Genomic DNA, 288,358 nt, shown 5'->3' on the forward strand with positions numbered 1-288,358 from the left:
TCCGTGCCCTGGTCTACTTGTCCTGAGTCGGCATTGTGAGCGAGGACTGGCCCCCACAGCTGTCAGAATCACATGTGGCAACGTCCTGTTTTCTGGTCCTCTAGGAGCACAGGTTCACTTCTAGGGATCAGGTAGGGAGCGCTGTTGAGAAGACTGTGATGAGCAGACACTCAAAATATTGACCTCTATAATAAGCAATTATAAGACATGAATGCATGTGGTCAGAGGTGTCCTTATTTTGTCTAAATCATAAGGACCATTCACATGTAACTAGTTAGTCTAAAGATTTTAAAAGTACTGCCTGTTAGTTCACACATTTCCCATTTTCTCTTCATCTCTTAACATCCCAGTAATTATTTACCAAATGTTGGTCCATTCGGTCACCTGTCTCTCCAGCTCCTTTCAAGATTGCCCAGACTCTGCCAGAGACTGAAGAACATTATTTACCCACACCCTATAGCTTGCAGAATCTTAGTTTTCTGACCAGGGATGGAATCCGGGCCCCAGCTGTGGAAGCACTGCTTCCTAACCACTAAGCACAGTGGTCCTAACCACTGGATCACCAAGGAATTGCCTGAATAGATTTGCAGTGTTCATCCTACCTTGCCTGGCCTTCATGGAAGTTTAGGATTTTAGAGCTGAGCAGGAAATAATCTTAATTTCTTTCTTTTATAGATGAGAAGATAGACCCTTCTCATCTATGAGTAATTTATACATAAGGGTTAGTAAATGTCTTGTGAACACAGAAATGAAGATTACTTTCCTGTGATTCTAGAATAGGGAAAGAAAAGAGGACTTTTGAGTATGTTGTACAGAACAAATGGACTTTAGGACCAAAAACTTTAGCTTTATTACTTTGCAAGCTAGATGCAGCCTTTACTAAATCTCAGTGAGGGTCATAAAGCCCTCAGTATTCCCAAATGTATAATGGGAATAATTTTAATAATATTAATAGTATTTACCACAGTCTTATAGTAAGGAATAGAACAATTAAATATTGAAGGTGATGTCATTTAATAAATGATAAAGCACAGGCAAGATTGTTGTTCAGTCTCTAAGTTGTATCTGACTCTTTGCAAGATAGTTATCAATAATAAGGCAAGATAGTTATCGATAATAAGTGGATTAGATAACAGATAACCAGGATGAAATATTTACTGCAAATTATGCCGGATGACTAATCTACACATAGTTAATTGTGAGCATATGCATGACCAAATGCTAAAGACTGTTCAGTTTTAAAGTACAGTTTATAACACAGAAAGCTGCTCTCTCATTTCCTGGAGTTATAAATAGTTTAGCATGAATTCTCCCTTGTCTTAGGAAAACCTGATACACGTGGCTTTCATAATTCTATCAATAGGTAATACTTAGTTGGAGTCAAAATATATATTTGCTTACTAAAATGTTGTTATAACTAAGTTTTAGGTCATGTCTAAAAACCATGGAAATATAATGCAGTAAAGGGTAATAGAACCATAGACAGAATGGGAGTATAATCTTAACAACAAATGAAGGTGGGAGAAGGCAAGTTCTCAAAGAGGTCAGGGACTTGCTCAAAGGCACATGAGGACTGAACTTGTAGTAACACAACTTCTCACTCAGATGTCTTCACTATAATACAGAACCTGCTATTAAAACACAATGTTAAAAATGAGAAAGAATTTCAAGTAGATCCCCATTGGAAAGCCATTGATCTGTCATAAATGGCCTCCTAATTTTCTTCTGGTGGAATAAAAAAGACAAAGTTTTATTCACAGGTTATGTAATTTGTAAAGATAACAAAGATTCATAGTAAGAATAAAGTAATACTTTTGAACAAAAGTAAAATGCAAAAACAACACAAAAGTAGTTTGCTGGGCTTGAAAATAGCTATATTTAGTTTTAAACTTTTTCGTCGTTGATTCATTAGTTATTTGATAGAGAAATTAGAAATGAAGAGGAAACAGACACAGCAATAGTGAGAGATCAAAGGGAAGAGGGATATGAGGCTGAGAGAAAAGAGGTTGAAAAAGAACACGGAATTCTGCCTGGTAAAAGAATATTTAATGTTTGACCACTAGATGGCGATGTAATGTAAGGTGCTACCTCGACTTTTTTTTTTTTTTTTTTTTAAACAAGCTATTTGCTGATTTGTATTAGGTACCATAGAGTGAGGCGAGGATGAAGCCGAGAGGATACTGCAGAGGTCTCTGGTGCATGTGTGTATGTGTGCGCGTGTGTGTGTTTGTGTGTGTGTGTCCTGCCCCAGCGAGACTGCAGTCCCCGTAAATACTTGGTCACCTTTGCAAGAAAGAATCAGAACAATTGCAACTGAAGGCACGTTATCATCTGGTCTTTGGGAGATGCTGTTCCTCATTGCAGATGGGTAATTTTCCTTTTTATCAGGTAAGCCATCTGCTTATTTCGTCGCGATCTTAGGCATGTTCATTCCAGTTATTCTTTTGGGGGGCGGAAAAAGAGCCCGTGGAAATACAGTTTGGGCAGAGCAGGAAGTCCATTTTTGTATGTGAATTCGGACCGGCGGGTCCCCCTCCTCCCTCTCTTCTCCTCCTCTTCTCCTCCCCTTCCCCTCCCCCCTCCCCTCTCCACCTTCCACGAACTGAAATCAGGTTTGTTTTGCAGTTCAGCATTTTAATACAAGATGGGATTCTTTGGCCTGAAATAGCTTGGCACCTGGCCAGCTCTTGCCTTTGCTACCCTCCATCCTATTCAAGGTCTCCCTTTGAAGCCCCCTCCTCCTTCACCGGTGCTTTAGAACTGGACAGGCGGAGCTGTAAATAGAGGTCATATTGTTCCTAAGGATGGAGCAAAAATTAGATCTCAAGTTAACCCCACAGGAAGAAAGCCAGCAGCGGGAACCGCGGCTGGAACCTAGCACTGCAGGGATTTGAGCCTCCTCGGCAGAGGCTGGGCTTTTGAGGAGAAATGCCGCCTGCCTTGGGCCAGAAGGGGACAAGGATTTATTGTTTGTAACTCCGATTGAGCATGGTAATAAAGGAGCTGGAGGGTAGTGGGAAAGAAGCCCTTCTTCCTGGAATGCCAAATGGGGAAGGTTGAGTTACTTTTAATTACACAGAGGTCACTAGCAGCAGTGATACTGCAGATCCTGTTCAGTCCTCAGTGTGAACCGTGTGGCTTTTACAGACAGCACAAGAAAAGGTCTCTGGGTGGACTGGAGGCTTTTTCAAAGGTCCTTGTTATCATGGATCCCCTCTCTGCTACCTGTTTGAGGTATTTGTTTAAAGACACCCCCCACCCCCACCACATTTGCTTCCCGTTTCTTTTTGTTCCCTTCAGTGACTCTGTGACAGCTGTCACTCCTCTTTAGCAAATGAGTCCAAAAGAGAGTTGCTTTTTCACATGTCCCAGGAAAGGATTAAAGCCAAAGCCGGGTAACATTCTCTCCATATGTGCATGCGACTCAATATTTCTAAGGCGCTGTAGCAAACTTGCAAATTGCCAAACGCTGTTGCTATCACACCTATAAAATGTGGCTTCTTTTTTCTATGGATTTTCAGGTTCACATGGTATTTCTGATGTGCTAGTGTAGTAACAGAACATATTTCCCCATTAAGCGCTTTCAATCATCCCAAGAGGCTGATGCCAAGCAGAAATAGGAAACTTCCATGCTGAGGTTGGCTATCCCTGCTTTCATTTCTGTCCTCCAGAGCAGTGGGCCGCTTCCCTTTCCTGCTTGCTACAATACCTGGCACGCTAGGGTGATGCAACTTGGAACTCCTACATGCACACCAGGGTCTCACAATTTACTTTCCCCTCATCTGTGCATTTGGGAAGCCCAATAACTTCGGTGGAACACTCCTTTAAGCCTCTCCTTTGTGGTCGCTGCTTTGGTAACTGCCGTCAAGCCATCGCATCCCTCTTGCAGGGGTAGTGTTGCAGTTTAGGCCTTCCTCCACAAAGCTTCTTGAAGAGATTTTTAGATGGTGTCTATTTTAGGAACAGAATGTGTAGACAGGAATGGATGGCCACTGAGATTTACGGGAAAACAATTTCGTGGAGAGGATGAGGTAACCTTGTAACAGAGCTGGTTATATCACATGAACCAAGCAAAGGAATTGTTTTCATGAAATTTACTGCAGCTCAGTTTGATGGCTTTTTTCCTTTGTTCCCTCTGGACATTGCTGGCCTGTTGTTTTCAAATACCTTTTTGAGCATAGCTAGAATGCTCATTCTGATAAAAAATAATATGTTGGATTTTGCTGCCAATACTGATAGTCTCTGTTTACATGGCCCCCCATGCTGAGTTATTTGGCATCTGGAAACTCAATTATTAGGACTATTTCCCTTTAAGGCATGGTTGAGAGGTTTGCTCCATCTGCGAAGGGAAGGGAAAGGCACAATTGGAGGCCTAATTAGTTATACCATATCCCAGAAGGCACTGGGTATCTCAGCCAGGATTCAGCTTTACCAACCAGAGGTACCAGGGGCAAAGAGACAGAGCAGAGACACAGAAGTAAACTATTGCCACCAACACAGGATATTAAAACTCTAGAATCCAGAGGAGTCCAGTAAGAACTGCGCTAGTTCTGAAATTGCATACCTCAAACTGGGACTTGAACCCAACCAAATCTCTGACTGGAACTTGAACCCATGGTCTTTTAACTGAGATCACAGCTTTCAGGATTTAATGAAGCTCAGGTTCTTGAAGTTTCATTGCAGAGAGAATTCAGTGAAAGACAAAGTGAGACAAAGGTGAGAAGTGGATTTATTTAGAGAGAAACACACTCCACAGGTGGAGTGTAGGCCATTTCAGAAGGCAAGAGCTGCCTTGAAACATTGATTAGTTAGTTTTTAGGGCTTGAGTAATTTCATAGGCTAATGAGTAGGAGGATTATTCCAACTATTTTGGGGAAGGGTGCAGATTTCCAGGAGTTGGGCTACCGCCCACTTTTTTGCCTTTCGTTGGCCGTGGAACTGTCACGGTGCCTGTGGACGTATCATTTGCTCGCTGATATGTTGCAGTGAGCATATACTGAGGCTCAAGGTCTGGTGGAAGTTGACTTGTCTGCCATCTTGGATTTTGGATTTATTTGGTTCTAATTAGTTTCTGTCATCTCCTTGGGCTATGTCATTCTTTTAAAGTGTGTGCCCGTCCCCCTTCCTTCCTATTTCAGTTCCTTGTGCAGAGGGCACTGTCTGGGAACCCAGAGATTCAGAGAGGAAAAATGGAAGAGCATCTTCTTTGGATGTTGCAGACAAGGAAGGGAAAAGTTGGGGGTTCCTTTAGAGTTACGTCTAGGACAATACAGACCAAGCAGTCCTCGTGAATTTATATTAGTATATAATGAAGCGAAAGTGAAGGACTTCCCTGGTGGCTGAGACTGTAAACGATCTGCCTGTAATGCAGGAGACTAGGGTTCAATCCCTGGATGGGGAAGATCCCCTGGAGAAGGGAATGGTTATCCACTCCAGTATTCTTGCCTGGAGAATTCCATGGACAGACAGAGGAGCCTGGTGGGCTATAGTCCATGGGGGAGAACACAAGAAATGTTGGTTTATTATATATAAGATATGTATATTTTGCATATTATTACATTATTTATGTGTTTCTTCTCTGTGTTCTTCTCACACAGAGGAGCATCCTTGTAAAATTTAGCCTAGGGTGTCACACAAGGCATTCGTTTCTTCCAGGTTAGTTGGAGAGGCTGACCTCATCATTGCCTCCCTGTAAATACCGAGAGCATGTGCCAGATGTCCCAGCTCCCTTGGAAGGGGGAGGAGAGGAGGAAGTTTATAGGGAGGCTGGAGACTAGGAATCAGTCAATGGGACTAGGATCTGTGAAGTAATCACTTCCCTTTGAAATTCTGAGTAGTCACTGAAGCATGTTTCACTGATCAGTTTAGATGATACTGTCTTAGGGTAGGGGTAGGGAAGAGATTCTCAGAGCAACTATAGTCAGAAAAAAAATTTTTGCTAAATCTCCCCAAACTGTCCCAAACTGTGCTTTTCCAACTTTCTCTTTTGTCCAGGTTCTCGTTTAGTAATTATTTTATTTAACAAAGATATGTGGCATGTACTTTTGTTGTTGTGTGTGTTCAGTTGTGTCTGCCTCTTTGTGGCCCCATGGACTGTAGCTTTCCAGGCTCCTCTATCATTGGAATTTTCCAGGCAAGAATACCAGAATGGGTTGCCATTTCCTACTCCAGGGGATCTTCTTAACCCAGGCATAGAACCCATATTGCTTGTGTCTCCTGTATTGACAGGCAGGTTCTTTACCACTGTATCACCTGGGAAGCCCCAGCATTTACCAGCCACTATTCTAAGCAGCGCCTCAAAATATTTTCTCATTTAATTCTGTGAAGTCGGTGCTATTATTAATCACCAGTTTATGGATGAGGAAACCAAGGAAGCACAGGGAGGTTAACTTGCCCTGAGCTTGTTTGTAGGTGGTAGAGCCCAAACTTGAAACCAGGCTATCTGGCTGCTGGATCTGTGCTCCTAGCTGCAGAATAAGGATAAGGATATCATCCATGTGATGGTAGAATGATGGCTTAGCCCACATAGTAGAGACTCTGGTTGCTGCCATCTGCACAAGGCAGCTATAATTTATCTCTTTTCTTACATATCAAAATTTCAAAATACTTTGGTTTACAGTAATTCTCTGTATCTACTTCATTTATTCATTTTTTTAAAATGTGCCTTTCTATATTATTGGAGAATCCCTATTCTAGGTGCTGAGTACGGTAAATAAAACAAAATTCTTGCCCACATGGGGATTGCAGTCTAAAGATGGAGTTAGTAGACAAATCAGTGTGTGATGAAATAATAGCAAATACATGTTTTTTGAAAAAAAGAAGTAAGGCGGTGTGAGCCATAGTGAGGGTAAAAGGAGCATGTAGAGACAAAAAAACAATGTTTGAGAGGTGCAGAAAATAATCTGAATGAGGTGAGAGAAGAGCATTCTGGGAAGAGAAGTCCCAAAGAGCAGAGTGCCTGACAGATATGAGGAATGGCACCTGCCTTGTGAGGGATTGGAGTGCAGAAGGAATGGGAGGAAATGGGGCCAGATCTGTGGAGTCTTAATGGGCATGCTTAGGGCTCTAATTGTCCCTGGCCTTTATAAAAAAAAAAAAACAACAAGTCAAGGAACAATGTCAAGTCAATATAAGTCCTATATCTAATGATAACAAGTTACTAGGTTAAAAAAAAAAATGAAATTGAATCATTTTTATACACACACAAAGTTGTAACAGTGTGTAAAGTTCTGTGAAGAATGCTATAGTTCCTGGTATGCAGTGAAATTGGCTCAAAAATGTTTGAAAGACTCTTTGATGGAAAAAAAAATTGCTTGAATGAGATTATCGGTTAGTTTGCTATAAACTATCAGTTAAAATAAAAAGCATCCCTTGTCACCTAGTCAGTTTTACTTGCACTTCAGGACTCCACCCCCCACCCCCGCCCCCAAAATGACCAAATTGAGAAGATGTGGCCTGGGAGCAGACATAAACCAAATCAGTACATCCCCTAGAGAGGTCACAATACAGTAGGTATTCAGAGAGTTCGAACAAATCTTTTTCTGCACATGAATTCATATTAATGTGATTTTAAAATAATACAGTCAAACATAAGTATCCGCTCTCATTTTTATCTATATTAAACCTTTTGTTGGTATATTTGTTTTAAAATTCACTTTCTAATGGTTTATCTTTTTATATTTGTTCCCACTCTCAGTTACCTGCTGACATTGTAGTTCCTTCCTAGCAAATATGTGTTTCTCTTCTTAGAATAAACCTTGCTTTTTAGTTTATCACTGTAAGTGGTATAAAATCCTTTGTCTCTTCCTTCTTTGAAGTTCTCTGTATAACTGTGGCTTTAATTTTTGATGATGTGTCTATAGTCTTTGGCTTTAATATTTTGTTTCGTCATTTGTGTTTATGTCATACAGAAGAAACCACTACCTAATCCAAGGTCATGAAAATTTACGTCTCTTTTTTCTCTGAGTTTTATTGTTTTATCTCTTGTATTTAGGGATCCATTTGGAGCCAGATCTTGTATATAACATGAGGTAGGGGCCAACTTCATTCTTTTGTGTTGCCATCCAATTGTCCCGGTATCATTTTTTGGAAGACTATTTTTTCCCCATTGAATTTTGTTGTTAATGCTGTTGGTCATTCCATATTTAAGTGCATCCATGTTTTTAGCATACTATTAGCAATGATTTGATCCCTTGGGTACTAGGGGCAACTTTTTTCTTCAAGTAAAATGCAGTAAGATTCTCCCTTCTGGAGAATTCATACAACTTTAAAGTATGAGAAAATTGGCCTCTATCTTCTTAACTGTTATACACTTTGTTGACCTAACTTTATGTCAAACTTTTATATTATAAAAATTTTTATAATAATTTATAAAATTGTAAATTTTATTATAATTGAACACATACTCATTTGTGACTCGATTGGAAATGTAAGGCAACGTTGTGCAGTTCAGCAACGAGCTAACATTTTTGGAGAACAGTTACTAGTTATTTCTAAAAAGTATCTCTACTATATTGCACGTGCTCTCCCAAATTCAGACAAACATTATCTGTATAATATATGTTGCTGGTCATCTTTTGCTCCCTAAACACCATTGAGGGGAAAGCTTTGAACTTGAGATAGAAGTGTGTCTTTAAAATAATGTTGACTGTTGTGTGAGTTGGCTGAGGCTTCTGTATAATGAAATACCACAGACTTGATGTCTAAAACAACATACATTTATTTCTCACAGTTCTAGAGGTGAGAAGTTCAAGGGCAAGGTCTCTGCAGGTTTGTTTTCTTCTGATGTCTCTCCTCAACTTGTGGATGGCAACCTTCTCCTGTGTATTTGTGTGCATCCTTAGGGTCTCTTTGTTTCCATGTTTCTCTTTATAAAACACAAGTCAGGTTGTAATAGAAGTCTCCTAATAGCCTCATTTTAATCTGATCCCTTCTTTAAAGACCCTATTTCCACCTGAATTTTGAAAGGGTCACAATTCAGTCCATAGTAGCTATACTTATGACTGCTAAAATAATGAATAAAGATGATTGAAACTGGCAGTCATTTTTTTATTGTCAAATTGTTGTTGTTAATGGTAGTCTTTCATTATTCATGCTTTCTTCCCACTGAATAATAAGGAGCTGTGTGTGTTTTTGTTAATAGTCAAATAAAGGCAATTAATTAGGTTTGCATTTAAAGAGGCATGATGAATAACAAAGTCTACAGAAGCAAAATGGTGGTGAGATTGATTCCACTCATATGCCTGTAACGTTCTTTTTATAATCTCTGATAAATATACTAAGCCAAGGCTCTTACTTGTTTCAATGAGAAAAGTGATAAAAAGGGACATAAAACATGAGATATTCATGAGACACTTATAAATAAAATAATTTCAAAGTGTTTTAGTTAAGCTCAGTCTCAGTTGGGACACAACTGAAATTGACATTAAGCATATAAGTAACGTCATGGGAAGTTATTAGAGCTCAGAGACAGGAGGGGTAGGTAAAATCTAGAAACTGGAAATGACAAGAGTAAGGAAAATTATGACAGCCCAGATTTTGGACTTTTGGTGGTTTTTGTAACAAGCTGTTACCTCCTGGAATGATTGACTTCAATTATTTTCAGGCTTTTTTTTTTCTAATACATTCAGTTTTATGATTAAAATTACAGGAAGTGAGAATCCGAATGGTCACTTTGGGACTATGAATCTTTCCCTTTTGTTAAGGGTGAACTGGGTCCTTGACTGATAGTCCCTCCAATCTATTTGCCTTTTAAGAAGAGTAATTGCACCAAACAAAACGGAAAGTCGTCTATATACACAATGTAAGAAAAAAGAGTAAATAAATCATGGTTCATGCAAATAATGAGATCTTGTAGAGCCATTATTAAACTTAATATTTCAAGGAGCATTTTTACTTCTATGCAAAATTGTTCAGGATATAATGCTACAAGAAAAAATACCATACATAGATATCATATATATCTAGCATGATCTCAATGGAAGACAGAAAATAAAAACAGCATATTTGCTTAGGGGAAAAAAAAAAAAACTGAAAATAATGTAATAGCTTCTCCAGTTTATGGGATTGCAACTTCAATTTTCTTTTTTATATATTTTCTTTTTAAAAATAAAACATTAAATCTTATTTTTCTAATAACAAAATTAGTACATGCTAATTATGTAAAGCAAAAAAGAAAGTATTAAATAATAAAGGATAAAATAACCCCTACAATTCTACAAATGCAAAATTATCAGTGTTAGTAATTTATTTTACTTATCAAAGTTTTTTTGGTACAAATTCTCTAAAATAAGCATGTGTTACTTTAAAAATCAGCATAAAAGTTAGCATACATTGTTTTTCAAATGGATCTGAATTAGTCTTTTGTATGAAGATATTTATTATATCGCTAGTAAAAATAGTAAACTCAAAGTTATTAAGGAAACAGTTGAATATTTGAATAATTTATCAGCCCAAAACTCCTCTATAATAATGTAACATTTTCGGAAAATTTGTAACAAGTAGATAACCATTGGGAAAGGATCCAACATAATGTTAATTTTGGAATTTCAAAAGGGTGTTGTTCTGAAAATTGTATAGTTTGGTAATTTAACTTCTCCCTGTAGAATTCAGCAAACTTTGGGGAAAGATGTCTTACATTCATGGAGCATCTACTGTTTGCACTGGATTGTTTTAGTAAGAACTGTCCTCAGATTGAGAATGACAGCAACAAAAATTTCTAAATACTGATAGGTATTAATATATAAATTCTTAGCCGCTTAGAATAAAACTCATCAAATTGGGAAGAATCAAGTTATAAGGTTAGCATCATTACCAAATCCAATGATGGCAAGATTAAACAAGCAGTTTATACTATTGAGCCAGAGGTGGCAGGATAGAGCACTGAAAGTAATTATTAGTATTTGTTGCATTTGGAGATGTGGAATTATTTATGTTGAAGGTGTTGTGGGAGGATTATGTGTGAAGAGGAATAGATGGTTAATGACAAGTCTTAGATAACAGTATCTAGACTGTTTTAAAGCAAATATTAATAATTAAAAATTAAAGATTAATATTGAATAAAAAGAAACTAGAGTTCTGTGTTTCTAAGTATATATTCAAAGAGGAGGAAAAACTAAGAATTCTGTCACATAAAATATCTCCAAGAAATTCAGTGGATTTGAAAATCCTGGAAAGAGTTACCTTGATACTTGACAAATGCTCTCAGGCAGCAGTTTTGATATTACCCTGGAATGTGATATGCCATTTACAAAGGCCAGATATTTTGGGCTATGTCTGTCAGTGTATTGGTACAAAACCAAAGAGGCAACAGGCTGGTTTCAGGTCTAGAGTATCATAATTTCTGTGCTGCTTGGGCCTTGGAGTTTCAGGTTTCAGGTGATTTGAGAAGTCTGGAAGATTGCACACCAATGTTTAAGGCATTTAAAGGATTATAGATCATCAACCTATATGAATGAAGGCAAGAGTTTCCTTTGAAGAAATTTGAAAAAGGAAGTTTGAACATAGTTAAGTTAAATAGAAATCAGTAAGAAAAGAACAGAAGAGGGTGATCTCCATATATCTCTTTCTATAAGATGACAAAAAATGGAATCTCAGCTCAGTTCTCTTTTCTCTGGAGCCAAAACTTACTCGCCTTACTCTCACTTTTTTTTTCTTATTGTTTAAACTAATTTTTATTGGAATATAGTTGCTTAACAATGTATGTTTTTCTACTGTACAGCAAAGTGAATCAGCTATACATATATTCCCACTTTTTTGGATTTCTTTTCCTTCTCATTTAGATCTTCCCTGGGAGCTCAGCAGTGAAGAATCTGCCTGTCATGCAGAAGATGCAGGTTCAATCCCTGGGTCGGGAAGATCCCCTGGAGAAGGAAATGGCAACCCACTCTAGTATTCTTGCCTGGGAAATCCCTTGGACAGAGAAGCCTGGCAGGTTACAATCCATGGGGTCACAAGAGTCAGACACAATTTAGCATCTAAACCACCACCACCACTCATTTAAGTCACCGCAGAGCATTGCGGGTTCCCTGAGCTGTAGTGTTTTCTGATTAGTTACCTTTATTACAGAGCAGTATGTCAATCCCAGTCTCTCAGTTCATCCCACTCCCATTTCCCTCCTTGATGGCCATGAATTTGTTCTCTATGTCTGTTTATCTATTTCTATTTTGCAAATAAGATCATCAATACCATCTTTCTAGATTTCACATATGTGTTATACAATATTTTTTTTCTGTCTTATTTCATTCTGTATGATAGTCTCTAGGTTTGTCTGTGTCTCTACAATTGACCCAATTTCGTTCCCTTCTATGGCTGAGTAATATTCCATTTTATGTATGTATTACAACTTCTTTATCCATTTTGCTGTTGATGGACATTTAGGTTGTTTGCATGCCCTAGTTATTGTAAATAGTGCTGCAGTGAACATTGGGGTTCATGTATCTTTTTGAATTATAGATTTTCTCTGGTTATATCCCTAGCAGTAGGATTTCTGGGTCATATGGTAGTTCCATTTTTAGTTTTTTAAAGAACCTCCACACTGTTCTCCAGAGTGGCTATACCAATTTACATTCCCATCAACAGTGCAAGAGTGTTCTCTTTTCTCAACACCCTCTCCAGCATTTATTGTTTGTAGATTTTTTTTGATGGCCATTTTGACTGGTGTAAGGTGATAACTCATTGTAGTTTTGATTTGCCTCTCTCTAATAATTAGTGCTGTTGAGCATCTTTTCTTGTAAAAATATGGAATCCTTCACAAATGTGTAAAAATATGGAATCCTTCACAAATGTGTGCGTCGTCCTTGCAAAGGGGTGATGCTAATCTTCTCTGTATCAGTCCAGTTTTAGTATACTTGCTGCTGAAGTGAGCAATCTTTTTTTTTTTCATTCCTAGGCATTTTGTTTTACCCTTTAATTTTGCATTTCATTTTTAACTCTCCTTCCACTCATGGATTGTGTGAAAATATTTCCACAGTTGTATTCTCAGTTTGTTCAGAACTTTTGATGTGTGCATGCATGCTAAGTCACTTTAGTCATGTCCAACTCTTTGTGACCCTATGGACAGTAGCCCGCTAGGCTCCTCTGTCCATGCAATTCTCCAGGCAAGAATACTGGAGTGGGTTGCCATGCCCTCCTCCAGGGGATTTTCCCAGTCCAGGGATTGAACCCATGTCTCTTACATCTCCTGCATCGGACGGCAGATTCTTATTACTGGCACCACCTGGGAAGCCCCTTTAATGCATATAGAATGTAATCCAAAAAATGGAAAAATTGTGTAGAGCAAGTGCAGAAGAGAGAGCGAGCTGGGCAGTCAGGCAAAGAAAAGGAAATTTATTAGAGGCAAACGAGGTGATTAGCCCTTAAGGAGAACCAGCATGCTCTTTCTGACAGGGTCTTTCTTATACCCCGCCAATGAAAAATTCTCTGAAGAGATGGTTAATTTTTAGCCTGTAGCTGAGTCCTGTGGTCACGTAGCCAGATATCTGGCATCCAGGGGTCTCGTAGCCTTGAGAAGGTAGGTGCCAGCAGGAAAACAGAATGTCATTTGGGCATTTGGTCTGTCTCAAGGGTCGCTGTGACTTTATCCTCTGTTTGCGAGGTCAACATAATGAGCCATTTTAACAATGAGCCCCCAAGTAAGTCTTATCAAATTGTTAACATGACTTCAGTTATTTTCAAAATGTAGCCCACAGACCTCCTTGAGTTCTCTTGAAAGCTTTTAGGGAGTCCGTCAGGGCAAAAATATTTTAGAATAATAAAAGAACATTTTTTTGCCTTTTTCACTGTATTGACTATTGCACTTAGGGTCAAAAGCAATTAAAACTCTTAGCCTTAACAATTATCAAAAGAGTGGCACCAAACTGTACTTGTGGTCACTGTAGTCTTCACCACCATTCACCCCCAGTAAAAATAAGTAAGTAAATATACAAGTAAAATTAAAAACCAGACTTACTGCAAAAATATCTTTGATGAAGCAGGAAAAAATATTAATTCTGTTTCACCTAGACACATAACTAAGTGCACCTGTTTTTTTTTTTTTTTTTTTAATGTTCTGTGTGCTGGAATGGGAAGTATGCATACAAAATAGTTTCCACAAATGAAAGCGTGATGATGGTTGACTCAAAAAATAAATAAATAAATAAATAAAACACTTGTGCAATTACTTTGAGTTGCAAGCTGAATTAGCTGCTTTTCTATGGAACACCATTTTTACTTGAAAGAATGACTGACAAATTGTGGTTATTTAGACTTGGATATCTGGCAGATGACTTTTTGAAATTGAGTGAAATGAGCCTGTCATTGCAAGAAAAAACAAACTATATTTGTTACCAAGGACAGCATTGGAACATCTGAGAAAAAGATTGGAATTTTGGAAAACTTGTATCTCCACCATAAGTTCAACAGATTCTCAAAACAAAGAATTTTCTGATGTGATGAATGATGGTATTCACATTTCAAAGATCTGCATAACTCAGTCAAGCAATATTTTACAAACGAGCAGTGGATAATGATACAAAATCACACACAGATAGTGATCCATTCAAAGTGCAAGATAAACCAACAGATTTTAATGTAGCACAGTACAAGTTCATTGATACATCTTCAGATTCTATTTGTCTAGTTTTGCTAGACTTTCAAAAAAGACTATTTCTAAGACTCTATTATTGAATATGTATTGAAATATATGTTGTCGATGTTAAGTTGCTCAGTCATGTCCAACTCTTTGCTACCCCATGGAGTGCAGCGTGCCAGGCTTCCCTTCCTTCGCCATCTCCCAGAGCTTGCTCAAACTCCTGTCCATTGAATCAGTGATCCATCCAACCATCTCATCCTCTGTCATCCCCTTCTCCTCCTGCCTTCTATCTTTCCCAGCATCAGGGTCTTTTCCAAGGAGTCAGTTCTTCGCATCAGGTGGCCAAAGTATTGGAGCTTGAGCTTTAGCATCAGTCCTTCCAATGAATATTCAGAGTTGATTTCCTTTAGGATTGACTAGTTTGATCTTGCTGTCCAAGGGATTCTCAAGCGTCTTCTTTAGCACCACAATTCAAAATTATAAATTCTTCAGTGCTCAGCCTTCTTTATGGTCCAGCTCTCACATGCACACATGACTACTGGAAAACCATAGCTTTGATTAGATGAACCTTTGTCAGCAAAGTAGTGTCTCTGCTTTTTAGTATATATTCAATATATTAAATGTATATTGAAAAGGCTGTTGAAAAATTTAAACTCCATATGCATGTGAGGCCAGATTTTCATCATCCAAAATGTAAGGTATAATAGATTGAATGCAGAAGCAGATTTAAGAATCTAGACATTAAGCCAAATATTAGAGAGATTTGAAAATTTATAAAATAAGACAAAATAATTAAAATAAATTTTCAAAGTAAATAAAATTTTAAAAACTCAGTTGATTTTTTTCTTTTAGAGCTATGATTATTTTTCACCTAAAATATTATTTTAACATATTACTGTTTCTTACTGATATTTATAAATTAATTTTTTCATGATTCCTCTTTTAATTTCTAATATAGTAAAATGTTAGTATAAAACCAATATAAACAAAAGCTTTTGAAGGTCCTCAATAATATTAACACAAAGAGGTCCTAAGATCAAAAGTTTATATGACAAGGATGAATTTGATAGTTCTTCTTCTATGGTAAATACATTTATGTCTTTTACATTATGGGCATGTCTTAGTTGAAACTATTATAATGCAGGTAACTGAGTCCTGGAAGTTATGCTGAATAAGGAAAATATTTATCACATTACACTAGTGTGTTTTCCATTACTGTGATATGAGCTACACATATCATCAGTTTAACTCTGCAAGTTCTAATAAATGTAAGAAGTGTTGCAAAGCAAACCAGAGATTATAAAAGATAAATATTCTGATACTCTTATTTGGATTTTCAACTTCTCTCAACTAAAACAATGTAAAATTTTTCTACTGGTCTTTTTTCACGTACACACCTTTCCTGCTTAGAACCTCCCTCCCCTCCACACTAGTAACCTTTCTAACAAGCACATCAAGTCTCCTCTCTTTAAAAGCATTAGTGACATCCGGGGATAAAAGCGCAGTTTATTCAGGATGACTGGCTCCTGTGAGCTGCTGAGGTTTTTCTCTTCTCTATGGTCTATCTACCCTACCATGTGCTCCCCAGATAGACGGCATTTCTGTGTGTATCTGAACTGTTTTTGTCTCCTGGCCTTTGCTCCCCAGATAGACGGCATTTCTGTGTGTATCTGAACTGCTTTTGTCTCCTGGCCTTTGCTGCTGCTGCGTTCTCTGCCTGAAAAGCCACGATCTCTTCTTCCCTCAAGAATGACTCATTTCCTTTCTGTGCTGTGGCTGTGCCTGGAAGAGACTTCCATCCTAGCACCAACTGCACTTCATTGTGCTTATTTCTTGGCTTCCTTATCATGTGCTGTACCTTCTCTACAACAGATTTCAGCCTGTTCTCTGATGTAACAGGATCATCACCACTCTCTAGTTCATTTGGGGGCATCTAAGTACTCAGTGGGCTACCCTGGTGGCTCAGAGGTTAAAGCGTCTGCCTGCAATGCTGGAGACCTGGGTTCGATCCCTGGGTCGGGAAGATCCCCTGGAGAAGGCAATGGCACCCCACTCCAGTGTTCTTGCCTGGAGAATCCCATGGTCGGAGGAGCCTGGCAGGCTACAGTCCATGGGATCGCAAAGAGCTGGACACGACTGAGCAACTTCACTTTCACTAAGTACTCAATAGGGGTTTCCCAGGTGGTGTTAGTGGTAAAAAAAAAAAAAAAAAAAAAAATCCCAATCTGCCTCCCGATGCAGGAGACACAAGAGACACAGGTTCAATTCCTGGGTGGGGAAGATCCCCTGGAGGAGGAAAATGGCAACCCGCTCCAGTATTCTTGCCTAAAGAATTCCATGGAGAAGAGAAGCCTGGTAGACTATAGTCCATGAGGTCGCAAAGAGTGGACACAGCGGAGAAACTGGGCATACACACACACACAGACACACACACACCCCCACCTCAGCAATAAAGAACCTGCCTGTAATGCAGGAGACCCAGCTTCGATCCCTGGGTTGGGAAGATCCCCTGGAAGAGGAAATGGCAACCCACTCTAGTATTCTTGCCTGGAGAATCCCATGGACAGAGGAGCCTGGCAGGCTGCAGCCTTTGGGGTTGCAAAAACTTGAACGTGACTTAGCGACTGAGCACACACATCCCTAGGAAAGAATTGGAGACATGTGACGTATTTCCTCACATGGCGTACTTGGTTTCATATTGAGTTATCCATATAATAGATTTTGTAGGAATTGATTATTCTGGCCAAAGAAATAGAAGAGGGAGATTTAAACTATTGTCAAATTTTGTCTTTAAATTAGCAAAGTTATACAAAAGTATAGTACAACTCTTAAGTCTTAAAGTGAGGTTATGTTTTCTTTTTTTTTCGAAAACACTAGTTAAATACAATAAGATTATTTTACCATTTGTTGTACTTCTTAAAACTCAAATATTTCTTATTTGTATCATTGTTCTAAATTTCAGTCAATATTTTCTTCACTTTGAACATATATGCCAAATTAAAGATTGGCCCACCAAATTGCTATTTAGGCATGTAGTCATTCTCATTTTGAATATTAATATAATACAGTTTTGTTACTATTTTATGTAATGTGCCAGTATAAATCTTTTGAAATGTCAGTATTCTAAAATATAGAAGTAGAAAAGATGTTTGTTGGCAAATAATTTTAATATTCAGCATATAAATTTAGCTATTGGTTCTTGTAATAAAGAAAAATAAGATTCTTCTTTCAAGTAACTTTAATTAATAAAAGATTTACAAATCTCACATTCATATTACTAACTTAAAAGATGCAATTCTCTGCTACTAATCTCAGTGCACACCCACACATATACATATATATATATATGTTTCTTAAAAATCCTTAAATATTCATTTGAGAAGAAAATAATCTAAGCAGCATCAGGTCAGTTCAATTACTCAGTCGTGTCCAACTCTTCATGACCCCATGAACTGCAGCACGCCAGGCCTCCCTGTCCATCACTAACTCCTGAGGTCCACCCAAACCCACATCCATCAAGTCGATGATGCCATCCAACCATCTCATTCTTTATTGTCCTCTTCTCCTCCTGCCCTCGATCTTTCACAGCATTAGGGTCTTTTCCAATGAGTCAGCTCTTCACATCAGGTGGCCAAAGTATTGGAGTTTTAGCTTCAACATCAGTCCTTCCAATGAACACCCAGGACTGATCTCCTTTAGGATGGACTGGTTGGATCTCCTTGAAGTCCAAGGGACTCTCAAGAGTCTTCTCCAACACCGCAGTTCAAAAGCATCAATTCTTTGGCGCTCAGCTTTCTTTATAGTCCAACTCTCACATCTGTACATGACCACTGGAAAAATCATAGCCTTGACTAGACGGACCTTTGTTGGCAAAGTAATGTCTCTGCTTTTGAATATGCTGTCTAGGTTGGTCATAACTTTCCTTCCAAGGAGTAAGTGTCTTTTAATTTCATTGCTGTAATCACCATCTGCAGTGATTTTGGAGCCCAGAGAAATAAAGTCAGCCACTGTTTCCACTGTTTCCACATTTATGTGCCATGAAGTAATGGGACCAGATGCCATAATCTTAGTTTTCTGAATGTTGAGCTTTAAGCCAACTTTTTCACTCTTCTCTTTCACTTTCATCAAGAGGCTCTTTAGTTCTTCTTCACTTTCTGCCATAAGGGTGGTGTCATCTGCATATCTGCGGTTATTGATATTTCTTCCGGCAACCTTGATTCTAGCTTGTGCTTTTTCCAGCCCAGCGTTTCTCATGATGTACTCTGCATGTAAGTTAAATAAGCAGGGTGACAATATACAGCCTTGACATACTCCTTTCCCAATTTGGAACCAGTCTGTTGTCCATGTCCAGTTCTACCTGTTGCTTCCTGACCTGCATACAGGTTTCTCAAGAGGCAGGTCAGGTGGTTTGGTATGCCCATCTCTTTCAGAATTTTCCACAGTTTATTGTGAACCACACAGTCAAAGGCTTTGGCATAGTCAATAAAGCAGAAATAGATGTTTTTCTGGAACTCTCTTGCTTTATCGATGATCTATCAGATGTTGGCAATTTGATCTCTGGTTCCTCTGCCTTTTCTAAAACCAGCTTGAACATATGCTAAGCAATATAACATGGAGTTATTTTTAGAAATATTTATGTGCAATCTGCATTATTTAGATTATTTTCTTCTCAAATACATATATAACGATTCTCAAGAAATATGGATACTCCATGTATCTGGATATAAGTTTTCCAATTCTCCAAACATCTAGAACTTAACCTGAATTCAAGTTGAATACATAGGCTTTTGAACATTCCAAATATCTTTTCATATCTTTTGCTTCAAATTGAAGTCTCAGTTCAGTTCAGTCACTCAGTCATGTCCGACTCTTTGCAACCCCATGAATTGCAGCACGCCAGGCCTAACCTCAAATATAAATTTAAAAAAATAGATTCCTATTTAAAGCAGATCTTTTAAACCCTGGCATTTGGAAAGATCAAATTAACAGGGACTAGAAGATGAACTAGAGATGGAGATATACGGAATAAGGCATTCTCATCAAGGTAAGAAGGACTTTCCTGGATGGCTCAGCAGATAAAGAATCTTCCTGCAATGCAGGAGACCAGAGACCCAGGAAATGTGGGTTTGATCCCTGGGTCGGGAAGATCCCTGGAGAAGGAAATAGCAACCCACTCCAGTATTCTTGTTTGAAAAATCCCATGGACAGAAAAGTCTGGCGGGCTACAGTCCAAAGGGTCTCAAACAGTCCAACATGACTGAGCAACTAAGTGGCCTGCTCCATGTGAGTGCACATACACACACACACACACACACACACACACATATATATCTAGGTAAAAAGGGGAAGAAAGAACTTAAAAATTAAAACAAGGTATAATTACCATATATTTATAAATTTGTAAATTTAAAAATGTACAATATTTTTAGATTTCCAGCAGAAATGGTGAATGCATACAGCATTTTGCAAATTCCGTGAAAAGGCACATTTGAGATGTTTCAGAAAAATGATTAAAGAATTTTAGGACCTTTATCTGAACTCAATATCTTGAGGTAGCCTAAAAAATGAGAAAATAAAACATGAAAATCATACATATATTGAAATTGATAGTCTCCTAGAATAACACAGATAAAAACAATTAAAGCCTGTGAAAAGAGATTGTGTCAGACCAATTTAATTTCCTTTGTGACAAAGTAAAAAGTCATGTTGACTAAGACAAAAATAATAAATATCACTTATCTGTGCTTTGGGGATGCTTTCATATATCTGTACTTGATCTTTTTTTTATGATCTTTTTTATTATTAATTCCCAACTTTCATGTAAGAATTATGAAGGATCACCAAATGAAAGAAGTTGAAATTTCAGTGTCTGTTGAGAGTAACAATACACTTTTTCAAAAAAGGCATCTATGAAAGAATTTATATTTTGTTAAGTACTATCATGTATATAATTAGATAATTAAAAGAGATTATGATATGAATGTGTACATGGCATGTATTCAGCATGAATCAAAAGCCAGAGTGGGCATTACAGATTTTAGAATCTCTAGAATAACTCTGAGCCTGATTTCTTGAAATTATTTGTTTATTAATTCAGTTTAATTTAAAATTAATTGTTAAGTGTTCAAGTGATTCAATATGGTTAACAATGATTTCATGATTTCACGGAGAAATATATTAATTACACTATTGAAATCAACCCAGAGATTATTACTGTTTAATAACTTTTCACTGACCTCAATGTTGAAATTGGGAATTAGAGTATAAATGGTGTATAATAAATCATATTAATAGCTCTGAGGGATTCAAGAATAGAACACAGGATAAATTTGAAACTTTTAGAAGCTGACAGACACTAAAGTTCAACCAAGGTTAGATTTTGAATCCAGAACAAACTATTAAGCATACAAATCATAAGATGTTGGGAAAACTAGTCACAAGTTGATGGAATCAAGACCCTTATGTTTAACAAGAAGTCAGTAAGTATTCGTTTCTGATTAATAGTAGGAAGAGGATCATAGGATGCTTTTATATGTAAAGATTGATGTTATTGTTTGAACCCTTTTTATAATGTCAAATTGATTTGTGCAGATACAGGCTAAGTGAATACAGATACCCTATTACTGAAACAATTTGTAAAGAAAATGTATGCAAAAGTTAGGAATCACCTTTTATTGTTGTTCAGTTGCAGTTGCTGTTCAGTTGCTGAGTCATGACCTACTTTTTGAGACCCCATGGACTGTAGCCCATCAGGCCCTTCTGTCCATGGGATTTCCCAGGAAAGAATACTGGAGTGGGTTGCCTTTGCTTCTCCAGGGGATCTTCCTAACCCAGGAATTATCTTTATGCTATTTTTAATTACTGTTATTCCTTTAGAGTCTCTGAGCAGCTCAGTGAATTTGGGAAGAAATCGGAAAGGACCAGGTGAATAATGCAAATAATTACATAGTATCCATTATAGGGCCTTAAAAGATTGAAAATTTTTCAGTTTGGAAAAGAGAGCACTGAAGGGGGAGGTGATACTGTTTTCAGATGTATGTAGGTTTGTCGCAAGGAGAGTATATGTAATTGGATCTTTTTTAATCTCTGTAAAAAGATAAATCACTGGCAGTGGGCATGAACTGTAGCAAGAGAACGTCATGATTTTTCTTTTTTCTTCCAAAAGTGATTTGATCTGACTTAAAAAATCAAATACAGTATAAATCAAAATAATAAAGACTAAACAAGCTAAAAGGATTGGTGAATTTGATGTTCCAAAAACCCAGAAAAGATATGACTTCTACTTGGTCCTGAACTTAACTATGTGCTTCTTACATTAACTAGCTAAAGGGGAAGCATGGAGGGTCATGGGTTACATAAATAGAGCCCATTGTCTACACAGGAAAGTTAATGAAGGGGACACTGGAAATCTCTGCTATCCCTGGATCACCTAGCATGTAACAGAGCATGGTTGTAGTTTAATAGTTTCTTTGGTTGATTAATTGATTGATTGATATTTAGTGATCTTTTGTTGCTGTTAAATTCCATTCTACCATATGTCTGCAACTGTATGTCTGTTGTTGTTCAGCCACTGAGTCGTGTCCAACTCTTTGCAACTCCATGGACTGCAGCACTCCAGGCTTCCCTGTCCCTCACCATCTCCCAGAGATTGCCCAAGTTCGTGTCCATTGAATTTGTGATGCCATCCAACCATTTTATTCTCTGTTGCCCTCTTCTCCTTCTGCCTTCAATCTTTCAGAGCATCAGGGTCTTTCCGAATGAGTTGGCTGTTCGCTCAGGTAACCAAAGCATTGGACCTTCAGCTTAAGCATCAGTTCTTCCGATGAGTATTCAGGGTTGATTTCTTTTAAGATTGATTGGTTTGATCTTGTTGCAGTCCAAGAGACTCTCAAGAGTCTTCTCCAGCACAGCAGTTCTAAAGCATTAATTCTTCAGCACTCTGCCTTCTTTATGGTCCTGCTCTCATATCCATACATGAACACTGAAAACACCTTAGCCTTGATCTGTGTCAGCAAAGTGATGTCTTTGGTTTTTAACACACTCTCTAGGTTAGTCATAGCTTTCCTGCCAAGAGGCAGTCTTCTTCCAATCTCAAGGCTGCAGTTATGGGTCAACTGTACGTCTATGCCAACTAATTAGAAATTTCTGGTATTTTTATCACATGCAACTTACTTTCTGCATTTGGACCTACTTTGTAACATCTAAAACACTAGATATTTTTATACTAGGATTTTTTAAATCTTGAAGTGCAAAACATCCTGAATGTTTCTTATTTCTGCCAAAAATTATATAATAATGTATAAAACTGTGACTATATGTGGAAAATAAATTTGGCTCAATTGAATATTCTGGGCACAACTTAGTATCACCTACACAAAAACTTATTCTGGCAGATATTCTGCAAGGTCTAAATTGGTCATTTAAAAGGACACTTTCAACACTTGATTCATTAAGCGGCACAGAGACTCCATTTATAGGTAACCCCTTCTAACAGATCCATCCAGATACAATCTCCTTAAAATCAGGCATTCTCCATGTGCCATGAGGGTATAGTAACAATGGCTGCTTTTTTTCCTGGTCATGAGTTTTCTCCATTCTTTATAACACAGAGTTCTGATATCCCAGGTAGCCGCTTGTTCAAGTGCTTGAAATTATGTTAGACCGTTTTTTGAGGAAGATTTGTCCTGGAAGGATTCCTTGAGTCTACTTTTAAGAAAAGTTAGGATGACTCAGTTTCTCAGTGAGAAAACATACTGTGACAATAAATGTTTCTAACCAAATATCAGCCCTGCTGCCTGAATTTCTGGTTTTATCACAAGAGCACTGAACTATAAAACAGTAGACCCAGATTTCAATCTCAAACCTTCACAGACTATCTGACTGGAGCTAGTCACTCCACTATCCGTGGCACCTAACTTTGTTGACCCTTCATTTTCTCCTTTACAAGGTAGACAGTTAAAATTTGAAGAATCTGTTACGTGCAAAGTGTCCTTACATTTTTAACGGGGGGGAAGAGAGGTGTCAGGGAATGCTTGTTTCCAAGGCATAAAAACACATTCAAGGTAGTAAAGGTCAAATGGGTTATTTATTGGAAATCCCACAGACCAAAACACAGCTAAGCCATGAAGAGACTAACCTGAACTGAGACGTCGGGAGCCACATCACCACAGCTCCCACTTACTCACTATTTGCTTGCTTGCTTCTTATCTCTGCTGCTCTGTCTTTTATGCTTTGGCTGCTGTCCTCTGCTTGCTCAGGGCCAGAGAGCGCTTCCCAGACTCAACCCCGGGTCACTGCATTCAGGTTCTTTTAATGTTCTGACTCACTCAAGTCTCATTCCAATCTAGTCATTCTCCAGAAAGAGAACCCTATTGGCTCAGATAAGCTTGTGGATTGGTTCCACTATGATCTGTGTCCTCATTTCACCTACCAGGCTGTGGCCACTGGAAGGGATGGGAAAGTCAGGTGGTGCAAACATGGTCATTTAGGTTCGTCTTTCAGCCCTGGTTACTCCCGGGGCTCAGTAAGCACCCCAAGTGTTATTATAAGAATTAATTTTTATAAATGATGAAACTGAACTGAGGGAAGTCAAGAGACTATTTATAATGTCACAGTTTATTAAGAATTAGAGCCAAAACTTGAACCAAGATATCCTCTTTGAGTTCAGTGATCTCACTACAAAACTTTCATGGTTGACAGAATAAACCTCCAGGTCAGAAGTGACCATTCACTACTTAAATTATTAAATCATGGATTTCTCTCTAATCAATAAACTGATACTTGCATGAATTAATTTAATTCCTTAGGTATCAAATACTTGATTTTGATATTTATAAAATATGCCTTACCTAGTTCATTCATCTATACCAGTGTTTGTCAACACATACCCATTGATTAAGTATAACCCCCCTATCTTAATCACCTGAACAGATTCCAGGCCCAACTTCAGATCTCTGAAACAAAAATACTTGGGTGGCCTTGGACTTGTGTTTTCCAAATCTCTCCCAGATGATTTTTATGAATAAAATCATTAATATCCTCAAAGTTCAGTATCTATTAAATAAATAATATGCCCTATTATTTTAGTTCCCCACAAATTAAAAAAATTCACTTAATTAAACTTTAATGTTCCATTTTTAAATTTTGTAGAAAGGAGAATTTTTATCAGAATGAAGCTCTGAAAATTTTTATTATCACTCTATGTTTGACTTCCCTTAGTTTGGCAATGATATATATGTTAGAATGAGATGTGGGAGGACAGTGGCTTTGCCCTTCTAATGACCTGGGACTGAGCAGATGGCATGGGTCAGCCTCTGATTCTGAATTCATTCATGTATTCATTCATTCAAGAAAACATTTACTGAACACAGTGTGGCTCATGTGTTGGTTCTCCCAAATGTTGAATAGGATGATATTGCTTATACTTCTAGGAGAGTTGGGAGAAAACAGAGGATAAAGGAGATTTAGTTCATTTAGTTCTTGTTGGATATTTGCACAGTTTGCCTTTTCCCTTAATGCTAAAGTTGTCTTTTCTGCCTTCCTCTTTGGTGGGGAGAAAAATAATTGAACAGTAGCAGAGGAGTCTTGACTTGTCTTTATAGCCAGCAAAATTTGGCAGGTTAAAAAGATGCCCAGAATGCTGAGTAATGCTTGTACATGTAACAGGCCTGTCAACCCCAGCTCTGTTCATGTCCTCTATCGGTGCTGTTAAGTCCCTGATGTTTTATAACCCTGTTTCTAGCCTCAAAATGAAACTCAAGCTAAATAAAGCATACAATACATTTATCCATTTTTTCCTTCATTCAAATCAGTAGCATCTAAGTCGTCTTGCAAAGACTCTTCACTTCAGTTACCAGAGAGACAAAAAAATATTTAAAACTGCTATGTCTCTAGTTTCTAAAAAGTGTCAAACAATATTCTTTCCATGTAGTCAGTGTTTAAGGGAATTAATGTTAGATTAGTTATGTGAATTTTAAAAAAAGAAAAGAAAATCTGTTTCATCTCAGCTGAGAGCCAGCAGTGCTGCTCCTGAAAGAAGTGATTTTATTTCCAGCCTCTCTGCAGTGTCTGTACTGCATTTGTGCATTGCTGCGAAGCTGTGCATTGCATAGCTTTCCCCATTAGTCAGACAGCTGTTTAGCTGTGTTTCCCATAAATGTTATTGTTCAAAAGGAGGCAAAAATATAAATCCATTGCAAAATAGATTATTATGTTCTGACATCTGTTTCATGCAGATTGTGGGTACAGTAACTTGCTAGTAATTGGAATGAATGTAACTGTAGTCTGATTTAATTTTGGTCAATTACATTTATTTTAATACACAAGTCTTAGGAAAATGAAATTTTAAACTTGGATTGTTTGGTTACAAGAAATGAATAGCAATACTAATATAAAATATTAGATTTTGAAATTTAGAATCTATTTGGAGGATTTCACTTTAAAATATGAATTTTAATGAACAGTTGTTCAATTCATCAAAAAGTTTGAAAAGCTGTTCAGTCCATCTTACTTTTCTGGGTGTCATAGAAAGTGAAAGGAGTTTGTAACGATGGTAAACATGTAACAGTATTAGCTACATTTTGTAAGAAAACATCTATCTTATGCCCAGTGAGTGGTAGACAATGTAGGGTGTGGACTTTGGTGACTTGGGAAACTGTATGGTTTAGACTCTGTTTAAGAAGAGCTAAATGCTGCCAAATTAATATCCTTTCATTTTTGCTAGGGCTAGGAATATATTGCATCACATCTAAGGCTGAAGGAAATCTATAATTGCTTTATCTCTCTCAAAAGTTTATAGGTTTATGACTCAGGCAAATGTGTAAGAGCATTTTTCTTCCTGTTATTATGGCTGTTCAGGTTTACTGGTTTCGTTCTTAGTGATCTGAATAAACAGGGTGTGAAGGAGCGGATATAATCCATGCCAAGAGCTGGGCTTTCAGACCCTTCTAGTTGAGATTTCTGTTTAAAATGGAAACCAATGTTATTAATATAACCATCATTGTTTACACACATTGAAACCACAGTGAAATTAGTTAACTTGACCTGTCTTGTGATTTTAATTGCCATCTTTTCACCATTTGTGAAAATCTACTTGCCACTGATTTTAATATTTACCATAATCCACTTAAAGAAAAAAAAGGGGGGGGCACTGCTGATTCCCTCATGAAGTAAGTACTGTTTTTTTTTTTTTTTTTTTGAAGTAAGTACTGTTTTTAAGAAAAAAAAAATCTAGAATAAGTGGGCTTTCTCTGGCGCTATTACCTTATACTCTTAGCCCCATTCCATCCTTTGTCTAGTCTCTCCCTGGCCTTTGATAACTGTCAGAAAATCCTCACTAAAACTGGTTCATCAAAAAAAAAAAAAAAAACAAAACTGGTTCATCTGCAGATATCCTCCCATTGAAATTAACAGTTTCTACTCAACCATAATCAACCTCTTCCCGCCAAAAAAAAAAAAAAAAAACAGTCCCAGGCCCTTCAGTCTGACTGACTGACCCACTTTGATTCAGAGAAATGAGCTAGACATTGGGAATTAAGTAGTCTCTTTAAATTAATTCACATTGACACGTGAACAACTCATATAATTCCCAGAAATATTTATCTTTTAAAAGAGAGTGCTTCTTAACTGATCAAAAAATGTTAATTAATTGAATGTTAGGCAATGTGAAAAGAATTTTTAGCAAAGAAGGCTTTCTTTGGATTTAGGAGGACTAGATTTAACAAATAAAAATAAGGGATACCCAATTACATTTGAATTTCAGATAAGCAATAAATAATTTTTTAGTGTAAAGTATGCCCCAAATATTGTACGGTATATGCTTATACTATAAAAGAGAGTCTGTGGCTTATCTGAGGTTTAGGTTTAATTGGATGTCATGTATTGTTTCTGGCAGCCCTATTCAGTTTCTTTAAATCACCATTGTGACTACTGGTATCCTCCAAGGTGTAAGCTGGCCCTGGCTTTCCCTATCTGTCTGCCTGCCCAGGCCCAGTGATGAGTTGGTCTTTGAACATCATTATGTTTCCTCCTTTCAACACTCTACCCAGAAAATAGCAGTTTTTTCAACAAGTCAACACTCTTCCAGATCAACTCTGTAACTTTTTGAAAACAATCAGACCCTGCCTAGTTCAGGGGCTTTGGGAGTTTACCGGGGCTGGAGGTGAAGCATTAGGTGAAAAATGTTTGGAAATAAGTGCAGAAGGAAAAATCATTTGAGTATAAGCTTTAGTTAAATGTAATAACAGTCTACATTATTTATAAGGTTTTATTCAACAAAGCATGTAATTGAACAACTTCAGCTGCCACCTGCTATGGAGGATAACAAAAAGGGAAATTTTTCTCAGCACTTAAATGTTAGAAAATATATTGAAATGGAAGAAGAGAAATGGATCCAAAAAGCATGCATTTTTTTCTTTAGGAATTTTTATTTTAACTAGCTCTTCACTGACACCTGGATGAAAGACACTGGTGCCACAAAACTGGTTAGGTAGAATGAAAACGGGACATGCAGTGGACTTTTTTTTGTCTTACAGGCTTATTAACATTCAGTATGATATACTAAGAATGTCTTAAATGAATTTATTTTTAAAATGGGCATCCAGATTACAGAAAAATCACTCTGGCCTGATAGTTTTGTGTGAGACTGTGAATACAGATGGTACAATGGTTCCCCAATTATTAAAGCATGGTTTAGCAGTAATAATTCAGAATAGCTTTGCAGCTCACACATTCACTGGCCACACACACAGACATTCTCTTGACTTGTGAGGTTGGGAGAAATGTTCAGTTTTCAATGCTTCAGTGTTCAGCATCCTTTTTTCTCCTCTCTGGGACTAAAATATTGAATCCATTAAGATAAAAAAGCTAATATCTAATTCTCAAGTTAAGGTCCACGTGCCCTAAGGTTTATTTCATAAGGTAGCTTATTAAAAGGAATTTGCTTACCTTCCAGTATTCCCAATATTGTTCTTTTCCACTTGCTAACTTAATATCCTTAACAGCCCTGCTCAGTGCCTTGTACATGGTATACATTCAATAAATATTTGAAGAATGAACAAAATTGATTGCACATATCATATGTTGCACAGAGAGACAGAAATAGTTCCAGCTAAGGCTTTGCTGTGACAGATGTTCTGGACATCTGGTCATGTCCACTCTATACAAATCTGTGCTAATCATCAGCTGGTGGGCATTCAATCTAGATAAAACTGTAGCAATAGCTAGAGGGTCACTTTAACACAGACCAGTACACTGCAGAAGAAATGCAGTGAGGATGATTGAATTCATATCACAGACTGACAGATAAAACAGTTAACATAAGTATAATTATATGTAATAAGTGAATCATAATTGTATGTCATTGATGAGAAATAAAATTTAATATAGTGAATTTTGAATCAGGAAATCATCTCCATTTTTCAAGATCTATTTTCTGTAACTTCTTTCAGTTTACCCTGTATTGATAGGGTTTTTCTATGAACAAATAATAATTGTACATAATACTATTACTTTGCCTTTAAGTGTTCAATTTTAAGATTTTGCATATACAGAATATTTTTCAACTGAGTTTCAGTAGCTCTGATACTTCTGATCTTAATTCCTCATGTCTCAGGGAGTTTCCCTTCATCTTCAGGTTGTTCTGGAAAGTGAGTCTCCGTCATTAGATCCTCCTCCCCCAGGGCTGTTCATCTGTATGCAACACTCTCCTCTCCCCTCCTCTGCCATCTTTTTCTTCCCCCTGTAGTTCTGTCCTGTCTCTACTCAACTGCCCCTCAGTCGTGGGCTATGTTTCTCCGTATATCAACTCTGCCTCCGGCAGTTTTGATTTGTGAAGAAATGGTGTCATACATACAAACTTCTTTGGGCCAGAAGAGTAACTTCAAATTGCGTTCTTGCTAAAGAGGAACCCCCTGGGCAGAATTCCACCCTCCAGGCTACTTCCTGTGTGACACCATTTCCACATCCTTCTAGCTTGCAGCTGCTCTGGGACTTCTCGAGAACTATTTCATACTCTGAACTGTCAGGCAGCACTCACTAGAGTGAAGGGTGAAAATCTTCCTAAAATAAAAATAAACAATTAAGAATTCTTAAGAATACCTAGACATTCAGTAAAGACGTGACCAAAAAGATGGACTCTGTTTCTGTCATTAACAGAGTCTAATCACATGTACCATGCATGAGTCCTGAAATTGTTTACATCCTAATTGAAAATATTGCATCCTTTCACTGAAGTGATGATCAAGGTAGATATTTGCAAGGAGGGAATGTAAGCATTTCCTCCCTCACATCTTGTGTTAGATGCTATTGCTGGCTTCTACTTTCCTTCAATGGGAATTGTACCAAGTAAGCCTGGTTGTTTTTCTCCGCTTTTTGTCCCATAACCATCAAAGGACAAATGCCAACTCTAGCACCATGTCCCCTGGCTGCTACTTATGGCTACAGAACGCCCACCCCTCCTTCAGGGACCTGGCCACAAATGACTTGCCTTGCCTGAGAGAGAACAGCAAGAATAGTGGCATTTATTTCATCTTTATTTATATCTTATATATCTTATATATTTATTTATATCTTTGTGGAGTTTTATATTAAATTATTTTTTGGCAGTAGTTTAAAAAAAAAATTGAATGGACTCCTGGAATTTCTGCAAAGGAAGGGGGTGTGTGGAGAGCGTGGGGAAGATGAGCAGTGGAAGCAAAATGGGGGCTGAGGGAAAGGATGGGAAAGGGATTCAAGGAGAGTTGGGATAGAAAAGATGAGCGACAAGAAAGGGAAGGGTGAGCAGAGGAACAGGACCGGTCTCTGCACTTCTGAGTTCTAACAAATGTCTGCATTCACAGCCTGCTGTGGTTAGCCTGGATAGAAGTGTGCTTCCCTGCTCCCCAGGGAAGCAGGCCTGGGACATCCACAGTAGGCTCTGAGTGCCCTGCACCTCTGTCTGTCAAAATCTGTAACCACAGACACAGCCAAGAACTATGAGTCTTCCCTTTATATCCTCCCTAATTTCCGTGACCTTGTCTCCCCTGCTCTGTGACCCAAAGCTCTTGTTTGCAATGCATTTAAGGTTTTACCAGGAGCATGGACTGCAAGCAGCTCCTATTTACTGCTCTACTAAAATTCCTGAGGTAATAAAACCTCACAATTCAATATGATTGAAATGACAGAGAAAGGAAAATGTATAAACAGAGAAAGGAGAATGTATAAAAGAGAAAGGAATATGTATATAACACACAAAGTTATATTTCACTAAATTATGCCATCACATAATGAGTTTTCTAAAGGCTAAGATTCTCAGCCCAAGTCTAGGACACAAGCATTTCAGCACTTCATACTGTTAAAGTATCTTGCTCAGGGATCCACTAAGTGCAAAGTATATCTTATATTAGGGAGCAGTTTCTGGAGTTCAGGAAACAAATTAATGGTATAAAGGCATAACCTGGAAATAGCAATTGTTCAGAAGACTGGACCCAATTAATTATTTTGCCAAATAAAATTTTCCACTGGGCAAAGAAAGATAGGATTAAAGGCAGGCAGGATGGTGTCTATTAGAGTTAAATTTAAGTAGATGAGTTCTCTGTGGCATGACAGTGATCAAGCCTGTGGTCTACAGGAGGACATGTGTGATCAAGCACTTTATGGGAGCTGATAATGAGTCTGTATATATTTTTTAATTTACCAAATACTGCCTCAAACCTATTGCCAAACTGGGATAACATTCAAAGTCAACTTCAACTAATGTGAGGGCTCATATTTTGTTTTTCTAAACATTTAATTAAATAATCATACAACAAGGCAAAAGCCCAACAATTGCACAACTTTATTAATAAAGAAGTGGTTATACATTTTTTTTATTCCAAACATGCCTGGAAAGTGGTGTTTTATTTTAGTTCCGCATAGTGCACTTGTTGATTCTACTCTGTGTTAATTTTGCATTAGCATCTGAAGTGAATACAGACCATTTATTCAACACAGTAATAATGATGTCAATTTGGACCAAGTAGTTTATTGATATTGGATCAGCAAAGGCACTAGGGGATTTACTGAATTTTGTAGCTTATAGTCTATTATTAGGATGCCCTGAAAAATACTCCTGAAATGAACAAATGTACATGGAGATGTATATTAGATATGTGACCTTGTTTGAAATGTAATTTCCATATAACATGAAAATTAGTTTTGAAAGATTCAAATTTTTTTGAAAGTTAATAAAGTTTTGAAAGAATGCAAATATTTTAAACACAGGGATGAAATATATTATTTAGTCATTCCCAGTTATAATAATAAAAAAGGGTCTTGTTAAAAACCACATGAAATACAGTTATTATAAAGCATATCAAAACCAGTTATTTCTAGAAAAGAAATTCATAAAACAATATTTCTTAGGCTTGTAAAATTCTTTGTAAAAGCAGCTTCTTTCTTGATTGTTTAAGAAATAATGATGTGAGATTACAACCGTGAGAATAACATTTGCCTAGTTATTTTTATTATTGTTGGCAGTAACATTCTGTTGTAAAGTAGGTGGCAGAAACACCACAAAATCAACTGAAACACTTCCTCATGAAGTACTGTGCCCAGATGGATTACGTCCCCAGAATAGTAGTGGGGTGCTGCAAGTCATTTTGGCAGGAGACTGCTTTCTCCTTAGGGCTTTATCCCAGGAATGCAAGGATTCTTCAATATCCGCAAATCAATCAATGTAATACACCACATTAACAAATTGAAAGATAAAAACCATATGATTATCTCAATAGATGCAGAGAAAGCCTTTGACAAAATTCAACACTCATTTATGATTAAAACTCTCCAAAAAGCAGGAATAGAAGGAACATACCTCAACATGATAAAAGCTATATATGACAAACCCACAGCAAGCATCACCCTCAATGGTGAAAAATTGAAAGCATTTCCCCTGAAATCAGGAACAAGACAAGGGTGCCCACTCTCACCACTACTGTTCAACATAGTGTTGGAAGTTTTGGCCACAGCAATCAGAGCAGAAAAAGAAGTAAAAGGAATCCAGATAGGAAAAGAAGAAGTGAAACTCTCACTGTTTGCAGATGACATGATCCTCTACATAGAAAACCCTAAAGACTCTTCCAGGAAATTACTAGAACTAATCAATGAATATAGTAAAGTTGCAGGATATAAAATTAACACACAGAAATCCCTTGCATTCCTATATACTAACAATGAAAAAACAGAAAGAGAAATTAAGGAAACAATACCATTCACCATTGCAACAAAAAGAATAAAATACTTAGGAGTATATCTACCTAAAGAAACAAAAGACCTATACATAGAAAACTACAAAACACTGATGAAAGAAATCAAAGAGGACACAAACAGATGGAGAAACATACCGTGTTCATGGATTGGAAGAATCAATATTGTCAAAATGGCTATTCTACCCAAAGCAATCTATAGATTCAATGCAATCCCTATCAAGCTACCAACGGTATTTTTCACAGAACTAGACCAAAGAATTTCACAATTTGTATGGAAATACAAAAAACCTCGAATAGCCAAAGTAATCTTGAAAAAGAAGAATGGAACTGGAGGAATCAACCTGCCTGACTTCAGACTCTACTACAAAGCCACAGTCATCAAGACAGTGTGGTACTGGCACAAAGACAGAAATATAGACCAATGGAACAGAATAGAAAGCCCAGAGATAAATCCACGAACCTATGGACACCTTATCTTTGACAAAGGAGGCAAGGATATACAATGGAAAAAAGACAACCTCTTTAACAAGTGGTGCTGGGAAAACTGGTCAACCACTTGCAAAAGAATGAAACTAGAACACTTTCTAACACCATACACAAAAATAAACTCAAAATGGATTAAAGATCTAAATGTAAGAACAGAAACTATAAAACTCCTAGAGGAGAACATAGGCAAAACACTCTCCGACATAGATCACAGCAAGATCCTCTATGACCCACCTCCCAGAATATTGGAAATAAAAGCAAAACTAAACAAATGGGATCTAATGAAACTTAAAAGCTTTGCACTACAAAGGAAACTATAAGTAAGGTGAAAAGACAGCCGTCAGATTGGGAGAAAATAATAGCAAATGAAGAAACAGACAAAGGATTAATCTCAAAAATATACAAGCAACTCCTGCAGCTCAATTCCAGAAAAATAAATGACCCAATCAAAATATGGGCCAGAGAACTAAACAGACATTTCTCCAAAGAAGACATACAGATGGCTAACAAACACATGAAAAGATGCTCCACATCACTCATTATCAGAGAAATGCAAATCAAAACCACAATGAGGTACCATTACACACCAGTCAGGATGGCTGCTATCCAAAAGTCTACAAGCAATAAGTGCTGGACAGGGTGTGGAGAAAAGGGAACCCTCTTACACTGTTGGTGGGAATGCAAACTAGTACAGCCACTATGGAAAACAGTGTGGAGATTCCTTAAAAAACTGTAAATAGAACTGCCATATGACCCAGCAATCCCACTTCTGGGCATACACACTGAGGAAACCAGATCTGAAAGAGACACGTGCACCCCAATGTTCATTGCAGCACTGTTTATAATAGCCAGGACATGGAAGCAACCTAGATGCCCATCAGCAGATGAATGGATAAGGAAGCTGTGGTACATATACACCATGGAATATTACTCAGCCGTCAAAAAGAATTCATTTGAACCAGTCCTAATGAGATGGATGAAACTGGAGCCCCTTATACAGAGTGAAGTAAGCCAGAAAGATAAAGAACATTACAGCATACTAACACATATATATGGAATTTAGAAAGATGGTAACGATAACCCTATATGCAAAACAGAAAAAGAGACACAGAAATACAGAACAGACTGTTGAACTCTGTGGGAGAAGGTGAGGGTGGGATGTTTCAAAACAACAGCATGTATACTATCTATGGTGAAACAGATCACCAGCCCAGGTGGGATGCATGAGACAAGTGCTCTGGCCTGGTACACTGGGAAGACCCAGAGGAATCGGGTGGAGAGGGAGGTGGGAGGGGGGATCGGGATGGGGAATAAGTGTAAATCTATGGCTGATTCATATCAATGTATGACAAAACCCACTGAAATGTTGTGAAGTAATTAGCCTCCAACTAATAAAAAAATTTAAAAAAAAAGAAAATCAAATCAATTTAAAGACAGAATTGCAGATATAAGGATTTTCCCTGTGTTAAATTATATAATATAAGGTGGTCAAGATACATCAGTGTTATATAATTATAGCTTTGATTAGAAAACCTTTGAGTGGAGCTAATGAATTAAACAGAGTGATCTGCTCAGTAGTAAATAGAAGTGGGTTTAGCAAAACATAAAAATGTTATAGAAATAAAATATAAATTGACCGTGGAAAGATGATTGAACAGGTTTCAAATCTGCATAACAGTTTTTAAATTTAAGTATTATGATCATTCCTTTTGGTGTCTAGTATTTTTCAGATTTTTTTTAAAGATAGTTTCAACTTCTGCCAAAATACTTCATTTACTAGGTTTGTTTCGGGGTTTTGCAAGAAATATAATTCATTGAATGAATGCTAGGTTACCATAGCTACTTGTGTTATATTTGCATATATTTTATTTAAGTTTAAAATCATATAAGTACTTGAAAATCATTTCATAACTATTAAATATGGGCAGGCACTGGTTTGGGAGTCAGGAAATACTCTGAATCCAGTTCATTAATAAACTTGTGACCTGGATAAATCAGGTATTTGTTTTGGAAGTAATAAGCACACAAATCCTAAACAAAGTATCAATTTCGTTTTGATTTTGTTTGTTTTCTATTAAATGAAAAGGATGGAATAGATGGTTTTTAACTTTTCTTTAAACATTTGCTATTTCTTGATTTTATGATTTATTTATCTTTATCTGATTCTCTTAAAGTAACTTACTTAACCTTTCAGAAGTTCAGAGACTGAAGCAAACTAATTCTTCTCTGACTGAAAAGCCTGTCTTATAAACTCTAAGGATCTCTTCCACATCATTAAAATATGATTATGTCAAGGATTATTTATGTATCTATATACTTGTCTGCAGAAAACTAAGATCATGGCATCTGGCGCCATCACTTCATGGCAAATAGATGGGGAAACAGTGACAGACTATTTTTTTGGGCTTCAAAGTCACGCAGATGGTAATTGCAGTCATAAAATTAAAAGATGCTTGCTCCTTGGAAGAAAAGTTATGACCAACCTAGACAGCATATTAAAAAGCAGAGACATTACTTTGCCAACAAATGTCCGTCTAGTCAAAGCTATGGTTTTTCCAGTAGTCATGTGTGGATGTGAGAGTTGGACTATAAAGAAAGCGGAGCACCGAAGAATTGATGCTTTTGAACTGTGTTGTTGGAGACTCTTGAGAGTCCCTTGGACTGCAAGGAGATCCAACCAGTCCATCCTAAAGAAAATCAGCCCTGAATATTCACTGGAAGGACTGATGTTGGAGCTGAAACTCCAATACTTTGGCCACCCGAAGCATAGAAGTGACTCATTTGTAAAGATCCTGATGCTGGGAAAGATTGAAGGCAGGAGGAGAAGGGGACAACAGAGGATGAGATAGTTGGATGGCATCATTGACTCAATGGACATGAGTGTGAGTAAACTCCGGAGTTGGTGATGGACAGGAAGGCCTGGCATGCTGCAGCCCATGGGGTTGCAAAGAATTGGACATGACTGACCAACTCAACTGAACTGAATTGAACACTTGTCTGTAAGGAAAAACTTCTAAGTGACAACCTGAGAAAACATCAGACTGTATGTTTAATTGACTTATCAGTTGGCCGGTTTTTCCCTGTAAATTCTCTTCCAGAGTCAGATAAGGCATAGAATAATAATTATTATTCTAATAGATCACAATGGCAGTAGTAGAAGTTTGGAGGAAACCGTGATAAAATGTTCTTATCACGTTGGGGTGAGGGAATGGACGGAGTGGAGAGGGAAATTACATTTAGGCTTTAAAAGTAACATGGAATTCAAGAACCAAAATAATTCCATGAGAAGTTACCTAAATTATTTTATTCCTCATCTAAATCAGCAATAGCATTAGGATGCAAAGTTGTGGATGTTGGGAGTCTTTTAAGGGCAGCATTAAATGGCACATTTTTTTTCTCACTCAGATTCTCAATGAAAGAGGCAATTTAGCAGAGGAATAACATATGAATGGGCTTTCCAGGTGGCTAAGATGGTAAAGAATCTGCCAGCAATGCTAGAGACCTGGGCTGGATCCCAGGGTTGGGAAAATCCCCTGGAGGTGGGCATGGCAATCCACACCAATATTCTTGCCTGGAGAATCCCCATGGACAAAGGAGTCTGGTGGGCTATAGTCCACAGGGTCACAAAGAGTCAGGCCTGACTGAACAACTAAGCACAACGCATATATAACAAAATATCATCTTGTAATTTCATAGAAGTTTATTTGGAGGGTATAGCTGTGTAGTCAAGGACAGAGGCAAAAGAAACGGCATAGTATTAACTTATAAAAGGCCCAATTTCCTCAAGCTGTTGTTGTTATTGTTCAGTTGCTCCATATAAACACAAGGATTAAAATGTATCTCTGGTTCTCAAATACATACACATACAAATGTGTATTTGAAAGCAATACCAATTTTCACATTGGAGCTTTTCTGCTCAGATTTTTCCTCCCAAATTTCATATTCAAAAGACAATGTCATGCATTTGCTCCCATCTAATATTTAAGCATTATGTCTCCAAAATAGATTCTGATCCCATCCATTTTTCTTTGTCTTCATTGTCAAAAATCTAGACCAAGCCTCTGTTTGTTGTACAGTCACTCAGTTGTGTCTGACTCTCTGCAACCCCATGAATTGCATCACACCAGGTTTCCCTGTCCTTCACTGTTTGCTGGAGTTTGCTCAAACTTATTTCCATTGAGTTAGTGATGTCATCCAACCATCTTGTCCTCTGTCATCCTTTTCTCCTCCTGCCCTCAAGCTTTCCCAGCATCAGAATCTTTTCCAATGAGTAGGCCCTTCACATCAGGTGGCCAGAGTATTGGAGCTTCAGCCTCAGCATCTGTCCTTCCAATGCATACTCAGGGTTGATTTACTTTCTGGTTTGATCTCCTTGCAGTCCAAGGGACTCTCAAGAGTCTTCTCCAACACCACATTTCAAAAGCAGCAGTTCTTCGGTGCTCAGCCTTCTGAGTTGGACTTTAAGTCCAACTCTCACATGTCAGCTTTGAGTATACAGACTTTTGGCATCAAAGTAATGTCTCTGCTTTTTAATACACTGTCTAGGTTTGTCATAGCTTCCCTTCCAAGGAGCAGGCGTCTTTTAATTTCATGGCTGCAATCACCATCTGCAGTGATTTTTGGAGTCCAAGAAAATAAAGTCTGTCACTGTTTCCATTGTTTTCCCAACTATTTGTCATGAAGCGATAGGACCATATGCTATGATCTTAGTTTTTTGAATGCTGAGTTTTAAGCCAGCTTTTTCACTCTCCTCTCTCACCTTCATCAAGAGGCTCTTTAGTTCTTCTTCGCTTTTTGCCATAAGAGTGGTGTCATCTGCATATCTGAGGTTATTGATATTTCTCCCAGCAATCTTGATTCCAGATTGTGCATCTTCCAGCCCAGCATTTCTCATGAAGTACTCTGCATATAAGTTAAATAAGCAGGGTGACAATACACAGCCTTGACGTACTCCTTTCCCAATTTGGAACCAGTCTGTTGTTCTATTTCCAGTTCTAACTGTTCCTTCTTGACCTGCATACAGATATCTCAAGAGGCAGGTCAGGTGGTCTGGTATTCACATCTCTTTTAAGAATTTTTCACAGTTTATTGTGATCCACACATCAAAGGCTTTGGTGTAGTCAATAAAGCAGAAATAGATGTTTTTCTGGAACTCTTGCTTTTTTGATGGTCCAACGGATGTTGGAAATTTGATCTGTTTACTCTGCCTTTTTTAAATCGAGCTTGAACATCTGAAAGTTCATGGTTCATGTACCATTGAAGCCTAGTTTGAAGAATTTTGAGCATTACTTTACTAGCATGTGAGATGAGTGCAATTGTGTGGTAGTTTGAGCATTCTTTGGCATTGCCTTTCTTTGGGATTGGAATGAAAACTGACCTCTTCCAGTCCTGTGACCACTGCTGAGTTTTCCAAATTTGCTGGCCTATTGAGTGCTGTACTATGAGGGTAATCAAAACCATACTGTTCACCAGTCCAAACTCCTCAGGAAAATGTTTTGACTGTGATAAATGCTTATTGAAGTCCTATATCTAATGCATGTGTTATATTCTAAGGGAAAAAGAGATATGAAATGTCAAGAAGCAAAACCTCATCGAATAATAAAACACTTATTATATGTAATGAATTAGGGACATATTAGGGGTGATACAGAATCACAAACTTTCTGATCTTACAAAGGCCTGCAGGAATGTGTAATATCTTACTAAAATGTAATTCTGATGTTGTAGATTTAGCTTGCCTTTTTTATATCCATTTGGTGTTATCAGAATGCATCATTTCTTTTATTTATACTTGTACATTCTAATATATTTCCCCCTTATTCTTCTTTTTCCCACATTAATATTGGTTATGCTATTGCTATTACTTTACTATTTCTTTCCACTCACAAATTCTACTTTGCTTTTTTACAACCTTTTTTGTTTCACAGCCTCTGGCTTCCAATTTATTTCCTTTTGGATTTTTTTCCTTTTTAGGATTTTTAAAAATCTAATTGGCTTATACTTTTCTTTTGCTTGTCTTCCTAAAGAATGTTAGCTTGCTAGCTAACATGGCTTGTTAGCTCATATCATTTCAGTAGTAAGTGATATTCCATTGTCTAGATGTACCACAGCTTGTTTATTCATTCTGCTAATGAAGGACATCTTGGTTGCATCCAAGTTTTGCAATTATGAATAAAGCTGCTATAAACAACCATGTGAAAGCTTTTGTGTGGACATAAGATTAAAACTCATTTGGGTAAATACAAAGGAAGATAATGGCTGAATCATATGCTAAGAGTAAGTTTTGTTTTGTAAGAAATTGCCAAAATTTCTTCCAAAGTGGCTGTAGTGTTCCAAATAGCAATGAATGAGAGTTCCTGTTGTTTCCCATCCTTGCCAGTATTTTGTGTTGTCAGTGTTCTGGATTTTGGCCATTCTAATGGTCATGTAGTAATATCTCATCACTGTTTTAATTTGTACTTCCCTGATGAATAGCAGGGAGAGATAAGAAAGCCTTCCTTAGCAATCAATGCAAAGAAATAGAGGAAAACAACAGAATGGGAAAGACTAGAGATCTCCTCAAGAAAATAAGAGATACCAAGGGAACTTTTCATGCAAAGATGGGTTCAATAAAGGACAGAAATGGTATGGACCTAACAGAAGCAGAAGCTATTAAGAAGAAGTGTCAAGAACACACAGAAGAACTGTACTAAAAAGATCTTCATGACCCAGATAATCACAATGGTGTGATCACTCACCTAGAGCCAGACATCCTGAAATGTGAAGTCAAGTGGGCCTTCAGAAGCATCACTACGAACAAAGCTAGTGGAGGTGATGGAATTCCAGTTGAGCTTTTTCAAATCCTGAAAGATGATGCTGTGAAAGTGCTGCACTCAATATGCCAGCAAATTTGGAAAACTCAGCAGTGGCCACAGGACTGAAAGAGGTCAGTTTTCATTCCAATCCCAAAGAAAGGCAATGCCAAAGAATGCTCAAACTACCACACAAATTCCACTCATCTCACACGCTAGTAAAGTAATGCTTAAAATTCTCCAAGACAGGCTTCAATGGTACATGAGTCATTAACTTCCAGATGTTCAAGCTGGTTTTATAAAAGGCAGAGGAACCAGAGATCAAACTGCCAACATCTGCTGGATCATTGAAAAAGCAAGAGAGTTCCAGAAAAACATCTATTTCTGCTTTATTGACTATGCCAAAGCCTTTGACTGTGTGGCTCACAATAAACTGTGGAAAACTCTGAAAGAAATGGGAATACCAGACCACCTGAAATGCCTCTTGAGAAACCTATATGCAGACAAGGAAGCAACAGTTAGAACTGGACATGGAACAGACTGGTTCCAAATAGGAAAAGGAGTAGATCAAGGCTGTATATTGTCACCCTGCTTATTTAACTTACATGCAGAGTACATCATGAGAAACACTCGGCTGGAGGAAGCACAAGCTGGAATCAAGATTGGCAGGAGAAATATCAATAACCTCAGATATGCAGATGACACCACCCTTATGGCAGAAAGTGAAGAAGAACTAAAGAGCATCTTGATGAAAGTGAAAGTGGAGAGTGAAAAAATTGGCTTAAAGCTCAACATTCAGAAAACTGAGATCATGGCATCTAGTCCCATCACTTCACGGCAAATAGATGGGGAAACAGTGGAAACAGTGGCTGACTTTATTTTTCTGGGCTCCAAAATCACTGCAGATGGTGATTACAGCAATGAAATTAAAAGACACTTACTCCTTGGAAGGAAAGTTAGGACCAACCTAGATAGCATATTCAAAAGCAGAGGCATTACTTTGCCAACAAAGGTCTGTCTAGTCAAGGCTATGGTTTTTCCAGTGGTCATGTATGGATATGAGAGTTGGACTATAAAGAAAGCTGAGTGCTGAAGAATTGATGCTTTTGAACTGTGGTGTTGGAGAAGACTCTTGAGAGTCCCTTGGACTGCAAGGAGATCCAACCAGTCCATCCTAAAGGAGATCAGTCCTGGGTGTTCATTGGAAGGACTGATGTTGAAGCTGAAACTCCAATACTTTGGCCACCTGATGTGAAGAACTGACTCATTTGTAAAGATCCTGATGCTGGGAAAGATTGAGGGTAGGAGGAGAAGTGGTTGACAGAGGATGAGATGGCTGGATGGCATCACCGACTCAATGCACATGGGTTTCAGTGGACTCTGGGAGTTGGTGATGGACAGGGAGGCCTGGTGTGCTGTGGTTCATGGGGTTGCAAAGGGTTGGACACGACTGAGGAACTGAACTGAACTGAGCATCTTGATAATATTGAAACTTCCTACCCACGAATAGGGACTATCTCCATTTATTTAGTTACTACTTTCCTGGTGACTCAGACAATAAAGAATCTGCCTATAGTGCAGGAGACCTGGGTTTGATCCCTGAGTCAGGAAGATCCCCTGGAAAAAGGAATGGCAACCCACTCTAGTATTCTTGCCTGGAGAATTCCGTGAACAGAGGAGCCTGGTGGGCTACAGTCCATGGGATTGCAAAGAGTAGGACACGACTGAGCAACTGACACTCACTCAAGTTCTTAGGTCAGTTTTATAATTTTCCTCATATAGACCTTGAACATAATCTGTTACATTTGTATTTAAGTATTTCTTTGGGGGGAGTGCTAATGTGAATGGTTTTTTTTGTTTTTAACTTCCAATTGCAACTGTTCTTTGCTGGAATGTAGGAAAGAAACTGACTTTTCTATATTAACCTTGTAATTTGCAACCTCACTGTAATTGCTTATTAGTTCCAGGAGTTCTTTGTTAATTCTTTTGGATTTTTTTAATTTAAGCAATTATGATGTCAACAGAGACACTCATTTCTTCCTTCTCAATCTGTAAACCTTTTATTTCCTTTCCTTGTCTTATTTCATGAGCTAGGACTTCCAGTATGATCTTAAAAAGTGGTGAGAGGAGATGTCCTTGCTTTGTTTATAATTTGGGTGGGAAAGGTTCTAGTTTCTTCTATTGCATTTTAAAACTTGTTACTATAAAGGAAATATATTGAGGTTTTCATATCACCTTTGAAATAGACACCTCAATTCTTTTACCACTTTTAGGAATCTTTCAGATGTTTCTATTTTTTTCTAGGCATACAATTATATAGTATGCAAATAACTATATTTTACTTCCTTCATCCTTATTAAATAGTGTACTTGTATCTCACATCTAATTGGATTGGTATGTATAGTGTTGACTTTTTCCTAAGCTTTATGAAAACATGTTTAGGATTTGTAAAGTTTTTTGTTGACCTTGGGGATGTGTGTGTGTGTGTGTGTGTGTATAAAATGTTAGAATAACTGGACAAATGGATGTCTACCTCACTCCATATAGTAAGCAAATTCTAGGGCTTCCCTGGTGATCCAGTGGTTAAGAATCCATCTTGCAATGTAAGGGTCACCAGTTCATCCCTGGCCCAGGAAGATCCCACCTGCTGCAGAGCAACTAAGGTCATGCAACACAACTACTGCGCCTGCACTCTGAAGCCTGTGAGCCACAACTATGGAGCCCACATGCAGCAGCTACTGAAGCCCGCACACCCTAGGGCCCATGCTCCATGACGGGAGAAGCCTCCGCAAGGGGAAGCCTGTGCACTGCAAGTAGAGACAGGCCCTGCTCCCCATAACTAGAGAAACCCTGTGTGCAGCTGTGAAAGCCCAACACAGCCAATACGTAAATAAACATTAGAAGACAAATTCCAAATAGATCAAAGATTTAAATTTATAAATCTAAACCATAAAATGATCAAAATGAAGGAAGAAAATATGATGTATCCTTCCACACTCTCAGGGACATGGATGCTTTCCAGAACGCGACACAAAATCTAGAAACCGAAGAAGAATTAGAGTTTAATTGTCACATCACATGTAAAATATTTTAATTAAATTTTGTAATCTGTAGCACAAAACACCATAAACTCAAAATACATACACTGTATACTTTTAAAAGCCCCCACATTCCCAAATTAAATTGTTCATATTGTATCTTAAAAGGTGCTATAGATTAAAAAGGAAAAGAAAATGAAAACATGTACTGTTATTTAAATAGTCACAGAAAGAAAAGAAAATATAGCTCTTGAACATATGCTCATGTAAGTTCACATAAGTTCAGCTTTTCTCATTTTAAGACAAATGCAAATTAAAACAGTAATCTGGCCACTTTTTACCCCAATCAGATTGAACATACTGGAAATATGATAACACATTATGTGGTGAGAATGTACATGAGCAGGCACCATGTCCCATTGTTGTCAGAAGAATCAATTGGTTCAACCTTCAGAAAGAGTTATTTTGTAATAATACCAAAATTAAAGATTCACGTTTTGTATAGCTAAGTACTACTGTAGAAATTGATACTATAAATATATTCACATATATGTGAAAGTAGGTGTATAACATATATTAATTGCATCTTTATTTGTAATAACAAAAGATTAAAAACAGGCTGAATACCCATAACTCGGGAATTGATTGAATAAATTATAGTATGTATAAAAAAAGGAAAACCATGCAGCTGATAAAGAGTTGAATCTGTAAAAACTGATAAGAAATGAACTCTAATAGGTATTTTCAGGGAAAAGTGCAGGGTGCAGAAAATGTGTGAGTATACATATACCTATGTGATTGGCGCATATCTATTACATAGATAACAGTGGTTACATCTTGGATCAGAAATTGATTTTTTGTGAACAAGAAGGAAGAGGAATTTTCCAGTTTCCTTTAATGTTTTGAATTTATGTCATTTATGCATGTATTCTATCAAAAAATTAGAAATAAAACCATCCATACATTGATGTTATATAATACTTCCCTTAGAAAATGGACCATACTTGTTCTCCCTAAACATTTATTTCAAAATAAGTAACTGCCAGTATTTTCCTGATTCCTTATGGGAACAGTGGAATTTTAAGGCAAAATATTCTTTTTCTATTGATTTAAGTTTATTTGATTTAAATTTTCTTTGCTTCCTGGCCCTAAGCTGAATTTCAGGTAGATTGGAAGGACCTCTGAAAATTTCACCAGTTCACTTCATGGAAAGAGAGTACAAATTTAGACTTGTATACCCAGTAAAGAATGCGCCTGCAGTATGGGGGACCTGGGTTCAATCCCTGGGTTGGGAAGATCCCCTGGAGAAGGCATGGCAACCCACTCCAATATTCTTGCCTGGAGATCCCCATGGACAGAGGAGCCTGGCAGGCTGCAGTCCATGGGGTCTCAAAGAGTGGACTCAACTGAGCGATTAAGCACAGCACACCCCCTTGTTTCCAGTCACCCACCAAAAATATGGTCAAAAACTTCACAGCAATGGGAATCTCCCTCAGTAAAATTTGAAGTTCCTGTAAGACCTCTCAAAAGATATATGGCAGCAATTTTAATATTGCAGTTCATATACACCAGAGCCGCAATTGACTATATCATAGTTTGCTGACCTTAATGAGTTAATGATCTTCCCTCCTAGCTCAGTTGGTAAAGAATCTCCCTGCAAGGCAGGAGATCTGGGTTCAATTCCTGGGTTGGGAAGATCCCCTGGAGAAGTAAATGGCAACCACTCCAATCTTGCCTGGAGAATCCTATGGACAGAGAAGCCTGGCGGACTAGAGTCCATGGGGTTGCAAGAGTCAGATACGATTTAGCAACTAAACCATGAACCAATGAGTTAATGCTGTGTCCAAATAAAACTTGTGGCCAAATGATAGCTCAGGCTCTGAGAAGTTTTGGCTCAGTATTATCTCTGAAATTTGAGCTGATGTTAAATATGCCTTAAAACAATACATTTGGGATTTGGCCTCCAGCATCTGATCAGGTCTGGCAGCTATATAGAGTCAAGAGTTTTGCCTCAGGTCCTTATGTTTTGCACTATAGGATTATAGCATCAGCAAGAATATCATTATTGCCTTTAGTGAAGGAAAACACGTCGGTGTTTGAGCTTGTGGACTGTCTTCTTTCTGATTACTTTTTCCTCTGAAATAAGAGAATTCTGCTGTCTCCTGTACCTACAGTTATCTTTTCCTGCCCACAGCCCAATCTAGTAATTTCTTTTCAGCCTAGCCTTTCTGCCATTCTTAGTCATCTAATTGTTGTCTGTCTAACCTTAGACTGTCTCTTTCTATATGAATTTAAGTAGGCCGACCGTAGCATGACTGATGCCATGACAGATCACAGTTCCATTGTCTTTGTCTCAGAATAGATGAAGCCTCAATCAGGACAGCCATGGCTATTTGACTGGTCATTAAATCTGGCTGCAGCAAACTGTTCTGACTGGCTTGATCGGGAGCCACTTGTGCGGATTAGACAGTTGCATTTTATATCCTCTCAGAGACAACTCCCTTTCCACTTCATCCTGTTGATGAGTTAACCATGGTCTCTGTGGGGCTACATCCTCATCTTCTGGGTGGCTCACAGCGTGAATAGCCCGTTTGGGACAGGGTGGTATTTAGCTAATGTACTTTAGTTAAGACTGTACTTGAATAACTTCCTTGAGTTATGGCACAGTTCCTGCCTCAGCAAAGCATAAGGATTGGATTAATGAACATGGGACATTTATAACAAAAAAGCTGAGATGGAAAGCATGTTTGTTAAGCCAAACTCATAGAAACAGAAAGTGGAATGGTGGTTGCAAGAAGCTGGGGGAGGGGAAAATGGACAGTTACTATTTATTGACATTAAGTTTCAGTTACGTAAGATGAATAAGTTCTAGAGAGCTATATGACTTTGTGCCTATAGTTGACAATACTGTCTTGCATATTTAAAAGTCTGCTTAAAGGGTCATGCTAAAGATCTCAAATTAAATGTTCTAGCTACCAAAAAAAAAGAATTTATATTTAATTATTCCATTTGGATTTAATTGGAAATGAACTTTTCAGTCCTCTAATTTGTATTGCATAACAGGAGGTTGCATATATTAAGATCTTTTAAGCTCCTTAAAATATCTGTATTCTTTCTCTTTAGGACTTCATATGCAGAGTAAATGGTGATTAAAATGTGCAGGATGACAAGATGGAGCAAACAGTGCTTGTACCACCAGGACCTGACAGCTTCAACTTCTTCACCAGAGAATCCCTTGCGGCTATTGAAAGACGCATTGCAGAAGAAAAGGCTAAGAATCCCAAACCAGACAAGAAAGACGATGAACATGGCCCAAAGCCAAATAGTGACTTGGAAGCTGGAAAGAACCTTCCTTTTATTTACGGAGACGTCCCTCCAGAGATGGTGTCAGAGCCACTGGAGGACCTGGATCCCTACTATATCAATAAGAAAGTGAGTGTGTTTTATCAGGCATATTTTGCTGCTTATTGCCTTATAGTATACCTTAAACTGTTATAGCACCAACATATGCTAAGTTAGCACAAACTCTAAGTAGCCTTCTCTTTGAGAAATAGAACACATTTGCATATGCTCTATGCATATATATGACAAATAAATTGATTAGATCATAACAGATGGAGCTGTCCCAAATGTACACAAAAGATACCTAAAAATAAATGTAAGTCATAGGCAGCTATTTTGACAAATTAAAAACTCTCCCCAGGGATTGTATTTACTCTTTATGAGTTTTCTGTACTTGAAAATCCTGAAATTGTCACAAGTTATAGAGATCTCAAAAATGTTGGTATTAATTTCTCATTGAACAAAATTTGATACCATGAGGATTTTCAATTTTTATATATAAATATTATGTTATATATAAGTTAAGTTCCTGAAGAAACTCTTTCATTTGGGAAAAAACATTCCTATACAAACTATAGTTTAAACAATTATTTAATATTTTGGTGGGAATATATTAATATTGGTAAGGATTAACCAAAATATAGTAATCTAAAAATATATAAATTTGGGTATTCATGCTTGAAATGAATGTATTAAGTACTTATCCTTTCATTATGACCATGATTTCACCAAGCCAAGAAGAAAAGTATAAAAAAAAGATAAAATAAAATTATTATATTGATTTTAGATTAAATTTATGACTTGTTAATTTGCGATATTTTATTATAGTTTTCACCTAAAACAACATATTTGTTAACTCTTGGTGAAAAGGTATAGCACAAAGATTGTAATTAAGCAAATGAAATGTTTTACTTAAATATGGTCCTTAAAAATGCCCCCAAAACTTTTAGGGATGTTTTTGGTCGCTGGCACAATTAACGTTAGTTTTTATGAAGTGCAGAAGTTTGGAATTATGGTATGTTAATTCAAGGCAGTTTTGTAAATTGCTCCTCATTGACTACTGCAGCTTTCAGAGGTAGAAACTTCTTATGTTCAGATTTTTTTTTTAACTTTTCAGGATATAGCTGGTTTAACTATAACAGTTTTCCTTTTTAAAACTGATTTGTCCATTTTACAGTAATGGAAGAGATTAATCATTTTCAATAGATTTATTATCTTTTATTTAAATTTTTTTAACATTGTAGTATTAAATCTTAGTAGGTAAGCCACTATCTGTTTCATAACTGCCATTTAAATTAAGAGAAAAATTACATTTTATCATTCAATCACTCCTTTGGAAATTAATATGATATCTGAAAAGCTAAAACCCATATTAAGCAATCTACAAGGGGGTTATTTGTATTTTTTTAAAGTAAAAATGTGATAAACCAGTTATTCAAACATTTTAACTTATTTAAAATTACTCTATTATTGAAGTTATGACTCTGATATGTTCTAGCCAGAAATTCATTGCAGTAAAGTATATGACTTTATGTATGACTTTATTTATAACCATTGGACATATCCAAGCTATTTAGAGCTGTTATTATCATGGGTGGGTTAGCAGTCTCCATCCTAAGCAGGCATTTTGCTACCGCTAGACATCCAGTTCCCAGCTTTCCAGTAGATCTGAAAGTTATTAAAGTCACCCAGAGTCTACCACTTCATCAAACAGGATCCACAGCTAGGATCCTGGATCCTCTGCCATGTCCTTATCTGTAAAACAATAAGCGCCTACATAGAGAAAGACCAAACTAATGCGTGTGGACAAGGGTGGCTCTTCTTCAAACAGAAACCAAATCATCCAATCAATCTTTTCCTTTAAATTGAAAAGTTTTTAGATTGATAAAGTTGTCATCTTGAGCAAATGTCCCCAGACAAAGCAGTCCACAATTGGTTTATAATGAATGAGATATAACAAAGGATAGAACGATAGATGGAAAGCAAAATGATGTAAACCCTTCCAAATAGTTTAAAGAAAGATCTTGAACCTGAGGATGAAAGACAGACTCTGAAGGAATGATTATTCAGCCAGATTCTTGTGCTGAAGTAACCCTTATAGACTTTGTTAGGTTCACATTCAAACTTGTCTTTACCATACCCTTATCTTCAAATGTACATTGTGTGAGGAAAAACATTTTGACATTTCGGAACAAATCAGTGTGCAAGCAGCACAACCTGATAAGAGAAATATTGTCATCAGAAAGGAAGTTTCCCCAAGTTGAGGCACATCCATTGCTTTCACTTTGAGCTGACATCAACCAAGGCTCCAAATGTAAGTCATTCAACAGAAATACAAATGAAACTTTTTGTAGGACTGAAATCCTTAAAAACTAACATGGCATGCTTGAGTTGTGTGTTTGAAATTTCCTTTTTTTTTTTTCATGTTCATGTTTTAAAACTTTCTATAGTTATGTGTACAATCTTTTCTAGTTTTAAATTTTCCTTCATAATTGGATTGTTTCAGTATGGAGGAATAGTCTTAAATTCTGAATTTGTTTCCTCTGATTGATGGTAGAATGCTTAGAAAAATAACAACCTTTAAAAAATAATGAATATTTCTTATGATATTTGACCAGTTTCATTTTAGTGGCTTGGGTGTCTGAGGATGGCAGGGTGATCTTCATTAAACAACACAATACACATACACAGTATTCCTGGCATAGATAAAGGGTCTAATGATGGAAGTGTCACTGGGGAAAAAGCTTCCTAGGATGAGATTTCCCATTCTCACCGATATTGGGGATGTGGGTTTTATTGCCTTTGTGGGTTGTAACATACAAGTATTAATCAGGCTAGTGATTCCCCTAAGGCTTAACTCAAGTACAGTACTTAATGTGCCAGTTGTGTCTATATATCACATCTCTATAGTTTCCTTCTTAAAAAATGTATAGAATAAAGCAAGCCTTTTATCAGAATGGTTCGAGAGTCTTTGTTGTTTTAGGTTAAAGTGCAGTGGTGCACGTATATGACAAATTTACCTGTAAGGAATAGAAGGACACAAACCACAGCGAAGCTGTCTGTGATCTTCTACAAAGACAATGTCAGTGAGCTTATGGAAATGTCACTGCTGATGGTATATTTTCGGATGGCATATGCCCACATATTTTTATCTCTTTTGCCCCAGTTTAAAATGTACTAATTACATAATGTTCAAAATTTCTGCTGAGGTTGTTAAATAGTTTAATCCATGGTCAATGGTATTGTGGCAGTAACTGGAAAATTAGTATCAACAGTCTCATGAACATTCATGGCACATGAAGCATTCCAGACCCTCAGATGTTTTAAGCCTTCAGAAGTCCAAGGTAAGAACTAAGGAATAAATGAACAGCGCTATCAGAAGAGACCCACAGAATTTTCCGCACTGTGTTAACTTTGGTTCCATGGTCTTCAGAACATGATTCCAGGTTGGGTTCTTTTTTTTCGTTTATTTACTGTCTGGCAAGGCACATTTTAGCTTGTGAACACACCTTTATTTCCTCATGGGATATTTTTTTTTTTTCCCCACAGTTTCCTTTCATAGCTTCGGTTGATATTGCACCATTTGGCTATACACTCAAATTCTTCACCCACTCTTTATTATAGAAAATTTCTTCCTTCTCATTTTCTTCTTAAAATTACAGATGACTCATTAGTATCCTTTTGACTGTGACAGTGTACTGGAAATAGAATGAGGTATTTTAGCTGTGCAGTGAAAATGGATGTTTGTTAATTATGGAATATACAAATGTATCCATTTAAAAATGTACTCTTTACTTGACTGTCTCACCAACCATTTAGAGACAATTTATTCTCCCCTTTTACCAGCTCTTCTAAAAGCCCCTCTTTATTGGGACTGCATGAAAAATCAGACAGGACCTTTTTGATTTTAAATTCATGCCTGGTTTGTCATCACCACAGGAATTTTTAATTGTTACGTGAGGTAGGTAGAGTTATTTGTTTTGGCTTTAAACAAATTGGGATTAGGTAGTTTTTCTTGCAAAAGTAATTTAAAAGAAAATCAGAATAATAGATGGTAAAAGCTCATGATTCCATGAATTCTCATCTTTATGATTTTTCTTTGTATATCATTAGCTCCTCTAAAATTACCAGTCACCCAGGCTCTCCCTCCCTTAGTTTCAGGGCACTATTGTTCATTTTTAGATCTTTCTCCTACCCACCCTTTGTTTCTGCCTTATGTCCCTTCCTTCTTTGTCACCTCCCTGTCTCTGGCTCAGAAATAATCCCAAGTTGATGAGGGTGGTAGTAAATTAATAGTTATCATTTATCAAGTACCTGCCATATTAGTAAAACTTCAAACGAAAGTGACCAAACCTCAATGGAAAATAGTTTTTGAAAACAAAGAATCAAACAAATAAATGTGCGTATGGGGTAAATCTGGTCTTACTACCAAAGGATCCAGTACCTAAAACAGTGTCATCAGGACACAGTCCTTTTGCATTTCTCACCCTGCTTCCACCTAGCCCAGCTGCATTCACAGGCTGGTTCTTCCCACAGGATGGTAGAAATAGCCATCCATAGCACAAAACTAATTTCTACAGCCTAGTAACTCCAAAGAAAAGAACTCATTTTTTCTTCAAAACTTCTCCTTGAATTCATTTTACTAGGTCACATAACCTATTCTGAACCAGCCACGGTAGCCAAGGGTTTGTGATGATCTCATTGGCCAGATCAGTGTCACATGTTGACCAGTGTTGCCAAGGGATGGATCAGCTCCACCCAAGCCATGTGGCCAGACAGTGAGGCAGCGGTTTTCTGTAAAAGGAAGAGAGAGACTGTGAAGAAGGTGTGCTAGACAAATAAAAGCCAAGCTCTGTCTATGCTTTAGGAAATGTACAGTTCTTATTTAACCAACATGCCCTTCCAAGATAATTCTTATCTTTATTTTAAAATGATGAAACTGAGGTAAAGTAATTTTCCTAAGATCATAGAGCTATTAAGTAACAGAGACTAGATTTCAAACCAGATCCTCCAGCTTCCATGGCTTATTGCCATGCTACTCTGGATTTGCAGTTGTCACACTAATGAAGAGAAGTCAGTGATGGAATCTAAATAAGCCTGTCTCTCCTCTTCCTGCCTCTCCACACAGGCCACTGTGAAGCTGTCCTCCTCATCTCCTCGGCTGGCAGTATTTCCCAAACCTGACTTGTTGCTTCATATATCTACTCAATCAGGGCCTGCCTTTATAAAAACTAAAATCTTTGAGACTCAGTGGCTCCAGATCAGTTCCTAATTAGAAAATTACACTGATGGAAAAAAAAAAAAAAGAAAATTACACTGATTCTAATAGATTGATAATTCTAATAGAGTTAGAATTCTAATAGAGTAATAAGCACATTTTTTTCCAAAGAGGACAGATTCAGGTAACATGAATTGTGTGCCTCTGTAAAGAAATGCCATTTAAATTAGGATCTCAAGCGTAGAAAGAAGAGAGAAGTCTTCCAGGGGAAGGGGAGAGCCTGTAAGAAGACATGTAATATAGCAGGACGTAAGTAAAAGGAAAGTAAGATGTGGTTGGGGAGGTGGGCTTGGGGCTAGATCAAAGCCCCAAGAGTTTGAAGTTTAAGGGAAAAATAATTCTCTGAAGACTTTGGGTAGAGAAGTGACAATGTTCACATTTTGCTTTTAAGATCAAGTTGGGGGGTCTTTGTAGAGATCTGGTCTAGATTTTTGACAGTGAAGACAAAGAATATTGGATGAGATCAGAATCCATTTTGGAGACATAAGGCTTAAGTATTAGATGGGAGCAAATGGATGGCATTGTTTTTTGAATATGAAATTTGGGAGGAAAGAAACAGCAACAAAGCTCCAATGTGAAAATTGGCACTGCTTTGTTAAAACACATACATTTTAACAAGTGTTTGTTTGTGTATATATTTGAGTTTGTATACACAAGTGTTTGTTTGTGTATATATTTGAGAACCAGAGATACTTACATTTTTAATCCTTTAATCCTTGTGTTTATATGCCACTTGGAATTCATTAAGGAGATTGACATGTTTTATTTAATTTCTATCCTTTAAACCACCCTGAGGTTAGTAGTAGTATAATCTTCTCCATTCAGATGAAGAAATTGACATGGAATAATTTGCCCAAAGTCTTCACACAGCAACATCTGCAATAAAACTGGACCAATTAATCCTTTTCTGTCAATGAAAAATTAACTGAGCATGGACTATGTACCATACCCATGTTATAGGCTAAAGATACACGGATGAGAAATATTTGAACCCTAGATTTTATCAATTTACCAGTGGTTATAATTTTTTCTCTCCGTCTGAGGCAGAGGCAGAAGCATCTGTAACCAGCTGTCGGGAATCCAGTTGGGCACCAATTATGGGGTCATCTCTAGCACTGGCCCCACTGCAACTATTCTACCCAGCTAAACCTTAGGGACAAGCAATTTTACAGGCACTTTTCTGGGTACATATTTTTCTCCTTTGCATGAACTTAAAGCAAAAATTAAAAAAAAAAACAAACCTATGAGGCCTGAGCCTGCAGATGTATTTTTGTTTGTCTTATGCAATACTGTTTAAAATTTTGAATTATTGTCTGAGATTTATAAATCAGAAGATTGCACACACATGTGTAACCCTGCATATTTAGGTTTCTCACACACTATCAGATCTGGCATCACTGATTAACATACCAGAAATTAGCGTGTCTCTTGCACTGTCTAGCCTCTGTGGGGTGTTGATTTGTGATCCCTGGCTTCAAGACAATTAAATGAGGGCTGGATATTAAAGCTTGGTGGGCCATGGGCAGGCATCAGTTCACAGATTGTTCCCTAGGCTGGTTATCCCTCATCTAAGCAGAAAAATAGAATGAGATTGGGAGAGAAAACGTTTTTTAAATTATTGCTCACTCACTTTGGAATCAGGTAGAGAAGCTGTGAGAAAGCTTTCCATCCCTCAGTGAGCCAGGAAAGGAGGGAAATCTTGGCCTGAATCCACAGGTTACTAAAAAAAAGAAAAAAGGCAAAGAAGTAGGTGAGATCATTTAGATAGCTCATAGGGAAAAAAATAGAATTAGATGCCAAGGAATTGGCCCACAGTGAAAGATGTCCCTAGAGATATGTACTAATGGGAATCTCTTGCCTTTCTATGCAATTATTTACACCCAAAGCTCTGAAGCATCTCTTCTCCTGCCATGTGGTTTCATTCTGCCCTTTCTTGCTGGAACCTCTTCTCAGGCCAACAGTTTATAGAGTTAGAAAAAGGTTGACCCCACTTCTCGAAGAAGATAGAGCCAGGGAATTTCCCTAATTTGAATGCCAGGGTAATACCAAAGTGGGAAGAGAGGTGCATCTTGCTGCCCAACTTAGAAATCTGTTACCACTTTTAGAGCGATGACTTCTTATAAAGAGTGATAGAGTTCCACGCTGTCATTACACAGAATTCTATTTCATTAGGAGTTACATAGGCTTTTGAATCTATGTGTAAATATATATCCTTTCTTTGGGAAAAGATGTTCAGAGTTCCAAACAATTGACCTCCAAGCACATTTTTGGATCATAGTATAAGTACAAGTTGAAAATCGCCTCTCTCAATTTTGAGGCTAAAGAATAAATGTAATCGACCGATAGCATATTCTGTGTTTTTCTATTATTCATGGTCATTGCTCACCTTCCTCTGTTATTTCTTTTGCTTTGCCAGTACATTTACTATAAGAGCAGGCAAATTGAATTGGCATCAGTCCTTTTATTTGGCAATTTTTAAATAATGTTTAGATAAACACAAAGCTGGGCCTTAGGTTTAAACTATTTAAGAAGCAAAACACCTAGATTGAAAGAAAAATTAAGATAATGGATGTAATTTTTAAGGGAACTGGGAAACTATTGTTTGTTAAATTCAGTGTTCATCCTGAGGGGAAAAGATAAATCATTTTCTAAAGTCTCAGAGACAAGAAGGATTACTAAATAGTTAACAAGTACAGATTCATAAACAGTAATCCTACCAAACTATTATAACTTAAGTGTTTTCTTATTGACTATGCAGTGTATAAAGGGGAAAGATTTTAATGCAGGTGCATCGCATAAGCATTGATAACAAAAACAGATTCATAGTCCTCCTATTGGAGATCACCCTAGTTATTCATTAAAAGTTCAGAATACTGGACATCACAATCTGACCTACTAAATTAGAATCACACCTCTGAGCTTAGTGCATGAGTGCATGCTAAGTCGCTTCAGTTGCTTCTGATTTGTGCCCCTACAGGCTATCACCTGCTAGGCTCCTCTGTTCATGGGATTTCCCAAGCAGAATACTGGAGTGAGTTGCTATGTCCTTCTCCAAGGCATCTTCCTGACCCAGGGATCGAACTGGTGTCCCTTACATCTCCTGCACTGGGAGCCTGGTTCTTTACCTCTAGTGCCACCTGAGAAGCCCCAAATTTAGTGTATATATTCCCATTTTTCAAAAGAGTCACAGAAAAATTAATAACTTGTCCAGGATCTCAATGCTGGAAGGCAGCACAACCAGATTTTGAGCCAGGCATCCAACTCCAGAGTCCACACTCTTAATAAATACATAAGCTAAAACAAATCCTAAATAATTTTTTTAAAGAAAAAAGAATAATAATGAAAAAAAAAAAACAAATCCTACTTATATTTTCCTAATGTTGCTTTCTAGACTGTTAAACTTTGAATATCAGGAGTGTTAACCTGCTTGGGTTTTTGTTGTTTCTTTAAAGCTGGAATGGATTTTTACCTAACAAGGCTTGCTGGAGAGAGTACGACCTGGCAGTAAAATGAATGGTTTACGCCTAGGTCGGCGCTGCCCAGTTCAGTGGACAGCATTCATGCGTGGCTGTTGTACTTGAAATGTATTTGACACGTGGCACGTTCAGTCTTTGAAGATTTAGAATGGTATAAAAAGAGGATGTAAATTATCACAATAATTTTTAATACTGATTTCATCCCCAAATGATAACATATAGGATATACCGGGTTAAAGTAAACATTATTCAGATTAATTTCATCTGCTTTTTTTCACTTATTTTTTGAAATATGGCTATTAGAATGTTTAAAATCACAGATCTGTAGTTCACATAGTATTTCTATTTGGTCAGTCAGTTCAGTTCAGTCGCTCAGTAGTGTCCGACTCTTTGCGACCCCATGAATCGCAGCACACCAGGCCTCTCTGTCCATCACCAACTCCCGGAGTTTACTCAAACTCATGCCCATCGAGTCGGTGATGCCATCCAGCCATCTCATCCTCTGTCATCCCCTTCTCCTCCTGCCCCCAGTCCCTCTATTTGGTAGCTCTGGTCTAAGTAAACTTTCACTAATACTTGTAGATTTTCTTTTGTCAGTATAGATAGTTGAACATTTACTAGGTTTCAGCCTTCTTGGGGTCATAGCTTACTACTTATTCCAAGTTTCTTGGGGGTCTTTGTTTTCCCTACAAACTTTAGCACAGAACTTTGTGAATATTGTGCTAAACGGTTAACACCTATCTTCTGCATTGAAGTGAATTGAATTAGCAATTGGACTGAGAATTAGGTCTAGGCTGCTTTCCAAGTGTCTGAAACACTCATACATATTAACAGCTTAACATACAGGGGCTTAGTAAATGCTACTTGAGTTTGGTAGCTATCCATAGAAGAGATAAGTGACAAGCCTGATCAATACCTAGTAGATGAAGAGTTACATTCCTACAAATGTGCCTCTGAAGTGGCATTTTATATATAACATCTCATTTCTAATTCAGTCAAAATGCTGTCTTGAAACTTGTTCTGAGGCACAGTATTATTCTCAGGCTAAAATGACTTCATGAATTTCCTACAGCCTTGGGCTGTTTAAAAAAAAGAAGAAGTCTGTTTCAAGTGGAATACTACTGTATCGCCTTTTCTCCTCCACAATCAATTCTGAAGTTTTTCTTTTCTATTGAAGTGACAATGCAATAAAAATTTTCCTGGGTAGTTATGTTGATGAAATTTTTATTAAACTAACTAGATTTAAAGAATGTTAAGACACTTTCCTCTAATAAGACATTCAGTACATTCATTAAAAAAGTCAACACCAAACTTGTATACTTAGAATGGTTAAAATGGTAAATTTTATATTTGGTGTATTTTACAATAAAAAATTAGGGGCAGGGAGTTAAAAATGTCACTCAGTGGAACAGGTCATAAATCTTGCTTTGCTTAAAGTTGCTTATTTGTTTATACAATTTAAAGTACAGAAACATCTTGCCTGAAAGTGAAAATGTTAGTTACTCAGTCATGTCAAACTCTTTGTGACCCCAGGGACTGTATGGACTGTAGCCTGCCAGGCTCCTCTGTCCATGGAATTCTCCTGGCAAGAATACTGGAGTGGGTTGCCATTTCCTTCTCCATACATATTTGTTTATACAATTTAAAGTACAGAAACTTCTTGCCTACCTTCCCTGCTGTTTTCTTTTTGACCCCTTACCTGTGAAACGAGAGAGGCAGATATCTCTATGTTGGAAAATTCTAGAGTTACTTGACTACTTGTAAGTAAACAGTATTCCCTTCTTACTCTCATCTCCCTTCAGGACCATCAATACCATTATTTGGGGCAATTTGAGAGTCTTCTGGGGCAAGTAAGCGACTGAGCATGCACACCCACGCACATCCTTTCATTAATCCTTAATACTTAGGAACTAAATGTTTGGCTTCTTGGATATGCAAGTAAATATAAAGAGGATGAATACAGATAGATGATGAAATAGATACGAGATTAATTACAAACAGTAAATTTGAAGTTCTAAATGGAACTTACTAACATAAAAATGGTTACAGATTCAAGATTCTCCCATTAGGTTTCTCTGTAAGTCAGCTGTTTAAAATGAATCCATAAATACTTAAAGGAAATATTTGTGTAGATTGTATGTAAATATATATGTTTCAACCTGGGAACAACAGTCCTCACAGAAGAAATCCTGAAATGGTCCCTTAACATTAATCTTATCATCAGCTTCCTAGGAATGCTATCAAGAATGTCTTATCTCTCTATACTGCTGGCAAAAAATTAAAGAACAAGCATTGTTATATAGTAAAACCTCACTAATTTCATTATGCATTCTAATTGTAAGCATTTACACACTGTGCACACATTTCTTATGTTAAAAATACATTCTTTGAATTTTATAAGTAAATAAGTGAAAATATCCTAAAATCAGTAAAAGTCTCCATCTGTCTTGAACAGCTGAGAATTATGTCCTTTCGCCTTTAACTTTTGAGTCAAAGTATTAATTTCTGTATGTGTAAGGACTTTTAAATTGAAAAATGTTTATCAGCATCAGGGGTGCTGTGGCATTTATCAGCTTCACCCTGCTGAGTTTTGGCTCTTTTCCATGCCTTTTTGGGCTCTTCTTGGTTCAATTTCAGAGACTTGCTTCTTTTTCTTCTTGGTCTTTAGGTCAGAGGTTCCTTCTCTCTTACACCCTTTCATTTGGTCTCTGCAGCTTTGCGTTTGGCTTCATCATCCCCTTCCTCCCTCTTTTCTACTTCTTCCTTTGTTAGATCTGCTCATGGTTCGGACTGGAGGCTGGCTACACAGCCAGAGTCACGGGTGATCTTTTCTGTGTGTGGTCCCATCTCCTCAGGATGAGCTGGATTGTTATTTCTTATCCACTGAGCTACAGTCAGGATCATCTTCATCCCCCTCTCCAAGTTCATGATTTAGCCCCATATGGACTGTAACTTCTCCACAATTTGTTGTTGTTGTCTGATCACTAAGTTGTGTTTGACTCTTTGCAACCCCATGGACTGTAGCTCACCAAGCTCCTCTGTCCATGAGATTTCCTAGGCAAGAATACTGGAGTAGGTTGCCATTTCCTGCTCCGGGGATTGAACCCGCATCTCTTGCATTGCAGGCAGATTCTTTACCACTGAGCCACCAGGGAAGCTCTTTCCAAAATTAGGCTTGTAATATTATTTGAAACAAGGGGATACTTATTTTTAAAAAATATATTCTATGTCATGTTTTTTACTGGCTCTCCCACTCCCAGCCAATTATATTTCTTCTAGGGTTTACTCAGCATAATTTTGGGGAGAGGAAGCATCGGCAATAGGTTTGCAAGGTGGACCATATCTGGTCCCAAATTAGCTCACTCAGGGCCTTGCTGTGTCCTTGCACGTGTGTTCTCCCTAGGGCAAAGGCATTTGCATTGCACAAGTCTGGGCCCTTTTATGATGATATCACAATGTCATTAAGGGACAGGGGCACTGAATGAATCAAGAACTGTAGACACAGGTGATTGCTCCTCCAGTAAGCACATGTGAAACTCTCACCTTCTACAAATGGATATGATGATACAGTTTTCTTTGTATTCTTGACCCATTGTCCATCAAAGATGAAAGTGGAAACGTGGAGCCAAAGTTACATGTACAGCAATGCTTCTCAAACTCTCTGTTGTGAAGATGAGGTGGCTAGTCTATAAAATACAGTAAAATTAATTTTCAGAAAATTGAAAAAACAGGCCCACAAAATACACTCTTCTGTTTTATTATTAGATGCGACAGATGTAAAATTAGTTTGTCAGATTGGCTTACACATTGCTAAATACTTACTGTCAGTGTCATGTTGCAGATCAAGAAAAGGTTGGAGACCAGCACTGGGTGGACCAGTTTCCAAGCTCTCATTTAGGACACTTCTACCCATACCAGCCAGGAAGCGCTAGTTTCAAACAATAACTCAGTAAATATTTTGGAATGATTGCTTGCATTTAGAAAACCCTGAAAATAGAGGGAAAAAGAGTTGAGAAATCTGTGAATACCTGAAGACTAAATGTAAAGAATAAACCCTTGTAAAAGATTCTTACTAGAAAGTAAACATAAGGTTAATGCTTGCTATGTAGTAATGCTGGCTTCCATCTATGCATCTTAGAAGGGGGGTAGAAATTTTGAAAGAATGGGTGAATTTAAAAGATTTGTAGTTCCCTTCCCAAGATGTGTTCTTCATAGAGAAATAGGCTTCCTTTAATCACCCCCAGGCTATTGGAATATATATAAAGGTCCTAAGAAACAATGAGTAAGAATCCTTGATCCAGGGTTGTATGTACGTTGCGGCTTTGTTTGTTGTTGTTTTGTCTACATACTGCTAATCGTGCTCAAATATGGCTACATTTTGGAATGCCAATTCCATTCACATCCATGCATCCTGGATTCTACAGGGTCTTTGAGCTTTTCCTCTATGCTAAGAAAGCACTACATGAAATAGGCAATCAATTGGGACTGGAATTCAATGTGTCAGCTAACTCAGAAATCCAAATACAGAATTTAGTACTCCTAGTCAACAGATACTCTCCAGGGAACTTGGCCTCCAGAAATCAATCATTGGTTTATATCCATCTAACCCAAGAGTGGGTTTATTGGTGGCTGTTTTTATTTCCTCTTATAAACAGAGTGGTTTTTTAATAAGCAGAAATGGTAAAAGAATATTTCAAAAAGTGTTAGTCTTATTGAATGATTTTGCATTCTACAGCATTAATTTTCAAGACAATCAAAATGAGAAAGCTGAAATCACTATAGAAGAACTGCAGTGCCTTAAGGATCTGTAGAATGAAATGTGCATCCTTTTGAGACTTTCCTTTAACTTAGATATTTAAAATATTAAGAAAATAAATAAATTATATTGGCTAACCATCTTACAGACAATAAAACTGCAGTATCAGGTCAAAGGTAAGTGATATCACTGGATATTGTCTCTAGTTAAGAGAGCCTGGAAGAGTTTGTCCTTATGGTGCACATCAAAAAGTTGCAACATTAGAATAACTCATGTTGACAAATAACAGAAGGTAGGTAACAGAGTTTAAATGGTTGATACTTTTATACTTCTATGTTGTGTTCCTATCTTACAGACTTTTATAGTATTGAATAAAGGGAAGGCCATCTTCCGGTTCAGTGCCACCTCTGCCCTGTACATTTTAACTCCCTTCAATCCTCTTAGGAAAATAGCTATTAAGATTTTGGTACATTCATATCCTTTTCAAGTGATCAATATTATCTATTTGTACATAATCTATAAGTGCTTTGTAGCTAAATGTAAGGTTAAGTTGGGAAATGTCCTATTCTGTGGTTTTCATCATTTTCATTTTGTATTTTCTTTTGTCATATAAGCCTTTTCTTAAAATTTATTACTCACACTAATGTTACTGAAATTTACAGTCTTTACTATTATATATACACTATATATATATTTCAGTCTGTCATATATGAAAGTCTGACATATCTCTTTCTAAATTACTTACATGCCTCATCCTACAAATCTAGTGTAAAACAGACTTATTTTTACAATATTGTATAAGGTTTGTGACTTTCTGGAATTTGCATGGAATCCTGATATAATAGAAAAAAACAAAACCTATATCCAGGGCCAAGTATAACCATATCTATAATATAAAGCATTTTAGTGTACTTTAGATTTAACCTTTAAGCATAGTTTCCATTGGAGAAGATCAGGGGGCTTTAGCCAGTATGTAGCTAGTTTTTGAACTTTCCTAATGAAATCTGTGAAGGAAGTACTGGATCGCTGGCTGAATTTCAAATAGAAGTCCTTGAATTATGACTCTGCCGTGCAAAACTGATTGCTTAGTAAAGACTCTGGAAGTTAATGAAAGATGCAGGGATTGTATTTCCAAAAGGTCTTCAGGGATTTAGCTTTGTGATTCTCACTGGTGTTAAAAAAAAAAAAAAAAAAAAAAAAGGACTCTGCAACTAAATTTATCTGTTCATATTCATTGGCAAAAATCATCACTTCTGATTATGTCTCATTTGACAGCTTTGGCAATAATAAATATAGAGTTACTGGTGTAATTATCATCTACTTATACTACTTTATTTTTAGGAAAAAAAGATTCAAAAACTTAAAAATTCATTCTATTTTCCAACTGATAACAAGAGATTCCTTATGGTATAAGTATGGTATTAGTGAATTTCAAAGATTTGAAACGTAACTTTTACAGGTTCTGAGCTTTTTTACATTTTGAGGGTTTTTTTATCCTACTTTGTGTTTCTAGTGCCATCGTGTGGTCATTTGATGAAAACTTTCTTTTTCACTTAACGGAAAATTTTTGCTTTGGCTGTAGACTGTTGTTGAACGTTAGATATGAATGCAAGAAATCTGTGTTTTACTCCTTGGCCAAGTTATATAATTTCTCTAAAGTTTTAGCTTTATTTCCCTGATTTCTAAATTATAGGAATTAAACAGTTATTTTTCAAGGCCCCTTTCAGCTCCATAATTCTATTAGGTCCTAGTCGTTTGTTCCAGCTAACATTTAGATCATATCTACTAACCAGACCTATTCCAATAATTCACACATATTGTCCCACTTAATCTGTACCTCAAACTGATGAGTTCCACATATGATTAGCTCCATTGCATAAAATTCAGTGGAGACACTAGAAAGTTCAGTGGAACAGAGAGGTTGAGTGACTTGTCCAGGTCATTTTTATGTTGCTAAGATCACCTTTATGTTGAGTTTCACTTACATTCATATCATGCTAAGTCATGACTTTGAAATATTCACTTTCAATCTTATCCAATGCTGCTATATGTTTACAAACATTTGAAATAGTGCGACCTGACATTTGACACTATAATATATTCACCTATTTGTATCACATGTGTTTAAGAAATTGCAATTCTACAAGGATGTGCCTTCCTCAGCGATTCACTATTTTAATCAACTAAATTAGTTCAAATCAGTGGTCTCTGCTCAAAAGCCATGCAACTCCAGAATGCCCACAATTTTCCCAATAAGGTCTTCTGGGAATAAATAGATTGATTTAATAATAGTAGCAAAAGCCACACTTTATACTTTTATAAAGCTTTCTTGTACATTATCTCATTCAATCTATACAACTACCCTGTGAGAGTAGTGTTATTATCTAAATTTAAGGATGAGAAAAATGAAATTTAAAGAGATTAGATGATTTGCCCACAGTATATTTGTCACTGATTCCTGGCCAAACTGCAGGTTGAGCTTTTCAATGTTAGTTTTATATAATATAATACATGGGTTTGGGTTTTCTTCTGTGTGTTCCTTAACAATAACCTACATTATTCAGCATGCTAATTATGTGCACTATTTTGACAAACTGTGTGTTTATGACAATGAGTAACCCTCCCGACTGGACAAAGAATGTAGAGTAAGTTCAACTTATAAGCCACCTATGTGAGTATGTATATGTGTGTGTGTGTGTATTGTTGGATAAACATAGTGATGTATATCTATGTCTATATATATGTATTTAGGATTTAATATCTCTCCACTTGTACTTGGTGGTGACCAGAAGCCCATCATTCTTGCACATTCATCACTCTCCCTTTAGAATATACAGTGGCCAGAGCAAATATGGTGTAAGTTATCACAGAAAGGAACCAATGTGGTAGACCTTGGTTCCAGTTAACATCCAGATTAATTCAGTGAGTCTTCCACATGCCCTAAAAAGATAATATCAAGCCTCACCAAGTTTACACTTCCATCAGGCACATCCACTCTGTGCCAGGCCTGTATTGGTTTCAAATATGGTCACCAAAATATCTGCTGGGAAAAAAATCCCCAAATTTGGGATTTGCAAACCTGAATATTTAATAAACTGAGGGCTCTGCTAACTGAGCTTCCCTTGTCGCTCAGACAGTAAAGAATCTGCCTGCAATGCAGGAGACCAGGTTTTAATCCCTGGGTCGGAAAGATCCCCTGGAGAAGGAAAAGGCAACATACTCCCGTATTCTCGCCTGGAGAATTCCATGGACGGAGGAACCTGGCGGGCTATAGTCCATGGGGTCACAAAGAGTCGGACACAACTGAGCAACTAACCCCCGCCCCCCCCCCCAACACACACTGAAACGAAAGGGGAGCATTTTCAGAAACCAAGTGCATTGCCAACTGTTCCAATGGACTCTGTTCTGGGATTCTTTGAGGACAGTGAGGCCAGATGTGTGGTAAGTGCTGCTGGGGCTGTTCTCGTGGCTGGCGTGCTAACCACTATTGCTTTGTGGCTTCTGACCCTTAAAGCAACAACCATGGGGGTATTCTCAAGGGCCTTTTCCCTTCCTGGACACTTCCAGGTTGGAGCCAATAAAAAGATAAAGTTTCTGAAGAAGTGAAAGTCACTCAATTGTGTCCGACTCTTCACGACCCAATGGGCTATACAGGCCATTGAATTCTCCAGGCCAGAATACTGGAGTGGGTAGCCTTTCCCTTCTCCAGGGGATCTTCCCAACCCAGGGGTCAAACACAGGTCTTCTGCATTGCAGGTGGATTGTTTCCCAGCTGAGCCACTAGGGAAGCCCAGAGATTCTGAAGGAAAATTTTTTAAAAATTACATACAAAGGATTGCTTAATATTAACACTAATGTGTGAGGCCCTCAGGTCTCAAGTTGCCCTTGTTTCTGTGATTTCATTCTCCAACTTCTGAGTTGAAGATTAAAACATCTAAGTTTCTAGTTGGAAATCTATAGATTTCTTCTCATTTAAAGTGAGTAAGTGATTTACATTTTGGAAACATCTAAGTTTCCAATCTGTCTCAGTATTTTATTCTAAATTAGATTTTCACCTCTGATGACCCTAGAATTATCCATTTGGCATGAACAAAATTCTTTTCCCAAGTAAGTTAACTTAGCTTATCTTGAAAAAAGAGAAAAACTTGAGACTTACTAATTTGTCAATGTTCCCTCATTCATAAAACATAATTGAAATTAAGCATTTTTACTTTCTAAAGGAAAATAATTTTATGCTTCCACAATATTATTGATCAGCTACTCCATCATGTGAATGTACTGGATAATTCTCAGGAGGCTCTATTCATTTGTGTTAATATTAAGACATTTCAGATACACTTTAAACAGTATGTATTTCTCACTCTGCTCTTAGAGCAACTTAAAAACAACTCTGTGTGTGTTAAGGAGTTGAATTTAAATTTCAGACTATGTTTTATTTCCACGAAAATAATTTTAACCTGCATGGATTCCTTTTTAAATGTTTGTTATTAACATAATGAGAGAGTGTTAAGAAATTGATATACCATGAAAGAAAGTGATTAGTTTATTCATTCTTTTTGGATACTTGTCTCCAGGTACACCTTCACAGGAATATATACTTTTGAATCACTTATAAAAATTATTGCAAGGGGTTTCTGTTTAGAGGATTTTACTTTCCTTCGAGACCCATGGAACTGGCTCGACTTCACTGTCATTACATTTGCGTAAGTGTATTTTTTTTTGGAAGCTTCAAAAAGGTATATATTTTGGCTTCTACAAGTGTTCATGCTTTTAAAGAATAAGCTGCTTGCTTTAACTGTAGAATATTTCTGTGTGATTTATACATTTAAGCTCTGGATTTTAATTTAGTGCAACAGAGGTCAAAGAGGCATTTCACTTTGGCAGAAAGGCTTTGCAGTAATAGAAATTATAATGTTCATACGTAACAAACATCTTTCAGCAAAGTTCATACATGCTACTGTTCCAACAGTACACACACACATTCACACACACACACACACACACACTAATATGGAAGCAAAAATGTATTTATAATACAATCTGTGAAAATGGTTTTTCAAAATTACAACCAAAAAGACCTCCGCTGGCCCTACAAATTTCCATTCACCTTATCCACATCATGTACTCTCCCCAGTTTCTTAGGTAGAACAATAGAAAATAAACATCAAAACATTTTGACATAACAAACTAATAGAAAAACACAAGGTTCTTAAAATATATTTGCTATTTAATGGTTATGTCATCAACAAATGCACAATTAAGGTTTACAAACAAGCATACTCTCTGCCTCTTCCTATTTCTCACTTGATCCTTTCCTTTCTTCTTCTCCTTCTTTCTGCTTCTAATTTTCCTCATCATTTTCTTTATATAAACCTTCTTATCCTTATTTCTCAACCAGATAAATTCAGTAATGCACACACCACAACTTCTATAGTCTGCTTTTTTTTTTGTCTAGTGATAAACTTCCCTGAGAAAGAAGAAACCCAGGAAAGTAACAGAAGGCCACTCTGCACTAGGTGAAATTAGAATGTGGAAGAAGATGGACCAATGTGGTTCACTCTCATTCTTCAGCAGCTGGTTTACTTGGCCTCTTACAGGCATAAGGATGTGGGAAGGTGGGCAGAGGAGAGATGGAGCTGATATTCTCAAGGCTGCAAATGCTGCCTGTCTCGTCTAAATTCCATATCTAGTCAAGATGAGCTGATTCTTCACCATCCCCTCTGGCCATGGCTCAAAATAAAGCATTTTTGAGGGGCTATTGTTTTTTGAGGCTAAAATAACAAGAATGGCAAGAGTGATCATTGGACCCCCATAAAATATTGTTCTTAATTTGCCTAGTTTTCACTTAAGAGTTACACCAAGAAATCCTGGTCACATACAGATAGGCAATGTCAGTCTGCCTGAATGTCTCTTGGATGATTTCAAGTATTTTTTTAAAAACTGAAGGCCTAAAACTATTAGTTCAGTTCAATTACTTAGTCATGTCTGACCCTTTGTGACCCCATGGACTGCAGCATGCCAGGCCTCCCTGTCCATCACCAGCTCCTAGAACTTGCTCAGACTCAATGCCCATTGAGTTGGTGATGCCATCCAGCCATTTCATCCTCTGTCATCCCCTTTTCCCTCCTGCCTTCAATCTTTTCCAGCATCAGGGTCTTTTCCAGTGAATCAGTTCCTTGCATCAAGTGGCCAAAGTATTGGAGTTTTCAGTTTCAGCATCAGTCCTTCCAATAAATATTCAGGACTGATTTCCTTTAGGATTGACTGGCTTGACCTTCTTGCAGTCCAAGGGACCCTCAAGAGTCTTTTCCAACACCACAGTTCAAAAGCATCAATTCTTTGGTGCTCAACTTTCTTTATAGTCCAACTCTCATGTCCATACATGACCACTGGAAAAACCATAGCCTTGACTAGATGGACCTTTGTTAGCAAAGTAATGTCTCTGCTTTTTAATATGCTGTCTAGGTTGGTCATAGTTTTTCTTCCAAGGCACAAGCATCTTTTAACTTTATGGCTGCAATCACCATTTGCAGTGATTTTGGAGCCCTCCAAAATAAAATCTCTCACTGTTTCCATAGTTTCCCCATCTATCTGCTATGAAGTGATGGGACCGGGTGCCATGATCTTTGTTTTTTGAATGTTGAGTTTTAAGCCAACTTTTTCACTCTCCTCTTTCACTTTCATCAAGAGGCTCTTTAGTTCTTCTTCTCTTTCTGCCTAAAAGTATAGCCAAGAATTATTGTCTTTTTACTTAATTCTCATAAATTACCCATGATATCGATTGTACTGCTTTTTGAAATGACAGAAGGATTGTGTACTTAAGAAATTTACATCTACTTCATGGCCTTAAATGATGTAAGTAAAGAAAACCATAGTGATGGACCCTAACTTCTAAATTGTTACTGACAAAATTATCATTCAAAATCACGAAGAAGGGCTTTATAAAAGACCCAAGCAAATAATATACATGCTGCTTAATTCTTGAATAACTCTAATTTAATTCTGCAGGTATGTAACAGAATTTGTAAGCCTAGGCAATTTTTCAGCTGTTCACACTTTCAGAGTCTTGAGAGCTTTGAAAACTATTTCTGTAATTCCAGGTAAGAAGTGATCAATATAAAGCATAAGGCTCCTTGTACCTACGGCTCTTTCTTTGTATCCTGTTATTGTGTTTGTGTGTGAACCCCCTATTACAGATATGTGACAGAGTTTGTGGACCTGGGCAATGTCTCCGCGTTGAGAACATTCAGAGTTCTCCGAGCGCTGAAAACAATTTCAGTCATTCCAGGTGAGGGCTAAACACTGAGGCTTAGCTGTCATGATTTTTCAACAACGGTCTCTTTTCTTAACACTCAGCATTACAGAAAATTGGGGATCATAATCATTTAAATCATAATAATAAATGAGTGTTACTCAGAGAATAATTATTATTTGAACATAAATGTTTATGGTTTCATATTTTTCATCAGTCTTGGAGTTCAACACTTTCTTGCATGAGACACTGTATTATATGGTCTATGTGATTTGCACTTAAGTAAGTCCTGGGTTTTTTCCTCCATGTCAGTTGTACTAAAGATTTGTTCCCTATCAAATGTACCGGTTTGTAATTCGTTGTTCATTTTAGGCATTGATGAAAATGTCTGTACAATGTGAATCTTGAGCTGAGCTGAGCTGAGCTGAAGTTGCTCAGTCATGTCCGACTCTTTGTGACCCCATGGACTGTAGCCCCCCAGGCTCCTCGGTCCATAGGATTTTCTGGGCATGAATACTGGAGTGGGTTGCCATTTCCTTCTGCAGGGGATCTTCCCGACCCAGGGATCGAACTCGGGTCTCCTGCATTGTAGGCAGACGCTTTACCATCTGAGCTACCAGGGAAGCCCAATGTGAATCTTAATATTGTTTAAAAAGGCAAGGAAATAAGGTAGTACAGAGTAGCATGGGTCTGCTGGAGGATTTATTATCTTTGTGAGCCATGCTGTGTGGCTTGGGGTATCTTAGTTCCCCGAAGAGGCTTTGAACTTGGACCATGGTAGGAAAAGTAGCAAATCCTAACCACTAAATTACCAGAAAACTCCCCAAGGCTTTATTATCTTAAAGTGCAATTATACTCCAAACCGCCTACAGTTTTATAGCAATATCTTTCTTACTTATGAATAGGAATTTGGAAAATATTTTTATTCTGGTAACTTGTCATAAAACTGACAACTGACCCTAATGAAAGTATGGGGCAAGTTTCATTAGCAAACCGGAGAAATACAAGATGTTTTTCTTCATATAGGCTTTGTGAAGACCATGAACTTCCAGCTATTTTATCCAAATGTAATGGGATATGGATTTTCATTTCATTGTTCAGATCATTACATTTCCAGAGTTTATTTTCATTAGCACTTCAACCTTCCATGACGTGTTGCTTTCTCTTTACCATTGATTGCAGTCATTTTCAAACTTATTCATGGAATCTATGTTTTCAAGAAAATTGTGTGAAGCTTTTCTTACTTCAGACATTCTAAGTCTTCATAGTAATAACCTTCCTTCTTTCAGGTCTGAAAACCATTGTGGGGGCACTGATCCAGTCTGTGAAAAAGCTTTCAGATGTCATGATCCTGACTGTGTTCTGTCTGAGCGTGTTTGCCCTGATTGGGCTGCAGCTCTTTATGGGCAACCTGCGGAATAAATGTGTACAATGGCCTCCCACCAATGCTTCCCTGGAGGAACACACCGTAGAGAAGAACATAACTAGGAATTACAATGGTACACTTATAAACGAAACTCAAAATGAGTTTGACTGGAAGTCGTATATTCAAGATTCAAGTAAGAATTACTATTATGTAGGTTTATTTTTTTCATTGTTGATCTTCTTTCCATATAGGCATGGAAAAATTTTTAAATGATTGTATAACAGGCTGTAATATCTTTATCACCTTATAATGGTTTGCACATAAATTTAATTATTATAGTGATAAATATTCTAATTATGACTCTTAAATGCCACTTTCTGTCACATCATCTGATGAGAGACGGAAGAATTCAGCAGGAAAGAAATTTTCATAGGATATTGGGTTTCTGTACATTCTTCTCATCAAGGTATGGAGCTATACATTGCCTCATTTGAGGCAATCAAATAAAATATTTGAAGGCCCTTTGTTAACTCCCAAGTATTATGCAAACATAACTTATTAAATGCCAATTTCAGATTGCATTTTATGTACCAGAAACTGCACAGGATTCCAGGAAAATAATGGTGATGGCACATGAATCCAGGGTACTTATAGTTCAATAGGTAACTTTTATGGTTATTTTATAGAAATCAAGTGAAGACCTAAAGATAAATACTGTTCTTACAATTGTAGAATAAGAATTATAAGTTGTATTCAATCAAAAAGAAGGAAATGAGAATCAGTAAAGCTTTAGGAGAGAGAAGTTTAAGATGTCAAAAATCTGTGAAGATATGGGAATCAGTTTATCTTTATTTCAAGAGTTTAGACAAAATAGTTGAATGTTTAAATATTCTAGTATAGAAGGATGAAACAATAAATGGCCTAGTATCCTTTCTCTTTTGAAAGTGACAATAAAAATAAGCAAAATTTTTCTATTGTATAATTTTGGTATCTGCCAGTAGCAACATTTCAAAAGCAGAAAAAAAGACCGTGATTCATGGGGAAAGAGAACATCCTTTTAAAGAAAAATATTAAATATATAAAACTTAGACTCTACGGGTGCTTAAATATAGCTGTATCTTTATTATTTTAAGGAGATGAGTAATCCTTAGGGGAAAAAAAATCAGAGAAGAGAGAAAGCCTTAGTAATGATTATGTGAAACAAGTAGAATTAGTCTTAAAGGTTAACTTACTGGTGATTTGATAATTCTTAAAGTAATGATATCTTAATTATATCTACTACTGTGGGCAAGAATCCCTTAGAAAAAATGAAGGAGCCATCATTGTCAACAAAAGAGTCCAAAATGCAGTTCTTGGATGCAATCTCAAAAATGACAGAATGATCTCTGTTTCTTTCCAAGGCAAACCATTCAGTATCACAGTAATCAAGTCTATGCCCTGAGTGTAATGCTGAAGAAGCTGAAGTTGAATGGTTCTATGAAGACCTACAAGACCTTTTAGAACTAACAACAAAAAGAAGATATGCTTTTCATTACAGGGGACTAGAATGCAAAAGTAGGAAGTCAAGAAACACCTGGAGTAACAGGAAAATTTAGCCTTGGAGTACAGAATGAAGCAGGGCAAAGGCTAATAGAGTTCTGCCAAGAGAACGCACTGGTCATAGCAAACACCCTCTTCCAACAACACAAGAGAAGACTCTACATTTGGTCATCACCAGATGGTCGATACCAAAATCAGATTGATTATATTCTTTGCAGCCAAAGATGGAGAAGCTCTATACAATCAGCAGAAATAAGACCAGGAGCTGACTGTGTCTCAGATCATGAACTCTTTATTGCCAAATTCAGACTTAAAATGAAAAAAGTAGGGGAAACCACTAGACCATTCAGGTATGACCTAAATCAAATCCCTTATGATTATACAGTGGAAGTGAAAAATAGATTCAAGGGATTAGATCTGATAGTGTCTGATAGGATGGTGGTTCATGACATTGTACAGGAGACAGTGATCAAGACCATCCCCAAGATAAAGAAATGCAAAAAGGCAAAATGGTTGTCTGAGGAGGCCTTACAAATAGCTATGAAAAGAAGAGAAGCAAAAGGCAAATGAGAAAAGGAAAGATATTCCCATTTGAATGCAGAGTTCCAAAGAACAGCAAGGAGAGATAAGAAAGCCTTCCTCAGTGATCACAGCAAAGAAATAGAGGAAAACAGTAGAATGGGAAAGACTAGAGATCTCCTCAAGAAAATTAGAGGTACCAAGGGAACATTTCATGCAAAGATGGGCTCAATAAAAGACAGAAATGGTATGCACCTAACAGAAGCAGAAGGAATTAAGAAGAGGTGGCAAGAATACACAGAAGAACTATACAAAAAAGATCTTAATGACCCAGATAATCACAATGGTATGATCACTCACCTAGAGCCAGACATCCTGGAGTCCTAAGTCAAGTGGGCCTTAGGAAGCATCACTAAGAACAAAGCTAGAGGAGGTGATGGAATTCCAGTAGAGCTATTTCAAATCCTCAAAGATAATGATGTTAAAATGCTGCACTCAATATGCTAGCAAATTTGGAAAACTCAGCAGTGGCCACAAGACTGGAATAGGTCAGTTTTCATTCCAATCCCAAAGAAAAGCAATGCCAAAGAATGTTCAAACTACCACACAATTGCACTCATCTCACATGCTAGCAAATTAATGCTGAAAATTCTCCAAGCCAGGCTTCAACAGTACGTGAACCATGAACTTCCAGATGTTCAAGCTGGATTTAGAAAAGGCAGAGGAACCTGAGGTCAAATTGCCAACATCTGCCGGATCATTGAAAAAGCACGAGAGTTTCAGAAAAACATCTATTTCTGCTTTATTGACTACACCAAAGCCTCTGACAGTATGGATCACAACAAACTGGAAAATTCCTAAAAAGATGTGAATACCCAAACACCTGACCTGCCACCTGAGAAATCTTTATGCAGGTCAGGAAGCAACAGTTAGAACCGGAAATGGAACAACAGACTGGTTCCAAATTGGGAAAGGAGTATGTCAAGGCTGTATATTATCACCCTGTTTATTTAACTCATATGCAGAGTATATTATGAGAAACTCTGGGCTGGATGAAGCACAAGCTGGAATCAACATTGGAATATCAATAACCTCAGATACACATATGACATCACCCTTATGGCAGAAAGCAAAGAACTAAAGAGCTTCTTGATGAAAGTGAAAGAGGATAGTGAAATGTTGGTTTAAAACTCAACATTCAGAAAACTAAAATCATGGCATCTGGTCCCATCACTTAAAGGCAAATGGGTGGGGAAACAGTGCAAACAGTGGCAGACTTTATTTTTGGGGGGGGGTTCCAAAATCACTGCAGATGTTGACTGCAGCCATGAAATTAAAAGACACTTGCTCCTTGGAAGAAAAGCTATGACAAACCTAGATAGCATATTAAAAAGCAGAGACACTCCTTTGCCAACAAAGGTCTGTCTAGTCAAAGTCAGATTTCTTTTCTAGTCAAAGCTACTGGTTTTTCCAGTGGTCATGTATGGATGTGAGAATTGAACTATAAAGAAAGTTGAGCATCTAAAAATTGATACTTTTGAACTGTGGTGTTGGAGAAAACTCTTGAGAGTCCCTTGGACTGCAAGGAGATCCAACCAATCCATCCTAAAGGAAATCAGTTCTGAATATTCATTGAAGGACTGATGCTGAAGCTGAAACTCCAATACTTGGGCCTCTTGATGCAAAGAACTGACTCATTGGAAAAGACCCTGATGCTGGGAAAGATTGAAGGCAGAAGGAGAAGGGGACGACAGAGGACGAGATCGTTGGATGGCATCACGGACTCAATGGACATGAGTTTGAGTAAATTCTGGGAGTTGGCAATGGACATTGAGGCCTGGCATGCTGCAGCATGGGGTCACAAAGAGTTGGAAACGGCTGAGTGACTGAACCGAACTGAAAGTAAAGATAGTATAATAAAAAAACTAATGGCATTCTTATAGTTGTAGATCTGGAATATACCTTGGTTGATACAGATGATCTCTTCCATGATATTATTGACATGACAACAAATAATTTGCAAATAATTATAAATTGCTACATTAAGACAAATGATGAGAAAAATACATGTAAGAGGAACACATGAAACATCTCTTATTCATTTCATATGATGCTTATCAGTTCACTGATGTCACCAACTCCCTGAAATCTGTTTTTCTTTTTAATCAAGAAACCAGTTATGAGGATGTCACTTATGATTTATTCACTTTAAGTAATTTATTGAACTCCATTCTTCTTACATTGAAAATAAAGGAAGTTAAGAATATCTGAGGCTATTTTGAGCCCTAAATATCTGTCTTATCATTTTCTCTAATATTCTATTTGTTGAAAAAAGAGTATTTTAAACTAAATGCACATATAGATAAAATGGTTTGTTTTTGAAAGTGATAGAAAATCTAATTTATTAAAATCAAAGATAAACATTATGATTGAGTTATATTTTCTTCAGATTAAACTTCTAGATCACTGAGTTTAATGGACAAAGCTTTCCTTATAAATACCTAGTATCAAAAATTTGTCCAGAAAATGTCATATTTCTTTCACATTGTTTAATTTTAACTACAAATTAAGAAATTACACCTTCATTTTTTTATGTTCAGAGATGACCTGGGGAATTAAAATATTTTTATTATGTATCTTTGTATCTCTTATAAAACTGCATAGAATAAATTTCTCAGAAAATTTGGCATCTAAAAAATATTTTTTCTTATAAAATCCTAAATTGTTTTTTTACAAAATGACTCTTTAATTTCATGTGTTTCTCTTTTTGTCACCCCTTTACTTATTCATTCAGTAAGCTTTATTGAAAGGCTGAAATGCAGTGAAAGTTGCTCAGTCGTGTTCAACTCTTTGCAACCCCAAGGACTATACAGTCCATGGAATCCTCCAGGCCAGATTACTGGAGTGGGTAGCCTTTCCCTTCTCCAGGGGATCTTCCCAATCCAGGGATTGAACCCAGGTCTCCCGCACTGCAGATGGATTCTTTACCAGCTGAGGCACAAGGGAAGCCCTATTGAAAGGCTGCTAGGTCCCAAATACTATGTATTCCCAAACAACATGGAAATAACCAATGACTCACTTTTCAAGGAGTAGTAGTATTTGTAAACAAATAATTACAACATAAGACAGTGAGTATAATAATAATGTGTATACATGTTCCTGGTAGCATAGTGAGAGTTCTTAATTTTGCCTATCTTCATTGGAAGAAAGTAGAAGATATCAAGGAATAGTTCACTGAGGAGTTGACATTTCAACAGGATATTGAAAGAATCCAAGGAATTTGCCCAGAGACAGAAAACTTAGAGTTAATAAAATATTCACCTATAGTAATTATGTTAGCTTTAATATTTAAGCTTATTTTAAAATTTCACTCATTTTAGTAAATGACATGGTTTATGCATCTTTTATTATAAGTTGCCTATGACATATTTTATAAATTGGTAGGATATAAATTATAATTTATTAGTCATTTATAAAGTGTTAAAAAATATGGACTACTGTTCAGAAAAGCTAAAATCCCTTTCTTTTGAAATATGTGGCAGTCTTGAGAAAGCAAAGAAATCCCTATCATTCTTATCTAATTTTAGAGAATGAAATTTTTATTTTTCATGAGTAGGGTAGAAAAACACCGACACTTTCAAAAATGTTATGTTAGTTTCTGTGATTATCACTTGTTTTACATTCACAAAGAGCAAATGTTTTCTACTCTTACCTAAGTATCCAATCCCCTTGATATGATAGCTAATATTTAGAGGGAGTAATAGTTCTGCCTTTGAATAAATTATATTGTATTTAATTGTATTGTATTGTATTTAATTATATTGTATTTAAAATTACAAACTTTAAAATTAGAATCGGATCTTAATCTTATTTTGCAGTGTCATGCAAATGTTCATCATGTGACTTATTTTTTTCCCTAAACAGGATATCATTATTTTCTGGAGGGTTTTTCAGATGCACTACTATGTGGAAATAGCTCAGATGCAGGGTAAGCCAATAATTTGTATGTGTGTATACATATTTTCTCTTTTTTGTACAAACTGACAGATAACAGCCAGCTAACTTTATTTATAGTAATTTGTAATAATTAAGATTTTTTTATTTATAAGGTGAGGGATTGTTTAAATGTTAGGCAAGCTTTCATGTTTTGTAAAACAAGAAGGAATACTTTAGCTTTAATGCTATTTCCTTTAGATGAGTATTCATGAGCTATGAGTCAACTCTGGAGCATCCATGCTAAGAAAATGAACTAGACACATGTTAACACACTAATTACCAACAGAAAATAGGTCTGTAAAATATTACTAGGCATGCTATACAGTATTTTAATGATGACATCAGGTGATTAGTAAAATTATATTAAGTCAAAAGTTGGGAAATGTGTTATTATTTATCATACTTTCATCCCTTGAAATAGCAAATCGTTCTAGCTCAAATATTAAAAGTATAGCATGCTACCAGAATAAAAAGACAGCAGAACTTCTTATAATACTTTCTTTTGCCCTATTTACAGCCAGTGTCCGGAAGGATACATGTGTGTGAAAGCTGGTAGAAATCCCAATTATGGCTACACAAGCTTTGATACCTTCAGTTGGGCTTTTTTGTCACTGTTTCGACTGATGACTCAGGACTTCTGGGAAAATCTTTACCAGCTGGTGAGAACCTGAGGCGACACATATTGTGATCAATTGAAAGTATATAAGAAAACCAACTTAGTTATGAAATCCAAACCATACCATAGTATAATGGAAAGAGCAGAACTTGAAATCAGAAGATTGACTTTCTTTATTTTATTGATTGTAACACATATTAAGCATAGCAGTGTGTTATGAACACAGTTCTGTCTTATTTCCCCTTGACCTCAAAACATATTCCCCACCCTTTCCATATAGAGATGCTCCTAAATAGAAAAGCACAGCTTCCCCTCAATTCCGTTTACCCCCTCAGGTATTATCCTTCAAGTGGAAGGTGATGAAAATGAATAAACAGATGTAGAAGGATAAGTTTGGTCTCTTCCTGACTTTACGCAAAGGCTCAGCTCTTTAATAGAGATCCCCATGGTATTTTATTTGACTCTGCTTTATTCCTGGTAAATCCAGGAATTCCCTCCTACAGATTAGAATGCTAAATGCATGAATTAGGGGAGAAGGAAGAGGATGAGGTTAAAGAAACAGATAGTCAACAAGGTAGGAGGGGATGTGACCATCATAATTATTTATATCGGAGTCCTACAAGACACAAACTAAGTTGACAATTGAAGCCACCAGTTAGCGAAATAATTTTGTAAAAAAAAATAACTCTGGTATTCTTGTTTTCAGACATTACGTGCTGCTGGAAAAACATACATGATATTTTTTGTGCTGGTCATTTTCTTGGGCTCCTTCTATCTAATAAATTTGATCCTGGCTGTGGTGGCCATGGCCTATGAAGAACAGAATCAGGCCACCTTAGAAGAGGCGGAACAGAAAGAGGCTGAATTTCAGCAGATGCTCGAACAACTTAAAAAGCAACAGGAAGCAGCTCAGGTAAATTCACCAAATCAAGTATGTCCTGTCTCATGGTATGAACCTTTTTTTATTGTTTTGGTTTTTACAACAACACTGGAGAGAAAGTGAGAAACAGATGATTGTTTGTACTTAGGAGAAACTGGTAGTATAGGGGGCTAGTCAATATTTCTACATTATTTTGATCATCTGTAAATCATTTAGTTTAACTATTCTAAGATATATGTTTATAATATTGACCACAATAGGAATCTTTCATGCTATTTTAATCATCTTAAAAATTTTAGGATTCAAGGGAAAATGTGATTTTGAGGTCTTCTCAGGTGAGAAATTTTACTGAATTAATATACTGGCATTAGAAGGAAACCGTAGGAAATCATCTTTTCTTAGAAAAAAAATGTATTGGTCATTGTGTAAAAAGATGTTCATGTGGTTCTTAGAAGATTGTCTTTGCCCAAAAATATGTTGTCTTTTATGTGGTTGCTTGTCTTTCTAAATAAAGAAGTAATCAAATAATGTAATGCTTTCTGATACAGCAGTAGGCATATAGAAGTTACCAATTTTATGGAGATCAGGGAACCTAAGAATTACTTGATCTTTTTTTTTTTTTTCACTTGATCTTATAGTATGATAAAATGCCCTTCCTATCACTTCCATATTTCTTCACTCCTGTTTAGCATCAAAACTCATTGTCCTTACTATAAAAGGAAGTTGATTGGGGAATATTAATTTATTTGCAAGCCTATATTGAGGGCACTCTTGGAACAATGAAAATCATCAAAAAGTCACAATCACAACAAGCTGTGATAAAGAGCATTGTTTTCATCCCATGACCGTGTAGCCAGCAACAACCAGTGCTGACTTGAAGAAACGGGATGATCTTTGGAGAACTGAATGTCTTGTCTTGCCTAGCAGAAACTATTGACCCTCCAGTCTCTAGCCTTTTGGATTGAGTATTATAGAGGTGAGAAGGGATATCACCTTCTATAAATTTGATTGATAATATTTTGAGGGTACTGGACAATCCTGTTTCAATACCTAGAAAGAGGCCCTCAGTTCTTTATCTCATTCCTCCTATCTTTGGATATGACCCCAAGTAACTCATTAGCTTTTCTTCCATGCTCTAGTTTTTTTTTTTTCCCCCCCAGTGAAAAAAAGACAGTGCTAATTACCAATTTTTAGAGTAAAGCAAATCCCAAAAGAATATGAATTTATGTTCTTGTTGGTGTCTGATTGATCCTTGTGAATATGTGGTCTGCAAAACATCATAGAAATGTAATAAATGTTAGCACAGAGAAAATAAATTTATGTCTAAAAGCCTTTACTAGATGGACAGGAAAAAAATTCCCTCATATTTGCAGTTTCTTCAAAATAAGATTAACTGGAGTCAGCTGAATTTTTTTTTGAAATACTTTGCAAACACTTGAGCTATATTTTAAAAAGTAAGTTCTTCTCCACTTCCATGCTGAAACCCTGTCTCCTCAATGTAGCAGGCAGCAGCTGTAACTGCCTCAGAGCATTCCAGAGAGCCTAGTGCAGCAGGCAGGCTCTCAGACAGCTCGTCTGAAACCTCCAAGTTGAGTTCCAAGAGTGCCAAGGAAAGAAGGAATCGGAGAAAGAAAAGAAAACAGAAAGAACAGTCTGGCGGAGAAGAGAAAGATGATGATGAATTCCATAAGTCTGAATCTGAGGACAGCATCAGGAGGAAAGGGTTTCGCTTCTCCATAGAAGGGAACCGGTTGACATACGAAAAGAGGTACTCCTCCCCACACCAGGTATGGTGCTGCTGAGTTAAATGATGCCGGGATGGAAATTAGAACACGAAGCTGGTGGGGGGAGCGGGGAAGGGGCGGCTGGTGGCTGGGAGGAGAAGTGAATACGACTTAGGAATTTTTATCAACTGAATTGACTGCTTTTAAAAATATATATATATATATTTAAACCTATCCTTTCTGTACAGTTTGAAAGAATTTTAGTTTGCGTATGCGTAATCTTGCATCTTGGGGTGTGTGTGTGTTAGTGGCTCAGTCATATCTGACTCCTTGCAACCCCATGGGCTGTGGCCCACCAGGCCCCTCTGTCCTTGGAATTCTCCAGGTAAGAATACTGGAGTGGGTTGACATTCTCTTCTCCTGGGGATCTTCCTGACCCAGGGATCAAACCCAGGTCTCCTGCATTGCAGGAGGATTCTTAACATCTGGACCACAAGGGGAAGCTCTCCGGCTTAGTGTATGAAGGTAGCACAGCGTCAAAAGTCAGGAGACCTGAATTCTCACTTCAACTTGTATCCTGGCACTTGTTCTAACTAACATCTCATCTTTCCGGTCCACAGCCATTTTAACAAGAAAAAATATGGTTAACTCATCAGTAATGTCTTTTTGGCTATTTTATGTTGTGTGTGTGTGTTTTTTTTTTTAACAACCCAGACTTCTTTATAAACCATAATGCATGCTTCTGAAAATATTCTCCGTGGTATGCTTTATTAAAAAGCACATCACTCTGAATTTCAGAGGTCTTAACTTCAAGCTCCAACAACAGTGTGCCTACTAGATGTGATAGGAATAATAATTCAAGTGATATTAGGAGGATGGACTTAAACAATTTGTGCAAAGTGTTGGAATTTCTTGAAGGGAAAGATCAGTGGAAACAGATGTGCCTTTGTTAAAGTCATGCAGTTTATTGCGTGTTCAGTGTCCACAGTAAGGTGCTAAAGATGTTTGCTTTTGAACTTGAAAAATGTAGTTCAGGGTTTTGTTTTTCGATACCTCTAAGTTGCGGTCTATCTCTCCAGTTATTAATCTCAAGGGCTAGAAACCTTCTCTTATAAACTAATCTAATTTAATCTGCATGCACATAAAATGAGAATGTTAATCAAGGAATGAGTCACATTCTGTTAAGAATGCTGAAATCCCCTTCAACTTGATCTTACGAAATAAAAGCACATTCCAAATGACCATACTAACATGAGTTTAATTTTTTTTCGGTTTCAAACTTATAGTCCTTGTTGAGCATCCGTGGCTCCTTATTTTCTCCAAGGCGAAATAGCAGAACAAGCCTTTTCAGCTTCAGAGGGCGAGCGAAGGATGTGGGATCAGAGAACGACTTTGCTGACGATGAGCATAGCACCTTTGAGGATAACGAGAGCCGCAGAGACTCCTTATTTGTGCCCCGCCGGCACGGAGAGCGACGCAACAGTAACTTAAGTCAGACCAGTCGGTCGTCCCGAATGCTGGCCGTGCTTCCGGCCAACGGGAAGATGCACAGCGCCGTGGATTGCAATGGTGTGGTTTCCTTGGTTGGTGGACCTTCGGTTCCTACCTCGCCTGTTGGACAGCTTCTGCCAGAGGTGATAATAGATAAGCCAGCTACTGATGACAATGTAAGGAAGTTTTAAATAGTTCAGGCATGGCAGGCCCATGATTGCCGTACCAGCCAGTGTTTCTACAGAATGGAACCCCTTGAGAATGATTCCTGGTTGGTCAAGCTGTGAATGCTCCTGCATCTTGTAATACCTTTAAAAGACTAACCAACTAAAACTTAAGGCCTCAACACCCTCTTGCGTAACACCTGAATGCGTTTACTTATTAAATGTGCTAAGGATAAATTATCCACAGTAATAAATGACTGCCTCCAGTTGGGGGATTTGCTATATACCCATGCTGAACTACCTTTAGCTAGCAGGCCATCCACTAAAGACCTGGCATAAGAGTAAATGAACGATTCCTATGTTTAAGTGTAAAGGGTGTATAATAAATCTTTCCAACAGATTCTTCGATATAGCTTGCTTTAGTGTAGAAGAGTTCAAGAACACTGTGCCTAAATAGATAGCTTCATTATTATCTTAAAATTTCTAGTACTCATATTTGTCTTACTAAAAGATAATGCTGATATAGGTCTTCTCAAAACTAATCTAAATGAAGAGACACGAAAAATTATTAATACAGACAGATAAAAGAATTCTCTGTGTACAAAGGTATGTTATGTGTTTGTGAATATATACCCAGATAAGGAATTTCTAAACACGTGCTGCCTCTTATTAGACCTGGAAATATATCAGCATGAATGAGGCATGATTAAGTCAGAACTAGATGACTTATTGCTTTGGTACCCTGGATGAAACTGTTGTCCATGCAGCATGTATTGTTTTTTTTAACATACAGCTTGTGTTGTCAATGACCATCTGTGTCTTGTGTCCAGAAAATGAGATGGCAGCTACGTGTGTTCTAATTATTCATATTCCTTTAAAAATAAAGGGCTACCTTCTCAAAATAAAATGCTCTGATCATTTAGGTGACTTTTCAAGTTGCTACTTTTTGCTGTTAGTTCTGAAATAAGCAAATTGTTAAATATGTCACTCACAAGATTTATCAAGGATATCAAAATTATGTTATGTCACCTAAAACTATAAAATCAGAGGGTAAAAAGAAAACCCTCAGCTTTGGTGTATGAACAAATGGCTAACAGTTTGGACAGTCCAGGTTAATGCTACAATAAGTCAGCAATATCTGCCATCACCAATTAAATATGAACGTGCATGATGCATGCATTTCATGAATTTCACTGTGTCACAGTGGTTGTTTGCTTATCATATTGCCCAAGTTAAGCGTTGACTACATTAACATTTTCTTTACAGGGAACAACCACTGAAACTGAAATGAGAAAGAGAAGGTCAAGTTCTTTTCATGTTTCCATGGACTTTCTAGAAGATCCATCTCAAAGGCAAAGAGCAATGAGCATAGCCAGCATTTTAACAAATACAGTAGAAGGTTTGTAACAAATTCCATTTCCATTGCAGTTGTTTTCACTGAATTTATATTGTCTTATTTGAAACACATGTCAGTAAGTTGGAAGTAGTATATTCCAAAGAAAACATCATAGGTTTTATTTAAGAGTTATTGGTTATATATTTCTATATTCTGGAAACTTTTTAAGAAGTTACTCCATGGTTTTTGCAACTGTAAAGAATGTATCCTGTGTGTTTTGTTGTGCAGCCTCTCAGTAATGACTGACTCTTTGCCACCCCATGTACTGCACCACACCAGGCCTCCCTGTCCTTCACCATTTTGCGGAACTTGCTCAAACTCATGTCCATTGACTTGGTGATGCCATCCAACCATCTTGTGCTCTGCCTTTTCCTCCTGCCTTCTGTGCCCTTTTCCTCCTGCCTTCTATCTTTCCCAGCATCAGGGTCTTTTCCAATCAGTCCGTTCTTTGCATCAGGTGGCCAAAGTATTGGAGTTTCAGCTTCAGCATCAGTCTCTCCAATGAATATTCAGGATTGATTTTCTTTAGAACTGACTGGTTTGATCTCCTTGCAGTCCAAGGGACTCTCAAGAGTCTTCTCCAACACCACAGTTGAAGAGTTGAAAAGCATCAATTCTTTGATGCTCAGTCTTCTTTATGGTCCAACTCTCACATCCATACATGACTACTGGAAAGACCATAGCTTTGACTATATGGACCTTTGTCAGCCCAGTAATACCTCTGCTTTTTAATATGCTGTCTAGGTTAGTTATAGCTTTTCTTCCAAGGAACAAGCATTTTAATTTCATGGCTGCAGTGATTTTGGAGCCCAAGAAAATAGTCTGTCACTGTTTCTGTTGTTTCCCCATGTTTGCCGTGAAGTGATGGGACCAGATAGCATGATCTTCATTTTTTGAATTTTGAGTTTTAAGCCAACTCTTTCACTCTCCTCTTTCACCTTCATTAAGAGGCTCTTTAGTTCCTCTTTGCTTTCTGCTATTAAGGTGGTATTATCTGCATATCTGAGGTTATTGATATTTCTTCCAGAAATCTTGATTCCAGCTTGTACTTCATCCAGCTCAGAATTTTGCATGATGTGTCCTGCATATAAGTTAAGTAAGCAGGGTGACAGTATACAACCTTGACATACTCCTTTCCCAATTTTGAACCAGTCCATTGTTCCATGTCCAGTTCTAACTGTCGCTTTTTGACCTGCATACAGATTTCTCAGGAGGCAGGTCAGGTGGTCTGGTGTTCCCATCTCTTAAAGAATTTTCCACAGCTTGTTGTGATCCACACATCAAAGGCTTTAGCATAGTAAATGAAATGGAAGTAGATGTTTTTCTGGAATTCTCTTGCTTTTTCTATGATCCAATGGATGTTTGCAATTTGATCTCTGATTCCTCTGCCTTTTCTAAATCCAGCTTGAACATCTAGAAGTTCTCAGTTCAAGTTCTCAGTTCTCTTGACAGAGAATTTTCAGCATTACTTTGCTAGCATGTGAAATGAGTTCAATTGTGTGATAGTTTGAACATTCTTTGTCATTGCCCTTCTTTGGGACTGGAATGAAAACTGACCTATTCCAGTCTAGTAGCTACTACTGAGTTTTCCAAATTTGCTGGCATATTGAGTGCAGCATTTTAACAGCATCATCTTTTAGGATTTGAAATAACTCAGCTGGAATTCCATCACCTCTACTAGCTTTATTAGTAGTCATGCTTCCTAAGGCCCGCTTGACTTTACATTCCAAGATGTCTGACACTAGGTGAGTGATCACACCATCATGGTTATCTGTGTCATTAAGATCTTTTTTGTATAGTTCTTCTGTGTATTCTTGACACCTCTCCTTAATACCTTCTGCTTCTGTTAGGTCCATACCATTTCAGTCCTTTATTGAGCCCATCTTTGCATGAAATGTTCCCTTGGTATCTCTAATTTTCTTGAAGAGATCTCTAGTCTTTCCCATTGTTTGTTTTCCTTTATTTCTTTGCATTGTTCACTGAGGAAGGCTTTCTTATCTCTTTTTGCTATTCTTTGAAACTCTGCATTTGATAGGTATAGCTTTCCTGTTCTCTTTTGCCTTTATCTTCTCTTATTTTCTCAGCTATTTGTAAATCCTCCTTAGCCCGCCATTTTGCCTTTTTGCATTTCTTTTTCATGGGCGGTTTTGGCCGGTGCCTTTTATATAGCATTATGAACCTCTGTCCATAGTTTTTCAGACCCTCTGTCTATCAAATCTAATCCCTTGAATCTATTTGTCACTTCCACTGTATTTTATTCAGGGATTTTGTTCAGGTCATACCTGAATGGTCTAGTGGTTTTCTCTACTTTCTTCAATGCAAGTCTGATTTGGCAGTAAGAAGTTCATGATCTGAGCCACAGTCAGCTCCTGGTCTTGTTTTTTGCTGACAGTATAGAGCTCTCTATCTTCAGCTGCAAAGAATATAATCAGTCTAATTTTGGTGTTGACCATCGGGTGATGTCCATGTGTGGAGTCATCTCTTGTGTTGTTGAAAGAGGGTGTTTGCTATGACCGGTGTGTTCTCTTGGGGAAAACAAAAAACTCTGTTAGCCTTTGTCCTGCTTCATTTTGTACTCCAAGGCCAAATTTGCCTGTTACTCCAGGTATTGCTTGACTTCCTAATTTTGCTCTCCCGTCCCCTATGATGAAAAGGACATCTTTTTTTGTTATTAGTTCTAGAAGGTCTTGTAAGTCTTCATAGAACCATTCAACTTTAGCTACTTTGGCATCAGTGGTTGGGGCATAGACCTAGATTACTGTGATAGAGAATGATTTGCCTTGGAAGCTACTGAGATCATTCTGTCTCAGACCAAACTATAGGGAGAGAACACAGTCCCACCCATCAACAGAAAATTGGATTAAAGATTTGCTGAGCATGGCCTTGCCCACAGAACAAGAGCAAAACAGAGCAAGACCCAGTTTCCCCACAGCCAGTTCCTCCCATCAGGAAGCTTCCACAAGCCTCTTATTTTCATCCAGCAGACAGAATGAAAACCACAATCACAGAAAACTAACCAAAGTGATCACATGGACCACAGCCTTGTCTAACTCAGTGAAACTATGACCCAAGCTGTGTAGGGCCACCCAAGATGGAAGGTCATGGTGGAGAGTTTGGACAAACGTGGTACACTGGAGGAGAGAATGGCAAACCACTTCATTCTTCTTGCCTTGAGAACCCCATGAACAACATGAAAAGGCAAAAAGAGTTGACACTGATAGATGAACTCCCCAGGTTGGTAGGCATCCAATATACTACTGGAGAAGAGCAAATAAATAGCTCCAGAAGAAATGAAGAGATTGAACCAAAGCAGAAACAGCACCCGGTTGTGGATGTGTCTGGTGATGAAAGTCTGATGCTGTAAAGAACAATATTTCATAGGAACCTGGAATGTTAGGTCCAAGGATCAGGGTAAACTGGAAGTGGTCAAACAGGAGATGGCAAGAATGAACATCGACATTTTAGGAATCAGTGAACTAAAATGGACCAGAATGGGTGAAACTAATTCAGATGACTATTATATCTACTACTGTGGGCAAGAATCCCTTAGGAGAAGTGGAGTAGCCCTTATAGTCAATAGAAGAGTCTGAAATGCAGTACTTGGGTGCAGTCTCAAAAGTGACAGAATCCTGTGTGTGGCAACTCCTTAAAAATGCACAATGAAGTATTCCTGTAAAGGGTTTCTAATCCTATTAGTCATAGTGACCATATTTTCTGTTCCATTTAGTTTAGGACTTCTGATACCATCCTAAACACACTCAAGACTGGAGGGAAAGAATGGGTCATTCTCACAAAATAAAAACAAACAGCTGATTCTTGGCTCTCTTATAGCCTCAGGATGATAGCATAGCCAGACATTAACATAGGATTACACACAGTATCTCTATTAAAAAGACAATCCATGTAACTTAGAGCCAAACATGGAGCCACAATATCAATGCATAAGAGAAGAAAATCATTCTTTGATACCCCTGTTCTATGTTTATGTCTGAAGAAATTTTGGGGCGGGATCTAAAGAGTAAATTCTACTTTTTAAATCACACTTTTTTTTTTTTAATAATGAAGTACAAAAATAGGTTGACTGTAGCAAATGGAAATATTTGGTTAGTGAAATCTATTGGATCTGAGAGGAATATATGTGTTTAAAAATATCTTTCGGTGGTTGTTTTTATTTTTTTTTAATCCAGAACTTGAAGAATCCAGGCAGAAATGCCCACCGTGTTGGTATAAATTTTCCAACATATTCTTAATCTGGGACTGTTCGCCATATTGGTTAAAAGTGAAGCATATTGTCAACCTGGTTGTGATGGACCCTTTTGTTGACCTGGCCATCACCATCTGTATTGTCTTAAATACTCTTTTCATGGCCATGGAGCACTATCCCATGACAGACCATTTCAATAATGTGCTTACAGTAGGAAACTTGGTAAGCATATTGGAAGGTAAATGTGTTCAGTCTTCAAATTTTCTGTTTGAGAAACTGTTTGCATTTAATGTCTTATAGCAGTTAGCAGTCTTACCACCACCCTTTCTACTTCCTTGCTTTCAAAAGATGGGAATTATATCTAGCTGGCTATACCCTACCCTTTGCCAAAAATAGCCCTTAACAGCCCTTAAGATCCAAGTTGAAACTGAGAAAGACCGCAATAAAAACAGGCCTACATTACTACTTGAAAAAAATCAATACTGATATTTATAAGTAAAACAAGGCACAGAAGCAGTTCATAGTTTAAGGACACACTTTTTGAAACGATGATATCACAGTTTCCCTTCATATAGAAGGCTAAAATGAAATTACAGATCTTTTTATCTTGCTTAGTCATTCATCATCACTATAAGCCACAATTTATTTAACAACTCACAAGTGGCTCCAGCTTTTCTACTTCCAAGATCTAGGTAGGGCCTGTATTGTTTAATCCATCTAGTCTAGATCAAAGCCATAAAATAATAAAAACACCTAGTACATTTTGTGCATTATATGATTAACAAGGCCATTTTTTTTTTTAACAAGGCCATTTTTGGTGAAGGTTTCTACCTAATTCTTTCTCTTCTGAGCTTAAAAAAAAAAATTGTTAAAGTGTTTGTTGTCTCAACTTAGGAATATTAGCTTTCATTTGCTGAAATAAAGGTCTCTAAAATAATGTATTCATTTTTCATAATATTTGTTCTGAGGTTTAAAGTTTTTGATGTAAGAAAGAAAAATATGTAAAGCATCCTGAATTATAGTTTTCCTATTTTTAAAGTTCTAGTATTTATCATTGAAGTAATTTTTTCATGTGCATAATAAATAATGATAATGCACATATTATAATATAGGTGCTCATGTGAAATAACTGTCTGAGTAGAGGGAAGTGGGAATAAGCTTATAGATAAAACTGTTTATGGGAAAAATCTTGTCAGTACCTGTGCTGTGTGAAGTCTGAAGGAAAATGTAGTTGATGTAATGGAAAGAACACTGATTAAAAATAGATTTGCTCTCAAATCCTAGTTTTTCTAACTTTCTACTTGATGTTGGGCAAGCCACTACACCCATCTGAAGACATGTTTCCTAATTGGTAAAGTAAGAATTATAATACTCACATTATGTGTTTAACAGTGTTTCATTTGAGGATAAAATTAAATAACATATATGAGAGCTTTTTAACAACTATAAATTACTGTGCAAATGTAAGCAAGTAATAGAATAATTACTAGTGTAAACATTTTGTTCTAGGAGCAAATATTATGTCATGCTACTTTATCATTATCTGATGGAATTAGAGTAACTTTGTTTTGATCTTAGGTTTTCACTGGGATCTTTACAGCAGAAATGTTTCTGAAAATTATTGCCATGGATCCTTACTATTATTTCCAAGAAGGCTGGAATATCTTTGATGGTTTTATTGTAACGCTTAGCCTGGTAGAACTTGGCCTGGCCAACGTGGAAGGATTATCAGTTCTCCGTTCATTCCGTTTGGTAAAAAACAAAACAGTACAAAGACAAAAACCTTTCCAACAATAAGGGTTCTTGCATTATAGATTTTACCACACACCATTAACATTTTAAGTTTTTTGTGTAACATTTGCATTGTTATAAACAGTCCCTAAGTGGAAAAAATATTCCCACATATTTAGGAAAAAGCTTTATTGCAAAAATCCTGGTCATATAAAGTTGAATATGTTACTCAATTACCATTCCAACTAATTATTGTTTCTAGAGATGACGGCAGTTAATATTTTTGCATCTAAGAAAAGATTTTAATGAAAATGTATTTTAATAGTACTTTGAAAATATAAACACCCTTTTGTATTGGTGAATAACAACCAGATAAGGATGTGCATGTAGAAACCGTTTCTAATTGTATCTCTGGAAAATATTCTCCTTCCCAAAATCAGAGAAGAGGAATCAGAAGAATTATTTACTTAGTCCACTGATTCACATATATGTGCTTGCAAATATGGAAAGGATTATGAAGTCATGGGAAATATTCCAAGTTCTTAAATTCAGGTGTAGCTAGCTATGTCAGTGCTCCAGAGGAGCATTATGAATAATAAACACTTCACTGATAGCAGGCCTCTGTGTGCTGTTATTTTGCCTGCTATTGACAAATGAGTATCTTTGAGCAGAAATCATTGAGATCAAATATTAATATTAGTGTCAGTCCAGGTATGCCTTACAACCACCTTTACAAAACAACTTGGGGAGAGTATGTTCCCAAGTAATAATTAAAAATTCACTCTCAGGGAAAATTATCTATATAAATATGGAAGGATCAGACTCTTCCTGGGTGGGAGGAAGGGGTCCAAAAATGAGCCATGAGACTGGCCATGGTCAAGGATAGGACAGATGTTGTAAGAGAGCTTTTTTGTTGTTGTTTGTTTTTAGATAAGAGGCTCCTTTTGGGAAGACCTTTGCTTCTTGTTTGGTGAAGTGAAACATTTGCTCACAACTCTCTGTTCCCGATAGATTAGAAACAGGTCTTGGAGTAAAGCCAAGCACTGACACAAAGACATCCAGACAGCCTGCTCTTCACATCTTTTGCTTAGGAGAGTGGTGCTGTGACAGTGCAATGGCACAGGTCATTCTAACTGGTTAAGGTCCAAAGGTCCAAAGGTTAAAAGTCTGAAAGCAAAGTGAAAGAATGCAAGGTGGCTCTTACCTATTTCCCCAATCAAGATTGTAATTTTTGCAATCAGTAGTGGCCCCGGACATCCACTAACTCTCTTAAAAAATGTCTTTTGTTATATACTTCAATATCTTTCTTATTCAGTTATAATTGATATAACACTATGTTTCAGGTTTACAACATATGATGCAATATTTGTATATAGTACAAAATGATCACTACAATAAATTCAATTAACATCCATTACCATTATAACATCTGTAAAGCAAATGTTGTTAGAGATTCAATTTTAATCATTTCTTGGTAAACCTCACATGTAATGCTTTCAAAGATTGATCATAATAACATATATATTTTTTTATTTTCCAGCTCCGAGTTTTCAAGTTGGCAAAATCTTGGCCAACATTAAACATGCTAATAAAGATCATCGGCAATTCAGTGGGGGCTCTGGGAAATTTGACCTTGGTGTTAGCCATCATCGTCTTCATTTTTGCTGTGGTTGGCATGCAGCTCTTTGGTAAAAGTTACAAAGATTGTGTCTGCAAGATCAACAGTGAGTGTAAGCTCCCGCGCTGGCACATGAATGACTTCTTCCACTCCTTCCTCATTGTGTTCCGGGTGCTGTGTGGAGAGTGGATAGAGACCATGTGGGACTGCATGGAGGTTGCTGGTCAAGCCATGTGCCTCACTGTCTTCATGATGGTCATGGTCATTGGAAACCTGGTGGTATGTACCCATTTAAGATATGAGTTTCAGAAATGGATTAAGAGCACAGTGAAATGATGCCCATTTTGTCTAAAAACAAAAATTATGATTATCAATTTCAAAAGTCTCTTACCTTGGATATACTTACAATCTTACTTTGACAAACACAACCAGTGACCCTACAATGTTTGTTCTCAACTGTTTTGCCAGTCATTTCATCACACTTATTATGTGAACTCCTATGGAGTATAATATTAAAGACAGGTTTATAAGGCTATGTTGGAAACATTTTAAAAATTCAGATCCAAGGAAGGGAAAAGTCTGAAAAAAAAATAAATTTAGAGAAAAGCCAAACTTACTTGCTAGTATGGGACTAAAATGTGGTACTTTCCTTTGTTCCTAGCTATTTCAACTTTTCTTTGCCCGTTCATTATAGATACTATTTAGTCACTCTATATTATAAGGCAGATTCATGAACCAACCTGGGTTAGTCAATCCTTACATCAAAACAGAGGTTGGCTAAAGATTCCTAACCCACATGGAGTAACTAATCCGTCCTCTCTTTTAGGTTTGGTACCTTACTGTTACCATATAAAAATATATAATATACTCCAAAGGATATGTACATTATTTTCACTTTCATGCATTGGAGAAGGAAATGGCAGCCCACTCCAGTGTTCTTGCCTGAAGGATCCCAGGGACGGGGGAGCCTGGTGGGCTGCCATCTATGGGGTCGCACAGAGTCGGACAAGACTGAAGCGACTTAGCAGCAGCAGCAGCATGCCAGTCTCATGGAAACATTAGTGATTGTTTATAAATAGTTGTCCTAATTAGTCAGCAGTGGGGTATGAGAAAAATAGTAGATCAAGAAAATATATGTTGATGCCTATGTTAAGCCCATAATTCTCATTCTGGATCATAATGATTTTCTTTCAATTAATATCCAATTTAATATATCTTCATCAAAAAAGAAACTATCATATGCAATTAAATGCATAGTTTTAAAAACTAAGGAATTTTAAGTTTAGTCTTATATAGAGCCCATATAAGTTTATTTCTTATAATCACATAATTATAAGTTTAGTAAAACCTTAGGTCTGCTCATTCAGAGTCTTCATTTTGTAAGTAGAGGAACTCGAGACCAATGGAAATCATGTCTTTGCCCATGGATGAATTGTGGCACAGCTGTTAAGCCAGATCACAAATTTAGATCTCTGAACTTCTAGTCACTATGCTGTGGTGTTTCTTTCACCTCATTGTTAGAACTTATAGTTTCCTCAACATTTCAAGGAATAAGTGATCTCAATCTGCTCTTCTTCACATTGGGGTGAAATTATAATGATGTTTGTGTTATTTTTAAGGTCCTGAACCTCTTTTTGGCCTTGCTTCTGAGCTCATTTAGTGCAGACAACCTTGCGGCCACTGATGATGATAATGAAATGAACAATCTCCAAATTGCTGTGGATAGGATGCACAAGGGAATAGCCTATGTGAAGAGAAAAGTATATGAATTTATTCAACAGTCCTTTGTTAGAAAACAAAAGATTTTAGATGAAATTAAACCACTTGATGATCTAAACAACAGGAAAGACAATTGTATGTCCAATCATACAGCAGAGATTGGGAAAGATCTTGACTATCTTAAAGACGTAAATGGAACTACAAGTGGAATAGGAACCGGCAGCAGTGTTGAAAAGTACATTATTGATGAAAGTGACTACATGTCCTTCATAAACAATCCCAGTCTTACTGTGACTGTACCAATTGCTGTGGGAGAATCTGACTTTGAAAATTTAAACACGGAGGACTTCAGTAGTGAATCAGATCTGGAAGAAAGCAAAGAGGTAAGATTTTAAAGATGTGGTTGGACATAAATGTATATGTATATACATGCATTATATTGCCTTTATTTATGATTATATATTCTCCATGTAGGATATTTTTGCCATAATATAAAATATTTCATTGAAGAACCAAAGATTTAAGCTCAGTGAGATGATTAATAAGTTAAAGAATAATATATGTGTATGTTTTCTCATCCGAGTAGTATAAGTTTTCTCATCCTAAGTAACGGGTATTTATTAGATGATGAATGAATGAACGATCCAGGGAATGAACAAGCTTCATTGGATTTAATCTTTGTAATAACCTCAGAAAGATTTGTTGTTATTCTAACCTTTCAGAGAAGAAAATTAGCTTAGGAAATTTAAGCCCATATTACTAATGAGGAGGTATAGCTGAGAATTGAACTTACAGTCTCTATGAGCTCTGTATATATTACACTGCATTGCACTAATTCACATACATGAAAGAGAATTTAACAACAAGAAATAGTCTATGTCATTCCATTAAGGTGACTCAAATGGTAAAGAATCTGCCAGCAATGCAGGAGACGCAGGTTTGATCCCTTGGTTAGGAAAATCCCCTGGAGAAAGGAATGGCTACCCACTCCAGTATTCTTTCCTGGAGAATTCTGTGGTCAGAGGAGCCTGGTGGGCCACAGTCCTTGGGGTTGCAAAGAGTTGGACATGACTGAGCAATTAACACTTTCTTCTGAACTACATGTTAATCTTCCAGGCTGCCATAGCAATGCTCCACACACTGGGTGGCTGAAACAATCAAAATGTATTTTCTCACGTTTCTGGAGAGTGGAAAGTGCAAGGTCAAGGTGCTAGGAGGGTCAAGGTCTGGGGAGAACTCTCTCTCTGCGTTGCAGATAGCTGCCTTCTCACTATGTCCTCGCATGGCCTTTCCTCAGCATGTGGGTGTGAGCTCTGGTCTCTCTTTTTATAAGAGCACCATCCCTATTGGATTAGCGGTTGGATCAAGACCTCACTTAACCTTTATCACTACTTCATAAGCCCTGTCTCCAAATAGAGTCACACTGGGAGTTATTGCTTCAAAATAATAATTTTGAGGGAACACAATTCAGTCCATAGCAACTGACTTAGAAATATTAATCTGAAATTTGAATGGATTTAAAAGATAATTCCAAAGAAACATAAAACAAAACACCTTCACTTTCCATTTATTGTGTGGAAGTCTCAAAAATGGTAAGAGGGCTTAGGTTACATAGTCCAAATTTTTAAAAATTTATTTAAACATTTTATCTTTAAAACAGGTTCACAGAAAAATTGAGAGGAAGACAGCAAAATTTCCACATACTCCAATTTCTTTTATTTGTTGAATCTATAGTGATGTGTCATTATCACCCAACGTCCATAGGTTGCACTTGGATTCATTCTTGGTATTATCCATTTTATAGTCAGTTCAGTTGCTCAGTCATGTCCAATTCTTTGCAACCCCATGGACTGCAGCAGGCCAGGTTTCCCTGTCCTTCACCAGCTCGCAGAGATTGCTGAAACTCATGCCCATGGAGTTAGTGATGCCACTCAGCCATCTCATCCTCAGTCATCCCCTTCTTCTCCTGCCCTTGATCTTTCCCAGTATCAGGATCTTTTCAAATGAGTCAGTTCTTCACATCCGGTGGCCAAAGTATTGGAGTTTCAGCTTCAGCATCAGTCCTTCCAATGAATATTCAGGACTTATTTCATTTAGGATTGACTGGTTGGATCTCCTTGCAGTCCAATGGACTCTCAAGAATCTTTCCCCAACACCACAGTTCAAAACCATCAATTCTTCAATGCCCAGCCTTCTTTATAGTCCAACTCTCACATCCATACGTGACTACTGGAAAAACCATAGCTTTGACTAGACGGACCTTTGTTGGCAATGTAATGTCTCTGCTTTTTAATATGCTGTCTAGGTTGGTCATAGTTTTTCTTCCAAGGAGCAAGTGTCTTTTAATTTCATGGCTGCAGTCACCATCTGCATTGATTTTGGAACTCAAGAAAATAAAGTCTGTCACTGTTTCTATTGTTTCCCCATCTATTTCCCATGAATTGATGGGACCAGATGCCATGATCTTTGTTTTTTGAATGTTGAGTTTTAAGCCAGCTTTTTCACTCTCCTCTTCTGCACAACTGTCTGAAGGCATTTATTGACTGTTACTGAATCACACAGAGCAGTTTAAATGGGTCTAAAAATCCTCTGAACTCTATTCATCCATCCCTCTATACTAACCTCTGGCACTGATCTGTAACTGTTTCTGCCTTTTTCAGACTATCATATACTTGGAGTCATATAATATGTAGCCTTTTCAGACTGGCTTCCTTTACTTAATAATCTGCATTTAAGACTCTTCCATGTCTTTTCATGGCTTGATAGTTCACTTCTTTTAGTGCTAAGTACTATTTTGTTGTCTGGATGTTTGTTTATCCATTCACTTACTGAAGGACATCTTGGTTATTCCAAGTTTTGGCCATTATGAATAAAGCTACTATAAACAGAGTCGTATGCAGGCTTTTGTGTGGACATAAGACTTCAACTCATTTGGTTAAATAACAAGAATGGCAATTGCTGATGGTATGCAAAGTGTAAGTTTTATTTTGTAAGAATTTACAACCTGGCTTCAAAGTGGCTGTATGGTTATTCATAGCCACTAGCAATGAAGGAGAGCTTCTGTTGCCCCACAGCATTTGGTCTTGTCAGTGTTCAGGATTTTGGCCATTCTAGTAGATGTGTTGTTATTCAGTCACTCAGTTGCATCCAACTCTTTGTGACCCCATGGACTGCAGCACACCAGGCTTCCCTGTCCTTCACCATCTCCCAGAGTCTACTCAAACTCATGTCCATTGAGTCAGTGATGCTCAATAGATGTGTAGTGGTACCACATTGGTTTTCTTTATTTTTCATTGAAGGGCAATTACAATTGTCCACAACTAATATTGTGCTGATTTCTGCTATATAACAACATGAATCAGCCATAGGTATACATATGTCCCCTCCCGTTAAACCTCCCTTCACAACCCATCCCACTCCTCTAGGTTGTCAGAGCCTTGGTTTGAACTCCCCGAGTCATATAGCAAATTCCCACTCGCTATCTGTTTTACATATGGTTGTGTATCTATTTCCATGCTGCTTTCCCCATTCATCTCACCCTCTCCTTCCCCCCATCCCCGTGTCCACAGGTCTGTTCTCTATGTCTGCATCTCCATTGCTACCCTGCAGTAGGTTCATCAGGACCATATTACTAGATACCATATAAATATACAGTAGCTGTTTTTTCTCTTTCTACTTACTTCACTCTGTAGGCTGTAGGTTCATCCACCTCATTAGAACTGAATCAAATGCATTCCTTTTTATGACTGAGTATTATTCCATTGTATATATGTACCACAGTTTCCATTGTATATATGTGCCATTACTTTGCCAACAAAGGTCCGTCTAGTCAAGGCTATGGTTTTTCCAGTAGTCATGTATAGATGTGAAAGTTAGACTACAAAGAAAGCTGAGGCCGAAGAATTAATGCTTTTGAACTGTAGTGTTAGAGAAGACTCTTGAGAGTCCCTTGAACAGCAAGGAGATTCAACCAGTCCATCCTAAAGGAAATCAGTACTGCATATTCATTGGAAGGACTGATGCTGAAGCTGAAACTCCAGTACTTTGGCCACCTGATGTGGAGAACTGTCTCATTTGAAAAGACCCTGATGCTGGGAAAGACTGAAGGTGGGAGGATAAGGGGACGACAGAGGATGAGATGGTTGGATGGCATCACCGACTTAATGGACATGAATTTGAGTAAACTCTGGGAGTTGGTGATGGACAAGGATGCCTGGAGTGCTGCAGTTCATGGGCTCGCAAAGAGTCAGACTTGACTGAGCAACTGAAGTGAACTGACTGACCACAGCTTCTTTATCCATTCATCTGTTGATGGACAACTCTGTTGCTTCCATGTCCTAGCTACTGTGAATAGTCCTGCATTGAACATTGTTTTTTAATTTACATTTTATGAAGACATATTATGTGGAGGATCTTTTCATATGCTGCTTTGTCATCTGTTTGTCTTCTTTGATGAGGTATCTGTTGAGAACTTTGATCTGTTTTTTTTTTTTTAATCAAGTTGTTTTCTTATTGTTGAGTTTCGAGAATTCTTTGTGCATTGTGAATAACAGTCCTTTCCAGCTTCATTTTTGCAAAGATTTTCTCCTAATCTATGGCTTCTCTTCTCACTCTCTTGATGATGCCTTTCACAGAGCAGATATTTTTAGTTTTAATGAAGCCTAGTTTATCAATTCTGTTTTTCATGGATTGTGCCTTGACAGATTTATGAAATCTAGGCAAAATTGCTGAGACTATGCAAAAGGCAAATAAAATCATATCTCCCCAGTTAGAAAATAATTCCTTTGGCAATGGATTGTGTTTTATATAATTTTAATCCTCTGAAGCACCTAATACATTGTTGCATACATAATAAGGGCTCAATATCTTTTTGAGTTTAGATTGATTTGTATGGATCCTAAAGTAAGAGTATGTTGGTCTTAACTCTATTATGGGCAATCACTGATTGTATATTATCCAGTTTCCTAGTTATAATATGAGTATATATGTCCTGTAGTGCTTATAGGAATCTTATGAGAACCTAAAAGCTGTTCAGAAGTTAAAAGGACTCAAAAACAAAAGGTAGTGATGGTGCAATTACTACCCTAACTCTGCTTAAATAAATACTTTTAAAATCAACTGAGTTATTAAACTTATGTCTCTTTGGAATAAAAACAACATATTAGTAGCATAATTAGGCGAAAGTACCCTTATTTTAGCAATAAGTGTGTGCCAGAATGAAGTAAAACTGTCATTTGAGTCTTCGTAATTCAGATCATGTTAATAACATGTCATTTGTTGTCTGCTCACCATAGGCAAAACACTGTTTTTAGAGCTTTACACATAGCATTATCTCATTCAGTCTTCACACCATGAGATAGATACTATTATTCTAATCTTACAAATAAGAAAATTGAACACAAAGAGTTTAAGTAACTTGCCAAGGTCATACAAGTAGTAAAGATTGATCCTGGCCTAGAATCCAGGAAGTGAGCTACAGTTTATATTTTGAACCATTACCTTAAATTTCCTTAACAATGTCTAAAAGTATACTATCTCTGGTATCTCTTTGAATTGAATAATACTGTTTCCTGACAAACTAATAAGTGTTCACTATAGAGTTGGTATTGAATACCAAGCCCTTGTCACCTGGCACAGGTTAATGATATAGCCAGGAGAATCTGAATCTCCATCAGTCCTGGAGGGTCCTCTTCCTCCTTTGCTGGCCTATAATTTAGACTGATCTGCTTCTGTATACCACACTAATCTGTAGAGATCTGCCAATTACAGAGCTCTTATTCTCTCAAATTATGGGCACTCAAAGTTGTGCTTTAGGAATATACCTTTCTGCATTTAATCCCACCTATAAGAATCCTCCAAATAATTAGGAAGCACTTCTGTGGTTGCATTGTTAGTTTATGAAGTCTTTGAGAATAGGGAAAACACCAACCATGTATTATTCACCTTAAGTCCGCAGCGTTCATTGCTCCCAATGAACAAGTAGATCCCACTTGTCCTCCCAGTGATAAATATTTACTTACTGTCTGCTGATATTTCCTCATCTAATACTTTTATCTTTATTATGCATGATATAAGTTGAAGAACACATGATCATTTTCAATCTGTTACATACTGCTGAATATCAACAAGTTAAATTAGTGCTACCATATAAAGGTCTACAGGGAATGCCTTATGTGGACAATAATCAGTTTTAAAATGTGTCTAAGAACATGAATTAAGCTCATTTCATTTAACATAATATGCCCCACATTTATCCTAGTCTCTAGAATACAGTAAATGCATGTTAAATAAATGCATCCAGTAAATGCATGTTAAATAAAGAAATAAGAATAGGAAGTCTTTGGTTAATCTTGAATCAAATGGATATATACCAAGACTTCTGCAAATATCCAAATTAATGAACACCATCATAACATAATTTTCCCCAATAGAAAAATAGCAGACAATATATCTGGAGATATTAAGAATCTGCTGGAAGATAGGAATATATGCCTCCAGCTTTTTTGTGTAGACCATCTCTTTACCTCATGGTCTCTACAGCAGGGATTGCCTCCATCTTATTAGTTTGACATACATTAAAGCAGAATTCAGACTATGTGCTGTATGTTCAGTCGCTGAGTCATGCCCAGCTCCTTACGAGCACATGGAAGGTAGCCATCCAGGCTCTTCTTGCCCATGAAATTTTTCAGGCAAGAATACTGGAGTGGATTGCCATTTTCCTCCTCCTGGGCATCTTCCCACCCAGGGATTAAACCTGTCTCTTGCTTCTCCTGCTTTGGCAGGCAGATTCTTTACCACTAGCGCTACCTAGGAAGCCCAATTCAAAGTATATTAGATTGATGTTTCTTCACCTTCACTGGTACATAAGGCAAATGTTTGACTAACAGAAGATTTCACAATTAATAAGAAAATTGTATATGTATTAAATATGCATAATCAACTGAAGACTGTCATTACAACATAAATCTTGAAGAAATCATCTGAGTTTAGGGATGACAAGGAAACTGAAGAGTTAGTATTTGATTTTACCGTAACTTCCCTATGGAAATTCTAAATCTCAGTACAGAATCTGTTCCTTTGACACTGTTGCTTTGATGAAAGTGTTTAATAGAAGTCACTTTAATTTTTAATATGGTTAGTGTACACTAGAAATATTTACTAATGCAGAGTGTACACAATTAAATATTAATACTGATATTTTTGATGTTGAGCATCTCAACTATATGATTTAAGATAAATATCTTAAATATATATGTTAATATGAATACATATAATAACAGTAAAATTCTCACCTTTAAAATAGTATATGCCAGCTTTTAAAATATTTTTTCAAAAATAAAAAACACATGTATTATACACATATTCTGTATCTTTTTGACCCTTAAATTCCAGATTAATTTTTAAAATATTTCATCACATTATAAATTGAAATTCTATTACACCCTATAAATAAGCTCCCTGTAACAAACCAAGTCTAAAATAACAGTATGAACATCCTGAGATCAAGTCAGAGAACAATAACCAAAAGAATTGTGATCACTTACTCTAAGAAATATTGTGGAGAGTACTGTTTGCTTTGCTTTGTTTGTTTCACCCTCAAGGTCAAAATCATTTGCTATAGTAGAAAATATTTTTCAAAAAGCAAGAAATGTTGCATAAATCCACTGAGGAGGAAAAATGTTCTTCCCATCAGGATTGTAGTTATTAAGTGGTTATTGAATGCCCTTGTATACAAGGCAAAGTGGATGCTTCAGATGCGATGTAGTTCTTTCATTCTCTCTGTTCACTTATTGTCATCCTGCCAAGCATATATGGACAATAAGTCAGTATACAATTGAGCCATTGAGAGTTACATGTGAAAATATATTTTTAAATGAACTAGCCCAGTTGGAAATGAGCAAATTAAAGGTCAATTAATGGCTTAATAAACATAAAACTCAATACTTAAAATAGTCTATTAATCCCAAAGGCCATGAGAACCAATTGCTTTATTATGTGAATGATGAATTTCAAAATAAAAGTGAACTTCAATGTAAGAACAAAAAGGAAAAATTAATTGTTTTATTGTTTTTAATTCAATACAAGTACTTATTTGAAAATTTTAATTTTGTTGTTATCCAACTTATTTTGTAGTTTATCTGAATTCATATCTCATGTTTATCTGAATTAATATCTCAGGTCTAAAAATCTTTTCCTTCCCTTATGAGTAATAGTGTTTTTACTCCAACTAAATAAAGGATTCAGAACCACATTATCTTTGATTTCAACAATGATAAATATAAAAATACACTGAAAAAGGATAGTGGTTGTGAGAGTTTTAATACTATTCTTTTGGTCTGTAATGAATCAAAGAAAAATAAGGATGTCGATCATTTGAATAATATAAATAGTAAAATGTTATAAATGTTATCTAGAAAAACTATATGTACAGAGAATTCTTATTTTCAATAGCCCATGGTGTATTTATATAAATTAATAATGTACTGGGTTTCAAAGTAAGCCTCAATAAATTCAAACAAGCAAACATTGTGGGGTTATTATCCCAGTAAATTCAAGATAGAAGATGTCATTTAGGGTTATTGTCTAATCACAATGCAGTTAAAACTAGAAATTAATAATAAAATAACAGAAAAAATATAACCATTTGAGAATTTAAGAGTTTCCTCCCAAGCAAATATTAGGTTAAGTAGAAAATAAAATATATTAATAACTGTTTAGAAACTAAGAACTTTTTCTCTCAAAAATCTATGAAATTGGACCAAACACCCTCTGAATATCTGTTAACACAGATGACCAAGAAAGAATGAAAGAACATGACATAGAACTTAATTTGAGAAATTAGAACTAGAACAACACAACAAAGGGAACATAAATAAAGAGAAATTAATGTAGCAGGTAATATTAGTGTAGTAGGTGGTTCTTAGGAAAAAAAATCAATAAAACATACAAACTTTAGTATTACCAGTAGGATCATAAGATGATGCCAATGACTCAACAAGCTTGGGTTCAGTTTATTAATGCTGTTATTTAATCTATTTTTGTTTAATACATTTATTATTTATTTTTTAATTTCAAATTTACCTACTAATGTTCTTTATTTGGTTCATCAGTCTAAACTCTTGCTGCCTCCTCTGTGTTGTCTAGGCATGCTTCTCAGCTCAGTCTTTCTCTATCAGTTTTGTTTGTCTTTCTTTTCTTTTTCACACTAATTCTATTTATTTCCATTATGTACAAACTTAAAGAAAAAACACTAAAATTTTTCTTGGGGTAGCATAATTTATCTAGAGTAGATGAGCTGGCCTGAGTCCACTGCCTGTGGTTTGTTTTTTCTAACATTCACATGTCACTTTATCTGATGTCAGTATGATTTAAAGTTGGGGCAAGTTTCCCTCACTAGTGTGAGAATCAGGGTCTGTCCCAGGGGTCAGCCAGGGTGTGGCTTACCAGGCTTCTTTTGCAAAATGTTGTTTTGGGGACATATTTAAACCATATATGAATACTAAATTTAAAAATCTAATTTGTAATCATGTCCCATTCCTGAAATGCTCCTTCTGGATCCCAAATATTAAACTGCTTCATTTTGAAAAATGATACATACTTACATTAAAATATCTCTGTGGGCCTCTTGTTCAAGCCTGGGCTCATTGTTTCAAGTTCTACATCATTGCTTATCATGAGCTACATCTGTAATTCATCATCTGTGATTCTAGTTTAGGTTTTTTCAGAAGACAAAGATTATAAAAAACTTTATAAAGCACTCTGAATTTAGCATTGTTCCAGAAATTTATATCCCATATACTACAATGGTGTGGTTAGTCATCCAAAGCCAGACATTCTGTCTAGAGTGCGAAGTCAAGTGGACCTTAAGAAGCACTGTTGTTAATAAAACTAGTGGATGCGATGAAATTTCAGCAGAGCTATTCAGATCCCTAAAGGATGATGTCATCAAGGTTTTGCATTCATTATGTCAGCAAATCTGGAAGACCCAGCAGTGGCTACAGGACTGGAAAAAGTCAATCCTCATCACTCATCACCCATGCTAGTAAGGACATACTTAAAATCTTGCATGCTAGATGTCAGCATTATGGGAACCAAGAACTTCCAGATGTCCAAGCTGGGTTTTAAAAAGGAAGAGGAACTAGAGATCAAATTGCCAGCATTTGCTAGATTATAGAGAAAGCAAGGGAATTTCAGAAAAAACATTTCTCTCTCTCTTTCGTCAACTATGCTGAAGCCTTTGACTGTGTGGATCATGACAAACTGTGGAAAGCTCTTAGAGAGATGGGAATACCAGACCATCTTACTTGTCTCCTGAGAAATCTGTATTTGGGCCAAGAAGCAACAGTTAGACCTCATATAGAACACTGATTGGTTCACAACTGAGAAAGGTATACGACAGTGCTGCCTGCTGTTGCCCTGTTTGTTTAACTTATATGTTGGGCACATCATGAGAAATGCCAGGCTGGATGAGTAACAAGCTGGAATCAAGACAGATGGGAGAAACATCAACAGCCTCAGATATGGGGCTGATACCACTCTAATGGCAGAAAGTGAAGAGGAACTAAAGAGACTCATGAGGAGTGTGAAGGAGGAGAGTGAAAAACTGGCTTAAGACTAAATATTAGAAAAACTAAGATCATGGGGTCCACCCCCATTACTTCATGGCAAATAGAAGGGGAAAAGGTGGAAGTAGTAACAGATTTCCTCTTTCTTGGGCTCCAAAATCACTGTGTATGGTGACTGCATCCATGAAATCAGAAGATGATTGCTTCTTGGCAGGAAAGTGATGACAAACCTAGACGTTGTGTTGAAAAGCAGAGACATTACTCTGCTGACAAAGATCCATATGGTTAGGGCTATGGTCTTCCCAGTGGTCATGTATGGTTGTGAGAGGTGGACTGTAAAGAAGGCAGAATGCCAAAGAATTAATGCTTTCACCCTGTGGTGCTGGAGAAGACTCCTAAATGTCCTGTGGACAGCAAGGAGGTCAAACCAGTCAATCTTAAGGGAAATCAACCCTAAATATTCACTGGGAAGACTGATGCTGAAGCTGAAACTCCAGTATTTTTGTCATCTGATTCGAACAGATGATGCATTGGAAAAGTCCCTAATGCAGGGAAGGATTGATGGCAGAAGGTGAAAAGGGCATCAGAGGATGAGATGGCTGAATGGCATCACCAATGCAATGAACGTGAACTTGGGCAAACTCCAGGAGATGGTGAGGGACAGGGAGGCCTGACGTGCTGCAGTCCATGGGGTCACAAAGAGTCGGACATGACTGGGCAACTGAACAACAGCATACCCTTTTTCAGTTCAGTTCAGTCACTCAGTCGTGTCCGACTCTTTGCGACCCCATGAACTGCAGTATGCCAGGCCTCCCTGTCCACCACCAACTCCCGGAGTCCACCCAAACCTATGTCCATCGAGTCAGTGATGCCATCCAACCATCTCATCCTCTGTCATCCCCTTCTCCTCCTGCCCTCAATCTCTCAGCATCAGGGTCTTTTCAAATGACTCAGCTCTTTGCATCAGGTGGCCAAGATATTGGAGTTTTAGCTTCAACATCAGTCCTTCCATTGAACACCCAGGACTGATCTCCTTTAGGATAGACTGGTTGGATCTCCTTGCAGTCCGAGGGACTCTCAAGAGTCTTTTCCAACACCGCAGTTCAAAAGCATCAATTCTTTGGTGCTCAACTTTCTTTATAGTCCAACTCTCACGTCCATACATGACCACTGGAAAAACCATAGCCTTGACTAGATGGACCTTTGTTGGCAAAGTAATGTCTCTGCTTTTTAATATGCTATCTAGGTTGGTCATAACTTTCCTTCCAAGGAGTACGTGTCTTTTAATTTCATGACTGCAGTCACCATCTTCAGTGATTTTGGAGCCCAGAAAAATAAAGTCAGCCACTGTTTCCACTGTTTCCCCATCTATTTGCCATGAAGTGATGGGACTGGATGCCATGATCTTAGTTTTCTGAATGTTGAGCTTTAAGCCAACTTTTTCACTCTCCTTTTTCACTTTCATCAAGAGGCTCTCTAGTTCTTCACTTTCTACCATAAGGGTGGTGTCATCTGCATATCTGAGGTTATGATATTTCTCCCAGCAATCTTGATTCCAGGTTGTGCTTCCTCCAGCTCAGTGCTTCTCATGATGTAACTTTTAAAAAATAACCTATTCACACCTAATTTTACAACAAGCTGTGTTTTAATTTGTTTTTTAATTGGAAGAAAATTGCTTTACAATGTTGTTGGTTTCTGCCATACAACAATGTGAATCAGCCATAATTATACATATATTCCTCCTTCTTGAACCTCCCTCCTTACCCCCATCCCACCACTCTAGGTCATCACAGAGCACCAGTTTGGGCTCCCTGTGTTACGTAGCAACTTCAACAAGCTTTTCTTTATGTGTTTGTATACATTTGAGGGATGTGCCTTTATTAATTTTATGCAGTAATTTCAATTTAGTTTTTATGAATACAGTAACTTTGTTTTCAAACTCATTTTATCAAATTAAGCAAGAGTAAATTCCATAATTATAATACATTAATTTACAATAGTACAGATTGATTTGAAAACAAACAGATTATTTTTGATAAGCATACAACTCACCAGGTGGAAGCAGAGATGTACTACAGTGTAGGCAACTGTAGAAAATAGCATATAACTGAGAAAATAGCATATTACTGGTATCGGTCACTGTGTTTTACAGCGAAAATGCCAAGCATTTTTAGTTTGGTAAGTCAATTAGCATGGAAGTGGGCTAGATAAAAAGCGGTCTGTGCCCAAAGAGTTGTGCAGATAAAGTGGTGAGGATAGAGTAATTATTATTCATCCAAAATGATGGGCAAAAACCACTCTATTACTAAAATCCAGAGAACATTAAAGAAGTTCACCATGACTAAAGTACAGTTTCTGTGAAAGACAGATCTGGGAAATTTGGTTGGAAAGCCAAGCTGGAGACAGAAACTTCATTTGGTAGTAATAACTGAAGCAGAGGCACTCATTCGTTCACCAAATATTTATTGGGTAACTGGCATAATTCAGGCCTTTGTGGTTCACAGGGGTCTAATATTAGGTAAGGCTAGAATAAATGGTGAATTTATTATTTATAGCTGTCCAAAAAAGAAGTGACAAGAGTGAATAGAGCATTCCTAGGAATCAGGAAGATGAAACTGAGAGCAGAGTATTTCAAAGGTATAATTAAATTTGACTTCACTGTCAATATTTGAAATAAATTAGAGTAAGCAAGATGATTTTGAGTCTAGGATGATTTTGAAATATGCTGAAAGATATTTCAAACAGAATCAGGAACTTAGTTTAAAAAGTACATTTAAGAGAGGAAAAAGAAGTCATGCCTTTAAGTGGGATATGTTGAGTTTCAGTGACACTAGACATACTTCTGCTTTCCTGCCATAGTCCAAACAAACCATGGGATATACTTATATTGCTTAAATTGTGTTTGGAAATTAATTTATAAACATCTAAAGAATCACTTGTGTAAACCTGGGAACTTTCTAACAGCACATCTTCCATTGTAGTACTAATAATGGGCATTTAATAATCTTTTATATCCTTTAAAAATTTCTCCCAGATTGATTCCAAACTGTATGCATTAAAGGGGAAATATACCTTGAAGTATAATAACTGGTAATATATTATAAAACTTGATTTTAAAACAAGAGTAGCTAATTTTTAAGAATATTCTTAAGAATGTTGTTGTTCAGTCACTCAGTTGTGTCCAGCTCTTTGCAACCCCATGGAACTGCAGCATGCCAGGCTTCCCTGTTCTTCACTAACTCCCAGTTCACTCAAACTCATGTCCATTGAGTCAGTGATGCCATCCAACCAACTCATCCTCTGTGGCCCGCTTCTTCTCCTGCTCTCAATTATTCCCAGCATTAGAGTCTTTTCCAATGAATCGGCTCTTTACATCAGGTGGCCAGAGTATTGAAGCTTCAGCTTCAGCATCAGTCCTTCAAATGAATATTAAGGGTTGATTTTTTTTTTCATTTATTTTTATTAGTTGAAGGCTAATTACTTCACAGTATTGAAGTGGGTTTTGTCATACATTGACATGAATCAGCCATGGAGTTACATGTATTCCCCATCCTGATCCCCACTCCCACCTCCCTCTCCACCCGATTCCTCTGGGTCTTTCCAGTGCACCAGGCCAGAGCACTTGTCTCATGCATCCCACCTGGGCTGATGATCTGTTTCACTATAGATAATATACATTTTTCGATGCTATTCTCTCGAAACATCCCACCCTCGCCTTCTCCCACAGAGTTCAAAAGTCTGTTCTGTACATCTGTGTCTCTTTTTCTGTTTTGCATATAGGGTTATCATTACCATCTTTCTAAATTCCATATATATGTGTTAGTATACTGTATTGATCTTTATCTTTCTGGCTTACTTCACTCTGTATAATGGGCTCCAGTTTCATCCATCTCATTAGAACTGATTCAAATGAATTCTTTTTAACGGCTGAGTAATATTCCATGGTGTATATGTACCACAACTTCCTTATCCATTCGTCTGCTGATGGGCATCTAGGTTGCTTCCATGTCCTGGCTATTAGAAACAGTGCTGCGATGAACATTGGGGTGCACCTGTCTCTTTCAGATCTGGTTTCCTCGGTGTGTATGCCCAGAAATGGGATTGCTGGGTCATATGGCAGTTCTATTTACAGTTTTTTAAGAAATCTCCACACTGTTTTCCATAGTGGCTGTACTAGTTTGCATTCCCACCAACATTGTAAGAGGGTTCCCTTTTCTCCACACCCTCTCCAGCATTTATTGCTTGTAGACTTTTGGATAGCAGCCATCCTGACTGGCGTGTAATGGTACCTCATTGTGGTTTTGATTTGCATTTCTCTGATAATGAGTGATGTGGAGCATCTTTTCATGTGTTTGTTAGCCATCTGTATGTCTTCTTTGGAGAAATGTCTGTTTAGATCTTTGGCCCATTTTTTGATTGGGTCATTTATTTTTCTGGACTTGAGCGTCAGGAAAGTTGCTTGTATATTTTTGAGATTAACCCTTTGTCTGTTGCTTCATTTGCTATTATTTTCTGCCAATCTGAGGGCTGTCTTTTCACCTTGCTTATAGTTTCCTTTGTTGTGCAAAAGCTTTTAAGTTTCATTAGGTCCCATTTGTTTAGTTTTGCTTTTATTTCCAATATTCTGGGAGGTGGGTCATAGAGGATCCTGCTGTGCTTCATGTTGGAGAGTGTTTTGCCTATGTTCTCCTCTAGGAGTTTTATAGTTTCTGGTCTTACATTTAGATCTTTAATCCATTTTGAGTTTATTTTTGTGTATGGTGTTAGAAAGTGTTCTAGTTTCATTCTTTTACAGGTGGTTGACCAGTTTTCCCAGCACCACTTGTTAAAGAGGTTGTCTTTTTTCCATTGTATATCCTTGCCTCCTTTGTCGAAGATAAGGTGTCCATAGGTTCGTGGATTTATCTCCGGGCTTTCTATTCTGTTCCATTGATCTATATTTCTGTCTTTGTGCCAGTACCATACTGTCTTGATGACTGTGGCTTTGTAGTAGAGTCTGAAGTCAGGCAGGTTGATTCCTCCAGTTCCATTCTTCTTTCTCAAGATTACTTTGGCTATTTGAGGTTTTTTGTATTTCCATACAAATTGTGAAATTATTTGTTCTAGTTCTGTGAAAAATACCGTTGGTAGCTTGATAGGGATTGCATTGAATCTATAGATTGCTTTGGGTAGAATAGCCATTTTGACAATATTGATTCTTCCAATCCATGAACACGGTATGTTTCTCCATCTGTTTGTGTCCTCTTTGATTTCTTTCATCAGTGTTTTATAGTTTTCTATGTATAGGTCTTTTGTTTCTTTAGGTAGATATACTCCTAAGTATTTTATTCTTTTTGTTGCAATGGTGAATGGTATTGTTTCCTTAATTTCTCTTTCTGTTTTCTCATTGTCAGTGTATAGGAATGCAAGGGATTTGTGTGTTAATTTTATATCCTGCAACTTTACTATATTCATTGATTAGCTCTAGTAATTTTCTGGTAGAGTCTTTAGGGTTTTCTATGTAGAGGATCATGTCATCTGCAAACAGCGAGAGTTTCACTTCTTCTTTTCCTATTTGATTCCTTTTATTTCTTTTTCTGCTCTGATTGCTGTGGCCAAATCAGGGTTGATTTATTTTAGGATTAACTGGTTTGATCTCCTTGCTGTCCAAAGGACTCTCATGAGTCTTCTCCAACAGCGCAGTTCAAAAGCATCAATCTTTCAGTGCTCAGCCTTCTTTATGGTTCAGCTCTCACCTTTATACATGACTACTGGAAAACCATAGCTTTGACTAGACAGACATTTGTCTGCAAAGTGATGTCTCTGCTTTTTAATACACTTCCTAGGTTTGTTATAGCTTTTCTTCCAAGGAGCAAGTGTCTTTTAATTTCATGGCTGCAGTTACTGTCTGCAGTGATTTTTGGAGCTCAAGAAAATAAAGTCTGTCACTGTTTCCATTGTTTCCCCACCTATTTGCCATAAATTGATGGGGGACCAGCTGCCACAATCTTAGTTTTCTGAATGCTGAATTTTAAGCCAACTTTTTCACTCTTCTCTTTTACCTTCATCAAGAGGCTCTTTAGTTCCTCTTTGATTTTTGCCATAAGTGTGGTGTCATCTGCATATCTGAGATTATTGATACTTCTAGCAACCTTGATTCCAGCTTGTGCTTCATCCAGCCCAGCATTTTGCATGATATATTCTGCATAGAAGTTAAATAAGCAGGGTGACAATATTCAGCCTTGATATACTCCTTTTCCAATTTGGAACTAGTCCATTGTTCCACATCCTGTTCTCAGTGTTGCTTCTTGACCTGCATACAGATTTCTCAGGAGGAAGGCAAGGTGGTCTGGTAATCCATCTCTCTCTGAATTTTCCACAGTTTGTTGTGATTCACACAGTTAAAGGCTTTAGCATAGTCAATGAAGCAGATGTTTTTCTGGAATTCCCTTGTTTTTCTATGATCCAACAAATGTTGGCAATTTCATCTTTGGTTCCTCTGCTTTTCCTAGTTTCAGCTTGTACATCTGAAAGTTTTTGGTTCATATACTGTTGAAGCCTAGCTTGAAGAATTTTGAGCATTACTTTGCTAGCATGTGAGGTGAGCACAATTGTGTGGTACTTTAAACACTCTTTGGTATTGCCCTTCTTTGGGATTGGAATGAAAACTGAACTTTTCCAGCCCTGTGGCCACTACTGAGTTTTCTGTATTTGCTGGCATATTGACTGTAGCACTTTCATAGCATCATCTTTTAGATTTTGAAATAGCTCAGCTGGAATTCCATCACCTCCACTAGCTTTATTTATCATGATGCTTCCTCAGGCCCACTTGACTTCACACTCCAGGATGTCTGGCTCTAGGTGAGTGATCATACGATTGTGGTTATCTGGGTCCTTAAGACCTTTTTTTGTACAGTTCTTCTGTGTCTTCTTGCCACCTCTTCTTAATATCTTCTGCTTCTGTTATGTCCATACCATTCTGTCCTTTATTTTGCCCATCTTAAGAATAAAGATGGATATACTGGCAACAGCTCTCATCTGAAGAAAGTCTGACCCAGTAAGACCTGGAATAACTATACACTAAGGAAAAAATATCAGTTTATTTTATCATCATCTAGGCAAGACATAGCGTATTAAATGGCAGAGACGTCACTTTGCCAACAAAGGTCTATATAGTCAAAGCTATGGTTTTTCTAGTAGTCATTCTAGTACGAATGTGAGAGTTGGACCATAAAGAAGTCTAAGCTCTGAAGAATTGATACTTTTTTAATTTGGTCCTGAAGAAGACTCTTTGAGAGTCCCTTGAACTGCAAGGAGATCAAACCAGTCAATCCTAAACGAAATCAACCCTGAATATTCATTGGTAAGACTGATGCTGAAGCTGAAGCTCCAATACTTTGGCCACCTGATGCTAAGAACTGACTCATTGGAAAAGACCCTGATGCTGGGAAAGATTGAGGGCAGGAGGAGAAGGGGACGACAGAGGATGAGATGGTTGGGTGGCATCACCAGCTCGATGGACATGAGTTGGTGCAAGCTCCGGGAGTTGGTGATAGACAGGGAAGCCTAGCATGCTGCAGTCCATGGGATTGCAGAGTCAGACACAACTCAGCAACTGAACAACAACACAGGCAAGACACAACAAGGAGGATATTTAGTGTGGCAATCAACAGACAAAAACAAATTTTATATCATTTTAGGTTCACGTCTTTTCATCTTAGCAATCACAGTTGCTAATTGAAAAACTGAAGTCTGGGTGACCAATAGTGATATTTAGTAATGGATACAAAGTTTGATATAGAGTCTGATATTTGGCACTATGTGTGAAGGACTATGATAAGCAAGAGCAGGATTGCCTCAAAATTTTAAAGACTTTTCAAGTAGTTCTTTTAAAAAATTTCTCTGAGTTAAAGTAATATTATACCAAAATGTTTTATTATTGCTTGTGCTTAAGTTACTATTATGCCATTTGCTTTCTAACAAGTGTATAATTTATTTGGAAGAATTATTGTAAACAAAGATTAAACAGGAACTGATGTCTACAGCTACCCAAAGGTTAGTTTTTGCATCTGATGAAATTATTTCCATGAAGATACTGAATATTTATATCATTGTAAAATTCCATTATTGGTTTACGTTATGGATAGATGCTTTTGTTTTTATGTCGCTTCAAGATTGAATTGTAGATTCTCTTCATCTGTTAGACTCACCTTGGGGTTTTTCCTATGGATTATTTTCACTTTTAAATGGAGAGAATTATAAGCATGTGAATACACTGTTTCTCTTATTTCAGAAACAGTGTGGTTGCCCAGAAGACAGAACGTGGGCACTGGGCTCAGGAATAATTCAAATCTTGGTTTTCTCATTTACTGGTTATATGACATTAGACAAGTTACTTACCCTGTCTAAGCCTTAATTTTATCATCTCTAAAATGATAGCAAATACACTAACTCCTTCTCCCTCAACCTTCCTTTTGGGTCTCTTCTAATTCATAAGACATTGGTTTGCTTGAATATATATATTTTTAATAGCCATTTGTAACCTCAAAATATAGCAGTCTGGTTTCATACACTGCAAATTATGGTGAATGAGTTACCATAGATTATTTTCTTATTTCCTCCTCTTATTCAATCACTCTTTTGCTCTAATCTTGAAAATCTCTTTATTTCAAGGAGAATCCAAAATCAGTTCACAGTTTTCTTGCTAGACTATTTCTTAGTGACCAAATTAAAGTGATTTACTTTTTATGTCCACCTCACGGTCAGAAGCTTAATGGGAGCAGTAGTTCATCTGAAGGTAGCACTGTAGACATCGGCGCGCCTGCCGAGGAGCAGCCCGTGGCGGAGCCCGAGGAAACCCTCGAACCCGAAGCCTGCTTCACTGAAGGTAAAAAAATGACCTCCGCAAACAGTGAGAGTTTTACTTCTTCTTTTCCTATCTGGATTCCTTTTACTTCTTTTTCTGCTCTGATTGCTGTGGCCAGAACTTCCAACACTATGTTGAATAGTAGTGGTGAGAGTGGTGAAACAGATCACCAGCCCAGGTGGGATGCATGAGACAAGTGCTCCGGCCTGGTGCACTGGGAAGACCCAGAGGAATCGGGTGGAGAGGGAGGTGGGAGGGGGGATCGGGATTGGGAATACATGTAAATCCATGGCTGATTCATATCAATGTATGACAAAACCCACTGGAAAAAAAAAATAAAATAAAAAAAAATAATAAATAAAAAAAAAAAAAGTAAATAAATAAAAATAAGAGAAACCAAAAAAAAAAAAAAAAAATGACCTCCGTGTTAATCTTACATTTATAGAGTGCGGTTGTTGTTTTTTTTTTTCTTCTTTTTTTAAAGCTGTTGATCACCCAAAATGGACAACTCAGAACAGAGTAGTACATTGTAGTCAATCTATTTTAATTACTTCTCATAAGCTAACATATGTAAAATCTCTCATTATATTTTGGTTATCCTTACCATGTGTAAGGAACCATGAACATGGAGAAAAGATCATTTAATGTAGTCAGAATGAATGACTATAATTTTTCAGATAGAATGGTGATTTTGCAAGAAGTCAGCATCTTAAACATTCGTCAAAATTCTCATACACAACATTTGCTTTAAAAATAATTTTTATATTATTATCAAGTGAATTGCAAGCACATTTTTCTTTTTCATGAAAACATCACTTTCCAATACTTGGGTGGAACAGGAAATAAGCACTGCCCCATTCCTGATGCCTGCACAGTACCTAGTTGAGCCTGGCGCAGAATGGACAAAAATCCACACTTATTGCTTTGTTTTCTCTATGATTAGTATTTCCCATGGAAATAAGGGACTGAATAGTTTTCACAACTTCACATCACTTTTGCATGTGTTCCTACTACCCTAGGCTTACAGAGTTAGCCCAGCAAGATGGAGATGGCAATATTCCTGAGAAAATGAATCCAGAACATACCAGAGGGTATCACTTAGGCAGGAGAAGTTATTTATCTGCTCCTGTCTGAACATTATATTTGCAGGCTGTGTACAAAGATTCAAATGTTGTCAAATCAGTGTGGAAGAAGGGAGAGGAAAACAGTGGTGGAATCTGAGAAGAACATGTTTCCGAATAGTTGAACATAACTGGTTTGAGACCTTCATTGTTTTCATGATTCTCCTTAGTAGTGGTGCACTGGTGAGTGAGTATTAAGCAAAAGTGCCATAATACTAAGTTTTAGAGTCACCTAATACTGATGACTTAGTAATCCTTTCTGTTGCATTCTTTTACTATCCAATGCATTATTTTTCCTGAACCCTCACTGTATAGCCATTTCCATTTCCATGGAATCAGCTGTTAATCTCTGTTTGATAACCCCAGAACTGTTATTTCTATTTATGACTTCTTCCTTAAACATGCATACATCACTATATCCATCCACCCACCCACACATCCACTCGTATCTTTCTACCTATCTCCAAGGCATTTTTAGTAACACCACTTCATATCTTCCAGACTATAGACAATGTATAAATATGCAGTTCTGCATTTACTTTTATTATGTATTCACACATTTCTAATTAACTAGTTCTTAATTTTCATTTATTATTAAGTAATCCAGAAAACCTGTCCCTCTAATTTATTCATGATAACCAAAGGACATGAGTATTTAATTACTCATATTTTAACAACAAAGTAAGCATGATAATACAGAGCAGTTAAAGAAAGTCCTATGGTTTGGGTATATATATTAATATAATTTCTATGTTCTGATGAATTTTATTTATGAATTATATTATTATTATCTCTTTATGGACAGTTGATAAGTCCCTAGGGACCACTTCTCTGTCCCTTTTGAAATGCATCCAGTGTTCTCTTGTTACTCCAAAACCAGCGAATATTGGTAACAATAAATACTGGGCAGTGTGCCTAAGTAATCATTTAAGGATTGGTTTCTCTCTGGATAAAGGTGTTCATTTCATCAGAATCAATTTCTATTTATATAAAAATCATTTACAAAAATGTGAAGTATAGCACATAGATAGCATTTTAGGAAAATGCTGACACAAATAGACTACTTAAGCCATAAAATAGATGTAGACAGATAGACAGACAGAGATGGAAAGATGATACAGTACTCAACTGAAACACAATAACTTAGGTTTATTTAACTTAAAAATGTATAAGGCCTATATTTTTCTGCATATTTCTCTGATGAAATAAATTTTATCTACATGCTACTTTAGATAACAAATAGTTTTTTTAACCATTTAAATGAATATAGACTTAGATATAAAGTGTCATTGAAGTTCATATTAGAGGAAGAATACATATTATAGTCTAAATGAGAAGGAATTTCATCCTACCATCTTTGTTATACCATATCTTTGCTGATAAACATAAACTGTCAACAAAATGAAGGGGACAAATGAACTCAACTGTATAGTAAAATTAGGTGATGTATTGATCAATTATGATTTCTGCTTTATGAAAAATACAAGCCATTTTATTTCTTCAACCTCCTTTCTGTGGAAAAAATAAAGAGGCCAACAGGAGGAGGCAAAAGATATGAAACAAAGAGAATAAAAAACTTCAAGTTGAGATACCAGCATCAAGACGTGACATCAAGAACTATTTCCTGAACAAGTCACTTTAATTCCTTAGAGTTATGCCTTTATTTCTTCCTTTTAGTTAGATCAACAGAGAGCATAACTTTTCTCCTGATTCATTAAAAGATCTTTGAAAGAAAGAAAAAAAATCAATAACTACTTTTTATCTACCCTCATATTCCAATGAAATGTCATTTTATGTATGTGAAAATCAGGAAAAAATATGTAATCAGGGAGAACAGCCTATAATAGTTGTAGTATAAAAGTTTCAGAAAACTAAAATGCATAACTTTTCTTTATAGGCATTTGAGGATATATATATTGACCAGCGAAAGACAATCAAAACAATGTTGGAATACGCTGACAAGGTTTTCACTTACATTTTCATTCTGGAAATGCTTCTGAAATGGGTGGCATATGGCTATCAAACATATTTCACCAATGCCTGGTGTTGGCTAGACTTCTTAATTGTTGATGTAAGTATCCTCCATATTTTTGTCTTTCATTCAAGGTAATTTGTCTTATCTTTAAACTAATTCCAAAATAGTGAATGTTATGTTGACAGGATATGCTACTTAATAGACACTAAACTAATTCACTGCATAATAGTGTAATAATATAAATAAGCTAATTTAGTACTGATTTAGCATTGGGAGGATGGGATTTGTGGTGGTTATCTAAGATAAAAATCTGGGGGGAAAATATCAGAAGTATGTAGAGAGAATGGTGAAATAGGATATGATGTTTAAGTTACTTTTATTAATATTATGATTCAAACAGAGTTGAGTTGGAATCCAAGCCCCACCAATGATTTTATGTGCCACTAAGTTACTTGGCTCCTGACACTATAAAATGATCATATTAGTACATAAGAGTTAGAGGCACTCAGTAAACAAACAAACCAGTGACGATGATGGAAGCTACCATCAATTTTTTAAAAATTCTTTTTTATTTTCTTAAAGGATATTTTTAAAGAGTATATTGTGTAGCTTGTAACTAAGTTATAGAAAGTAAGATGTATGGGAAATAGTGAAAAAACTCTACTTCATGCAGTGATGGGAGTTACTCTAGAACATAACTAGATTTATGGCAAGCCCATAATATACCAACAGCCCTTCACAGAGTTGGTGTATTCAACAATTAATACTTCATCAGCCCAAAGCAAGTAGCTGTCTTTGAGATTTGTTAAAGGCAAACATCATGCTTTATGTTTGGCATATTTTCAGCTTTAAAAATGTATTTTCAAAATACCACAGACTTCATAGGCATTTTATTCTCCTAAAATGATAATCCAGCAGAACTACTCCATTTTATTATGGAAAGTATTTGTAGAACTAAGAGCCATGCAGTATCTCTTTAATTCTGTTGAACAAAGGCAAATCCAGAGCTATTTGGGAAGCTTAACGTTACTATGAAATGAGTAAATTAGAAAAAAAAATAAAACAACCTCAAAAGAGTGATAAGTGGCTCATATTCTACATACATAAATAGCAAACATCCCAATTAGAAAATGGGCAGAAGAACTGAATAGACATTTATCCAAAGAGGAAATCCATATGGCCATTAGAAACATGAAAAGATGCTTAGTATCACTAATCATCAGGGAAATGAAGATCAAAACCACAAAGAGATATGACCTCACTCCTGTCAGAGAGGCTATCATCAAAAGGGCCACAAATGAAAAATGTGGAGAAAAGGGAACAGTTGTACACTGTTAGTGGGAATGTAAATTGGTGCAGTCACTGTAGAAAACAGTATGGAGGTTCTGCAAAAAAACTAAAAACAGAACTACCACATGACCCAGCAGTTCCGCTCCTAGGTATATATCTGGAGAAAATGAAAACATTAATTTAAAAAGGTACATGCACCCCAATGTTCATAGCAGTATTATTTACAATCACCAAGATGTGGAGGCAGCTTAAGTATCCATCAAGAGATGATTTAGAATACTGCTAAACAGAATACTACTCAGCCATAAAAAAGAATGAGATTTTTGCTATATGTAACAACATGAATAGACCTGGAAGTTGTTATGCTTAGTGAAATAAGTTTGACAAGTGCTGTATGTTATCACTTAAATGTGAAATCTACAAAATAAAGCAAACTAGTGAATATAACAAAATAGATCTCACAGATGTAGAGAACAAATTAGTGGTTACCAGTGAGGAGAGGGAATGGGGGAGGGGCAAGATGGGGTAGAGGATTAAGAGGTACAAACTACTATGTATAAAATAAGTAAGTCACAAGTATATATTGTATAGCACAGGGAATATAGCCTATACTTTATAATAACTTTAAATGGAATATAATCTATAAAAATTTTGAACCACTATGTTGTAAACTTGAAACTAATAGAGTACTAAAATCAACTATACTTCAATTAAAAAAAGAAACCTCAAATGAATAATTGCTTCAGCATTTCACAAAGAGAAAAAAGTTTCTGCTATTGATATTACAAACACTAGAAGTTATCTCATATTTCAACTCCTCAAAAACTTTCAAATTAGGCTTTAAATCTAAATGTAATTTAAACTTTTAGAAAATTTCTAAGCTTTACTTTTCTTTATTATACTTATTACATGTCTGAACTTTTTAGTGGAAGAATAATGATTTTGTTATTGTAAGTTGGTTTTTAATAGCCATTTCCAAAATAGTTTAGGAAAATATTCTATAGAGAATTTTGTAGTTTTGCAACAATAATACTTTCATTTTTCAAGGTTCTATTTTAATTATTTCTTAAGGATAAGTGTATCAATCTAAAAAAAAGACAAAAAGAATTATACCACATCTCAAAGTAAAAAGTGCCAACTTAATACACTAAGATATAGAAAATTTTGCAAAAATAGTGTTTAGTTTATTTGGTACTATCCAATATTCTATTCTCAAACCCAAGAAATTCTATTTGGATACAGAGTTTTGGTCTTTATTTAAAGAATTAGACACCTAAAATTTTATTTCTTAGTTATTGCGTATTTCATGCAAATTAAGTTTAGTTAGTTTATTTAATAAATATTGACTGGCCATTTTGGGTCAAGTACCATGGCAGGAGGCTCTAAATTAGTATTAAAAATTTGAGTAAATTTCATGATGGAATTACTTTTAAGTTACATTATTTATATAGAAATAAACTTTAGGCAAGTGAAAACACAAAGTATTAGCAAGACACAAAAAAAATCACTGCCAAAAAATCAACCTCAAAACTAATGTGACTTAGTGCATTAATTTCTGAGGGTATCAATTATCATTAATTGAAAATACCAACCAACACAGGATATAGATTGCTTGCCTTTTCTGATACATTTGCAGTTTTTACATTTTATTACTGCTGCTGCTGCTGCTAAGTCGCTTCAGGCCATTGGCAAATCTCTAAATTCAGCAGCAACTTAATAAAGGAAGGATGATCAATGACATTTTCTTGTACCTGGCTTTCTTCCTTTTGAAAATCAGTTTTTATTTAGGTTTTCTAACTACTTGTGGGATTAATAAATCACATGACATTTATTGTTTTTTATTCAACTAGCTTTAGATAACATCATGAAAGCTACTTTCTTTGTATTAAACTAAAAATATTTCCTTAAAATTTTAAGTGGTTTACTAAAAACATGTAAGCATTTATCTTATGAATAATTATAAATAAAAACTGTTAATTGTTACAACATTGCAATTCAACTGTGTGTGGAAGTGTTAGTCACTCACTCTTGTCCGACTCTTTGCAACCCCATGGACTGTAGCCTGCCAGGCTCCTTTGTCCACGGATTCTCCAGGCAATACTGGAGTGGGTAGCCATTCCATTCTCTAGGGGATCTTCCCAACCCAGGGATAGAACCCAGGTCTTCTTCATTGCAGGTAGATTCTTTGCCATCTGAGCCACCATACTTCAATAAAATAAAATTGTAATAAATTATAATTTTGCTACAGAATACTACAAATTGAATGGCAGTAATTCTATTTTTATTTATTTATTTTTGTATGCTTTCAGGTTTCATTGGTCAGTTTAACAGCAAATGCCTTGGGTTACTCAGAACTTGGTGCCATCAAATCTCTCAGGACACTAAGAGCTCTGAGACCTCTAAGAGCCTTATCACGATTTGAAGGGATGAGGGTAAGAACCGTGAAAGAACATGAAGCATTGTATATAGCCAAAATTAAACTAAATTTTAAAACAGGAAAACTCATGCATGCAAAAGGAATGGCAACTCCTTGCAAAATTGCTACTTTATCTTTTTATCTGTTGCATATTTACTTCTAGGTGATATGCAAGAGAACTTAGGCCTCCTTTGAAATGATATAATATCATTTATCTGCTGTGCTCATTAAAATGACTTTATTTCTTAATCCATTTTGGGAGTTTCCTTGCAAACCTGTACACAAAAAAGCAGATGCAATATTAAAGTACTATGTGTCATGATGATGATGATAATAATTAACTAAAATAATCCTACATCATGTGGTTCTCATTTGTGATGGTCTAAGCTGTGTTCAATGAGTTTTACTGAAAATAATATGAATCATGCCTAAATAAAAAAGAAAAAAATTTAAGTTGTCAAAATTTTGTCTGTACAATGCCAAAGTTAGCCTTATTTAAATGTTCAAGGGTAGATATTAAAAGTTAACTAAATTTCAAAGTTTTTAAAAAGTTATATTAATATAACCTCAACCTGTAACTGTATTAATCTTAATTTATATAAACAGTAATATCGACTTTAAGATTATATATAAGTGCTAAGTTGCTTTAGTCATGTCCAATTCTGTGTGACCCTATGGACTGCAGCCTGCCAGGCTCCTCTGCCCATGGGATTCTTCAGGCAAGAATACAGGAGTGGGTTGCCATTCCCTTCTCCAGGGGATCTTCTGAACCCAGGGATAGAACCCAGGTCTGCATTGCAGGTAGACTCTTTGCCATCTGAGCCACTAGTCTTATGAGATCCTCACATTTTTACTAAAATGTTACTGAAATTCTCTTCAGGATATGTGAAAATAAAGTTTATTTTCCACTTAAAATAGAGAAAAATATCATTTTTATATATTCTACTTGAAAGGATTTTTTTAATATTTTTTTAAAACATTTGATTAGAAGTCACATTTGAACAGGGGCTTCCCAGGTGGTGCTACTGGAAAAGAACTCACCTGCCAATGCAGGAGACTTAAGACCTGGGTTTGATCCCTGGGTTGGGAAGATCCCCTGGAGAAGGGAGTGGCCACCCATCCACTATTCTTGCCTGGAGAATCCCCATGGACCGATGAGCCTGATGGGCTACAAGTCCATAGGGTCGCAAAGATTTGAAAATGACTGAAACCACTTAGCATGCATGCACATTTGAAAAGTTTTCTGAAATCTGAACAGTTCTAAAGATCTGAGGCTCTTATAATTATTTCAGGTTTGACCTTTTGTAAGTTGATTAAATCCATGAATCCAAAGGCCAGACATTTTCATATTTAACACCTTACTTCCAAAGCAATACTGGCCCTGTGGGCCTGTAATTTTTATAGAAAGGACCTTCTCTATAATTTTGATCAATAATGTTTTTTATGCTGTAGGGGAGGCCAATTTTTGAAACTTGAAGTTTGAAAAACATAAACTCATTAGAGATACTGATAGGAGATGAAGTCATCATTTAAATTATTACATTTATGAATAAAGTCCTTGCCTCATAATGACAGCATGTATACAACCCTAAAATGGCTGATGGTTTCAACATGTATTTGGCATTGTAAAGACAAAGTAACCTGATTATTGATTCTATTTGTGTGTGTTTGTTTCTGCTGTTTGGAATTTTTGACTTTGTTAAAAATATAAGCATATATGCTGGTGAGGATGGAAATAATAATGATGATTATAATTTAGAAGTGAGCTTTGAATATATTCAGAAACTCTCATTTTTTTTTTCCCCTAGTAGCATAAAATCACAATGGCTATGTCAAAGCGTAAATCAGACTCATTTTATTTTTGTTGTTTTGTCGCTTTATCAAAGCATGTGCTTTAATGCAATATTACCAAGTAAAGCATGTCATATAGTGCTTGATAAGAAGTTAGAAAGTGAGAAATAAATTATCATCACTTTGCCCTTTATGTTTTGCATGTTTTATGCACATTTCTGGCTGACAGCTTTGAAACATTTATTGTATTTCAAATTTCCAGTCCAAATTTTTTAACTTGTAAAATTGAACTGAGTGAATTGATGTCATGAATAACTTGAGTAAAATACATTTTGTATTTTCAATTTCCTTATCTAGGAAATCTTAAATACCTTCTTTTTTTTCAAAAGAACTCAAGTCTTGATTGATAGGGAAACAGACAGAGAGCATCATATACAAAAAGTAACACCAATTGTTCTGTCATATCAGATTTCTAACTAATAACAAACTATATATTTCTATTTTGTATAGGATAATCTTGCTCCAACTTGGATGGGGTGGAGCGCTGGTTCCGCCCCTCAGCCCTTTATTATGGGTACTGTATTACCCCTTTTGCTTCCTTTCATCCTTTCACTGTGACTTTGTGTAGTGGGATGAGGGAGGGGTTGGGAGGGGTACTATTGTACCACAGTAAGAAAAATATAATATTTACATTCTAATCCCCTATTTTCAATTGCCTTAACTTTTCTTTTGAGAAAAATATATTTTGTGAATTTACCCTCTGTGGATTTGAAGCCCAGCTGTTGATATCCTTATTAAGTTTCACTGAATCTGATCAGATGTGTATATATCAAGTTATCCATTTATGGGGAGATTATCTATCTGATTGGTGATGGGGGGGGACCCTGGTTCAGAATGGTTTAATAAAATTTTTAACTTGTCAAGTTGAATGATGCTCTTTGAGTCATTTAAAAGGACCCTTGCTATTTTCTACATTGGTCTGAGTCCTAAAAATTAATATCAAGTTACCAGCAGTGGCTTCTTGTCTTGTTGATCTGTGTGAGCAGATGCTGGAGTGTAAAAATCCCAGGTTTCATAGACTGGAATTGATTGTGTGGTCATTCTCATGTTTTATTAAGTGTAAGTTTATAGGGGTTATTTTCCAAATGCAAAAAAACAAAAACATATTAAGATAGAGTTGACTGAGCAAATGTGATTTGTGTTTTAAATGGGAATAGTAAATTTGAAAGGATCCACTTATTTGAATTATACAGACAAGAACACCCACCTAGAAATAAAATATCATGTGTATTTACTGCATAAACTGACTTGATAGAATGTATCACTCCCAACTAACCTCTTAGTGTCTCAGAAGACAGCACAGTGAAGGCCTAAATAAAAACGAACCTGATGTGCTCCGTTGTGTTTAACTCTTGCGACCCCATGGACTGTAGCTCACTAGTCTCCTCTGTCCATGGGATTTCCCAGGCAAGAATGCTGGAGTGGGTCGCCATTTCCTCTTCCAGGGAATCTTCCCCACCCAGGGATCAAACCCACATCTCCTGTTTCTCCTGCATTAGCAGGCAGCTTCTTTACCAGTGAGCTACTTGGGAAGCCCCACATTTTGTTTATTCTTAAAGTTTGGGATAATGTGCAAGGATGATAGTTATTTCTGAGGGAGAGAAAAAGTTCGAATTTTTGTTTGGATGATTGATATGTCTTATCTCTCAATAATAACTACCTTAAGTAAATCCCACAACACAAATGAAGACATTAGGTTTTTAAAAGATTTTATACTTTTCTTCATACTTTAAAAGGGGTGATTTCTACTTTGCCTACTTTTGATTTTTATTCACAGTCTTTTCAGTATTTTGATTAAAGAAGCAGTAGAATCCAAGAGTAGTATTGATTTGAAGTTCAAATGCAATTTATTTAGACAAGAGGACATTTCTGCATGTATCAAAATTCCCAACATTAATTTGCATACTTGTCAATTTCTCATTTTGTGTTGATTTACTTAAAAAGGAGATAACGAACCAGAGACAGTTTCTATAACAGTGAGTTGTGTTAAAATACAGAATTTCTATAGGATGATGCTGTGCAAAACGGTTGTGAGAAGCACCTCTAGTGTTAATTCATTAAGATAGTTCCTTTCTTCTACACCTCCTTTGATGCAGCCTGAAACCTCAATCTGTTCTTTCCAGTTGATTAGTCCAGTTCTGCCTAGTGCCTTCACCACCTGGAAACCAATTACTGCAGTTCCCTGGAGCCAGAAAAGAGTTAATACACCTCTCTCTGTGCTGAACCGAGAGAGGGCTTGGGGCTCTTGGGATGTGAGTCCTTTCTCACATCCTTCATTGTCTAATTTAGTGAAATTTTAAGAATAGATGGACCTCTGTAGAGTAAGTCCTTTTATCTTATAAAAATAAACCTTTTCTCTGTACCAAATGTATGCGAACATTGTAAATGTATCTTGAAACATGCTACTGCAGAGCGCTTGCTTGTGTCATGTATTATAGAGTTAATTTGAATGCAAATCTAACCCCCAGTTTCAAAGGAAACCCCTCAGACTTATTAGCTAATCCCACATCTTTTGTGTACAGTTCTTTATTCTTATCCCTATATCTAAAAATAACATTTAAAATTTGTTTTGATCAATAAATACTAAGCTAACCTTGACTTCATTCATTCAATCACCATTTTTATAGTCCTATATTATAAGTACTCAAAGCCTTGGAGAATTCACAAATATATTTTTTTTATCTGAAGTAGAAAAGAAAAAGCCTACCATCTGTCAAGATTATGGGAATGCAGTTAACTCTAGTACAGAGCAATCTGGGTAGCAGATAAGTAGGAGTGACTCTAGGGACAATTAGTGCAGTGGAGTGGAAGAAGCACTAGATGCCACTCATAGTCTACATTATGAACTGAAGCTGGCTTAGCTCATTTTTCTAATTTGCCAAATGAGAATGCAGTAGTAAAGTATCTCTATAGTCCTGACCAGTGTTAGAATTCTGATTTTTGAATTCAAAAGAGGAAACATCTCTATATTGGAGGCTAAACTGAGTGGAAGTGAGGCTTCATGACAAAAGTGCTGCTTGAAATACAGCTAGTGAGAAGAAAAGTGTTTCAGAAGGGGAGGAATTGAACAAGGAAATTCAAAGAGTGTGCCAATTCTCTGGTAATGTTATTAGCGTATGGTGACTACATTAGTTGGATTGGCGTGAAGGCTAGGTGGCTAGTGAAGTTAAAACTAGACATGTAGATTGAGGAGTGATTTGAACATCGAGGTAAGGCAAATACTTGATAATCAGTGGAAAGTCATTGAATAACTTTAAATGAGAGTTGAAGAAAATTAATTCATCTTACATGAATTAAAATAGAGACAATTGGAAGACAATGGTACAAGTTGGTAGTAATAGATGTCAGAACTAGATGGCGATCATGAAGATGGAGAAGTGATAAAGGTGAGAAAGATTTTGAAGAAAAATGTGAGACCTGCAGATGGATATGAAAAGGATTCAGGAAACAGGTATAGGTAATCTGTGTTCTGCTCATGGCCTAAACTGGGTGTTGTAAGTTTTAAAATAAAAGCTTATTTTAATGTGTGCTCTGTGTATACACAGTAGAAACAGCTTTTTAATCTGGATGTTAGGCAAAATATTTGGAAAAGGAGGGAAATAATAACTTGATTTCAGCTTTCAAATCTTGAATCCAAAGAAATCTAAGTGTATCCACACATTTAAAGTGAAGTATAAAATAAAGACTTATTCATTCATTTAATACAGATGGCCACATGAGATAAGGTGAGGGGCCATGGGTCAACTTGTTAGGCTTGCATAGCTCACATCATCTGGATCTGCCTAGATAACTCAGCTGACTTCATTGTTTCATTCTCATTCCCCTCTTTGTCATTAATGGTTTTTACTTCCTTTGGCCCACTTATCACACTGTATTGTAATTCCAGAAGGCCTAGAGTTCTTGATAGACTTTAAACACAGCTCAGAAGCATAAGGAATTGCCTCATCTATTCTTGTTTTCAGATAGTCAAAAAATGTGTTCTAAAAACACATTGGTATCAAATGGCAGGTAGAAGATGCCTGTTGTTTCTTTTAGATCAGGTTGACAAGAATGATAGAAGTACACAGGTAGAATTCAATTTAGCTGTGAATGTTCAAGTCTGAGGCATCATCTGCTACTTAGGAACATATTAGGGCCTGTCTTTCTCTCTTAGCTATTCATGTGTATCTCCAAAGGGAACTATAGAGAAGGAAGCAAAGACAGTCATCCCTACAGTGTTGCTAAATAATAAAACACAGATTTTTAACTCGTGGTCCAGGAATAAAGATTAAAAGGGCAAAAATGCTTCCATTAAAAAAAATAAAGGTAGATAATTATTTAGCACAGAACTTGATGTAATCACATCAGATTTGGGCACTATCACCCCAAATATGGCATCTCTCCTTTTCTTATTTTCCTAAGAAACTGATTTCTACTATGTTTCATTTAAAATAAGTTTATCAAATTAAACTCAGTAAATGAAACAACTGATATGACTGGAGCTTGAAATAAGCTATGTGATGATCTAATGAAATACATGATGCTAAATTGTCTTGCTTCTTATGCAAAAATTATTATTAGTCATAGTGATGCATGAATAATTAAGGACAAAATTATTTAGGTATTTAATAATATTTTTATATTTATACACCTGAATTTTTTTAGTTTATTAAAATATATCAGTCAATCAAATCAACTCTTGCCCCAATATTTTAGTTTCATTCTTTAATATATTGCTTTGTTTAATGAGTTAATCTTCTCTGGTAGGATTTCTTACTTCTCTTTTTCTAATAAACAAATTTTATGGCTTCATCTGGCAGCAAATTCCTCTGATTTTGTTTTCCCTTTAACTTTTTAGTACTTTCTCCTCTCTTTTAAAAAACTTTTTATCTTTGTTATATTATCTATATTCATTTCTCTAAATGTATGCTTATGAAAGAATATATTTCATTTTAAGACTTTTTTGTTTTGCTTTTAAATATCTTAGAATAGTCTTGATATTTAAAAAAATAGAATCACTAAAGGTTACTAGGGGGATAATGTTTTTTCTTTTAACCAACAAGAATTCTGACTTTTCTTTTTTTCCATTTGTGTATTAGGTGGTTGTGAATGCCCTTTTAGGAGCAATTCCATCCATCATGAATGTGCTTCTGGTTTGTCTTATATTCTGGCTAATTTTCAGCATCATGGGCGTAAATTTGTTTGCTGGCAAATTCTACCACTGTGTTAACACCACAACTGGTGACATGTTTGAAATCAGCGAAGTGAATAATCATTCTGATTGCCTAATACTAATAGAAAGAAATGAGACTGCCCGATGGAAAAATGTGAAAGTAAACTTTGATAATGTAGGATTTGGGTATCTCTCTTTGCTTCAAGTTGTAAGTGAACACTCTTTTCTCTGAAATGTGTTTATTGTCTGGAATAATAACAAAGTGATGACATACAGCTGTTGTGTAATACTAAGAAGAAAGTTTATATATCCTTTTTTCTAATTTTGATTTATTAGTACAAGTTTATGAGCCCAGATGGGTGTCAGTATATTTAAACAGTGCAGACATAGTTGATAGTGGCCAGGTATTTCAGTTATTTTCCTATTATTCTCTCTTCCCATATGAACAAGTCGATGACTAAATCAACAAATTTGCTAATATTGTTCCTATTGCAATTGGAAAGCTTGTTTCACTGATGGATCACCCCCTCCCCTCAAACACACACCCTAAACACACCTGATTGGATTGTAACAAATTGGTGAGAATTAATTGCTACTGAGTTCTATCATTTGGATTGAAGATTGGGGAATGATATTTAGGCTTTAGGATTAGATCCTCATAGTGAAATGGAACAATACCAGGTAGCACTCAGAAACAGAGATGAAACACAAGCAGCTGTTATCCCATCTCTAATGGCCTTCAGTACAATTACAGAAGTCTTTTTTCCCCCTAAATATTAATGTTTTCACTACTGGGTCTCTAAGACTGAAATGTATAAATTCACAATGTATAACAATATAAAAGATGGTGGTCTCTTAAACATTTTCATTTGATGCAGCTTCTGACTGCATCTGCATCACAAAGCAGTGGATAAAAAGAGTCCAGAGTATTTGAAAAACATTGTAAAAATACTGTTCTATTTTGGCCACTGAAAACTGGTATTAAAAAAAAAAAAAAAACTGCATAAATTTGTTCCTGTGGTTCCATAGTCCTTAGGGAAGAAATCTATTTTATTTCACCAGGGTTGTGTTCCCAACTGTTCAACCAGGAGATTAAGCAAGCAAACAAACCTGCACTGATCAAAATCCTCCTGCGTCTCTTTCAGAGTACTGGGGTTCTTTTGCAAGTTCTTTCTACCTTCTTGTTAGAAATTTTTACTTCTCTTGTGGATGTTTCTGACTTACTCTAAATGTTCATGGAATTAAAATAGAGATTTTTAATATTGGGACAAGTATGATTCCTTTGAATATTACAGTAGACACATGATGGTATTTCCCTGGGCACTTACCCTAACCCTTAACTAATAACCACACTTGTAAATATCACTAATGTATATTACTTCCTCCATAAAATTGAGAAAGAAAAATGGAAAATTTCAAGCAATCCCTTAAAATGCTAGGGTAAAGATGCTGCACAAAGCCAGTAAATAAATTCTGCTACCAAAGTACTGATTTACACTTGGCTATATATAGAATCATCTCTCTGTTGGTTGGCAATTCTTTGAAATGTTTCCTTGAATCACCTTTACTGCCTTTTTTACCTAGTGTGTAATGAACTTGTTTTGTCATTGACCTCAGCCATTGACACATTCAAAATTTCCCTCTTTGGTAGACAAATAAGTTCTATTTTCTAGCTAAGAGTCTTTACTTTTTCTTCACTGCCATCACAAGCACCCATACTTGACTTTCTTCCCATGACATCTACCACTTCATAAGTGTTAGTGTTATAAAAACAAAGATGTGTTAAGATACAGATGCTAAAAGCTTTTTGCTAGACTTTCTGACTAGGAATAATCCTCTCAGGTCCACAGTGTTCAAAACTCATGTTCTAGAACAAGTATCAAGTTACTATAAATTATTCCACTTGGAATATCAAGTGTCTACTGTACTATCTTCACTTTTCTTACCCCAATTAACTCACTCTCATCAAAAATTGCAGAGGAGAAAGTGGAAGATAGGATTATTTCTGATGTTATGCTTCAAAATTCTTAAAATGTTAGCTGCAACTGAGTTTTTGGATACCTGTATGATCTTTAGAGTGTTACAATCAAGAGAAATCGTAAGCTTTCAGTCACTTTGATCACCTTGTAGATAGATTTTAGTGGATGATCATCAGGCCTAAGACATAGTTGTTTTGCTACATAGTTTGTTTTGTTCATAACATTGCCAAATGTGTTGGCATTTGTAAGACTTTCTAAAAGTATTCCACCAAATCTTGATAGCACTTTAAACTGCATGATTCCATTAACTAAAGAACTGAAAAGTATTTGTCAGTTGGTTGTCAAGCAGGAGGATATATCAAAGGACTGTTCTATTCATTATGTGGTCTAGAAATGGAGACTTACTGAGATATTGTTGGTCCAAAATCCATGTAAAATTTGTTTTGAGATGTCTTGTTAAAACATTCCTTTTAAAAAAATGTATCAGTAAGGATATTTATTAAATATCAGGTCTGAATTACTTTTACCCCAAAATAAAACATGCATGTTCTTTTTAATAGGCCACATTTAAGGGATGGATGGATATAATGTATGCAGCAGTTGATTCCAGAAATGTAAGTATTCATATTCTTTACATTTTAAGTCTTTTCACAATATTGATTAGACGTTAAAAATAATTTAACAGAGCATAGCAGATAAATGGAATGATTTTACAATGATTTTTTAAAAAGAAAAAGTATGACTCAAGTATAGCAGTAGCATGCATGCACATAGCAGTATTTATCAGAAATCTTACTAAGATATATCAAAACAGAAGTGCAACTAAAGTAACACAATCATGTATTTAACAACTAACAAATATCCTTCTATTGGCTATTTTTCTATTTTGTTTCCTTTCAATCTATCAATTACATACTCATTAATAATTTTGGTATGATAAAACAGATGTGAAGAAATATATGATTGTCATCTGTAGTTTTCCCTCCATGTTGGACAAGTTAAGGATGTTGTGTAGGCAGTGTAAGATTTCTGTAACAGTCACTTTGAAATCCACTCCTTTCTGTGATGATACACTGTGCTCCGTCACTTCAGTCGTGTCTGACTCTGTGACTCTATGGACGTAGACACCAGGCTCCTCTGTCCATGGGATTCTCCAGGCAAGAGTACTGGAGTGGTTGCCCTTCTCTTCTCCAGGGGATCTACCTGACCCAGGAAATGAACCTGTGTCTCCATGTTGTAGGCAGATTCTTTACCACTGAGCCATCTGGGAAGTGCCCTTCATACGATTCATAAATTTACTGGAGCCTTTACAGATACTGTAATCATTTCTGTGATCAACAGTTTCCTTCAAGTTTCTATCACCTAAGACCTACTTTTTTAAATTTCTCCTACTACAGCCTTTTTTAGACTTCAAGAAGAGAATTAAAATCCATGCTCATTCCAAATCTGCTCTTCAAATTTTGTACAATTTAGTATTTTCTCTCTATCTTTCCATTCTCAAGTCCCATCTATTTAGTCTATAATCTTGATGGATAACCTTTGCCCCCGTAATCTTGAAACTGACCTAAGAAGCTCCCTTTTATCTTTCTTGATGTACATTTTCCATAAATGACTCTAGTTTTGTGTTGAGTACCTTCCTGATATCCTCCAGAGGTATTTTACTTTGTTATTATTTTGTTTTGTGTGTTTGGTTGGTTTTTAACTCTAATATCTTTAGGAGGACATGAATATATTAGGGTACTGCCTTATAGTGACTCCTTTATGTCTTTATTACATGCTAAGTAAAAGCTCAAATGCTTATTTCTCATGAGTACACTCTAGAGATTAAATTACTAGTTGAGCATTTAGCAGATGGCATGTCCAGTTGGATGCTAAGTCCCCTTCAGTTGGATCTGACTCTTCGCAATCCTATGGACTGTAGCCCACCAGGCTCCTCTATCCATGGGATTTTCCAGGCAAGAATACTGTAGTGGGTTGCCATGCTCTCCTCCAGGGGATCTTCCCAACCCAGGGATCGAACCCAGGTCTTTAACATCTCCTGCATTGGCAGGCAGGTTCCTTACCACTAGCTCCAGTTAATGTCTACCTAATCTGAAAAATTCAGTGACTGTTACACTCTTAATGGCAGGGTCAAACATCTAAATAAATAAATAACTCAATTCTTGTTTGCTAAATAAATTCACACACCAGGAATGATTATCTCTAAATATAGTCTACACATATTTACTGATGTAAAATGTTTTCACTAGTAATTTTTAAATTATCAAAATGCAGTATGTTAAAAATTGTCAGTATTTGGACAGTATACTACTGTCCAAATGGCAAGATATTGGTTGTATTTGTAGTTATAAAAAAAATAATTTCTAAATCATTGTATAATATTTTTTACATAACACCTCATTTTTCACCTAAAAAATTATCTTAAAGGCTAATTTCAGAGATTATTTTTAGAAGTAGCTGATTTAGAGGAAATAAAAGTACTACTTCAGTATTACTAAAAATTTTTTTATCTATTCTCATGAAAAAGCAACAATGACTTCCAGCATCAAATGTATTATAATGTCTTAAAAAATATTCTCCTTTGGTAGGTGGAACTCCAGCCTAAGTATGAGGAAAGTCTATACATGTATCTTTACTTTGTTATTTTCATCATCTTTGGGTCCTTCTTCACCTTGAACCTGTTTATTGGTGTCATCATAGATAATTTCAACCAGCAAAAAAAGAAGATAAGTATTTCTAATATTTTCTATCCCACCAAGATAATAAATCATTTGGAGGGCTTTCAATACCAAATGAGTACTTTAACTCAGAAACCAAATGGGATTATATATTACAATCTATTTTTTGCATGCTTCCTCTCTGCCATTCACTGCCCATGTCTTTGCCAAGAGTGACTGTGTTCCATATTTCTGTGCATAGGCTCACAAAATCTCTTTAAATTTAAAAAAAAAAAAAAAAAACACTTCAGGGACCACATTTTCTCTTTTGAAAAAATAAAATAAAAAAGAACTGGAAGAGAACCCAGACATATACCTCTTTCCCAGACTCAGCTTATTGTTTTATCCCTATGACATCTCCCCTTAAAATATATTGTCCAACAAAAACCTTCAGAATGCAACAAATTATACATAAGACGTAAGCTTCTTCTGGTGCTTCTTTTCACACTTTAAAATTCTTTATTGGCTCCTTTTACATATTCCCACTTCATTCTCCCTGATATTAATTATAAGCTATCAGTTCTAGCTTTGAATTGAAAGTTCTTTATTAATTAGTATCATTTATAAAGCCCACTTATTATCCTAATTATATATGTACATTATCATAAAATAGAAAGTAAAGAAATATCTTTACTCAGGAATAATCAATATTCACATTTTATGTTTTTCTGTATAAACTTTTTCTACACACATTCATATTACTGAAATTATTTTATCTATAAATTATTTTTGACTTAACATATATATTTCCCTTTTTAATCCTTCATATATACATTATCATAATTTACTCAACCATTTCCAAGTAGACTGATGATATAAGTTATTTTTAACCTTTAAGGATTAAATAGTTCCTGGGCAAAACTCTTTGTGCCAAAAATACTGGAGCCTTTAATGATTTAAGATAAATTCCCAGAGTAAAGTGTTTTGCTTTCCTACTCATACTACCAATAACAGCATATGGCTGTGCTCAGGTCACCACTGATTCACTAGCATCAAACATTCTCTCTGTTTTTTAATACTTGATAGTTGATATGTGAAAATTGTATTTAATTTTCATTTTTATGTCTTTCACTATTAGTAGGTTTGAATATGTTTTCAAGGGCTTTTTTTTGCCATTTATATTTCTTCCTTCATGTACTGATCCTTCATCTCATTTGTTCAGTCTGTTTTCCTATTATATAATTGCTTTCATTGTATGAGGCTCTTTCACTATAGAACATGTCCTCCTTTGTTATTACTAATGTTACTCTGTCATCATTATCAAGCTATTTCATTTCACTTATTAGCCTGAATTCCAGTTGTCTGTAACTACTGGCCTGTCACATACCTGCCATACTTATGACTGTGACTTTTCCCCTAACTCTTCTACCAACTTCCCCAGTTTCCTTTCTAGCCTTTTGCTCCAATTCTTGGCAGAGTGACAGTGGCTTTTTATGAGTAACTCTAAACCATCACGAAATATACCTACTCTAACTCTGCTACATATGAATGAGAAAATCATTGTCTGAAAATTCTGAAAGACAGTGTGTCTAATGTGAGGAACCAAGTATTTAGTGACTCAGTGAACCAAATAGTACTACTTCCTGAGTTTTCAGTCTTGGGTAAAATACTTAACCTCTCAGTTTGTGGGGTTGTTTTCCTCCATAAAATAATAATAAAAATCATAAAGTCAATTTTGGATGATTGAAATAAATAAGATTATAGTATCTAAAACTAGTTTTAATTTTTCAATTTAAAATCCTAGGCAAATAATGCTAATTGGTTGAATTTTGTGTTTCCTTTTTTTAATGGTCCCTTTTCTAAGTTTGTGAAGAGTTGATTCATTGGAAAAGACCCTGATGGTGGGAGGGACTGGGGGCAGGAGGAGAAGGGGATGATAGAGGATGAGATGGCTGGATGGCATCACTGACTTGATGGGCATGAGTTTGACTAAACCCCAGGAGTTGGTGATGGACAGGGAGACCTGGCGTGCTGCAATTCATGGGGTCTCGAAGAGTCGGACACGACTGAGCAACTGAACTGAACTGAATTGAACTTTCTAAATTTAACATCGAAAGAAGGACGGTACACAGTTTTAACCAGTTTTTATTTTTCTTTTCTATACTTTGGAGGTCAAGACATCTTTATGACAGAAGAACAGAAGAAATACTATAATGCAATGAAAAAATTAGGATCAAAAAAGCCACAAAAGCCTATACCTCGACCAGGAGTAAGAAATACCAAATGATATGGGGGAAAATGTACAAAAACAAAAATTTGCCTGGTTTTTCTCACAGAAGAGATAGCAGCTAACATTTCTAGCAGCAAAGATTTCTCCCACTTTTAGAGCATCATTAATTCATACATTTTATGATAATGGTAAAATAATTTTTTACAGGAAGAAGCCAAAAGGAAAAAGAGGAAACAGAAAATGTACCTTTATTGCCAAGTCAATCAGAATTATACAACTAGAATTGAAATGAAAAGGCAAAAGACGTATAGGCAGTGTTATATGAACAATAAATTTGATCATGTAACTCAAGAGTAGTTGCTGAGCAATGCATATAGAGGAATAAATCATTGATAGGGTTCAGAAACAGTTTCCTGATAGGTAAACAAGTTGATAAACTGTTAAGTGAAATAATACCTTACTTCCATTTTATTTTTCATTAGAGGTACGAAATATTTTGGAGATGAAAAGACTTCTAGTATCTAATATTCATATATATGGCTATAAAGTTAGAAATTACTAATATCTACAGAAGTCAGAACCAATAAGTACAATTCATGATGATAAGTAACAGGTGCCATGTTTCTATGACAACCAATGAAACAACTGCTGTGAAATAGAGAGCCTTATCCCACAATGTAGTGATTTTTATGATGATGACATGTGAGGTTACAGCAACTCCTGGGGTGTACTGGGGAATAAAATGTTAATGAACATTCATATTCATATTGTGCTAGCCCACACTTGCTTTCCTGAGAATGATGAAAAACATACACTGTCCTCTGTGAAGGCTTAACACTGAAAATAGAAATGAGTCAAATATGTGTAGGAAAAATGTAAGACAGAAGATATCCTCAAAGTTCCTCAGTAGCTTAGGGAAGTGGGTCAGACAATGAAAGTGAAGTGAAAGTGAAAGTCCCTCCGTCATGTCTGATTCTTTGCAACCCCATGGAGTCCATGGAATTCTCTAGGCAAGAATGCTGGAGTGGGTAGCCTTTCTCTTCTTCAGGGTATCTTCCTAACCCAGGGATCGACCCCAGGTATCGCACATTGCAGGTGGATTCTTTACCAGCTGAGCCACAAGGGAAGCCCAAGTGGGTCAGACAGTGGCCTGCAATGAATAACAGTGGCAAAATCACAGATCAGTGAAAAGTGCCATGAATTTTTGACATGAAAGCATAAGGAATGTCTTCCGGTTTGATTATCCCTGTGTAGACTCAGCATTCTGTGTGTGACAATATGAGCAAAGACTGTTGGTGGAAGAACGTCAATATTGCCACACAGGGACTCTAAATGCATAATGTTATAGCTGTGTCATGGAAATCCCAAGTTCCCTATAACAATTTTTTGAGAACAAGTCTAGTGGATTGTTAATAGATATTATATTTTGAAACTGCTGTATAGTCCAACTAATCATGGGAAATTCTGGTATAACAAAATTAAGCAGATTTCTTAACCTCTCATAATCTTAATACATTCTCATGCATTTTGGGCCTCTCAGAGTAGTGTATAATAGTATGCAGTGTTTCTTATCAGAAGTCCCTTTTTGACAAGGGATTGTTATTCTGTGGAATATATTTTGGTAAATAGTAGTTTGGATAACTAAATTTAAAAACTTAAATGTGATACAAACCATCTTTCACGAAATTCAGAGCCAGTGGTTCTTAGGTACAATCCTAGACAGTCACTACAGAAACTACTTATATAGAAGTTCATGTGTAGAGGGAAACTCCTCTGTCACTAAAAGCTTTTCTGTTTCTCTACAGAACAAATTCCAAGGAATGGTCTTTGACTTCGTCACCAGACAAGTGTTTGACATCAGCATCATGATTCTTATCTGTCTCAACATGGTCACCATGATGGTGGAAACCGACGACCAGAGTGACTACGTGACTAGCATTTTGTCACGCATCAACCTGGTGTTCATTGTGCTGTTCACTGGGGAGTGTGTGCTGAAGCTCATCTCCCTCCGCCATTACTATTTTACCATAGGCTGGAATATCTTTGATTTTGTGGTGGTCATTCTCTCCATAGTAGGTAAGAAGTATTTCAAGTCTTTTAGCTCAATGAAAGTAAAAGAGTGATCACATTTAATTCAGAAGTCATCTGATCACTCAGAGAAAACCACTGTGAAAATTCTGATGTTTTTCATTCAGATGTGTTTGTCTTTCTTACAAAATTAAGCTCCTGCTATACATTGAGTATTGTATCCTGTTCAGTCCATTTTAGACTAGGTATATTATCTGTCAATATAGTAAGGTCTCATTCATTTGAACTAGAAATGTGGTATTAAGATTGAAATGTCTTTGACATGTTGAGGTTGAATAGTCTATACAATATGTAAATGACTCTGTTGAAAAAAGGGCTAGAAATTTAGTCTGATACTCAGGAGAGACAGTACATCAGAGACAGAGAGTCATTGGTATACAGATAAGAGTGGAAGCTGGTACTTATAAGGAAGAGTATAGAGTGAAAGAGAGTAAAGCTAAGAACAAAATGTCAGTGAAAATGGTAGGTTCTTTAATGCAGAGTAATTTTCTAGGTTACCTTGAAATGTTTAATAATAATGCATAAAAGAAGTGATTTGGCATGGAACATCGTTTCATCAGTCATACACTTCAGAGCCTGGAATGTCACCAGGTCACGTGAGCAATAAACTCATCTAATTGAAGATACAACTCCAGCCCCAATAAAGTGAAGAGGTCTGTGGGCCTAGAGTATCCATTTTTTTCCTAAAGCAGATGATATGATTGAGTAAATATTTTACCATCCAATATGGGGCACCTCTGTTGGGTAGATTTTTAGGCCATTCCCCCTTCTGAAGAAGTTGATCTTTTATCCAACTTATATGTTGTATGTACCCTTTGATTCCCACAGTATTCTGTGGTGTAATTAATTAGTTGTGGATAGGGTACTTAGTTGTATTCACCTCTCTTTCTTTCTCTGTCTCTCTTTCCCTCTCTCATACACACAAAAACATGCTTATTTACTCTTCACAAAATGAGATAGTGTAATTCAAAGATACTTGGTTTCTTGAGCTCCTCTTCAGCTCATTCATTATTTCACTATTTCGAAGGTAAATGGAGAAAGAAGCTTTAAGTAAGAGGGCTGAAACACAGATGTAGGAAACCAGAAAAAGCATCAGCTTAAATCCTTTTAGAAATGCACCAGAGCATATAAATATATACATCTATATATGAATATTATAGTGGAAGCTTAGGAAAGCATCATGTTCATGGACAGATGAAAATAGCATTCAAAACTACAGACACGTTTATATGGGGAAGGACTGAATACAGGTTATATGATTTAGTGTTTCAGGAAATAACCATTGTGTTCACTGTATTTTTATAAACGTTTACATATACTGTCAGCTACTGCTCTTCAGACAGACGTGAATTTTTAACTTATTTTTTAAGATCCTGTCTTTGGATTTTCTGTAAGCTAAAACTAGTCTATAAATACCCCTCAAAGATAAAATGTACTATAAAATCCTTATTGAATTGAATACTATCTTAGTCACCTTGGGGTTTCCCAGGTGGTGCAGTGGTAAAGAATCCTCCTGCCAATGCTGGGGATGCAAGAAATGTGGGTTTGATCCCTGGGTTGGGAAGACCCTGTAGAGGAGGAAATGGCAATCCACTGCAGTATTCTTGCCTGGAGAATCCCATAGACAGAGAAGCCTGGCATGTTACGGTCCATGGGATCACAAAGAGCCGGACATGACTGAGTGACTAACACTTTCACTATACTTTTCAACTGAATTTTAGTACTCTGAAATTTACCTGTGAGCCTTATCAAAATTTGAGTATTAATTTAATGGATAACTTCTTCACTGGTTGGTACCCTCATCTTTTGTCCATAGGTATGTTTCTGGCTGAGCTGATAGAGAAATATTTTGTGTCCCCTACCTTGTTCCGAGTGATCCGTCTTGCCAGGATTGGACGAATCCTGCGTCTGATCAAAGGGGCTAAGGGGATCCGCACGCTGCTCTTTGCTTTGATGATGTCCCTTCCTGCGTTGTTTAACATCGGCCTCCTGCTGTTCCTGGTCATGTTCATCTATGCCATCTTTGGAATGTCCAACTTCGCCTATGTTAAGAGGGAGGTTGGAATTGATGACATGTTTAACTTTGAGACCTTCGGCAACAGCATGATCTGCCTGTTCCAGATTACCACCTCTGCTGGCTGGGATGGATTGCTAGCACCTATCCTCAACAGTAAACCACCCGATTGTGACCCTAATAAAGTTAACCCTGGCAGCTCAGTTAAAGGAGACTGTGGGAACCCATCTGTTGGGATTTTCTTCTTCGTCAGTTACATCATCATATCCTTTCTGGTCGTGGTGAACATGTACATCGCTGTCATCCTGGAGAACTTCAGTGTTGCTACTGAAGAGAGCGCAGAGCCCCTGAGTGAGGACGACTTTGAGATGTTCTATGAGGTCTGGGAGAAGTTCGATCCCGACGCCACCCAGTTCATGGAATTTGAAAAGCTATCTCAGTTTGCAGCTGCCCTTGAACCGCCGCTCAACTTGCCACAACCGAACAAACTCCAGCTCATTGCCATGGATTTGCCCATGGTAAGTGGTGATCGAATCCACTGTCTTGACATCTTATTTGCTTTTACGAAGCGGGTTCTGGGGGAGAGTGGAGAGATGGATGCCCTTCGAATACAGATGGAAGAGAGATTCATGGCCTCCAACCCCTCGAAGGTCTCCTATCAGCCAATAACTACGACTTTAAAGAGAAAACAAGAGGAAGTCTCTGCTGTTATTATTCAGCGTGCGTACAGGCGCCACCTTTTAAAGCGAACTGTAAAACAGGCATCATTTACGTACAACAAAAATAAAATCAAAGCTGGGGCTAATCTTCTTGTAAAAGAAGACATGCTAATTGACAGAATAAATGAAAACTCAATTACAGAAAAAACCGATCTGACCATGTCCACAGCAGCTTGTCCACCCTCCTATGATCGGGTAACAAAACCAATTGTGGAAAAACACGAGCAAGAAGGCAAAGATGAAAAAGCCAAAGGGAAATAAACACAAATAAATAAAAATCACTGGGTGACAAATTGTTTACAGCCTGTGAAGGTGATGTATTTTTGTCAACAGGACTCCTTTAGGAGGTCAATGCCAAACTGACTGTTTTTACACAAATTTACTTAAGGTCAGTGCCTACAATCAGACGGTGACCCCTTGTTGGAAAACTGTGACTGTGTAAAAGGGAGGTGACCTTGACGGGAAGTTACTGTTCTCACTACCAGCTGACACTGCTGAAGACATGAGACAGAATGGCTACGTAGACTGTAGGGACCAGTTCAAAGGGGTGCAAACCTGTAATTCGGGGGTTGTTTAACACGAAAACACTGTAGTGTAGTGATTGTATCCACTCTTTGCATTTCGACTGCCACATTTGTCACGTTTTTACAAAATCTGTTAGTGGATTCATCTTTTTTTTAGTCCATATGTTGTTTATTATATGTGACTATTTTTGTAAATGGGGTTTCTGTTGGGAAATAGATTAAAGGACCTCTTTAACAGGTATGCCACTGGGGGTTATGGCAATCACATGGCCCTCCCATCTGCACAAGGACATGGTTTGCATGAGGGCATGCTACACATAGAGATCATGCATGAAAAAAGTCACAAGGAACACAATGAGTTCTTAAATTCCATCTATGTTTCTGGGAGGGGTAAGTAGGTGATAATTGGAGGTGCTTTGCTGATCTTGTTTTGTCAAATCCAACCCCTAGACCACGTATGTCATTTTAGGGGGCTAGCCCACTAAATCTTAGCAGGTGCAAACTTCACTCAAATGTCAGGAATCTTAAGTGTTACATTTCTGTTTATTGTATTTAAAAAATACTAAATAATGAGTATTGCTTCTCCCTTAAAGACGGAATTGACCAAAAGAACCCTTTATAAATTTCTGCTTAATCCTGCACTTTGTTTAGCCATCTTCAGCTCAGTAAGGTTGACAATGTATATGTTAATGAAATGCTATTTATTATGTAAATAGTCATTTTACCCTGTGGTGCACGTTTGAGCAAACAAATAATGACTTAAGCACAGTATTTATTGCATCAAATATGTACCACAAGAAATGTAGAGTGCAAGCTTTACACAGGTAACATAATGTATTCTGTACCATTATAGATAGTTTGGATGCTATGAATGCATGTTTCTATTACCATGCCGCTGTATCTGGTTTCTCCCACTGCTCAGAATCTCATTTATGAGAAACCATATGTCACTGGTAAAGTCAAAGAAATTGTTCAACAGATCTCATTTATTTAAATCATTAAGCAATAGTTTGCAGCACTTTAACAGCTTTTTGGTTATTTTTAAATTCTAAGTGGATAACATATGGTGTATAGCCCGACTGTACAGACATGTTTAAAAAAAAAAAAAAAACACTGCTTAACCTGTTAAAATGTGTTTAGAATTTTATAAGCAAATATAAATACTGTAAAAAGTCATTTTATTTTATTTTTCAGCATTATGTACATAAGTATGAAGAGGAAATTATCTTAAGATTGATATCACAATCACTTTCTTACTTTCTGTCCATAGTACTTTTTCATGGAAGAAATTTGCTAAATAAGAAATGAACACAAGACTGGGTAGTTGTAGATTTCTGCTTTTTTATTACATTTGCTACTTTTAGATTATTTCATAATTTTAAGGGGCAAACATAGATTCACAACTGACATCCAAATTATGCTTTGCAATTGGAAAAAGGTATAAATTTTTATTTACATTTTTGGTAGTGCCTATACTAACTGATTGAAGGTAGTGTTTATTTTTCATTTGTGTCTTTTTTTTCTAACTTCTGTTTATGTTTCCATTTATTTAAAGTCATGCTGCTCTAGATTGCTCTAAATATAATGTGGGTTTCACAATTTTTTTTTCCCCCACAAGAACAGAGAGTAGTGAACTTATGTAGTCAATTACATCAGGATATTTTGTGTTTCTTACAGAAGCAAACTATAGGCACCTCTTTTTCTTAAAACTACTTAGAATACTTAAACTGTATTCGTGAACTGCATGCTGGAAAATGCTACTATTACCCTAAATGACGCTAACCAACATTAAAAATGTGCAAAACTAATAAAGATTACATTTTTTATTTTATTGTTTGCCCAGTTACTTTTGGTTAACCATGTTGTGTAACAAGATAAGTTTTATTCTACAGATTGAGGGACAAGGGGAGCTACACACACACACACACCCACCCACCCACCCACCCATCCGGGCTGAGAGCAAGAAAACTTGGGGTAAGAATGAGCCTGGAGGGAGTGGCCTACCAGGAACTACAAGCAGCAGATTATAAACTGGAGGCTCCAGCAGAACAAGAAGCAAGGGTGGGCGGCCACTTAAGGTACAAAGAGAATCCCTCAAAACCTATTAAAATATTAGAAATTGCTATGTGTGAGCGGGGTCTTTTGTTTGCTCCTCCAGAAGCACTCTTCCTGCTCTTCCACCATGCTCTCTGTGAGGGTGAATTTGTAAATTGAATCAACGGGCTCTCTTACCCTCTAGATCACAATTGGCTTGGCCAATGGGAACCCCCCCCCGCCCCCCCGTCAGGAAAGCAGGAGAACGGTGAAACGGGGTGTTTATATCCTAGTGTCTTCTTTGCTAGGTTGCTCTGGGTTGGCAGTGCTGCCTTCATCAACAAGGTCATACTTCCGGTCAGACAGCCCCTCCTCCAATGAGAGCTACTTTGTTCAGGGGCTGGTCATCACTCTCTGCCTTGCTCCCTTGGACCTGTGGCCCCTTTACCTTGCTGACACCTTTTTAAATGGCCCCTTCATGAAAACTCTCTCTCTTGCCTAATTTCAGTATGCCATTTGTCTCTTACCTGGATGAAACAGTGATTAAAATAGCCTATGAAAGTGGGCAACGGGCAAAGATTTGCCTGGGGTCAGCTTGGAGGCTTAATCTAACCAGCATTAGTAGATGGAGAAAGAGGAACTGGGGAAACTACAGTCAAGTCAAGCACAGATTTCACAGAGATCATGGAGCAGCTACTGGGGTGGTCCAAACAATAAAAGTGACAGCTGAAGAAACATCTAAATTTATGAGGAAAGAGAAGCCTCATTTGTTATCAGATTTGCACAATGTCAGTTATGAAGTCTGAAAGAGGAACATGACCTTGATGAGAAGAGGAGCGGTCACACACAGTGCTTTTCCCTATCCTTCAGCTTCCTGACCTGTCTCTTCCTGACATCATTGCTCTAAAACACCAGGACAACTAATTCTGAAAAGAATTTCCCATTTATAACCAACAAAAATAAGAATTATAGGATAATCCCTACAGATTTCTTAATATTCCACATTCACACCAGTACTCACTGGTACCTTTTCAAATACAAAGCAAATTGGTGAAACATAATCGTATAAATCACCATAGTCATTTTGGTATTATTTTTACATAGTGAAAGATAGTAACAGATTATAACCCATTGAATAAGAATTCACAAGCATGTACTAACATAAATAAATGGAAAAAGTGAAAAGCTCTTCCTCACAGTTGAGTATTAACTAACAAATGTAGAAGAAATAACGAAAATAGAAAATTACCACTTGTCAACCATCATAAAGACATTCATGCAAGAAGAATAAATGAATACTAAAACTCATGGGTGAAAGTTTGACAAGGAATAGGACATTTACATTGTCTCAAAGTATTTCTTCTGTATCAAAAATTTTTTAAAATAAAGCTTACAGTGGAGACACCCAGCAGACACTATCTTCATCAATTATGGGACAATTCTGAAGAAGACATCACTTCTTGTATCCAGTCAAAATGGCACAACCAGAATTTAATCATAATGAAAATCAAATTGAAGACATTCTATGAAATGACTGAACTCTTCAGAAATGTCATGAAAAGCAAAGGCAGGCTAAGGACAACTTGAGGTTGAAGAGTTATGAAAAGTAAATACCACATGTGATTCTGGATTGAATACTGGACTGGAAAAATAGTAATAATTATGGATGTTACTGGGAACACTGACTAAATTTGAATATGGACTCTTGATTAAGTACTAGTATTATAAAAGTATTTTAATTTCCTTAATTTTATGAAGTCCAAATGAGGTTATTACATAATTATGGGTAATAACCTTACTCTCAGAAAATGCACATTAAAGTATTTAGGGATGAGTGGGATTGAAGGACAATTAAAGGACTTCCCTGGCAACTCAGATGGTAAAAGTTTCTACCTGCAATGCGGGAGACCCGGATTTGAGTTGATCCCCTGGAGAAGGAAATAGCAACCCACTTCAGTATTCTTGCCTGGAGAATTCCACAGACAGAGGAGCCTGGTGAGCTACAGTCCATGGGATCACAAAGAGTCGGACATGACTGACAGACCAACACAGGAAGGGCAATGAATTATATGAGTATATGTGTGTATGTAAACGTTGATATAGATATATGTGTGTGTCTTCAAGGAAGTGAAGATTTTTTTGTTGCTCTTGTGTTACTGCAGTATGTATGTGTGTGTGTATTCACTTTATCACCTGTTTTTCTGTGTCCTGGAATTTATGACTCTTTTAAAATTAGATATACTATTTCTAATTACTTCAAAGAACACTGCATTTTAATTACTATTCTTGTTTTCCAGAAGTTGCATTTTTGAAGAGACAAATGATTACATTCCTTATCCTTCGTGGTAACCCTTATGTTACGAAAAATAAGAATATTTTTAGGAGAGATCTGTGGCATAGTGGTTAAGACTCCAGTATTTGAAGCTAGATCTATTAAATTGGAAATTTGTGATCTAAACTCTGGTGATTCTGCCTGTATTGTAACAGAAGGTGTCTTATTGGCTATATGAGCTGGGGTCCAGACATTTTAAGTGCCAACCAATAACCCCAAACACAGCTCTATAGGCCAGCACCCACATGACAAGTATTTCACATGCCACAGTTAACCTTGGAAATTACGAATGATGTGATAAACATTTATAAAGCTAAACATATTCAATTTAAAGAACTTTACTGTAAAAATGTGCCTTTTTAATGTTTTATTTCAAAAGACTAAAAACATTTTATGATAAAATGCTCTTTTTGAAATGATGGTGAGAATAAATGATAGTGGGTTGTTTTCATATTTTCTTTAGCTAAATTAAAAATTGACATCCTGTGTTGGTCCTCCAATTTGTATTTTACTGATGCAGCAAATCAAGAGTCTAGGAACCAGTGGAATAGACGATCAGTACTCAACCTCATAAGCTTGTATGTTCATATGTGTGTAACAAAAAGTTTGGATGCTGGAACTATACAAACTATATTAAAGTCTCCAAATTTGTCCTATAATTGTTTATCCTACCATACGTGGACTAAATTTCATACTATTTTGTAAGAAGATGAATGCTTCTTAGTCAACTATGAATGTATTGAAATGTTCATAATCAAAATATTATTGCTTTAATCATGTACAATAGCACTTATAGTACTGTCCTTCCTGGAACATGGGAATATTCTCCTAAATTGTCAATTAACACTGATTCAATCAGTGTGGCAGCAAAGGCACTAGAGGAGAAAAATATTCTGGACAATCGAGTATTGTTGGGGAAATTACATCACCAAGAAATTCTTGACATCAGTAATAGATAATCTGCAATGTCAACTGAGTTCTCAGTGTTGCGTTATTGCCCTCTCTTGTGTCTTTATTCTCTCCTTTTGATTGTTTCTTTCTGTCCAACTTTGCACTTTCAAAATTGTCTTTCTAATCTTGAAAATAACTTTTCTCAACCCTGATGGATTTTTTCTCATTGTTCATACCTCATTCCTTTTAAAAAATGCCTTTTAAATTCAGAGTTCTATACTCAACACTTTCACTCTTGGTTAAAATTAAATGAAATATAGGTCCCAATGATACTGATGAGACAATTTGGCTGTGAATATTCATATTGACATAAGCACATGGAGTATTCAAATGCTATGCTGGTCATTATCCTTCTCAATAACACTATGAAGAAAATACTGGAAAATACAAAAGGTGAAGATAGGAAGAAAGAACATTATCCATGTGGAACAGAACTATATACACTCTATTTCTGGTTATCATAAATTATTTCTTTATTTAATGTTTACTTAGAAGAGCAAGATGATCACAGAACTATTTGATTGTTAACTACAGCATTTTGTCTGTCTCCCAGGAATGTAGTCTTCATTTATCGTGGTATGGAGACCAGAAAGTTCTTAAAATAAATTTATAGGAAATTACATTTTAAGTATAAATTCTTCATTAAAAATATGATGTTATAGGAAATACAATTTACTTTCTGAACTTTCATGAATTTACTACCCCATGTTTAACTTGCCACAGTGCCGTGTGTGTGTTAGAGAACATTAAGATACAAGTTGTATCTTTCTTCTTCAAGCTGTTTGAAATACATTGATACTCAAACATGGCAGCCCATTTCAGTATTCTTGCCTGAAAAATCTTATGGACAAGGAGACTGGTGGGCTATAGTCCATGGGGTTGCAAGCGTCGGACACAACTTAGCAACTAAACCACAACCGAATCAAATTATCAAACCAATGTTGAATCTTTTTCTTACAAAGCTCCTTACAAAGCTTCTCCTTCTCTTCAATGCTCTCAAATCTGGTTCTACCTCCAACCAGTTTATAGTTACTCAAATTCTTCATTCAGTCTTTATCATATTTTTTATAGATTTTTAGAATTTGATGAAGATGGTCATCATCACCTCCTTCACTGAATTGCATCTTCCCTTGCCTTCCATAAAAACTAAGCTTTTCTAGGTCTCTTCTTTCTTTAGGATCTTTGCCTTCACTCCTTTTTCCCCTCTCCTATCAGATTTCTTCTGCAGCATCAGCCTCTTTTTTTGAGTTACAATTCTAACTTTCTGTTGGTCTTTTTTACTTGCATATTTGTCTATCATCTTCAACATCATACACCCAAAACTGATTTGACCATGTTCTATTCCTCTCAACCACCAGGAAAACTAGCCAGAAATCAACCCGCTTTCTCAGTCTGTTACTGTTTGGGGTCTTCCTTCAGGCTCAGCAAAAGTAAGTACAACTTACAGAATACATAGAGGAATAGGTGAGTAACTCCACAACCTTGGATTAGAGGGTTGGAAGGAGGATTTCAGGGACAGTTATAACTGTAAACTCTGACCTGGATTTGAAGAATGAGAAGGGTGGGGCAGTTCAGATAGCAGAAATATTACAGAATCGTGGTCAAAATGTGTATTCTGCAGATTGCCAAAAAGCAGGGTCATAAATTGAGAAGTTGCTGGAAGAATGCAGGTAAGCAATGATGGAATATAACCCTTGACCTCTTCTTCATCTGTCTTTCTACCTCTGAAATCAAACCTACCCTTCAGGATTCAGTGACATCTTCCTTGTGTCTTATTACTGGAAGAGAATTTTCTCTCCTGTGAACTTCTATGGGATTTTGATGTATATGTTTACACCTGGACAGTTTTGGAGGAAAGGGAAAGACAATAATTATGCTAAAGCAACAAGCATCAGTGAGGACTCTCCTGGGCAAAGAGGACATAGGATCACCTCCATGTTCCATTTGTATGGACTTAAACTGCCATGACACCGTAGTTTAAAATAGTTTTATTCCTCTCTACGCTTCTCCACTTCTGCCATAAGAATACACATGCCAGAAAGTGTATGATTGGTAGAGATTGATCTTAAATACCACTATATCCTCTATAGTAACTTTTTACAGAGAAGCTGTTCTCTAGATATTTAGTAAATGGGCAAATTAGCTAATTATTAGCACTGTTCTAAGTAGTTCTATTTTTGAAAGCATTATTTACCACTCTGGGATCTTTCCCTCTTATATGTTCTTTCACAGAGATATCATTATATGCAAGATATATAAAAGAATAAAACATCTAAAAAGTTACAAATGAAAGTTGGCCTTGGTATTTTATAGTAATATTGGATTTATATAATAAATATTTAAATGGACATGTATTACATCCATAAGAGAACATATACTGTTTTTGTTACTTATAAAGAAATAAATATAGATATGAGTGTAGTTATACATATTTGTATATCCATAAATGTTTACAAGGTGTAAGAGTAAAAAATAAATTGACTTTTGACTCTCTAGAACTCAAGGAATACATAATATTCACCTTGTTCTGTGCTATGATGGAACTACTGAGCTTGCCATTTAGAATTTAATCTCTACAAGGAATTAGGGCTTCTGGACCACATTTTTTCTTCAATATCATTTGGCCTGACTCTTATCTGCATTATTAATGTTCCTCATTCATCAAGGATGGTGAAGAAATGCCTTATTCAGCAGTATTTCTTGCAGTCACAGAAAACACATGTTTCTAAAGGCAAACAGATTGTGCTTGTGATCAACCTCAGTCATAAATGCAGCCATTTGCCCTACCGCAGGAAAAATGTCTATTGAGTTAATACTGACTGATATCCTCAAGTAGGTGCAATGCTAGAGCAAAATACACTAACTATAAGATTTTGATCCCATAAACATGCAAGGATATGGAAAATAGGATTTATGGAGAATGGCTAAATTATGTAGACTGAGTTTTTTTTTTTTTTTTCCAGAGACAAGAAGAGTGAGGAAGGATTTCATTCAAATACAGAAGAGGTTGTCCTATTTTTAATATGCTACGATTTGCTAAAGTAAAACTCATTAGGCAGTTAATTGCATGAAGTTTAGTATAAATCTAGTCAGGCACATATTAGAACTTTATGATTCTACTCTTCTTTCCCCACACCCAAGTCTTGGCAGTTCCATGGCTTTCTCTCTGGACTATGCCTTAAATGGCCAAATCAATCCAAGGGTAACTTCAGTGTGGTGGGCTCCAAGTCTTTGGGCCTATTAGATAACCTCTCTTAACCTTTTAATAATCTTAGGACATTAAAAAAAAATTATCTAAAAGCCTACCAGGACAATAGTTAAAAATTTAGTTCTAAGTATCATCTCAAATTAAATCAGAATCATCAGGAAAGGGTCTAAAAATGTCTATTGAATTATGCTGTTAGAAAGAGGTAGAAGAAAGTTATAACAAGCTTCCCAGGAAGGTCTTATAAGCAGCAAGTCTGAGAAATCCTGTCTTAGTGATTGGTAGCTGGGTAAGGTTCAGGCCTTTAGGAACTCATCATTAGTTGACTGTAGTACTTAATTCGGAGAAGGCAATGGCACCCCACTCCAGTACTCTTGCCTGGAAAATCCCATGGATGGAGGAGCCTGGTAGGCTGCAGTCCATGGGGTCGTGAAGAGTCGGACATGACTGAGCGACTTCACTTTCACTTTTCACTCTCATGCACTGGAGAAGGAAATGGCAACCCACTCTAGTGTTCTTGCCTGGAGAATCCCAGGGATGGCAGAGCCTGGTGGGCTGCCGTCTGTGGAGTCACACAAAGTCGGACACGACTGAAGCGACTTAGCAGCAGCAGCAGCAGTACTTAATTAATAAAATACTCAAAAGTCACAATAGACACATCACCAAGTAGCATCTCTGAGTTACAGAGTTTGATTCAGTATGGTCCTGTTATGTATCTAAAGACTTCCCAGCAATCTGGGCTGAATAATGAGAACAAGACAGCTTACATTTCAACCTATGTGATTTAGATTTACTAAAAGAAAAGGAGTTCTAACATCAGGGACACAATTGGCTCATATAGGCCTTTGTAAAAAGTCAGGGAAAAATTCCCTTTTCTCCTCTGGGGAAAACAACTCTGTGCTGGGACAAGGGATTCAGTAAATGAATTTCAACAGGTACTGTGTAGGAGCTCCTCTTTGAAAGGATCACAGGATACTCTTGAATTTTTCATCTCTCAACATATCTTCCAGGACAAATAATTCTACAACAATAACATCTGTAAGGGGAGGAACTGTGCCCATCCTACATGGTATAGAACAGTGCCTGTATTGAACTTTTAAAAAAGTTGAATAAATGAATAACCTACCACCTTGAATAGATATTGCAAACTGCACTGAAAACATCCTTTATAATATCTTGAAATTTAGGACTAATCACACAAAGCCAATAATATTTTCTTTATTTTTTTTTTTTTGCAGGGAACCTAACACAATCAGCCTGTATGATAGTGTCATATTTCAGATGGAGGGAGCTGCATGACATACTATTATTATTCAAAAACAATGACTGCCAGAGAATGAAAATGGGGAGGTATGCCAAATACTATTAGCCCATCTGATGGTATTTAATTCTTATATATTCTATGAATGATATACAAAGAATGCAATTTAAATTATCTTTGAAAAATTACGTGTATATATATATGTATAATATATTTTTTCACTGTTTTCACTAATTTTTGCATTGTAGGTGGATTCTTTATTGTCTGAGCTACCAGGGAAGTCCTTCACTAATTCTTATATGGGCATGGAACAAGAAATTTCTACCTCTTCTTTTAAATCTAGTAAAATTCAAAGCTGAGCATCAGTCCCACTGTATTGCCAGGAAATTAAATCTCACTCACTATTACAATCTTCTCTCCCAGGACTCAACCGGAATCCCAGAGGCTTATAGGGTGCTCAGAAAATGGGAAGTCCATCATAGCTTCTAAGGGCAACCTTATTGGCCAAACTGGATCCCTGAGGTCAGTATTTTAGACTCAACTCTGCTGGGCACACCATGCAACTGTTTTTCTGAAGTTTTGCCTCCTTCTGGGTACACTGTCACAGAAGAGGGGGTGGGGCCCTAGGAATTACAGGACCATATTGCTTTTGGGCCCTGTCCCGGTTTCAAGGACAAACTCAAGTGCTAAGTTTTTGCAAACTCAGCACTTGACATTAGCATGTATCACCTCCCTCTCTTGCTTTAGATACAATTCTCTGGCTCCTCCTACCCACCAAGAAACCCAGACTCATTTCTTAAATAAACTTATTCCTCTACAGAAGACTCAAGAGCTTTTAAAGTGCCATAAAATAGAATTTCCTGAAATTATGCAAACGACCTCTGTGCTGTCCCAATCCAGCAACCACTAGCCACACGTGGCTACGGAGCATTTGAAGTGTGGCTAGTGCAATTGATGAATCTAACTTGTAATTTTAGTTAACCATCATGAAAATGTAAACAGCTTCATGTGGCTAGCAGCCACCTTTCTAAAAGCTTTTACTTCACCCTGCTACAAAGATACTAATGGTCCAACCATGCACATTAATCAAGGAGGATGGAAAATATGAAGAGCAGTAGGATACAGCATCTCAGGAAAGTCCTGTGGTGGTGAGTAGAGGGGTGTTTATTGTGATGTTCAACTTTTCTGTATGTTTGAAAATTCTCAAAAATTTGTCGAAAAAATCCTGCCATAAATTAACATGCAGTTATACATGGATTTATGAGCAGGGATTTTGAGGGAGGAGCTCCAGCCATTTTATTCTTTTTCAGAATTTTTATTTATTTATTTGGCTATACATCGAGTTTTAGTTGCAGCACTCAGGATCTTTATTTACAGCATGTTAACTCTTGGTTGTAGCATGTGGGATCTTAGCTCTCAACCCGGGATCAAACCTGCATCCTCTGCATTGGGAGCGGGGAGTTTTAGCCACTGGACCACCAGGAAAGTCCCTTGTTTTAATTCAACTGATTCAGACAAGCGATAGGGCTAATGAGGGCCCAGCACCTGAGAAACCAGGAGATGGATGTAACAGAGGGAAAATCTGGATACTTTGAGGTGAGAAAAAATATATATTAGCTTTTAGGGAAAGCAAAAGCTCTGCCTCCAGGCTTACCTCTGAATGGAAGAGTTCTCCTCCCCAGGGAGATGGGGGCAATGTCTGGGGTAGAGGCACTTTCACTGAGTCATTGTGAGGCTCCAGTGAATTTCTGGCCTCATTTGTCATAGATAAAGAAGTCAAGCTGGCAGAGGGAGACGTTATTTAGGGCAAGCATGTTGGAATCACAAGCTAGGAAGCAGGGGCAATCCTGTGGAGCAGAGGCATCACACAGTGGCTGTTAACACACAGATGCTGAAATTTATTCAGGGAGGGGAGAGACCAAGGGGAAAGCTGACAGGAGGTGAGTGAGAATTGGGTTTGATGTACCCAAAGGAGATCATGCTAGAACATACCATCCTGCATAACCAAGTCGAGTGGGCAGGCGCAAAGTCGCTATTTTTGCTCCTTTATTTTTGCAAACTCAGCACTTGACCTTTAGCATATTTTGCTTCCAAGGAGCGCTGGCACTGCTTGGAAACACTGTCATAAACAAAGTCCTCCAGAATCAGATTCTTAGAAAGCTAAGGCTGCTTCTTCTCAACCTTAAGATAAAAGTTAGAACAGAGTTCTGGTTATCTCGCATTCAGAAATAACAGAGTATCTAGGAAGATGTGCAATGTGAATTTGATGTTGAGGAAGATTTTTCAGAAGTGAGCTTGGACCTAAGGGAGTGAAATCTAAAGCAATGCACTGTCTACCTAATGTCACAGCAGGCAGAGGGAGAATGATCGCTATTCTTTGTTCTCATTCTGTTGGGGTCCTTTAATGGACCGGAACCTTGTGGTGCGGAGTCGACGATAAGAAAGTGAAAGAGAGAAAGAGAGAGAGAGAAAGAGAGAGAGAGAGAGACAAAAAAGACCCGGGGACCTAAGCTCTGATGGAACAAAGGTGCTTTAATGATTTTTCTATGAGTATATATAGGCTGCAGTACAAGAAACTTCTTTTGGGAATGATAGAGATCAGAAAACCAAATGTACAGCAACTGTTACCACAAGGTCAGGAGACAATCCATATCTCAAGAAAGGGGAAGGAGATTAAGCTGTTTTGTCCTAAGGAGAATGTTTACTAAAGGAGACTCATGCTTGCCTCACATAATGACCTCAGTCCCTGGGAGCAGCGTGCTGATCCGCTTGAAGAGGGACAAAGGACTCATGAGAGACAGCATGTAGGAATCCTCCCGTCAAACATTCCCTGACAATTCCCCCTTATTTATTTATAATATTTGTAAGAAGAGTTCTGACCATCAGAGTTTATTTAGTTTTGACAATCTTTGCATGAAGGCAACGGTAGACAACAAATATAATTGTTAAGACAATCACCAAAATTATGGTTCCAGATCCAATGCTATGAGTAAGACTTTGAAACCATCCACGTGGGTCTAGCCCAGATAATTGATCAGCCAATTGTTTAGCTAAAGTTTCCATATCAATGGAAGAGGGCAGATTATTAGAAAAGGTTTCAAATTTTTCTTTTTGTAATAATTGTACATTCAGAGAGGCGTTATCATGTATGTTTTGTAAATGAAACTTGATTTGTTCCCAGTTGTAGGCACTATTATTAAAATGAACAGGAGTAACACAAAATTGAGTAGAATTCCAGTCACATTTTAACATCACCCGTTTTTGTACATCTGTTAATTGATCTCCAACCCATTCGATGGCTGTTTTCAGTTCCTGTATTTCTTTTTGAATATCCTCATCTATTTGAGACTGAGTGGCCCACATAGTATGAGCATTTTTAGTCCAATTTTGGATAAAATTATGTGTTTGAATTGAGGTTTGTAAAGTAACGCTGGTGATGACAGCAATGGTGCAAATAGTTATTAATCTTATAATGCCAAAAATCAGCCATCCAATGAATCGTTTACATCGCTAGAGCAATTTAGTAAGCAGCCGGGAAGCAAGTCCAGCCATGGGACCTTCTTCCCAGGGCCGTTGGAGATTTATTGGTAACCACAGACTACGTCGAGATCGAAGAATTAAAAGAGAATCATATCTTAAGGAAATAGAGGAGTTAAGACAAGTATATAACCTGCAATTTATGCAAGTTACAAAACGTATAGTCTTATTGAATTGTAAGTTTCCTATAGCTATAACAAAAGGAAATGGAACATAGGCTTGTATAAAATATGATCGATTATAGCGAAAGAAATAATTGCTATAGCTATGATTGGTCCCTGTGGAATGTCTGGTCCAAGTCCCAAGTTCTTCGGTGTTTGCAGCAAGTTTTCAGATGTCCCATTGTTTAGGCCCAATCTGTTTATCAAAGATGATTCGAGGACGAGGTGGGGGCCATTCCATCATCAAGCTAGCCAAGAAGTCCTCTGTCATGGTAATGTTCCATTGTAGTATTAGTAACCTTCCATGTTACTTGAGTAATATAATCATACATAGTATTGTTAATATCATCTGAGCAGTTCAATAACCACATACTATGGGTTCCCCAATTGACAATTATATGATTAGCTATAAACATTAATTTTCCTGGTTTGGCCTGACATTTGTCCCAATGATCAGGAATATATTTAAAGTTCTTATTAGTAAACCCTTGGCATGTTGTTCTTTGTTCTTTCCCTAATTCTTTCCCTAAAGTTTCAGTAGTATAAACATGGTTTACTGACAAAGAAAGGGCAGTAAATAATCCAAGTAGTGTCCGAAAATCCCTTTCTGGAGTCAGGACGAAAGCCCAAGTTTGTCGACTAACGTTTATACATAGTTCTGCCGGGCCCATACATAAAGGAAGGACTTCATAACCTAGAACGATATTAATTAGTTTTTCTTTTTCTTCAGGATGAGAGGGCCCCTCCAGTTCCAAGGAGGGGGCATATGTGTTGACTCATTAGTGGATGTGATTGGTTCTATATCTGTCCATTTTACAACCTACAATAAAAAAGGGGGGTTAGGTATATAAGCCCAGTAAGTGTGATGAATCAGCTCAGCCTGAGCGGGGGAAGCAAAAGCAAGCAAAGCAAGCATAGCGAAGAAAAATATTTTTAGGATTCCGAGGCATTCCCTGTTGAGAAATCAGGTTTTCAGTTTAGTTAGTAAGGGTTTTTATCTGTCCCCAAGTAGGGAGATCATAAGGTCGATGACGTCGAGTGCGGCGTTTTTTTGGAAATTTTTAATGTCGCCATGGCTTATATTGGAATTCTTTCTTCCTGGGTTTTTTTGCTGTTTCATCTCTAGTCTGAATGCTGGGGGCCCCCTTAGGTTGAATCTTCTGAAGAGGAAGTCATGTGAGTTCGTTGGATCCATCTGGAGAAATAGAAGCATATCCTTTCCCTGTAAGATTAGTTTCTTAGATTTCTATTGATTAGTTAACCCGTCTTGATATCAAATGGGCAAAGGAAAGGAAGTGTCCTATAATGTTTCAAAACTTCTTTTTTTGTTTGTTTGTTTTTTGCTTTTGTCAAAACATCTCTTTGTGGTAAGTTTAAAAACTATAAAACAAATAAGGCTATATTAACAATAGTTATAAAAAGAGAGGAAAGCGATAATGATGAAAACATTCTTAGGAAATATTTCAGTCCAAAAGAAAAAAAAAAATCATTCAGAAATCTGTTTGGGACTGGTATTTGGCTGTGGTTTGTGTTATTTGGGGCAAAGGATTAGGAGTAACCATTCAAATATTTTTTCCTAAGTGAAATTATTGAAAATGTGATGCAGAACAACTTGACAAATGAAATGTTGCTCACATCCAAATATATTTGACCTTGTCCTTGAAAAAGAAATGCAGCTTAGCAACTGTTGAATCTCACTGTTCAGTGTGTTAAAGAGGATGACTACACTTCCAAGACAGACTTGAAAAGAAGGCAAACATTCCACATTTCTGATATTTTTAGGAACAAATAATCCATTCAGGAAATGGTGTCTTTTTTTTTTTTTTTTATGCCATTTTCGCCCTGCTTTAAGAATCCTACACATTGGGAACAGAAATAGTCATACCAACAATAGTTATAGGCTTAAAGACTACATTACACCAGAATCTAGCAAAGTTTGCTCTGGACAAGGAAGACAAAAGTGTTCCTGTGTATTTTCTCTTATTTAATTTTTTATTTGTAGCTACAGTGTGTAATGTGTTTGTCCAATCATGTCTTGTGTTTGTGGACTATGAGGAATGTCTGCAATCTGTTTAATAGAGAATGAATGTAAAAATTGTTTGAACTGCTTAGAAATATAGGCAGAGTCATTGTCTGTTTTTATAGAATTAGGTGTTCTCATTATTGTGAAGTAAGTTGATAGGTGGGTTATAACATGTTGTGTAGTCTTACCTTAGAGAGGTGTTGCCCCTAGAAAAGAAGAATTTGTATTGATCGAGACATGTAAGAAGGAAGAGGAAGAAAGTTCAGGACAATGAGTTACATCAATTTGCCATAAAATTTTCTTTCATTTGTCATAAGCCTTTTTAAAATTCTAGCACTAAATATCTTTAAAAGTTAAAAGGCCAAAACAAAGTATGATAGCATAATAAACAAATCCAATGTTTATTTTAAATAAACATACCATACTTTGTGGTTTTCATTGTGATCCACCCAAGCATTTCAACTGCATTTTCTAATATAGTTGCAGTCTGAATGTATCTGCTGACCAAAGTTAATTCTGTTAAATATTGTTTTCCTAGAATTTTTCTCTTGTTTCAATTTGGTTTAATTTGGAGAAAGAACATTTGCTGTAGCTAGAACGACAATGAAAAACTAGTCTAGTAAAGTTTATGTAAATACCACTTTATTCTATAATAAATGTTTCAACAATTAAAAAAATATTTTTGTATTCATCATTTTATTTGCCATTTCTTATATCTTTCTATTAAAAGCATATATTTTACTTTTCTATAGCAACCATGAAATGTCTTGTATGTTAGCATTTTATAGACCGTTGAACATATTTCTCAAATCATATTATATTATATATATATCCATTCATATATAAATATATATTTATATTCATTAACAGCTCAAAATCTCTTCAGCTCTTCTGCAAGAAAAACCCCTTTTAAGAGTAAGCCAATGTTCAGCAATTAACGCTTCAAAATCCTACTTCATTTGGAAATGACCCAGCCATTCAACAATCTTCTACTACTTAGTTCAGCACAACTCTAGAAACCTAAGTCACTCCAATCCCAAGAGACGGCTCCAGATTATAGATAATAGATCATTCTATCAAAAATACAATTATTTCTAAGAGCTTATCTAAAAGTTTTTATCTCATCTATATATTTGTGTGTATATATATATATATATATATATATATATATATATATATAAAGAGTTACCTTTTTGTTGACAAACTTAGTTTACCTTAAACCAAGGCATAATAAAAGTATTATATAATGTTGATGACTCAAGACATGTCCCAACTAGATTAACAAATAATTATATTTAAATCACATTCATATTTAAATAAACATTATACCCAACATTGAACACCTTTCAGTTCATGTAAAGCTGAATCCAAATAGAGCTCATTAATTCCACACTATCCAAAAACAAAGACATACACTGAGACATAGATAATTTTAGATACATAGGCATAGTTCTCTGTTTGAAATTTAAAATATCCTTTTGTTTTATTTATTTTGAGCTCCACCAATTTGTTAATGGCTGGAGTCCTAGATAGAGTGGGCTGTGTATCCCAAGGACATGATAAGAGTTAACTTAAGGTTTTTTCTTAGGCCTATTTTTGTTTCCCAGGCAGAACTTTAGCTCAAAAAAAAAAAAATATTTTAACAAGTTAACCTTTTCCTAACTGCACATGCAAGAAGAACCGGTTTTGCAATTTCAAAAAATATTTTATTTTCATCAGTTTCCTCCGGAGTCTAAAGAATATCATAGCCATTCAGTGTCAAAAATATCATTTTTCTTTTTGGTAGCTATAGTATATTATTAGTGATATATGCATGAGGGAATTGCTGTCACATAGGAAGTAAAGCCTTGGCTACAGAATTCTGACAAACACTAGGACTGTTATGGAGACGGCAACGGCACCCTATTTCAGTACTCTTGTCTGGAGAATCCTAGGGACGGGGGAGCCTGGCGGGCTGACATCCATGGGGTCGCATGGAGTAGGACACGACCGAAGTGACTTAGCAGCAGCAGTAGCAGGACTTTTAAGCATACCCTGAGGTAACATAGTCTATTGAAATCTTTTATGAGGCCCAATATGATTAGGATAAGGGAGAGAGAAAGTGAATCTCTGCCGGTCTAAAGGGTGTAAAGGTATATTTAAAAAGCAATCTTGTGAATCAGTAATAATAATGTGCCAATTTTGAGGAACAGTAATAGGTGATGGGATCTCTGGTTGCAAAAAAGAGCAAGATTCTTCAATATGTTTCAATTTTAATTGTGTGTTTATAAGTTCTTTAATAGCTTGTAATTTTTCTTTCATAAGGGGCCATTGCTTTGTTCAAATAGGCTCATAATTTTTCTTAGTTATATTAATAATTGTTTTGCTTGTTAAATGAGCAGTGGCCCCTAGGAAAAATGTGGAATGCATATCTGAGTTTGCCATTGTTTAAGTAAGTCCCTTCCTATTAGATTAAAGGGTACATGTATCACATAAGGTTTTAATGTTGCAGGTTGGCCTTCTGGTCCCTCACATGAGTATATTTGAACAATTTGATAAACTTCTTGTACTTTAGTTTGAGAAATTCTTGCAATTTGGCGAGAGACCTTTTGTACAGGCCAGGATTTGGGCCATAAATGTTTGGAAATAATAGTAATATCAGATCCAGTGTCGAGGAGACCAGAAAATCTTTTACCATTAATTTTGATATTTATATTTGGTCAGGCATACTCAGATACTAATGATGTCCACAAAGATTGTTTTTGATCTGTACTTTCAAACCCATCTGTCCATACATTATTAGAGGAATTAATAGAAATGTAAGGTAAAAGAAGTAATTGAGCAATTTTGTCCCCCTTTTTGAATTGCCATAGAATCTGAGATGACATCAGAATTTGAATCTCTCCTTTATAATCTGAATCAATTATTTCAGGGTGAACAGTAATTCCTTTAGAAGTCAGACTAGATCGGCCAAGCAAAAGACCAAAAGTTTGTGGGGGCAGGGGTCCAAAAAGTCTGGTAGGCACTCTAGTAGGGACTGCTTGAGGGTAAGGAAAAAATCATTTAGGGCTGGTATATCGACGGCAGCACTGCTGGATGTTGAGGGTTTGAGGGAAAAGATAGAACTTGCCCCTTTTTAAATGATTTTTATCTCCACAGTTAAAGCATCTTTCATTTTCCTTTCTAAAGGTAGTAGCCATTGCCTCAATCAGCATTTGTATCTTTTGAGTTTCTGATCCTAGATTGCAATAAGCTTTCAAATAATCAATAATAATCTTAGTCTCACAAATTGCAGCTATAGCTCTTTGACATTTTTGATTTGCATTCTCATAAGCAAGTAATTTCTCTAGCTGTTTTTTGGTTTCTTCTCCGATTACAGTACGGGAAATAGCAGCTTCTAATCTAGTTTAAAAATTAGCATAACTTTTCATTAGGTTCCAACAAATGAGAGACTTTTGGAGTTGTGACTGTTGGCAGAGGAGAAGAATTTGGAGCAGCTGGGGCAGGGCTAGTAAGAAAATTTTGAGATATTTTGTATTGTTTTAACTGGGCCTTTTGTAAAGTTTAATCATTTAATTTATATTTATGTAATAAGTGTTCTGTCTGTTGCTGAATATTGGAAGGGCTAGAATGTACCTTGAAATGGCAAAATTATAGCTTTAATAAGAGCCCATAGGGGCTAGAGATCAATTGGAATATTTTTTCCTTGTTTGGCTGCTCATTTAACATTTTCTTTGACCTGGAGCCAAATTTCTATATCAAAACTGCATTTATCAGGAAACTAAGGATTATGTTCAACTACTGTTTAAAGGCAAGCCTCTATTCATTGCTGTGAAGCCAGAAGTCCCTGAAATTTAAACAAATGGTGAAGTAAAGTAGAAAAATAATGGGGCTGGCCAGCCGTTTAACCCATGCCTTAGTACTTACCGACCTCAATAGGTCCCTGAGTCAGTCCGCCCGATATGCCACGTACACCAGTGTCCCTGTTCTTGGCGCCATTTGTTGGGGTCCTTTAATGGACCGGAACCTTGTGGTGCGGAGTCGACGATAAGAAAGTGAAAGAGAGAAAGAGAGAGAGAGAGAGAGAGAGAGAGACAAAAAAGACCCGGGGACCTAAGCTCTGATGGAGCAAAGGTGCTTTAATGATTTTTCTATGAGTATATATAGGCTGCAGTACAAGAAACTTCTTTTGGGAATGATAGAGATCAGAAAACCAAATGTACAGCAACTGTTACCACAAGGTCAGGAGACAATCCATATCTCAAGAAAGGGGAAGGAGATTAAGCTGTTTTGTCCTAAGGAGAATGTTTACTAAAGGAGACTCATGCTTGCCTCACATAATGACCTCAGTCCCTGGGAGCAGCGTGCTGATCCGCTTGAAGAGGGACAAAGGACTCATGAGAGACAGCATGTAGGAATCCTCCCGTCAAACATTCCCTGACATCATTCTATCGATCAGAAAAAGATTCTTTAACGGAGTAGAAGACAGATGGCATCTTGTCAAGATATTCAGTATATCACAGATATAAACATTTAAATAATTCATTGTTTCTATTTCAAAATACTGAACTCTTCTGAAATGTACTTTTCTGTTTTCTCTCTCCTACTTTTGCATAGATGAAATGTCAACATATAGTCAAGAACATCAAGAAAAAAAATAACTCCTGGTAAATCTCTGGCATGGTATTTGAGTAGAAACATTTGTTACATCAGATGAGCCAGAAACAAATTCCTTAGCCATCAGTTATCTGAGCTTTTCAGGTATTTTAAAAGAAAAACAAAGTTATCATTCAGTAGTCTAAAAGAAGTTAGAAGGAGCTCAGTGGAAGGATTCCTTGGACTACAAGTGATCTGAGTTTCACTTCATTTTTGGTATATTAATCCCTGTAACTGCAGTTTAGTTTGTTTATTGCACTTACTAAAATAGCTATTAAAGCTGTCACCGCTTATAATTTTTCCATTTCCCTTTGTAAATATCTACGTCTGTCTACCTTTACTAGACTTTAAATTCCAGGAGAAGATAAGAATTTTATTCTCTGTCACTGGGATTCATTAAACATTTGGTGAATGAATGCACAAATGATAAGCAACACATTGTTAGAACTCAGACCACTTCCTCGACTTTCTCCATAAAATCACTTAGCAAAGGAAATATGAAAGGTAAATGCCTGATCATTAACATCATCTCCCTAATTTACTTAGATGAATAAAGTTGGAGAATTTTAAAGGGATGAGTTATGACAAATTTAAAAGGATGAGTTGTGAGTTAACCTAGCTTTGAAGGCTAGGTTGGGAGTAGAAAACGGGGGGGCTTTGGGTAGATTATTTCATATTTTTGGGCTTCATTTGTAAAATACAGAGATTGGATAATCGATTCTAAAGTTCTTTCCAGCTCCCAAGTTTAATAATGTTATATGTTTATCTTTTTTATTTTTTTGCATACTTACCTTTACTTTTGTCTTCACCAGAACCACCTATTTTTCTTAAGCGTTTTCCTTTAATTTCTCAAATATATCATAAAATAATATAGATATAAGTGTACTGATGTAGGAGTTGGGGAGAAGAAAGTCAAACAGAGGCACAACCAAAGGGCTTTAACAGTCCTATAAGATGTGCTAAATGCGGTTTGTGTTTGGAGAAATTGAGAGTATAATTAATTAGAAGCTAAAGTTATTCAGTGACTTACTATATACCTAATACTGCTGTGTTCATTAAATATTAACTCATTTAACCTTAACAGCATTCTGAGGTATTAGTCTCACTTTACAGCAGAAGCACAGGAAAGTTAAATAATTTGTCCAAGTAAACAACTAGGGAATGATGCTATCAAAATTTGATTGCAGCAGTTCCCTGGTGGCTCAGTGGTAAAGAATTCACCTGCAGTGCAGGGGGTGCAGGTTTAATCCCTGGGTTGGCAATATCTGCTGGAGGGGGCATGGCAACCCACTCCAGTATTCTTGCCCAGAGAACCCCAAGGGCAGAGGAGTCTGGCAGGCTACAGTCCATAGGATTGCAAAGAGTCATACACGTCTGAAGTGACTTAGTACGCACACATGGCCTACTCCAGGGACCAGGCTGATCCCCACTTCACTATACTGTGTGGCTTTAAGGTACTCCCCATTCAGTAGTAAAGATTAAATGAACAAAAGATGCACCATAGCTATAATACAAATATATATATATATGTGTGTGTTAAGTCTTACAGAACACTATGTGTTTTATGAATGGTTACAGAATGTCTATTATGTATCAGGAACTTTTCATCTATTATTAGGTATTTAGTTTCTTTAGTAAATATGGAAAATTAAGCTCAGGAAATCAACCTTCCCAAGTCACGAAAATAATAGCACACCAGGGGTTTCATCTCAGGTCTAGGAGACCATGTTCTTGCCACTGTACCATACAGTCTCACACATTCAGTTATGGCAATCCTTAAAGGCTTCATAGAGAGTAAGAGTTGAGATGAATTCTGAAAAAAGAGGAGGCTTTTTTCAGATGGAGAAAGGGTTCAGGGCAAAGTAAGGGAAAGCATTCTCAGAAGGAATGGTTGTCCCATCTGCCTGGAATAAAGTGTTAGTCGCTCAGTCGTGTCCCACTCCTGTGACCGCATGGACTGTAGCCCACCAGGTTCCTCTGTCCATGGGATTCTCCAGACAAGAATACTGGAGTGGGTAGCCATTCCCTTCTCCAGGGAATCTTCCTGACTCAGGGACTGAACCCAGGTCTCCCATAATGAAGGCAGATTCCTTACCATCTAAGCCACCAGGGAAGCCCATGTGAACAAAAGATCATGTGACCTTATGCAAGGAACGAATTACCAGGAGTGTCAAAGCAAATTTCCAAAGTAGTTTTAATTCAAAAAAATACTCATGGATTGCCAGACATGGTGATTTGTGCTAAATACTTTAACCTCAGAACAAAATTGAATAAAGGGAATTTTATAAATTAAAATGGTATAAGTGTACAGCCTTCCAGTGGTCTGACAGTCCAAGTTTAGACTTTAAAGATCTCAGAAAGGTACCTTGATCATTTGCTCCTTTAACTGTAATCCTCAGAAATTTTCTTCCAAAGGGACTCTTTACTTGAAACTAAAATCGTACAGTTTAAGATTATATATGCTGACCAGGACCTTGTTGTTCAGTCGCTCACTCATGTCTGACTCTTTGTGACGCCGTGGACTGCAGGATGCCAGGCTTCCCTGTCGCTGACCATCTCCCGGAGCTTCCTCAAACTCATGTCAATTGAGTTGGCGATGCCATCCAACCATCTCTCCCTCTATCTTCTTCTCCTCCTGCCTTCAATCTTTCCAACCACCAGGGTCTTTTCTAATGACTCAGCTCTTCGCATCAGGTGGCCAAAGTGTTGGAGCTTCAGGTGCAGCATTATTTGATGAGGACCTTGGTTTCTGGTATTTTCTGCTGCATACCAACTGTGGATTAATCCACAGACTCTGAAAATCAGACCAGCAGGTAATACCAGCTGTCCATTACCACAAACATTTAGCTTGACTATAAAACAAACAAGAAAGAACTAGTCTCTATGAAATAATATGTGCCTCTTTGAGGAGAATGCACTCTTAAGGAAAACCAGTGAGAAATATTGCCTAGCATTGGAGCCTGTTATCTTAGTCATCCTTTCCCACAAGATTGACATTACCTAAACTCCTGGCATATAAAAAGGTTAATGTTTTTTGACTGCTTAACAAACTTAAGATCTGATTAAGGCAACTCTGAATTATATCAACTAAATTAAAATAATTGGGATTGAAATTTGGAATCCGTGTAAAAGACTCTACAAAGATTAGTTAAACTTCAAATCTTCCTCTGAAAATATCTTTAAGCAGAAATACGAAATCTCTTAGTTCATTATATTTCAATTTAATTCACTAAATAACTTAAGAAATCTATCAGCAACTGACAGTTGCCTAACTGGCACAAACATAAATGTTTGTGTAGGGATTAAATCTATTCTCAGTTTAAAATCGGCAATATTATTTTTAACTGAAAAACTAGGTTACTTTATTGGTTCCTCTCATCATCAGGGAGTAAAAAAGGGCTTTTTTTTTTTTTTTTTTTAAAGGACTAATTTAATGTGCATTCTAACAGGAAACGCGAGATTTCCAGCAATGCTCGCAAAGATAGGCCCCAGAAGCTCATCCCTTTCTGTTAAGAGCTTGTGATTTTTCTGCGCCACCTTGTGGCCATAATGCAACTACTACACGTGAAAGTTAAAGGCTTTTTCCTGCGCTGGTCAGGCCTTCTAAACAGTCGCAGTGCGGGAACCTGCCTCTACTCAAACACGCAGAAAATGGTGTCTTTCTTTGTAGTCAGTGATGGGAAACACACTTGCCTTTTCCCTCCGTTCTCCTCCATTTCCTTCATTCTTTAATTCCTTATCCTGGAGACCGCCCCCCCACCGCCCTCCCACCGCCCTCCTCGGGTCGTTTCCGCGTTGGGCCGCCTCCACCTCCCGGGGCAGGCGGTGGGTACTGCCCCCTTCCCCACGCGCAGCGCTCCCTCCAGGTCCCCGCGGCGCCTGGACCTGCAATCCCTGCCGCGAGGGCCCGCCCCCTCACACTGGCAGCCAATGGCGGCTCGGATCCGCCCCGCCCCGCCCCTCCCGCCGCGTCCCGAGCGAGTTTGGGCCTGGGCGGCGGGGCTTGAGCCCCTGGCTCTGCTGTTAGGCTTCGGCAGGCGCACGATCGGGAGGCCTGCGGCCTGGCCTTGGGGAAGCAATGGACTCGCAGGGGCTGAAGGTGAGCGGGCAGGATGTGGCCGCGTGTTGCTGTCGGGGGATGGCGAGGGGCCGGGGGGCGTGGGAGAGCGCGCGGGCCGACCGGGCGAGGCCGTTGTTTCTTGCGGTGCCCGCTGCCCAGTCCGGCTGGGTGTCCCCGTTTGGGGCGCCGGCCTGTGGTGTACATCACCTGCTCTCCCTCCGCCGACCCTGCGTAGGAATCTTCAGGTCGGGCAGCCCCCCCCCGACGCGCTGCCTCCGAACTGCCGTTAAGGTGCTTGTCCCATCTTGTTGGCCGTGTTTACTTTTACTTTTGCACCCTGTTTGCTCATAAGGTTTTTAGTCACTTTATGACCCCGAGTGCGACTCCGAGGTGCGATTTTTAAGGACTCCAGCAAACTAGTGTCAGCAATCCCCCTGCGATGGTAAAAGGAGCAAAAAGATTTTATGAAATCAATTAAAGACATAGGCTTGAAAATGGAGTATTTTAGGGTGATGGTCGGACACGACTAAGCGACTGAACAACAACTTCTCTGTTTATCACTGTTGCATCTGTTCGGCAAATATTTAATGGCGATCCACTTAAGAAATGATACGAAAACAAAATATGAGACTTGGAAATAAAAGAAGTTACTTTTTAGGATCATGATCTTATCCATTCATTTGTTCACTGATTCCCTTGTTCAACACTGTGTGTCCACTGGAACTGGGGATAGTAATGAATAGAACAGTCCCCGCCTTCACTGGGGAAGAAGTGAAGTTTTATAGTCTATTGCTGGCGAAAACCTTAATTAAATTAATTCAACAAATGTTTATTGAATGTGTCCCTTGTGTCTATCATTGTTCTAAGCTCTCAAGATAATAAACCTTGCAGATAATAAGCCCTGTAATAATAAAGCTAAGAAAAACCCTCCCAAATCTTTCTACATTTGAGGGGGGGAGGAGTTAGTCCATAAACAGGTGAATGCAGTGTGTAGTGGTATTTGCTGGTGATGAGTGGATGGAGAACACTTAGCCAAATGACAGAGTCTTTTGCTTTTTTGTCTGAAATTTTACATTATTTTCCTGTGGAGCCTTTCCGGTCTCCTTAAATTTGTTCTTCATGTTGCCACCTAAATGAACTTTTCAATAAAAACACTTTTCATGCTAAAAAGTGTTGTTTTTAGCATGATAAAATCAGCTCAATAGGAGGTCCTTCTTGACCCCAGCTTTTTCTCCAACCTCCTCTTCCAATTATCCCTGTTCTACTAAAGCCTCTAGAAATGGCAAACTTTCTCTATAATGGGCCAGGTGGTACATATTCAGGCATTACCGACCATAGGGTCTCCGTGGTATCCAGTCTGCTGTCATAGCATGAAAACAGCCATAGACAATACTTAAGCAAATGAGCGTGGTTTTGTTCCAATAAAACTTTACTTACGGACCCTGAAAGTTGAATTTCATGTAAGTTTCATATATTTTTCTTCTCTTTTTTTTTGCTCACCCATTTGGACGTGTTAACTTGCTGGCTGTGTGAAAACGGGCAGCAGGCCAGATGTGGCCCCTACGCCTCAGTGTGCTGGGCCCCGCTCCAGCATACAAGGCTGCTTTGAGTCCTCTCCATCCTCACCCGATCCCAGGGAATCATGGCTTAGTTCTGCCTTCTGTGTTTGATTCCTCTTTTGACTGACTTCCTTTATGAATCATGAAAGAGGAATGGGTAAGAGTATGTATGTAGGAAGTAGGAGTTTGTGAATAGAATCAGTTTCTAAGTCCTCCCCAAGAATTTTACTCTTCCATTCTCCCATACCCCAGCCTCACTCTCCTGCATTCCCAAAGCAGTTTATAAGTTCTTTTGTTGCATTTGCTACACTGTATTTCAGTCTTTTAAAAACTTTGCTTTATTGAAGTATGGTTGGTTAACAAGGTTGTATTTCTAGCGTACAGCAAAGTGACTCAGTTATAATTAACTGAGTTAATTCTTAATAATTAAATGAGTTAATTCTTTTTGATATTCTTTTCCATTGTGGTTTATCACAGGATATTGAATGTAGCTCCCTGTGCTATAGTAGGGACCTTGTTGTTTATGCATTCTGTATATAATAGTTTCTGCTAACTCCAAATTCCCAGTCTGTCCCTCCCCTATCTCCCTTCCTCCCTGGCTGCTACCAGGCTCTTCTGTCTGTGAATCTGCTTCTGTGTCATAAATAAGTGCATTTGTGTTATATGTTAATTCCACATATAAGTGATATCATATGTTATTGGTCTTTCTGACTTCACTTAGTATGATAATCTCTATGTTTATCCATGTTGCTGCAAAATGGCATTATTTTTATTACTAATATTCCATTATGTGTGTGTATATATATATACACACACATCTTCTTTATCCAGTCCTATGTCGATGGACATTTAGGTTACTTCCATGTCCTGGCTATTGTAAATAGTACTGCTGTGAACACTGGGGTATATGTACCTATTTAATTCGTTTCCTCCAGATATATGCCCAGGAGTGAGACCGCAGGATCATACGGCAACTCTATTTTTAGTTTTTTGAGTAACCTCTATATTGTTTTCCATAGTGACTGCGCCAACTTACAGTCCCACCAACAGTGTAGGAGGGTTCCCTTTTCTCCACACTCTCTCCAGCAATTGTTATTTGTAGATTTTTTTTTAATGACGGCCGGTGTGAGGTGATATTTCATTGTAGTTTTGATTTGCACTTCTGTATTAATTACCGATGTTGAGCATCTTTCTAATGTGTCTGTTGGCCATCTGTATGTCTTTGGAGAAATGTCTGTTTAAGTCTTATGCCCATTTTTCTATTGGGTTGTTTGGGTTTTCTTGTTGTTTCTGAGTTGTATGAGCTGTTTGTATATTTTGGATATTAAGCAAATATTTTGCAAATATTTTCTTCCAGTCCATAGGTTGCCTTTTTGTTTTGTTTATGATTTCCTTTGCTATGCAAAAACTTTTAAGTTTGATTCGGTCCCATTTGTTTATTTTTTCTTTTATTTATATTGTCTTGGGAAACTGACCTAAGAAAACGAATGGTACAATTTATGTCAGAGAATATTTTGCGTAAGTTCTCTTCTAGGAGTTTTATGGTGTCATGTTTATTTTTTAGTTTTTAAGTCATTGAGGTTTTTTTTTGTATATGTGGTATGAGGTTGTGTTTTAACTTCATTGATTTACATGCCACTATTCAGCTTTCCCAGCACCACTTGCTGAAGAGATGGTGTTTTCTCCATTGTATCTGTAACTCCAACATATTCTTACCTCCTTTGTTGAAGATTAGTCGACTATAGATGTGTGTTCAAATAGTCTTTAGATTCTAGTCTCAGTTGAAAATCTTAAGCTTTTCTAGGGCTTTTCTGGGACACGAACCATGTCGTATTCATCTTTATAGTCACTGTACTTTGTCCAGTGCCTGGCACTCAGTAAATGTTTTTGGATTGGACAACCTAACCTGAACCAAGACAGTAGAAATTGGTACGGGGAGTGGGAAGTAGACTAGAGGAACAGAAGAGCCTACTGACTGGTTAGACTTAGGGGGACTGTGCAAACAGGAAGACAGAATTCCTGAGTAGGTGTGTCTGTCTGGCTTGGGTGGTAGAGAAACTGAAAATAGAAATCTGGAGCTGTGATGAGAGGTCTTGACACGTTTTTCTGTTTTGTTTCTTTTTAATATCAACTTATGGAGTTTTGAGGAACTTCCCCCACCCCCCCCCCCCCCGAATAAGAGGAATTGAGTATGATAACTCAAGTCACAATGACCTGTAAATTACTACCAGCATTTTATCAGTGAGCAAACTGAGGTGCTGTCAGATGACCAGAAATTTGAAACCAGGTCTTTTTACTTTAAAATCCATGTCCTTTTTATGTTACCATGCCCCTGCCTTTCAGGAGAGTTATATAGGTGCTTAGCGATACTAACTGCTGAACAGAAAATCAAGCAAGATGATATTAAAAGTGTCCAATTCTTTGCTATTCTGTGGACTGTAACCTGCCAGGCTCCTCTGTCCGTGGAATTCTCCAGGCAAGAATACTAGAGTGGGTTGCCATGCCCTCTTCCAGGGGATCTTCCCAACCCAAGGATCCAACCTGAGTCTCCATCTGGGCCACCAGGGAAGCCCCAAAAGTGTCCTTAGTTGTAGCAAACCAAGTCACTCGCAACCTTAGGGAAGAGGCTCTGGAGGAAACCTGCGCTTTTCTGCGATGTGCTGTGGGGGTCTCGGAAACGACATCTGAATCATGCTTTGAAGAAACTGGCTGAGAAGGGCCTAGAGAACAGCAACCAGAGGAGGGAAGCACAGTGAAGGTTACAGGGGACGTTTGCCTGGCTGTTCTAGAAAAGCTCTCAGACTGTAACCCTCCAGAAACAGTAGACGGTGAAAAAAAAAAAAAAGCTGTATAGACACTCATTTTAACCCTGTCAATGCGTGCTTTATTTGTGTTTCTCACAGATGAGCCAGCTGAAGAGTCATACTAGATAGGTATGGAATGGCCTGAATTGGTTCGTGGAGGTGAACCAGGTGTATCTCAGTGATGGGAAATATGGAATATGGTTTCCCTCTTTGATTAGGTTAGCAACTAAGCCTTAGATAAGATCCTGAGAAAAACCGTATAAAGCATAGCTGCTAGTGGGCTTCCCAGCTGGCACTAGTGATAAAGAACCTGCCTATCAGTGCAGGAGACATTAGAGACACAGGTTTGATCCCTGGGTTGGGAAAATCCCCTGGAGAAGAGAATGGCTACCCACTCCAGTACTCTTGGCTGGAGAATCCCATGGACAGAGGAGCCTGGGGGGCTACAGTCTATGGAGTCCCAAAGAGTCGGACACGACTCAAGCGACTTAGTATAGCTGATAGTAGTTTTCTGCCTTGTATATGAATAATATAATTTTGAAAAAAGCCTGAAGAGAGTGATTTCCTTTAAAAAATAGATTCTTTGTTTTACTGACATTTATTTATTATGGAACTCGGAAAACATAATCTTTGACAATAAATTGCTGGGTTTAATAGGTCATTACTTTGTGATGCTACAAAAACAAAATAGAAACAAAGTGTTTGTTTGTTTTAAGAAACCTATGGTCTGGCGATAGAAGCCTCTAGTCTTTTTTTAACTTTTTTTGTAATTGAAAGTACTCTGACTTTGATATTGTTAAGAAAGCATTTAGGAGAAAAAGATTGAAATTATTAGAAAATATTGTTATTTTAGTAATCTTTTGTTAATTGTGTTCTATATTCCTTAGTACTAAGTTCTAGGCTTTAACAATATTTTAAGGAACTTGGAAGAAAAAATACAGTAAGTTTTAGATTATTCAAGATCTTAGATTAATGCCTGCTTGTTAGAGTATTTCAAGACATTGGAATCTCTTAACTTTATTTCCTTTTAGGCTTTGATTAATTACTACTGTCAGGAGAGATATTTCCACCATGTGTTACTTGTTGCCAGTGAGGGAATGAAGAGCTATGGCAGTGACCCAGTCTTCAGGTTTTATCATGCCTATGCTACATTAATGGAAGGTACATGCTAATTATTAAGCACTTCCACAAGTTTTAAATTCTTGTTTTGCACCAAGGATAATTTTTCACTTTGTGGTTTTGATTTTCAGGTAAAATTCAAGAAGCTCTTCGAGAATTTGAGGCTATTAAGAATAAACAAGATGTATCACTTTGTTCTCTAATTGCACTGATATACGCTCATAAAATGAGCCCTAATCCAGGTATAGTATTTAAGTATAATGCTTAGGCAGTTTTTTCTACTCAGTTCATTTTGATTTTTGTCAATTACCTTAACCTTCAGTCTGTTCATACTGTATTATATATTGTCTGTGGATACTATAAATATCATATTTGTTTTATCGTCCTAACAAGACCTTAAGTTTATTAAGCACAAGAAATATGAGTCTTTTCTAGCTTTCATATTTCTTATATCCTATGGCAGAAGTTTCATTAGTCTGTAGGAATTGTTTGAATTAATATAAAGGTGACTATGTATTAGCAATGGTTAAACCAAAAAAGGACAGCTCAAAATAGGCGTATACCTAAATTACTCTGTAGCAGTCAATTTTAACTTGTGTGCATATATAGTTAAATGTGTTTCCTCTCTTCTACTATATCTTAAGCTTCTTAAAAGCCCTTATATCCCCCAAGGGGGCTAGCTCTTTTTAAGATATTCAGCAAATTTTTATCCAGTAGTAGGTTGGGAGATATGATTAGATTATATAAGGAACTTTATACATAAACCAGTAATTAAAATTATGTGAACTGTCTTAATATTTAGTGTATCTTAATGGCTAAGGCAGAACAGTATTAAAATTTTAGGTAATAACAAAGAAATAATATTGTGTTCATCCATACATATCTAGTAACAGCTAATAGCATCATAAAAAGAGATTTTGTTTCAAGTAGTTGGAAACTTAGCAAATGTCATAGAATTTTTTAAAATAATAGAAAACAGTTTTTTCTTAATCAGAGTATCACTTACATCCTTCCCACACATATACATGTACAAATCAATAAAATGTTATTTAATATGTTTAGCTTGTCAACAAATCTAACAACTAGATACTTTCTGCACGGGACTGTATCAGATAAAGCAAGGGGTTCCCAACCTCAGGGTGGTAGACCAGTACCTTCTGTCAGATCAGTGGCCATAGTAGATGAGGAATAAAATGCACACTAGATATGATGCACCTGAATCATTCCCAGACTAGCCCCCTCCAAGTTTGTGGTAACAATGTCTTCCTGGAACTGGTCCCTGGTGTTGAAAACATTGGGGACTGCTGAAGAGGAGCCACAAGAATTGTAAGAAGTGATCTGCAGCATCAGTTTATAATTTAGTTGGGAAAGAAAATGTTAAACCCACAAAGATTAAATACTAATGTTACTCTTAATGATACAAAATAAAACAGATGAATCCATAGTTAATTGAAAATGGCATGTACTGTTTATCCATATCAGTAGGCTGGGAGGGCTTTGTGGAAATGGAGATTGGTCTTGTCTTTGAAGGATAGCTAGGGTTTGAGTATAAAGCATATTTGTCAGACAGGAGAACTTGGTGGGCAAATATGTCAAAATGGTTCAGGATTAGGCTCCTCTCTGGATCCCCTTTCTCTGTGCTCCGGCAGGAGTGTATATAGCTGGAGCAGAGAGTTTGCATAGAAAAGCTAATATAGTCAGTAAGCCAAAAAAAAAAAAAGTAACAAAATATTTTCTTCCTGAAACAAATTGTTATTTAATTGGTTATTCCCAAGAGTACTGGTTCTGTTGGAAAATGTGATTTCCAGGACATTAAAAAGATGGAGGCAGAAACATTGTTTAGAGACACCTGCGTCCTCACTCGACTTTGCATAGATGATGCTGAGTGGGCTTGCACTCAGGAGAGGCCCAGAAGCCTGTCAGTCTCGCTGAGAAAGGGCCTAGATTGTTCTTGTACGTTCTTCCAGAATATTGATGAAAGCCCTGGTAATGAAAAGGCTGTGATGCATTAAGAACTGGAGCTGAAAAAAAAAAAAAAAAAAAGAACTGGAGCTGATATCTGGCAAGAGCCAGCTTTGTGAGCTAACTGATTCTCTGCTTGATGGAAATGTAGGCAGGAAGGTGCAATGCCTGCTTCTGCCCTGATAAGTTCTGTTTCTGTATCAGGACTATTTGATGAAAATTTCTGAAGGTGTTCCATGGGCATGTTGGGCAGAAGGGATATCTTGCCAATCAATCTGGGCCTCCGGAATGAGATTTTGTTTCCTAAATTCAAAAAGTTGTACCTTGGTAATCCTGTACTTAAGTTTATATCACTAGAGTTAAGAGGAAGAGTCATGTACCTTTCCTTGGCGGCCATTTCCCAAAAGTTAGTCTGTTGGAATCTCAACCCTCAACTTCACATTTCTTTTTCCTATTACCTGACTGATCCACATTCTGATTTGACCCAGGATTTGGATCTAATTGACGTTTGTGTCCTAAGCACATACATAACAGATTAAATAGAAGTGATTAGACTTTTAGAAGTCACTCAGTAATGTCTGACTCTTTTGTGACCCCATGGACTGTAGCCCGTCAGGCTCCTCTGTCCATGAGATTCTCCAAGCAAGAGTACTGGAGTGGGTAGCCATTCTCTTCTCCTGGGGATCTTCCCGACCCAGGGATTGAACCCACGTGTCTTGTTTCTCCTGCATTGGCAGACAGATTCTTTACCATTAGCGTCACCTGGGAAGCCCATTAAACTATATGAGTAGCAGTAATTATACCACTTTTCATTGGCCTATGACAGCAGCCTGATGTGTGTTTTAGAATTGGATTAAGAATTAGGGTAATTTGACTACTAGTTCTGGATTTTCCCTTAATAATTGTCCTATATTAGAGTCGTTAATAACTTTTTTTAATGTCTTGAGAATGACATAAACCATAGAATGGCAGTGTGGTCACAGTAGTTGTTAGCTACACATGGCTATAGAGCATTTGAAATGTGTCTTACTTGAGGATATGAATTTTAAATTTAATTAATTTACTTTTACTGGTAGTTGATTCGGTTGTTAGAAATATGTTTAGGATGAATATGATTGTGTTTTTTTCCAAAATAAATTTTATGAAATCTAAGTATAAAGATTTTCTGAAGAAAATTTAACATCTTAATTGAGATGTGCTTTGCGTAAAGTGCATATCAGAATTTGAAAAGAAGGGAAAAAAAGGAAATTATCTTCTTTTTTCAAATCCAAATGAAATCATCATTTGGATATATTGGGTCAAATAAAATATATTATTAAAGTCAATTTTACTTCTTTCTTTTTACTTCTTTGTAGCTACTAGGAAATTTTAAACTACTTAGTTCAGTTCAGTTGCTCAATCATGTCTAACTCTTTGCAACCCATGGACCACAGGATGCCAGGCCTCCCAGTTCATCACCAACTCCTGGAATTTACTCAAACTCATGTCCATTGAGTCTGTGATGCCGTCCAACCATCTCATCCTCTGTCATCCCCCTTTCCTCCTGCCTTCAGTCTTTCCCAGCATTGGGGTCTTTTCCAATGAGTCAGTTCTTCGCACCTGGTGGTCAAAGTATTAGAGTTTCAGCTTCAGCATCAGTCTTTCCAATGAATATTCAGGACTGATTTCCTTTAGGATGGACTGGTTGGATCTCCTTGCTGTCCAAGGGACTCTCAAGAGTCTTCTCCAACACCACAGTTCAAAAGCATCAATTCTTCGGCGCTCAGCTTTCTTTATATTCCACCTTTCACATCCATACATGACTACTGGAAAAACCATAGCTTTGACTAGAGATGGACCTTTGTTGGCAATGTAATGTCTCTGCTTTTTAATATGCTGTTTAGGTTGGCCATAACTTTTCTTCCAAGGAGCAAGCATCTTTTAATTTCATGGCTGCAATCACCATCTGCAGTGATTTTGGGGCTTGCATATTTCTTGCATTTATTTCTACTAGTGTTGCTATAAAGAGAAGAACTATATTCTCTGCTGTTAATTATCTGACCTATCATAAACTCTTGATTAGAATTTAATTTTCACTTAGTGTGTTTTTTCCCTCTCCCAGATAGAGAAGCTATTCTTGAATCAGATGCCAGAGTGAAAGAGCAGCGTAAAGGAGCTGGACCAAAAGTTTTGTACCATGCAGGCTTGTTTTTGTGGCACGTTGGTCGGCATGATAAAGCGAGAGAATATATTGACCGAATGATCAAGATATCAAATGGGAGTAAAGAGGTAGCTGATTTTCTTATTTTGAAATAGTATCTTTAAAGAAACCTTAGTGTTATTTATATATTCAGTGGTATTCTTTGTCATTGCCCACTCTATGCTCACTTTATAAGTAACAGCTTTATTTTGATATTTTGTAAAATTCTGGTTTTCTTAGGTTGCTTTTTTAATGCAGTCTATTAGCTCTTGATGAGATCCCTTCCTGCTTCCTTCCCTCCCTTCCTTCCTGTCCTTTCTCTTTCCTTCCTTCCCACTCTCCTTATTGCACTGCTCTAGGTACAGGGCACCTTTATGTGCACTGTTATTAGAAAGATAAGAAATGCATAAACTTTACTTTCATGAACGAATCACCTAGCAGTGTTGTAGAGCACATACCCAGTTAATATTAGGAGAAAATTGACAAATGGAATGAGAATTGTGATTAAAATGTGCAGGGAAATATTAGGTTAGCATTTATTGCTCATTTATTTTGTGCCTGGCACTATTCACCCATTACATAAATGTTAGGAGAATGAAGAAGAATTTCTTGAAGGAAGTAGTATTTGAGCTAAAATTTGAAAGATGGATACAGTTTCCACCAGCAAAGATTATGGAAAAGGGAAGTAGATATACCCAACATGGGAGATAATATGGAGATAAGGAAAACAAGGAGACACATAGGTTCTGGGTACAGTGAGAACCTCACATCTGACCAGAGTTTAGGGTATACAGAAGAGAATGGAAGAAAAGGTCGGAAAAGTAGATTGGGGCAAATTGAAGGATCTTGATGGGTAGGTACAAATATTTGTATCTAGTTTGATATGCATTGAGGGTCATTGAAGATTTTTAATCATGTCAGTGATACTTTAAAGTGAAAATTCAGAATATGAATTTAGCAAAGGTTTACAGGATGAACTGGCCTGAGGAGAAACCAGAATGCAGGCCCCTTTGCAAAGATAGTGCTTTATGCAAAATGTTTTAAGAACCTACACTAAAATTATACAGTGTATAGGAACTTGAGAATTATCAAATACCTGCAAGATTTTACAACTTACTATAAATAGTGCAGGAAAGATACTGAGGTGTCAGATACCAAGGATGTCTGTCTGAAGTTTTAAGCCTGGACAATTCACAGACCAGTTAACTTGGATAAAAAACACATTGGGATGAGAAGGTAATCTTGGAGAGAGGTGATGTGTTTGCCTTTAGACGTGCTATATTTCAGGCACTGGCAGAACAGTGAGATGAAGACAGTAGATGAACTTTTGGAAAGAAAAGAAAAAATTAGAAGAGGTGTTGAAATAGAAATAAAGGTTGGGAATTATCCACAAGTTTGAAACAATTCAAATAAGGACAGTGATCTAGTGAGTACAAGTAGCACTGTTTAAGAATTCTTACCTGTCTTTTCAGGTATAATACAGGGAAGTAAATATGATCTTAGTTAAAGATTTAAAAGTTTTAGTAATTCACCTAGAATTTTTTTTGACAGAGGGGAGCAGATTTCATAGCTTTTTATTTGGCATTAAAAAGAAAAATAATATATGAGTATCCATCTTATTTCTAATCCTATAAACCTTGCAGCGAATTGGCTAACTAACATTTTTGAAGGTAAATGTTCATGACTGCTTCATTTTTAAATTTCTGAGGGCATTTTATCCTTTTATTTGAATCTTACTGGAATAGTCAAAGAGAATGAGATAGTTGCCAAATTATCTTAATATTTAATAAATGTGAAACAAGGAACTTCTTCCTCATCTTATTTCATTTGGTCTGTTTCCCCCAAAAAAGTAACATGTTTAACAATTATTGATAATAGTTTATTAGAAAAGCCCCATGTAAGATTATTGGTTATTTAGCATAAATGGAATATTTTACAAACTTCTTCATATTAATACTGACTATAGTAGTAATCTTAAAGACTGAAATTCATAATAGTTCTCAAGTCTCGAGGCTGGCAAGGGCTTGAAAGTGATTTTATTATAGTTTTATTTTTCATAAGATTATTCAATAGAGTGATTTTTGTGACTGATTACAAATAAGAATGATGTGGAGTTTAACTCATCAACATTTGTTTCTTTCCTTTCCAAGAAAAAATAAAATATTAGAATTATTTGTTTTACAGGGACAGGTTTTGAGAGCATGGCTTGATATTACAAGAAGAAAAGAACCTTATACTAAAAAAGCATTAAGATACTTTGAAGAGGGATTGCAAGATGGGAATGATATTTTTGCTCTACTGGGTAAGGTGAGTTGGAGTTAGATTAATAAAATGATGTTTTAAAATTTATTTGTAATATATCTGAAACCCAACAAAACTAAGTAGCTCAAAATGATGGTTTTAAATGATACTTTCAACTCTCAACTGCATTTGTATAGGATGATGAACAGTAAACTAGGGAAAAGTACTCCTTGCCAAATTCTTAAATCCTGGGTCAGTTTTAATTGTTTTTGTTGTTGCTGTTAGTTGTGGTAGTTCCTATATTATTTACTCACCAATCATCTATGATGTGTCTTAATATGTGTGAGACATCACTCTACATACTAGGGATACCCTGAGCAAAATAAAACGTCTTTCTTTTATGAAGCTTATGTCCTACTGGTGGAGAGAGACAAAACAAAGCAAATTAAGTAGTATTTTAGAAGGTGATAAGTACAATGGAAGAATATACAGCGAGAAGTACAACTGGGGTATGAAAGCAGTTTTAAATGATGTAGTCAGAGAAAGTGACATTTGAGCAAAGATATATAGGAGGTGAGGTTTGAAGCCATGTGGGCCCCTAGGGAGAGCATTACAAATAGATGGGTAGAGAGTTCATATACCTTAAGGCATATTCATTTAGTCTGGAGACTAAAGCAGAATGAGTGAAGGGGAGAGAAGTGAAGGATTGAGGGAAAGGTGAGTGTCAGGGCAGGTGGGCATGGATGGGATAGGGATGAGAGGCTGGCTGCTTCTGTAAAGCCTTTAGCTGTTGCTTTGAACCGGGTAGATTGGCAGCTGATGAAAAGAGAAATAGCATGCTATCACTTACCCATACACTGGGAGGGATAACCAAGTGGTAAAGTCATTAGAAATCATTGGTGGGTGGAAGTATTTAACTTGGACTCTTTCTTCAATCCCATTGATGACTTTGAATGCCTTAAAAATTTTTTTAATTTCAGCAAAAAGAAACTGAATTTATATTAGGAAAAGAGTCTATTAAATTAGCAATTTGGGGGAGGGGATAAAAAAGAAAAAGAGGATTATTAGTGTCTTGGCTACTGCCAATGTCCCTACATTGCCCTTGTCAGTTTCCATGGCTAGTGAGCTTGTTCAGATGCTTGTCATCAGGACAACTAGAATTCATACTGATTGGACTCAGGTTTTGCCTAATGGCACTGCAGGAGTTTATGGGCATATAGCAAGGTTTTTTTTTTTTTTTTTAAGTTTTTCTGTATCATTTCTCTTCCTCTCTAGTCCTTAAAGCAAAGCTAGTAGATAATCTTCTCAGGTAGGGCTATTTCAAGTGTTAATATAAGCAGCTTAGGAGGATTTTCCCTTTTCCTCTAATACTTTTTAGACTGATATAACCCATTCTTTTTCTTTTTCTGATATAACCCATTCCAATTATGTATGTATTTTTCAGTTCATTCAGTCAGAGGCTTGCATTAGTTGAATTCCACCCAGAATGATATGCACCAATTATATAGCAAATTTAGCTTCATTTAATATGGTATGTTGCATTCATATGGGAGGTAATGGTCTAAGGAAGTACTAAATGTGCTCTGTTGGCATGATTTTATTTTAAGTTACCAGCTATTCAGACAGATTCCAAATGTGTCTATATATTTTTAAAAATTATCTTTATTCTTTTTTGCTATATTGTATGCCATTGAGAAGTTTAAGTAATTTATTTTGATGCAGTCAATGGCATCATTGGATGGTTCTCACACTTTTCCTTTAATTCTTTGGGAATATAATCTCAAACTGATTTCAGGAATGTATTGCAGATATACTGTGCATCTGTTGAGGCAGATGCTCATTTTGAACTGAGATATTCTAGGACTAAATTTATTCCTGAAGGGGATTCAGTAACACGTTTTTAAAAATCTGACATATGATAAATAGGCCTCATCATCTGTTCCTAAAGCACATACTATATTTGTAGATTTATATTTTCTGACCACGAAAGTAATTACATGTACATTGTAGAAAAATTTTAGAATATAGTAATATCTGAATTAAAAATAAATATCAGCATTGGAGATAACCAGGTAAACTTATTATATTGTAAATGACACCTCCTTGTTTCATACGTATAGATCTACAAATTAACATAATGACCTTTAATGGCACCTGAAATCTTATTAAATAAATATACTGTCATTTAATCCTATGTGGCCATTTTGGGTTACTTTAACTTTTTCTATTATAAATAATCCTGCCATAAATATCCAGTTATGTCTTTAAGATAATTCTTAGAAGTGAAAATATTGAGATAGTTTTGCAATTTATATTGCTTATCTCTAAAAATTTTTTAAGGCTGAAAGTAATTTTTTTAAAAAGATAAAAATTTCTTAGTTTTACATGCTACTTACAGATATCCTGGAAATATTTTATTCTAAAAGGTAATTTTTCTGTTATAAATACATTTTTTTTGATATATATTTCAAAATTTTATCCTGTAATTATATTTCTGTTATTTAAAAGTGAATTTTTAAAAAATCACTTATTATATAAAATATTTTGATTCTGTGTGATGTTTCAAAATTTTGTTTGATTAAAACTTACTTTTCTGATTACAAAAGTGATGACTATTCCTTACAGAAAGGTCAGAAAGCAAAAATATAGAAAATGTTAAATGCTAGAATTCTACCTCACCTGCTGTGAGAACCTAAGTGTATATGATCACAGTTTTGATGTCACTTTTTACTTTTTTCTCCCATTAGGCACAGTGCCTTGAGATGCGCCAGAATTATTCAGGTGCTCTGGAGACTGTGAACCAGATAATCATGAATTTTCCAAGTTTCCTTCCTGCTTTGGTAAAGAAAATGAAACTACAACTAGCCTTGCAGGATTGGGACCAGACAGTTGAGACAGCACACAGGTTAAGTAAAACAAGATCTCACAAGTATCTTTAGGTCTGGTTTTAATTTCCAGAAAAAAGAAAATCTATGTGTAGTTTTTTCTTATAAGATATTTTCAGTTTGATTTTTTTCAAATAATATAGAATTGAAGAAAACCTTGACATTGCACTGTTTTTAAGGGCTGAATTTATCGATTTACATAAATATATATTAACACCTGAGTAGTTATTCTAAGACACTCTTAAGGTTCAGAAGGATAATAATTGCTGACCTCATGAAGCTTATATTCAAATGAGAGGAACCATGTAATAAGTAAACAAATAAGAAATTTTGTAGGGTGCTAGAACGTTATAAGCTCAGTGGAGAAAAAGTAAAGCTGGAACGTGAAATAGGGAGTTGAGGGAAGGGCTTCGATTTTATCAGCTGATCAGGGAAGGTCTCCGAGAAGATGGCATTTGACTGAGGGAGCAAGCATGCAGACATTCCAGAGAAGGTTGCAGACAGAGGGAAATGCAAGTGCAAAGTCCTTGAGGCAAGAGTCCGTGTCATGTGGTTAAGGGTGGGAAGGAGCAAGATGACTAGGCGGTAACCTCAGAACAGAGGTGGGAGGGAGAAGGGTGCCAGGTTGTGAAGGGTCTTGTTCATCATTGTCAAGATTTTAGTTTTTCTTCTGAAGTCTGAGGGCCTTGGATGGTTCCCTCTCTCTTCTTCCCTCTCTGCTTTTCCCTCTTTCTCTCCAGCAGTCTCTTCTTTTTCTTACTGTTAATGTCTCTTTCTTACTGTTAATGAAACGAGGATTTTTATCCAGCAGGTATTCCATGATAGGAATTGTATTGATTGTGTGCCGTATTAGCATATAACTTGTTGCTTATACTCAGTTTTTCCATTAAATTGTTGATGGATCCAGAGGCTTGGTTAGATTCACATTTGATACTTGTTTGTTGATGTGTTCTTCCATCAAAAAGACATAATCTCTGCTTGCCTCTTTTTTGTGTGATATTAGTAGCAATTCATGCTTGGTTTAGAATTATAGTAAGATTATATCTTTCCTTCTGCATTTCGTAGTTAAAATACTCCTATAAAGAAAAACTTAAGCTTGTTCGTTATCTAATGTTACAGTTCGTATAGGAAAAGTTGGATAAATGCTTGCGTCTTTGACCTTATTCCCAGGTTTCAGAAACAAGCAAAAAAGGCCCCTTGCAGACCTAGCATTCTCCAGTGGTGATTAAGGATTTGAGTTTGTTTGTTTATGTGATATGGATTAAACTTGAGTGTTTCTAACCATTTTGGTTATTATAGTTGCTCAGATTGACTTATCTTTGGTCATTAGTAGCTTCTTCAAGTCCTTATGACATGATCCTAGAAGTCTTTGGTAGTGTCCGTACTGTTGCATACGGCAAGATATACCAGGGTTATTGTGTATTTACTGACCCATTATGGGTATCAGCCACTGTACAGGGCAATCTTAACTCCTTTTGCTGAGAAGTGGTATTTGGAGGCCACAGTTTGTGCATAAATAAGTTTCTGATATTTACACTTTTCAGATTTTTTTCCTAAGCACTGTTTGTGGGCTGGGAGTTGGAAGTATCTACATAATAATGTGCAAAATATATGTATGTATTGTGGGGGCATTTAAAAAAATGATAAACAGGCTTGTTATGTAGTTTTTAAACTTGATTTTTCTTTAACTTAGTATTTCATTAGCCATGAATGGTGTCTATAAGGTGAACGTAAATATAGTTTATTTTATCTTTCCCCATTGAGAGGCATTTAGGCTATTTTGAATTTTTTGCTATTCTAATTATTGCAGTGAACACATCTACCCACTCAGCCACACACACACGTCTTTGTACACATGGAGAAGTATTTCTGGAGGATGGTTTCCCAAATGACAAATTACTGATTTAAAGGGAAGTTTATTTTTTGGGGTAAGCTAAACTCCTGTGAAAAGTAGATACAAACATATGTTTATTTTTGTCATCTGTAATTGTTTTGAGTGGGTGTAAGACTTGATCAGTCAGCCTTTCTCCACATTGTCTTTAAGGAACCTAAATTCTTTGCGTCTTGCAACTCTGCCTTTTCCTAAAACCTCATGATGCTGGTGTCCAGCTGGTAAGAGAGGAAAGAATGTGGAGGAGTCACTCTGCCTTTCTTAAAAGTCCAGGCCCGGACTTGGCACATAGTGCTTGCTCTCACATTGGCCACGGCTACCTGCAGAGATGGCTGGGAGATTGGGAAGCCCAGAGCCCAAGCAGATAAGGGCAGAGTGATTTTGAGGAGAGAGTGCAGTCCCTGCCTCAAATGTACACATTTGACATTGGATAAATACTACCGAGTTGGAGAAACTATACTAACTTATACTAGCATCATTAGTCTATTGAATGTCCCCTCCCCTATCCTCAGGAATTTTGGCTATTGTCAATGTGAGGTTTTTGTTTTTTTATTTTTTTAAAAACAATATGGTAGGATAAGAATGGTACCTTATTTTTATTTTCATTTCCTTGTTTGTGTTGAAATTGAGCATTTTTTTAATGCTAAAAGCTATTATTTTTTCCCCTGTATATTCACTGGTCCTTTTTTTCTTATTAACTAGATCTGTTTGTTCCTATATTTCTAATGGATTTTGACATCTTTTAAGAGGTTCTCCATCATGTTTCTTTTCTGATGGTTTTCTTGGCCTTTTGCAGTTGACTATCAGAATAGCTTGTTAAAAAAAAATACAAAAACCTTATAAGATGTTGGGTTGAATTGCATGAAACCTGTAGATTATTTGGGGAGGATTTCTTTAATCCCAAATTGGTAGTATCTTTAGGCAGCTACTGATGTGCAGCGAATAACCACACATCTCAGGGCATGTGATAATATGCGCTCATTTCTCACTTTGGTGTGGATCATGTAGGGTCACTGACCCAGTCCAGATGTGGCTGGGGCTCCGCTTCAAGTTTCCTGTCTAGCTGAGAGGGCGTGAAACCTCGCTGCAGTTTGGACTCAGGTCAGCTCTAAGGGTGTTCTTCTCTGGGCTCCAGCCAAATAGCACCAGCCTCTTAGAGGAGACCCTTCTGGTGATGGCAGAGATGCAGAGGACAAGCAGAGATATGCAATGCCTCTGAAACAGGGGCGGCGCACTGCCATTCCTGTCCACATCCTACTGGCCAAGAAAAAGCTCCAAGTTGTAGTTGGGGGCGGTGAAGTACAAGCCAGCATTTGTAGGAGGAGCTGCTCAGTTACATGGCAGAAAGCATGTATCAGGGAGAGTGAAAAAAGCTGCAGCTAATAATGTAGCATGCCATGCGTGATAAACCTAATGTGTTTCCCCATTTGTTCATTTCCATCAATTCTTCAATGCTCAGCTTTCTCTATGGTCCAACTCTCACATTCATATATGACTACTGGAAAAATCATAGCTTTGACTATATGAACTTTTGTCAGCGAAGTAATGTCTCTCCTTTTTAATATGCTATCTAGGTTTGTCATAGCTTTTCTTCCAAGGAGCAAGCGTCTTTTAATTTGATGGCTGCACTCACCATCTACAGTGATTTTGGAGCCCAAGAAAAGAAAGTCTCACTGTTTACATTGTTTCCCCATCTATTTGCCATAAAGTGATGGGACCAGATGCCATGATCTTAGTTGTGTGAATGTTGAGTTTTAAGCCAACTTTTTCACTCTCCTCTTTCACCTTCATCAAGAGGCTCTTTAGTGCTTTGCTTTCTGCCGTAAGGGTGGTGTCATCTGCATATCTGAGGTTATTGACATTTCTCCCGGCAGTCTTGATTCCAGCTTGTGCTTCTTCTAGTCCGGCATTTGTACTTTGCATGATGTACTCTGCACATAAGTTAAATAAGCAGGGTGACAATATACAGCCTTGACATACTCCTTTCCTAATGTAGAACCAGTCTGTTGTTCCATGTCCATTCTAACTGTTGCTTCTTGACCTGCATACAGGATTCTCAGGAGCATGTAAGGTGGTCTGGTATTCCCATCTCTTTAAAGAATTTGCCACAGTTTGTTGTGATCTACACTGTCAAAGGCTTTAACGTAGTCAATGAAGCAGAAGTAGATGTTCTTCTGGAATTCTCTTGCTTTTTCTGTGATCCAGTGGATGTTGGCAATTTGATCTCTGGTACCTCTGCCTTTTCTAAATCCAGCTTGAACATCTGGAAGTTCTTGGTTCACATATCGTTGAAGCCTGGCTTGTAGAATTTGAGCATTAGTTTTGCTAGCATGTGAAATGAGTGCAATTGTGTGGTAGTTTGGACATTGTTAGGCATTGCCCTTCTTTGGGATTGGAATGAAAACTTGGAATTGGATTGGAATGACCTTTTCCAGTGCTGTGGGCACTGTTGCATTTTCCAGATTTGCTGGCATGTTGGGTACAGCACTTTCATAGCATAATTTTTTAGGATTTGAAATAGCTCATCTGGAATTCCATTACCTCCACTAGCTTTGTTCGTAGCAATGCTTCCTAAGGCCCACTTGACTTCGCACTCCCAAGATGTCTGACTCTAGGTGAGTGATCACACCATCGTGGTTATCTGGGTCATTAATATGTTTTTTCGTATAGTTCTTTCGTGTATTCTTGCCACCTCTTCTGACATCTTTTGCTTCTATTAGGCCCATACTGTTTCTGTCCTTTATTGTGCCCATCTTTGCATGAAATGTTCCCTTGGTATCTCTAATTTTCTTAAAGAGATCTCTAGTCTTTCCCATTCTGTTGTTTTCCTCTCTTTCTTTGCACTGTTCACTGTTCACTAGGAAGGCTTTCTTATCTTTCCTTGCTATTCTTTGAAACTCTGCATTCAAATGAGTATATCTTTCCTTTTTCTCTTTTGCCTTTTACTTCTCTTCTTTCCTCAGCTATTTATAAGGCCTCCTCAGACAACCATTTTGCCTTTATAAACATATTAAGATAAAGATCCAGAGATTCTTTTGGTTTTAAATAATGAGATTGATAATTTTTATAAAGGAGATGTTATTTTACTAATAAAAATTACTTACTTAAACTGTGGAGTAATCAGACCAGCAAATCAACTTTGCAAGTCGTCAGATAATAATACATAATTTATTTCAACATTAACTGAAATTTTTTTTGCAGGTTGATGCTGCAAGATAATCAAAATTTGGAAGCACTGAGAATGCTGGCCCTTTACTATTTGTGTAGGGAGGGGGATATAGAGAAGGTAAGTTGTATTGTACTATATAACTTTCCTGTATTAAATATATATTTAGTTACACACACATGAACATACTAAAGAGACTTGAAGTGCTTTTAGAATGTGTATCATGGCAGTTTTTGTTGAGTCCTAGAAATATACCTTAACAAAGGTAAGTATCTTAAATCACCTAGTAAAGCAAAAGTATCATATAGTTAAAAGTATCATTGAAAGCTTTAAAAATTATTAATTATAGCAGATGCTGTTTCTATGTAAAACTCATGCATATGATACATGATTAATGTAACTAGTGATACTGGTTATGGAAGAGAACATAGAAAATATAATTCATAGTACTTTTACAATTTTATTGAGTTTGTATAAGTTAAATGGGTTAGGATGAAATCCCATTGAACCTTATAAGGTACACGTTCCTCTGGTAATGAACACGTTGACTATATATTTTGGTTTATGGGATGCCAAAATCCACTCTGAAGTCAATACTATTATAACAGATAATAGATTTAGACTCTTATTTAGGGTTAAGTGGGTTAATGTGATAGTACCTAGTAAATACTTCAGTAAATACTAGAAGAATCTTAGTAGAGCAAATCTAGAGTAAATTTTCCAGGCATTGAAATTATTTTTCAAGTATCTGATTTTTTTGGTCTTGAAAATATTTTAAATATAAACCAGGCTATGTAGGTAATCTGAGGACTGACCTCATATAATATTAATGTTTGTAAAAATAAGTTATCATTCATATCTCATGTGTCATAAATTATTGGAGAAGGAGCTTGGCATGTATAGTTAACTGGATATTATAGGTATCTTTAAATATTTGGATATCACCCAAAGGTTTCTATTAAAGATGCACATTTTATAATGCAATTTTTACTTATAATCATTGCACTTTTTATGGAAGGATCCTTTACCCTCTTGCACCATATGATTTCATTGGAAGAAGGGGAATTGATAAAAGCAAAGATTTTTTTAACATATAAATACTAATTTACTAATGTACGTGTCATGTATTATGCTATTTTTATTCTTAGTGTATTTTAAAATTAAACTGAATACTTTTGTTTTAGGCTGCCACCCAGCTGGAAAACTTAGGAAATGCATTGGATGTCGTGGAACCACAGAATGCTCAACTTTTTTATACAATCACAATAGCCTTCAGCAGAATTGTAAGAGTACTGCAAAGCTCTGTTATTTGTAGCTGGAAGTATAAAATTAGTCACAAATGTTGAGGCACCAAAAATCATATGGCCTGGAGTGAAAATACTAGAAAATTCATAGATGTGCCTATGAGTATGTGATAGATTCTTAAGGGAGGTAGTTCAGAGGAGATACAGTTTCCAGCTATAAAAAGCCATCATGGAGGGTTCACGGAGGAAGTGGCACTTGTGAATCCTTTAATAGGGAAGTGCCTTCCAGACAAAGGAAATGGAAAGTGATTTATTTTAACCAGAGCATAGCATTTATGACTAAGGTTGTTCTTTGCTATATGTTTTTAAAACTGATTTTTAAATGTTTTGAAGTAAGTAGTAGACTATTTGGGTTGAGGAAATGGTTTCTGTCTTACTTTTTGTAATAGTAAAGAAACGATTTTTATGACAAGCACCCATAAAAAGGTAATTGGAAATGGAATAGATAGATATAGCAGAATCTTAAAGCCAATACAAGAAATGAGAGGATTGAAACTATGCTAGAAAAAAATAAGGAAAAGGGCACAGTAAGTAAAATAATTATTAAAATAAAGTTGAAAGAAAATAATTAAGTTTATTAATTGTTAAAGGGCATGAATAAACTGAATTCTCTTAATTAAAAACAAAGGTTGTCAGATCAAATGAAATTTAGGGAACTGCTCCCCATTACAGAAATTTGAGTTAGTGGGGAATATTAACATTTTTTATTTACCTACTGCAGACGCATAATTGTTACAAGTTTACAGCAAATCAAACAATTCAGTAAGTAAGAAGTCTTCAAAGTAATGATGTTCAAAATGTATATACTTAATTCTGACAACATTGCCATTTCTTGAAATATTTTTGAAGGCTTTTTTTCAAGAGGATTATAAGGCGTGGTTCTCACTAGTAGCACACTTGTCTTTAGGGGTAAATCAAATTCTTATCCTAGTTTTCAATGCAATAAGAGTTCAATAAAATATATACATCTCTATATTATCCTGTATTTATGCACACATGTATGTAAATATATATAAACCTTAAATAATGATTTTCTTCTCTAATTATAAGACAGTCATGAAACAATTTAAAAAGCGAGTTATAAAACATGCTTGTGGAGTACCATAGAAGCAATACATTTTTCAGGAGAGCTGTTTTTTAAAAGCAGTACTCATTAGGATGTTTAAGTTCTGATAGGATATAAACTCTTGATGTACTATCTAGATAGTAAATGCAGTAGATATATTATTCTTCAGTTATGAAATAATTTTTCCCCATATTTTTCATCTGTGAAATACAAATTATTAATTATGTACATTTAGAAAAAACAAATTCTTCCATCTTAGTAGACTTGTTTTAGTTTAACTTAATTTTTTTTCTTTTTAGTGTGGACGTAGTCAACTCATTCTTCAGAAAACCCAAACATTGCTAGAAAAAGCTTTTAGTTTAAATCCTCAGCAATCAGAATTTGCTACAGAACTTGGATACCAAATGATTTTACACGGGAAAGTTAAAGAGGCCTTGAAGTGGTATAAGACCGCCACGACACTAGATGAAACCAGTGTTTCTGCTCTAATTGGTATGACAACTGTATCTATGAATGTTCCTCATACAGATGCAAATAATGATTGCTTTTAATACCTGCCTTTAAAGAAGAAAAGACATATTTTGTAGTTTTCTAAAATTAAACAGTTCTCTATTATCTACAGCAGAAAAAAATCATGTACCTTTAAAACTAGAATTTTTGTTTCTTAAAAACTATCTGTAGGTAATAGATTTTTATGAGATAATGCCCATAAATTATGAATTCCTTAGTAACTGATTTTATGTGCATACAAAGCTACCCATTTCTTTTCAATCTTTTTCTTTTTTTAATCTAAAACTTTGTTTTATGGCCAAAAAGAAAAACCTTGTTTAATATTGTTTGTGTTAACTTAAGATGTACATGCCTGGAATGATGTGGATTTTTCCCATTTTCATCTGTTTTCTTTTTAGGATTTATCCAGTGTCAATTAATAGAAGGGCAACTACAGGATGCAGATCAGCATCTAGAATTCCTTAGTGAAGTTCAGCAGTCTATTGGAAAATCAGCGGTATAGTATTTTATTTTATCAGGGTAGATTCTAACTACTTATTAAATATGAAATTTTCAATGTTTAAAAATTTAACAATGGGTTTAGAGGACTAATGCATTAATTTTAATATGTAATTATGTTTATTAATTTTCCACATGATTTAAAAAATCCATGTAAACTAATATTTAAGTTTGAACAAATAGTGCTTATAAATATCTCTTCATATACATTTGAAATCTAAGTAGAAATAAATGGCTTTATAACTGTATGGAGTAATTTATGAAAACTACTTATTTTGCAGGAATTAACCTATTTACATGCAGTTCTTGCTATGAAGAAAAATAAACGACAAGAAGAGGTTATTAATTTGTTAGATGATGTCCTGGACACTCATTTTTCACAATTGGAGGATTTACCTCTTGGCATACAGTATTTTGAGAAGTTAAATCCTGATTTCTTGCTAGAAATTATTACAGAATATCTGAATTTCTGTCCAATGCAGGTGTGTATTTCTGGGACTTATTTTCAAAGATGCATTTACATGATGTTTTATGAAAGGTACTAATAAATTATGTTCTACAGATTAGAGTTATAAAATGAAAGTATTTGTATCTATATTAGTTGAAATAGTTTTTAATGAAAATATTTACAGTAATGATTACTATCAACTAATGTTTTGGTTTATAAATATTGATTTGTAATTCATAAAATCTTAAAATCTTGAATTTGAACTATTAGAAGTCATTTAATTTAGGCACCCGCCTTGTATTAGTATCTACTCTATAATGTCCTCATTAACTGTCCGTCCCATCTTTGGATGCACTCACAGATACAGTTCTTATGTAACTGTGATTATTAGACTGTATTTCCTATGTTAAGTCAGATTTTGCTTTGTGTTAAAAAACTCACCTGTTTACTGGTCCTCCTTTTGCTCTCTGGAGTGACATGGAGCAAGTCCAGTTACTTAGTGTATTCCTCATTCATAGACCAGATGTAGGAAATTAATTTTCATGTTTCTGAACAGTCCCAGGTTTCCAACCCTTTCTTTTTTTATGACATAGTTTGAGATCCCTGGTTGTGAGTCTGAGGATATTCTTGATTTTATCAGTGCCTGATTAAGCTCACTATTCCAAATGTGGATTTGGCCTGCAAAACTTAAATCAGATCCTTTGCTTCCTAATTCTGGAGGTCCATCAGTTTCTTTTTTGTGAATCACATTACATTATCAACTCCTGTTGATTTAACAGTTAACCAGAGTCCTTAGATCTGTTAATCACTATAACTTTGGATCTAAGTGTAGGACTCAACATTTGTCCCTATGAAATTTTATCTCCTCATACTTATCCCATAATTACAGATTATTGTATCCTTTGGGGTCCTAACTGTCATCTGTTTTATATGGATCTTTGTTGTCAAACATCATCTGCCTTTGTGGCTCCAAGTAGCACTGAGAATGTAACCCTCTGTTATATTACCACAGAGTTCATTCCAAGTTGACATGTATCCATTAGCGCTCTTTTATTACAGGCAGTAAGGAGATGACACAACTTTGTTATGCTCAACTCACAATTCAACATAGAGATATCATGGCATGCACTATCAAATACTTCATTCCTGAAAGCATAGTTTTTAGTATTCTCCCTGATTTCTCCCTGAAGTTACAGCTTCAGTAACTGTATTAACAAGGAAATGAAAATAATGACCTTTCCTTAGGGAGCTCACGCTGCCTTTTATTGATCAACATATCCTTTTCCAGACTTTCATGACCAATTTTTTTCAACTAACCACTCTGGAATTGCACTTGGGATTGATCTCAGTTTCTCCAGTCATGATCTGCTTTCAGTTGCTCATGAGTTGGAAAGCATTTTTCAGTACTCATGCAGTATTTAGAATTCATCCAACAAATGCTTGTAGGGTTCCCAGTGGACTATTCAGAGCTGGGGAAATAATTATGTAAAAGCAAACAATATTCCTTGCCTTCTTAATACATGAATACTGGCAGGAGGAGACATAATACAATCAATCTATCTTGTAGTATATTAGGAGATTATAGGAGAAAATAACAGAACAGAGTGAAAGGGGGCAATAATTTTAGATAAGGTGGCCTAGGTAGGCCTCATTATGATGGTAAAATTTGAACAAAAACTTCAAGGTCATGTGGGAATATACCATAGAGTGTTTCAGGCAAAAGGAGCCATTGTGCAGTGGCCCAAAGGGACAAAGGAGAGGGGAGTGGCTGGGACCAAGTGAGGAGGCAGGGAGTGGTCACCGTAAGGTATCATTGGAAACTGGTGCTAATTTCTCTGACTTCCGTTCTGAGAACAGTGGGGAGCCACCAGAGGGTTTCCCACATGATCCAGTTCAGCGTTTTAAAAGGCTTCTTCTGGCAGCTGGCCTGAGAGTAAACTGTAAAAGGAGCAAGAAATAATGTGTTAAGTTGTAGTTGGGTCCCTAGTGCACAGACATTCTATTTTTCCATAATGTAAGCTTCATCGGCATGATGGAATCTAATTAGCATTTAAAATGCTGTTTTCCTGGGGAAATATCAGAAAGGCAGACTTGTCTCTCCAGCTCTCTTTCTACTGCTTTGGCCCTTTTACATATACATAGTTTTTTTAAAAAAATCAAGCAGATATTTTCTTAGAGATTGTCTTTATAAGCCCTGGATTTTTTGCTATGATTTGTTCTGAAATTAGAGGAAAAATGATGGTTGTTTTCAATGAGTAATTTTTAGCAAGGGGCAGACGACATTAGAAGCTCGCCCTGTTACCTGTACTTTCATTATTTTCAATTGCACTGAAAAAGCAAATATATTTTAAGAATATACACTATATCCATTACAGTGTAAAGTTTTAAGAGTCTCATCTTTAAGACACATAAGGACCCTTAGCCCTATAAAAGAGGCAAAACTAAATATGAAACTACTGTAGGACTAATAAGACAAAGAATGCTAAAAAAAATTTATTACCTAGATAAGTGCTTTAGAAATTTCAAGAAGCTGAAGTATTCTAGGCACCAATAGTTGTGCTCTGAAAATTCTTTTGAGCACACATTTTTTGGTGCGTCAACATCGAAGATACCACACTTTTCTTGTTAGTAACAGTGGCTCCTTGTAGGGTCAGTTGTCAGTAAGAGGCTGTGCTTCAGTTAAGAATCTGTGTAAGGTTATGGGAATGAGAGGATGGTCCTTCAGATAAAGGAAGGAGCATTAGTAAGGTAAAGTGGGAGAGTAAACATTGGATATTTAAAAATCTAATATCACATTTCTAAGTTGTGAGCGGATAACTGCTGGATAAAGATTGAGTAGATAGCCATTAAAAGAATAAACAAGTTGTCTAGTACTACTTTAGTTATTAAATTCATTATTAATTAAAAGAGAAAAAAATTGAGGGCCTACAATATGTCAGACAGAAAAGTGGGGAATATGAGACATTTGGTGTAGTGTACATGCATGTGTTCTGCCATTGAATTTTTACTAGGATGACAAAATCTGAATTCTCTAAAAACTGACTTTGCAGTATTCTCGAGGGTGGTGCAGCTTATTGAATTGAGTAAAATCCCAAGACAGCTTTAGAATTAGAGCTCTCATTCCCTTGACTCTCAGTTCCAGCAAGAAACTGCCTCTCATTATTCCTTTGAACAGGTGTGTTTCCTTGATAAAGCTTTTGAACATAAATGCTCCTTTCATATGTTATCAAATTTGTAACTTCACAATTATTTTGCTGAGCAAAAGCCATCATTTATATAGTCTGTTCATAGATCCCAGGGAGATAAACTAGTATTAATCTAGTCATAGTGAGATATTGGGCAAGCATGTGGGTTTTGCTCTTCACATTACAATTAATAATGTGTTTATTTTTAGCCTAATACTGTTAAAAACTTATAAAAATGACTTGCTGATTTGTTTGGTTTAGCCTGCAAGTCCTGGGCAACCTCTTTCTCCACTTCTCAGACGTTGTACCTCAATCCTGGAGACTATAGTCAGAACCGTTCCTGGTCTTCTGCAGGCTGTCTTCCTAATAGCAAAAGTGAAGTATTTGTCAGGTAAGGTGTACATTAAAAGCTTAAAATAACCTTTATATTCTGATGTTGATAAGAAAAAGTATGAGCAAACTAAGCATCCATCATATATGAAGAATAGTCACACAAAATACACATTTTACATATGCACAGTATATTAATTAAATTTTAATTAAATTAAATTAAATTTTAATTAATTTATACAATTAATTTTTATACAGAATAAAATTGTACAACTCTTTAACTATTTAGTTCTTTAAAAAAGATTGCCATAAACTTTTTTGATTCAAATGAACTTCTGGAAAAATATAGTTCTACCACTTTAAAAAAAAGTCCATCAGATAGTACTAAGGCCAGGCAGTAAAAATTTATAGTCTTTAATCTCTCCTTTGAACAGATCATAATCCATCATTATTGATTCATTGGCATAATCAAATCTGATGTTTATCAGGTTTCAGATACTTAGGAAATAAATTAATTCCTATCTAGTTTCTGTGATTGGTTATTCATAGCTTTAAAAAAATAACCTCAAAAAAAAAATTACCTCAGTTGTAACCTTAGCGTTTTAGGACACACACATGTTTGGCAATATATATGTAAGTAGACCATCATATGGGCCTTATGTATATATATATATCTTTGCTGGCTACATGCTATGCAGAGTAAAGTAAGTTTGTAAAGTCCTGTAGGGCAGAAACCACCTTAAATGTATTCATTCAGTTACCTCCTATACATAATAGAAAGAGTTAAGAGATTGACTTTACTAATTTTTTGGGTCTTGGTTTTAACTATTTTTAAAAAAGAACCAAATTATCAGAAGAGTTAACTTCACCTCTAAAATACTCTAGTTGTAAGAAGTGATTCTCTGATACCTTCTCCTAAGTGAGTTCTGTTGAGCCACATGATATTTCTACTTTCTTTTCAGTCAGAATGGATGTCACCTACTAGATATTCAAACGGAACTTTTGAGTTCTGTGATTAATTTATTCAACACTTATTTATTTTGAATCTTTATATAAATCAGTCTCAGTATATTAATAGTAATACTTCATTGCCAAAGTGTCTAAGAATGAAGTGCTTCCCTTGTGGCTCAGCTGGTAAAGAATCTGCCTGCAATGCAGGAGACCTGGGTTCGATCCCTGAGTTGGGAAGATCCCCTGGAGAAGGGAAAGGCTACCTACTCTAGTATTCTGGCCTGGAGAATCCTATGGACTATACAGTCCATGGGTTGCAAAATGTGGGACACGACTGAGCGACTTTCACTTTCACTAGGAGTTAAGGGCTTCTCTGGTGGCTCAGGTGGTGAAGAATCTGTCAGCAATGCAGGAGACCCAGGTTCAATCCCTGGAATAGGAAATGGCAACCCATTCCAGTATTCTTGCCTGGAGAATCCCATAGACAGAGGAGCCTGGTGGGCTGCAGTCCATGGGGTGGCAAAGAGTTGGACATGACTGAGCAACTAACTCTTGCTAGGAATGAAAGTCTTGTACATTAACCCCACTGTTAAAAAGAGCAGCCTGAAATAACGTGATACCGTGCTGGCACATGTCTAAACAACAGTATTCTTGCTAAGCTGCCAACTGCAGTGACTTCTGGTACAAACTACCTGGAGTTGGGCCAAACTTACATGTTAAGGGCACAGTCTCCATCAGACTGCTCTAGCTGTAGACGGCAGCCACAAGCTCAGAGGTTCCCAGAGCCATTTGCATGTCTGATTTGCTGGCTACAAATTTAAGGGTTCTGACGACTCCCATCAGGTTCAGTAGTTTACTCGGAAGAGTCACAGAAGTCAGGAAGGCCCTATAGCTAGGATTAGAGTTTTATAGCAAAAAAATATCCATCTGAACCAGCAAAAGGAAGAGATGCAGAGGTTGAGGTCTGGGAGGGTCCCACGTGTGAAGGAGTCAGGACACATCAACTTTCTGACACATAAACATATGACAACACCTCTAGAACATTAGCAGCAGGGAAGCTCACCCAGGGTTCAGTACCCAAGAGTTTTATTACATAGACATGATAATTAAACTCAGTCTCCAGCTCCCCTCTCCCCAGGTCAGGCTGGTATGGATGACTCAGAGTCCGTACCCTGCTAATCACATGGTTGGGATCTCTGACCTGGCCAGCCCTTAGTCACATTAGCATAAGTTATCAGGGCCTACCAGGAATAACAAAGACACTTTTATTGCTCCAAGATTTAGAGATGGTCTCCCAGGAACCAAGGCCAGACAAATTCTTTATTACAGAAGATCCTGACAAAGGCAGAACTGCAGGACAGAAATTTCTTTCATTTTTTTCCTCAAGAGAATTTGAGCCGCTCTCAAATAAGAATGTGATATTGATGTGATACTTGTTTGTATGGCCTTTTTTCCCCACAACAATGACCTGTTTGTCCATTTTTAAGTAATTAGTGGCCTTCTAAAGCTAACTGGCCATATTCCTTCTCTTTACCTTTATAGAAGAAGCAAAAAAGATCTCAGTTATTCACATAGTTCTCTTTTTTTTTTTTCCTGGCTCTTGTTTGCAAACCCTTCTTTGGGGAAATAATCTTTCTCTTTTTAAAAATATATTTATTATTTGGCTGCATCAGGTCTTAGTTGCAGTATGCACGATCTTCACTGAATCACGTGGAATCTTTCACTGTGGCGCATGGGCTTAGTTGCTCTGTGTCATGCAGGATCGTAGTTCCCTGACCAAGAATCAAACCCATGTCCCCCACCTTGCAAGGCAGATTCTTAACCACTGGATCACCAGGGGAGTCCCAGTAATAATCACTTTTTTTCAGGTTATCTCCGTGATCCTTATCTTTCCTAAAAGAATGTGGGGGTGGTGGTTTGCTTGCAAATTTATTATGCTTAACCATCTTTCTTTTTTTTGCCTGTAGAGTTCTGAGTGTTGGATTGCATCAGAATGAAAACTCTAATAATTTATTATGCTTGATGGTTAATTGACAGATTTTGACACTTCTTTTAATAAGTTATTGTACTAAGCCAAATTTTTGTTCGTCAATCCCCTGTTTTTAAGAAGAATGTTTTCTGTTTAAATGGATTTCTGTTATAAGAAGGTTGAGCCTTTGGGACCGAAGGCCTGACTGTAAGCCTTATTTTGTCTGTTGAGGTGTCAGGTAAGGTCACAGAGAGTTATTGAACAGATAATAATTTAGCAGAGTTACACAGGGCTCTGGTCTAGCTGTACCTGCTTAAGGCCAGTTTATGAGATGGCTAAATGTGTATCAATGTAGGTTATATCACGAAACTTCTAGCACCTGGTATTTCTCTGAAGAGCCTCTTCCTCTCTTCGCTGTCAGCCCAAGGTGGAATCCAGTATTCCATCACTTTAATTTTGATCATTTCCTTCTGTTTTAAGACTCCCAGATATAGTTAATGTCATATAATGGAACATAACCTGCAAAAATACTGAGTCACTACTTATACCTGAAACTAACCCAATACTGTAAATCAGCTACAATTTAAAAAAAAAAAAGAAGACTTCTAGATATACAATAGATGTGTTTCCAGAACATTTGAATGTTTCAGTTAGCATTAAGAAGCATTTAAAATCTGTAACTCTCATTTCTAAACTTCTGGACTATATTCCTATGCTTTTTTTGGTCTTTTGTGCAGTAGTAAAATTTCTGGCCAAGAATGATTGCTAGACTAAATCTTTTTTGTTAATGTGGCACTGTAACATTCCAGTTATTTAAATTTCTATGTTTTACATATTTTAAAGAAGTTAAAAACTTAAAAAAATTAGACAAGGAAAGTAAAAGTACATTAATAGGACTGTCAGTAACAGTGGTGATGGATTCTGATCTTTTCACATACTCTGATTTGCTCCTTATCACCAAGGGGATGGCCTGGCTTTGGATATATTCTTTCATGCACACTAGAAAGAAGTGGACGGTGGCGCTAGTGTTAAAGAACCTGCCTGCCAGTGTAGGAGACATAAGAGATGGGTGTTCCATCCGTTGGTCGGAAAGATCCTCTGGAGAAGGGCATGGCAACCCAATCAAGTATTCTTGCCTGGAGAATCCCATGGACAGAGGAGCCTGGTGGGCTACAGCCCACAAGGTCTCAAAGAGTCGGACACAAGTGAAGCGATTTAATAGTAGTGCAGGTAGTTTAAGCTGAGGACTTCAAGTTCAAACACCAGAACTGTCCATAGACTACTTTTCTCCCTCTTCTCTCAGACTTCCTCTTAATCATTTTTTTTTTTTTTGCTGTAGTAGTGATTTGTTTCCTCACCAGGTGATATCGAAGCAGCTTACAATAACCTGCAGCATTGCCTAGAACACAGCCCTTCCTATGCCGATGCTCATCTTCTGATGGCTCAGGTTTATCTGTCTCAGGAAAAATTCAAATTGTGTTCTCAGTCTCTTGAACTATGCCTGAGCTATAATTTTAAGGTAAGTGTTCCAGACTCAAGTGGATAAGTCATATCACTGTCCTTAAACCTTTAGCAAATGTTTACATGTTCAACTATTTTGTATTTTAGCCAGTAACATTTTGCTAATAAATGCATTTTTTTAGTGGAAAATGTTTTGAACTCGTTAGCAGTAGGAGAAAAAAATGGAGGCACCTGTGGTTTAGTTTAACAAAACTATATGGACTTGGCAACAAAAGACCTGGAATTGGTGTCTGGTCTTTCCACCTCTCGCTCTCTGCACCTCAGTTTTCTTTTCTATGAAACTTATATAATAATACTCTACAATTTTAATGAACATTAAATGTACTGTGAATATATATATAAAGATAGTTGTCAACTACAGAGCATTGTTGTTGTTCGGTCATTTAGTCCTGTCCTACTCTTTGCCGCCCCGTGAATTGCAACATGCCAGTCTTCCCTGCCCCTCACCATCTCCCAGAGCTTGCTCAAACTCATGTCCATTGAGCCGATGATGCCATCCAACCGTCTCATCCTCTGTCATCAATCTTTCCCAGCATCAGGGTCTTTTCAAAAGAGTTGGTTGTTCTTATCAGATGGCCAAAGTATTGGAACTTCAGCATCAGTCCTTCTAATATTCAGGGTTGATATCCTTTAGGAGTGACTTGTTTGATCTCCTTGCAGTCCAAGGGGCTCTTTAGAGTCTTCTCCAACACCACAGTTCGAAAGCATCAATTCTTTGGCACTCGGCCTTCTTTATGGTCCGACTCACATCCATACATGACTCCTGGAAAAACCATAGCTTTGACTATATGGACCTTTGTTGGCAAAGTGATGTCTCTGCTTTTTAACATAGAGCATTGTGCCAAACATTTTTATGTTTTAGGATTTTTATTTTATTGTTGTCTCTTTCTTGGACCTTGATTTTTAATAACTTTGGATGCATCATCACAGAATGCCTAGTCATTTTGAAAGTTGGTATGTGGTTTGAGGACATAAAGACACTAGGTTTCTATCCAAGACGTTCAGTTTAAACATCCCATATCCCTGAGCATTACAGAAAACCCTAGGTTCAGGGGCTTCCTGAAGTCACTGTAGGAGCTCCTCAGACTTTGTCTTTTGTCTGGCAGTGTCTTTGACTCTTTAATGTGAGAACCCTTTAGTTAACTGGAGAATTCAAGTTGTAGGCAAGGTTTGCAGAAAGTAACACCTGGTTCTTAGGATGGTAGTTCTTAAGACTAGTGGTACATCATGACCCCAGTGCCAGCACCCCACCCAATGAGTCAAGATCTCTGAGATGAGAGCATAAGCATGATTGTTTACACAAGAACAACAGGTAAACCTGATGCCTAGCTCTGGCTCAGAACCCAGCCGTAGGAGGACTAAAGCCATCCTAGAGGTTAGATAGCTGCCACATCATCTCATTCTGGACCATCTTCTTTTCTTGACTCCTTCCACACCATCTGTCATTCTCTTATTTTTTCTGTATAGGCTATTGGTAGCCAAACTAAAGACAGAAGCTTCAGTAGTACACATTTCAGAGTAGTATCAAAGGGTAAAAACCCATGTTTGATTAACATGCCCTGAAATGTTTAATCTTAAAATTAGAAAATAAAAAGAAACTGTAGAAATCTGATAACTTACATTTCAGTACAAGAAGTCTCAGATAAAGAAATTTCGTTTTCTGAAAACTAAAATAATTTCTTCACATACACTTGCTGGGCTTCTAAACTCTGTGTGCAGTTTCTCTCCTGTCGCGGTAGCAGCACCTGTTTATGAACCAGGGGAATACTCGGTAGTGGCAGGTTACCTGAATTCTGATTTTTCAGTAAATGATCAGAACATGAGTAAGAGGACAGAAAAGGATGTCATGCATTCACAGGGTAGACTGTCCTCAGCCTTCCTATTATCGTAGCATTTTATGGATTGTAAACTATGTGTTGATGTTGTAAGCACTCCAAGGAAGGATTTCTGAATATTATTTTTTTCAGGTGAGAGAATATCCTCTCTATCATCTGATAAAAGCTCAGTCACAAAAGAAAATGGGAGAAATAGGAGAAGCAATTAAAACTCTGCACATGGCAATGAGTTTACCAGGAATGAGGAGAATTGGATCTTCCTCAAAGTCAAAATACAGAAAAACTGAAATTGATGCAAGCCATCGTTTATCAGTCTTTCTTGAGTTGGTAGAGGTTCACCGTTTAAATGGAGAACAGGTAGGTCAATCTTAATTGCTCAGATCTGAACTTTGTTATCCAAGTATATATAGTTATAGGAAATGAAAATGCAAAAATTATTCTCTTGAACAAGTGATTAAGTTTAGAAAATTTGTTTCCCATCATTTGGCACCAGATGGAAGCAAACATGAATGCAATTCTGAGAAAAGAATTAGAATCTTGTAGAAAATGAGGAACTTATCATTTATATCTTTTTTAAGTTACAGCAGGTGCTAATCAGTTACTTCATATTTCATATTTTAGTGGAAATTAAGGCTATGTCTAGGTACTTGCCAAAGCTCAAAGAATTTCTACTTCACTAACAAATTAACATAAAATGCATTTAATAAGGAGAACCAATTCTATTATAGATTGATTCTACAATGCACAATTTTTTTTCTTGGTTTAACATTTCTTAAATTAGAATTTTTTTAGAATCTCCTAAGTTGAGATGAATTAAAATAAATGATATTTTAGGTTCATTGAGGTACAGGTTTGGAAATTAGGAAATATATTCACCTGGGATATAACAAAAATGGTGTCCTAGTGTAGGGAATAACCTGCTATGTAATGAAGAACCATCTGGTCCAAAGGGTGACTGTGGACTGGATCCCACTGAAGATGCAGTAATGAACATGACAAAGAATTTAGGCTTTGGAGTCAGGCTGGTTGGTTCCATCATTTGTTAACTCCTTAACTGTCTGAGTCTTATTTTCCTTATTGTAAGGTGGAGGTAATTATAGTAACTACCTTGGAGGATTGTCATAAGAAGTAATGGGTTAATACAATGCTGGATGCAAGATAAATGTTTATTATAGTCGCAGCAACTCTTATGTACCAACTGCTGTTGTCATAGTTATAAGAACACTTTTCAGCTAACAAATATGTCATCTTAATTTGGTCTCTGAGTTTAGTTTTAAATTTTTGTGCTTATCAAAAATCGATCAATATATCACAAATATCAAAACTGTGCTACCATTTATTGTTCATTCTGTATTAGAAGACCTTCATTTGTAGTGTGATTTGTTATAGTTTTGAATGTTATCTGGATGTCACCCTTACAGCATGAGGCAGCCAAAGTTTTACAAGATGCCATCCATGAATTTTCTGGGACATCTGAAGAGTTGCGTGTCACTATCGCTAACGCAGACTTAGCTCTGGCCCAGGGAGATGTGGAGAGGGCTTTAAGCATGCTTCGGAATGTTACAGCCGAGCAGCCGTATTTCATAGAGGCCAAGGAAAAAATGGCAGATATATATCTGAAGCACAGAAAAGAGAAAATGTTATATATCACTTGTTACAGGTAAATAGTTCTTTCAGCCCATTATATTTTAACACATTTATCTCCTAAAATTAATCCCCAAATTTCTTTCTTCCTTTTAGCTGCTTTTCGTATACTTTATAGATCCCTTCCTTAATGTGTTCTTGCTTCCTTCTCCTGCCACCAGCCACAAGCACTCTAACCAGGTTACACACTCTCCCTAAAACCTGAATCATAGTAATTAGGATTTATTTCAACCTGTGACTCCCTCTAGTTTCTCAGCTCAGTCTCCCTCCTCAGGTGTTATTTTTGGACCTTGACTCTTCCTGGGTGGGAAGGAAAAGAGCAACAATTACTGTATTCTAATAGCTTGAAAGCATTATGTAATGTAACAATTCAGGGGCTGAGTAGTCATGTTTAACACTGTCTCATAGCAGAAGAGAGCTGTGGCTTAGTATACATCACAGTAAGGTATGGATTACAGACATGGCCGGGGTTTACAGTGTCACACGCTGGTGCCGTTAGGATTGGTGGGATACACAGCACACAGGCCTGAGGGTGCGCATGCACACACAGGCTGCCCTTACACTTCTCCCCAAACGAAAAGAGAGATACAAGCACACAATCCATGTGAAAGAAAATTAATGTTTTAATCCTTAAGAATGTTGATGAATTAAGTCGTGTTGATTCACCCATACTTTGTAAATACCAAAGCCCAGAAATCTGTTCAGATTCTTTGTAGTTACTGAGTGATGCAAAGAAACTGAGAAGCACTCCTATATAGTTGTATAGTTGCATGGGCTGGAGTTTCCTAAATTATGTTTTCTATAATATTTCTAAAAGATCAGCACTATCATCTCTAATGATATGACGGTATTTTAAAATTGGGTACATGTATTTGGATGCACTATAGTAGTTAAAAGCATAGTTTTTTATTTTACTTTTTTAAGGAGATCTGACACATTAGCTATATAGTAAACTCCTAGCATTATCTATAAAGTCTTAATTCTCTTTTCTCATTAGTTTTTGGACCAACTAAATGAGGTATACACTAAAGACTTAGCATCACATTATTTGAGCTGGTATTTTGACCTTTAGCAGTTTACATTTTGTAGATAAAAAGCAGCAAATATTGAAGTAGAAAATTTTGTATTTTTATTGCTGTATATGACTTACATGAATATCAGCGCTCAAAACGCATAGGATGACAATAAGTATTTGTCATACTTTGGAACTTCATTCCCACATCATTTTAGAATTAAGGAGAGCAAAACATATTTCTGGGTAATGAGAGCTTACATATTTCTATCTTGTCAGTATACTTCTACCTGCTTTTCAGGAAATGGAAAAATTTAATGAAAAAAATTGTTGACCTAGCATAAACAATCTGGGTGTGAGTATTGGTAGGGTTTTAATAGTATGTATTATACTGTGGGATATAAAAAGAGTACTCAAAGGCTATTCGTTTATTGAAATACATGAGCTTTTCTTTTTTTTATATACTTTTTATTTATTTTTTCATTTATTTATATTAGTTGGAGGCTAATTACTTTACATGAGCTTTTCTTTTATTGGCTTAGAAGAAGAAATTTGTTTTCATTATACTAAGTAGACTTCATCTGATTTCCAGAGAAATGGCTGAAAGGATGCCCAGTTCTCGGTCTTTTCTTCTCCTTGGTGATGCATACATGAATATTCAGGAGGTAAAGTTTTTGATACTACTGTACGTAGATTTAAAAATAAAAAACTAAAAATTCTTCTTTGTGATTAGTATACATTCTACTGAAAGGAATTTGGGTTTTTTTCCTCCATTTTTAATGAGCTATAATTGACATGCAGCACTGTGAGTTTAAGATACAACATAATGATTTAACTTACATACATAATGCAGTGATTATCACAGTAAGTTCAGTGACTATCCATCATCCTATATAGGTACAAAATTTTAAAAATAGAAAAAAATATTTGTCCTGTGATGAGACCTCTCAGAATCTACCCTTTCCACAGTTTTCACATATAATATACCTCACTGTTAATTATTATGTTGTACATTACATCTGTAATACTTTTAACTGGAAGCTTGTACCTTTTAACCACCTTTATCCAGTTCCCCTCCTCTCATTTTACTGATTTTACAAATGTTTACTTAATAGTTGAAGATTGGGTCATCACAATAAAAAGGAGACCACCATGACAGTTTAAAAGTTGTAGTTATTTTTTTCAAATGAAGATCCAGTTATTCAGCACTGTCATTTGAGATAGAGATGATACCAGAAGTAAAGTGAGGGTCACCTTTAAAAGGGTGAGAAGAGCTACTGGCTAAGATGGAGTTTTCTTCAAAGGGAAGCGATCCTCTGACTCTCTGATTCTGTCTTTTCTAATGACCGCCAGATGAAAAGTCAAGAAGCTATCTCTCAGTTCTCATATGACTACTTATGAGGACCTAGGCCTACCTAGTATGGTTGGGATTGTTCTAGTAATACCTGCACTAGTGACTGTCATTTCCCTGAAATTGTTAATGTTTCTGGAATTAATATGTGCTTTATTAGTCTTGTTAAGTTTTCCAGATGTAGAGCTTAGTTACAGAGGTGTTGCCATTTAATGGGAGCCAACTAAGCTGTTATTTTATTGCTTGTTTTTTTGTATCTGCCAACATCAGCCTGAGGAAGCCATAGTAGCATATGAGCAAGCACTAAATCACAACCCAAAGGACGGAACACTGGCAAGCAAAATTGGGAAAGCCCTTGTGAAAACTCACAACTACTCAAAGGTAAATACTTCACATTTTAAGATATATCTGTTGGATCAAATTTACGAACCCCCTGCTCGATGAGAGATCTTCAGCAAGCATTATTTGTATCTTAATGGTTGAAACCCCAAATTTGTTGTTACAAATCTGGAATTTGTGTTAAGGACTTTCTCAGTGTCTCAGATTCTTCTCTGCTTCATTTTGCATTGCTACCCTAAAGCTTACGTCAGGCTTCCTCTCACACCCAAATTTTGCCATCAAGTAAATTAAGATGTGTTTACTGTTAACATCTCTTTCATTATATGACAAAGCATAATAGATATCCTTTCTGTTGAACCAGTTTTGAGCCATGTGCTTTGAGGATTTTTTCTTTTTGCTTTCTAGTTAGGATAATGGATTTTCCTCTAGTTGTTATATTCTTGCCCTACTCCTTGTAACTGTTGAACATATATATAACACCTAGCAAAGAATTTTCAGTCAGTAAATTTCACGTAACTTTTGGAATAAAAATTTTGAGAGAACTTTTCTTTTGTTTTTTGTTAGAAGAAATACTAGTTGCCTTCTGTGATGTGTGTTTCTGTAAGGAAAATGGCATTTTTACCCAGTAGTGGAAGTCCGCGTGTAAGCTGCTTTTAGGTTACTTCCGGTTGCTGTAAGTCATGATGTGTGTGGGGTCTGTGCTTGAATGCCACTCTCACCGCCTTTTCTTTTCCTGACTGAAATGGATTCTGTTTAGGCAATCACTTATTATGAGGCTGCTCTGAAAAGTGGACGACAAAATTATCTCTGCTATGACCTGGCCGAGCTCTTATTAAAATTGAAGTGGTATGATAAAGCAGAAAAAGTTCTTCAGCATGCTCTAGCTCATGAACCTGGTATGAAAATCTAATTTTAAAAAGTATACCTGATATATCTGATCTTTTTAATTTTGATATTATATTAGTATGTATTACATCCTTAGTATATGTGAGGTTGGTTTCATTTATCAGAATGTCAATCTACTAAAATAAGATATTTAAAAATATAAACAGATTTATGAAAGTTAATTGTGTTATAGAAAAACACTTTACTTTCCAAAGTGAATAAAGGAAGTTTTTTTAACTTAATTTTTATTCCTATTAGAGGACAGTTGATTTACAGTGTTGTATTAACTTTAGGTGTACAGCAAAGTGATTCAGTTATACATATATATGATATATATACACATACAATACAGCCATTCTTTTTCAGATTCTTTTCCTATATAGATTATTACAGATTACTGAGGAGAGTTCTCTGTGCTATATAGTAGGTCCTTGTTGATTATGGTGATGTGTCTTTGTTAATCCCAAACTCTTAATTTATCCCTCCCTCCAACTTTCCCCTTTGGTAACCATAAATTTGTTTTCAAAGTCTGTAAATCTGTTTTATAAATAAATTCATTTGTGTCTTTTTTTAGTTTCCACATATAAGTGATAATCATATGATATTTGTCTTTCTCTGACTTACTTCATTTAATGTGATAATCTCCAGGTCCGTCCATGTTGCTGCGGATAAAACTATTTCATTATTGGTAATGGCTAAGTAATAGTCCAGTGTATATTTGAAGTTGATGCTTAAAGCCTACTAAGTTGAATGCATTTTTTAATTCCATAGAAATACTTGCATGAGTCTTGTCAGACCTTGCTTGAAACACTACAGATGGCCTAAAATGTGGATGTGCATTTTTAAAAAGGTTTTAGAGATTAAAGGAGTATGTTTTACTTCCATGGGCATAAGCCTATTACATTTATTCAGTATAAATACTTTCATTTAATAATTACTTGCTTAGGACAGCCAGTGGGTACTTAGATGCCTTAGTGCTTACATTAGTTTTTGAGGCAGATATAATTATCTCCATTTTTAAATTAACAATTTGATACTCAGTTTTCTTGATGTTTATAGGTTCACCTAACTGATAAAGAATAGCACCAGGGTTCTAATAAACATCTTAAATTTAACATGTCTGAAACTGAATTCCTTATCTGCCTCTAGGCAGATGTAGGATATGTGCCTATATCCCACATCTGTTCCGTGTGCGGCCTTCATCTCTGTAACTTCATCTTTTCTTTGCAGTTTCAGAGAGCCGAAATCCTTGCCTTCACCCTTCTCCTTGTCCATTGGGCGCCCTCTTGGCTCTTCCAGATGTATTCAGAATTCTCTTGTGTCTCCTCATTCTCCCACTGTCGCCCTGTCCCTGCTTGTGTAGATTACAGCAGTAGCCTCCCCCGGCCTCCCTGTTTCCACCCTCAGCCCCACACCCCAACACAGTCACTCCCAAGCCAGCAGCAGCATTGGACCTTTCAAACAGTGGAAGCCCGGACCCGCCGGCTCAAGCTCCCCCTTGTCTCCCATTTCGCTCAGAGTTAACTGGAGTCTTCCAGGGGCTTACACGGCCTCCGCGGGGGCAGCTGCCGCCCCGCGGACCTCTCCTTCCGGCCTGCTCTCACCATCGTCACAGCCTCCTTGTGGTTCCTTGTACGCCTTTTCTTACCTGTAAAATAGCAATAACAAAACATGCCTCAGGTGGAAAGCTTAAAGAAACAATGTACGTAAACCGCTTCAAACATAGTATGACACACCTGATAAATGGTGGGAGAAACAACTTGTGTTAATTATCTAGAGTTCCTTTAATACTCTTAGGTTTATAAAATATTGAAAGAGCACTTGCCATGTACAAGACTTTGTTTTAATTGCTTTGCATCTATTAACTTATTTAATAATTTATGAACCTGAACTTTTACAATAATTCTTTGAGATAGGCACTATTATTTCCCATACTTTACAGACGAAAGGGAGGAACAAAGAGGATAGATATCCTGTTCAATTTGTATCTTGTTAACTAGCAAGTGATAAAGCCTCGATTTGAAACCAGACAGGTTGACATCAAAGTCAGTGTTTATTATGTGTGTGTGTGTGTGTGTGTGTGTGTACATATATATATATATATATATATATATATATATATATACACTTTGTTAAGTTCTACTATTAAAAAAATAGCAGTTCTCTTAATTGCATGTACCAAATACCCTATCTTGTCTCTGAATAACTTCGATAAGCGGAAATGCTTACACACTTAATGAAAATCGAAATTCTTACTGTGTTGTATTGTTCTCTTATATGTCTAAGAAGAGTCTCCAGTTGCTATACAGCTCTTTAACCTTTCTTCAGGCCACTTTTTAATCATAAATCCTTCCCCCTGTGCCAAATTTGGCCATTCTTCATTTAACTTACTGAACATTATTAAGCTTAATTCACTGTTTTTCAGAATCAAGTTTAAGAACTTGTAGGAAAATGTAAACATTTTAAATGAATCATAACTTTTCCCAGTATATTTTCTTTCGTAGTAAATGAACTGTCGGCCCTCATGGAAGATGGACGTTCTCAAGTTCTTCTAGCAAAAGTTTACAGTAAAATGGACAGACCCGATGATGCAGTCACTTCATTGCAACAGGTAACACAAATACCTTTGTTTGTGAAAGAATGAGGGTGGGTGGTGGTCTCAGAAGGAAACATACTACATACAAAAAAAAAAGACAGTCTTTTGACCCAGCTGTTCTGGAAGATAAGTCAAATGGAAATAACATTTGAATGCCAGTGGATTGTACTGTTTAAAAATATCATTGCTGATTATTATAACAATTAGGGAAGGTTGATATTTTTAATCCTGTTTTACAACCGAAGAAGCTTAGTTTAATAACTTGCAAGAACTCACTCAAGTAGTGTCATAGGCGGGAGTTAAACTCACTTTTCTTTCTGTTTATTTCTTCCATTTATTTATATCTTCTTTAATTTCCCTTAATACTTTGTGGTTTTTCAATGAAGAGGTTTTTCAAGTTTCCTTAGATGTATTCCTAAATATAAGTGGCTGTATGTTTTGATGATCTCTTAATTTCTAGTTTGCTAACAGTATTTTTAGTACATAACTTAAATTTTATCTAATGCACTGTCTGCATCTGTCAAGATGGTCATGTGACTTTTTTTCCAATTTTTTTCTGTTAATGTGGTATATTGATTGATTTTCAAATGTTAAACCATCCTTATATTCCTGAAATAAATGACACTTTGTGATTTTTTAAAAAAGATATTGCTGGAATTTAAAGATATTTGCTAATATTTTGTTCAATGTTTGTGCACATACTTTCAAGAGAAAGACTGTTCTCTAAGACATGCTATTTCTTAATGTTTGGAACAATAATTCAGTATTAGCATCTTTGAGACTTTGAGGCTTCTTTGATGGTAGATTTTTATTAATGGGTTTAAAAATCTCTAGATTTCAGACTCATCATTTTAAAATTTTTCCTTCTAAGTGATGTCCTTAATACCTTCCCAAGAATGGAACAGCTAAGTTCAATAGCCTCAATGATTTTGGAGAGTTAGCATGTTTTACGAGGGTGCTCCCCTCAGAAAGACTAGACTGATCTATATGCCATTGACAGTATGTGGATGTACTTACTCCCTGAAACCAGCCAATATTTGATTCAATATCTTTTAGGTACTATTCTATTAATGTAATAAACACTTACAATTTTTAATGATAGTATCTAGACATCTTTTCTAAATATTTGTTCCATGGTTGCATTTCCTCCTCAGAGAGTGCATATAAAAGACTCTGTACTTTTATAGTATTTTAAGTTTCAAAGATAAGTGCATGGTTCATTTGCAAAGAAGTACCTTTTGAAGGCCTCAATTAAGACATTATCTTTGGATCAGGCTTTGTTAGATTGAAGACCAATAACGCTTAAATAAACCTGTAAAATTATGCTACATGTGAATTATTGAGAATTGTTTCGTTTCTTTTCCACTTCTTTTTTTAATTGCTTTTTATCCTTACATTTTACTAGGCTCGAGAATTACAAGCTCGGGTGCTAAAACGTGCTCAGATGGAACAGCCAGATGCAGTTCCTGCACAGAAACATTTAGCAGCTGAAATTTGTGCAGAGATTGCAAAACATTCTGTTGCTCAGCGAAACTATGAAAAAGCAATTAAGTTTTATAGAGAAGCTCTTGTTCATTGTGAGACAGATAATAAGGTCAGTACCTTTATAAAATTTTCATTCCAGATGTCATCTCATTCCCCAAATGTAAACTTCTTAACAGCTTATTTATAAAGATTTGAAAAGAAATGTACCAAAAATACATGATGGCTGAAATTAATAATGTTAGAGTCTAAAAATTATTATGGAACAAGTGATAAAAAGTAAATCTGTAAGCTTTTCTTTATGTTCATCTATGTTTTAAGAATTACTGTAAAACAATTTCTCAATCTCAAATACCTGAATCCAGAGGATTCAGTTCAGTTAACTGAATACCTATTGTATATCAGTCGCTGTTTAGTGCTGGATGTTACAAAAGTGGCTAGATTGAATCTCTTAACCTCAATTGGCACAATGTTAGAATAAGTGTAAAGATAATGTTAGTGTAGAAAATATATACATGGCCAGTATTTTTTGAAAATTTTATTTTGATTTTATTGGCCTGTATCACTGATTTATAATGTTAGTTTCAAGTATACAGTGAAGTGATTCAGTTATATTTATTTTTTTCAGATTCTTTTCTCACATAGGTTATCACAGAATGTTGAGTAGAGATCCTGTGCTATATAGTGTTCGTTCGTGAAAGTCACTCAGTCATGTCCGACTCTGCAACCCCGTGGACGATACAGTCCATGGAATTCTCCAGGCCAGAATACTGGAGTGGGATACTTTCCCACTCCAGGGAAATACTTTCCCTTCCCCAGGGGATCTTCCCAACCCAGGGATCAAACCCTGGACTCCCACATTGCAGGTGGATACTTTATCAGTTGAGCTACAGGGGAAACCCTATCTTGTACCCAGTAGTGTGTGTATGTTAATCCCAAGCGCCTGACTTATCCCCTTTGGTAGCCATAAGTTTATTTTTGATATCTATAAATCTGTTTCTATTTTGTAAGTAAGTTCATTTGTATCATTTTTAAAAAATTAGATTCCACATATGAATGATATCATGATTTTAGCTATTCTGAGTTCACTTAGTATGATAATCTCTAGGTCCATCCATGTTGCTGCAAGTGGCGTTATTTCAGCTTTTTTGTGAGTAATATTCCATTTTAATATGTACAACATCTTTATTCCTCTGTTGATGGACATTTAGGTTGCTTCCATGACTTGGCTGTGGTGAATGGTGCTGCTGTGAACGTAGGGATATATGTATCTTTTCCAGTTATGGTTTCTCCAGATATATGCCCAGGAATGACATTGCTGGATCGTATGATAGTTCTATTTTTAGTTGTTTAAGAAACCTTAATACTGTTCTCCATAGCAGCGGTACCAATTTACATTCCCACCAAGAGTGTAGGAGGGTTCCCTTTCTCTACACCCTCTACAGCATTTGATGTAGACTTTTTTTTTTTTTTGAAGGTTAATTGTTTTTACAGAATTTTGTTGTTTTCTGTCAAACCTCAACGTGTGGCTCAGCTGGTAAAGAATCTGCCTGCAATGTGGGAGACCTGGTACAGACTTTTTGATGATGGTCATTCTTGACCCAGTGTGAGGTGACACCTCACTGTAATTTTGATTTGCATTTCTCTGATAAGTAGTGACATTGAGCATCTTTTCACCTGATTTTTGGCCATCTGTATGTCTTCTTTGGAGAAATGTCTTTTTAGATTTTCTGCCTATCTTTTGGTTGTTTTTTTTTTGCTTTTTTAATATTGAGCTGCGTGAGCTGTTAATTTTGGAGATTCATTCCTTGTCACATTGCTTGCAAATATTTTCTCTCATTCTATGGGTTATCTTGTTTATTATGGTTTCCTTTGCTGTGCAGAACTTCTCAGTTTAATTAGGTCCCATTTGTTAATTTTTTTTTTTTTTTCATGACTCTAGGAGGTGGATCCAAAAAGATGCTGCTGCAAGTTTATATCAAAGAGTGTTCTGTGTTTTCCTCAGAGCACTTTATAGGTCCGGTCTTACATTCAGGTCTTTGACCCATATTGAGTTTATTTTTGTGTGTGGTGTTAGAGAATGTTCTAATTTCATTCTTTTACATGTTTCCTGTAGTTTCACGTGCATGTATCTTCCTTCAAACCTCTCTCTTGACTTCCCTGCCGGAAGGCAGAGGGGAATGGCGGTAGTCAGCTCCCTACAGGAACCGTCTGCTAGTGTTGATAGTTTTCAGCTAGCATCTCTAGGATTTTCTACTCTCAGATCTTGGTAGATGATTAACATTTTTAAAAAATAGTCCAGTAAGTGTCTAAATATGTAAGTGATGTAAAACACAAGACAGCCATGTTCTAGAATTTTGAAGTTTAAGATTGAACATTTTGAATTAATATAACTCTTTCAGACATAAGGCAAAAATAGTGTTTTCTAAGTCACAACCAAACAGGTGCCTTGTTCAGTGACGACTGAAGTGACTGAAATCATAGTTGTAAATCTGGAGCGTATCTGCTTTAAGCCTTTAATTGATATTTTACAAATGAGGAAACAGGTTTAGAGAGGTAAAGGGACGTGGCCCCATCGTGGAGATGCTTGGACTAGAATCTTAGCTGCTAATTTTGGACCTGTTCTTTTCACAATGCTTTGTCTCTCTCTACTTTTCAAGTGAGTTACAGCCTGTTTTTCCATAATTTTTCCAGTATAAGAGAAACTAGAGATGAGCAACCCTATAGCTTCACCTGCCTGTCGTGGTTGGCATTTTTATTGCACTAACTTTTGGTCAAGTGACATCTGTGCCCTAGACACTTTCCTAACTTTCTGCTCTAGACTGTTTCTGATTAACCTTGCCTTTCTCTATAGATAATGCTGGAGCTGGCCCGATTGTACCTGGTACAAGATGACCCCGACGCCTGCCTGCGGCACTGTGCCCTGCTTCTCCAGAACGACCAGGACAATGAGGCCGCCACCATGGTTAGTCCAGGACACTTCAGTGCCAGCAAGGCAGTCGTGTCTTGTATTTATTCCATGTGGCAGTTTCAAATTTTACCTGATAAAACTAGTAGTAGATGGGAGGCCAGGCTCTTTTTGGCTTTTGGAAAAAATAATATTTTTAAGATTATTAGTACATTTTTAGTTTTTCTGTATGACTGAAAGGATGCCTGGTCAGGAATGGTTCATGTGATCAAGTTATAATTTCCTAAAGACTACAGTATTTACTTAAACATGCTGGAGTTTTTAACAGTTTCAGTCAGACTTTCTGAATTACAGAGAAAATTCTTCATATAACATTTTAAGACACTGTGTTTTAAATAGTTTTGCTTGTCTTTCTCAATTTTAGGAGGGTTGAGGCTTTGTTAGTTTTTCAAACAGCTTCATAGATGACAGTTTGTGAGGTTCATTTAGTAATTTGACAAATGAGTCACTATAACTGAAAAATACAAGAACTCTCCCTTTTTAAATACATAATAAGAAAATCTCAGTAAGTCTTGCTCGTTTTAAATTCCTTTGAAATATTGTTTTGGGTTTTTAAAAGATTTTCTTGTTATTTTTTCAAAGTCCAGCGAGGTGTCTTCTCTATGATAACACATAGAGTGCAGTTTCCTTCAAATTTCTGTTTTAAAAAATAACTGCTTATAACATATTTTCTGGTAAAAATAGTTTTTGTGAACAGAGAGATCTGTTTCACATCCTTGATGGATCTCAGTGCTAATCTGCTTAAGGTGTACTTGAATTTTAAATGGCTCCGTTTTATAAAACTTTGCCCTCATGTTTCTCCTATGTGTTTTCATAGCAGTCAACCTTGATAGGAATAATATGCTTTGTGAAATACATGGCTGTATGTTTAGAACCAACTTTTACCTTTATAGATGATGGCAGATCTCATGTTCAGAAAACAGGACTATGAACAAGCCGTGTTTCATTTACAACAGCTTTTAGAACGAAAACCAGGTAAATATCCGCTGGCTTTATCTTCAAATGCAGTACACTCCCTTTCTCTTTTTGGCTGTTACACTTCTTGAAAAAACCACACCGTTGGTCAAATCCAACACTGCTTATTCCACACCTGCCCTTGAGCAGCTCAGATGATTATAAGGACAATGACTGGTCATTAAAGTCACTGGTCTCATTTTAAGACCACCAACCCCAAATGTACCCTCAGATGCTACCAGGCAATCCTGCTGTCTCTCTCTGAGGAATTCACTCACTCCATCTCCGTTTTACACTTCTTCCTCTCGCTTCCGTCCCCAAGTCAGCCTGCCCCCAGCCCTTTCCCCACCCCAGGTCTGCCATTCCCCCTGCAGCACGGCTCTGGGTGGGCACTGGATGCTCCCCTTGCTTCCTGAAGGGTTTGCCTTCTGGCGTCTGTGTCTCCTGCACTGTCATTTTCTTTGCAGTTGGCACATAACTAGGCTGTGCCATCTCCCCGCCTTGAAGGCATCAGTACATACATAGAAACCACCTCCCACCTCTCCATTCACTCTCCCCTCCCGCCTCCTGCTCCATCGCTCCGTTTTCCTCAGGGATTTCTGTCTGTGCTGTCTTCACTGTCTGCTGAACTCCAGGGAGGCTGTCAGGGAACTCCATGTTTCCGGATCCAGCTCTAGTTCTAGTTCTCTGCTTCCCCAGGTCTGACAGTGTATTTAGCACAGCTTATCCCCATCCTTCATCAGAGCCTTTCTTCACTTCTGGGATGCTGGGCTTACCTGGTTTTTCTTCTCCCAGCTGACTGTTCTATTTCACTCTCCTTTGTTAGATCTATCTACTCTTTATGACGTTTAATTTTCAGAATGTTTTAGACATCTGATCTCAAACTTTTGCCCCATCTTTAATACCTTCACCACACTCTTATGACTTCATCCAGACCTGGTGTCCTTCCTGTCCGGAGTACGGTCTTAACTCATCTACACCACTGCCTGTTTGCACACCCATGCGGGTGCCTGGGAGGCTCTTTAGCTTAACCTGTCCAAAGTAGAACACCGGGTCTTTTCCTTCCCTCCAGACCTGCTCCTTCTGTTTTTCTTTCAGTAAAGGGCATTAGCCATTAGGCATTTGCTCTGGTCCCCAGCCTTCTAGTTACCTTTGTCTCATCTTTTCCTCGTACACCACATCCAGCATGTGAGCAATATACAGCTACCAGCGTCGGATATATTTCCAGGTACATAGATGCTGCAAAGTAAATGTTTACTGGTTAAATGGATCAATGAATGACTGCAAAATACCAAGTTGTTTAAAAATACAAAATTTTAAGTAAACTTTTATTGTCTATGTGATATTTTATGCTTTTAATCTTGTATTCTATGCTTTATTCCTAATAGGACTTTATAAACTTATCTACTAGTCAGTCTTTTCAGAATTATTCTAAAACCTGCACAGTACTTCATGTGTGTTACAGATCATTCTCAGTAGAACATCTTATACTTTAATATTGTGTTTGAGCTTACTTCAGAAATGTACTAATTTGACCTAACCTAGCTAGTAGAAAATTCTCTTTACAGATCTAATTATTGCACTCTTAACAGATTACAAACCTTTTCTCTCTCAAAATCTCCAGATCATCCTGAGTTTTCCCCCTCCCTCACACTAATTGGTTAGCAAGTCCCATTAGTTCTCTCTGCTTAACAGTGAACTATCATGTCCTATCTTCTCCTAGCCCCCTGCTCTAATTAAGGGCTTTATTAACCTGGCGCTAGTGGTAAACAATCCACTTGCCAAGCTGGAGACAAGTTCAGTCCCTGGGTTGGGAAGATCCCCTGGAGTAGGAAATGGCAACCCTCTCCAATATTCTTGCCTGGGAAATCCCATGGACAGAGGCGCCTGGCAGGCTACAGTCCATGGGGTCTGAAAGGGTTGGACACAACTGAAGCGACTTAGCACATACCTCTCACATGGGCTAGTGCAGTTTCCCAGCTAATCTTCCAGTCTCTGGGCTCTTGCTCTTCCAGGCCATTACAGGACTATCATATTCATTCTAAAACTATTTTTAAAAAAGTCTAAAAGACTAAACTAGAGCATTATTTTGATAGTAATATATGCCAGGGGTATCCTTCCATCTGTATTTCGTATCCCACTTCTTCTAATTCAGTACACTGCCCTCTCCATTCGATTACCGATCCTGTCTTTGCACATGCTGTCTGCCCTTTGAATAATAAGATCCCCCGCCTGCCCTTCAGGCTGCTCAAAGGTCTGTGCAATGTGAAACCTTTTCTTCCTCCCCCAGGCAATGTTAGGAATTCTGTGCACTGAAATGCCATCACACTTCATTCCTCGTTACATCACACTGTGTGGTTTTTTTTGTTTTTGTAGTAAGTCCTCACTATTCATCAATAATCATGAACATGAATAATCATGTTTCAGAATATAATACATTTCACCTTTTGACAGATTTCTTAAGTGTACAGATTTATCCTCTGTCAAATTTCGTGGTTAACCAAAAGACAGGTTAATGCAATCTAACCTTTCAGTGGTAATTATAACTTCAACTAATAATAAATGCATTTCAGTAATATTTTAAGGTGATACTTATTCAAGAAACTGGCCTCCTAAGGTTGACTTTAGATTATATCAACAATATCATACATTACACACATTAGCAAAGTCATACCAAAAATTGGGGGCCACAAATTTCATCCTAAATTTACTTCTTGTCTAATTCAATATAGCTTTTAGATTCTATGGCTTTTTTATAGGGTAGTCCTAGTTTTTATTACAATATTTGGCATTATATATATTACTGTTGATGTTTGTAATTTTAAGCTCTTTAATGCTTTTATTTTACTTGATTTCCATGGCACTCTCAAGGTCAATCTTACAATCCTATTTTAAGAAAGTGAGTGATCCCAGACTCAGAGAATTTGAGTAATTTCCTTGAATTTGCATAGTCAAAGAAAAATAGAAAGTGAAGTTGCTCAGTCTTGTCCAACTCTTTGTGACCCCATGGACTGTAGCCTACCAGACTCCTCCATCCATGGTATTTTCCAAGCAAGAGTACTGGAGTGGGTAGCCATTTCCTTCTCCAGGGGATTTTCCTGACCCAGCAATCAAACCTGGGTCTGCCGTATTGCAGGCAGATGCTTTCCCATCTAAGCCACTAGGGAAGCTGAGTTTCATAGTCTAAGGACAATACAAATATCTGAATCTTCTTTACAAAACCATATTCATATCATATCCTCTTTTTAATGATGCCAAAGGCAGAGGCAATAAAATTTTGAAAACAAACATTATGGGTTAAGAAAGGCAAATGTGGGTGGGGGGTGTGGTCAAGATGGCAGAGTATTAGGACATGAAGTTTACCTCCTCCCACAAATACATCAAAAATATATCTACATGTGGAATGACTGTCATAGAATATCTACTGAATGTTGGCAGAAGACCTCAGACCTCTGAAAGGACAAGAAAATCTCCACATAACCTGGTAGAACAAAAGAAAAAAGAAAAGCAAAAAAGTGAGAAAGGAATTAGGGATGGAACCTGCACTCCTGGGAGGGAGCTGTGAAAGAGGAAAGGTTCTTGCACCCTGGGAAGTCCCCTGACGGGGAGATCAGCTGAAACAGAGGGGGCGCTTTGGAGCCTTGAAGAATGCAGCAACTGGTTTTGCCCCAGCTGGAACGGAGAGAGACCTGCACAGCCAGTCACCACTCTGCACTCACCACCCGGAAACACATGTCCACCAGCGTGGGTGGGGCTTGGTAGAGAAGCTCAGGCTTCAGAGATCAGATCCAGGGAGTAAAGTGGGGTGGGCTATGCAGAAACCTCAAGATGCTAGAGTCTGCAACTGCACCTGAGGATGTAGGCAGAAGACGCCTGGTCTGCTTTAGAGGCTGGGCATCACTGTGTGGGTGGTGTGCAAGGGGAGGGATGGAACTCGCCATTACAGCCTTTTTTCCTTTGTGAGCGCTCAGATGTCCAGACACAGCCTGCACGAGCTCCAGGAGCAGATGTAAGCCAGCACTGCCCCCGGGGCTTCAGAGGTGGTCGGGAGCTGCCAGCACTGCCCCCGGGGCTTCAGAGGTGGTCGGGAGCTGCCAGCACTGCCCTGCTCCATGCTTCAGGCAGGTCTCCAGCCAATGACTCCGTCCTCCCGGACTCCCTGGGCAGTCACGAGCTGCCTCTGTTCCCGTTGCATGTTCTAGGGGCGTGTGTGAGCCACCGCCACTGCTGAGAACCCCAGGACTGGGCACCAGCAACTGCATCTGGATATCCTCTTCAAGGGGATAATGACTAGCCCACACTAAGGAAAGAGGCAGCAAGCATCCATACAATAAACAACCCTCACACCAAAAATATTAATCCCACATGAGCTCCATCGGGATGCTCCCACATATAAATAGGCTCCCAAGACCACAGTGCATAACTGTTTCTCCTAAACTCAGAGTAAGGGAAACAGAAGTAAAATGAAGCAGAGGAACCACTCCCAGTTAAAAGACTGAAAGAACTCCCCTGAAAAATCAGGCAATGAAACAGACCTCTTCAGTTAATAGATACCAGTCTCAAAAAGAAGATAATGAAAATACTAAAGAAATTAAGAAAGGCTGTCAACAGAAATGCAGAGTACTGTAGAAAGGAACTAGAAAATGTAAAAAAAAAAAAAAAAAAAAAAGAACCAAGGAAAATTAGAAAACTCATTTACCAAGACAGAAAATGAACTAAAGGCAATGAATAATGGAATGAATAATGCAGAAGAATGAATAAGTAACCTGGAAGATAGAATAATGAAAAACACCCAATCAGGACAGAAGGTCAATGAAAAAAAAAAATGAAAGCAATATTTGAGACCTTTGGATAATTTACCATGCCAATCTATGCATAATAGGGATTCCAGAAGGGGAAGAAAGAGAAAAAGAACTCAAAACCACATATGAAGAAATTATGGCTAAAAACTTCCCAAAACCTAAAGAAAGAAACAGACACCCAGGTCCTACAAGAAGTACAGAGGTAGGAAATCATTCACACACCAATATGATACCAAAACCAGCAGTTGTGAGGAGAGTACAAATGCAGGATATTGAAAATGCACTTGAAATAAAAAAACCAGCAACTTAAAAGCAATCTTGTTTATATATAGATTGCTATATCAGAACCTCATGGTAACTGCAAATTGAAAATCTCTAATAGATACAGAAAAAGAAATCCAAAAACTGAAGTTAGTCATCAGATCACAAGAGAAAAAAGGGGAGGGAAGGAAAAATACCTGCAAAAACAAATTCAAAGCAATTAACAAAATGGCACCAAGAAAGTACATATTGATAATTACCTTAAACATGAATTTATTAAGTGCTCCAACCAGCATATATAGACTGGCTGAAAAATAAACTTAAAATGTATTAAAGACCTAAATGTAAGACCACCTGATACTATAGAACTCTTAGAGAAAAACATAAATTTTTGACATAAATTGCAGCAGTATCTTTTTGGATCCATCTCCTAGAGTCATGGAAATAAAAACAAATAAAAATGGGTAAACTCTACGTAAACTCTAAAGCTTTTTGCACAGCGAAGGAAACCATAACAAAAAGACAACCCACAGAATGGGAGAAAATATTTGCAAATGATGAGACTGATGAGATTAATCTCCAAGGTCTATACACCTCATGTAGCACAATATCAAAAAAATAAATCACCCAATCAAAATATAGGCAGAAGACCTAGATTGACATTTCTACAAAAAAGACATACAGATGACCAAGAGACACATGAAAAGATGCTCGATACTGCTAATTATTAGAGAAATGCAAATCAAAGTTACAGTAAGATATTACCTCACACCACTCAGAATGGCCATCATCAAAAAGTCTACAAACAGTAAAGTCTGGAGAGAATGTGGACGAAAGGAAACCCTACCACCCTGTTGATGGTAGTGTGCATTGGTAGAGCCACTATGGAGAACAGTATGGAGGTTTCTTAATAGAGCTCCATATATATGATCCAATAATCTCACTCCTGGGCATATATCCAGTCAAAGTCCTGGTTTGAAAGGATACATGCACCCAGTGTTCATTGTAACACTGTTTACAATAGGGAAAACATGGAAACAACCTAAATCTTGATTGATAGATGAATGGATAAAGAAGATGTAATACATATGTACAATGGAATATTACTCAGCCATTAAAAAGAATGAAATAATGCAATTTGCAGTAACATGGATAGATCTGGAGACTTTCATACTATGTGAAGTAAGCCAGACAAAGACAAATATCATATATCACTTATGTGCTGAATCTAAAAAATACAAATGAACTTGCTTACGAAACAGGAACAGACTCACAGAAATCAAATGTATGGTTACTAAAGGGGAAAAGTCAAGGAGAAGGGATAAGTTGGGTGTTTAGGATTGATATATACACACTACTATACTTAAAATAGATAACTGAGAAGGACTGACAGTGTAGTACAGGGAACTCTGCTCAATATTCTCTAATAGCCCAGTCAGGAAAAGAATTTGAAAAGGAATGAATACATGTGTATGTATAACTGAGTCACTTCACTGTATACCTAACTATACTCCAGTATAAAATAAACATTTTTAAAAAAAGAATAGCTCTTTTCATGTACAAAAAAGAATTTCTTAGATAAGCAGAAACTAAAAGAAACAGCATTACGAAATCCTAGAGGAAATATCAAAAGTTCTTCTCTGAATAGGAAAGAAGAAAAAATATATAGGAAAGAGAAAATCACAATTAGAAAGCAAATCATCCTAATCAGCCAGAACATGGCTTAAAAAAAAAAAAAAAAATTTTCAGTGAAAGTAATGATAACCACAATGAACCATAAAAGATGTAAAAGAGGACATCAAAATTATAAAATGAGTCTGAGGAGAGTAAGAAAAAGTAGATTTTTTTTTTTCATATCTTCAAATGTGTTTGAGCCTATATGATTACCAGTCTAAGGCAAGTAGATATAGGATGTGGTTAACATACTTGAAAAACAGGATAACCACAAATCAAAAACATAACAGTAGATTCACAAAAACCAGAAAGAAGAGAACATAAGTATAATACAAGAGAAAATCATCAAGCCACAAAAGAAACAGAAAAAGGGATAAAGCAGAAATGTAAAATCAATGGGAAAGTTAGGTTAAAATGGCAGTAGTTAGTTATCTGTCAATAATTACCTTAAATGTCAATGGACTAAATGCTCCAATCAAAAGAGAGAGAGTAGCAAATTGGATTAAGGAAGAAGGAAAAAAAACCCAAAAGTCTACAATATGCTGCCTGCAAGAGACCCACTTTAGGTCAAAGGACACACGAAGATTGAAAGTGAAGGGATGGAAAACATATTTCCTGGAAATGAGAGGAAATCGGGGGTAGCATTGCTCATATCAGACAAAACAGACTTTAAAAGGAGAAATTCACTGATTCTGTTATACATATATTTACTCTTTTTTTTTTCAAATTCTTTTCCCATTTAGGTTATTAGAGAATATTGAACAGAGTTCCTATGCCATAAAGAAAGTTAGAGAAGGACAGTATATAATGACAAAAGAATCAATACAAGATTTTACACTTGTCTACATATATGCATAGGGGATTGGAATGCAAAAGTAGAAAGTCAAGAAATAGCTGGACAACTGGCAAGTTTGGCCTTGGAGTACAAAATGGAGCAGGGCAAAGGCTAACAGTTTTGTCAAGAGAACACACTGGCCATAGCAAATGCTGTTTTCCAACAAACCAAAAGATGCATGGACATCACCACATGGTCAATACTGAAATCAGATTGATTATGTTCTTTGTAGCCAAAGATGGAGAAGTTCTATACAGTCAGCAAAAATAAGACCTGGAGTTGACTGTGGCTCAGATCATCAGCTGCTTATTGTGAAATTTAGGTTCAAATAGAAGAAAGTAGGGAAAGCCATTAGACCATTCAGGTATGACCTAAATCAAATTCTTTATGATTGCACAGTGGAAGTTACAAATAGATTCAAGGGAGTAGATCTGGTAGACAGAATACCTGAAGAACTATGGACAGAGGTTCATAACATTGACGAGGAGGCAGTGACCAAAACCATCCCAAAGAAAAAGAAATGCAACAAGGCAAAATGGTTGTCTGAGGAGGCTTCACAAATTGCTGAGGAAAGAAGAGAAGCAAAAGGCAAGGAAGAAAGAGAAAGATATATCCAACTGAATTCAGAGTTCCAGAGAATAGCAGGGAGAGATAAGAAGGCCTTCTTAAGTGAACATTGCAAAGAAATAGTGGAAAACAATAGAATGGGAAAGACTAGAGATCTCTTCAAAAAAAATTGGAGATATCAAGGGAATATTTCATGCAAAGATGAGAATGAAAAAGGACAGAAGCAGTAAGGACCTGACAGAAATAGAAGAGATTAAGAAGAGATGGCAAGAATACCCAGAATTTACAAGGAAGGGTCTTAATGAACCAAATAACCATAATGGTGTGGTCACTCACACATAGAGCCAGATATCCTAGAGTGTGAAGCCAAGTGGGCCTTAGGAAGCATTACTATGACCAGAGCTAGTGGAGACGATGGAATTCCAGCTAAGCTGTTTCAAATCCCCAAAGATGATGCTGTTAAAGTGCTGCACTCAATGGGTCAGCAAATTTGGAAAATTCAGTGGTGGTCACAGAACTGGAAAATGTCAGTTTTCATTTCACTCCCACAGAAGGGTAATGTCAAAGAATGTTCTAACTACCATACAATTGCACTCATTTCACATACTAGCAAGATTTTGCTCAAAATCCTTCAAACTAGGCTTTAGCAGGATGTGAACCGAGAACTTCCAGATGTACAAAATGGATTTAGAAAAGGCAGAGGAACCAGAGATCAAATTGCCAACATTCATTGGATCATGGAGAAAGCAAGATTTCCAAAAAAACATCTGACTCACTGACTATGCTGAAGCCTTTGACTGTGTGAATCACAACAAACTGTGGAAAATTCTCAAAAAGAGGGGAATACCAGACCACTTTGCCTGCCTCCTGAGAAACCTGTATGTGGATCAAGAAGCAACAGAACTGGACATGGAACAACAAACTGGTTCAAAATTGGTGGAAAGTAGTATGTCGAGGCTGTACGTTGTCACTCTTCTTATTTAACTTCTATGCACAGTACATATTGTGAAATGGTGGGCTAGATGAATCACAAGCTGGAGTCAAGAATGCTGGGAGAATATCAACAACCTCAGATATGCACATGGTGCTACCCTAATGGCAGAAAGTGAAGAGGAACTAAAGAGCTTCTTGATGAGAGTGAAAGAAGAGAGTGAAAAAATAACATGGCTTAAAACTCAGCATTCAAAAAACTATGATCATGGCATCCAGTCCCATCACTTCATGACAAATAGAAATGGAAAAGATGGAAGCAGTGACAGATTTTCTTTTCTTGGATTCCAAAATCACTGCAGATAGGGACTGCAGCCATGAAATTAAAAGACACTTCCTCCTTGGAAGAAAAGCCATGACAAACCCAGACAGTGTATTAAAAGGAAGAGACATCACTTTGCCGACAAAGGGCCATATAGTCAAAGCTATCGTTTTGTCAGTAGACATGTACGAATGTGAAGGGTGGACCATAAAGAAGGCTGAGCACCAAAGAATTGATCCTTTTGAACTGTGGTGCTGGAGAAGACTCTTGAGAGTCTCTTGGACCACAAGGAGATCAAACCAGTCAATTGTAAAGGAAGTCAACCCTGAATATTCATTGGAAGGACAGATCCTGAAGCTCCAATCCTTTGGCCACTTGATGTGAAGAGTCCACTCATTGGAAAAGACCCTGATGCTGGGAAAGATTGAAGGCAAAAGGAGAGGGGGTGGCAGAGGATGAGACGGTTAGATAGCATCACCGACTCAATGGACATGAGTTTGAGCAAACTGGGAGATCATGGAGGACAGAAGAGACTGGCATGCTGCAGTCCATGGGGTAACAAGAGAGTCACACACAACTCAGTAACTGAACAACGGCAACAGCAATATATATGCACTTAATATAGGAGCACCCAAATGTCTAAAACAATACTAACAGACATAAAAGGAGAAATCAACAAGAATACAATAATAGGAGACTTTTACACCTCGTTTAAATCAATGGACAGATCTTCTAGACAGGAAATGAATAAGGCAAGAGAGATCCCAAGTGACAATAGTACAGTTAAGACTTAATTGATATGTTCAGGTCATTAAGCCCCCATCCCCCCCAAAAAAACACAAGAGTACACATTCTTTACATGCACCTGAAACATTCTCTAGGATTGACCACATACTAGGGTACAAATGGGCCTCGGCGAATTTTAGAAGTACAGAAACAATCCTAAGCATCTTTTCTGACCACAGTGGCATGAAACTAGAAATCAGCAACAGTAAGAAATGAGAAAAAATTATTCCATGGCAACTAAAGAACATACTACTAAAAGAACTAATGAATAAACAATAAAACAAAGAGGAAATTAAAAAATACCTTGAGGCAAATGACAGTGAAAACACAGCCATACAAAAATCTATGGGATGCCACAAAAGCAATTCTTAGAGGGAAGTTTATAGCAATGCAGGCCTTCCTCAAAGTAACAAGAAAAATCTTGAACAACCTAATTTGCCACTTAAAAGAATTAGATAAAGAACTAATAAAACCTAAAGTCAGCAGAAGGAAGGAAATAATAAAGATCAAATAGGAAATAAATAAAATAGAGATTTAAAGCAATAGAAAATATCAATAAAACCCAGTGCTAGTTCTTTAAAGATGAAAGCTTCCGCACAGCAAAGGAAACCATAAACGAAATGAAAAGATTCAAAGAATGGGAGAAGACATTTACAAATGATGCAGCTGACAAGGGCTTAGCTTCCAAACTATACAAACAGCTCATACAACTCAACAGCTACAAAAAATAACACAATTTAAAATGCGCAGAAGATCTAATTTGACATTTCTCCAAAGAAATATAAAGGAACAATAGGCACAGGAAAAGATACTCAACATAGCTAATTAGAGAACTGCAAATCAAACTGCAATGAAATGCCACCATACACCGGTCAGAATTGCTATTATTAAAAACTCTACAAGTAACAAATGCTAGAGAAGATATGGAGAAAAAGGGACCCTCCCATACTGTTGTTGGTGGTAATGTAAGTTGGTGCAGCCACTATGGAAAACAGTAATGGAAGTTCCTAAGAAAACTAAAAATAGAAATACCATTTGATTCAGCAGTCCCACTCCTGTGTAGATATCCAGACAAAACTCTAATCTAAAAAAAACGTGCACCCTTATGTTCACAGTAGCGCTATTCACAATAGCCAAGACATGGAAACCTAAATATCCATCAACAGGAATGGATAAAGTCGTAGTACGTATATACAATGGAATATTACTCAGCCATGAAAAACAGAATGAAACAATGCCTTTTGCAGCAACATGGATTAGGGATTATCATAATAGGTGAAGTGAGTCAGAAAGAGGAAGACAAATAGCATATGATATCACTTACATGTGAAATCTAAAATATGACAAATGAACCTGTCTACAGAACAGACTCATGGACGTAGAGGAAAGCTGTGGTTGCCATGGGGAAGAGAGTTCAGGGAAGGATGTAGTGGGAGGTTGGGGTTAACAGATGTGAGCTATTACATATGGAATGGATAAACAACAAGGGTCTACTGCATAGCACAAACTTGTATATTCAGTATCCTGTGATTAACCATAATGGAAAAGAATATTAATAAAAGTGTATATTTGTATAATTGAATCACTTTCTGTACAGCAGAAATTCACATACCATTGTAAATCAACTATATGTCAATAAAACTTTTAAAAAGACAAATGGTTATATTGTAACCTGGATTGTTTTGACATCATGTAAAAGAGTAGATGCAAAGCCCACAGAGGTTCCTGTTTTTTAATGATTTTTTTGTATTTGTTAAAACATATATAAAATTTGCCATGTTAGCCATTCTTCAGCGTGTGGTTCAGTGGCATTAAGTACATTGACATTTTTGTGTAACCATCACCATGATCCATCGTGAGAACTTTTTCATCATTTCAAACTGCAATTCTATACCCTAACTCCCCATTTCCTGCAGGCCCTGACAATCACCATCTACTTTTTGCCTCTATGAATTTGATTCCTCTAGATACCTTTTATAAATGGAATCATACAGTACTTGTTCTTTTTTTGTTGGCTTATTTCACTTAATTCAGTGTTTTCAAGGGTTATCTATGTTGTGTGTGGCGCATCAGAATTTCCTTCCCTTTTAAGTTGAAATAATACGCCTTTACATATATATACTGAAGAAGGCAATGGCAATCCACTCCAGTGTTCTTGCCTGGAGAATCCCAGGGACGGGGGAGCGTGGTGGGCTGCCGTCCGTGGGGTCGCACAGAGTCGGACACGACTGAAGCGACTTAGCAGCAGCAGCAGCAGCAGCACATATATATACACCATGTTTTGTTTATCCGTGCACCCACTGATGGACATGTGGGTTGTTTCCACCTTTTGGCTGCTGTGAACACTAGTGTACAAATATTTCACTAGGTCCGTGCTTTCAGTTCTTGGGGGTATATACCCAGAAGTGGAAGAGGTGGATTATATGGCATGTTCTCTTTCCTTAGAAAATAGAATCAGGATAAATTGCTTTTAAAAGTTTTTATTTGTATGTGTGCGCTTTAATTCTAGGAATTCAGTGACCCCATGGGTATAGTCCATGGAATTCTCTAGGCTAGAATACTGGAGTGAGTAGCCTTTCTCTTCTCCAGGGGATCTTCCCAACCCAGGGATGGAACCCACGTCTCCCACATTGCAGGCAGATTCTTTATCAGCTGGGCCACAAAAGAAGCCCAAGAATACTGGAGTGGGTAGCCTATCCCTTCTTCAGTAGATCTCCCTGACCCAGGAATCAAACCAGGGTCTCTTGCATTGCAGGTGGATTCTTTACCAACTGAGCTATCAGGGAAGCCCCATCAAAGTGATCAGAATAGCTTATATAAATAAGGAATTTTATAAATCCTCTACCGTGCGTCCTGTGCTAACAAATACTTATAAGATCCAATACCTAAAAATCATAACTATACAGAAATAAAGTGTGAGCTATCAGTGTGATAGACAGGAGTGCAGTGACTAAAATGTTTTTGAAGACCATTTTATGACAATTGGGAAATGTTTACTATACAATGTTGAGTCAAAATCAGAATCCCAAATGTGACTCTAACTTTTATATATGTAAGCAACATATTTGTTTGTATTTAAATATTTATAAATTGATTTCCACTCATAAACATAGGAAATGTACCAAAATGTGGTAATCTCTAGTTGGCGGGAATATGAGGGATTATTTTTCTCCTTTATACTTTTCTATAGTTTTCCAAATTTTCTGAAGTGTCCATGCATTATTTTTATAATCTTAAAAAATAGGTATTAAAATTATTCCCCAAATTTAGTATTTTAATGATTAGAAAGGACTGAATAGATTTAATTTCTGGCAGAGCCTGCCAGAAAATTATACCCAAGACTAAATAACTAACTCTTTTTCCTTAGAAGTAGATGAAATAGGATTAAAATACTGGGATTAATATGTTAAGGTTATAATATGGCAAGTGGGTATCTAGTGTTTCAGGTACATATACACATTAAGGCACGTCTGAGTAAAATTCCTGATTGCCCACCCTAAACGTTATCATCAAGATGTTCTCACCTGCTTCCTAGCTGCCTGCCTGTTAAGTCGCTTTGTTCGTGTCCAACTCTGTGCAACCCTATGGACTATAACCTACCAGACTCCACTGTCCATGGGATTCTCCAGGCAAGAATACTGAAGTGGGTTGCCATGCCCTTCTCCAGGGGATCTTCCTGACCCAGGGATCGAACCCACATCTCTTACTTCTCCTGCATTGGCAGGCAGGTTCTTTACGACTGGCACCACCTCGGAAGCAGAAGTCAGAAAGCAGATCCCAGAGACAGACTTGTCCTGTGCAATCAAATTGATCCTCCTGAATTGTACTTCTAAGAGTTTAGATTGTGCAGAGGTTATTTCTTTTTAGAAGGTTTTGGTCCCAGGAATGACTGAAAAGTAAGTCACAACGAGTATGCATTTTATAGATTTGCCTATAATGAACATTCTCTCACTGTGACCAGGCCAACCCCACCTTTATTGTTTGAGAATTCATCCAGTGTCCATACAGTCTCTTTAGGGACTTACAACCCCTAAGGCACTCCTTTTGTTTATATTTAAATTGCACTTCATTTGAAGCAAACTATACTTTAATAAAATAAGATTTCAACCATCAAAACAAAAGCTGTAAAATATTGTCCATAACTGAAATGTTCTTTGTTTCTAGATAATTATATGACGTTATCTCGTTTAATTGATTTCTTAAGAAGATGTGGAAAACTTGAAGATGTTCCACGATTTTTCTTAATGGCTGAGAAACGTAACTCCAGAGCAAAACTGGAGCCAGGATTTCAGTACTGTAAAGGGTTATATCTTTGGTAAATTTATTGGCAAATAAACTCTATATAATGTTTTTTTTTTTCATTGAATTACAAATTTCTGCATTTTAAAGTGATAGTTTTATTTACTAAATAAATTATAAATGATTTAAAGTTTGTAGTGATTGAAATAAGTAATTTTTTTTTTAACATCTAACAAGGTATACTGGAGAACCAAATGATGCCCTTCGACATTTTAATAAAGCTCGGAAAGACAGTGACTGGGGCCAAAATGCCCTTTATAATATGATTGAAATCTGTTTGAATCCAGATAATGAAACTATTGGAGGTGAAGTATTTGAAAATCTTGATGCAGATCTGGGGTGAGTAGTAGTTACAAGATACACTTAAAAAAAAAAAAAAAACACTTGTTAGGGGCAAAATAAGCAAGGGTATTTTGTAAAGGAGAACTAAATTCCAGGATAGCACTAATGAAAGTTTAATGAATAAATCAGCTGAAATAACTCTTTCCTGAAACAAGTATGAAATGCTTATAGAAGGTTTCCTAAATCAGAACAGATGTTATTAAAGACATTCCCCCAATTACTCTATAAAAAATGGGATGAATTGTAGAGTTTGATTACATTGGAAAAAATTGTCCACATAACAGTAACTTCCTAACATGATAGCTATGTGCCAAACCCTGTTTTCTATACTTTATTAACGCACTATCTTATTAATATTTATTCCCCATTACAACATTGTGAAAAAGCTCAAAGTTAAGCTGTCTAATGTGATGGAGTTAGAACATGGTGGAGGCAAGGTTTAGGTTGAGTCCTGCCTGGCCGCAGCGCACCTGCTGCTCGCCTTGTGGCGCACCGCTGGTCAGTGGTTATATTTCTGTCTGTGTGTTTGGTCTTGTCCTTTCCTCAGAATCGGGGAAGGCAGCGAGGGGAGCGTATAAGGATGGAAGGGAATAGAAGAGACAGTTTCTGCCCCCAGGAACATGCAATTGACCTGGTAGGCAAGACTGTATCTGAAACCATTCAATCTCCAACAAAACAGAAATGGGTTAAATTGATGTTAAGTGTTGGAGGAATTCATAGAAATCATAGCAGTCGGGGGAAGCTGCATAGAGGAGTGGGAGAAAGTGGACCCAGTTGTTGAGATGTGTCAGTGACAACTTTGAAGGCTTGGATTATAGAGGCCCGTGGAAGGATTTACAGTAAGGGAGAGGCATTTTTATTTTTTGTTTGTTTTAGAAAGGTTAAAGTATCCTACTGTTGTTATGCAACTAAACGCTGTCCACATGGAAATCTTCAGCCATGGGTTGAACACACCAAACTCAGAATATAGAACTCAAAAGGGAAGTCACAGCTGGAGATACAAATTTGGGGGACCAGTGCTGAGTGGGTAGTCGGGACCCCATCAATGACCTGTTTTCAAGTAGAATGCAGTAACGGATGTCTAAGAACTAAATTTGGGGTGTGCTAACACTCAAGGAGATTGAAGGAGGAAGAGAGGTAAGCAAAGGACAGTCACTTTGGTGGAAAGAGAAGGAAAACTGTAATCTTACAAAAAACAAAGAGGATTGGGAGAAAAGAAGGTTACCAACAGTGTAAAATGTTTAGAGAAGGTAAAAGCCTGAGAAGATCAGTGGCTTCAGTGATTATTAGCCTTTGAGAATTCAATTTCCTTTTGTTAATTGATTTACTAATACATTATATTCAGGTGTATAAGGTGGGTCCCAGGTGGGTCAGTATATAAGAAAATTGCTGTTGCACAAATTGTTATTGCACTTAAAATTTACAACCTTTTGACAAATAGAGAATTTCTTTTCTTAAAAGTCTAATAGGCAACAGGGTGAGGAAAATTAAGTACACTTTATATGTCTGGCAAACTTAGATTGAAATCCTAGGTTTAATAGAGATATGTGACCTTTGGAAAATTATTAATACTTTCTCTGTTGGAGCCTTGGTTTTCTCATGTATAAAATGGATTCAACATTGATTGAATGAAGTAATACAGTGCTTGGCACATAGTAAGAACTTTAACATAGTTACTTTCTGCTCCCTCCTTTTTAAAAATTAATTTTTTTAAATTGAAGTACAGTTGATTTACAATAGTTTATAGTCTTTTTATTTTCTTTTTCTGAGCAAATATGCTATTTGATAATTGGATGATTCTACTTATCCTAAATTCAGTTTTGTATTAAATGAATACACTTACCACAGGTGGATAGTATTCACTTTTTGTTTTCAATTTAAAGTGAATAAATGTCTAATGATGTTTGATTGAAGCTATGTTAGTTTTGTTTTTTAAAACTAACTGTGCTTTAATTTATATTAGAAAAGAATAAGTGACATTTTTCAATAGGATTAGTTTTAAATTGGTGAGAAAAGTAGAAACCAGTGTACCCTCAAGCTCATTCTAATCTCAATGAATTTTGTTTCATGAGTAATAGATACTAACAGATTTACTTTTAATTGCATACAGTAATTCAACTGAGAAGCAAGAGTCTGCGCAGTTAGCAGTGAGAACAGCAGAAAAGCTCCTTAAGGAACTAAAACCTCAGACCATTCAGGGTCATGTACAGCTTCGCATAATGGAAAACTATTGCCTAATGGCCACCAAACAGAAATCTAATGTGGAGCAGGCATTGACTACCTTCACTGAAATAGCAGCCTCTGAGGTTAGTAGATTTTCTTTTTCAACGTCACGTGTTACATTTCCTTGAGGTATTTAGTCGCATAGTCATGTCCAACTCTTTGCAACCCCATGGACTGTAGCCCGCCAGGCTCCTCTGTCCGTGGGGACTCTCTAATCAAGAATACTGGAGTGGGTTGCCATCCCCTCTTCCAGGGGAATCTTCCTGACCCAGGGATTGAACCTGGGTCTTCCACATCGCAGGCAGACTCTTTACCATGTGCTCCACCAGCACCTTTCCTTGGTGGTGTAGAAATACATGTTTTTATTAGTTGTTTATTTTCTGAAGATTGACTTCATTATTTACAGTTATTAAAAATTAGGTATATAATTTGGTATGATTTTTCCATCAGGCACCTTTGTTTTCAGAGAAGGCATTGTTACATGCTGATGTGTTATCAGTTCAGTCGCTCAGTCGTGTTCAACACTTTGCGACCCCATGGACTGCAGCACGCCAGGCGTCCCTGTCCATCACCAACTCCCGGAGTTTACTCAAACTCATGTCCATTGAGTCGGTGATGCCATCCAACCATCTCATCCTCTGTCGTCCCCTTCTCCTCCTGCCTTCAATCTTTCCCAGCATCTGGGTCTTTTCAAATGAGTCAGTCTTCACATCAGGTGGCCAAAGTATTAAAAGAGTTTCAGCTTCAACATCAGTCCTTCCAATGAATATTCAGGACTGATTTCCTTTAGGATGGTTTGGTTGGATCTCCTTGCAGTCCAAGGGACTCTCAAGAGTCTTCTCCAGCACCACAGTTCAAAAGCATCAATTCTTTGGTGCTCAAATTTCTTTATAGTCCAACTCTTACATCCATACATGACTACTGGAAAAGCCATAGCTTTGACTCGATGGACCTTTGTTGGCAAAGTAATGTCTTTGCTTTTTAATATGCTGTCTAGGTTGGTCATAACTTTTCTTCCAAGGAGCAAGCATCTTTTAATTTCATGGCTGCAGTGATGAAATTTAATTTCACCATCTGCAGTGATTTTGGAGCCCAAAAAGTAAAGTCAGCCACTGTTTCTACTGTTCCCCAATCTATTTGCCATGAAGTGATGGGACCTGATGCCATGATGTTAGTTTTCTTAATGTTGAGCTTAAGCCAACTTTTTCACTTTCCTCTTTCACTTTCATCAAGGCGCTCTTTAGTTCTTCACTTTCTGCCATAACGGTGGTATCATCTGCATATCTGAGGTTATTGATATTTCTCCCGGTAATCTTGATTCAAGCTTGTGCTTCATCCAGTCCAGCATTTCTCATGATGTACTCTGCATGTAAGTTAAATAAGCAGGGTGACAATATACAGCCTTGATGTACTCCTTTCCCAATTTGGAACCAGTCTGTTGTTCCATGTCCAGTTCTGATGTTGCTTCTTGACCTGCATACAGATTGCTGAGGAGGCAGGTCAGGTGGTCTGGTATTCCCATCTCTTTAAGAATTTTCCAGTTTGTTGTGATCCACACAGTCAAGGCTTTGCCATAGGCAATAAAGCAGAAGTAGATGTTTTTCTGGAACTCTCTTGCTTTTTTGATGATCCAGCAGATGTTGGCAATTTGATCTCTAGTTCCTCTGTCTTTTCTAAATCCAGCTTAAACATCTGGAAGTTCACAGTTCACATACTGTGGAAGCCTGGCTTAGAGAATTTTGAGGATTACTTTACTAGTGTGTGAGATGAATGCAATTTTGCGGTAGTTTGAGCATTCTTTGGCATTTCCTTTCTTTGGGATTGGAATGAAAACTGACCTTTTCCAATCCCGTGGCCACTGCTGAATTTTCCAAATTTGCTGGTATATTGAGTACAGCACTTTCACAGAATCATCTTTTAGGATTTGAAATAGCTCAACTGGAATTCTATCACCTCCACTCGCTTTGTTCTTAGTCATGCTTCCTAAGGCCCACCTGACTTCACATTCCAGGATGTCTGGCTCTAGGTGAGTGATCACACCATCGTGACTCTCTGGGTCGTGAAGATCTTTTTTGTATAGTTCTTGTGTATTCTTGCCACCTCTTCTTAATATCTTCTTTTTCTGTTAGGTCCATACCATTTCTGTCCTTTATTGTGTCCATCTTTGCATGAAAAGTTCCCTTGGTATCTCTAATTTTCTTGAAGAAATCTCTAGTCTTTCCTATTCTGTTGTTTCCCTCTATTTCTTTGCATTGATCACTGAAGAAAGGCTTTCTTATCTCTCCTTGCTATTCTTTGGAACTTTGTATTCAAATGTATTGTTATACTCTGTATTCAAATGTGTTGTTATATTTATCTCTATTACAATGATGAGTTCTAGAGAAGGGAAATTCTGCAGGAGGGCAAAAGTTCATTCTCAAGGGAATGGTTTTATCATCTATGCTATAGGTATAGCCTAGGCTAACCTACTAAGTGAAAATAAATACCTGAGTGCCTTGATATCACCTTTCCACTTATGTGAACTTGAAATTTTTCCAGCTCTACGGGCTAAGTGAGATTAGTACTGACAACTTGTAATTCAGTCATGCAAATAATAATATTGTTCTTTAGCAAGACTGTAATCATCCCCTGCAGCAGTAATAATAATATTTAACAATAATGAATTTTTATTATTAGATCAAAGACTTTCTCTTTTCACCCCATTCAGATACACCACCCTTGTTACCCTCTGGGCCATCTATTTTCCCTTCCCTCATACAGTGCTTTATTCTCCAATTACTTGTTATTAAGGAAAGAATCCTAGGTACCCACTCCATCAATGGGCTTCCCTGGTGTCTCAGTGGTAAATAATCCACCTGCCAATGCAGAAGACTTGGGTTCGATCCATGGTTCAGGAAGATCCCCTGGAGAAGGAAATGGCAACCCACTCCCGTATTCTTGCCTGGGAAATCTCATGGACAGAGGAGCCTGGTGAGCTATAGTCCATGGGTTCACAAACAGTCGTACATGACTAAAGTGACTAAACAACAGCTCCATCAACAGTTGGTAATAGCTAGTTCGAAGTATACACTTGGTATGTTCTTCCACCATGAAAGACTAATAACTTGGGGCCTCTCAGAGGATATACAGAATTTTGCTGTATTTTCTTCTGGTTCGAAGATTACAGCGACAACAGTAAACCAAAACCCTATGCTGACCCCTTCCCCTGTCTCTCAGGACCCTGGAGGGCTTTGGAAAACCTACAGCTCCTGTTGGTACTTGGGTGCAGGTATCTTTGGTGGCACCTGACCACCACCGTCAGCCCTCCTGGGAACAAAACAGCAAGGCAGCAGCTACACAGTCCATCCTCACGCCGAGCTTCTGCTGGCATTGAAATAGTGTTCTCAGGGGCTGCGCTCAGTGGGATTGACTGTGCGGGAGCAGATGGATGACAGCAGCTGATCCAGAAATAGGACTGTCCTATAAGTCTAAGACAATCTGTAAGAACATGATGAAGCACCAGTTCAAGTAAGGTGTCAGAGCTACTGCATGTTGTGGAGTCACGTTCTATTGTGGAAGGTGGTTTTGAACTGTGCGGCTTAAGAGAGAAACCTAAAAGCACTAACTGACCTCACAGCTGTTTCCTAGAAAGGCTGTGCCAGTTTTTTTTTGTTTGTTTGTTTTGGTGAGACTGCCTTACGTTTTGTCATCCTAACATGTGTGGTTAGTAATATTCTGTCCTCAAATCTGCTTGCTGACCACACTGTCCAAAGACTGATGTATGAATTGAAGTTTCATAAGTGAATTTTATCTTGCATTTTTCCCTTTTAACTCATAGGCTGTATATATTAAATGTAATGAATATTCATTGAGTAACCAGTGGGTGCTAAGCATAGACTCACAAAGAGAAGCCACATATAGTTCCTGTCTTCAAGTTTCTCATAACCTACCGAAGAAGAGACAAGCATACTGACTGTAATGTAAAGCAAAATCTGTTACATTCTGTTCTAAAGTTGCAAATAAAAGTGCTGTAGGGGACAGGATAAGGAGAGCTGAGAGACCTTTTCTGTGGAAGAAGTAATGATATAAGAAAAACCAGGATAAACTGCATTTTCACAGGCAGAGATGGAGGAAGTATATTCTCAGTTAAGGGGGAAATGTGAACAAAGGCAGGGAGGCCGTGAAGCATAGGGTATGTCCACAGTCCTGTGTGGCATTCAGATTGATTCAAAAACAGGGATATGACAGGAAGACATGGGAGGAAACAGTGGAAGATGCATTAACCCCAAGCTGAAATGGTCCACTTCCTTTCCTTCCCTCATCTTGAACTGTAAAGGTGCATCATTTATAGCAGAGCTATAGCGCCTTTTGTGCTATAAAGTTGGTGCACTTTAGAGTGAGAGAGAGAAGGTGGTACAGACGTCCTGAGAGAGAACATCTGAGGATGTCTGCTCCAGGAGAGCTATCATGGTCCAGTGCAGGTTGGAATGCAGGCGTGCAGTATTAGAAGCCATTCTTCAGTTCACTCGGGAGTGATCAAGCTGTGAGGAATTGATTAATTAAACTCAAGGTGTGTAAATTTTAAATCTGGGAGCTTACTTTATAGTGTGGGATATTTTTAGTATGTGAATAGATCTGGGCATTTTTTTTCAGGACCCTTCTCTTTGTGAGCTGTCCTAGGATTTGACTGACAAATACATATTAAGTCTCTATTTATTATACTTTCCTCTCTAGCCCACCTGGGATAATTAATAATATCCCACATGTCTTCAAAATCCTTACCAAATTGGTTATATTTGGCATTCAAATAAAACCCTTTCTGTCACTCCTTAATTAGAACAAATTACACATTGGAACTTTAACAGAGTGTCTGAAGAACTATGGAGGTTCATAACGTTGTACAGGAGGTGGTAACCAAAACCATCCCCAAGAAAAAGAAATGCAACAAGGCAAAATGGTTGTGTGAGGAAGCCTTACAAATAGCTGAGAAAAGAAGAGGAGTAAAAGGCAAAGGAGACAGGAAAAGATGTCCCCATCTGAATGCAGAGTTCCAAAGAATAGCAAGGAGAGATAAAAGAGCGTTCTTAAGTGAACAGTGCAAAGAAATAGAGGAAAACAATAGAAAACAATGGGAAAGACTAGAGATCTCTTTGAAAAGATTAGTGATACCAAGGGAACATTTCATGCAAAGATGGGCTCAATAAAGGACAGAAACGGTAAGGACCTAACAGAAGCAGAAAAGATTAAGAAGAACTGGCAGGAATACACAGAAGACCTGTACAGAAAAAGGACTTATTGACCAAATTAAGGTCATTAAGATAACCACGATGGTGCAGTTACTCACCTAGAGCCAAACACCCTAGAGTGTGAAGCTAAGTGGGCCTTAGGAAGCATTACTGTGAACCAAGTTAGTGAAGGTGAAGGAATTCCAGCGGAGCTATTTAAAATCCTGAAAGACAATGCTGTTGAAGTGCTGCACTCAATATACCAGCTATTTAGAAAACTCAGCAGTGGCCACAGTACTGGAAAAGGTCTGTTTTCATTTCAGTCCCAAAGAATATTCAAACTACCACAGTTGCACTCATTTCACATGCTAGCAAGGTAATGCTCAAAAACCTTCAAGCAGGCTTCAACACTGCATGAACTGAGAGCTTCCAGATATACAATCTGGACTTAGAAAAGGCAGAGGAACCAGAGATCAAATTGCCAACATCCGTTGGATCATAGAAAAAGCAAGAGAATTCCAGAAAAACATCTACTTCTGCTTCATTGACTATGCTAAAGCCTTTGACTGTGTCAATCACAACAGACTGTGGAAAATTCTTAAAGAGATAGGAATACCCGACTACTTTACCTGCCTCCTGAGAATCCTGTATGCAAGACAGAAGCAGCATATGGAACCTGACATGGAACAATGGACTGGTTCAAAATTGGGAAAGGAGTGCACCAAGGCTGTATATTGTCACCATGTTTATTTAACTTATATGCAGAGTACATTATGCGAAAACTGGGTTGAATGAAGCACAAGCTGGAATCAAGATTGCCAGGAGAAACAATCTCAGATATGCAGATGATGCCACCCTCATGGCAGAAAGTGAAGAGGAACTAAAGAGCCTCTTGATGAAGGTGAAAGAGGACAGTGGCTTAAAAAAAATCCTGGCTTAAAACTCAACATGCAAAAAACTAACATCATGGCATCTGGTCCCATGACTTTATGGCAAATAGAAGGGGAAACAATGGAAACAGTGACAGAGTTTATTTTCTTGGGCTCCAAAGTCACTGTGAACCGTGACTACAGTCATGAAATTAAGATGCTTGCTCCGGAAGAAAAGCTATGACAAACCTAAACAGTGTATTAAAAAGCAGAGACATCACTTTGCTGACAAAGGTCTGTATAGTCAAAGCTATGGTTTTTCCAGTGGTCATGTACAGATTTGAGAATTAGACCATAAAGAAGGCTGAGCACCAAAGAATCGATGTTTTTGAACTGTCATACTTGTGAAGACTCTTTGAGAGTTCCTTGAAGAGCATGGAGATCAAACCAGTCAATCCTAAAGGAAATCAACCCTGAATATTCATTGGAAGGATTGATGCTGAAGCTGAAACTCCAATACTTTGGAGTCAACCATGTCCAGGAAGCACAGAGAGTCCAAGACAGAATAAACCCAAGAAGGAACAAACACACCAAAGAACATGATAATCAAACTGACAAAAATTAAAGACAAAGATAAATTATTAAAAGCAGCAAGGGAAAAAAGACAAATAACATCCAAGGAAAAACCCATAAGGTTATTAGCCAATTTTTCAACTGACACCCAACATAGGAGCACCGCAATATGTAAGGTGAATACTGACACATACAGGCAGAAATTGACAGTAACACGATAATAGTGGGGGACTTTAGTACCCCACTTTCATCCATGGACAGATCACCCAAACAGAATATCAATAAGGAAACACAGGCCTTAAAATGATACTTTTCACAAGTTGGACTTAATTGATATTTATAGAGCATTCTATCCAAAAGCAGCAGACTACACATTTTTCTTAAGTACATGAAGAACATTCCCCAGGATTGAGCTCTTGTTGGGCCATAACACAAGCCTTGGTAAACTTAAGAAAATCAGAATCATATCAAGCATCTTTTCTGATCACAATGCTATGAGATTAGAAATAAACTACAAGAAAAAAGAAAACTAAGAAATACAAACAGGTGGTGGATAAACAATATGCTACTAAACAACCACTGGATCACTGAAGAAATCAAAGAGGAAATTAAAAAAAAAAAACCTAGAGACAAGTGAAAATGAAAGGACAGTGGTCCAAAACTTATGGGATGCAGCAAAAGCAATTTTAAGAGGGAAGTTTATAGCAATACAATCTTACCTCAAACAAGAAAAATCTCAAATTAACAACCTAACCTTATACCTAAAACAACTAGAGAAGAAGAACAAACAAAACCTAAAGTTAGTAAAAGGATGGAAATCATAAAGGTGAGAGCAGAAATAAATGAAATAGAAAAAAAAAAAACAATTGCAAAATTCAATTAAACTAAAAGCTGGTTCTTCGGAAGGATAAACAAGATTGATAAACCTTTAGCCAGACTCATCAAGAAAAACAGGAAGAGGACTCAAATCAGTAAAATTTGAAATGAAAAAGGAGAAGTTACAATTGACTCCACAGAAATACCAAGAATCATAAGAGACTACTATGAACAACTATATGCCAGCAAAATGGACAACCTGGAAGAAATGGACAAATTCTTAGAAAGGTACAGTCTCCCTAGACTGAACCAGGAAGAAATAGAAAATGTGAACAGACCAATCATCAGCCCTTAAATTGACACTATGATTAAAAATCTCCCAACAAACAAAAATCCAGAACTTGACAGCTTCACAGGTGAATTTAGAGACGAGTTAACACTTATGCTTCTGAACTGTTCCAAAAAGTCTCAGAGGAAGGAAAACTTCCCAACTCATTTTATGAAGCCACCATCACCCTGTTATCAAAACCAAAGATATCACAATAAAAGAAAATTACAGGCCAGTATCACTGATGAACATAGATGTAGAAATTCTCAACAAAATACTAGCAGTCCATATCCAACAATACATTAAAAGATCATACGCCATGATAAGTAGGATTCACCCCAGGGATGCCAGGATTTTTCAACATCTACAAATCGATCAGTGTGGTACACCATATCATCATCTCAGTAGATGCAGAAAAGGCTTTTGACAAAGTTCAGCTCTCATTTATGATAAAAAATACTCTCCATAAAGTGGGCATAGAGAGTACATACCTCAACATTAAGAAGGCCATATATGACAAGCCTACAGCTAGCATCATACTCAGTGATGAAAAGCTGAAAGCATTCCTTCTAAGATCAGGACAAGACAAGGATGTCCCCTCTCACCACTTTTTAAAAAATTAATTTATTTTAATTGGAGGATAATTACTTTACAATATTGTAATGTTTTTTGCCATACATCAACATGAATCAGCCACGGGTGCACATGTGTCCCCCCCATCCTGAACCCCCCTCCCATACCCCTCCCCACTCCATCCCTCTGGGTTGTCCCAGAGCACTGACTTTGAGTACCCTGCTCCATGCATCTTACTTGCACTGGTCGTCTATTTTACATACGGTAATATACATGTCTTAGTGCTGTTCTCAAATCATCCCACCCTCGCCTTCTCCCACATAGTCCAAAGGTCTGTTCTTTACATCTCTCTTTTGCTGTCTTGCATATAGAATCATCTTTACTCTCTTTCTAAATTCCATATACATGTGTTAATATACTGTACTGGTGTTTCTACTTTACTCTGTATAATGGGTCCAGTTTCATCCACCTCACTGGAACTGACTCAAATGCATTCTTTTTTATAGCTGAGTAATACTCCATTGTGTATATGTACCCCAACTTCCTTATCCATTCATCTGCCGACAGACATCTAGGTTGCTTCCGTGTCCTAGCTATTGTGAACAGTGCTGCAGTGAGCATTGGGGTACATGTGTCTCTTTTGGTTCTGGTTTCCTCAGTGTGTATGCCCAGCAGTGGGATTGCTGGGTCGTATGGCAGTTCTATTTCCAATTTTTTTAAGGAATCTCTACACTGTTTTCCATAGTGGCTGTGAAAAGTGAAGTGAAAGTGAAAGTTTCTCAGTCATGTCCAACTCTGTGACCCCATGGACTGTACAGTGCATGGAATTCTCCAGGCCAGAGTACTGGAGGGGTAATCCTAGAGGTAATCCCCTTCTTCAGGGGATCTTCCCAACCCAGGGATCAAACCCAAGACTCCCACATTGCAGGAAGATTCTTTACCAGCTGAGCCACAGGGAAGCCCAAGAATACTGGAGTGGGTAGCCTATCCCTTCTCCAGTGGATCTTCCTGACCCAGGAATCAAACCAGGGTCTCCTGCATTGCAGGCAGATTCTTTACCAACTGAGCTGTCAGGGAAGCCCATACCAGCTTGCATTCCCACCAACAGTGTAAGAGGGTTCCCTTTTCTCCATATCCTCTCCAGCATTTATTGTTTGTAGACTTTTTTTTTTTTTGTCTCCCCCGAGGGGAGTGCACCGTTCCTGGAAGTACTGCAATACCAGGTCGATGTGTGGAGTGGACGGAGCAAGCTCCTATTCCAACTCCCTGCTCCAAAAATCCATTTAATATATTGTCCTAGTGATAGAGGACGTATCAGATATTAAACTGATAAGAACAGATACTACACTTGATCTTAGCCAAAAGGCCGAGAAGCGATGTTTGTAGACTTTTTGATGGCAGTCATGCTGACTGGCATGAGATGATGCCTCATTGTGGTTTTGATTTGCATTTCTCTAATAATGAGTAATGTTGAGCATCTTTTCATGTGTTTATTAGCCATCTGTATGTCTTGTTTGGGGGAAATGTCTGTTTAGTTCTTCAGCCCACTTTTTGATTGGGTTGGTTCATTTTTCTGGTATTGAGCTGCATCACTCTCACCATTTTTATTCAACATAGTTTTGGAAGTTCTAACCACAGCAGTCAGAGAAGAAAAAGAAGTAAAGGTAATCCAGATTGGAAAAGAAGAAGTTAAACTGTCACTGTTTGTGGATGACATGATACTATACATAGAATATGCTACGAGAAAACAACTAGAACTCATCAATGAATTTGGTAAAGTTGCAGGTTACAAAATTAATACATAGAAATCTGTTGCATTTCTATACACTAACAATGAAAGAGCAGAAAGAGAAATTCAAGAAGCAATTCCGTTTACCATTACATCAAAAAGAATAAAATATCTAGAAATAAGCCTACCTAAGGAGACAAAGGATGAGATGGTTGGATGGTATCACCAACTCAATGGACATGGATTTGGGTAGACTCTGGCAGTTGGTGATGGACAGGGAGGCCTGGCGTGCTGTGGTTCATGGGGTCACAAAGAGTCGGACCTGACTAAGTGACTGAACTGATGATGATGAAGGAGACAAAAGACCTGTACTCCAAAAACTAGAAGATGCTGATGAAATAAATAAAAAAAGACATAAACAGATGGAAAGGTATACCATGTTCGTGTATTGAAAGAATCAATATTGTCAAAATGACTATGCTACCCAAGGGAATCAACAGAGTCAATGCAATCCCTATCAAATTACCAATGGTATTTTTCACAGAAATAGAACAAAGAAGTCTCAAAATTTGTATGGAGACACAAAAGACCACAAATATTCAAAGCAATCTTGAGAAAGAAAAACAGAGCCAGAGGAACCAGGCATCCTGACTTCAGACTATACAAAGCTACAGTCATTAAAACAGTGTGGTACTGGCACAAAAATAGAAGTATAAATCAGTGGAACAGCATACCAAAAAAACAGAAATAAGCCTATGCACCTGTAGTTAATTAATCTGTAACAAAGGAGGCAAAACTACACAATGTCAGAAAGACAGTCTCTTCCACAAATGGTTCTAGGAAGACTGGAGAGCCACATGTAAAAAAAAAAAAAAAATGAAATTAGATTATTCCTTAACTCCATATACAAAAATAAGTCAAAATGTATTAAAGACCTAAATGTTGAACTGGACATTTAAAATCTATTAGAGGAAAACACAGGCAGAATATTCTGACATAAATCACAGCAATATCTTTTTTAGTCCATCCCCCAGAATAATGGAAGTAAAAGAAAAAATAAGTGGGACCTACTTAGACTCGAAAGCTTTTGCATAACAAAGGAAACAATAAAATGAAAAGACAGCCCACAGATTGGGAGAAAATATATGCAAATGATGTGACTGATGAGGGATTAGTCTCCAAAGTTTATAAACAGCTTGTGACACTTAATAGCATCAAAGCAAACAACCCACTCAAAAAATGGGCCAAAGACTTGAATAGACATTTCTCTAAAGAGTATATACAAAAAAAAAATAGTTAAAAAAATAAAGAGTATATACAGATGGCCAATAGGCACATGAAAAGATATTCAGTATTGTTAGTTAGTAGAGAAATGCAAATCAAAACTACAATGAGATATCACCTCACACTCAAAAAATTCACAAATGCTGGAGAGAGTGTGGAGAGAAAAGAACCCTCCTGCACTGTTGGTGGGAATGTTAATTGGTACACCCACTATGGAGAACAGTATGGAGGTTCCTCAAAAAACTAAAAACAGAGCTACTATATGACCCTGCAATCCTATTCCTGAGCCCATGTCCAGAGAAAAACATGGCCCCAGAAGATACATGCACCCCATTGTTCTTTGCAGTACTGTTTACAATAGCCAGGACATGGAAACAACCTAAATATACGTCGACAGAAGAATGGATAAAGAAGATGTGGTACATACATACAATGGAATATGACTCAGCCATTAAAAAGAATGAAATAAGGCCATTTACAACAACATGGATGGACCTAGACAGTGTTGTACTGTTAAGTAAATCAGACAGAAAAGAAGAAATATATGATATCTGTTATATCTAGAATCTAAAAAGTAATGATATAAATGAACTTACTTACCAAACAGAAAGAGACTCACAGATTAGAAATGAACTCATGGTTGCAGGAGGGGGAAATAATAGTTAAGGACTTTGGGAAGGTCATGTATACTCGGCTATATTTAAAATGGATAAGCAACAAAAACCTATTGTATAGCACATGGAACTCTGCTCAATGTTATGTGCCAGCCTGTATGGGAAAGGGGTTTGGAGGAGAAATGTACTTAATTGTTCAGTCATGTCCGACTCTTTGCAACCCCATGGACTGAAGCCCGCCAGGCTTCTCTGTCCATGGGGATTTTCCAGGCCAGAATATTGGAGTAGGTTGCCATGCCTTCCTCCAGGGGATCTTCCCAACCCAGGGATCAAACCCAGGTCTCCCGCATTGGAGACAGATTCTTTACCATCAGAGCCACCAGGGAAGCCCAAGAATACTGGAGTGGGTAGCCTATCCCTTCTCCAGGGGACCTTCCTGACTCAGTAATTAAACTGGTGTCTCCTGCATTACAGGTGGATTCTTTAGCAGCTGAGCTATGGATACATGTATATATATGGCTAAGTCCCTTCACTGTTCACCTAAAACTATCACAACATTGTTAGTCGGCTATACCCAATACAAAATGTTTCTGGTGTTAAAAAAATAATAATAATAATGAAATTTTTTTAAAAGGGAAAAAAAAAAGAACTGGCAAATTTGTGCACACACATACACACAAAAAAATCATCATAATCCCTCTGCTGAAATTTAAGAAGCACTTTAGCTTTATCAGATAACATACCAAAGCAATAATTAGTATGTAATTTTCTGAATAGATGGCTAGTGCTGGAATTCTCCAGGCAAGAGCACTGGAGTGGGTTGCCATTTCCTTCTCCAGGTTATCTTCCCAACCCAGGGATCAAACCCGGGTCTCCTGCATTGCAGACAGATTCTTTACCAACTGATCCACTAGGGAAGCCCCTCTCCATTTTATACCAGTTTTTATTAGCTTGTTGATTTCACAGAGTGACATTTTCTAACTTTGAACTCTATCTTTAAAAACATCACATCTCTCTTATAGTCACTATTAAGGATCTGCAGAGTCCAAATCTAAAGGCATATTTTAAGGCATGAGATTATTTCATATAATTCCCAAGTGATTAATTCATTGCATGCCTTAATAACATTTCACTGGTCACACTTTATTGGAAGAAAATGCTTTTGAATAAAATGAAAAGGGATAGGGAAAGGAGCAATAGAAGTCAGTCTAGATAAGGAATATCATTTGCAGGTATATCATTCTGTTGGTTATCTGATTTACAGGTGAAATAACTAAGGAACCAGAATGATAAATGTACAATTAGGACTACATTGAGATAGAATTTTATTTTTTCTATTTCTGTACAAAACCAAAACAGTCAACTCCATTAAAAATCAAGTTGTCCTTATTGCCTGGAATTGTGTGGTTATGGCACTTGCCTTCTTACTGAATTCCCTTGACCAGATGGTTCTTCCTGGTAGCTTGAGGTTAGTTGATGTTCTAAATAATGACGATATCACAGTATTTAAGTGAAGCCAGAGATAGAATCCACAGGCCAGGCCGTATATTATGTGGCACTTGCTACTTTCCATGTGTTTCTCTTTGAAACATGAGACATTTTATGTTTGTTTATCTGGGGGTCTAAACATCTGTTTTCTTACAGAAGGATCATGTTCCAGCACTTTTGGGAATGGCAACAGCTCATATGATCTTGAAACAAACTCCCCGGGCCCGAAATCAGCTGAAGCGGATTGCAAAAATGAACTGGAATCCTATTGATGCTGAGGACTTTGAGAGGAGTTGGCTGCTGCTTGCCGATATTTATATTCAGTCAGCAAAATATGACATGGCCGAGGATCTGATAAAACGGTGCCTGAGGCATAACAGGGTAGGTGCTGAGCTGAGTCGTGTCCAACTCTGCGACCCCGTGGGCTGCAGCCCGCCAGGCTTCTCTGTCCATGGGGATTCTCCAGGCAAAAACACAAGTGGGCTACCATGCCCTCCTCCAAGGGATCTTCCCAACCCAGGGATCGAACCCAGGTCTCCTGCATTGCAGACGGATTCTTTACCGTCTGAGCCACCAGGGAAGCCCAAGAATACTGGAGTGGGTAGCCTGTCCTTTCCCCAGGGGATCTTCCCGACCCAGGAATCGAACTGGAGTCTCCTGCATTGCAGGCAAATCTTTTACCAGCTGAGCTGCCAGGGAAGCCCACGGGGTAGGAGACTGAGGAGGAAAGAATGATTGTTAGCCTTGGTTGTATAAACATTCTATAATAGGCTTTAGAGAGTATTGGTCCATTTCTAGGGATTTCTCTGTGTTTTGGGAAAATTAAATGTTTATTTCTACCACAATCAGGATATAAACATTAATAATAAGCTATTTGCCCCTGAAAATAAAATAAAGATGTATGCAGTTTCAAGTTTCAGCTGTGGTTTGCCCTACTTACCAAAAGTGTTTTGGAATGTCAAGCATTTGCCTGTGATTATCCATCTCATCCCAGAACTAATGAAAATTGCAGAAGAACATTAATTGCGGACGTCTGTCCCTCCTATTAAATACTCCTGATGAATTTACTGCAGCTGCATGTTGTTTTCACATTATTAGAATACACTCTGCATAATATATTTTATGGGGGAAGTCTTTTCAGCATTTGATTTGTTTAATAAAATGTCTTTATTATTAGGTATAAAATTGAAAATCTTGAAGTCCTTAGAATTTAAGGCTCTTTATGAACAGTGCATTTTGGTGTTTAATTGCCCCCAAAAGGATGTCTTTTTATGACCTTTTTTAAGAATGTTCCTATTTACTGAGAAATAATTGTGCTCAACTTAGAAACTTAAGGGTATTTATCTTTATGGATTCTTATCAGTTACTTCAAAGTCTTAATCACAGTAAATCTATGGTTTATTCTCTTTGAGCCAATTAGAATTCAAAATGGATCATTTGTTTTTTAAAGAGAAGTCATGATCACCTAATACTATTAAGCTACTTTTTTTAGAGACTTGAAAAACCAAAAGTATTAAGACATTTATCAACTTATGGTTTGTACATGTGATTTAAGCTACACTGGCCTTAAGAAAACACAATACTTATTAATAGACTTTAGAAAAATCTAAATTGCCAAATAACTGACCTATGTAAGTAAGATTTCATGGGAATTAAGGTTTTGATACAGGTAGAATTTCAATTTGCCAGAACTCAGACAGCAGTACATTGCATGGTTGAACATGATGGCTGATTTAGAGGTTGAACACGATGGTTATTTAGGCATGTCCATATGGGAAGCATGAGATTCAGGAACGAGAGCTTAGAAACTTTGAATTACATAATTTAAAAATGGAGATCATCCAGATCCTGGGCAGGAAATGTACAAGATACGACTAGACCATCCTGTCATACCAGATGGCAAGGAAGCTATCAGAGATGATTGGAGTCATGTCAGGGACTGAAGAGCCAACTCAAGGACACTCTCGCTAGCCGAAGCTGAGACACTTCAGGCATCAGTGATGACTGCATTGAGTAACACACCAAATAGGTTTAAATCCATGAGTTTACAAAGATATAACAAAGAAAAGAAAAAAAAAAAAAACCTAATTGTTCACCACTGAAATATGCTAGTAAACTATTATACTATTATTTCTAAAGCTGGCAAGTAAAGGGAAAGAATTAAGTATCTCTCCTGCCATTTCTGTGTGAATAATACTGCTGGGAAATGAAATGATGGAAAAGGAGATGTTTCTCATTATAGATGTTGTCCAGCTGATGAAGCAATGAGGAAAGAATGATACAATGTCAATATTTTCCAACCATTTTGAATTAATGAATGGGTATAACATCACAGGACATTATGTGCCTCCTGAGTGAAGAACACACGATCTGACAGAGTCAGACTGGGGGTGAGACCAGTGAAACACTCACTCTGGGTCCAAACTGTAAAGGGACCCTTAATGTAATTATCTTAAGTGATCCTGCTATAACAAAGTATCAGACTGGGTGGCTTATAAACAACAGAAGTTTATTCTCACAGTTTTGTTAATAGATGCTGGAGTCTGCAATCAGGGTGCCAGCATGATTGGGTTCTGGTGATGGCCCACTTCCCTGTTGCAGACTACTGAGTTCTCCTTGTGTCCTCACAGGGCAGAAAAAAGAGAGCAGGAGAGCTCTCTGGGCTCCTTTTTTATAAGGGCACTAATTCCATTCAGGAGGGCTCCACCCAAATGACCCTCCCCAAAGCCTCACTTCCTAATACCGTCACATTGGATGTTAGGATTTCAGCATATAAATTTAGGGGGACATAAACACTCAGTACATCACATCAAGATGCATGATATTTATGCAGTATTTTTTAAAAATTAAAAAAATGTATCAAAATGTGAAACAAGATCTTACAGTGCTATGCTCAGCTATATTGAAGCCTTCAGCAAAAGGGTAAATGTGTATGTACCCTGATCCCATGTTTATATTTTTTAATGGTTAATAGTTTTCATGAAAATATTAGTGGTGTATCTTCTTGAATTAAAGGAAAGTGAAATTACAGTAAATAGAAAAATAACATAAAAATAACAAACAACATATGAGTTATAATATACCTACTTTTCTGATTTTCAAATTTTTTTAAATTAACATTCTGGGGAAAAAATAGCCATTATAAGATACCTAAAAACATGTATGCAGCATTGTGCATTTTTTCTTTTTCCTGAGGAGCAGTGTGGCTTGGCAGAGCAGTGGTCTATGAAGTAAGTAGCTTCATCTCTTTCCCCCAAATCAAAATCAGATCCAAACCTCTAGATCTAATACAATTTCCAGGAAATATCAATGACATAGGAATGTATTATATAACTACCACAAGGATGCACTCAACTAAATCTGGCTGTGAGAAACTCTAGGATAAACATTCATTTTTTTCCTACATTTAATTGCAAGGAAAGAGAGAGACAGAGAGGAAACCTCTAGATCAAAAGGAAGCTTAGGGACATTTCAAACCAGTCACAGTGTGTGAGCCTTATTTAGATCCTCATCCTGACAAGCAAACAAAAAATCATGTTAAGGCTATTTGAAATTTGAATAGTGACTATATATTTGGTAATGTCAAGGAGTTGTTATATTTTAGGTATGATAATTTGTGGTTATGATTAAAGAAAGTCCTTATTTTAAAGAGATATACTAAAATATTTATCACTGCAATGATATAGTATCTGAGGATTTTTTTGTCTGACAATACAGAGGGACAAATATGGGGTAGAAGTGAGATGGTATTAGGCATTAATTGTTAAAGAAATGGATTCATGGGGTCCATTATACTGTTATTTCTATATCTGTTAAAATTATTTGTAATAAAAAGTGTTAAGTATATGTATAAAACATGTCCTTCCCTCTCACCCAGAAATCCTGATTCTGGGATGGGGGCTGGGCATCAGAATCTTTTTAAGTCCCATAGATGATGTGATTGCATAGCCAAGACTGAAAACCACTGTTTTATGGGCCATTTAAATAAGTTAATATGACTGACCTCTATAGTCATAAGCACTCCATAAAATCTTAGTGATATCAAGCTTAATCTATTGACACATCTTGTATTTATTTTCAGTCATGCTGCAAAGCTTATGAATATATGGGCTACATTATGGAAAAAGAGCAAGCATATATGGATGCTGCCTTAAACTATGAGATGGCATGGAAACATAGCAACCAGACAAATCCAGCAGTAGGTGAGTTTAGAATTTGAACACTAGGTTTTCACCGGAAACGTGGGTTTTATGTGTAAACCTTCATTTAAATGAATTTGATTTTCTTGTTAAGGAAAAAATATACATTAACAGCCAACATCCTTTGTCATTCCTGAAAAATAAATTGTACATTCATAATAGATTATTAGCTACTAATTTATTACATATAGTTTGCTGAGATTCAGACTCGACCTCAGTTGCCTTAGAGGACTTCTAATCTAATTCTGCCCCCTTTCTCCCTTCACCCTCTAATTGAAAAATGTAATACTGTGGGAGAAAGTGTTCATTGTGAAAGAAGTGAGAAAAACATTGCATTAAATCAAGTTCTGCTGGTTGCTTTACTGCAGAACTTCTCAAAGACTCTAAGCCCTAATATGCATTGTGGTGGATATCACGCAGAGAACACGTTTCCCACAAGAAGTTGACTATGGAACTTTTTTTCCCCCTGAGCATCTGGAAACATCATCCTGTCCCAGTGGTAGACTATTGGTTTGAGGAAGGCTGGTCGCCAACGTCCCTAACAGATGGGCGGCACCTGGAATATACTTGGTAACCACTGACGCATTGTGAGGGAGCTCACCCCCAGGCTTCTCTTTCTTTGTGTAGAGCTGAAAGCAGCTTCATTGACACTGCCTTGTCTGTTCTCTGGAGCAGCCCACAGAGTTCTTCCCCGCTTATACATAATGGCCCTCGAACTGCAAACTCCATCATGTCTCTCCTGTTTCTCGCCAGACAGTTCTCAGGCGCTTCTTCATTCTTCCCAAGACTTGCTATCAAGTCTTTCGCCCTCCTTGCTGTCTCCTGAAAACTCTCAAATAGTATTTCCCAAACTTGCTTTGGAATGCCGGGTGAGATCCTGATAGTTAACTTCTTTAAAAAAGAGTTGACCGTGAAGAGATTAGATTTCATGGCCAAATAAGTTTGGAAAAGGCTACTGTTTTTGTCCATGTCCCTCCTGATTTGTTGTACTAGAAATGAAAAAATTGTTAAGTGTGATTTAAGAATGAATGGTATGTATAATGAAGCTTTTTTTTTTAAATGAGGCATTGAGTAGTTGATAATTCAACTCAAGATGACATCTGTCTTTTTAGCATCTGTGTCACGGTAATGACTCAGATTTAATCTACAGTCACATAGGTCATCTTCTGCTGTCAGTTCAGGACTTCCCCTACCTTTTATTTTTCTCAGGTCTGTTATTTTACTAGACTTGTTCAGAGCACAGAAACTAATTTGTAGACAGTATTTTTTCCTTCTCAGGTTTTGTTCATGTTACAGAATAAAGTCCGCTTGTAATATGAAAATTCCTTAAAATCCTTAAAATATATGTAATTCCGATGCTTTATTCCCCAGAAGGAATGCAATTAGAAGTTTACTTATTTAAATACTCTGTTCCTTCAAAGACCAGCAAATAGATTCCAGGTCACTCGTTCTTTCATTGTGTTCTCTTTGAACTTTATAGGTGATTTTATCAGTTCCTCTGACCTCTCTTTAACAGACATTTCTCTGAGGCTCTCAATTAATTCTTACAGTTTCTCTTTTTAAGATTATCATTGCATCCAGTACTCCCAGCCTTTCTGGCCAAGTTCATGATGCATTTTTTTCATTTGTCAGGAAATCCTAAAAATCATAGTTGTGTTCTTTTCATAGAATTCAAGCCTGAGCGCTGTCACTGTGAATGACACCAGGAACTGAGGCCCACTGCGAGGAGGACACAGCCGTGTTTCTCTCTTCACAGTCGTTCCCGGGCTACGTGACAGTCACGGGGCTGTTTACACTGTTGGTGCTTTTGTTTTCTTGCTTTCACGAGCTCAGGCTCTCTCCCCCCATTTTTTTTTTTTTTTTTTTCCTGATTACACAGAGTTGAATTCTTAGAAGCCTGACAGGTGTAATGAAACTGTGGTACACATGTTCTTCGCCATGTGTAGCTCTTCATTTCCTCTCTAAAGTTCTTTTTTGCAGGAAATGATCTATCGAGTTTGTTTCAATATGACAACTTTCTGCTTCTACTTTAGTGTATCACAGTTTAAAAAAAACATTAGTATTTGTGTGGTACTCTGAAATTTTTTAAAGCATTTCACAAGTATTTCATTTGATCTTTAAATTTACATTAAGAGATTAGCAGGGCTATCGTTCCCATTTTTGGATGCAGAAACTTGAAATTGACAGCTAACGGTGACTTGCCTAAGGTCTCAAAGCTAGTCAGGAAACCGGAAGCCAAAAGTTATGTCCAGGTTTTTTTGGTTCTAGTTTCCATATTTGGCATGACATGTTTAAGTTGTTTTCCTTTTTAAATGTCACAAACCATTTATTATTCTGTTTTATAATTCCTTTCCTATGATATTAAGTTTACCTCTCTGATACTGTGTTCATCTTGGACATTTCTAATTGTGTATGTGTTTGTGTGTGTGAATTGAATACTATGAATTTTAGATAATTTCTGTTCCTTCCTTCTTGCTACCATGATTGCATTAGCCAATAATTCTTTTAAAACATTGTTTTGAAATTCTAAAAATTTTCTTCAAGGATCCTTTGATTAAAGTCCAAGAGGAGCATTCAAATTTCCTTTTCATATTTTTAAGTGGTAAAGCAAAATATATTATTTATTAGTTACATATTATTTTTCATTGTGTTATATCTTATTTATTGAATCTACTTTTTCATCTCCTCAGTTTGCTTATTACTAAAGAAACTAAGGAGATGAAATTGGCATTCTTATTACAGAACACCAGTTATTTAAGAATGTATTAAAATTTTCTTCAGAAATGTCAGTATTTGGACTTCCCGGTGGTCCAGCTGTTTAAGAATCTGCCTGCCAATGCAGGGGACATGGGTTCCATCCCTGGTCTGGGGATATTCCACCTGCTGCAGGTTAACTAAGCCCATGCAGCAACTTCTGAGGCTGCGCACCTAGAACCTGTACTCCACAACGGGAGAAACCACCGCAGTGAGAAGCCCACACACCGCAACTGAAGAGCAGCTCCTGCTCATCTCACCGAGAGAAAGCCCACTCATTGCAGTTACTAGAGAAAGCATGTGCCCAGTAAGACCCAGTACAGCCAAAAAGAAATAACTAAAAATTTTAAATAAATAAATAACCCTTGCAGTGTGCCATTTCAACATCACATGTGGCTGACGTGGCCGTCTAATGACTAATGCTCTGCCTCTGAGTCAGCCCCCTGCTGCAGCGCCCTCTGCTCCTCCAGCGCTCCAGGTCCATTTGGCTGCCGCGTCTCCCTCTGCCTCTGGCCTTTCCGTGGCAGTTCTCTTTGCCTAACAGAATTCTCTCTTCCCACCCCTTTGGCCTACATTATGCCTCTTCCTTCAGGTTTCACACATTGCCTGACACCCACCCCACATTTCTTATTACAGTGCTCTTGGCCTGTGCCTTTGTTTCATAGTATTTATCTCAGTTCTGAAATCATTCATGTACTTCCATAATTACTTAAATAACTTACGTTCTTTCCTAACAGAATGTAAACCTCAGGCACCAGTTTGCCTGATGTGTTAAGTACATCAGTACTGTATAAAGGAATTGCTGTGTTATCACTTACTGCTCTATGATCAGTTTTTACTGTAATCTGAAACAAATGGGGCTTTTCTAGTAAGTTGCAAAACCATATTTGTGGGATGGCTGGCCATCTTCTAGCCCAACGGTGGTCCCTTGTTCCAACTCCATTTTCTTTGGTACCTGTTCTCCTTTTATATCACTCCACCTTCTGTTATCTTATCGTTTCTATCATAGTACAGTCACTAAGTACACACACACACATAGTACACACACACCCTCCACTAAGAGTTCTCTAATATTAGCATAAGCAAACAAAGGAGGAAGCCATGAAAGGTAATACTAACAGTGTGCTTTATAAATAAATAATACTATATCATTGCTGGGGGTTTTGTCTTTACAGGATACAAACTGGCATTTAATTACTTAAAAGCAAAAAGATATGTGGATGCAATTGACGTGTGTCACCAGGTAACACTTAAATTTACATTTCTTAAAATTTTTCAGATGTGCTATTTCCTACTTTTGTTTAATATCAAGTTGTACATGAATAGAGATAGAGGATGTACTATTTTGGTTCAGTGCCTTGTCGGATACATCTGGAAGAAATTACCGGTTTTCAAAGTTTAGAAAATAAAGTTTACTTAAATAAAAAACATGTTTTTAATTAGGACTCAAATAAGGTTTGTCAATTTAAAGAAGGAGGCTAGAGGAGAAGCATGTTAAACAAACTTAATCCTTAATTCAGAAAATATCTGAAGATTATTATAGATTCTCCAGGTCATTGTTCTGAATAGAAGTTCTTATGTTTGTGTCGAAGTCTGGTTATTAGAGGACTCAGATTTATAAATTAAAGAGGTATTTTTGTCATTTAGAAGCCATACAGTTATACTTCTGTAATTGATTTCTGGGCTCCCCTGATGCCTCAGACAGTAAAGACTCTGCCTGCAACGCAGGAGACCGGAGTTCGATCCCTGAGTTTCGAAGATCCGCTGGAGAAGGGAATGACTACCCACTCCAATTTTATTGCTTGGAGAATTCTATGGACAGAGGAACCTGGCAGGCTATAGTCCATAGGTTGCAAAGCAGCAGACATGATTGAGCAACTGACAATTGATTTCTGACTAAGTGATCCCTTGCTAAATGACAAATTTTTGAGTTGCAGTTTTAGAATTTGCAATTTCTTTATATATACATTATCGCATTGATATTCATACAAGGCATTGTACTAAATATTGTTGGGAGCTCCGAGAAAAGCACCTTAGTAGAGAATTATGTAGTGTACCTTATCCCAGATAACTGTGTCAGCATCATTGTAGTGAATACTTGGCTCCAGTGATTGCTATTGATTACTAAGTCTCTATGTAAGGCAACATTTCACATTAAGGTTAAGGTTATATATTAGAGTCATTTGTGGAGTTTTGATTTTTCTTTCTTTATGACTACCACCCTACTCTTCAACTCAGTAGACCTGGAAATTTGTATGTTTCAAAATCATTCCAGGTAAATCTGATGTGTACTCCTGGGTAAACATATCTCTAAGGATTTGTTAAATATCATGTATAAATAGCTAAATTTTAAAAAGTATCTTAAATCATTGATCATAATTGTTTTCTATAACTGATCTATTAAGGAAATAATTATATCTTGTATTTTCCACATGTAGTGGTACATTTTTACCATTTTCATCTAACTGCTGTTAATAGAAATAGGTCATCATGTCACATCTCGGATGTCACCTTTAAAAAGTGTTGTTGTATTTGCAATATTATTATAATGTAATCGCAACTGTAATGCCATTGTTAGTAAGTTTTGTGGCTCCCCAGTTCTTGATAACGAATTATGTTTTTGTTTTATTTTTTGTGTGTTTGCAGGTTCTTGAGGCACATCCAACTTACCCCAAAATCAGAAAGGATATACTTGATAAAGCTCGCACATCTTTAAGACCTTGAAAATTATTTTAACTTTTCAAAGCAAGAAATGGAAAGAATCTGAGTTCTTCCAGTACAAAATAGGTTTAAGCTAATACTTGGTATTAGAAAGCATACTTTCTCCAGCAGAGGCTGCTGTTGCATTTAAAGAGAAACACTGTGCTAAATGGATGTCTTCCGATGGAGAAAGTGAATGAGAGCTGGTTTATTTAATTGACTCTCTTGATTAGGCGCAGATTTGGTGTTTCTGTGGTAAAGATTATATAACCCATTTCTATAAAGAATATTTTGTTAAAATCTAGATAGTTAAGTATATCTTTTCTAAGTGATATTGTTTCTTTCAGGAAATATGTTTAAAATACTGTTGGTCTCTGTTAAACATTTTTGTGATATTCTGTTATTTCAAAGGTCTGAGTAAGTGTCCATGTGAATATTTATAAAAAAGAAAACATATTTTTAATAAACATTTTATGAAATTTATGAACTCAAAACACATGGTGAGTTTTGCAAATTCAGGGTAAATTACCCATGTCAACGCATAGTATTACAGAAACTGACTTTCTTAGAAGAATCTTTTGGAAAAGTATAAATAGTGTTTGTGAGTTCCCCTTCTTTGTTGAATTGATTCTTCTTGCTTTTAATGCCAGTGAGGTTCTTTTAAGCAATATCCAGTACCTGAAATTAAATAGGTAGACCTTTATAACAATATTTAACCTTAGCCCAAAGACAAGGTCTTTTGGTGTAACTTTAGACACTGTGACACCTGGTAGAGAATATTTTCAGTCAGCAGGGACTCATGAGGCACACCAGGTAAAAAGCAACCGCATGCCCCACTATCCCTAGCATTCCTGCCGCCAACCTGGGAGAGGTACTTACACTTTACGTCGAATTGAAGTTAACCTTCCCAGATGGCGCTAGTGGTAGAGAACCTGTCTGCCAATGCAGGAGACTCAAGAGATGCGAATTCGATCTCTGGGTCGGGAAAATCCCCTGGAGAAGAGCTTGGCAACCCACTCCAGTATTCTAGCGTAGAGAAGCCCATGGACAGAGGAGCCTGGTGGGCTACAGTCCAATAGGGTCACACAGCTGAGCATCTGAGCGCAGCATAAACCTGATCCTCATAAACTCAATTCTTAGCATCATTTTTAGTGTATCTACATCTTTTTTCAGTTGCTTTAAAAATACAATAAACACAGTCTTCCATTTTAACTGCATTTTCAATTAACAGTTTTTAAAAGTCACTTCCTTTTCCTAAAGTACTTCATGTTTATTTCTTTTGAGTTACATTCTTATTTCAAATCACTTCTCCAATTTTCCAGAGTCCTCTTAATTCTAATTATGTGTTATAAGATTTCTGGTCATTTTTAGTTATGGTGTTTCATGGAAATGTTTCATAATTAGAGCATTTATGAAATATTTCATGTCTGTTAAAACACATCTTATTACATTTTGTCCTCACAGTCCTATGATACAGATATCATTATCACTCTTCTACAAATCTGGCACTGTGACACATTATCTTTCTCTGTAATTTAGGGGGAAAAACTTTCAACCTGAATGGACATTGTTAAGGACATAATACAACAGAATACCCTTAGCAGGTCCAGTGAGCCTGCATTATAAAATGCTAGAAACATGGAAATTGGATGGAGAAAGAAGAACATCTGTTCTCCCAGCAAGACATTTCCAAATCTGTTTTCCTATCTATAAAATGAGGAGTTTGTTTTTGTTTCTTAAGCAGCCACTTATTGTGCCATTTGTTAGATACTATCCTGGGAACTTTCTTTAAAGTATGTCTTTTATTTCTCAATCAACTCTCTAGAGAAATAATATTTTTCAGATAATGATATGAAGCTCAATCTAAAATTTGCCCAAGCTCACAATTGTCAGAAGCTGGATTTCGCACCAGCCTTTCCTAAATTGAGATGCTTTCCATAACTAAGAGAGACTGTGTCTGTAAGAAACATTCTCTTATCTGCATCTGGCTAGCAGATGAAAGTGTGTTCTATCACAGAGATAGCTAGGTAATGAGGAACAAGAAGTGAGTGGAATGAACGTCCTTACAGATGTGGAAACTACTAAAGAGAAGCCTAAGCCAGGAGCAGTGTAATGCAGTGGTGAGGAATGTGGACCTGAAGTCAGACCATCCTAGGTTTAAAGTTTGAGTCTGCTACTTACTAGATGGTTCACCTTTCTCAAGGTACATAGGCTCTATGAGCCTCGGTTTTCTCATCCATAAAGAAGCATATCAGGATAATTACCTTCCTCAGATTGTCGTTAAGAATTAAATGAGAGAACTTACATAAAACCTATAATGAATCTTACTTAGGCTCTTAATAAATAACAGGTCTATTACTACAAACTGTGAACAGGGTCAAGCAGTAGTTGCACCTGAGAAGAACCTTCACAGGAGAAAAGAGACAAGAAGGACAAGGGTGAGGCCGACAGGACCAGTCGGGCCGCTCAGAAGCACAGGCCCACAGGAGCCAGGAATTCTCACGCGTGGTCGCCCCTTCCCTTCTCGCCTCTTTCTCTCTCACACTTCCACCCCCAACCGGAAATTATGTTGCACTCTACATGTATAAATCTCACTTCATCTAATTTTTGAGCAGACTTACCCTTCCCTCCTCTACTGGAATTCTCTCCCTGCTCTCCTCTCCCTAATCCCCAGCTCACGGTCTCCAAGCTTCCCCGTCTAGGCTTACTCTTCCTTTCACTCAGTTATCAGTTTATTAATCACCTGCTCAGAGGTCCTGTCCATGTCCACTGACACTCTGTAAAGTAGCCATCATGTCAGGCTGTACTCTGTCACCGTATTGAAACCCTCTATTTAGCACTTGCTAATTTCTGATGCTTTTCTTGTTCACATGCCCAAGATCACACATCCAGGAAAGCTGGAACTTGAACTGAATTGCTACTTGAAGGAATCAGTTCCCATAGCATGTTCAGTGAGAGTTTAGGGTCCACACGTAAGATAGAGAAGGAGGGACACAACATGAATGAAAGAATTTTCTGTGAATCTGGGGTTTGAATACCACCACGCTCATAATAAGGAAGCAGTTGTAAGTTCAATGTCCTTTGACCTCAGGTCAGCTAGTATGAAGAACTGGATCCCAAAAGGAAATAGCTTTCTTTTCCAGAAATCAAGAACCTAGAGCAATTCTGGAAAGAAGGGTTTTATGCATGGACAGCTGAGGAAGCCAGGTTAAACTTTGCACTAGGGTAGATAATAGAATCACTATGGAAACCAAAAGACCAGTTAAAACTGAGAGAAACTCTCCTAGTTTGGGTCTGGTGATAAGTGAAGAGCCTTTTAACAGGATCATGTAACCTGTGCTAGTGCTGATAAAGCAAAAAATTATATATATATATATATATATATATATATATATATATATTTTTTTAGTGAAAGATTGGCAACAGTGCAAGAAGAACCGCACATTCATCCTCTGTTGGTAGAAGTGTCATGCACCCTTTCTGAAGGGCAATTTGGCAGTATGAATTAAGATTTCATCCTTTGACCAGGAAATCTTACTTAGAGAAATTCATCATAAGAGACAATCAGAAATTTTCTCAAGGTTTTTTGGTTTAAAAACTGGTAAAAGCAAAAAGTTTAGGTTTTATGGTTATTGTCAAAACATTCAACCTAAGTGAAGTGGTTGAATATATTAGTTTACCTGATAATGGAGTACTATGTGGTCATCAAAGCCATTTTCAAAGTTGTTTTTTTTTTTTTTATTATTCATGTTTTAAAATGTTTTTCAAAGATTTTTAACTGCTGGGTGTCTTACAAAATAATAAGTGAAAATTCAGGAAACATAACTTCATATAAAATTAGTTTGCTTACTAAGTAGATGTATAGTGAAGTGAAAGTCACTCAGTCGTGTCCAACTCTTTGCAACTCTATGGACTGGAATTCAGAATACTGGAGTGGGTGGCCGTTCCCTTCTCCAGGGGATCTTCCCGACCCAGGAATCAAACTAGGGTCTCCTGCATTGCAGGCAGATTCTTTACCAGCTGAGCTACCAGGGAAGACCAAATAGATATATACGTAGATAGATAGATATACATAGACAACACACAACTAATGAAACTAATGCAATTTTTAATGGTAGTTATATCTGTGTGATGAAATAGTGATGAGACATGTGCCATTTTTGAAGTTAACTGCAATGAACACATACCCCCCTCCCGCCAAAAAGGATTTTATTTTCCTTTTAAAAAAAGAATAGCTTTCTCAAAGATAAATAGAAAAAAAAACTAAACAAAAACTGACACTGACATTCTTTCAACTCTTAACGCCCACACTTTACTACTAATGGTTTGAACAAAATGTAATCTGGTTTATTTCAGTTGTCAGAGAAGATTCAAGACGTTAGAAAAATACTCTGCCAGAAAATGGAAATAGGGGAGTGCTGATCGCAGCACTGATAACAGGAGACCCCAGGAGTTACTAAGGGAGATGTGAGGACCCCGTCAAAAGGAGTGAAGAGCACACTCCTGCAGCCACAGGGGAAAATAAATGAGAGGGCTTCCCTGGTGGCTCAGTGGTAAAGAATCTGCCTGCCAATGCAGGAGACACAGGTTCGATCCCTGATCCAGGAAGATCCCACGTGCCTTGGAGCAACAAAGCCTGTGCCCTACAACTGTTGAGTCTGTGCTCTAGAGCCCAGGAACTGCAACTACTGACCACGAGCCGCAACTACTGAAGTCTGAGTGCCTAGAACCTGTGCTCTGCAACGAGAGAACCCACTGCAATGAGAAGCCTGCACACCGCAACCGGAGAGTAGTCCCCACTTGCCACAACCGGAGAGAAGTCCGTGCAGCAACGCAGACCCGGCACAGCCAAAACTAAACACTGAAAAAAACAACAACAGCAGCAAAACCCACTTTCTGCACTTCCCATGATTCTAGTAACAGTTTTAATGATGATCCTACCAAACGTAATTAGTATGAAGTCAGAGGAAATAAGCGAAGTCATACCCGGACACAATGGTTGTGTGGTGTGAGACCCGGGCAGGGTGTCCCAACTGCCCGGGGAGCAGAGCAGAAGCTAAGACTCTGGGTCACACACCTCCAACCGCCCCCTTGCAGGAAGAGGACCCCTTCCTAGCTTGAACAAAGGATGAGTGGAAAGGGAGGAACTAGAGACAGGAGACAAAAGTGTTTGGCTGTAGGGCTGAGGGTAAGGGAGCAATAGAGTGATGGCTACAGAAGTTTATGAAAAGATTTTTTATTTCCTGTTTTTTAAGACAGGAGCTATTATACTGGAGTATCTTGGGATATTTATGGGAGAAAGTAGATACTGAAAGTATAAGAGAAGAGGAGGAAGCCTGAGTAGGAAAAGGGGTCCCGGGGGTGGTTTAGAAGAATGAGAGTTTAGAGGGATGTGTGATTTTTGTGAAGGGAGTAAAGGAACAAAAACACTGTGGAAAGAGTTATTATATATAAAGGTGGCCCAGGAGTCTTTATGCTAATTGGCCCCATCAGTTTTATAATAATTAAAACAGACTTTGACCTAGAGGCAGTACCATTCCTTCCTATGCATGGAATTTGGGGGCCTCTGTTTCCCTTGGGCTCTGAAGTATTTTTCACTTACTTCCAGGTTCCTGTTTGTGGCTGCTGGGAGTTTGCCTGCCAGATTAGAGGGGGGGGTTACTGTAACATCGTAAATCATAGTTATGAGCAAAAAAAGTGTTACCCACCTTTTAATACTGTTAAGAACCAGATGTTTTCCAGAGAAATGCTTGACTCTACAATCTGCCTTGCAGTGCACATAAATGAATCTGGCATGCTGCCCATAAAAGCAATTTGATCCCATAAATGAGGAAAGCTGAGTAATGAGCAGGTTCTAAATGTCTTCCTTCCGAGTGGTATAACCTTAGAGTATGGCAATCTTTAAACCAGGCTATTTTCAAATAGTGTGTATGTTATTTTTATCTTCAAACAAAATTCTTTTGGCAATGTCAAAGAAACTCTGTTTTTAAAGGAACAAGTATATTTTGAGAAAGTAATTACTATTTGTTTGCTCCAAAGCCAGGCTAGTTTTATTTTTAATTGGTAAATGATGTAAGAAACTTCCCCCACCACCAAAAGACAGACACTTGAAAAACTAAGAACAGGGCTGTGAAGTATGCAGTAGTATCCTCACTTATAATGGGTAATAGATCCTGTTTCACAGAGATTAAACTTTTTTGAAAAATACACTAAGCTTAACCCTGGAGGAAAAAAATGTGCTAAAATGCTAAGCAGTTACATAAATGTTCTTTTTAAGCAGTTTAAATTAAATACTTGAAGTTACTCTAGTCAATGAATGAAAATTCCCTGACATATACTTCCTTGAAAAACTGTTGGCAAATTTTTCACTTTAGCTTCAGTCACAAGCTGCAAAGGATAGTTGGAGGGGGATACAGGGATTGGGAAAAGCCCAGAATATTGAGAGCACCCAAGAGCAAAGTTAAAGTGATGGAACACTGACCACACAGATGCTAGTGGAAGAAATGGGGCCAGTGAGATGTGTCTAGATCCTGATATCACTTCTCTGTGCTAAACAAGTGACTCTACTGTCGCTTAAGAAATGTAGTATCTTTTTGCATTAAGTTACTGCTGTTGCCATATATTTCTTAAAATGTAAATATTCATTATTTTAGTTCCAATAAAAATTGGGTCTTTTCCACAGAAAGAAAGAAAATTTGATTTTCTTAGACTTTTCAATTGGAAATCATTTCAAACTTAAAAGAAGTTTCATGAATAAGTACAAAGAGCACCCACATGCCATTTATCCAGATACTAAAATATTGTTAATATTTTACCTCATTTGCTTCATCATTTGTGTGTATACAAATTTTATACATATGTTTGCACACACACATATACACATCTGTGCATAATTTTTTTTTCTGAACATTTTGAGAGTAAGTTGCATACATCATACATGCCTCTGTACTCCTAGGTACATCACTGCGTATTTCCTGAGAATAGGTATAATCTCCAATATAATCACAGTACAGTTATCAACATCAGTTAGTTCAAGATAAATACAAAACTTTTAATCTGCCACTCTTTACTGCCAGCTGATCCAGTAATAATCCCTTACAGCATCTTTTCCCTCCAGTTGAGTTACATTCTGGGATTGGATATTACATGTCATGTCTTTAGTCTTGTTTAATCTAGAGCATTTCCACAGCCACCTTCTGTCTTTTATAAAACAGCCATTTTTGAAAATAGAGTTCTCTGACCCCCCCTTTTTAAATATGAGTGTTCCTGTGTTTTGTGTGTGTCTGATATTTCCCTGAGATTGAATCTGAATTGAGCATTTCTGGCCATAATATTGTATAAGTGAAGTGATGTCCTCAAGGTGTCACATCTGGAAACATACATGTTCATCTGCCCTCACTGGTGACATTAATTTTGATTCCACAAGTCACATTTTTCTACTATATAGTTGTTTTTTCCCTTGCAACTAATAACCAATTTTTGAGGAGACATTTTCAGATCATACAAATATTCTGCTCCTTCAAAAATTTCCCCTAGATTAGTATGATTCCTGCTTGATCTGATATTCACCATGATGATTACAAATGAAGATATTCTAGTATCTCTACATATTCCATATTCTCTACGTATTCCAGTCAGCCCTTCAGTTCAGTTGCTCAGTTGTGTCCGACTCTGCGACCCCATGAATCGCAGCACGCCAGGCCTCCCTGTCCATCACCAACTCCAAAGTTCACACAAACTCATGTGCATTGAGTCAGTGATGCCATCCAGCCATCTCATCTTCTGTCGTCCCCTTCTCCTCCTGCCCCCAATCCCTCCCAGCATCAGGGTCTTTTCAAATGAGTCAACTCTTCACATGAGGTGGCCAAAGTACTGGAGTTTCAGCTTCAGCATCAGTCCTTCCAATGAAAACCCAGGACTAGTCGGATATCCTTGCAGTCCAAGGGACTCTCAAGAGTCTTCTCCAACACCACAGTTCAAAAGCATCAATTCTTCGGTGCTCAGCTTTCTTCACAGTCCAACTCTCACATCCATACATGACCACTGGAAAAACCATAGCCTTGACTAGACAGACCTTTGTTGGCAAAGTAATGTCTCTGCTTTTTAATATGCTATCTAGGTTGGTCATAACTTTCCTTCCAAGGAGTAAGCATCTTTCAATTTCATGGCTGCAATCACCATCTGCAGTGATCTTGGAGCCCAAAAAAATTAAGTCTGACACTGTTTTCACTTTTTCCCCATCTATTTCCCATGAAGTGATGGGACCAGATGCCATGATCTTAGTTTTCTGAATGTTGAGCTTTAAGCCAACTTTTTCACTCTCCTCTTTCACTTTCATCAAGAAGCTTTTTAATTCCTCCTCATTTTCTGCCATAAGGGTGGTGTCATCTGCATATCTGAGGTTATTGATATTTCTCCTGGCAATCTTGATTCCAGCTTGTGTTTCATCCAGCCAAGCATTTCTCATGATGTACTCTGCATATAAGTTAAATAAGCAGGGTGACAATATACAGCCTTGACGTACTCCTTTTCCTATTTGGAACCAGTCTGTTGTTCCATGTCCAGTTCTAACTGTTGCTTCCTGACCTGCATATAGGTCAGCCCTCAACATTTACTATAAGCAAGAGCCCATTCCTTATTATTTTTTACATATTTAATTCATCTATTATTTAATATCATATGTGTTCATGAGCTCCCATTTTTTCAATGGTTCATAATTCATTAATGCCTTTAATTATTTTGGTGCTCAAATGGTTTCAGATTTGGCCAACAGAAGCCACATCATTTGCCTTTTTTTTTTTTTTTTTAAAGAACTTTCCTACTTTCTAACAACAAAATCAGATTCAACTTCTAATTACCCTGTCCCAGCCCTGCAATCAGCCATTTCTCTAAGAAGCCCTGGTTCCCTTGAATGGGGCAATGTATTAGAAATCAAGATCTTAGTGCAAAGTGTGTTCACTGCCACTTTGGATAAAGTGCTTCTAAACCCTTTCAGCAAATAGAAAACATATGCATGTATGTATGTGCTTACATATATGTGCATATATATGCACATATGCACATATATATGTGCATACATATATACATGCATATACAGGTGTAAAACACACATACTGAAACATTTTAGAAGTCACAAAATTACACCAGCTCTTCCAAATACAATTTATCACCATAGGGTTCTTTCTGTGTTCCCCAAATTGTAATTTGCATGTCCTTTCTTCCACAGTGAGATCCTGAGTCCCAACAACTTCATCATATTTGTTCATTTCTTCAATCGAGGAAATAATTTCAGAATTGCTTCACCCTAAGACTCACAAAAAACAAATGTACTGAAAAGAACTCAGGACTTTCCCCCTACTTTTCCTAGTACCATCCATTTTGATTGGTTTTAATGTTTATAAATTTGACAACATATTTTAAAGTGTTACCATAAGCATTTCCCAGTGGTATGAAGTATTTTAAAAATCAAACTAAATAATTTATTGATGACAGGAGGGTGTGCTCTGCTCCATAGACCAGCTTTGCAGATTCCTTCCAAATATTCATCTACTTGCAAAATAAATACTATCCCTTCCCACGCCAACCAGTGTCATATTAATGATGCCCTGGCAGGAAAAAGAGTAGGAGACTGGAGCTTAAGCAAAACATCATGTGCTGAGGATTGAGAGGTGAAGTGTTTTTGTATTTCTTTTTTAATAAAATATGTAGTAGATACATATGACCATAAGTAGATTTATTTTTTTTTTTGCCCTTAGGTATTTTCAGACCTTTGCTCTGATGGTTTACATGGCAGTTATAAACATCTCTAAAAACAGTTAGAAAATTTTCTTCTGAGACTGTTAAACAAAATACTAGTTTCTGGTTTATAGCAACTAACACCATTTTCCCCTCAACCTGCTTTTTCAAACTACTGCCTTTTTTCATTTTTTCATTGAGTGAATTGTGGTCATTTCTTTAAAAAGTCAGATTTATTTCCCCTATTCTTTATTTTTGTATTTACATTTTATATCTATTTTCTTGAGTCCTACGGCCTCACAAAATAGTTTCAAATAGCAGAGCTGCAGAGATGATGGGGAGGTCAGCTATGTTAATTTCAAAGCGCCCCAGTCTTCCATGTGGGGTTGCCTAGCAACCCATCTCTCAGGCCTCCTTTGTGGATGTGAGAAGAGGAAGCAATTCTCCTATACACTCTCAAGCCGAGATGGTTTTATAAAGTGAAAAACCTTTTGCAAAGGCTCCAACACAACCCCTGTGTCCTTTTCGGCCCACTTTGTGCACTTCACACATGATGAGAGAAATATTCCACCTTTTGATGTTTTAGATCTGACACATATAAAACAGAGCTATACATGCTACGGTCAAACAGTGAAAGTGACCTATATCCCTATGTTAAATTGAAGCACATTAATTAAATCGCTCGTCGTCCCCTTTCTCTTACATGAAAGCATACTTAGCCCTCAAGTTCTAAAAGCCAGTTATGTTAAATGAAACTGCAACTGCCTGCTGAGCATCAGTTACCATAGCGACGTGAGGCGGGAGTGTTTTCCTCCTTTAGGCACAGGATGGCTGAAGTGTGTTCAACCAGGGACTCAAGCAGCATGTTGACTAGAAATCAGACATCTGGGAAGAACCTCCTCTATTCCCTTTTCTCCACAGTAACTTGAAAAAATAACTAACCCCTCTGCTACTCCCTAAAACTATTAGCTTTTTAGAAGTAAACTTCAGTGGGTGGCAGAAGTGTCCTAACTTAGGGCATCTAGGAGAAGGGAGAACAATGACACATGCCAGGAAAGCCCACGTGCACAGCCGAGCCACGTTGAGACGAGTGCTATATAAGATATGCTGACTTTTCAGACTCTGAAAATACACAGCAAAAATAACAGCTAGAAATCCATGCATTTCCACATTTTAACAACACTGACATGCAATTTTGAACCATTTATGATTTCCTAATCTTATTTTGTGGACTTCCCAGGTAGCTCAGTGGTGAAGAATCCTCCTGCCGAATCAGGAAATGAGGGTTCGATCCCTGGATTGGGAAGATCTTGTGAAGAAGGAAATGGCAACCCACTGCAGTATACTTGCCTGGGAAATTCCATGGCCAGAGGAGCCTGGTGGGCTACAGTTCATGGGGTTGCAAAGAGTGGGACATGACTTAGTAATTGAGCACATGCATAACCTTATATTCTAGGCTACTGATGCTATTCAGGAGAACATCATGATTCAGATCCATGTTGTTTTGTGAAGTCTTTTTAACTGAGACTTAAGTCAGGTATAAAGCAAATGTCCCATTCTCACTTGCCTCCAATTATGGCTGTGAAAAGAGGGGCAGTAGAGCATGTGAGGCTTTGAGGTCAGACAACCTGACTTTGCATCCTTTGCCACTTATGTGTGATTTGGGGAAAGTTTCTTTCATTCCTTAAGTCCCAATTTCCTAACACTTAAAAAAGGAATGAAAAAAGAATTGTTGACAGTATGAAATAAGAAAACATATGTAAAGTACTTGGCATTGATGGGTTAAACACTGATAGCAGGTGTTATGAACTTAGCTTATCGAACACAGCGTTCCATCATCACCGAACACCTGGGCCACACCCAGCGTTCTGTTTGATGTGCGACGGATACTAAGGTCCAGTCAAAAAGAAGGCAGCCAAATTGGGGGTGCCTACTGCTGGTTATCCCTCCTGTGGGCATTCCAATTGGCGCAGCATTCCTGCCAATATCCTGTCCATACTAATATGGCACTCCTCATAGTTTGCCTCCAGGGCCAGTTTTCTAGGGTAAAAAGTCTTGCTGCTACTTTACAGTTAAATGTTGCTATTCTACCCACACAGGTGTTTCCAGCACCTTTAGTCACCATATTCCTCAGACCAGAGATTGCCTTCCATGGGCAAAGTTAAAATAACGTGTGACCACCAAAGAAAAACTTCCAGAAGATCTATCAAAGTGCCTATCCTTGGGCTCTCTTATCTGACAACAGAATATCTTCTGGTGATTTATTAACAAATTACTGACATCATTCTTAGAAAACATAACCTGCTAACAATTCATATCACTTATTCTTACTCCTTTATTCTAGACATAAGGCCCAGAGTTCAGGGACATTGATGAATTTGTCTCAATCATATGCAGATACACCTATATACACGCACGTACACACACGACACTACACAGACATGCACACACACTTGTAAATACACACACATATATAAAGAGAATAAATTCTATAGACTTTTTTCATGTTTATCTCAAAGTTAATTCCAAGCTCCTCATTATTAACTGTGGTCACAGCTTGCTAGAAATAGAAACCAATGTAAGATGTCCTGAGTTAAGGGTAAAGTTCCAAGGATCATGAGGCTTACTGAGGTCGGCACTGAAGCTAAGAAGCAGCAAGCAACTGGAAGCAGGGACTGAAATGCGGACAGGACTGTCAACCTCTGCTGCTTTGGCCGTGTCAGTATTCACCTACTTCAATACTTACTGAAGACCGATTCTGCACCGGGCAAATTGAACCCTCATGACACACACATTTTCTTCAGCTCTCACAGACAGTTCACTGCTCCTGTCCATGTTACAGACTTAGCCACATGTAGAGACTCAAGTAGCAGTCCCTTAAGCCAGCCCCCTCCACTCTGGTGAGGATGGAGGCCACCCAGTGCAACAGGTCACCCACCATATCCAATGGATCAGAACACTGCTGAGCAGACAACCCCAACGGCTCCTCAACAAGCACGTCATCTGATCCTTTTGCACTTCTCACTCCACAGTACTTAAGCCAATATTTAAAAAAAAAAAGGGTACCCAGGCACTAGCATAGATGACCAACTATACAAAATAGCACAAATTTTAGTTTTAAAAAGTGTAGAAAAGAACTCTAATAAAATAATTTTCAATGAATTACTTGTTCAAAATCATAATTCTGCCACCTGTTTTCTTTCTACCAGACTTATACTGTACTGGGCCGTACTATTTCAGTTTAACCAGGAGATTAGTGGAGCCTGTACTGCTGAGAGTCTCAACAACATGATAACTGCCCAGGCCAGTACATTTCCAAGTCAGGGAGAAAGCCACCATAAAGACCCCTGCTTCTCCAAATTGATTAGCAAGCAATTACAAATATGTTGATGTATACCAAGACTTCTGACCTTTATATTCCTTCCTCTGTGCAAGGTGGCTCTTACATTTACACATTATACTATTATCAGGTAAAAGGAAGTCATTAACTACTATCCCAGCTCATGGGAAAGACAGGGAGATGCTGGAAGGGGAATCAGTCAGGCTGGCTCCATTTAGGCCTGAAGGATTCCTGGTTATGCTACCCCATTAAGACCAGAACTCCCTCACCCCTGCCCCACCACCTTCTTTCTCTTGAGTTTGTATATGTCCTGGGGCATTGTGAGGTGAGAAGTTAGAGACACAGCAAAATTTAAGGAAATGGATAGGAATCCTTTTCTCAGGGAGGACCCAAACAAGATGTTAGCTGATGGAGTGCAAACTTCAGGAGAAGCAGAAAGCAAGTACAGCTAACTGAGCCCTCAGGGACAGGAGATGCACATTTGGATAAAAGCTAAGGTTTCCCAGCGATGTCTCTGCTCCCATGAGTAGAACTGTATCTTGCGAGCACACACTTGGGCAAGAATATTGCAAGGTTGCTCAAGGTCCCACCTGCATAGCTATAACCACCTCCCCTCGCCCCTTTTCCCTCACTCCCCCTCCTCATGGTCCACTGGAGAAGGGAATGGCAAACCACTTCAGCATTCTTGCCTTGAGAACCCCATGAACATTGCGAAAAGGCAAAAAGATAGGACACTGAAAGATGAACCCTTTAGGTCAGTAGGGGCCCAATGTGCTCCTGGAGAAGAGCAGAGAAATAGCACCACAAGGAGTGAGCCAAAGTAGAAACAGCAGCCAGTTGTGGTTGTGTCTGGTGGTGAAAGTAAAGCCCAGTGCTGTAAAGCGTGATACTGCTTGGGAAACTGGAATGTTAGGTCTATGAATCAAGGTAAAGTGGAACTGGTTGAACAGGAGTTGGCAAGAGTGAACATCAACATCTTAGGAATCAATGCACTAACATGGACCAGAATGGGCTAATTTCAGATGACCATTATAGCTACTGCTGTGGGCAGAATCCCTTAGAAAAATTGGAGTAGCCCTCATAGTCAACAAAACAGTCCCAAATGCAGTACTTGGTACAGTCTCAAAAACGAGAGAATGATCTCAGTTTGTTTCCAAGCAAACCATTCAGCATCACAGTAATCCAAGTCTATACACCAACCACTAATGCTGAAGAAGATGAAGCTGAACAGTTCTATGAAGACCTACAGGACCTTCTAGAACTAATACCAAAAAAAGATGTCCTTTTCATTATAGGGTACTGGGAATGCAAAAGTAGGACGTCAAGAGATATCTGGAGTAACAAGCAAATTTGGCCTTGGAGTACAAAATAAATCAGGGCAAAGGATAACAGAGTTTTGCCAAGAGAACACACTGATCACAGCATATACCCTCTTCCAACAACACAAGAGATAACTCTACACATGGACATCACCAGATGGTCAATACTGAAATCACACTGATTATATTCTTTGCAGCCAAAGATGGAGAAGATCTATACAGTCAGCAAAAACAAGACCGGGAGCTGACTATGGCTCAGATCATGAACTGCTTATTGCAAAATTCAGACTTAAATTGAAGAAAGTAGGAAAAGCCACTAGACCATTCAAGTATGACCTAAAGCAAATCCCTTATGATTATACAATGGAAGTGACAAACAGATTCAAGGGATTAGATCTGATAGAGTACCTGAAGAACTGTGGATGGAGGATCATAACACTGGACAGGAGGCAGTGATCAAGACCATCCCCAAGAAAAAGAGATGCAAAAAAGCAAAATGGTTGTTTGAGGAGGCCTTACAAATAGCTGAGAAAAGAAGAGAAGCAAAGACCAAGGAAAAAAGCAAAGATACACCCATGTGAATGCAGAATTCCAAAGAATAGCAAGGAAAGATAAAGCCTTCTTAAGTGAACAAAGAAATAGAGGAAAACAATAGGATGGGAAAGACTGAAGATCTCTTCAAGAAAATTAGAGATACCAAGGGACATTTCATGCAAAGATGGGCTCAATAAAGGACAGAAACAGAAAGGACCTAACAGAAGAAAAAGAGGTTAAGAAGAAGTTGCAAGAATACACAGAAGAACTGTACAAAAAGGTCTTAATGACCAAATTAAGGTCATTAAGATAACTGCGATAATGTGATCAGTCACCTAGAGCCAGACATCCTGGAGTGTGAAGTCAGGTGGTCCTTAGAATACATTACTACAAACAAAGCTAGTGGAGGTGACGGAATTCCAGCTGAGCTATTTCAAATCCTAAAAGATGATGCTGTTAAAGTGTTGCATTCAATAGATCAGAACATTTACAAAACTCAGCAGTAGCCACAGAACTAGAGAAGGTCAGCTTTCATTCCAATCCCCAAAAAGGGCAATGCAAAGAAAGTTTAAACTACCATATACTTGCACTCATTCACATGCTAGGAAAGTTATGTTCAAAATCCTTCAAGCAAGGCTTCAGCAGTACGTGAACCAAGAAATTCCTGATGTATAAGCTGGATTTAGAAAAGACAGAGGAACCGAAAATCACATTGCCAACATCCGTTGGATTATAGAAAAAGCAAGGGAGTTCCAAAACATCTACTTATGCTTCATTGACTATGCCTTTGCATGGATCACAACAAACTGGAAAATTCTTAAAGAGATGGAAATACCAGACCACCTTACTTGCCTCCTGAGAAACCTGTATGGAGGTCAAGAAGCAACAGTGAGAACCACAGACTGGAACAACAGACTGGTTCAAAATTGGGAAAGGAGTACATCAAGGCTGTATATTGTCACCCTGCTTATTTAAATTCTATGCAGAGTATATCATGTAAAATGCCAGGCTGAATGAAGCAGAAGCTGGATTCAAGATTGCTGGGAGAAATATCAATAACCTCAGATATTCAGATGATACCACCCTTATGGCAGAAAGCGAAGAAGAACTAAAGAGCCTCTTGATAAAAGTGAAAGAGGAGAGTAAAAACTTAAAAACTGTGAAAAAAAACTGACTTAAAACTCAACATTCAAGAAGAGAAGATCATAGCATCCAGTCCCATCACTTAATGGCAAATAGATGGGCAAACAATGGAAAGAGTGAGAAACTTTATTCTTGGGCTCCAAAATCACTGTGGATGGTGACTGTAGCCATGAAATTAAAAGACGCTTGCTCCTTGGAAGAAAAGCTATGACAAACCTAGACAGTGTATTAAAAGGCAGAAATACCATTTTGCCAACAGAGGTCTGTCTAGATAAATCTATAGTTTTCCAGTAGTCATGTACAGATGTGAGAGTTGGACTATAAAGAAAGCTGAGCACTGAAGAGTTGATGCTTTTGAACTGTGGTGTTGGAGAAGACTCTTGAGAGTTCCATGGACTGCAAGAAGAACAAACAAGTCAATCCTAAAGGAGATCAACCCTGAATATTCATTGGAAGGACTGATGCTGAAGCTCCAATACTTTGGCCACCTGATATGAAGAGCCAACACACTGGGAAAGACCGTGATGCTGGGAAAGATTGAGGGCAGGAGGAGAAGGGGGCAATAGAGAAGGGGGCAATAGAGGAGGAGATGGTTGGATGGCATAATCGACTCAATGGATATGAGTTTGAGCAAACTCTGGGAGATAGTGAAGGACAGGGAAGCATGGCATGTGGCAGTCCATGGAGTTGCAAAGAGTCGGTCAGCACTGAGCAACAAAAACAACCCCTACTCATATATACATGGTGATTTCCTCTATTTCCTTGTCTGTCCCCATCCTAGAACCCCTTCCTTGCCTGGAGTGAAGCCCTGCTCTTTTCTGTTTCTGTTCAAGATATTTTCCTGATGCCCCAAATTCTCTTTGGCTTCTAGCCGAAGGATTTTGTCCTCTTTCATCTGAAAGAAAGTGAAAGTGTTAGTCACTCAGTTGTGTCCGACTCTTTGTGACCCCTCTGGACTGTAGCCTGCCAGGTTCCTCTGCCCATGGGATTTTTCAGGCAAGAATACTAGAGTGGGTTGCCATTCTCTTCTCCAGGGGGTCTTCCTGACCCAGGGATCAAACCTGGGTCTCCTGAATTGCAAGCAGCTTCTTTACCAACTGAGCCAGCAAAGAAGCCCCTTTTCATATAACTAATCTAGAAAAGAAAATCTCTTCCGTATTCAGATTTTCATGTTAAACCTTGATGGCACTTCAGACCCCAAATCTAATCAATGACAAGAACAAAATGTCTACGTTTGCTCAAATAGCAGGAGGATGTTAAACTCTCAATTCTGTGAGTAAAGCAAGGAAAGAAGAAAAACAAAACAGTTGGTTCTGAACTAAAATTGTAATAGGAAAGGAATATCTACAGTTCAAACAAAAGATATCTCTAAAGAATCAGAAAAGTAAAAAGTGTGCTTTGAAGAGTTCTTGTGTCATGCTGGCCTTGTTACAACAGTCATTCCCCTCCTTTCATGTGGATCGATGGGCGCTGCCTGTCCTGGACTTCCATCTGTCACCAGGAGAATAGGACCATCTGGAGTCAGAACAGATCATCAATCCTTCCACACATTCAAGTTATTTTTTTAATTTAAAAAATGTTATACAACTGAGAAGACGTTATCAGATTCCTTTGTGGTTCTGTCTAATTTCTGTTTGGGATCCAAGACAACTCAGAGGGATGTGAGTGATGCCATGATGTCAGGGCAAAAGCTGTGCCTTAGGAGTCTATTAGATTTCTATCACTGTAGTGACAAATCACCACAAACTGAGGGCTTGAAACAACACACATTGATTTTCCTACACTTCTGTAAAGTCAGAAGTCTAAAACAGGTCCTATATAAGGGGTTAAAATCAAGGTGGTGGCAGAACTGTGTTTCTTTTGGGAGGCTCTAGGAGAGTTGTTCCTTGATGTTTCCAGCTTCTAGAGACTTCATGAGTTCTTTGGCCCATGGTCATGTGACTGACCTTTGCTTCTATGATCACATCTCTTTCTGACTTTCCTGCCTCCCTCTTACCCTAATAAGGACCCCCGTGTTTATGTTGGGCCCACCCGCAAATGCAATAATCTCCGCATCTCAAGATCCCTAACTTGATCACATCTACAAAGTCCCTTCTGCCATGTAAGCTAACATATTCATAGGTTTTGGGATAGGATATTGGTATCTTGGAAGGGTGGGGGGTGGATTTTTCTGCCTGCCACATGGTCTGACAATCAGAGGCTTACTTCCTGAAAATCAGAAAGCATGATTTCCAGTCCATAATTAGGAATTTCAGTAGAAGAGTGCATGGGGATTGTTAGTGTCTGGGTTTGACCTTGGCTTACTTGACTATTGTCCCAAATCCTGGCCTAGAACCATAGGGTGTTACAGTGAGGAGCACTGGCTTTCAATTATACTAACCTGGGTTCTCATCTCCACCACTGAGGAATTCTGAGAACTTGGGAAAGTCCCTCAGCCTCTCTGAGCTTCCATTGTCACCTGTCCTCTGGGATATTTTAGGAAAAAAGACTCAGAGACTTGCCTGCAGGAGTCCTCTTGAGGATAACACTGTTAAGGGATTGAGGGAAGCAGGACTGGACTGGGATGAAATCACAAGACAGGTCTCAGCTGAGCCCACAGGGACTGTGGTGCTAGGTGACCCTTCAGCATTGTCTCCCTGTGGGGCAAACAAGCCAGGCGTTGATACCACTCACCATGGCTTGAACTAGGGTGAGTCAAGGGAGGTCCTCTCCTCAAGGACAAAATTTAGGGGTGCCAAAAAAACTCAGTAACTGAGGTAAATAATATTTTATTGCACTATTAAAAAAAAACTAAACTAATGCAAAATTCTGCAATGAACATAGTGAATAAAAACAGAATAAGTAAGGGAATTCCCTGGTGGTCCAGTAGTTATAGGCTTCCCTGGTGGCTCAGATGGTAAAGAATCTGCCTGCAATGCTGGATACCTGTGTTCAATTCCTGGGTTGGGACGATTCCTAGAGAAGGAAATGGCTACCCACTCCAGTATTCTTGCCTGAAGAATTCCATGGACAGAGGGACCTAATGGGTTACAGTTCATGGGGTCGCAAAGAGTCAGACATGATTGAGTAACTAACATTTTCACACTAGTGGTTAGGGCTCCACACTCTTACTGCCAAACGCCTAGGTTTGATTCCTGGTGAGGGAACTAAGGTTTCACAAGTCATGTGGTGTGGTTCCCCACTCAGAAAAGGGGGTAAAAAAAAAAAAAGAATAAGTGACAGAGCTGTGCAGGGTTATATTGGAGCCTCAGGTAAAATGAGGAATTGGTTATTACTGATACTGTCTCTATTTAAAATTGTGATATTTTGAGTAGTATGGATTCTTTTCATTCTTGATTTTTTAAAATAGTGTATTAAAATATCATTTATCTTGATTTCTGAGTTTTTTGACACTCTATTAAATCTAGCATTAAGGCTCATTCCTCACTTTGTTTCACCCTCCTCCTGGCCCTGTGTTGTGTGTGGGCTGCTCTTCACCTCCCCTTAGAAGGGGAGACAATCTTAGGTCAAGGATAATTCCTGGAGAGGGGCTTAGCTGTGAACCATTTGCAGCCACCACTCCTGGCACCTGGGGAAAGAAATACCTAGATTCTGAATAAGGAGAGGGAACCTACGACAGCATCAACTGGTGGGATAATGACACCTATCTATAAGGAGATTGCATTGTCATATAGTTTTCCTTCATTGGAACAGAAAGACTGTCAGGCAGCAGTTGTTTGATTACTAAAGCTAATTGTTTCAGGTGCAAGTGAATATGTTCACAACCAAATTTTGCCTGACCTCTTCCTTCTACCTTCCTATGAGCCAACCATCTGAGTGAAAGGTCTAGATTATTTACTTGGACCTGAAACTGCAACTAATACTACTGTAAACATATGACTTTGATTTTTGGTTTATTATTTTTGGTTAGAATTGCTGAGCAAATACACCAAAGTGAAACTTCTCTATCCTGTGGCCTGACCACACCCTTACCCCCTGGACAGCCTTCTTAGGCTGGTGATCACAACCAAGTGGTGAATAGGGATAACTCTTTCATTGCTACAAGGAAAAATATATATAGATAGACAGACAAACATATAGATATAGCTATCCCTCAAAGCTCTACCAAATGTAGGATCATGAATGCCATGTGAATGTAGCCTATAGTCACCATGTTCTTGAAGTTTGTTAACCTGGCATGAAGTAAATAGTAAATAGTACATAGATTTTTTTGTCTTTATCCAAAGATCGCATGCGTGCTAAGTCACTTCTGTCATGTCTGACTCTGTGCAGCTCTATGGACTGTAGCCTGCCAGCCTCTCTGTCCATGGAATTCTCCAGGCAAGAATACTGGAGTGGGTGGACATGCCATTCTCCAGGGGATCTTCATGACCCAGAGATCAAACCCACATCTCATGTCTCCTGCATTGGCAGGTGGGTTCTTTACCACTGGTGCCATCTGTGAAGTCCTTATTCAAAGATTACTGATTCTCAAAACAGTAAAGGTTTTATAACCCCTGGGGGGTTGTGTCAGAATCCCCTGAGGAAGGTGTGAAACTGAAGTCCCTTCTCAACTTCCCACTGGACTAACAGCCATAAAAGGAGAAATCAACAGTAATGCAATAATAGTGGGGGAATTTACAACACTCCATTTCATCAATGGACAGATCATCCAGACAGAAAATCATGTGTAAAATCATGAGTAAGACTTCCCTGGTGGCACAGTAGATAAGAGTTCACTAGCAAATGCAGGGGACATGGGTTTGATCCTTGGTCCAGGAAGATTTCACATGCCGTGGAGCATGCACCACATGCTCCACAACTACTGAGCCTGTGCACTCTAGGACCCATGAGTCACAGCTCCTGAGCTTATGTGCCCACATGCCCTAGAGCCTGTGCTCTGCAACAAGAGAAGCCACTACAATGAGAAGAACATGCACCACAATGAAGAGTAGCCCTTGCACATCACAACTAGAGAAAGCCTACGCATAGCAATGAAGACCCAATGCAACCAAATACATGTTTAAAAGAAGAAAATGAATGAGGAAACACAGGCCTTAAATGACACATTAGATTAGATGGACTTAATTGATATTTGTAGAGCATTCCATCCAAAAGTAAACATGTTCTTCTCAAATGCACCAAGAACATTGTCCAGGATTGATCACATGCACAGCCACAAATTGAGTCTCAGTAAATTTAAGAAAATTGAAATCATACCAAGCATCTTTTCTGACCACATGCTAGGAGATTAGAAATCAACTACAAGGGGAAAAAAACTGTAAAAATCACAAACAAGTGGAGGCTAAACAATATGCTACTAAACAACTAATAGATCACTGAAGAAATCAAAGAGGAAGTTAAAAAAAAAAAACCTAGAGACAAAGGAAAATGAAAGCATGACAACCCAAAACTTATGGGGCACAGCAAAAGCAGTTCTAAGAGGGAAGATTAGACTAACACAAGCTTTTCTCAGGAACCCAGAAAAATCTCAGATAAACAACCTAAAGCAACTAAAGAAGAACAAGCAAACACCAAAGTTAGTAGAAGGAAAGAAATCATAAAGATCAGAGCAGAAATGAATGAAATAGAGATGAAAAATAGAAAAGATCAGTGAAACTAAAACCTTGTTCTTTGAAAAGATAAACAAAACTGATAAACCTTTAGCTAGACTCATCATGAAAAATGAATTAGTAAAAAATCAGTAAAATTAGAAATGAAGAATGAGAAGTTACAATGGACACTACAAAAACACAAAGGATCATAAGAGACTGCCACAAGCAACTATATGACAATTAAGTGGAAAACCTAGAAGATATGGACAAATTCTTGGAAAGGTACACTCTCCCAAGAATGAACCAGTAAGAAATATAAAATATTAAGAGACCAATCACAAGTACTAAAATTGAAACTGTGACTTAAAAACTTCCAACAAACCAAAGTCCAGGAAAGGACCAGATGGCCTCAGAGGCAACTTCTATCAAACATTTAGAGAAGAGTTAACAACTATCTTTCTGAAATGATTCCAAAAAATTGCAAAGGAAGGAGCACTCCCAAACTCATTCTATGAGGCCATCATCACCCTGTTACCACAACCAGAGAAAGACACCATGAAAAAGATAATTACAGGCAACTATTGCTGATAAACATAGACACAAAAAGCCTTCAACAAAATATTAGCAAACTGAATGTACTGTATTGTGCATTAAAAGGATCTTACACCATGACTAAGTGGAATTTATCCCAGGGATGCAGGCATTTTTCAATATCCATAAATGAATCAGTGTGATATGCCACATTAACAAATTCAATAATAAAAGCCATATCATCTCTATAGATGCAGAAAAATCTTTTGACAAAATTCAACACCCATTTATGATAAAAACTGTATGAAAGTGGGCATAAAGGAAACTTACTTCAACATAATAAAGGCCATATATAACAAACCCACAGCTAACATCATTCTCAATGGTGAAAAGCTGAAAGCATTGCCTCTAAGGTCAAGAACAAGACAAGGATGTCCACTCTCACCACTTTTATTCAGCATAGTTTTGGAAGTGTTAGCCTTGGCAATCAGAGGAGAAATAAAAAGAATCCAAACTGGAAAAGAAGAATAACTGTTACTATTTGCAGATGACACGATACTATACATAGACAATCTTAAAGATGTTACTAGAAAACTACTAAGTTCATCAATTAACTTGGTAAAGTTGCAGGATACAAAATTAATACACAGAAATGTCTTGCACTTTTATACACTAACAAAAAAGATCAGAAAGGGAAATTAAATAAACAATCCCACTTACCATCACATCAAATAAAATACTTAGGAATAAACCTAGGTTTCCCACGTGGAGCAATGATGCCTCAGCCCATGGAGTCACAAAGAGTCAGACATGAGTGACTCTTGTCACAACAACAAGGAGGCAAAAAAAATTGTACTTCAAAAACTATAATACACCAATTAAAGAAATATAATATTAAACAAACAGATGGAAAGGATACACCATGTTCTTGGATTAGAAGAATCAATATTATGAAACTGTCTATACTACTGAAGGCAATCTACAGACTCAATGCAATCCCTATCAAACTACCAATGGAATTTTTTTTTTTTTTTTGCAGAACTAGAACAAAAATTTAAAATTCACATGGAGACACAAAAGACCCAGAATAGCCAAAGCAATACTGAAAAAGAAAAACAGAGCTGGAGGAATCAGGCTCCCTGACTTCAGACTACACTAAAAGCTTAAGTCATCAAAACAGTATATTACTAGCACAAAAACAGAAATATGGTTCAATGAAATAGGAAAGAAAGCCCAGAAATGAACTCATGAACCTATGGTCAATTATTCTATGACAAAGGAGACAAGACTACACAATGAAGAAAAGACAGTCTCTTCAATATGTGATGCTGGGAAAACTGGACAGCTACATGTGTAATAATGAAATTAGAACATTCTGTAACACCATACACAAAAATAAACCCAAAATAGATTAAAGACCTAAACTTAAGACCTGACACTATAAACTCTTAGAGGACAAAGTAGCAGAACCCTCTTCGACTTGAATCACTGCAGTATCTTTTTTGATTTATCTCCTAGAGTGATGGCAATGAACAAATGGGACCCAAGAAGCGCACCGGCTGCGACGGCTACGATGGACCGCTCAGAAGTGCAACGGGTGCGACTGACCTCACAGAAGCGTGGTTGTGAGGAGCTACCCCTCGCCCAAGGTCAGGGACGGCGACGGAGAGCGCCAGACTGCGACGGTGCAGGAGCGGCCCAGAGGAGGTACCCCACGTCCAAGGTCAGGGGCGACGGCCGGGAGGAGCTACTCCACGTCCGAGGTCAGGGGCGGGGCAGCTGAGAGGAGCTTCCCCACGTCCAAGGTCAGGGGCGGCGGCCGAGAGGAGCTACCCCACGTCCAAGGAGCTGCGGCTGCACTGGCGCAGGAGGGCCAAGAGGATCTACTCCAAGTTCAAGGTCAGGAGGGGCAACCGTGAGGAGATACTCCTGTCCAAGGTAAGGAGCAGCGGCTGCGCTTCTTCCAGCCCAGCGTTTCTCAGATGTACTCTGCATATAAGTTAAATAAGCAGGGTGACAATATACAGCCTTGACGTACTCCTTTTCCTATTTGGAACCAGTCTGTTCCAAGGTAAGGAGCAGCCATGAAGAGAGACCCCAAGTCCAAGGTAAGAGAAACCCAAGTAAGACGGTAGGTGTTGCAAGAGGGCATCAAAGGGCAGGCACACTGAAACTATAATCACAGAAAACTAGCCAATCTGATCACAGGACCACAGTCTTGTCTAACTCAATGAAACTAAGCCATGCCGTGTGGGGCCACCCAAGACGGACGGGTCGTGGTGGAGCAGTCTGACAGAATGTGGTCCACTGGAGAAGGGAATGGCAAACCACTTCAGTATTCTTGCCTTGAGAACCCCATGAACAGTATGAAAAGGCAAAATGATAGGATCCTAAAAGAGGAACTCCCCAGGTCGGTAGGTGCCCAATATGCTACTGGAGATCAGTGTAGAAATAACTCCAGAAAGAATGAAGGGATGGAGCCAAAGCAAAAACAATACCCAGTTGTGGATGTGACTGGTGATAGAAGCAAGGTCCAATGCTGTAAAGAGCAATATCGCATAGGAACCTGGAATGTTAGGTCCATGAATCAAGGCAAATTAGAAGTGGTCAAACAGGAGATGGCAAGAGTGAATGTCGACATTCTAGGAATAGTTTTCTCTGGATATATGCTCAGAAATGGGGTTGCTGGATCATAGTGTAACTCTATTTTAAGTTTTTTAAAGAATTGCCATGATTCAAAAGGATACACACACCAATGTTCACTGCAGCGCTGTTTACAATAGCCAAGACATGAAAGCAACTTAGATACCCATCAACAGATGAATGGATACTAGAGATGCATGGCATATATACAATGGAATATTACTCAGCTGTTAAAAAGAATGAAATAATGCTATTTGCCTGGAGATTATCAACAAAGATATTATCAACCTGGAGAGAATCAACCTGGAGATTATCATACAAAGTGAAGTCAGAGAGAAAAAGACAAATATTATATGATATTGCTTATATGTGGAATCTAAAAAAATGATAAACTTATTTACAAAATAGAAACCCACTCACAGACCTAGAAAACAAATTTATGGTTACCAAAGGGGAAATATGGTGGAGGGGAGAAATTGGGAACTTGGGATTGACATATACACATCACTATTTTTAAAATAGATGACCAACAAGACCCTACTGTATAGCAAAGGGAGCTCTGCTCAACATTCTCTAATAACCTAAACAGGAAAAGAACTTGTAAATGAATAGATACTTATGTATGCATAACTTAATCACTTTGCTGTATGCCTGAAACTAACAGAACATTGTTAATTAACTAAATACTTTTTAAAAAAACTTTCCATTAGAGAGGGGTTCTAGCACTTAACATGGTCTCCTAGAAAAGATTTCATGATTACTTAGTGAGTCTCTGTCACTGATGGGAGAATAACATGTACATCAGGTTTACTGAAACATAAAATGACAGATTGTTGACACAAGTGTGCATGAAACGAAAGTGGCAAAACTTTGCAGAATTAACTGACATGCATAGTGGCATATGAGAAATACAACTTCAGCTTTTTCATGAGCCAAATTTAAACAGCTATTAATGGTATTGAGAGAGCACATGGTTTGTGGAAACAAACTTTTTTAGGCTTAATGAGATTTTTAATTTTTATATGTTAGCTGAAGGATATATTTTAATAATCCCCCTGCCACATTGTGAAATGAACATTGTTGACACTGCCTTTTGCTTCTTGACTTGATACTAGTTCTGTAGCTTTTTACCTCCTCCTCCTACTCCTCATATAAATAACTTCACATCCTTACTAAAGCAAACATTACATTGATTGTGATGAAAGAAGCAACAGAATTTCTGGACACTGTGTACTCTTCAGATAATGCATCTCTACAATGAATCACTTTTTCTAATTTTGCAGATCATTTAGCAAAGTGCACATCCTAAAATGGATCCTATAAATGGTTTTTCATCTGTGAGCTTATTGTATTTCCTTTAGACATTTTTCTATGTGGTTTTAACATCTTCTGGGGTAGGGTGGAGATAGTTTATATTTACTTTAAAATATTCTCTGTGATTGCTTTTTAAATGAAGAAGTCACTTCTCCTTCCTTGTGATAATCATTTCTTTTATGAGCTGAAAGGGATTTTTGTTTGTGGTGTTTTGCTATAATCCTAGTTGATAATATAGTATCTTCATTGTTGCTCAGTGCATAAGTCTCTGAGGTTTCAACTACAGTCAAATCATGAGGAGCTTTCATCACAGCCACTGATGAAAACTCCAGCTTTTCAGCTGATCTTCGGAACAGCATTATGTACTGCCTCTATTATAATGTTGGGGCTTTCCTGGTGGCTCAGATGGTAAAGAATCTACCTGCAATGCAAGAGACCCAGGTTCCATCCCCTGCATTGGGTTGGGAAGATCCCCTGGAGTCACAAAGAGCTGGATATGACTGAGCGACTAACACGCACAGAGACACATTATAATGTCAGGTGATGTATATCTACGTGATCTGATGATGGAGGCTACTTTATAATCATCCTTGGAATGCCAAAGATTTATTTTCTACTTGTTCATTAGAGAGGAAGAGAGAAAATACAAAATGAACTAGCTGAATAGTCTACATGACAGTTATCTTTTTGCATTTTTCTCTCTGTACCTTTATAACTTAAACCAAGATAGTATAAAAGCCCACTCACATTTCACATGTACTTTAAAAAAAAAAAAAAAAAGTAACTCCTTTTATACATCAAGGGAGAGAAAATTCAGTATTTTCAGAAACCTAGCAAGAAATCTGAAACTTAAAATATTAAAGAGAAGTTTCAGATAAGTTAATCTTGCAAGTATTAAATTGAAATAAATTACAAAATAAATTATGATAACATGGATTAATTGTTGACTTTTAAAGTAGAAAATGTAAGAAGGATGGTTTGAATTTAATGAAGTATAGATATTTTCATTACTGTCATATTATGCTTTAATACTGGCTTTCCACTGGACATTCTTAAATCAAGTTTTAAAAATTACTTTAAATTTTTAATTGTCATTATAGTCCTTCTAATAAGTATACCAGAAAAAAATTTAGGTTCACATTTATGTTTGCATATACCATCATTGAAAAGTTTCTTATAATTACCACAGAATGTATCAAATATAGATTATTTACCTTCCGTTACAGATGATAAACTGATTGTTTGACAATTTTCTTCTTGAAAATTATCACCTATAAATTTATTGGTCATATTGTCTGAATGTGGCTCAGAAATATGCCTAAAGGTTTGTCACTTTTAAAGGAACGGGGTTCTTTTGTGGGGGCCATCTATTGCCTATAAATTTATAATACAACATATGTGACAAGTATAATGAAGATGTTAAATTTACACAAAAGTATCATCTCAGTATGATATTAGGGTTGACTGCCCATTGTTACTTAATACCACTGAAGAAATGAGGTAGGAATTAGAAGATTATCTTCTAACATTTTGCACCCCTTTCAGGAAAATAACCTGAAAAATGAAAAAGGATCTTCCATTAAAACTAGTTTAAAACATCACTGGATTAGAAGAGAGTGACTGTAGGAGCCCAGCATACTGCAGTTTACACTTTCTAGACTTTGTGTCAGTCTGCTGCGTCCCTTCTGATTGTGTTTATGCAGCGAGAACAACTGGTGAATGCATTCAGTGGTCCTCACACTGTTTGAACGGTCATAGGATTGAATGGACGGTGCAGGACACAGTGCGGAGCCCAGACGACTCAAGCCTTCCTCAACTCTAACCATTGCATTCCTGCAAAGAGCGATGGTGGCTGATGCTTCAGGGAGACTAAGTTGGGAGAATGCAGACTAATTCAGAAACGATTTCACCGCATGGTTTCTGTTCCCAGCCTGAGTAGGCAGTTATATCTTCTTTCATACTAAGTGGGACCAGATGGTTACTACTATTATTTTTCTTTTATTTGTAACAATGAGATAAAAATGTTTACTAGTTAAGGCTCTCTTGAGGATTAAGGAAAGGGAAGTTGTGTGTATTTACACAATGCCTACCAGGGATAGAGTACTGTGCTTGGTATATGAAAGGTTTCTGTTGGCAGGTTGACTTTTAAGTACTGTCAGCAGCTTTAGAGGATGTCCAAGGAAAATTAATGACTATGATTTTGATACAATTTTGCTGCTAAGTCTATGGATGTAGTCTCATTCATAACACAGTATCTGGAGAGTAGCATTCTAATGAGAAAAAAAATCTAGGAAGTTCTATTGCTATCTCTTCAGATTAAGTAATATTTGTAATTTCCAATGCTAAATTTGGCTGTTGCTGTAACTAGGAGAAAGTAATATTCAGATTTTGGTAGCCTCTGAAAATTTTGGCATTAGCAGAAGACAGAAAAGAAAAAAAATTTTACTTTGAACTCCCTAGTAAAATACAAGAACTGTACAATAAAATAAGTACTACTAAAATTCTAAAATTCTAATGCTTTTGGTTGAACACTTTGTAGAATGAAATAAACTATGAACTCCAAATGGGATACACATATCTATCAGTAGATAGAAAAATCCTTAATAAAAATTGTGATAGCTTGATTTAACTAATTTTGAACAGAAAGGATACCACGAAGCTTTTAGAATTTTCCTTGGGTATCTGGGGACACACACACACATGGAAATAGGGAGAAAATAACCTCTCTAGGTGGTGGTCATGAAGTCCATGGATTTCCTCCCCACCCCCACCCACAGGAGAGAATGTGAATGCAACAGTCATGGGGATGGCCAAGGAAAGGGGGATTAGCTAAAAGCATCGTGGCAGAAAGAAGAGAAGGCAGAGAAAGAAGATACCAATGAAAGGCACACTGAGGTTATAAACATATCGAAGTTTAAGGCTTTCATTATCTCCTAAAAGAATAAACAAATGAAGTGACTTCTCATTCACTTCATTTTTTTTTCTTGTTTATCTACCTGCTACTTATCAAAATAGGCAAAAAATATTTTGAAATGATAATTTATTATGGGACATTCTTCCTCAAATTTGTAGCCAAGGGTGATAATTATATTGAAGGCAAGGTCATGTATCCTATGTTTTCTGTTTTGTTTGGTTTGCTTTAGTGTGTTTATTTACTCATTTATCATTTCTAATTCATCTAGAAATTCATTTACAATTTCAGTGTAGTGTTTCTGAAATACTAGACTGAAATTATATTCTGAGCCTGATATCTAAATAATGTAAAATGTGTTCAAGCTGGTTTTAGACAAGGCAGAGGAACCAGAGATCAAATGGCCAACATCTGCTGGATCATCAAAAAAGCAAGAGTTCCAGAAAAATGTCTATTTCTGCTTTATTGACTATGCCAAAGCCTTTGACTGTGTGGATCACAACAAACTGTGGAAAATTCTGCAAGAGATGGGAATGCCAGACCCCCTGACCTGCCTCTTGAGAAACCTATATGCAGGTCAGGAAGCAACAGTTTGAACTGGACATGGACCAACAGACTGGTTCCAAATTGGGAAAGGAGTACGTCAAGGCTGTATATTGTCATCCTGCTTATTTAACTTACATGCAGAGTACATCATGAGAAATGCTGGGCTGGATGAAGCACAAGCTGGAATCAAGATTGCTGGGAGAAATATCAATAACCTCAGATATGCAGATTATACCACACTTATGGCAGAAAGCAAAGAACTATAGAGCCTCTTAATGAAATTCAAAGAGAAGAGTGAAAAAATTGACTTAAGCTCAACATTCAGAAAACTAAGATCATGGCATCCCATCACTTCATGGCAAATAGATGAGGAAACAGTGGAAACAGTGGCTGACTTTATTTTTCTGGGCTCCAAAATCACTGCAGATGGTGATTGCAGCCATGAAATTAAAAGACACTTGCTCCTTGGAAGGAAAGTTATGACCAACCTAGACAGCATATTAAAAAGCAGAGACATTACTTTGCCAACAAAGGTCCGTCTAGTCAAGGCTATGGTTTTTCCAGTAGTCATGTATGGATGTGAGAGTTGGACTATAAAGAAAGCTGAGTGCAGAAGAATTGATGCTTTTGAACTGTAGTGTTGGAGAAGACTCCTGAGAGTCCCTCAGACTGCAAGGAGATCCAACCAGTCCATCCTAAAGAGATCAGTCCTGGGTGTTCACTGGAAGGACTGATGTTGAAGCTGAAACTCCAATACTTTGGCCACCTGATGTGAAGAGCTGACTCATTGGAAAAGACCCTGATGCTGGGAAAGATTGAGTTCGGGAGAAGGGGATGACAGAGGATGAGATGGCTGGATGGCATCACTGACTCAATGGACATGAGTTTGGGTGGACTCCGGGAGATGGTGATGGACAGGGAGGCCTGGCGTGCTGCGGTTCATGGGGTCACAATGAGTCGGACATGACTGAGTGACTGAACTGAACTCATATCAACTATTCCTAGTAATTTATTCCTTGGGAAATCAGACTGACCAGTATAAAGCTCTTGAGCTGGGTATCTGCAGGGACCTGAAAGCATAGGTTCCATAGCTTTGCTTGGAGAATATGAGTGGGATGCACCACGAAATCCAGGCTGAAGGGCTCTCTTGGCTGTTTATGCAGAATAATGATCTACCACAAGATTGCTTAGGTCAAATGGAAAATTTTCATCAAAAAGATTCTCTTCCATTAAGACAAGACTAATGCACAATTTTAACACCTTGCCAAAACATTAGTCATTGTGTTTTCTCCAAGCACAAATCTAAGAAATTACCCACTTTATTTTTAGAAACAATTTCCCTTTATTCCCCTTAGCTTTTGAAGTGCCATTATGATGTGGCTCCTCTCCCAAAACAGAGTACCCATATTTTTGTTATTGAAATATCCCAGATTGATGTAGGATCTTTAGCCAATAACAATAGAGCTTCATTCCACAACATTTTAGTTCTTTTGAGGACCTCAAGGGCTGAGAGATGAGTTAAACATACCCTTTAGTTCGTAAGGGACAATCATTAGTCTGGTCAAGGGCCCTTGCTTGCTTTCTTTTTTTTTTCCCATTTATTTTTATTAGTTGGAGGCTAATTACTTTACAATATTGTAGTGGTTTTTGTCATACATTGACATGAATCAGCCATGGATTTACATGTATACCCCATCCCGATCCCCCCTCCCACCTCCCTCTCCACCTGATTCCTCTGGGTCTTCCCAGTGCACCAGGCCCGAGCACTTGTCTCATGCATCCAGCCTGGGCTGGTGATCTGTTTCACCCTAGATAATATACATGTTTCGATGCTGTTCTCTCGAAACATCCCACCCTCTCCTTCTCCCACAGGCTTGCTTTCTTTTACATGCGTTTTCAATTCATTCCTGATTACTGTCCCCCCAAACCTCCCATCCATTTTCCCCTTCCCTACAGATGGCCATTTTAAAGAGTCTGATGTTATTAAACATGTAAATATCTTTGAAAAATACAATAGGCATGTTTTAATTTATGTAAGCGGTATTGTAACCACAGACCTCACTCTGTCATACTTTTTATTCACTTAGTGCTATATTTTTTAAGATGGTGCTATATGTACCAATTCATTGCTACTAATCACTCCATGTTATTCCACAGAATGTATCCAACACATTTTACTTATTCATTCCCGTAATAATAGATCTAGATTGACACCTAGCTCCCAGCTCCTACAGACTAGGCAGTAGAATCTAGTGCTGGGTCTGGAATATGCACATGCTAAATTTCTCCAAGTATTGCAAACTGATCTCATCACTTCTAGAACAAATACTAGCCGAATACAAAGTTTCCCATGTCTACCTAGCACTTGGTATCTTTGAAAGTTTTAATTTTTACCAATTTGATGAGTATAAAGGGATAGCCCATTTTGATTTGTGCTTGTCCGATTACTAGTGAGGATGGCCATTCTACTGTGTAATTATTTTTTAAATTTTATTTATTTTTGGCTGCGCTGAGTCTCCATTGCTATTGCAGTGCATGGGCTTCTCATGGTGGTGGCTTCTCTTGTGGAGCACACAGTCTTCAGTAGCTGCAGCCCCCGGGTTCTAGGGCACAGGCTCAGTGTGTGGCACATGGGCTGAGTTGCTCCACAGCATGTAGCATCTTCCCAGATCAAGGATCAAACCTGTGTCGCCTGCATTGGCAGGCAGATTCCTTACCATTGAGCCACCAAGGAAGTCCTCTACTGTATACTTATTAACCATTTGGAGTTCTCATCTGCAAATTGTCTTTTCACATTTCCCTAATATTTATATATATATTTTTTCCATAGCATATTTGGGCTTCCCAGATGGCGCTAGTTGTAAAGAATCCACCTGCCAATGCAGGAGACATAAGAGACGCGAGTTTGGTCCCTGGGTGAGGAAGATCCCCTGGAGGAGGGCATGGCAACCCACCCCAGTATTCTTGCCTGGAGAATCCCATGGACAGAGGAGCCTGGCAAACTATGATCCATGGGGTCACAGGGTCAGACACAGCTGAAGTAACTTAGCAAACAAGCATAGCATATTCACGTTTCTAATATGAAATGATAGAAGTGAATCCGGACAGTTGTCTATGTATCCCTGGGCTTAAAATATGGCATGAAAGTTGGAAGTCAGATTGTTAGGGGGAATTTCCAGGTAGTGAAAACTGTTAAGTATAGATTTGAATCACAATTTCACAACTTAATTGCTGGCTGACTTGGACCAAAGTACTTTCTCTGTGTCTCTGGTTGTGAGCATGTGTGCTTGTGTGTGTGTACACAATGGGAGTCTTATATAAAGGTAACACAATCACAGGAGTGACACCTCATTACCTTTGCCACATTCGTTGGTTATAAGCAGGTCCCAGGTCCTGGCCACAAACTAGTGGTAGGAAGTACAATATATGAAGGTGTGAACTGTTGGGGACAGGAGTCATGTGAGGGTCACTGTAGAGTGGTAGACCCCCACGTGCAAATAGACACACGAAGTATACATGAGGAACTCTCTTGGCTTGTGTTACATACTCCGTCACACTTACTTGGAAATCTTAAAACTTTGTAAATTAGGGAACTACTTAATTCTTTACATTCATTTTTAGCTTTAATTCTTGTTCCTGAACATACTTTTAAAAAATTCCATTTCATCATCCCGATTTCTTCACGCATCCCTCTGTTTTTGGTCCCTTTCATCTTTCATTTTGCAGATATTTATTTAGTCCTCTTAATAGTTCCAAACACTATTTTAAATACTGGGGATACCATGGTGTAAAGAAATATCCAATGTCATCATCTTCACAGAGCTTACAGATTATAGGAAACCAAAATTATATATGACAACTGTAAGATAGTGTCACAAATGTTATCAGCCAGAAAGCCCAAGGTCATGGGCAGGCATGTAGGAGGAATACCCAAACTATTTTGAAAAGGAAAGGAAAAACTTCTCAGAGGAGTTGACCACAAGATTTTAGTAAAATTTTAGAACAGTAGTAAAATAGCAGGATGTCAAAGTCTATACTGAGGACCAAACATTCTTAATGACCTAAACAGCAAGCGGTATTGCTGTATTTTTATCCATCTGTTTGAAATTATAGCTTAAATATAGCTCAAACTTTCTTAAGTATATAAGAAAAAATAGAAATAGAACTACCACATGATCCAGCAGTCCCATTCCTGGGCATACACCTGGAGAAAATTATAATTCAAAAAGATGTATGCACCCCAGTGTTCATTGCAGCACTATTTATAACAGCCAATACATGGAAACAACCTAAATTTCCACCAACAAAGGAATGGATAAAGAAGATGTGGTACACATACACACACACATATATATAATGGAATATTACTCAGTCATAAAAAAGAATGAAATAATACCATTTGCAGCAACATGGAAGAACTCTGGCAGGCTACAGTCCACAGGATTGCAAAGAGTTGGACACAACTGAAGTGACTTAGCACAGATGGACCTAGAGATTGTCATACTAAGTGAAGTCAGACAGAGAAAGACAAATATCATATGATATCACTAATGTGTGGAATCGAATTGTTTTCACATGATACAAATGAACTTATTTACAAAACAGAAACAGACTCACAGATGTTAAAAACAAGCTTATGGTTACCAAAGGGGAGGAATCAAAGGTGGGGAAAGATAAATCAGGAGCTTGGGATTAGCATATACACACCAGTATATGTAGGCAACTGACAAGGACCTACTGTATGGCACAGGGGACTCTACCCAATATTTGATGATAACCTATACGAGCAAAAAACCTGAAAAAAAATGAATATATATTCAGTACATGCATAACTGAATCACTTTGTTGTATACCTGAAAGTAATACAACATCGTCAGTCAACAATACTCCAGTAAAATTTTTTTAAGATTAAGTACATCAGCTTTTGTGATGTATTAGTAAAAGTGAGTCTATGAACAAGCTCATAAAGATTATAATATTGTTGAATAAAAGTTATTATTATCGAAACTTAGTCAAAATTCTTTACTTCTCTATGGCTCAGTTCCCTCATTTATAAAAAGATTTGGGATTAGTCATTTCTAAGATGTTTGTGTGTGTGTGTGCTTGCTAAGTCACTTCAGTCGTGTCCAACTCTGCAACCCTATAGACTATAGCCCATCAGACTTCTCAATCCTGGTTCTAAATTCTGTGATTCCATGAGCCTGTTGGCTTTAAAATGGCATTACTTAAACAGGAATGATGGTGCTAGAGGACACTTTAGCTGAGACCCAAGCCCATGTCAGCCAGTCCAGGTAAGACCTCCACTAGCAACATCTTTGTGTGAATTATCATAAGGCTCCCCCTTCTGGTGGATGTTTTATAGAAAGGTGTCCTTTCTTCAAGGCACAGAGCTTTTTGAGAGCTGTGAGGGTTGGGTTCAGGGCCTCAGAGGCTCTTGGTGGAACAGAAGAAGCATATGATGGTACTAAGTTCAGTGTTATTTCTGACCCAGTTAGAACCATTCAAAGCTCCAGCTTCACAAGAAATCAGAGATACAGTGGAAGAGGATTAGCTGGTGATTTGTTGCCTGTCACAACCCACCTCAGATCCATGTTAAGTTCCTGAACACTCCAGTAGAGGAAGTAAGGTACACTTGGACTTATTTTTAACATTATTTATCTGGGCACCTAATGTTTTTGAAGGTAGAATTATGTGTTTGCATTTTTAAAAATCTATTTCTGTAATCCTTACCTAGTCTTTTCTCAGGCTCTAGTGTAATCACACTTAAAAATCTATAATGGCAAAATTATGAGACTTACAATAAGAAGGGTAGCATTCATAAAAGTAAATTTATCATTTTCCTCTTCTGAGTGACAGTTCTGGTCACAGCCCGTCCTCTGCCCCAGAGCCCTCAGTCAGCTTCAGTCAAACCCTTCTTAAAACCCTTGTCAGCTCCTCCGAGGGACTTGTTGCCCACCACACCCTGTGATTTCTCTCCCCAGGGCAGGTTGTGTCACTGATTGCCTGGTAGCTATTCAGGAGTAATTGCTGCTGCTAAGTCGCTTCAGTCGTGTCCAACTCTGTGAGACCCCATAGACGGCAGCCCACCAGGCTCCGCTGTCCCTGGGATTCTCCAGGCAAGAACACTGGAGTGGGTTGCCATTTCCTTCTCCAATGTAGGAAAGTGAAAAGTGAAAGTCATGTCCTTGAAATGTGAAGCTTTCTGTTTTCTCCCTTCCTAATTGTTTGATATTTTTATGCTGCTGCTGCTACGTCTCTTCAGTCGTGTCCGACTCTTTATGACCCCATGGACTGCAGCCTACAAGGCTCCTCCGTCCATGGGATTTCCAGGCTAGAGTACTGGAGTGGGTTGCCATTGCCTTCTCAGGAGTAATTAGGCTCATTTAAATCCTCACTGGTCTCAAAGGCCCAGTAAGCCCCACCCAGCAAGCATCTCTCCTTCCTACAAGGGTTCATTTAGGTTCTCAAATGACCTGAGAGGCTAAATGCCTTCTTAGATGCCTCACCAGTTGGCAAATGGATGGACTGTGTTCTATGCTCAGTTTTGGCACTGAACTGGGTAGTCATGGCCAGGGTGACCCTGGACAGTCTGCCAGTCCTCCCAGAACATGACACCCGTTCCTCCATAAAGCAGAGTCCAGGTGAGGTTTTAAAATGAACGTATAAGATGAGGAATATTATATATAGTGAGTAATTACATTACTTTCATCACGTTTCAATTACATTACGTTCATTTTAAAGACCTCACCTGGACTCTCTTTTATACAGGGGTAAGAAATCACTTCTCTGACAATATCAATTTATTAAGATTGAGGTAAGAAAGATGGTCAACCTCAATTATCATCATTATTGAGCTTAACAGATTATATTTATTACTCCCTCACTGTGTACCAGACATTTTGCAAAGTACTTCCCTGAATTACCTAATGAAATCTTCACAATGCCAAGAAGTTGCTACTACTACTATTTTAAGGACAATCTCATTTGTTTTGCAAATAATTTTACAAAAATTAATTAATAAAAATGTTTAAATGACTTCTAGTGCTAAGTTGCTCAGTTGTGTTCAACTCTTTGCAACCCTATGGACTGTAGCCTGCTAGGCTCTTCTGTCCATGGAATTTTCCAGGCAAAAATACTGGTGTGGGTTGCCAGTTCCTCCTCCAGGGGATCTTCCCAACACAGGATTGAACCTACATCTCTTGCCTCTCCTGCATTGGCAGGTAGATTCTTTACCTCTAGCACCACCTGGGAAGCAAAATGACTTCCTAGAAGTTGTTTAAACATGAGCTAAATGGATATATATTGCCACTGAAAGATGTTCAAGAGATATTAAATTGGAAAAGAAAATGAAACCAAGCTGTTGCAATTTTTTTTCAATTTTGAACTTTTTGCAAAAATAATTCCATCTTTTTTGTAAAGATAAATTATATATCTATCTGACTACACACACAAAAATATATTTTCTCACAAGAAATTATTAATTACATTTTTAATGTAGTTAATTCTAAAAATGGCATGGAAAAGATTAGGAAGGGAAGGGATTCTCCTCTTTTAATTTACTCAAGTCTTATAATTTGACAACAAAAACTACATTGATTTTTGTAACAAAGACCTTTTTTAAGGTAAAAATAAATGAATAAAAGATGTCATAGTCTTGTCAAGTTCTAAGCATTTTCTTCATACGACCCAGGTGAGTATTTCTTCTAAATTTTAAAAGATAAATATGATGATAAGCATATAAATATTCATAATTGATAAAAGCTAACTAAATCTAATCAAAGTAAAGAAGTCTGCTTCTATGGTTTTTTTTTTTAAATTTTTTTTTTATTAGTTGGAGGCTAATTACTTCACAACATTTCAGTGGGTTTTGTCATACATTGATATGAATCAGCCATAGATTTACACGTATTCCCCATCCCGAATTGGCCTAAGAAAACTGACCCAAGCAGAGTTTGCTGAAAGTCATCTAATTTTCTGCAATAATTTAATGATGATGATAATTATGATCAACATTTATACAGTGATTTTCAGATTTAAAGATTAAAAATCATGTTCCCTTAATTTTATTCTATTAATAACAGCAGTCATCTTGTATTAGGTTCAGCAACAAGTTTCGAAAAATAACTAACAACAGTAGCTCAAACTAAACAGAAATGCAAGACTTCCCTGGTGATCCAGTGGTTAAGAATCCTCTTGCCAATGCAGGGAACATGGGTTCAATCCCTAGTCCCAGAAGATTCAACATGCCACTGGAGCCTAGAGCCTGGGAGCTACAACTACTAAACCTGCACATCACAAGTACTGAGGTCTGAGTGTCCTAGAGCATGTGCTCTGCAATGAGAAGCCACAACAATAGGAAGCACCAGGGCTAGAATGGAGCCCCTGATCGCTGCAACTAGAGGAAGCCTGGGCACAGCAGTGAAGACCATGCTTAGCCAAAAGCAAATAAATAAATAATAAAAATATAAGTGCATTTCTCTTCTAAAAGCCTGGGCAAATAATCTAGGGCATTTGTGGTGATGATCATAAGAGACCCTGATTCCTGTTCTTTCTCTGCTATCCTCAATACACAGCTTCTGTCTCATTGTTTAAAATGACTGCTTCAGTTCCATCCATCATACCTGAATTCCAGCTTGCAGAAAGGAACAAAGGGAAGAAAGGGGGCATCCTCCCTTTTATAAGGATACTTTCAGGAAGTTTCAGATACAACGTCTACTTTTACCCATTTGGCCAGAAGTTAATGGCATAAACACACCTGGCTGTGAGGGAGGCAAAGGCCTTGATTTTGGGCTTCCTGGTGTCCAGCTACATTTCAGGGAGTCAGTTACTGACCAGGAAGGGAAGAGTGGAAATTGGGGTAGAACTAACAATTTCAGTCATAGTATGTTATCTTTCTCAAGCTACCCTCATTCTGCAGATGAAGCATAGAGAATTTAATAAATACACTAAATGTTACACAGCTAGTAAGCAATAGAGTTGAGTTTGACTCTGTTGCTTATGCTCTCTCCATGGTGGCTCAGACGGTAAACAATCTGCCTGCAATGCATAGATTCAGGTTCAATCCCTGGGTCAGGAAGATCCCCTGGAGAAGGACATGGCAACCCACTCCAGTATTCTTGCCTATAGAATGCCATGGACAGAGGAGCCTGGCTGGCTATGGTCCATAGGGTCTCAAAGAGTCAGACACGACTGAGTGACTAACACTTTCACTTTTCAACATTCTCATTCTCATGCTACTCTCATTCTACAAACAAGTACAGAGAAGTTAATACACTGAACACTACACAGCTAGTAAGCAAGAGAGATCAGTTTGTTTGACTCTGATGCCCATGCTCTTTCTCATGCTACACTATCTCTTGTTATCTCAGCTAGTCTATTTCTCAAGATGGTTAAAATCCAATTAATCAGATAAAAACACTTTTTAACCAAAAGATCAACTAGCAAACTTTGCTTTTGGACTGAATGTTCATTTGCTGCATTAGTTATTCTGCTTACCAGGCATAATGTCTCCACCAGACTCCACCATGTCTACTTTTGGTCAATACACAGTTTAAAAGTGAAAGTGAAGTTGCTCAGTCATGTCCAAGGCTCCTCCATCCATGGGATTCTCCAAGCAAGAATACTGGAGTGGGTTGCCATTTCATGAATTATATTATTTCCATCTAATACCAGTAGAAGTGATATTCAGTAAAGAATAATAGGGAAATCCTTGGATAAAGAGAAATAGCCTCCTCCAAATCTACTGAGATGTTTGGCTTATAGCTCTTTATTAGAAATTATGACATATATAAAGTTGCATTAGATCAGAAAAAAGGGATGGAATGACACTAGTTTAATGATGGTTGCAAGGAAAAGATAATACAATTACCTAATCAAATATGTCTTGGGATGAAACAGAAATAAAGGAGATTCATGTCCAGCTACAACTGCACTCTATTGAGCACCTAAAATGTGGCCAGTCCAGATTGGGAAGAGCTGTACATATAAAATGCACATAGAATTTTGAAGACTTAGTATATAAAGGTAAGAAAGTAAAATAACTCACCAACACTTTCGTATTGAGTATATGTTAAAAAAATGTATATGTACCCACATACATTTTTTTCCTTTTTTTCTTTTTGGCTGCTCCACAAAGCTTATAGGATCTCAGTTCCTTGACCAGGGATCGAACCCACAGCTCTTGTAGTGGAAGTGTGGGGTCTTAACCACTGAACTGCCAGGGAATTTCCATGAAAAGATATCTTAGATATTTGGAATAAATAAAATCTATCATTAGATTTCATTTCACCTATTTCTTTTTACCTTTAAAAATATGGCTACTAGAAAATTTTGCTCTTGCATGTAAGGTTCATGTTGTAATTCTGTTAGACAAATGATTTATACAAACAGCATCAAAGGAAAGAACAAGGACAGAGGGTCTTTACCATTGTCCCAGAGGGGAAAAAAGTCTTGCTCTGGAGTGAACTGAATTTCCCAGTGACAAGAGTGACACTCTGTTTCTGAGTAGCAATATTTCAACAGGATTTCTAAACATGTAGTTAAAGTCATCTGGAAAATAATTCTATAACTATCCTATTTCCCTGTAAAGGATTCCACCCTTAGGGAGGAGAAGAGAGAGAGAGAATCATCTGATGACTAATTGAGCTTTCCTAGATCTTCTAGTATAGGAAGGAGCATCTGGAGTGGGATATAAGTGCATTTCTGGTTACTGGAAAGAATCTGCTTTAGTGGAAGTAAATGCATTGATGTACAGTCAGTTATGAGGCTTTTGACTGCAAGTAATAGAAAAACTGATTTCAGCCGTAAGGAAATATGTTATCTTAACACCAAGGCCAGAGATAAGGCAAGTTCTTCTGGGTGATCAGGCTCATTTGTCAGCAGGCTTCTCAAACTCTGCCTTCCTAGGTGTGTTGGCTTCTCTTCAAATTATGTTTAATAACGTAACAAATAATGTTACATTGTGTTTAATAATGTAACAAATATAAGAAATGTGGCTTCATTTCTTCTTATTCTGTTTAATTCTTACTCCACTCTTCATCATTCAAATTTCCCAAATATTAATTAATGACAAGACATTAATCTTGTCACAGGTTTCTGCTGGCATTCACTTATTTATTCATTTATTGAGCACCTGTGATGTATCAGACAAAACACAGTTCTTGCTCTCATGGAACTTGCTGTCTCTCTTCCCATTAGACACAGAAGACACATGCATACAAGTCATATCCTCAGTTTTGTCAAAATGGTAGGGCTGTTCAATATGCTTGAAGTTTGTGGTGTTGTTCCTGTTGCTCAGTTGTTAAGTCATGGCCAATTCTTAGTGACCTCATAGACTGTAGTCCGCCAGCCTCCTCTGTCCATGGGATTTCCCAGTCAAGAATACTGGGTTGCCATTTCCTACTCCAAGAGATCTTCCCAACCCAGGGTCAAATCTATGTCTCCTGCCATGGCAGGTGGATTCTTTACCACTGAGCCACCAGGGAAGCCCAGCTTCAAGCTACAGATGATCTAAACATACCCCTAAAGTTTACATCTTTGAGAATCAGCAGCCAAATTAGATGAAAGAGCCAGACAAGTCAGTCCAAGCCACTCTAGGTCTGAAACTTGTATCAACAGGCTTTTCCATTCTTCAGTGACTTAAATCCCTTAATGACTAATGCCTGTGGAACTATATGATGATGTTTGCCAAATATCTTCATCAAATGAGGAGAGTAAGGCTTTAATTCTCCATGAACTTGTTTCTGACCAGCAGAAACACCAGGGCGGGGAATTTCTAGGACTTGACTCTAGGAAGAAGGCCAGGCTGAGTCATCTAATTTTACTGCTATAATATCATTTCTCAAAACACCTGAGTGGTGGGGAGCTCCAGGGAGAAACAAATCAACTCATCTTTTGAACTGGTGAAGCGTTTTGCCAGCACTTCAGATTAATTACAAACTGAACTAGACAGAACTTGGTTCGAGTTTCTGAGTTAGTGACTTTGGATGCATTCTCTCACATATGATGATCAGGTTCTGGGTGGAAGGTATTTCCAACTCTGTGAAGTTGGTTTTGTTTTGTTGTGATGCCCATTTGAAACCTGAGGAAATTGAGGCTCAGGGAGTAAGTTCAGTTCAGTTACTCAGTCGTGTCCGACTCTTTGCGACCCCATGGACTGCAGCACGCCAGCCTCCCTGTGACCCCAT

At 37.3% G+C, this 288,358-nt stretch overlaps 2 protein-coding genes and 2 non-coding genes across 10 annotated transcripts; 2 read left to right on the forward strand and 2 right to left on the reverse strand.

Annotated features, from left to right (window-relative positions):
- Positions 1-2,136: 2,136 nt before the first annotated feature.
- LOC122688411 (sodium channel protein type 1 subunit alpha) lies at positions 2,137-137,424 on the forward strand. 6 transcript variants are annotated; one of them, XM_043894402.1, is made up of 27 exons: positions 2,137-2,388; positions 46,229-46,537; positions 60,313-60,431; positions 62,513-62,602; positions 64,532-64,660; positions 67,154-67,245; positions 68,499-68,768; positions 74,558-74,621; positions 75,147-75,288; positions 75,952-76,158; positions 77,628-77,912; positions 79,136-79,516; positions 80,771-80,903; positions 85,088-85,326; positions 86,683-86,856; positions 88,376-88,732; positions 90,073-90,555; positions 109,483-109,603; positions 110,732-110,886; positions 112,601-112,774; positions 116,278-116,400; positions 123,314-123,595; positions 125,927-125,980; positions 127,955-128,092; positions 130,188-130,292; positions 132,059-132,329; positions 134,158-137,424. In XM_043894402.1, exons 2-27 carry the CDS (start codon positions 46,277-46,279, stop codon positions 135,333-135,335), a joined length of 6,027 nt encoding a protein of 2,008 aa, XP_043750337.1. In that variant the 5' UTR covers positions 2,137-2,388; positions 46,229-46,276; the 3' UTR covers positions 135,336-137,424. The 6 variants fall into 6 exon arrangements, with proteins under 6 accessions (XP_043750337.1, XP_043750340.1, XP_043750341.1 ...); XM_043894405.1 differs by having other exon boundaries at positions 109,486-109,603; XM_043894406.1 differs by having other exon boundaries at positions 79,136-79,483.
- LOC122688857 lies at positions 12,761-12,867 on the reverse strand. The gene has a single exon (XR_006339599.1). It is a non-coding gene; the product is annotated as a U6 spliceosomal RNA (small nuclear RNA).
- A 22,261-nt stretch (positions 137,425-159,685) lies between the features above and the next one.
- On the forward strand, positions 159,686-247,117 carry TTC21B (tetratricopeptide repeat domain 21B). Of its 2 annotated transcripts, XM_043894344.1 has the most exons (29): positions 159,686-159,836; positions 165,192-165,321; positions 165,411-165,521; positions 169,343-169,509; positions 171,605-171,727; positions 174,409-174,566; positions 179,639-179,723; positions 180,788-180,886; positions 182,273-182,465; positions 182,882-182,979; positions 183,263-183,463; positions 186,876-187,005; positions 191,226-191,383; positions 193,353-193,577; positions 194,642-194,880; positions 196,469-196,541; positions 197,498-197,608; positions 198,324-198,462; positions 200,956-201,062; positions 202,453-202,641; positions 205,384-205,494; positions 206,391-206,472; positions 220,793-220,943; positions 221,105-221,266; positions 223,380-223,575; positions 237,127-237,351; positions 241,052-241,172; positions 245,099-245,166; positions 246,570-247,117. In XM_043894344.1, the coding sequence occupies exons 1-29, from the start codon at positions 159,816-159,818 to the stop codon at positions 246,645-246,647; spliced, it is 3,951 nt and encodes a 1,316-aa protein (XP_043750279.1). In that variant the 5' UTR covers positions 159,686-159,815; the 3' UTR covers positions 246,648-247,117. The 2 variants fall into 2 exon arrangements, with proteins under 2 accessions (XP_043750279.1, XP_043750280.1); XM_043894345.1 differs by lacking the exons at positions 245,099-245,166; positions 246,570-247,117 and adding an exon at positions 242,838-245,092.
- On the reverse strand, positions 233,042-233,233 carry LOC122688805. Its single transcript, XR_006339558.1, has one exon. It is a non-coding gene; the product is annotated as a U2 spliceosomal RNA (small nuclear RNA).
- Positions 247,118-288,358: the final 41,241 nt, after the last annotated feature.

The sequence above is a fragment of the Cervus elaphus genome, chromosome 33 (genome assembly GCF_910594005.1).
Source record: "Cervus elaphus chromosome 33, mCerEla1.1, whole genome shotgun sequence".
Lineage (NCBI taxonomy): Eukaryota > Metazoa > Chordata > Mammalia > Artiodactyla > Cervidae > Cervus > Cervus elaphus.

Bases quoted from the DNA above. Each gene is read 5' to 3' on its own strand.
- LOC122688411 (XM_043894402.1), top strand. From the start codon at position 46,277: ATGGAGCAAACAGTGCTTGTACCACCAGGACCTGACAGCTTCAACTTC. The intron at 46,538-60,312 runs GTGAGTGTGTTT...CCTATCTTACAG, and splicing joins CCTACTATATCAATAAGAAA to ACTTTTATAGTATTGAATAA. The intron at 60,432-62,512 runs ATATCCTTTTCA...ACAATAACCTAC, and splicing joins ATTAAGATTTTGGTACATTC to ATTATTCAGCATGCTAATTA.
- TTC21B (XM_043894344.1), top strand. From the start codon at position 159,816: ATGGACTCGCAGGGGCTGAAG. The intron at 201,063-202,452 runs GTAACACAAATA...ACATTTTACTAG, and splicing joins CAGTCACTTCATTGCAACAG to GCTCGAGAATTACAAGCTCG. The intron at 221,267-223,379 runs GTGAGTAGTAGT...AATTGCATACAG, and splicing joins AATCTTGATGCAGATCTGGG to TAATTCAACTGAGAAGCAAG.